Below are 269003 nucleotides of genomic sequence, written 5' to 3'. Positions count from 1 at the left end.
CAAGAAAAATAATGTTTCAAACACGAGATGTTAAATGCATTCATGCAGTAATGCAAAAATAATAGGATTTGCGAATTACCCGAAAATAACCGATGAATCTAAAACACACATAGGTTGTTGTGGAAGTTATTTAACCTGTCATTATAATGTCTTTTACCTTTAATTTATATGCATATTTGTAACTGTAATATCAGTTGTACACAAATGGCACCTGAATTGTGGAATCATCCCTATGTAAATGTCACCTATTTCCTCAACAGTAAAGCAAATATGAGCACCAAGGCTACAGACCATGTTAAAAAGAACATAACATTGTAAGCTAAACTGAAAAATACAAATATACGCATCCAAGAAGTAGCTTTATTAAGATTATGCTCTATTTTATAGTTTGTTACTCTGTTTTATGTGATGGTGAGAAGTATAGCATGGTTTTGGTAGACCGACATCTTAAGACTAATTCACAGAGCAGATCTGTGTGCTGAGGTCACTGTCACACATGGCTGCAGAGTTTTATACCCTGCAAGCTCAACCCCCTTTTCAGAAAAGCATCTATCCCACACAGTTTGCTGTTCTCTCTCCATCTGCAGACAGAGCAAATCCAGAGTCCCTCATTAATCACAAACAGTGGGGGGGGGGGGGGGGGGGGGGGGGGGGTGTTTGGGGAGGAGAAAACAATCTGTCCAGAATGACTGCTTAATGTTTACATGACTAAGTGTTTCCTTGATGCAGCAATGCATACAGTTTAAAATAAAGTACTTGGGGGTTATGCTGTTATAGGAAAATAATCAAAGAAGGGGTGGTGTAATATGTCCCTAAGTGAAGAGGAGTTAGAATCTTTCCAACAATTATAATTATTAATTAATTCACGAACAATATTTAATGTTTTTTAACCATATATTGCTACATTTAACATTGTTGAACATCCAAAAAACAAACAAACAATGAGTTCCTCTAATTAGCACATTATATCAGCTATAAACAGTCATTTACCAGGCTTTTATTGTTCTTTCTCTTGAAGTTATTTTTCTCTCTGTGAAAAAACACAGCTTGTCATGTTACCTAGACACTGTAATAAAGTAGTCCACAATGAAGACTTTACTTACTGACTGTTACAAAGCACTGACACTGAAGACACTTTAAATAAATATTAAATAAACATCTCATTACAAAAATCTTCACCATCTTAATGATTCTAGTTTTTATTTTGACCTGTTTATTATTAGCCTTGGATTATGTGCCACATTCACTGTCCCTGTGAATGAGGTATTAATATAGAAACAATACCATATTGGAAAGTGTGAATTAATATAAAACTGTGAGTTGAATTATAGCCAGCACTAACGTCAGAGCTGCTGTTATATAAACTTCTGTCCAATCTCATTCAAGATTTTAACAGCGCTGTGGTATAGAGTATAAATATAATAGTGACAAATTTTGCAGGGTTTTATTTTGGTCAATTTTTGGTTGTTAATGTATTTTCCAGGGGAGCACTGTGGCTTAGAGGTTAGCATGTTTGCCTCACACCTCCAGCGTCCGGGGTTCGAGTGCTGTTGGGGCCATGTGTGTGCGGAGTTTTCATGTTCTGCCCGTGCTGCGGGGGTTTCCTCTGGGTACTCTGGTTTCCTCCCCCAGTCCAAAGACATGCATGGTAGGTTGATTGGCGTGTCTAAAGTGTCCATAGTGTATGAATGGGTGTGTGAGTGTGTATGTGATTGTACCCTGCGATGGACTGGCACCCTGTCCAGGGTGTACCCCGCCTTGTGCCCGATGCTCCCTGTGATAGGCTCCAGGTTCCCCCGTGACCCTGAAAAGGAGTAAGCAGTAGAAGATGGATGGATGTATTTTCCAGTTAACACTGGACATTTTCCAGTTAATCCTGGCTAATATGCAGTAATGGAGCCCATGTATGTTTTGGGGAAAATTCTATCTTTTTGTTAAGTAGAAACAGTTGCAGAAAAAAACATATTGCACTAGCTTCACTGACCATGCAGGATTTGGGGGATGAAAAGCCCTGCCATGCTCCCAGCATTGAAAAATGCGGATTATGCATGTAACATGTATCACACATATCCGATCCAGAGAACAGTCAATCAGATGGCAACTTGAGCAAAATAAACAAGAATGCCCAATTTCAAATTTGTAAAGGGCTGAAGTAATTTCATGCCAAATCACTCAAAAAACTTTGCAGAACTGCAATGGAAAGTAGAAGCCTACTGTAAGCTTCAAGCGAAGAAAGGAAAGCAAACATGTTTAACATGTAGGAACAGCGACTGGGCAGAAATGTATAAATAACACAACTAGGCTGTCATTACTCAAGCATCAGTTATTTGTAAGATAACCTGCTTGGAGCCACCTTTCATCTGTCTTTTCCTGTCAGTCAACCTCCCGAAGACTGAAATAACATTCTGCTTAAGATTTTATATATATATATATATATTTTTTGCATCCGTTTGCAACTGCATCTGTACAGACATGTAAGGCAGTAAAGAAGATCAGCATCGAGGATATAAGCTCTTGATATGTAGATTTCAAGTCAAAGTAAGGAAGGCAAATTTTTTAATGATAGCACGAAAATAAGTACATTAGACTGATTTAAAAAAAAAAAAAATTTACAATGTAGGTCATACAATTTTTTTTCCTGCTTTGGCTGTATGTATGTTCTGGAATCATGTTATCCATCCATCCATTTTCTGTACAACTTATCCTACACAGGGTCACAGGGAGCCTGGAGCCTATCCCAGGGGAATCGGGGGAAACCCTGGACGGGGTGCCAACCCATTACAGGGTACAATCGTGCACTCACTCACACACTACGGACAATTAGAGATGCCAATCAGCCTACAATGGATATCTTTGGACTGGGGGAGGAAACTGGAGTACATGGAGCAAGCCCCTGAAGCACGGGTGGAACATGCAACCTCCAAGCACAAAGGGCAGAGGCGGGAATTGATCCCCCAACCCCTGGAGGTGCGAGGCAAACGTGCTAACCATTAAGCCACCATGCCCCTGCCGTGGGCAGTGATGCCATGGCGCCACCCACGCATCATTTATGATTCGAGTGATTAATTATACCCCGACTCCAATGGGAATCACATATATAAGACATGTGGGAAAGGGGGAGCATCTGGAATAAACCAGTCCACATTTTTTTCTGATGAGAAGGAGGGGAGAAAAGGAAAACCTAATGGTTCAGTTCTTCCACTGTAAAAGCATGACAACTGCATTATGCTAGGTTGTTTCATACCCTGTGATTATCATGGATTATTGACTTTTTCTTTAGCCTGGGGGATATTTTCTCTTTTCTGCAAGTTGAGAGTCGTGCAGTACATTTACCCCCAGAGGCAATCAATCTCTCTCTCTCTCTCTCTCTCTCTCTCTCTCTCTCTCTCTGACCAATATTTCCATATTACTCTTTATAAAACTGGGAAGGTTATGATGTACATAATGTTGTGAAACTAACCATTTTTACAGCAGATCTCTTTTTTATAGACCATTACAAGAGTATTATTTGTGGAATGTTACAGCCTTAACTTTTTAGACACTGTTGAATGCTTACTGAACTTTCTAATAATGTTCTCTGATAGATGGGTAAATTCAAGAGTTAGTGTGATGCTAGTACCCAGGCACTACACTCATTATTTCATACATTATTCTAAATTTATAGTTTATAGTTACATTTAATTGAATTTCCATCTTCTTTTCTGTCTTCTTATTGCCCTTTCTTTCCATTGCTTTGTTTCTCTCATGTATAAAAAAGGAGTTGAATAATGATGATAATTAAATTCTAAATAACAAGCTGAATTCCCATCAGCGCACGGTGGCTTAGTGATTACCACGTTTGCCTCTAGGGTCGGGGGTTCGATTCCCACCGTGGCCCTGTGTGTGCGGAGTTTGCACGTACTCCGGTTTCTTCCGTAGTGTATGATTGGGTGTGTGGGTTTATGTGATTGTGCCCTGCGATGGATTGGCACCCTGTCCAGGGTGTACCCTTGCACCCATGTATCCTTGCCCAGGATGCTCCTTGGGATAAGCTCCAGGTTCCGCGTGACCCTGAAAAGGATAAGCAGTATGATGTATGGATGGATGGAATTCCCATCATATGTAAGATATACATACATTTATAGCAGTATTTTCCTTACCAGTCTCTCTTTTTTCTCTTTCTTGAAGTTAATTAACCAAAAAAAAAAAAATCAGCTTGTTATGTTAATAAGAATCCACTAAAGAGCAAAGCCTTTAGCACATCCTGAAGACTTCCCATGTCTTAAAAATGTAATAGCTTAAACTTGGAGACAAGTTCTTCCAAACTCTTCCAAACATGCTAAATAAACATCTCCTTAGAGAAAACATCACTATATCAGCAATAACACGCTTTTCTAATCTCTTTTTGTAGAGCATCCACCATATAAGCTATGACATGTAAGCTGTTACTATAACTACTTGCAGATAAACTACTGAGCTGCTGTTAGAGAAAATGAATCAACACCTTCTGACCAATCAGAACTGAGCATTCACCAGTGCTGCGGTATAAAACAACGTATTGTATTGTATATGCAATATATTACATGCATGCTTGGGCTCCAGAATGCTTGGGCTGGTATGCCAGATTAATTAAAATCTATGAGTCCAAGTATTTCATTATCTTTACTTCAGAGGACACGTCAAAGCCTCCTTCAATTCTGAGTTAGAAGTTGGTTCAGCAGCCAATTCCTGACAAGTTTCAATGTGAGGCCTAGGGAACATGAAAACTGCTTAGAATGGAGATTTTTCCACTTTAGATGCTCAACAACAATTCACTGCCATTAACTATTTCAAAGCTGTAGCATATTTGTGGCATATCTTCTGTCTCTAAGAGACAAAAATGACATGGATATTATTAACAGATACTCATTAATGACAGTGGTTAAGTTAAATGGAGCTGTACTTAATCTTTTGTACTATAGATGTATAGATGTACATAATGTTTTCTATCAATCTTAATCACATTATACAGTAAGATGTGTACACCCTCTTATAGCCCCAGTTCATTCATCTTGCATAAGAAATAAACCACTTCATGATGTACTGTTATAGAATGGGGTGGGATGAGTATTTTCCGTTAACAGTATGCCCAGACATGTTATATTCCTCTTATACCACAGCAATTTGTCAATGATTTTTTTTTTGTATAACTTATTACTTACCAAGACATTTGAACTTTTTAGAGTTAAATTTATTTTTGCAGAACCTCTACAAAACAAGTTATCACTTATTCTCTAACAGCTATAAACATTCATTCCATCATCAGCCTCTTTTTTTCTCTCTTTCTGTTAATAACACAAAGAAAACACAGCTTGTCATATTACAGAAAAAAAACATAAAGCCTTATGTCCTGAAAACTTTCCTGTGATGGAAAGAAAACAGCAGAGTTATCTCAACAGTTATAAAGTGCTGAAACTGGAGACTCCTTCCAAAAATGTTTACATATACTTTTCAACAATACAAGGATTACATGTTTATTTTTAACCTTACATTACGTGGAGCGTTAAAGTTAAATTGACCTCACTCCTACTTAAATGTTTAAAAGTATCTTTAAAAGGCAGAACACCAGATAGTTGCCTATTACAAATTATTCATATTCTGGAAACACTATACATTATGAGATTCAGAGCTACGGGCCACTGCAAATGGAATGAAAATTTAACTCGGATAAGTCTTGCTCCATCATATTTTCCAACCCACAACTGCAAGCTCTATAGGCGTCTGAGTGGAAATGCGGCTGGTATCCTGAGACAGATGTTAGTCATCATTCCGTAGTTGAGTCTCAATGCATGACACACATTGCTACTGCTTGTGGGAGACATGCACCCATCTACCACACTGACTTCTGTTTCCAACTGAAAATGTGCTATTAAACAAGAATGAAAAAACTATAGACTGCCTTTTGATGAGAAGCCCACAAATGTGTGATCACACAGGGCTTTCATCTCTCTTATATCCAAATTCTTTAGGTTTCAGAGTTATTTTTGTAACCTCTTGCAGAGTCTCTGTTGAACTGCAACTGTATTTAAATGTCAAACCTGACCTCATCTCTCTGTCTTTTCCGAAAGCTCTGGAAAATCATGTTCCCTCTTGCACTCCCCCCATGGAGCCTCCCGGCCGCACTGTCTGGAAATTAAACAAATGTCTCAGCACAGCGCTCAAGCTAAAGACCACCAACCTCCCCACAAAACCAGAGATATCTCAGGAGTGAGTCACTGCCTAGCCATCTTTCGTCTCCTGACAATTTCCAGTAGGTGTAATTTATCCCCTGACCCTGTAGAACCAGTTTCACTTACCTTAACCATAAACCTCAAAGGTATTCACCCCCTATATTTATTCCCAGCTGATTTTATGTTCACTTCCATGATATGCAGAAGTCAGGAAAATTAAGTTCGTTCAGCATTTTCTTTCTTTAAAGGGTCTCCAATTTTCACGTGAACAATTATTTCATTTTTCTGATCTAACGTCACAAGTGTCTGATCTGAATATAACACATCAGCAATGTCAGTGCCTTCCAATTGCATGGCTGCCTATTTACCTTATACTACTTATTATCTACAAAAAAAAAAAAGTTCCACTAAATTCCCGAGGTCTCAAAGTTTCAGGTCAAGTTTTGAACCTCTTATATTAAAATTTTAACAAGAAATGTGTTCATGTTAAATCCTCTGAAATTAGAAAATCTAAATAAGAAATAGGTATAAGCGAATGGAGAAACATTTGTGTCGATCTGGAGAACTAGACACTTATACCAAAAGTCAAAAAGTCTTTCAGAAGACATTAAGGTCTTGGATTTATTAAACTGCAAATAAACAAAAGGCTTTAGAATTTTTTTAAAAATGTTAAACAAATAAAAGAAATGTTCAATATCTTGAATATTCAATATTTCTAGGTCACTAGGTCTTACAGGTCATATTGACCATGTCAAATTATTCGTGCAAGAGGTCAGATGTTCCCTTAGACTTATCCCTTCCACTGAGGTATTCCCTAATTTCTCCATTTGGGGATTAATAAAGTATTATCTTATCTTATCTTATCTTATCTTATCTTATCTTATCTTATCTTATCTTATCTTATGTGTTCAGATTGATTAGATCTAAGATGGATTACCGGGTTTTATACAAACTATTGGAGTCAGTGCCAGCTCGAGTTCACACTATCATTAAAACAAAAGGGGACGCACCAAAGAAATTCTGAGACTAATGTAAATAAATGATTTTACTTTTGACTCAAGTTATTGCTGATGATATCATTTGTAATGAAAAAGTTTGTATTAAATTAGAAAAGAATGCAAAAACATTTTCACTAGTGCTCTTGGCCTTTTGAACTCCGCTGAATTTATGTTACAGTTACAGTAATATCAATTGTATAACAAATCTTGGCTTACTACAATAAATTACAGTCTCACAGTAACTGCTTCACCAAATGAGTGCACTCACCTTTAATAAAGCACTCACTTAGAGTCTTATTACAATCTGATAGTTGATGATGAACCAGTCCTCACATACAAAGATTTAGGGATTTGATCGGACACATTAATTTTTCCTTATTTAATAAATCCAGGCCCTTCTTAATATTGATAGCTCAAATCTAACCTATATTAATAGAGCTAAGATCTGGTGCCAAACCCCTAACAGTGATGTTAATCTCCCACTCTACTGCTTCAGCATGTCCTAAGCTGTCCTAAACAAAAGGCTGTTTTGATACCAGTTTATCTCACCATCTGTCATCATAGACAGATTTGGCCCAGTGTGTGACCAGCTTGCCTCTAAGAGGTGTCATGACGGCACCCTGAGAATCTGTTCCGAGGCATTAATAATCATTAAAAGAATTTATGATTGAAAAAATCCACTTGTACAGAAGGAATTCCCACTCTTACACCATTAACACGAGTTTACTGTAGCCTTTGAGGCAAATGAATGGTCCATGAGTACCAACAAGATAAATTACAGTTTTTATATACATGCTACCATATACACAGTATTAAATACATTAGACATCGCAAAATTGTAGAATACATTGAGTATTTCCTTAGTGAAACTTCGCTGGCAGGTAAAGAGAGATGAAAGGCTACCTAAAAGAAAATGTGAGATGACTTACTAAGGCCAGTGAAATAATTTGAGGCAGAAAGGTACACAAACCCTGAACACTGAAGGTATTTATTGTTTTCTAAGGATTTTAGCCCAAGGACCTTTAGCTCTGTGAGGTCATGCTAGACACCCATGCTGGTCCATAAATGAGTCTGTACATCATGATTGTAAACATGTATGTTTTTATTTTTAGATTAGTGATGGATGGATGACATTTCAGGCAAATTTACGATTTTCAAAAATAACTACTTTTTAAAGTATTATTAAAATGCTGTCAAATATTTGAATATTTGGACTGTCTTCCACACATAAACATACAAACAAAAATTTATGCCACAAAACATTATACTTTTATTGTCTACAGTGTAAGTATGGTCCTATATAGCACACTAAGTGACATTAGTGCATTAATGTGTGCCATCACTTTTAAATGTAATTTCATTTAACTTACAACTGTCGTCTGTTGTACTATGATACAGTCAGTCGTTTACACACAGATGATGAGAAACCAAAAAAACCCCCACCATTTTCTTATGGAGAGTGAGCCGGTGGTCCTGCTCTGGATTTCATGCATTGCAGCTGTAATTAAAGTTTTATCAAGCCCAAGTTTGACGCCTTTCAAAACTCAAACACTAAAACAAACAACAGTAACATATGTGGTAAGAAGTATCTGAAATAGTATTCCATTTGTAGCACAGAATAATTTACATTTACCAAGATCTAAATTTACCAAGGGCTAAAAATACTTTATGGCAATGTGTTAGCAGTATTACAAAAAACACTATTGTCCTATGCCTTTTTGTCATAAAAATGTGAGATGTGTTTTCATGAAACTGCATCTGGAAAAATTAACTGTCTGTTTAACTTGAACTTTCCTGCAACTGTACTAGGCATGCAATTAATGTGATGACTAATAATAATGTTAAAAAATATGGATTCATCCTTATTTTAGTTCATGTTTCACTGTATTCATATTTGTCTAATTATAAAAGGATTCACAAAGAAATCATGAAGTTTCACAGTATGAATTTACTATTTGAATTATTACTCTAGAATTCGGTAAATTTATTTATTTGGCTGATTGTATGAAATAAACAAAATATTAGCTAAATACTAGGTAGAATAGTTAATTCTTTGTTATAGAATACATGTAAAAGTTAGCTACTTGGTTAAAAGTCCCCAGTGTGTGAAAAAAAGAAAAAAAGAAGCTACTTTTACTGAATTTTACTGGCTTAAAAAAGTGGGAACAATTTAATCATTTCAGTAACAAGTAGCTTTTTTCTCTTGGTTGTAGAAACCTCCTCTGTGTGCCTGGCATAAAGTGGTCATATGTACTGGAAAGAGAGCATATATCACAAAGGCTTCCTCAACATGTGCACCAGTGGCATGCAACTGGAAAAAGACAACAGACCTGTGAAACCTAATCGGGCCTCAGAAACTGTGATCCAAGTCTTAAATGAAACAGCGTGAAAAAGCAACTCAGGCTTCAGCAGTTCAGAGAATAACTGAATAACCACCAATAGGGTTTAGACTGGTTTGTAACTTGAATCCAATTGAACAAGAACAGGCCAAAATCACACCTGAATACAGCAGCCCATTCATTTTTTCATATAGGAATCGTCTTGAAGCTGTCATTACAAACAAAAGCTTCTCCACTAAGTATTAAACACATTTCAGTTAGCATGTTTAATACTTTTTTCCCCGTGTCATTCCACTTTATTACACATAACTTTATTTTTGGACTTTAATGTTATGAATTCTTTATATTTCCAGATTTCTTGGGTAAATACTGGTGAAAATTTCATGTGAATAGCCTCATTGGAAATATATTTACTGAAAAAAATGTTGACGCATCCAATACTTATTTCCCCCATTGTACATATTAAAGTCACAAATGATGTACACTTGATGGTATGACCCCAGAGACAAGGAAAAGTACAGCTTGGTAGGTTAAGATTTGAGAATGTGTTTGGATAAGCCACAAGAGTGGCTCTGACGCAGAACCCATGCTGGTTCATGCTTAGAAAAGTAGAGGTGTGGAACTATTTCCAGTTTTTCCATACTTTAATTGAGTGTGCTACAGTATTTGTTTGAGTTCTTGGTTTGGTCCACTGAAATATTTTCCACTGAAATATTTTCCTGGCTATGGATTGTTTACTGAACAACAACAACCATAAATGTTCCGATACTATTTATTGTTTAATGGACTATTCAAATAAAGTGTTCCCATGGTAAACCTTTGATTTTCTTATATGTTGAGATATTTCAAAATATTGTGTTGCATTTTCGACATACAAGATTAAAAAATGATTTAGTTTGAATGTTTTTTGATTGTTATCTTGATTTCATGCTTCCCTCGCTTTTTGTTTCATTTGGCTTACATTTTCTGAAGCTACACCATGACTGGCATCTATGACTTTACCAGAAGAACAAACTCCGAGGCTTCAGCACCGGATGAATAATTAAGTGTCTTGGTGGGAGAGCTCCACCATGTGCAGAAATACTTAGTGTGGAAGTGAGCTTGATGAGCACTACAAGCAGAAGATAGTGTGTAGGAGGATTGAACATAGAGGAAGACTATGTTCAAAATGTACTTAGAATTCATGACATATTTTGACAAAAATACTCACTTTCAAGTTCCAAGTATACTCAATAATAAGGCCATAATGTGATATTCTCTTACAACAACCTATTTCCTTGTCTGAACCCTGGGGCACAGTATAAGTAATACACTCTTGGGATATGTAATGATGAAATGTCTTTAAATTTAAGTCTTTTTTCAATTTAAGGTCTTTTGTTCTTTCATACATTTTAGTCACACATATGCAGCAGACAGAATGCAAACATGAATTTGAGTTCAAATTATATTCCAAAGAAATCACAGGAAGGCAATAGCATTTAAAGTGTAAAGTTCGTTTGCTCTAAAAGTATTAAGAATTTACCACAGTTCTGGTGTTTTCCACCTATTATGGAGTGTAAACTCAGGCTGCTGAAATTGTGCATAGCAATATTTGGCAGCTGTTTCCATGGAGACAGACTTTACTAATTGTTTCCATCCTCTGTAAAGCTAGTTACAAAAGCATCTGTTGAGGGACTTGTACTTGATTAAAGGTAACTCTATAGCACCGCCACTAAATGAATACTGAGGTTTGATTCATCACATGCAATTTTAAGTTTATAAGGCTCATTTAAGTCTAAGAAATATGTTCTGTTATATAGGAATGGCTACATTGTTATTATTATTATTATTATTATTATTATTATTATTATTAGTAGTAGTAGTAGTAGTAGTACTAGTAGTAGTAGTAGTAGTAGTAGTAGTAGTAGTACGTTTGTCACACAAATTTAGGTTTCAAATCAAGCCCCGTGTGCATTCTCCCCATACTTCGGGGGTTTCCTCCCTCAAGACATGCATTGTAGGATGATTGGCATGAATGTTTGTGTGATTGTGCCATGCGATGGGTTGGCACAATGACCATAGTGTCCCCCACCTTTTGCCCTGAGTTCCCTGGGATAGACGTCATGTGAGGGTTTCTCAAATGGTTTTCAAAAGGGTTTAGTTAAAGGTTCCTAGCCTCCTAAAAGGGTTCTAGTTTGTAAACCTTTCTGATCGGAAACCTCTATGTAGTAGGGTTCAATCTAAAATCTTTAAAATTCAGAGTGACAACTGAAGAACTCTTAAGCGTTCCAGATTTGACCTTTTTTTTTTTTAAGAGTTTAAACATGATCACTCCTGCTGACTGACCAAACTGGGTCATTAAGGCACGTTAAGACACAGGAAATACACAACTTCCAATAATTTCCTACAGACCAGACATTATTATTGTAACAAAAGCTTCCCAATTGTCTTCCTATGGATTTATTTATCTGTTCTCTTTTCTTATTTATTTCCACAGGCATTTCATATGATACAAATGAAACTTGTATAGTCTCCACTTCTGTGTTTTATAAAACTCTCACTGAGATCATCTCTAATTAGTTATAATGATGACCATGGAGCTGCGTAAACAAAATGCCCAGCTAAGTTATAATTTGACATCATTCCCATGTCCTTGGTTTGTTTCAAAGCTAGTGGAAATGCAAACAATGTCATTATATCGCTCAAGATTTTTTTTTAAGACTCTTGGAGGATCTATGAAATTAACCTCAACTCGAGCCATGATATACATGCTGTCCCTGTCTGTCTTGGTAGACCAGGAGGTCCATTTTTTCCAGTAGAAGCTTTCTATTTAATTGTCAACCTATGTTCCTGTCCTCACTTAAGCTCACGAGATGTGGGTCGTGACCGAAGGAATAAGGTGGCAGTTACCATCTGAGATAGAGTAAAGAGCTGGACAATCTTGACAATTCAGAGTACAGTCACTGCTCCTCTGAATCCAGAGAAGTCAAGAATACCCCCTGGTTACCTGCCACTTAACGGAGAACTCGTGGCAGACCAAGGGATTATATCTCACAGTTGGCTTGGGAACATCTGGGGATCCCCAGGAAAAGTCTGGACTGATGCCACCTTCTGTTGCCACCACAAATACCACCAGAAAAAAGTGGAGAAAATTAAAAATTAATTGGAAAAAAATCAATATACAGTGCCCTCCACTAATATTGGCACCCTTGGTAAATATGAGTAAAAAAGGCTGTGAAAAATTGTCTTAAACTTTTGATCTTATCTTCCAAAAATTCACAAAAATACTCTGCTCTCGTGGATATTAAATATTTGCAAACACAATACAGGTTTATCAAAACAAGTTGTTAAATATATGTGTGCAACAATTAAAAATAATAATTCATAGCAAAATATTAATTTAAAGTACATTCCCATTGCTATTTTACATTTTTTTATACACCTGGGTGACTAGGAACATGAAATTGTTCAACCATAATTTCCTGTTTCACAGGGGTATAAATATGAAGTAACACATAGGCTAAATTCACAACAATGGGTAAGACCAAGGAATATAGCTGTGATGTGCGGCAAAAGGTTGTTGAGCTTCACAAAATGGGAAGTGTCTATAAGAAAATAGCACAAGCATCGAAAATATCCATTTCCACCATCAGGGCAATAATTAAGAAGTTCCAGTCAACTGGAAATGTTATGAATCAACCTGGAATTGGACGTGTGTCTATATCGTCTCAACACACTGTGAAGAGGACGGTTCAAGTGGCCAAAAAATCTCCAAGGATCACCGCTGGAGAATTGCAGAAGTTAGTTGCGTCTTGGGGTCAGAAAGTCTCCAAAACTACAATCTGAAGTCACCTACATCACCACAAGCCTCTACTCTCATCCAAAAACAAACTCGAGTGTCTTCAGTTTGCCAGACACTACTGGAACTTCAAATGGGATCCGGTTCAGATGAAACCAAAATAGAGCTTGTTGGTAATAAACACCAGAGGTGGTTTTGGAGCACACTGACAGGTAGCCATATGGAAAAGCACCTCATGCCCACAGTTAAATATGGTGGTGGATCTTTAATGTTTTGGGGCTGTTTGTCTGCCAGAGGACCTGGACATTTACATGCCATCATGGACTCTATGAAATATCAACATGATTAAACAATTTTAAATGAAAACCTGACTGCCTCTGCCAGAAAGCTTCAAATGGGCCGTGGTTGGATCTTCCAGCAGGACAATGATCCAAAATATACATCAAAATCAACACAAAATTGGTTTACTGACCACAAAATCAAGGTCCTGCCATGACCATCCCAGTCCCCTGACCTGAACCCCATAGAAAACCTGTGGAGTGAACTGAAGAGGAGAGTCCACCAGCGTGAACCTCGAAATGTGAAGGATCTGGAGAGATTCTGTAGAGAGGAACGGTCTCAGATCCCTTGCCATGTATTCTCCAACCTCATCAGGCATTATAGGAGAAGACTTAGAGCTGTTATCTTGGCAAAGAGAAGTAGCACAAAATATTGAGTAAAACGGTGCCAATAATTGTTGAACACCTACATTTAACAAATATATTTTTTCTTGATAAGCCTATGTTCTGTTTGCAATTGTTTGATATCCACGACAGCAAAGTATTTTTGTGATTTTTTTAAACAAAAGATCAAAAGGTTAAACAACAATGACAATTTTTCACAGCCTTCTTTGCTCATATTTACCAAGGGTGCCAATATTAGAGGCATTGTATGCTATGTGACCTGGGAAAATGGAACAAGTTGTGCAAACTTTCCAAGCTAAAATGTTCCTAAAAGTATCTAGTGGGAACATGCATGATGCATTCAAATAAGTGCATAGTAGCAAGGTCGAGACCTGGACTTGACTCCCTGACAATATCATAATCACACCAGTATTCATTTCTGGTCTTCTGTTCGTGTAATCTGTTTACTCTGGAAAAGTCAGGAAACTAGTCAGTACTTGAGCAAGTTCGGCTTCTCTCCAGATAAGACATTCCTCTCCATAAATCAGTCATTGTATTAAACTGGACGGTGCAATGCAGTGTTCAGGAGTTATCAAGAGCCCCAATTCCTCTTGTGGATGTTTGGTTTGCTTTCCTTTTGTTTTTCATCAGTGTTTTCATTGCAGTAATACTCACAGTCACTGCAATACATAATAAAAGAGCACTGATCTTCATTATAAGCTAGATCAAGTCTCCACATGATCTGTTTGTATTCACACTTGTATTTCTCATTGCAAGTTCAAAAGGACTCCTTCAAATTTAAGTGCTGGTATAAAAATCACCAAGGTGAATTTATTAACACATTATCTATTGCCGTGGTTTTACAGTGGCAGTTTCACAAAGAACCTTTTTTTTTTTTTTTGCAACTTAACGAGAGCCAAAGCAGTTTAGTTGAGTCCAAAAGATCTAGGAGAAACCAGAGAAAAGTGCATGTGAACAAAAGAACATTTCATAATCCATCCTGATGTCTGCCTCTGTGGTTTCTACCTTCCCTCTGGCTATGTTTTCTGATGACCAAGTGCCTGGCAGTTTTGTTAAGCACTGTTATAAAGGTCTACCATTCCTCTTGAAGGAGAGAAAATAAGGCCTTTCCTTGCAGACCATGATGCCTTGGACTGGCTATAGGCCACACCATTTATGGCCAGAGCTTGCAAGAGCACAGCTGGCTTTCCATTCAGAGCTCCCTCCCCCCTCATTCCCTTGTTCACTCCGAGCACTCCGCCTCTCTCCCCTCTCATTTTTCCTTTCCCCCTGCATGTGTTACAAGCATTCTGGTTGGGGAGTAAATCACCTTACTCTCGAGGCACCCAAAAAAACATGGCGCACAGCTGTTTCCTCTCCTCTTACCTCTGAGATTTTAAAAGTGTTCACAAGGACAATCTGTACAGTGAATCAGGACTAACTTTTTAACTGTTCCTATTTTAGAAGCTTCTAGAAAAATGCTAACCTAAGATTTATACCAACCCCTTTTATGGTTTTACAGTAACGATTTGTTCCGTGATCTAGAGAGGCTCTGACTAAACATAAAGTTTTTTTTTTTTTGCCATCACAAGCTTTTGTTGTGTGTCTATAGTTTGAATTCAGCTTGTTGAAACTTGTGTGTAGTAACCAGACAATATAATATGACAAAGAAAAAGCAAAGCAAAAAAAAAACAGCCAAAGTTTTCCTGCTGTAATAATCACAGCCACATGTTCTACACAGATGTTTTAGTGAACCACTATCAGCAGATTTGAAGCCACTTTCTTGCCTATTAGTCTGTTTGCTGAGTAAAATGAATGCTTTTGGTTTGTTTGAAAGATTCAGTTACACACTGCACCTTATTGAACAGCAACAATAAAAAAGCATTTGCGCAGCGGTGAGTGGAAGGGGACAGGGCTAAAATCATGCTTATTAAATCTCCTTTTTTTCATTGATCATAAATATGGAGATTAAAATTTTAAGCAAACTTGGCACGTGGGGCATGGAGCATGGAGAACACAAGGCTGATGCTAAATAAATGCTTAAATATCTAAATAAATCATCAGTAACTATATCTAAATTTTTCCTCGGAGGAAAGGGCTATCCGTCCTCTTCCACATACATGAACTCACAGAGGTCCACAATTGTTGCTGTGATTTACAGGGGAGAGAAAGAAATGCCATACCTTTCACCCAGAGAGCATAGCCAATTTTGCTTTCTAGGACACCCATTCTATAAACAAATTCTGACCAGGTTTTTTCAAGTAACCCATAAGAATCTCTGCCCTATCAGTCAACACTAGCCAATCATGGGCATCTATGAGCTCATGCATGCAGAAGTGGTCAGATAGCACTTGAGTGGGTAACACTGCTTACGTGACTTTGTATGAGCAGCAGTTTGAAAACATGCAGATGGCTTCGCATGCCTCGGCGGATGCACGCTAGCCTTTGCCCTCTCTGGCTGGTAGATGTTGTGTGATAGCTGGCTGGTGTGTGGGAATTGGCCAAGACTAAATAAAAAAATGTTGCAGATCATTCAAATTTAGGAGCCACTTCATGTTAATACACCTAACACAGTTTTCCATCTGTGGGAGGCCATTCAAGCTGAATGGAACAACAATGACATGTTCTATGTGTAAAAGGCTGTCTGTAGGTTTGCCCCAAATACTTCATTATTTGCGAAATCTAAAGGAAAATCTATTCCATATTAACCTGCAGTGGTGCTTGAAAGATTGTGAATTTTCTATATAAATATCTGCATAAATATGACCTAAAACAACAACAGGTTCTCACAAAGTTCTAGAAGTAGATAAAGAGAACCCAATTAAACAAATGAGACAAATATATTATACTTGGTCATTTATTTATTGAGGAAAATGGTCCAATATTACATATCTGTAAGTGACAAAAGTACGTGAACCTTTGCTTTCAGTGTCTGGTGTGACCCTGTTGTGCAGCAATAACTGCATCTAAATGTTTCCAGTAACTGTTGATCAGTCCTGCACATCGACTTAGAGGAATTTTATCCTGTTCCTCAGTACAGAACAGCTCCAACTCTGGGATGTTGGTGGGTTTCCTCATATGAACTGCGTGCTTCAGGTTCTACCACACCATTTCTATTGGATTAAGGTCAGGACTTTGACATTCCAAAACATTAACTTTATTCTTCTTTAACTGTTCTTTGGTAGAACAACTTGTGTGCTTTGGGTCATTGTCTTGCTACATGCCCCAATTTCTCAGTTCTTGAAAAGATATCCTGATATTATCCTTTAGAATTCGCTGGTATAATTCAGAATTCATTGTTTGATCAATGACGGCAAGTCGCCCTGGCCCAGATGCAGCAAAACAGGCCCAAACCATGATACTACCACCAGCATGTTTCACAGATGGGATAAGGTTCTTATGCTAGAATGCAGTATTTTCCTTTCTCTAAACATAACACTTCTCATTTAAAACAAAAATTCTATTTCGGTCTCATCCACTTACAAAACATTTTCCCAATAGCTTTCTGGCTTGTCCACATGATCTTTGAATTGCAGACAGGCAGCATTGTTGTTTAAGGAGAGCAGTGACTTTCTCCTTGCAATCCTGCCATGCACACCATTGTTGTTCAGTGTTCTCCTGATGGTGAACTCATGACCATTAACATTAGCCAATGTGAGAAAGGCCTTCAGTTGCTTAGAAGTTACCCTGGGTTCCTTTGTGACCTCACAGACTATTATAGTGATCTTTGTAGGTTGACCATTCCTGGGGTGGGGAACAATGGTCTTGAATTTTCTCAATTTGTACTGTTTGACTGTGGATTAGTGGAGTCCACACTCATTAGAAATCGTTTTGTAACCATTTCCAGTCTGATGAGTCTCAACAACTCTTTTTCTGAGGTCCTCAGAAATTTCTTTTGTTCGTGCCATGATACACTTCCACAAACATGTGTTGTGAAGATCAGACTGATAGTTAACTATCAAAGTCTGATATTTTAAAACTAACTGCTAAGCATATAATTTAATAATTAACTGCTAATCTTAGAGATTCACATACTTTTGCCACTCACAGATATGTAATATTGGATCAATAAATAAATGACCAAGTATAATATTTTTGTCTCATTCATTTAATTGGGTTCTCTTTGTCTATTTTTATGACTTGAGTGAAAATCTGATTATGTTTTAGGTCATATTTATACCGATTTATAGAAAATTCACAAACTTTCAAGCCCCACTGAATGTTGCACATTGCTTCAGTCTGGTTGTTTGCTAGCTTTCAATTAATTGATAAATTCTAAAAACACATTTTCATGGATAGCTTTAAGATGCTTAAAAAGAAATAGCAGGTACACTTAAGTTGTTTTGACACCTTAGGTCATGTCAATGTTGATATAGCTATGTACAGTTCACTCTTTTGTCTTCACTTTAAGACTTTTAGGACTTTTAGGTCACCTCTAGCAGGGACAGGGACCAAGTCAGTCAAGCTAGCTGGTGATGCCCAAAACAATTGGGGCAAGGCCCTGTATCATGCCTCCTGTCCTACATTTACATTTCAGCATTTATCAGTCCCTCATCCAGAGCCAAACACAGAAGTGTCTTGTAGTCTATATCAAAAACATATATTCCCAAGCTAGTTTACTAGGTCAGTTACTAAGAATACCATCAAGCTAAAAACCCCTGGAGAGATTGGAGAGGTAAGACAAGGGATTTTTAAATAGGTCAATTCAGGCACACGACATCATCCAGGGAAATTTCCACCACCTGAATATGCATCAATACTTGCAGAGCAGACAGACAAAAACTCACAACCCCACAACTTCCTCAGTTAGCACATTCTGAACTACACTGGAATGAGGGTCAGACTGCCAAAAACACCTACCTTGACCAAAACACATAGGTACACAGATTGAGAAAGAAAAGTTTTACTTGCGTCCTTTTTCCCCCATTAGTAGTGAAACTTTTGAATTAAAATTGTACATATTCAAATATTTACAACTACATACTTATTTAAATGTGCAATAATGTGAAGACAGCTGAAAACAATTCTGCTCTAAATTGCTAGTCTAGACCTAGTCATGGTCTAGTAGTTGTCAGATTCGCACTGAGAATTCAGCCTGCCAGTGTGTTTTTTGCTCGCAGCTCCACTGACCTCAGCAGTAAATGGCTGTGGTGGGGCAAATTCTACATTGTCCCTCAGCACCTCTGTGACAGTCTCTTTTCCTAAACAGATGTTAAGGAGAACTGCACAACAGGTAATAATGTCAGGAACAAAGTCTGTGTTTACTTCCAGGGCTTTAAAAATATGCTACACCACCTTGTCTTCATCATCCCAAAGATTCTTTCAATGAAGCAGCATGCCAGGATGACTGTGGTTAAGAAGCTGGATGATGTTCTACACTTGTCTGCTCTATGCAGTTAAAATAAAGTATCCTTTTTTTGTGTGTGAAGATTGGACTGTTCTTTAAATCTCTGGGTAGCCAACAAAAGTGTTAAGAAATGTATTGTTTCTAACACAGACATCCAGGAGATGACCTGAAAAAAACCCATTGCTCTCACATTGTGACCTTATGAAAAGCCTTGAATATATTTGTATTTGGCATAGGATACAACACTGTAGAATTCTCCATGTATGTGCTAACCATTAAAGAAAAACTATATATATATATATATATATATATATATATATATATATATATATATATATATATATATATATATATATATATATATATATATATATATATATATATATATATATATATATATATATATATATATATCAGCAAATCTGCTCTGGCCATGTCTAAAGAACACAAGTAAGTGATGAATCTACTCTACTTACTCAGGGGAAGTTCATGATGTGTCTTGCAATCAGCAAAATCAACTATTTTAATCTTCAAGTCCGAATTCAAGGCAGTGGTGGCTCAACAGTTAAGGCTCTGGGTTACTGATCAGGAGGTCAGTGTTCAAGCCACAGCTAGGTCAAGCTGCCTCATTGGGCAAGACCCTTAACCCTCTCTGTGCTGTATCATGGCTGACCTTACGCACTGACCCCAGTTTCCTAACAAGCTGGGATATGAAAAGAATTTCACTGTGCTTCTGAGTCTGAAATTCCTTGATATTGCATCGTCAATGAACGGAATATCCAAACCATTAAGTCCTTGCTATCCCTTGTGGTTCTGAAAGTACAACTTGATCTAGGAAGGGGAGAACCTGAAACAGTTGTCTGTACTCCTGTGTACCTCCACATCTTTAAATTAATTGGGTGATGATACAGATCTAATCTGGCATTAGATACACTTAAACAAGTTGAAGTTTAAGTTAATTTGGCACATAAAGAGAGTTATACAGTGTATAATTCTTGCAGTGAAATTATTAATTGCAAGTTCCCGATTTGTGTAAACGTTACATTACAAAAAGAAAAAACACATAAGGCAGAAATAACTTTATCAGAAAATCCCTTGTTATTCTAAAAGACATTGTTGCAGCACTTTCCTGTTTGTGTCTCATCAAACATTCTTTGGACTCACCATTAATTGATGAGTAGAGTTGAAGAAGCATATTGTTTATGTTGTCTAAAAAAACTATGGAGATCAGCTTCTTCTGCTTGAAATAATTTTCCAACACTTTTTATAAAAGAACAACTTTTTATTCAAGATTGTTCATTCAAAATATTGCAACAACAAAATCAGATTTTAAGGACTGGTATGGAGCAAAAACCCTTAACTTACTATGGGCCACTTTTTTGTGTTTTGACCAAAAATAGTCAGCAATGTCCAGTCCCTCCACAGTTCCTGTTATGAATATGACCATTACGCATTAAAGATATCTATATATGTTAGATTCTGCTTGCCAGCAATTCTGGCAAATTTTTCACTCATATTGGTCGCACCAACATAGCCTCGTACATGGCAAATCTTGGTCATTGTTCTTCTCAAGTGCATTTCTTTAATCCTAAAATGCTTGGGGTAAATAACTCACAGAATACATTTAAAAGCTATAATGATCAACTTGTTCTGGACATGATGGCTCAAATATTTAATTTGCCTTTCAAGATCTATTATAAGATCTTTAAGAATTGGATCTCAGCCTGCTAGTAGTTCACAGACTGTCTGAAACTTTCCACTGTGTGTCTGATCCAAAGTCTCACAACATCCTTAAAAGTCTTCAGGAGGACAAGGTAAAACTAACATTCACAATGTGGTTTTAAACATTCCACCAATATGGGCAGCTTTTTATTCTCCCAGGTGGATTCCACTTCATAAGTTACACAAGCTCTCACATGAACCTGTAATTGTATGTGCTGCCAAATCTCTAACACCCTAACATTACCCATGCATCATATCCCTGCCATCTCCGGACAGCACACAAGGCTCATAATTGGCACTGTAAAACTTCAGCGAGTATCAGCCAAGTAAGTGAAATTTTCATTTCAATCTTGGTGGTGCTTATGTGGAAACTTTTAAAAACAGATTGGGCATTACTCCATCACAGGGCACCACACAGGCACACATTTACACACTCATTCACACCGAAGGCAATTTAGCATAGCCAATTCACTTACCTATATGTTTTTGGGATGTGAGAAGAAGAACCGCAGATCCTGGAGCAGCAATGCTACCCACTGCACCATTGTTATCACCCAACAGACAAACTTAAATAAAAATGTGTTGACTGTCTTGGTGTTTGGGAGATTTTTGTCCTGATCTCCATACAATATTTTCTTGGTTGTGTACACATGACTTTTAACATGGGAAGCTTGCAGGCCAATTTTATTATCCTCAGTGGATTCATGCTAATTATTGGGGTGTTTACAACTACAGTAAGGTCAACATATTTCTTCTGTGCATCTTTTCGATCCTCTAACCACTAAGTGCCCAATTCTGTATACAGACGCAAACAGACACCTGTGTTTAGCTAGCATTGCTCCTATAAATAGAAAAACAAATCAACCAGCTACAGATGGCCGTGTCAACTTTGGGTTTCAATCACAGCTACAAGCTAGTACACCTACAGAGTCAAAACATACTGCCTAGCATTTGCCTAATTGTTTATTTGGATCAGATTAATATTTGGTCTGGTAAAATAAGAGGATTACACTGATTTCCTGAAAACCCACTTTGATACATTGTTTGAATGAACTACATTTGATGTTAGCTAAATAATGAATATATCATTTTGCAGTGCTGCTAATGTAACTGATGTAAGCTAATGGTTGGAGTATATTATTAAGCTATTGAAACTACCCATGAAATACAGCTAAAATGAAAAAAAAAAAAGTGATATAAGGGGTCCAATAAATACGTAAAGTAGTCTTATTAGCCCCAGTTACACTAATGCCGTTCATCAGAGGCATGAAAGGGGGGTGGGAGAATTAAGCACAAACATATCCCTAAATTACAGTGTTAATTTACTTTTAAGGTAAAAAATACATTAACCTAACCTAACACATTGCTGTTGAATGCTCGATTCTGATTGGTGTTGATAAATTTTCTATAACAGCACCTCAAACAGTAGTTCTGGCTGCAAGATTTATATTAATGTGCTCATTCTAATATATTTTCATTTCTATTGGAACAACTTACTTGTATGGGCAGCCTCCAGTGTCACTGCTTTGTAACAATCAGAGGTAAAGCTGTTCTGACACAAGAACATGTTTAGCGTTTACTTTGTGGTTTCTCAGTAACATGACAAGCTGTGTCTTTTATTTTATTAACACCAAGAGAAATAATAAAAAAAAAGGAGGCTATTGAGGGAACGACCATTTGTAGCTGTTATAAAATAAGTGATAACAGGAAATATTGTTTCACATAGCATGTTCCACATCATTAAATTTAACTATACATGGATTAAAAATGTGTCATTCTTTAAATAATAATAAAAATGTCATATCACAGCAAACCAGTGACTACATTTCCCATACTGCACAGTGGCCTACAAACATAGCCGACATGAACTGCAATTCCCAGAACACTCACACACACACACACACACACACACACCACACACACACAGACACACAGAGAGCACTCGCACTCATTCTAATCACACACACCTGCATCCAATCTCACACACACACTCACAACAACAGTATATAAGAGACTGTTCTAACACTATGAATTTGTGAAGTATTACATGAGTTTTCCATATACCAAGCATTTGTTCTCGGTTCATGTGGTTTTGTTTTGATCTCATTCCCACCCTCATTCTTGATTCTGCTTTTGCCTAGTTTATGCCTGTTTGGCAATGCCTGACCTATTGCCTGTTTTTTGACCACATTATTGTCTGATGATTTGGATTTGTCTGCATGCCTCTCTTTAAATAAAAGCTCTTATCTGCATTTCCGTTCATCTTAACATCCATTACGTAGAATCTGTGACAGAATACTTCGACACACCATGGATGCAGCACTAAGAAGGAAGAGACATAAGGGACATAAGGGATACCCTACCAAGACCTGAGTATTTTTTGTTTGACTGCCAGTTGCATTTTTTGAGCTTGGCACACCCCAAGCCTGACCAGAGGCAGTGGCTAGGGTTCATACTCTCCCGGCTCGTTGGCCAAGCGGAGCGTCTGGCTCGTACAGATTATAAGGAACAGTACAGTACAGTTTGTGGAACTATTAATAAAGGTGTTTGGGAGTCCAGAGTACACTCCCTACCTGGAAGAGTGTTTGGGGAAGGCCTGCCTCATAGATAAACCTTGCATGGCATTCGCCACCTATTATGAGCAGGCAAACTGGGAGGCCTCCTCCCCAAAGCTCCTGCCTAAGACCCACTAGGTGGTCTCACCTGCCGAGCTCCAGTTGGAGGTTAACATGGCGACCTCATCTCCAGAGCCCAGGTCGAAGATCAACGTGGCAACCTTCTCCCCAGAGCTCCAGCATAAAGTCAAGTTCCTGCTAGAGGACAACGAGGTGACCTCTCAAGCCATGTTTCTGTCTGAGCTCAACAAGGTGACCTCATGTCCAAGGTTGACAAGGCGACCTCCCATGCCACATTCAGGTCCAAGGTGGACAAGGTGACCTCCCAAGCCATGTTCCCGTACGAGGTCAACGAGGTGACCTCCCATGCCATGTTCTTGTCCGAGGTCGAAGAGACGACCTCCCAAGCCATGTTCCTGTCTGAGGTCAATGAGACGACCTCTCAAGCCAAGTTCCTGTCCAAGTTCGAAGAGATGACCTGTCAAGCCAACTTCCTGTCTGAGGTCAAAAAAAGGGCCTCTCAAGCCAAGTTTCTGTCCGAGGTTGAAGAAGCGACCTCTCAAGCCAAGTTCCTGTTCGAGTTCGAAGAGATCACCTGTCAAGCCAACTTCCTGTCTGAGGTCAAAAAAAGGGCCTCTCAAGCCAAGTTTCTGTCCGAGGTCAAAGAGATGGCATCCCCAGTGAAGTTTCTGTCCGAGGTCGAAAAGACGACCTCTCAAGCCAAGTTCCAGCTAAAGGTCAACAAGGTGACCTCCCACGCCAAGTTCATGTAGGAGGTCGAAGAGGCGACCACTCAATCCAAGTCTGAGGTTGCAAAAGGGTCTCCCAAGTCAAGTTTCTGTCTGAGGTTGAAGAGATGGCCTCCCAAGTCAAGTTTCTGTCCGAGGTCGAAGAGACGGCCTCCCAAGCCAAGTTCCTGTCCGAGGTCGAAGAGGGGACCACCCAAGCCAAGTTCCTGTCCAAGGTCGAAGAGGCGACCCCCCACGCCAAGTTCCAGCTAAAGGTCAACAGGGTGATCTCTCACGCCAAGTTCAAGTCTGAGATCGATGATGTGACCTTCCACGCCAAGTTCCAGTTTGAAACCAATGCCACGACCAACGAAGCCAACGTCACGACCAACAAGGTTATGCTCACGCCAGAGTCTGTTGACATGACCAATCAAGTTTTCCTCATGCCTGAAACCAAAGTCACGACCAACCAGGTTATGCTCACGCCCGAGTCTGCTGACACGGACAACCAAGTTCTGCTCACACCCGAGTCTGCTGACACGGACAACCAAGTTCTGCTTACGCCCAAGTCTGCTGACACGATCAACCGAGTTCTCCTCATGCCTGAGACTGTGACACGGCCAACCAAGCTCAGCCTGCAAAGTCGATGGAGAACGAAGCTCAGACTCTCTGCGTGATGCCACTCAGCATCCCTATACAGCTGAGGATGCCACTCAGCCACCCTGTTCTACTGAGGAAGTTTCTCCACCTCCCGTTGCAGCCAAGAGCTCCGCTTTGCTTCCCTACTCTGCTGTGGATGCCACTATGCCAAGGTTCTATATGGACGTCGCTCTGCCTTCCTGCTCTGCTGAGGACGTGGCTCTGCCTTCCTGCTCCGCTGAGGACGCACTTATCTTATCTGCACTTGCGTCCATCCTAATGTCCATTACGTAGAATTTGTGACAGAATACTTCGACACACCATGGATGCAGCAGTAAGAAGGAGGAGACATCATGCCAAGGTAATAAGGGACACCCTTATAGGCCTTATTACTCTTATAGGATTCGTGACAAAAAAATGTTTTAGCATGGGCAATTTCCTATGGAATCAGGTGAATAAAACATTTGGGGATGTGCGGTTATTGGAAAATAATAAGCTTTAACATCTAAGTAACATTGACACTGTTTCATGTTGGCCTTCATCACACCACCCTGTCGTTGATTATTTTCCTATCATAACACACCCCCAGGCATTATATTCCTTACTTAATAGTGTAATGTAATGTTGATTTAGATCGTGTTACTACATGCTCCCTCCAGGCCATTTGCAATAAATAAAGTAATATCAATTATTGAATTAGCACAATCAGTAGGAAAAGAATCTGACACTTTACATTTGAGTTGCATGCAAAATATCAGGAGCTGAAATTAGCTAAGGATAATTATTAGGTACTATTATATGTATTGTACTCTATACATTGAGAATCATGTTTATCAGTGGATGAAAACAGTAAATTAATGCACTGATCAATAATCATCCCAGAAGAGATTAGGTGATGGTTCTTTTTTTCTAGTGGAATCAAAAGTGATAAAGAAAACAATGACAACAAAGTAGAGCGATACATAGGAATACATTCCTTAGATGAACCCAAAAGGTAAAAAAAACTGCATGCTTGATCTAAATATATGCGATACACATCAGCATTTGCACATTTGCTCAACATATGAGGTATGGTTTATACAATCTGGAAGAAGATTCCACAAGATTCACAATTTTATTTACCATACTGACTAGATTACAAATTTTAGTGAATTTTTCTGATTGTTGAGAGGAACAATGAGCTAGACTCAACAATTCACTATTGTGGTTTATAGTTAAAATAAATAAATAAATAAATAAATAAAAACCTACAGAACAAAGTCATACAAAACAGACAGCTCATTGGGAACCACAGGAAATACCTGCAGTCATTTTGCATTTCTAGCCACTGATATAACATTTTCATATGTTATATTCATTCTTGCTTCCTTTTTAACCTTTTTTTTTAGCCAAATTTGGATCTGAGCTCTATTCTTGTTCCCTCATAAGTTGTCTGTCAGCAACAACTACGTTTGCTGCCATTAAGATGGTCATAAAACCAGTCTACAGTCCTGCTTAGTAACAATTTCTGTGGGAAAAAATGGTGCACTCTTTAAAATGATTAGTACAGTATGTTAAAAGTATCAGAATGTTAAACCTGTTGTTTCATATTGACATTTTTTTAATCTAAAAAAATCTCACCATTTATTTCACGAGGAAGAATTGCATTGTGAACAGGGTTCAGTGCAACCACACATGTCTGTGATTGGATGTTTATGAGAGAGCACTGACAAAAAGGTGTGGAAAATTAGGGTGGTCAGCATTCTTCTTATTTGAAGTTGAGAGAGAGAGAGAGAGAGAGAGAGAGAGAGAGAGAGAGAGAGAGAGAGAGAGAGAGAGAGAGAGAGAGAGAGAGAGAGAGAGAGAGAGAGAGAGAGAGAGAGAGAGAGAGAGAGAGAGAGAGAGAGAGAGAGAGAGAGAGAGAGAGAGAGAGAGAGAGAGAGAGAGAGAGAGAGAGAGAGAGAGAGAGAGAGAGAGAGAGAGAGAGAGAGAGAGAGAGAGAGAGAAAGAGCAAGAGAGACAGCACAAAGTTGGGCTGGGTCTGATTGCTCCTCAGAGCAGGAAAAGCCTCAGTCTGTCTTCATGGTGCAGCGATAAACGTGGACTCTTTTACCCTCTCTCCCAAATTTTTTTTGCACAAAAGGAGGCTCATGTCTTGGATATAGACATGATGAGCTTTGTGCATTCCAGGATCTTCTTATTTTTGGCTTTATCACTGGCACAAGTACTGTTCGTGAAATGCCAAGACGGAAACAGTGGTAAGTCAAGCTAAGCTAAAAGATGTACTGATATAATTTTCCTGCTTTATTATTATACCTTATATAGCTCTTGTATGATGAGACCTGTGATGAGACGATTTACCATGTAACAATTTTCAACTCCACATAAGTTGTTCATTTCTTGGATGTGCCTTATCACAGAATTGTCTTAGAATGACTCATGAATGACTCAATGAAAGAGATGCTCAAATGTGTTCATAGTTGTTTTATCAGTCTTTCTAACTGTACGTTGGATTTACCACTTTTCATGATGGTTTTCTCAAAGAGAGATGGCTTGTCAAGCACATGTCATGGATTCGGGATCTTCTTGTGCAAGTTAGAACTGTTGAAGAAAGTAAAGCCTTTCGTGAATTCCCCTAATGGTGAATTAATTGTGATTAATTATTCTCAAACAGTTTTATCATTTTCTTCGTTTTTACAAGTCATGATGGTGAGGTTGACAAGGACTGTGTGATGTGAAATGGAAACAATGCAAACGGCGATGTTAAAGTCTTTACTGTTCTTTTTTGCTGCCCACTTCAAGATAATTATTTCCCACAGAACACTCCCCTGACATCTGCAGAATGTATTATAAGGGGTGTGAAACTCCACAGAGTGGAACACAGAGTACTCTCTTCCCTAAATTCAACAAATGACGTCCTTAGGAATTAAACGATGGGTTGGATTCAATGTGTTAAATAAGCTAAAAAGAATTAAATGATTTATTGTGGCCTTCACTCTTACTCTTAAGTTTTTAAAGGAGCACAGCTTCCATTCTAATCTGGGGCAGATGTTGTGAGTGAGACGTGCAGGATGAGAACAAGCAAGGGAAAGGAAGGGAAGAGAGAAAGGGAGGAAAAACACATCTGGACCCAGAACACCTGAGCACTATTATTTCAGTCACGCTGGGTGTTTTAGTAGATGTGAAACATATGACGTCATTTTTTCCCCCTCACTGATGTCACTCAGTCTACCCTGAGTTTTTGTTTTTTTTTAAACAGAGGCCTGAATTTTGAGCCTTAAAGATGACATGGTATGATGTATGGACGCACACTGAAATTGATGCTATTTTATAGCTAATTGTAATTTTTGGAACTGGAAATGAATATAGTAATACACTGTACAAAGTGCGCCACCTGGTGGTCAATGACATAACAGAGGTCTGTTTAAGAACTGGCAGTTTACATACTGTACATTTTTAAAGGAAAGGCATAATAATCTAGTCACCATTTTATATCAAGTTAATAATCATAATAATCATATTAAAGACATTATTTTCTTCTTGAACATACATAATATGTTCCTTTGGCAGTGGAAAGTTTTGTGTTTGTGAATGTGTTGTGAACAGGTCTATAAACATGAGATGAAACAAGATCAGACTAGTTTTCATGTCTGTGGTGATCTTTTGTGCAAGATAATTTCATTTAATAGTTCATTTTCAGCACTTGGTTGCCTGTAAAGTTATTCGCCGATGATGTACAGTGAAGTAAGATTTTTTTTTAGACTCTTTTTTTTTTACTCTCACCTTAATTCTCCATTTAAACATCAAACTGTTCGTCATTTTATTTGCACAGCACTAACCATAATAACTACTTTCTAAGTCTTGTGTCACTTCAGAATCAGAATTCTAGGTTAGCAGAATTTTTTTTTTTTTTTGGGTGTTCTGAGAAGGCTTTCTCGTAATGTTTGTAAATGTTACTTCAACATCTTTAGCTGCATGAACATTAACACTGACACGCTAACCAGGAACGTTGTGTGAGCACAACATTCCCAGTAACAATAACATTTTCTGTTGGGATGTAATATTTTAAACATTTATTTTGCACGCTTGCTGTTGGGAATTCCTGGTTAAGTCACAGGAACATCATAATTAATGGCGAGGATGAGCAGTTTGACATTTTAATCTTGAAGTTCTGATGCTGATAGATGCTGATAGAGTGTCTCTAAACTCACAAAATCACGACACTGAATGCTGTTGATTGTGGTTTCCAAGACCGTTTTTTGACATAGTATTTATGGACCTAGATAAGAAGCATTATGCATGATGCAAGTCTGAGCAAGAACTAATAAGTTATAATAAGTTGCAAACTGAGACTTTATATGGAAAATGGTGGATAGGAATAAAGAATGATTGCATGCTACAAGTGAAGAAATGAAAACCCAATGAAAATAAAGTATTGACCACAGCTGCCGTTGAGCTTTTGGACCACAACAGTAGCATTTATGTGTTTTGAAGTAAAAGAAATTACAGCTAAAATGTGGTTGTGGGAATCTGGGTTCTTTATAAATGCTGAAAGTACTTTTTTGTGGACGAGGCGTAGGAGGACTAGGAACAAAAACAACACGCCTGTTCAGGCATACAGTAAAGTCTTAATATTATTTAGCTATATGATGATATAAAATTATTGGCATTTTATATGACATGCAACCAGCTTAATGAGGAACAATTATGTAGATCTTTTTCCCCATACGTGGCATTTACATTCTCTTCATTATTCATGCGTTATATTTCAGTTCCAGACTTCCTCATGAGTCATGCCATGATGCCCGGAAATGACTCCGTCTCATGTTGGCTGAAGTGGAATTAAATCTGAATGCTTCCAAGAAACTTGCGCAGCTGAAAAAGTGCCATGTTACATTTGTTAGCGTGATATCTAAAGCAAATAAGGAGTGAGGCAGAACCCAAACTAAACATAGAGCTGAGAGTTTAATGGTTTAAATCCTTGTTCAGTGGCCCAACAGTGGCCACCTGGCAACTCTGGGATTTATCTGACAACCTTCCGGTAACTAAGCACAGATCCTAAACCGCTGAGCCACTGCCACTCCTCCCACACCAAGAACATGAAGTAGCACCTAAAGATTTTTGTGCAGTAAGTCTGGATTCTAATAATAAAGGATATAGAAAAAAGTGAAAATGTTAGAAATGGTCCATCTAGTGAAGTTGGTCTGCTTATGATTGTTAGAAAAACCTTAAGGACAGGCACAAACCTTCCATCCACACTTTGGATTACAGCCCTAATGACTTCTTCATTGTCTCTTTATCATCTTCAGCTCTTTACTTAGTATAAGAAGCACTGTAATCCTCTCTATTTCAGCCATCTTATAGTCACAAAGTCTGTCTAATAGTAATACCACTCATAAAGTGATACAATTTGTGTAACATATGGCACCATCTTAACAATTTTTATATACATGAGATATCAAATTCCTAATTCCATCACCGTTTTTTTGATCCTCAAAATTGGTTGCAGTCGTTGTTACTTTACTTTACTTTAGTCTGTTCTAACATAGCTCAGCGTTCAAGTATGCGAACTCAACCAGGTCTGCAACAACGCGCTGATGGAAAACATGTGCTGCATTTTTGAGCGATGACTTGATGACTTGCCTCCTTTGCTTCCACCAGAAAAAAAGCTCACCACATTGGAAAACGTGATCTTCAGCTCAGCCTGAACTGGAAAAGCCTTCACATGTAACCCACAGTATCTATCCAAACCTACTGCGATACCCCTCGATGTCTGAACGGCATGGATGATAGATGTTGATCCTGCTTATGAGGCTGCTCTATGGGAACAATTTTTAAAGTAAATAAAAAGCAGAGCTGGGGGATGACTTCCAGATGTCCAACTGGTTGCTTTGGCAGTTATTAGAAAACAAACGATGGCTCCCAAAACTCAATTTGGGAAGAAGTTGTACTGCTGATGTTAGAAACATTGTGTCCGAGAACAACCGAAGTTGGAAGAACATGAAAAACCCAAGCGTGTTGTGGCATAGTCAGCTGGAAAATGGTGGAAATTATTGTGAGCTCCTTTATCATGAGCAAACCAGTCAGCTTTTGCAAACAAACCAGAAACCAATCCTCTGCCCCTCCTCTCTGTATATCAAAGGGAGTGATAAGTTTCTGATTATTCACAGCCAACCATTTAGGATTATAATGTGCGAGAAACAGATGGCTAGCATTGCTGAACATGTAAAGGTGGGTGAAAGGCAAATGGGGGTGTTAAGCCCCTGTTAGACTGATTCACAAGCTCTGCGTGTTTACACAGCTGTTTTCATTTGCCTGAAGATCATGTGGGCTTGTCTCTTTGAGTAGATTAACCATATCTAACTGTCTTTTAATCCACCACATCACCAACAAAAATTCCATGATAGATCATTTTTTGTTCCACATACCCAGATTGAAGACATCAAGAAGTGACGCGTGATCATCAGGAAGGGTGTAGCAGCTCATTAACGAACACCTTTAATGACAGATATGACCATAGCTCTGAGAATCTACCAACATAAAACCAACACTTACCTTCCAGCTAGCAATTTTATGTTAGCAGAACATCTTATAAATGCTATGTTTCTTGGATCTTTGTGTACAATCTGTCAAATTTTCTAGGTGTTCTGAGTTCTTAAATAAGACATATATCTACATTATCGAGTCAGTACAAAAACATCTTAGACTTCCAAACTTTAGTTTTCCAGCACAAAATTAAATGTTACAGAAACATGTTCGAATGTCAGTAAAGAAAGCAGTATATTATGTAAGAGACCACTTTTCAGACAAAAAAAAAAAACATAATGAAGGTTGCTGGGTTTTGATGCAAAAACCCCCCAAAACAGTTCAAGTCTCCAGAAGAACTGTGGCTGGTTCTGCAAGATGCTCACCAAAACTTACCAGCTCATTTCTATGCACAAACTGTATCTTAGACAATTTTTTGGTCCAACATTTTTAGCTATAGGAACGTTAATGCTAATGTTTAATGTTTAATTAATACTTTGTGTAACTAGGAACTTACATACTTTGTTTGTGCAACTGGGTTGTGTGTCAAGGTGGTAAAAATACTAAATTTCTCAAGAAAAGCACACTTTTTTTTATAAGTTAATTGACTTTTAGTTACTGATAGTAAATTAGATGGTAAATCAAGGAACTGATGAACGTGAAAAGAAAGTGAAATAACAGCAACTATGTCTAATCTCTCAAATATTAATTAGCATGAAAAGAACTCTGACTGTACAAATGTAGTGTAAAAGACAAACGTTTTACCAGCAAACAACACAAGTAAAGTACAAATAAATGCTTTGCATTAAGTTACTTCACACCCCCTGTTGTGTGAACACTCTAATAAGATTGTTAAGCTAGCCATTATTACATCAGACATTTTATAACATTGCAGGAAAGTTAATGCCTAACCTTCTTCGAACTTGTCAAATACTTACTGAACAGTCTAGTCACATACTTTGCTAGCTGTTCTTCAAACTAACTTCTTTAAACCCTTAAAATCATGACTAAGAAAGGTGATTGTGCTAGTTGCATTAGCATGACACATGAGTCAGCAGAGCTGGCATAGTTTCTTATTCCTTTCTGCAGAGTCCTGTACTTGGTGATTATGTGTTCTGGATGCTGTTTAAGGAATTATGTCCTTTTCCGCTGCTTATGTGGACATGGGATGTAGCTAGCAATTATCCCAATTCCTTATATCCAGTTTTGCGGACAGAGCAGAAATTTATTCTAACTGATCTACCAATATGTGCCATATACATGATTCAGCATTTATGGAGACATGTTGAGTTTTGCATACAGGGATGTAGGTTAGCAGTGCATCAAGAATGCTAATGATCCCCAATATAACGTTCATACTAGAAGCTAGAATTGCCAAGCAGCACATGGTGCCTTTGGTTGCACTAACTCCTTCACAAGGCTTCTTTCCCCCCAACTATCAACTGAAAGGATTACCAGATTGCAGAGAAAAGAGTTGAACTATATAAGATAAGATAAGGACAGGGAGTGAGGGAAGGTTGTATCAAGAAATTCCTTACAGCTATTCTCCATCATATCTAGCTAGTTATCATGAGGGAGGAGTTTAGGAACTCAGGGTCCTTGAGATGGGCTTACAACAACAACAACAAAAAAACAGGATGAATCAAGAACCCTAAAACAATAATTATTTCCTATAGACTGACCTTTGAAGGCTGTATGTAGAAGAGTGTTTCCAAAAAGGGTTCCAAGTAAAACCTCTTTTAGGAAACCAAGAATCCTTAAGAATCCAGAGAACCAATGAAGAACAGTAACACACATATACACATGTACAGACCTTGTGTAGCTCATCCAGGGTTTCCCTTACTTATACAATATTTACAGGTTCAGGTTGTGACATATATTGAACATTACAGTCACTGTATTTTTAATGTATTATAAAAAATCTTCTGGCAATAATAGCAATACTGTTAGTACATGGGGATTATTTCAACACAAATGATATCTAAATCAAATTTACAATCATCATTTTAAAACTATGAACAGTCCTAAATTACTTATCGTGGAGAATTGGACAGGGATTGAGGGAAGTGAGAGGACTCATCAGGGAGTGTATCCTGATTATTCTTTTTAAATTTCATTTTATTTTATGGCATTTGGCAGACGCCCTTATCCAGAGCGACTTACATTTATCTCTTTTATCTACAATTATTAATACCCCCCCCTCCCCGCTTTTTAAATTTTTTTAAGCAATCTATACTACTTTGATTTCTCTTTCATTTATTTTATTCTTTATTATAAAGATGTCAGTTGAGGTGCCATGGACTGTACCAACATTAAACATAGTTCATATAAATATAGCAGATGTCTGCAAAGTACATATGTTTAGGGATTTTATAGTGTGGTCGTGGTTCTTGTGGATTTCATGAGCTGTAAATGTGGATGAGGATGTTTTTCTTTAACATTCAGCATCTGTTACAGCATGCGCTAAAGTTCATGTGACAAGCAAAACGTCTGAATTTAAGGTCACTGCTAGATAAAAATGATAACATCGATGTGGGGTCAGGGCTTGTGCAAGGTTGCTTTTTATTTTTTACAGTTTCTAATAGAAGACAGTTCCCCAAATATCCTTTACAATAGCATCTGTGTGATGTTAAATATGTTAAATATGATGGAGTGTTCTGTCATAAGAAAATAATCAACAGGCTTGTTTAACTCCTTTAAACTGTTACCACCAAAACGTCGATAATATTACTATAACAGCATGTCCATAAGTGTTTTAATCCTCTTATACTACAGCCATTTTTATTTATTAAAGAACGTATAATACTTTTTATTTGTTTATAGTTACATTTGATGTTGTGAACCATCCATAAAACAAGTTAATTCCTGTTCTTCTTACATTATAGCAGCTATAAACACTCTTTCCCTCATCACTCTTTCTTTTTGTTTCTATTTTGAAGTTAATAAGGCAAAAAGCACAGCTTTTCATGTTACTGAGAAACCCCAGAGCCCTACGTTCTTAAGTTTCCAGTGTCTGAAAACGTTATCTGACTGTTTTAAAATGCTGACATTGGAGATTTGTTTGAGAACTGCTAAACAAACATCTCCTCACAGAAGCCTTCGCCATTACAATGACACAATAATAATAATAAAAAACTGTTTATTGAGTGTCTAAGTTATTACGATAGAAACAAAAACTTATTAGCACGAAAGCATTAATATAAACCTGAATGAAACAGTGCTGTGTTATTAGAATTAAGTTTTATAACATATTAAAATTTCAAAAGCAGTGCTACTGATGATTCTGAATTTAGCCATACTGTTTGCACCTTTTGAATTATTGTACAAATGTAATGGTTCAGTCTGCTTTCAGATGACAGTGATAGATCAGGTATCTTCTGTTGTCTGACTGACTGAGAAAAAAAAAAAAAAAATGATTAGCATCTCACCGAACTAAGTTTTACTATTGAATTCTTTCCTAAAGGACTTTGACATAACTGTAGTGTAAATGAAACAAACTGGGTGTGAAATCCCATACCAAAACAAAAATCACTCTGAAAGTCTGACAAAAACTCAGAGAGTGTTTTGGAAATGCAGTAAATGAAGTCATCTAAACACTTTAACATTGTGTGCTTTTTGGAATTGTAATGAGACTGTGTTGCAAATCATGGACCCATCTCGAGTCCCTCTGCACCAGACCGGTTTATGTGGAAATGTCTGCATGGGTTAGTAAGTTTTGGGCCAAGGCAGGTTTGATGGTGTTACCGTATGGAAAACAGCACTGTGCTGCCATGTGTTTTGACTAGAGACATCTGCCGTCAAGTAGAACACTCATCTTGTATTTAAGTTATAAAATTACATTTAAATCGAGTAACACATGTCTTGTTATTAATTTGCCTTTTGTTCTTTTGGCTGAAAGTGAAGAACGTGTTCTTGATCAATACACTCTTTAAATAGAAATCATGGAAGGAACTAGAAAACCGGGGCTCATGTATAATACTCTGGTTTTGGGGAAACACTTGGAAAAACCATCCATCCATCTTCTATAGCACTTATCCTACAGCGTCTTGGGGAACCTGGAGCCCATCCTAGGGAGCATCGGGCACAAGGCGTGGTACAGTCTGGATGGGGTGCTTAGCAATACCTTTATAAGTTATTCAGAACATTGTGGTGTGGTGTGTTATTCATGCTTATTGGGCGTATTAGCTTTTATTAAAATGCATTTAAAATGAAATAAGTTGATGTTTCTAATCTGATAAGTACAACTGCCACTTGTGATCCTAACCATATTTAACCTAACTTCATCAGTGGCACATGTGAGGATCTACATTTATTTTTTCCCATTCACATCTATTTAACCATGGACCATAATAGAACTGTTTTTCATATAATCCAGTTTACTGTATTCTCATTTATTGCTAATGTGCTATGAGGCAAAAGAGACATAAAGAGAAACCTAAAACATCTCTCCAAAGGAGGACATTCGTCACTTTGTTAGTAAGCTTGTTCTCGAGTTATCTGCCCTGCAGGAAGTTGACCGGTATTTCCTGTGGGCAGAGGGATGTTTAATGTCTGGGTCTGAACAGGGACAATTTCCCATGTGCTTTTTTTTCTTTTTCCTCATAGTGCAAGGTAATAAAAATGTAACATAATTCTACATTGTACGAAAGCAATATTTTGCATTATTAATTTTCATCAAGGATGAAGTTAGCTTGCAAGATCTTATTTTGATTCCTTCAACCCTTGCCAATGAATTGAAATAATAGTTTTTACACATGAGCATTACAGCTTATCAATTTTCCTTTATTTATTGACATTATTTCTTGTATAGTTATATATTGTTATTATAATGTTGTTCATAACTAGTGCATAATATGCATTATGCTTATAATAAATGCTTGATCTTGAAATAAAGTTTATAGAAGATATACACTAAGGCTACATTGTGTGCACAACTTCCTTTACTCATAATGGACATTCATGAACTTTGATTTTTGACAAAAGTTGAAAAACCTTCTGTTGAAATAAAAAAAAAAAATGTTAGAGTTAGAGAGGTAATCCCTTCCGTCCGGAATAAGCTTCTCACACAACACGCCAAACCAGCTGCTTATGACTATTAGGAAAAGTATGCATAAGCTTAAAAGAATACACTGTTTCTAGATCATAAAAACAATCAAGCATGATCCTCAGCAGCACGATTTTCACATTTTTAAACATTGTTCCATGCACGATGGACTACACTGAGTAGTTTTATGAATTACTGCAAATGATAAGGTTTCCAATTTGGATGAAGGCATGTCCTATCATTTTACCTTGTTTCCAGATTGCAACATTAGTTCAGCGACATGACCTTGTAGATCAAATGAAAACACAGAGCTGTTACTTGCCGCCTACAACATTCCCAGCATGCAGGTGCTTTTTTTTTTTTTTTTGTATGATTTAATTTCCACAGTTGAATCATGGGACCAAAAGCTCCAATGTTCACTGTCCAAAACGGTATTTAAAAATTTTGTCAACAATGTCATTCAAAGTGTGGACTTTTTCTATAAGACAGTGAAAAAGCAACTTCAGATTCGTGTTGCCATACATTGCCTTCTACATATAACTTCTGTAAAATACAGAAAAAGTGGAGAGGCCTCTTTTTGTTACTATGCGTCATGTAATATCGGAGAAGGACTAGAAACTACATTTCCCATCAGCCATTGCACCATGTCACATGTCTCAATTCACCTGTTTCACGTTTAGCTCATTAGCAGTTGTGTGTATACAGCCAAGTTCAGCACTGCACTGTTGTCTTGCATTGCTTGTTCTGTCCCTATGTATCACGTTATGCACGTCTTTGTTCCATGTAAGTCTTGTGTTGTGCTTTGTTTGTTACTTTATTAAACGTTTCACTTATATTCTGCAAGAACAAATAAATAGATGCAGCAGATTTTTTTCAGCATGCAAAAGGCCAATTTAGAAAGGGAAAAACTGAGGTGGGAGAAGGAAGGGAGATTCTGCCTGATCAAGGCCAATTGGGAATGACTCGACATGATGTACTCCCTCAGGGAGTAGCTTGAGAAGAAGCCTTCCAGCCAGGCTGAAAACATCTCCCACCCTCCCTGCCCCACCAAGGACATCGATCTTCCTCCCTCCCCCACTGTGGATCTCGTTCAGCCTGCCGAGTCAATGGAGAATGTTGTTCAGCCTCCCTGCTCGACTGAGGACGCCGCTCTGTCTCCTTCTTCAGCTGAAGACATTGCTCCGCCTCACAGTGGGGCCAAGAGCTCCCTTTTATTTCCCTGCTCTGCCGCGGACGTCACTACGCCAGGCTCCACTTCAGACATCGCGCTGCCTTCCTACTCCACTAAGGACGTAGCACTGCCATCCTGCTCAGCTGAGGACGTAGTGCTGCCATCCTGCTCGGCTGAGGACGTAGCACTGCCATCCTGCTCGGCTGAGGACGTAGGGCTGCCATCCTGCTCGGCTGAGGACGTAGCACTGCCATCCTGCTCGGCTGAGGACGTAGTGCTGCCATCCTGCTTGGCTGAGGACGTTGCTCTGCCTTCATGCTCTGCTGAAGACATCGCACCTTTTCTTTGCTTTGCGCTATAGGTCGCTCCCCCTTCCTGCTCCACGGAGGATATCACTCAACCCTCATGCTTCACGGAGAGCATTACGCTCCCTCTGGCCTCGCAGAGAACTTCGCTCCCCCTTCTGGCCTCGTCGAGAGTGTTGCTCCCCTCTCTAGCTTCATGGTGAATGTCGCTCCCCCCTTGGGCTCTGCCTTGAGCTTTGTTCTCTCTGCCATCACTCCGAGCTCAAGCCAGGCTGGGGATATCATGTCATCTCTCTGCGGTGCAGAAGAGACAGACCTATTTCTGAACCTCAGTGAAGACGTCAAGTGTTCTCTATCCAGCCCTGTGAGGGCTGACACACAATGGAACTCTGACATGCATAGGGACATCTGGTCTGGGGATCCAGGACCCCCTCCTGAATTAATTACGCGCTTGGGGAGCCGTGTGTTAAGGGGGAGGGGGGTTCTGTCTGTAATATCGGAGAAGGGCTAGAAACTACGTTTCCCATCAGCCATTGCACCATGGCACAATTCACCTGTTTCACATTTATCTCAATAGCGTGTGTGTGTGTGTGTGTGTGTGTGTGTGTATGTGTGTGTATAGCCACGTTCAGGACTGCACTGTTGTCTTGCATTGCTTGTTCTGTCCGCATGTATCACGTTATGCTTGTCTTTGTTCCATGTAAGTCTTGTGTTGTGCTTTGTTTGTTACTTTATTAAACCTTTCACTTATATTCTGCATTTGCATCTACCTTTAATTTGAATCGTGACACTGTGCATCAGAACAGAATACCTTTTATTAAGCAGTCAACCTCTATAAACTCTGTTAAAAAAAGATTTGAAAATATATATATTTTAAATATAGCATTTGATCATTTTGGTATTTATATTTAATTTGGTATTTATTCTTTATTACTATATTATTTATCATTTTATTTTATGCTAATTTTGTATATTCATATGATACATTATTGTTATAATTATAATTATTATGATATATATATATATATATATATATATATATATATATATATATATATATATATATATATATATATATATAATATTACAATATAACAATACGTTATTATTAAGCTTAAACCAAATCCTGACTAAATTTACATATCAACGTATTAATGTTATACCTTTTAAATAAGTTTTAAAGATCCACTGCATTACTTTTCCCAGGTAAAAGAGACAAAAGGTGTAAAAGGGTACCACTCCAGTGACATGCAGTCCAGTTTAATCCCTGCATAATGTTTACTTGACCATGGCTTGTATAAAATTTGAAAATTTCACATAAGTGCCCTACCTCCACTCCCTAAAAAATTGACATCATTGGACCATGGCAGAGCTTCATGGCATGCTCAGGCTTCTTAAGAGGCCCCTTGAGAGTGCTGTGCACTTCCTTAGCCTTCAGAACATATACCTTGTGTTTGAAATGTTAAAACCAGAGGGCTCGGGCCTCGGCTTGTTCAAAATCTCTTTCTTTTTGTCTTTGTATATGCATTCTGTGAGCAAACAGCCACAAGTATCATGTGCTTTTCAAGGTAGAGAGGGACAAAGAAGTGCTAATGAAGTGAAGGGGAATCTGGTCAGCTTGGAGTAAATATTTATGAAAGACCTCCTCGTTTTGGGGCTGAGCCTGCAGGCGTAAGCAAAAGAGTTGTGGCAAAACAGCTGTGGGGACTCTGTGAGCTGTCACGTACTGACTTATTAAACAGAGAGGGTAAAAATCGTGAGAGTGGAAAAAGCACTGCAGGAAATAAGGACTCTGTTTATATCGGTCAGCTGGAAAGAAATATGTTTTATGAAAATCTAGACTGGACACATTGTATAAATGTGAATGCTTTCTTCATTGTTGTTTCTTTTGTTTTTAAGAACTGCTGTAATCATAAAGACCTGTGATCATCCTGTGCTCATTTCAGCACAAACTTAGTACTGCTTGTCTTTACTCTCCTACACCTGTATATTGTACTGATTTATAATCCCACTAACCACTGTCACTCAGAAGAGGAGTCTGGTTTGAGTCTGGTTTCTCTCAAAATTTTCTCCTTATGTTGCCTTAGGGAGATTTTCCTTGTCCCCGTCACCTCTGGCATGCTAATTAAGGAACCGGAATGTACGTCTGGATTTCTGTAAAACTTCTTTGTGACCATATCTACTGTTAAAAGCACTAAAGAAATTAAATAACATGTAATCAATTTTATTGGATGTTCCTATCAGGTATTTTATGTGGTTATTTTCAGACAAAAAAATACGACACAGTGAAACCTTTTTCTTGGCATATCCCAGCTTGTTGGGAAACTAAGGTCAGAGCACAGGGTCAGCCATGATACAGTACCCCTGTAGCAGAGAGGTCTTGCTCAAGGGCACAACAGTAGTAGCTTGACAGTGCTGCGGCTTGAACCCCTGACCTTCTGATCGGTTAACTAGAGCCTTAAAAGTTGAGCCTCCTTTTTATTTAAAAAATAAATTAATAAAAAAAAAAAATTAAAAATGCTACTGGAAGCAGAAAACATAAAATAAAATTTTGTTCATGGCATTTTTCTCATGGCACTTGGACAATTCATCCTCTAATATCTGTACCATATTTAAAGGGCAACAGTACAGGCTATGTAAATATTAATACAACCCAGTAGATAATAGAATTAATTATTTTTGGTTTATATTCAGCATCAACAGACAAAAGAGGTAATCAAATATTAAAGTGCTTATGAGACTGAAATGCATAAGTATTAAGACAACATTTTAAAACCTAAAATAACATTTATGTTCTCAAATAAGGGATGCCGTTTGAATAAATGTTTCTTAGATGTGAGGTGTACAAAAGTCTCTTATTCCCTTGTGCCTAAGCTTTTTTTTCTTTGAAGGTAGACTCTTACTGTGCTTGTATACATTCATTCTTGACATACTTAGTAGGCCTGAACTAATACGTCAGGGATAATAAGCTTTCTCAGAGCATATAAACAAATGTCGTGGTCTCAAGCGTGAAGCATAAACAGCTTACAGAGAGAGAAATGTTGTTGATCTGGGATGAGCAAACGCCACGATGCAGATTGTCTATACATTCTTGGAAGATGCATGTGCATGCTTCACATGAGAGGATATGGAAAACAAATGTTTGGATATCACCAAGACTCCCATGCACGATATGGCTGCAGATGAGACTGTGAGGATAGTCTAAAACATTTCAGACGAGTGTGTTTGTGCAGATGGATTAGATTGAGTTTTAGCTTTTGTAGTTTGGAGTTTTCTCATGAGTAAAAATACCAGCGGTATAATTTTTATGAGACAAAAGTGGGAAGTAAAAGTGAAGTGAATTTGTGTGTCTTCCCAGCGACTGACTTTTTAATGTTCATTTGAATGATAAAACTGGGCAAACAACCTGTAATTATGTTGGACTTCTGAAAAAGTTAGGGCATTGTGATCACGACCAGAAAAGCAGCAAAATTGCCACAGATGGCAGAAGAATAACCACTTGAAGATCTATGGTGTGCTTTAATCTTCATCCTGGTGTTTATTTAGAAATTCTGTAATGATACCATAGATTACATGTTATCTTGACTCAGTGTTGGAATAACTATAATTTATTTGAGAAAAAAAGGCACCAGTCGTCTGGTTATAGGGCACCCAGACTATAGTCTACATAACCGCAGTGGCCTACAATAGACTGAGACTTTTCAGCACTTTCTTTCCGATTTTTCTCCAATTTTTCTGTCCAAAATTCAATTTATTAGACCTCAAAACTGGACCCACAACCATGTCATGTTTTTGAGAGTCAAGGAGACTCTTTGCCACATATTTTACCCAATCACAGTTCAGCTGACCTTGAAAACTGTTTGGTTCCAGATGCTTGTGTGCTTTTTAGCCCTTAAAGTGTGTCTCTAATGAGCATAGCCACCATATGTGCTTTATTTCAGAGCAACGCATATCCTGTTTATTGCAAAGTTCAAGGCGTAGCAGATCCTACACTGATTCCTCTCAGAGTAAAAGTAAAGCTGACAAGAGTGGGACAGTGGAAAGAAGTCTGTCCACTAACTGGTAGAGAACTTCTGTCTTCAGGGAGTCTCAGATCACATTCAGGGAGGCTCTGGGAACTGCAAATTAAGAATGAAAGCCTGCAATGTGTCCAGAATGCGATGGGGACATGGGTCATGCATATTTAGCTTGACAAAATATATTATAATATCTGTGTATTTATAGCTAGAATATATTGAACAGTAGATGTCTGGTAGGCCTGGCAAAACCATGTTTATTTATGTGAGTAGATGTGTCAAATGTACATTACTGACAGAAAAACCCAATTTTACATCATTATAGGCTTTTTGCCAGAATTCATTTGCAGTGACATCTAACAGGATATGCATAAGCAATATAGTAAAGGCAAAAATATGTAATACAAGGTTTCTGGTACAACAACAGAAATGATTCCTTATCTCTGAGTGGAAAGAATGGCATTACCTCAGTGTCATTTAGGATAATACTAGCTGATACTAATCATTTTGAATGATACTTGTTGGTATTAGTGAGTATTCTATCTGCCTGTGACACTGCAACCTTGTAACATAAGGTAGAAGTCTTGAAAGTCTTGAAGTACTAAAAGTACAGTAGCTGGGGTTAGGAATGGGCAAATCACTAAAATTGGAAGAAAATGGGATTCAAAACCAGAAAAGTAAAACAATATGCAGAAATTTTAACAAGCTACATGGATTGGGTGGCTATTTCAGGTACATCACCCCCTTGGAGGAGATTATTAGACTGGGATAAAATGGGGTTATTGTCTTTGAGCAGGTTATTCTGACAGCCTTTGTAAAACCTGTTACCCTCTCTATGGTTAATGTCTCATTTCCGACAGCACGTTGATTTTCTTTCCTTGCTAATTTTTCTTTCCACAGTGCTAACCATGTAGTTACCTACCACCTTGCTTGTTTTAAAACACTTTTTTTATCATACTGAAAATGCTTAACTTATCTGTCAATTTGAAATGACTCTTCCATACAGACCAGGCCCTAGTTTCCTTAAAGCAATGTACTGTTAAATTCATCTTAAATGGTAGAGACTGTTCATTGTGATGCTCATGCTACAATTTATGTAGTGAGGTTTTTGGGAAATTTAGGCTTGGTTATATCTGGGTACTTTTTGGCAAATAAGATTTTTGCCAGAATTCAGTTGCAGTGACATCTAACAGGATATACATATGCAATATAGTCCTGGGCAGGCATCTGAAAATCAAGACTAACTACTATCCTAGAAATGGTAATCAGGTCCATTTTCATTTAGGATTGGCTACTACACCTCAACATGTATCCTGTTTCCAAACCAGCGGGACATGTAAGGCTTCTTAAACCTCAGAGATGTCCAATTTCTGTGTCTTAATCAGCACTTTAACCTCTGAGAAACCAGCCTGTCTTGACCAAGGAGACGGAGGTTTTGGTATAATCACAGGCTTTAAAACCACATGAGCATTTGCTGTGCACGGGAGTGTGGATGACTGAGCATCTCATTCATACAAGTCTCATCTCTGATAAAAACAAAAGACAAAACAAACAAAAAAAAAAAACAAGGGAATGTGTCTCAAAGAGGGAACATAAAGAGGTGAGTGGGTCAAGAACAAGTCTGTGAGTCCGATTATGTCAGGTCAAAGTTTTGACTGGTACACGATGTAGGAAAATATGCACATGTTTAGTTAGGAATACCATTTAAGAGTTCCTCAAGTGCTGAGGAATAGTGAATAATAATGAATAGTTTGAAATATTTATGATATGGAAACACTCAGCTGTACTATTCTGCAAAGAACCTTTAAAGGTTTTCTCAGCCCTTGCAGAAGTATAGACATAGTCGACTCTTCTCTCTTCCTATACTCTTAAAAATTCTTAAAAAGTTCTTTAGAGCAATGCCATAGGATAACTATTTGGACCAGTCAGAACAAACTTTTGAATAATTTCATACCTTAAATGTTTACGCTTTGTTAACCAATGCAGTGAAAGGTTCTTTTGGGAACCTAACAATGTTTTTCAAGGCCAGTGGTTCTCAAAATATCAGAATAATATAATCAATAAACAATAATTTTTGAATAGTTGGATTAGTTTAATAAAACAAAAATCTGTACTGAGGAGTCTATTTTACAGCTAAAAGTTATACCTGGCTACAAAAAGTTTGAGAACTCCTGGTCTAGCCAATTGCTCTGTACAACAGTTTCTGGCACCTTTATTTTGAAGTGTATTGTACATTCTTAGATAAAATGTTCCACAAAGCTTCTTCTTCTTTTTTTTTTTTTTTTTTTTTTTTTCTTTTTTTTTTTTTTTTTTTTTTTTGATATTTAAGGGTTCTTTGATTCCTAGAGCTTTCGTTCTCTTTTGAAATATGAACCTTATTTCTAAAAGTGTAGCATTTTGCCCGAGCGGTTGCTGCATAATCAAATCAAATTAAAACTAAACATCTGCTATAGTGTGGACAAAAAAATGAAAGGCTCAGTGAGCAATAAATGTGCTTCATCTCTCTTGGAAACATGTCTATAGCTGTAGTTGGAAAAGCAAAATCTGTTAAATGAGTCACTGTTTCCATAGGCTCATTTTCTAAACCTTTAGAAACTGGGGCCAAAGAGAAATCCCTGAACACAGTACATGAGCATTCCCATCCTAGATGGGAAAAACACATAAAGCAATACTTTTGTTCCCCCTAGCCTTATGCAACTGCCTAATATGTTTCACCATTTATCCCCTTAGGTTCTGCGTGTTTTGGTGGAATTGCATGAAGCTGGAATAGCACTGGATTGTGTTATCTCAGGAAGCTAGAGTGTGAGGGTGTGGGAGTTTACACAGCAGTATAAATCAAATCCCAAGTGTGTTCCCTTTTAAATTTGTAGTTCAAATAGGTTAAATTTTTGATAAGCTGAGCGCATATCAAAAATTTAACCTGTTTGAACCACATTTTTTTTTTTACAGTTAATTTATTAGACAGTCACTACCAAAGAATTGTGACTGAGCATCATTGCCATAAATTAAGTGTTAAATCTTTTTTGTATGCGATTTTCAGGGGAAGTGACCGAGGGCTTCATTTCTTTAGATTGGACTCAAGCCCTGGACTGACACAGGATTAATTCGGAGCATAAGCAACAGTTAAATGGGCATATCAGCAAGCTGGAAAATCACCATCAGGAGAATCGCTTAAAGGGTCATGCGCCCACTGCCGTCAGTGCGTTTGGACACGTCGGTTAAAACTGCAGGGTCTGCAATGAATTAGGGGTAAAAAAAAAAAAAAAAAAGGAGATTTCTCAGAAGCCCACTGGTGTGGTTTTCAGAACTGGCTTGTGAACTGCACTTCTCTCCACATAAATTTCTTATGCTCCTCAAACTCCTCTCAAAATACACCCTATAGTGAGACAATATGTTCCAACTTTTTTGTTTTAGTTGTCTACTTCTCTGCTTGGTTTTCATTCTGTGCCTTTAAAAAAAATGACCCTAAATGTACATTATCATTTGTTGTTTGATTTTAAGTCTTAGTCTACCTATATGGCACCATTGTCTTTTGGTTAGTGCTTGCATTTCAAAGTAGACATCTGCCGCCCCCATACAAAAAAAAAAAAAAAAGACAGGAAATTAGAGTACACCAACATTTATGAGTCTTTAATCTGGTCTTGGAAAAAAATTCTGACCTTTCATTAATAAAAACAAGGATTTAGTCACAGAACCACTGACTCATGTGAAAACACTATAAATCATTCAGGTCAGATTTAAATATAAAACTGGTAGGGTAAGTTCCTACCAGTTCTGTGTGTTTGTGCATATCCTTCCTGTGGGGTACTTTTGGAGCATATGGTCCTTCTCAAATACAGCAGATCTCCCTATGGAATTTGGCATGACTCATGCAACATCACAAAAACCCTTCGGAGCAAAAAGGAATTTAAGCGAGTCCACCACTTTTACACGTACAAATTAGCCTTTCATTGCAAAACAGTGCTTTATACAGCCATTTCCTGGATTTTCACTCACGGTATCTCCTGCCCTGGTTGTCTCTTGCCCAGGAGCACTTAAATATGATTTAATAATAAGTACCTGTAGCTTTATGAGTTATATGACTGTTTGTTCTAGTTCCCAGAGGGACTGAGAGGTATGCCTTTCTTATCAGAGAGAGCCTAGAGGGCTTTAAAAAAGTGCTGTGTTTAGTAAAAAAAAAAAAAGTGGCTTCACTGGAAGTAATTTACATTTTATTGGATTGGGGGTTGATCAACTCGTGTATTAGCAGCATGTTATGCTAATTTATGAACTGGTGCAAAAGAAGCACAATGCTGCGCAGTGTGCCAGAGCACCTTCCCGGACAGGGATGGCGGTGGCGGTGGTGACCATAACAGTATGCACAGTAGTATAACCTTATATTCATCTCCATACATACATTTTTATAATTAAAAAAATAATCTGCTATTCTGACAACAATAGATTGTGGACAGACCAAAAGTGTAACTGTACTTCTACATCCTTTCATTGAAATAGCTGTACTTTTTAACAAGTGTCATCAGAAACAATTATTCATTGCTGCTGTCTCTCATCCAGTGAGCCTGGAGCTGCAGATGAGATGCACATTTCTGTGGTAAAGGTACCAGTAAAGGTAGAACAGGAAGCTCATGGATGCCACCTGCTGTTTATATATTAGCTGTGGTCATTTTATCATTTAATTAAATTTAAGGTGTTTGAGATGTTTATATAGGGCACCAGATTCAGCAAATCTGTATTATTTATAGTCGCATATTCTAATACTGCAGAAATAAGCATTTTAATATAGCGTTGTGTGTTACTGGGATTTCAGATTGCTATCTAATACACAATGTAGCAAAATAGTAATACATTATTATTAAAAACCCTATGAACTCTTCAAAAATGGTTACTTGGATCATGCTCTTATGAATCAGTTTCAGTCTGTGGAGAAAATTAGGGTACATCTACCCTTTACCATTTCCCAGAAAACTTTTTCCAGTAATTATTTTTTCTCACTTTGGTTTGGCTTTAAGAAAATGATACAGAAAGAATATGTGCCTGTCCGATCGATATAAAAACAACGTTTCATGCTAAACTACATACTTTTGAAGCAATAGAAAATCTGATGACCTCAGATGGTCGTTTCTTTTGTGCAGGAGATGAGCTCAGCTGCTTTGAGGACGGGCAGGTCTACACCAACCGAGACGTGTGGAAACCTGAGCCATGCCGGATCTGTGTGTGTGACAGTGGCACCATCCTGTGCGATGATGTGCAGTGTGATGAGGTGATCAATTGTGAGAAGGTCATCATTCCTGATGGTGAATGCTGCCCAGTGTGCCAGAGCACCTTCCCGGACAGAGATGGCGGTGGCGGTGGTGACCATAACAGTATGCACAGTATTACAACTTGAAATTAGTAATAAGATAAGCATGCATCTATCACAGTTCTCAAATTGGGGACTGTGGACATCCAGGCGTCTGTGATTTTGAAAAAAAAAAAAAAAAAAAAAAAATATATATATATATATATATATATATATATATATATATATATATATATAAACATTGAGTTCTAAGAGTTATTAGTTGGTTTGACTGTTCAATTGAACTGAATGGGTTTAATACAAATCTCAATGGAGTGCTATAGACAATGTCAACTTGTGTTTCTGTGGGTGGAAATTTCTTTATTTATTTTACACTTAAAAAGGTCCTTGGCTGAAAAAAATGTGCGAGTCCCCATCTGTTACTATAATTGAATATGATTTGATTTGATTAATGAACATGACAGACTGACCTACTTTGTGTCATGTTTTCATTTTCAGGCAGAGTGTATAAGGTAAGCTTTTTTTGTTTTCCTGGAATCATCCTTAGCGATCAACAAATTTTGCAAAGCTGTTCTGTCCTGTTTTGTGTATTGTAACCGAGTCATCTTTCTTTTCAGGGTCAGAAGGGTGAACCTGGAGATGTACCAATTGTATGTATGATTTTGAATTATATATCACATCAACTGCATGCATAAGCTGATGTGTTGTGACATAATGTGATGTCACATTGTAAACAATATCATAATATATGTGATATCTTACAGATAACGGGACTTCCAGGACGACAAGGACCTATGGTAAGCTGTCATTAAAAAATATTAATCGATGTCCCATGGAGAGAACTATTGTAGATGGCACATGATAACTTACTTTCATACTTTTGCCGTACGTTACCGGTATCTTTAGTTCTCTGGAACACCAGATGGCACTAGAGCACATGACAACTTTATTTTCTCCAAACAAATAGATTTTCTGCTCTCTAGCAAATTAACTTGCCCATTTATGAACGATCATAAATTATAACGGACTAATCCACAGAAAACATCATAACAGCCTTTTTTTTTTGTTATTAATTTGCCTTACTGATATGTCATTGACAGGGACCACCAGGTTCCCCAGGATTCAGGGGAGATCAGGGACCCAAAGGAAGACCTGTAAGAAACAACAGAAACATTTCTCGCACTAATCCAGGCCATAACTAATATGGGCACATGTGAATGCAAAAAATATATATATATTTTTTTAATCATTCCTTGGTTGTAGGGTGTAAGAGGTCCACCTGGATACGATGGAGAGCCTGGCATTCCTGGACAACCAGGAGAACCCGGTCCACCAGGCCATCCTCCTGGAGTGAGTACTATATTATATACAGTAAATAATACAATAAGTGTTTGCTTGCTTTTTTGATTAAAAAAAAAAGTCCATTCAGAGCTGATGTTAACATGGAAGTTTATTAAAAGGTCTTTTTGGAAACTTTCATTACCACATGTGAAAAATTGTGGGAAAATTTGAGCAAGGCTTCTAAAAGCTTTAAATTAAGCCAGCATGCTAACCCATGCCTTTGAGAGAGTACAGCAGACTAATTCAATTATTTAAAATAAGTGTGGCCAATATGCCAACATAACATAAATGCCATGATTAATACTGTTTTCTGTCACTGTGATGTCACTGGTATTATCAATAATTTAATAAACCTTAATTTAAATAGACATTTAAATATAATTTAAGTAATATGTTTTATGAAACTTAAATGTGTTTATTGTTCGTTGTTTATTATGTGTTTTTTATGTGCTGCATATTTTGCCATTTTGCCCATCATAAAATTCAGCTACATTACATAAATGTGTATTTTCTAATTTCCTGCATTTTTTGTTTGCTTGTTTATTTGATCAATTGTTTGTTGACTTATCTAGGGCCAGCTGTCCTCTCAAATGGCAGAAGGATTCGGAGGTGATAAAGCAGCAGGCCAGCATGCCATGATTCCTGGACAAAGGGTATAAAGCAGCGATTCAAACTCTTAAGTCTTAAACAACGTGAAATTTCCCTTGTCTAAAAAAGCAGGTACAGGGCTAGAAAGGAAAATTGACAAGAATGTTAATATTGTGAGCTCATCTAAACAATCTTATTTGACCTTGAGAAATATTATTTATGTTATCTTCTCCAAAGGACCAGTCACATGTCCTCCTAGAGCAGATCAGGCCTTGTTCAGTAGCTGACAACTTTGAGCAAACCCATGTTGTCCAAGTAAATAGCTGAGTTACTTTTTGGTATGTTTTTTAAATGATATTTTTAGGGGGAGGCAGGTGCAAGAGGACCACCTGGGCCCAATGGTCTAGCAGTAAGTCTGAAGCATGCAAAACAAAACAAATATATCAACAAAATATCATCAAAATATCAATGAATTATTAGGTTTTCAAGTTTACAATTTCTATTAACTCCAATTCTCCTTGTCTTCTTGTTTAGGGGCCACCAGGACCTCAGGGAGCCCCTGGTGAACCTGGAGACACAGGACCTATGGTAAGAACTGTCAAATAGAAACTGGCAGTCAGCGTTCTTTCCGCTCACATTCATTTTGTGTTTCAGATTGCGTCCATAATTAGTAAATAAAGTGACAGGCCAAGCCATCCATAAAAAAAAAAAAAGCTTTTAGAGTGGTTTTATACATCCAAATAAAATGTCTTTAAATGTAAAATGTCTTAAACATCTTGACACTGCTGTTACAGTGGTGTCAAGATGTTTAAGACATTTTACATTTAAAGACATTTTATTTGGATGTATAAAACCACTCTCAAGTCTTACAGTTGTAAGAGAACTTTCAGTAACTGTTTCACCTCAAATCCCCCAGCCAGACCACCGTGGAGGCAAAAATCATTGTCTATACTGTAGATCTTCAATCTTTTTGTTGTGACAAGCAGGGGCTACACCTGAATCCACTTGTCTAATCAATATATCTTGGTCTTCTCACAAGTATTAGATATGGATTTTATTCAGCTGTTATGAAAACCGGCAGCTACACAAACTCCCTGAGGTTAAGCTTGAAGAAGATTGCTTTAGAGCATCACTGCTTCTCAGTTCATTTTACAATGAACGTAGAGATATAGGTCTAGCTCTGTTGTCCTGGGTCAATATTTTTGATCAAGAAATTAGAGCTTGGCCTGAGACTGGTGAATTATACATGGCCTCTATAGTGTTAGTTTGTTATTGGGTAGAATTTCCTTCTGTCATCAAACAATTTAACACATTTGCATGAAAAAAAATAATAAATTTGTCTCTTGCTGCTTGGTACACTGATCAGTCTATCACTTTGTAAAGAGTGTGTCTTTACTGTTGACCAGGATATCCTGCTTACAGGTGGTATATCAAACATGTAGTGATAAGGTCCTTAAGCAAAATCAGCAGCTTTTATGGATATATATTTTAGATCATATATTGATTTAGTGTCACCAGAGTTTTATAAAATAATGTTTTATACAACAGCACAAAAACCTCACTAAATAATCATAAAATGTTCTGTTACATTCTCTATTCTACAGAAAGAGAAAGAGAGGTCAGTTTTTTTGTCCACCATCTTGTAATTGATGTACCGAAAGATGATTAACATGCTTCTTTCATATCATGGCACAGATAACAGCATCTCTTAGTCTGAAGTTTGAAAACTGCAGGAATATTTTATCAACTCAAGGCCTTAATGCTAAAGTGCTAAAGGAGTTAACTGCATAAAATTTCACCAATTCTTCAATAAGTTTGACAGAATGAAAACCGCTATTACACTCCATGCCATCAATCACTCAGACCTAAGGAGAGGATATTTATAATAATAATAATAATAATAATAATAATAATAATAATAATAATAATAATAATAAAACTGCTTACAATATGAAGAATGTGTCAGTGATTCCACAGATCTCAGAAAGGTTCTTGTTGAACTCTAGGGTCCTGCTGGTCAGCGGGGACCTGAAGGTCCTCCAGGAAAGCCTGGGGAAGATGTGAGTGGAATATTTACATAACATTTTGTGTCCTACACATGTGCCTGTATATGGCTATAATTTAAATGATTTGTTGATGCGTAACATTAGAGAATGTAAAGAATGTCGGGTACAACTAAAAATCACCTTATCTTGTCTAGGGAGAAGCGGGGACATCAGGAAGTACAGGAGAGACAGGATTCCCAGGATCTGCAGTACAGTTTAAACCATCTGTCATATCTACATTAAGGCATTACTGTTGAAGGGATATTTATAACTATATACAGGCATTAATCTTTTTTTATTATCTCTGGGTTTAGGGAGCAAGAGGTTTTCCTGGGACACCTGGTCCTCCAGGTCTGAAGGGTCACAGAGTGAGTAAAATGTTTGGATATCATCAAATCACTCAAGCCATTGCTTTACCTTTAATGTATGATCACAACAGCTTCTCCAAAAAAAAAAAAAATAATACAATATAAAAAAGCTTTCTGTTCCTCTTAAGTGAGTTTAATAACTCAATTTGAAAGTTACTAGTTAATAAAAACATGGGTGATTCCATGATTGGGGTGCCAATGCCTTGACATTTTAAATATATGTAGTGTTCCTTTTTTTACGTTTGCCTGTCCCAGCCCATTAATAACTATACATTACTTTGAAATATAATTATTAAAATCTAATTTTTACGTTAATGTGTGTCCAAACCATCTCAGGTTTGAAACATACTTTTCCATGAGTTGTCCATTATATGTTATGAAAAATGTACATTTTATTTTCACTCAACCGTGCTACCTGAACGCATTCACCCCTATGAAATATTTGGAAATTTCCAGGTCAGATATTCGGCGGAAAGTAGCCTCATCCAATTTCCTGGAGATCGTGAGAAGAAGATTACTGGAATCCTTTCTTTCTTATAATCAATAATATTGTGACTGACAAGGTCACTCAAACGTACAAACCTGCTACCCAAGTTATAGACTGAAAGTAAATTATTGATTAAAAATGATCATTTTAATAATTTAGAATGCCCTTAACGTCTTCATGCCATTAACACGGGTGCAGTGAGGCACACTTTATACATTTGGTAATTCTATACTATAAATAAATAAATAAATAAACAAACTCAAGAATGTTACTCATTTAAGAGCAAAATGCTGCGACTTTCAGCCAATGCAAGTGTGTAAAAATGAGATGGGTTAACACATTTTTTGAATGGTTAAAAAGCATGCTTTCTTTAATTCAATGTTGAAAATTCAGGGTTAAAAGGTTTACAAGGGCTGAATTCCACTGCAATCATAGAATCACCCAGATAAATGTTCCAGGAAAGATCTATACATTTTTACACATGCAGAATGTATACATTTATGAAACCAGATGAACACTAACTACAGCTTTTTATTCTTTTAACAAATTAAGTCGATCACCAGTTTTGCCATTTGTTTTTCATTGAGTTACATCTGAGGAACCAATTCAATTGCACAGCATGACGTGCAGCCTAGTGGTGGAACTAAGGAAACTAAGCTTGCTCAAAAAATTTAAGGTAAATCATCTGTAAGACAGATTTTTCTATTATAATGATGTCCTTTCTGTTTTACAGGGACACCAAGGTCCAGAAGGTCTAAAGGGAGAACGTGGAGCAGTTGGATCAAAGGTATAATTTGTCATTAGGTGTCTTCATTCACTGTCATGTTCAAACATGTTTCTGGCACTTACATGGTTTGGCTGAGAGAACAGCAACTTGATTATGTTTGATTATGTTACGGTCTAATAAATCGCAGGATATTTGCTCAGCATTCCTCCATTAACATTTCATTTGTTTGTCCCTCAGGGTGAATCTGGCGGAACGGGTCCAATGGGAGTTCCCGGTCCCATGGTAAGCCAAGCTTATCGCACAATTTTTCCACAGAAGAAGTGAATCTATTAGCAGTGCAGAACACCAGTAGCTCTTTCATTTCATGACCAGTTTAAAAATGACAGATAAAGTATCTTTTATATCTCAAATGCAGGGTCCGAGAGGAATGCCAGGAGAGAGAGGACGCCCAGGGCCAAGTGGTGCACCTGTGAGTATAACAACAAAAACATGACAGTGCATAAAAAGTAAACAAAACAAAAAAACCCAAAATAATTACTCACAGCTAGTCATGCTTATCATCTTGTGCTAACAAAGAGTTATTAACACAACTCTTTGTCAGTTCTAATAATAAAAACAATGAAATCATTACTCAACGCTAGCAATTTTTTAGCATCCTACAGTGTTTGTGTTATCATAACCATGCTTATTTCATTTAAAAAAAAATAAACTTCTAGTTCAAGTTAGCATCTATTCTAGAACTGTTTATGTTTGGACAGTAGACATTATTCATAATAATACGCTATTCATTTTTGTACTTTAGGGTACACGTGGTGCTCAAGGAAATGTTGGGAAACCAGGTCCAATGGTAAGACATTGTGGATTTACTAACAGATTTACGAGAGCAAAAAAGAAAGGCCTTGAATTTTGAAATTGATCTTTCAATCTTCAACATTGTTTAGGGTCCTTTGGGACTTAGCGGCTCTGCAGGCTATCCAGGAGCACCAGGTATGAAGGTAAGCAATGAGCATTAACTGTAATTCTTTATTCTAAACAGAAATATAACAAGACATCCTCAAACAATTATGTGCTTTTATATCTTAACTAAATCTTAGTCACCACCCATTCCCCCATCTCAGCCCCACCCCAACACACACACACACACACACACACACACACACACACACACACACACACACACACACACAAACACAAATTTGTATACACTAATGGTGTAATGCAATGCCAGTATCAGTAACTGTATGCTTTCCACCACCTCCCCTACACCACCCATATTCTTATTTAGGTATATTTCACACTAACTGTTCCTCAGTGGTGGAATGCACTTCCAATCTCAATCCGGACCGCAGAATCTCTCACCATCTTCAAAAAACAACTAAAGACCCACCTCTTCAATGAACACCTAACAAACTCATAATAAAAAAATAAAATAAAAAAAAAATTGCACTTACACCTCTACTCTGCACTTTGCTTCTTCTGGAATTCAATTAATAGATCTCGTATGATAGCACTTCTTATATTGTTCTCTGCTTGATATCGCTTTGCTTGTATCTTTCTCATTTATAAGTCGTTTTGGATAAAAGCGTCTGCTAAGTGAATAAATGTAAATGTAAATGTATGCCAAGAATATTATAAGCATAATTTTAATAATAAGCACCAAATTAATGAATAAAAACAATGCATTTAAAAATTGTGATTCTAAATAGTCTTTTTCTTGTTTGTTTAACAGGGTCAACCAGGACCAACAGGAGTTAGAGGCCCTGAAGGACCACAGGGACCAAGAGGAGAGTCTGGCCCACAAGGCAGACCTGGACCAATTGGCTTGCAAGTTCGTATTCAGTCAAAAGTTCATTTTGTTCTGCTCACAAAAGCAGGCTGATCTCATGTATTAACAACATCTTACTTTTTATGATGTCTCTCTATGTCATTTTGAACATTATAGGGCCCAATGGGTACTGATGGAGGTCCAGGCACCAAAGGCCCAGTGGTATGAACTAGACCATTTATGATTACAGTTATGTGGTGTGTCCGGAATAAAGCTATAAATTAAAGCCTACAGAAACAAACCCTAAAAGTTTGTTGGTTTCCTTCAGGGAACTGTTGGACCACAGGGGCCTATTGGTTTGCCCGGTCCACATGGTCCTCCAGGACCTCAGGGAAGCACTGGTCAGCCTGGTATCAAAGGTCAACTTGTAAGTGGTACTTTATATTTAAAATTGTAATTCATAAATTATGTATCAAACATTATAAAATTCAGTAATGCAACAATAGAAGCTTTTAATAAATATATAAAGAAGGTCTGCAACCATTCAGATTCACAGCTGCTTTTTGTCAAATGAATTCTTAAATGAGGTTTAAAGTTAGGTTTTAGAGTCTTTTTGACGTTTCTGAACATCAGTGGGATTTGGACTTCATTGCAGATTATATTTTCAGTTAACCTATACCTCTGTTTAGGGAGATGTCGGTGTTCCTGGGTTTAAAGGAGAAGCTGGACCTAAAGGAGAACAAGTAAGTTATAGTTAAAAGACTTGATTTTAGTTTGGAATAGACTGATAAAGTGTGAGATCTGAATAAATCTCGCACATATAATAATATCAAGAGGCTTCAGATTTAAGAATGTATGGACTTCATATTTTAGGGTCCACCAGGAGCACAGGGATCGATTGGGCCTCAAGGAGAAGAGGGAAAGCGTGGGCTTAGAGGAGATCCTGGATCTGTAGGTCCACCTGGGCCTGTTGGTGAGAGAGTGAGTCAGACTTTCTCTTTGTTTTTTATCACATGTTAAGAATGACCATTGGCCAGATAAAATGACATTTTATGTTTTTTTTCATTAATATTTCAGGGGGCTCCTGGAAATCGTGGTTTCCCTGGTCAAGATGGATTACAAGGAGCCAAAGTAAGTAGATAATCAAAAGAATGATACAATACAATTATTCAATACTTCACCACAAAAAATATTAATATTTTCAATCAATTTTGACCGAAGGGTGCAGTAGGTGAGCGTGGAATATCAGGAGTTTCTGGGCCCAAAGGTTCTACTGGTGATCCGGGCCGAACAGGTGAACCAGGTCTCCCAGGCGCAAGGGTAAAATCAACAAACATTCTTATTTTTGATAAATTTTTGATTACTATGCCCTTTTTGATTATTTTGTTGATGACATATTGGTTTTCTGTTTTTCTGTAGGGTTTGACTGGAACTCCTGGGGTTCAGGGTGCTGAGGGAAAGCCAGGACCTCTAGTAAGTTTTGCCAAACTTTCACAGCCATAAATTGCTTGACTTTTCCTTGATTATTGTTAAATGTCCCTTTTGGGATAATGAGGTCTGTAGCTTTCATTACATTTTGATGTTTCTCAACAAAAAACTGTTATAGCTAAGCCTGATATAACTGTGCCAAAACATAGCTTGCTGTGCTCCTTGTAGGGTCCAACAGGTGAAGATGGACGTCCAGGACCTCCAGGGTCTATTGGAACCAAAGGTCCAGAAGGATCAATGGGACTCCCAGGCCCCAGGGGCTTCAGTGTGAGTCAACTTATCAAGATCCTTCTACATTTATACATAATTATTACCTAATAAACTAAATTTTTGGACTGTTCTGACATTCCCTAAGAAATCTAATATTGCATTATGGCATATTGCATTCAGGGGGATCCAGGTAAACCAGGTGAACAAGGCTCTCCAGGACCTCCAGGGCAGCGGGTGAGTACCATCAATAATAATAATAATACCATTACAAAGCATAACAAATCATGTTTGATGCACTCATCATGTAATCTTGGCTTTTATGTAGGGTCTACCTGGAAAGGAAGGGGAGGTTGGGCCACTTGGTCCCACTGGTCCTCCAGTAAGTTTGTCACTTTGCATTCTGATCCTATATTTCTTTCAATCCTGAATTACAATGATGTCAAAACCAGCAATAACAGTCCTGGATGCTTTACTTCAATATTACAGGGACCAGCAGGTGACAGAGGAGAACAGGGGCCTCCTGGAATGCATGGCTTCCAGGTAAGGTTAATAGTAACTACTTCATAATAAAGGTTGAAACATAGAATTTCAAGATGTTGCATAGATAAATTTATATTGCTCATTATGTAATCCACTTTAATGTTGTTCCTCAGGGTTTGCCTGGACCAGCAGGCCCAGTTGGAGAGGGAGGGAAACCAGGTGATCAGGTAAGGTTATGTGATTACATGAATGAAATAAAATATCAAATTCACATGATCTAACTGTCTCAGTTATTTAAGAGCCAATTCCAGCACAGCTTCTATTAAAAAAAATCAATAAGAAACATTTGTTTCCTTCTTTTAGGGTATTCATGGTGAGGGAGGCCCTGTGGGACCACTTGGACCAAGGGTGAGCTATGGTTTCCTCTTTAATTCTCACTGTATCTATGTTGTATAAAATTTTCATCTCTATTCCTAATCTCTATTCTGATTTGTGCTGACTCAAAATAACAGTCTAGCAGGTCTGACATATGTCAGCGATAGTCTTTCACATCTTAGGTATATTGTAGTGTGCAATCTTTTGTTTGGGTGATTTAATCAGAAACAAAGCTAAAACAATACATCAGATATACATATACTGTATATATGCCAGAGAGAGAGAGAGTATATACATGCAAATATATTAACCATACATGCATATGTGCGACAGGGAGAGCGTGGAACTCCAGGAGAGAGAGGGGAGCTTGGGTCTCCTGGATTGCAAGGACCCAAGGGTATCCCTGGAGCACCTGGATCAGACGGGCCAAAGGTAAATCTGTCTATAATAGTATTATACCTTGAGTTTTAAAATCCAACTGGCTGAGTTGCATTTGAGGACACTTAGGCTGTTGTTCTGTCCATAGTTCTGTTGCCCATGCTGCTTAGAAACCAGAGCTTACTGTTAGCAGACATCATTACACGGTGTAAAAATAGTTTATTGAGAATATTATTTAAAAAATGAATGATTTTATAATATTATTTTTGCCACCATTTCATAAAAATAATAAGCTGTTTTGTGTTGTGCGTGAGCTGAGATGAAAATCACTGTAAAAACAAAACCTCTTGCAGTTTAATTTTCTTAATTCCTTCATTTTCCCTCAAAAGATTAATACAATTTCATCTTGCATCATGCTTTGTTGGACTCAGATATTACTCATCATTGCATTCAAAAGTGAAATAATCCCACAACCAAACATAGCGTGCTAATGCATTGTTCACAGGGAAGTCCCGGGCCTGCTGGTACTGTTGGTGATCTGGGTCCTCCAGGTCTTCAAGGAATGCCTGGAGAAAGGGGAATCTCTGGCCCTCCTGGTCCTAAAGGTGATCGAGTAAGTAAAACAACAAGATGACTCACAGTTGTGTGTGTTATGTGCAAATGTATAACATGTTTCACTTCAATTTAACAGGGTTCAGTAGGAGAAAAAGGTTCAGAGGGTACTTCTGGAAATGATGGCGCAAGAGTAAGATTAATCAGATTATTCCTCCATGTATATATCTCAAATTATTCTGTCCTGATAGTTTATGGTTATTTAAGAATTCCCTGCAATGTATATAGCAAAGAAGTTTAGATGGAAAAAAAAATACAAGAAGCAAGGACAACTGGGAAGTACTGCTTGACTTCTTGAGCACATAGAATCTGACATAAAGGCAGATGTGGATGCTGGCACAGTTTGCATGTTGACTGAACAATGGTAAAGGAATTCTTTAGGAGGCTTGTATTAGCTTGCCCGACCATTGATAGAGTGTTTACTTTCTTAGGTCATTTACCTTTGCATGAATGCATGAAATGACGATTACATAATATAACTGTCTTTAACAGGGACTGCCAGGACCACTTGGCCCTGCAGGACCTCCTGGCCCGAGTGGTGAAAAGGTATACAGACCTGATGTACCAGAGATTCTCAACTTTACTATATTCAAACCCATCAGAATCTAATACATGCTTTTTACAGGGAGAACCTGGCCCTAAAGGACCACCTGGGCCTCATGGATCAAGAGCAATGCCGGTGTGTCAAAGATTTGGCTTTAAATATTATAATTAATGCTCCTGTTGCATAAATTATGACCACGTACTTCATGGTAAATATTGTATCTATATTTTAGGGATCTCGTGGTGAGCCCGGGCCTACGGGTGCTGTAGGTTTTCCTGGACCACCTGTAAGTTGATTAGAAAAATTCATCTTTTAATGCTAAAATCATACTCTGGAGCACAGCCAGTATTGATTCCACACAACACATGAATGAGTAATTGACTAGTCAGTAAAATAAACAGACTAGGCAGTAAATTAACACATTTATTCTTTTCTTGTCAATTTTCAGGGTCCTGATGGTCAGCCTGGAGTGAAAGGAGAACCAGGAGAGCCAGGACAAAAAGGAGATGCTGGATCTCCTGGACATCAGGGATTGTCCGGACCTCCAGGCCCTATGGTAGGTTAAAAAAAAAATCGACAAAATAAATAGATATGTATTAAAGCCCATTCTTCTCTGAATGTGACCATGCTTAAATGTGTGTTTATAGGGTCCAGTTGGTGTGGCTGGACCAAAGGGTGGTAGAGGGACACAAGGAGCTCCTGTAAGTATACATATACATGAGAAAACATGTTCTAAGGACTTCTCATCCTTGGGGAATGAAGGTCACTAATGATATACTCCAATCATTAGCTTTTGTGCTACAAATTTTCAACAATTATATTTAATTTTCCAGGGACCAACTGGTTTTCCTGGATCCCCTGGAAAAGTCGGTCCACCAGGTCCAACTGTGAGTATGACAACAAAAACATTGTTTGTTTAAAATACAAATAATGCATAAATACTGAGCGAATCTGTCTGCCATTTAGGGGTCTCTTGGTCAGCCTGGTCCTGTTGGTCCTCCTGGAAAAGAGGGTCCATCTGGACTTCGTGGGGATCATGGACCACCGGGACGCCAAGGAGAAAGAGGCCAAGCTGGGCCTGCTGGAAGCCCTGGAGACAAGGGGGACCCTGGCGAGGATGGACCCACTGTGAGTCTCTGATAAAACTAATGATAACTAAATGCTAATGATTAATCAAAAATAGTAATATTAAGTTTTCAGTATATGTAGCTGATGCTAATTGGACTCCACTAGATTGTACTCAAATTAGTTCCAGTAGCATTTTAGTCAATTATCATGTAAAATCTTCTGTTTAGGGCCCTGATGGTCCACCAGGTCCAGCTGGAACAACAGGACAAAGAGGAATTGTTGGTCTTCCTGGACAGAGAGGAGAGCGTGGAATGTTAGGGCTACCTGGGCCAGCTGTAAGTATCCTATACATACTGAACAGCAATAAATATGTAAATGTATCACTTTTCATACTAATGATAAATGCACTGCTATACATGGTGCTGAAAAGATTTTAAACTGTTATAAACCATTAAGCAAAGTACAAGTGACAAGTGTATGTGGTCATACAATGAGATGTGTGACTCTGGTACAGCTCATTATTTTTTCAAAAGTAAGATGTTGAACAATAAATTCTAGAATTCAGACTAAATTTACACCTTTTCATATTAAACTTTAAATTAAAATGTGGAGTTTTACAGTAATCAGAAACTAGATGTTTTCTCATGTCCCTGTGATGTACATTCCATTTCTATGAAGTATATATGTATAACCATAAAAAAATATTTATGAAGAAGAATTTTTTAAAATTGTTTAATATATTTATGAACAGAAATTAATCACATTTAAAATTAATGAAATAGTTTCAAGTATTTATAAAGTGAAATAAATACAATTTAAAATTCATTTGATTTTTAGATTTAATAGTTTAATGAGATTTAATAGTTTGCATTATGTAATTATTTCATTTATTTTATTACAATTTAGCAAGTATCAAGTAGCAGAAAAAATAATTAAAAGTAAGAAAAGATATTTATTTATATTTTTTGTTTGTTTATTTGCTTTAAATATCATAGGTATTGCACATAGGTTTCATTTTAAATCCTTCAAACTGTTATGCAAATGCACATAATGGGATGGCCTTTTTTGTGCTAGCGTAGCCATATATATTTTTGTTGATGGTTAATTTGGTTAATTTATACAACTGAAATTAACCAACATCACCTTTGAATATCGTACAACATACCCTTTATGATGAAACAAAAAAAGTATTTAAACCTTATGGCAAGATAACATTTCTTATCCTTTAGAAGTAATGACCTGTATATACAATCTAGATTACATGATGATAGGGAATGGGATCTCATGCTCTTGCCTGCCTCACTTGTATATTTTAATGTACCTATATTTTGAAGGGTCCTCCAGGTAAAGCAGGAACTTCAGGATCTCCAGGAGACAAAGGACCTCCTGGGCCAGTTGGAGCACCAGGTGCTAACGGACCTCGGGGTGATGCAGGTCCTGATGTAAGTTTAATCTTTATTCTCATAGGTGTAAAATGCTTATGTGGCAAATACTGCCAGAAAGCTTGATTATGCTAGTGGCAAACAGAATATCGCATTCGCACGATTCAAACAAATCAGCAACATTAGCATATTTGAGCAATCAAAATTAGAGCCATTGGTAAATAAACAGACTATAGTGGTGAAAAACTTTTTTATTGTGTGTGTGTGTGTGTATGTGTGTGTGTGTTATATATATATATATATATATATATATATATATATATATATATATATATATATATATATATATATATATATATATAAAAGGTATATAAGGTTTATGTGCTTTATCAATTTACACATAAAATTGACAGATCAGTCACTTGGAAAAACAAAGTACACCCCCACATTTCTCACACCTTCAAATCCATAAAAAAAATTTAGGTGCCAGTGATTAGAACCTGCTTAGGGAGTGCAGGTGGAACCTGTCTTATTTATACCCCTCTCATATCTAGTGTCTGGTGTTCCCTTTGTTCTTGAGATGTGTGGTGTCATCATGCCAAGATCTACAGATATCTGTTAGGCCTTCAGAAATAAGATTGTGGATGCCTATGAGTCTGGCAAGGGATTTAAAAAGATCTCTAAATTATTTGAAACACATCATTCCACTGTAAGGAAAATCATCTACAAGTGGCACAGATTTCAAGCGACTGCCAATTTGTCCAGGACTGGCCATCCCAGCAAATTCAGCCCAAGAGCAGACCATCTGATGATTAAGTCTCCAAGAACCCCAAAATTCAGTCACAGGATCTGCTAGTAAGTCTTGCAACTCTTGATGTCAAAATGCATGCTTCTACAATCAGAAAGAGCTTGCATAAATTTGACCTGCGTGCCAGGAAAAAGCCTTTGCAAGACTACAATTTGCCAATGAGCATATAGGCTAATCAAAGATCGCGTCGTTTGGCCACAGTGACAACAGACATGTTTGGCACAGATCAAAGACAGCTTTTCAGGAGAAGCACCTCATACCAACTGTGAATCACGTTGGTGGAAATATTATGGTTTGAGGTTGCTTCGCTGCCTCATGGACTGGGCAGCTTAAATTTATTGATTCAACTATGAATTCTACATAATATCAAAGAGTGCTTGAAGATAATGTGAAGCCGTCTGTCCAAAAATTGAAGTCGAACCGAAAGTGGACCTTTCAGCAGGATAATGATCCTAAGCACATGAGCAAATCCACCAAGGAATGACTCAAAAAGAAGAAATGAAGGGTTATGGAATGGCCTTGTCAAAGCGTGTATTTGAATCCCATTGAAATGTTGTGGGGGGATTTGAACAGGGCAGTACATGCAAGAAAACCCTCAAACTTCTTGCAACTGAAAGAATACTGCGTGGAGGAGGTGTCAAAAATTCCAGCAAGCCGATGTCAGAAACTGGTGGACAATTATGCAAAACTTTTACAAGAAGTTTTTTTCTGTTAAAGGGGGCTATAATAGCTTCTGAGGACCAGGGTGTACTTACTTTTTCCACAGAAGATATCTGGATATATAGATCTATTGATATTTTTGTTGAATAAATGATTGCTAAAGCTATTTTTTTTTCTTTTGGTTTGGTTCAAGTATATCACCTTTATTAATAGGCACCCTTTCAAAGATGATCAAATGCTTGCTTGTCCAAATATGTCAAAAAAGCCAACAATTTCCATGGGGTGTACTTATTTTTTCACATGAACGTATATATAGAATATAGTTATAGTGTTATTTGTATAAAAAGGAAGATAATATTATGTAACATGGGGAAAGTGTAGTTTTATTCTAAGAACTTTTCTTAATGACTGTGAAGTTGTTTTAAACCTTGTAACATCTAATGCAGCATGTGCTAGTTCCAATATCCAGCATAATGTTCTCCAGTTGGAACAACATATAATCAGGTAACCACTGAAAAGCCCTTATTTCAAAACTTCACTCACTGTAAGATAAAGGCCACGATTTCCTGTAGATACTACAGGGCCTAAAATGTGAGGACAAACAAGAACATGGGCTACTGAAATGCTGCAGAGTAGCATGATGTACTAGTTCTTCCAGACTTTAGAAATAAGTAATAGTCTCAGCAGACTGGCAGGACAAATGACCATCCAAGATTTGTTCAGCTTCTCCAGACCTAGAACAAATAGGGCATCTTTGAGATAATCTGGAGAGCATTATCAGGACATGACATCGCTGCTCACCTGCATTTCTTTATTCTTCAGTATATTGTTCAGATTAGCAAATTTTCATAAAAACTTGAAGATGGTCTTTTTGTGAGTTTGCAAGCTGTCTTGGTCTTGTTTCAAGTTATTAAGCCCTAAATGGTGTATTGATAAATGGTTTTCTTCAAAGATATACTAACCAAACGTTGTCCTAAAAGAAAATGCTGTGGATTTTACCCTTGATGTAATTAACAAGGTAGTAAGGAGACAGAGGAAAAGAAATAGAACACAACCCTTAACTCATTGTCCTTTTGACTAACAGGGACCTGCTGGAGCTGATGGTCCACCAGGAAAGGAAGGTGTCATAGGTGAACGGGTAAGATCTGAAGCTTTGCTAAGAACATACGATACAGAACTGGATCTTTCCATTTGGATCACATTTGAATTTTCAAGCGTCTATACATAAATATACCTGCTTCTCTAGGGTGACCGTGGTGATTCAGGACCAGAGGGACTAACTGGGCCAAGGGGAGCTCCTGGTCCTCCTGGCCCTGTTGGTACTACTGGAGGCCCTGGAAAGAGAGGAGATGTGGTATGCCATATCTTTTCTTTTCAGTATTCCAAAAATGTTATGTTAATGTTAATTTCATGAGTGTGCTATACAGTATATTCTGAATGCAAACCCTTTATATTTATACAAAATTTCTTGACAGGGTTCAAGAGGACCCGTTGGACCTCCAGGTCCAGCTGGAAAGAGGGGACTCCCGGTAATCTTAAAAATGTTCTGATACGTGATCATATCTGCTACAGTGTAGCCTTTTTTTCTTTCTTTTTTTTTTAGAATGACTGCATGACATTAAATTGATCTTTCATTACGACAGGGACCTCAAGGACCAAGAGGAGATAAAGGAGAGTTGGGTGATCATGGAGAAAGAGGACAGAAGGGACATAGAGGATACACAGGTCTTCAGGGGCTTCCTGGATCACCTGTAATTTTTTTTCCAACTCACATCTCCACCAACATTTCTCCGGCCAAAACTTATTAATAAAAAGAATATATATGCATACTATAAAAGTCTGATAAAGTTCAGGCTAACGTAGTTTGATCTCTGTGGAAAATTGAAAAAAATTAATGCTCTATATTCAGGGTACCACTGGTGACCAAGGGCCATCCGGGATTGTTGGCCCAAGTGGTCAACGAGTAAGTGCATTTTCCCTATTTACTATCTGACTTGCAAGTTTACAGGTTGATTATGCTAATGATACACTCTAAAAAGATGGTATGCATTTAATGATGTATTCACTATTTAAATGGAATTCACTGTAGGGACCTCCAGGACCAATAGGACCACCAGGTAAAGAAGGTTACATTGGACAGCCTGGGCCAATGGGACCCCCTGGATCAAGAGGAATAAGTGGAGACATTGGACCAGAGGTACGTACATCACATTTCACTGTATTTTAGACAATAGAAAAATGTCTAGATTTGCTTTGAATGGTAAATTATCAAGTGCATATGAGGCTAGGAGAGTTCTTGTTGTAGATGTGACTCATAGAAAATAATGAAAGAAAAAAAAATGCTGTAAAATTATGTTACTGTACCATAACATGCACAAACTACTACTGATCAACCTGTTTTCATTATGCTTGAGAAAACCATTTGAGAGAATAAATCGAACTTTGGAAATTCAAAGCATAATTAGATGGAGATTTGTCCATAACACTCATACAAACTTATGCCCAGCATAAATTTCTCCTAGCCCATGTGACAATATTGCATATATTGTACAATATTACTGTAGATCAGGTTCTTAATAAAAGTACTATGTATAGTTAATTATTCGTTTTTATCTTTCAGGGACCTCCTGGAGAGCCAGGTCCTCCAGGTCTACCTGGATCCCCTGGACCACCAATTGCTGCAATGGAGGATATGTTTGGAGGCCCTCAGGATTACGATGCTGGTCCTCCTCCTCCTGAATTCCCTGAAGATGAGGCTCTACCCAAATCTAATTTAACAGACATGTTCCAAGCTGACCCAGGAGTCCAGGCCACCCTTAAGGCTCTCAGCAGCCAAATCGAAAGCATGCGCAGCCCTGATGGTAGTAAGAAACACCCTGCTCGCACTTGTGAGGACCTTAAGCAGTGCTATCCACTGAAAAAGAGTGGTAAGTCAACCACTGGACCAGTCACTGTACTGTCAAACTGTTGAACATTTTTTATTTTTTTTAATAATAATAACCAAAAATGAAAGGTCTCATGGTGCAAGTTCCCATATATATTATATTATAAATAAGACCAGTAATTGATAAAAAAAAAAAAGCCTTATTGTGTGATGTACAGGTGAATACTGGGTGGATCCAAACCAAGGAAGTTCAGAGGATGCCATTAAAGTATACTGTAATATGGAGACTGGAGAAACGTGCATCTCAGCAGAACCTTCCAGCATACCTCGCAAATCATGGTGGAGTACTCCAGGAAACAAACCAGTGTGGTTTGGAGCCATGAATGGTGGAACTTATGTGAGTACACGTTTATAGTAAACAGTTTACCGTTTACTGTCTTATAAGGCTACAGAAATATTCAGATTTGTGTTTCATTTTTTGTAAACTGTAGTAAATACAGTATATATCAAGAAAAAAAAGTTTATTTCACAGTTTTTGTCTACTCATCCCCACCACATTATCTGAAATGTAGCAAATTTGAAGAAGGCTTAAGCTCCTCCCTCTTGGCACAGTCACATCATGCCATATTTCACAGAGAAGCTTGATTTCTGAAATATATGTCAGTTTATGTATCATTTTCATATGCACATCAATTTCCTTTATAATCCTTATAAACTACACTAAGTAGAGTGGAAACACATGAAATTAGATTGTGTAACCCCCCCCCCCCCCCCCCCCCACCACCACCACCATATATATATATCTATAATAAAAAATAAATAAAACAATAAAAAAATTTTGTTTCTTGATGAAAAACATTTATTACATTTTACACAGTCATTCCCAACCCTAATGAGAAGGATATTACCGAGAAATTTTCCCAATATGTTGATTAGTGTTGGATTTATTTAGAATATTATGACATTCCAATAAACATTTCTCGTAAAAGCATTTTCACAGTGAAATACATATTTGAGTTTTAATACCATGAACAGACAAGTTCAAGGTTATTAGGACTGCAAAAACTTTGCTTAATTAAGTCTGCAAATGTATGTGTATTTAATTTGACAAATTGCATTTGCATGCATAAATGTACATAAAAAAAAGTTTAAATGCAAAAAAAAAAAAAAAACCCACAAAAAAACAATAGTAAGAATTTCAGCAATTAACTGGCAAAGACTATGATTATGATATTTATTTTTTAAACAATACCAATTTCACCTGTAGTGTCTTGCCTTAATTAAAAAGATCAGTGTATTAGATTGTAAACTGCAGATAATAGGCAGTAAATTGAACAAACATTACTGGCCTGCTTATACTATTAAAGCAAAATGATGTTATGATATCATATTTCCACAAACTACTGTCTGAAAATCCTTTGTTTCTCTTTAGTTCACTTATGGAAACAAAGACCAGCCAGCTAACTCAGTCACTGTCCAGATGACCTTCATTCGGTTGCTTTCCAAGGAAGCCTCACAGACCATCACATACCACTGCAAGAACGCTGTGGGTTACAAAGATGAAGCAACTGGCAACCTGAAGAAAGCAGTCATTCTCAAGGCCTCCAATGACTTAGAGCTCAAAGCTGAGGGAAATAATCGTTTCAGATACACTGTGCTGGAGGACAGCTGTTCTGTAAGTTTAGCCGGGGTATTTTTTTAAGGGACCAAATGTAGGCATTGGTTTTCAGTCACCATGACATCATTACGAGTGTAGAGTGTATAGTCAGATTTGAGTAAAGTACACACAGTGAGGAGTTAACACCAGAATTGCATATATAGTCATTTGGAATCATATACAGATGTGCGACTCTGACAGATGCACGCAGAGACAAACTTTACTACTCCAGTCTTGAATGGAAATCAAATTCGAATGACTGAATAATGAGCAGTATTAGTCAAGTGCCACTGTCTGACTAATAGTTGTAATAACAGTTGACAATTCAATCCAAATCCCATTTTATTTGTATAGTGCTATTAACAATAGGCATTGTCATAAAGCAGCATTACAAAAATCTGGATGTAGATTTAGATTTCTAAGCCAGAGACAACAGTTAAGAGGAAAAACTCACTGAGATGATGTGAGGAAGAAACCTTAGGCAGACACAAAAGGGAACTCATTCTCCTTTTGAAGCGCTGAGCTGCAAACTGTAAGAAAAAAGTTTGAGCGCTATGCTATTATTTTGACTTAATATCTGTCTATTTCAACTTAATAGTTTGTTATTTCAAGTTATTATCTAATTTGGAATGTTTTGACACATGAAAAGTAAATTCATGGATTTATTTTACAGTAGTAGTCATAACCTATTCACAATACATTCGTCTTACTGGTAGCTTGTAGGGTGATACATTTTAGGTATCACAAAAATAGTGATTACTCAAAATAAGAAAGAGAAATTCAATCTCAAAATAACATCTTTCGGATGAGACGTTAAACGGAGGTCCTGGTTCTCTGTGGTCATTAAAAATCCCAGGACAATTTTCGTAAAGAGTAGGGGTGTAACCCCGGTGTCCTGGTGAAATTCCCCCATTGGCCATTATCGATCACGGCCCCCTAATAATCTTACTAGGATTACTAGGTTACTGTGAGACACACCTTCTGGACACTGGCGTTTGGTGGTGTGTTTCTGATGCTCTCTCTCTATGGTGTGAACTAGGCACAAGTGCAGAGGTACCTTAGCTCTCGCACAGAGAAAGAGGCTGTAATGTCATGCTACATGGTATTTCCCTGTCTTCAGGTTGCTTTGAGTCTAGTCAGAAATAATTCTGATTATATTGGAATATGATTAAATATATGAATCTATGGCAATCTAAACTTTTTATGTGTCTAGTATGTATAATATTTCAGGTTTGTCTGTGTGAGATTCTCCTTATCGCGATATCTCAAGAACAAGTGGTTGAAAGTTTATAGGATTTATATGGAATTATCATTGTACCCACCAGATGACCTGATTAGATTTTGGAATTGATTCAAACAGGGCCAAAGACATAGCAAGGTCTAAGAGTATATGAGGAGTACAAATTAGTAACAAGAAGGACTAGACTTGTTGACAACAGTGGCAACTAGTTCTGTGAGTTTTAATTGTCACTTGTTTTTATGCTGTGTCATATTGCATCCATCCATCCATCCATCCATCCATCCATCTATCTAGCTATTTAACTCTGAATACAGGCCCGAGGGAATTATAAACTGAATTATCCAATTTCTGAAAAAATATTTAGCACTCAGAGTCAGCAATGTGTCTCACTGATTAAGTGCTCTTTCTTCTTTCTTACTCTCTTTTCACAGCAAGCAAACAGTAACTGGGGAAAGACTGTTTTTGAGTACAGGACACAGAAAACGGCGCGGTTACCAATCGTGGATATTGCCACTGTAGACGTTGGTCGCCCGGATCAGGAGTTTGGCATCGATATTGGGCCTGTTTGTTTTTTGTAAAAAAAAATGAGCAAAGATGCATTGAAGAGAATCCTGAGACTCTTGAACTGACTGCTGACAAGCTCAGCCTTGTACATAACGTACTGTGGACTGTTCCGGCCCTGTAGCAGGATATTTATTGCGCCTTTCCAATAACTGGCCCTTATTAGTGAGTTTTTAATTAAACTATTAAAATAAAAAAAAATTGCATTTGTTTGGCTCCATTTGGCTTGACTGAGATAGATGAGTGAACTCCAGTCCATCAACTGCTGTTTGAGACTGTGACATCCATTCCAGCAATTTGAAAGGCTAGACCAGTTTAGAAATGAAACACATTTAAATATTTTTGTGATAGTTTTTTTTTTTTCTACTTTTGTTTTTAAACAAATCACATGGTGCTATAGAGGAAAATGTGTTTCGGTGAAATGCTTTATGGCATTATGAGTGGTTTCTCCTGAAAACTGTTCTTAAAACTGATATCTCTATTCTGTTACATTTGCATTGTATGACATTTGAATGCAACTGACCATTAAATACTGAATACATCGAGTCATTAGCGTAAGCTACCTCGTCTTTACAAACTGGGACAAGTCACTGGTGCCATGTAATGTCACAACACTTCTCCCAGGAAAAGAAAAAAGGTACAGAGCAGGGTGAGGAGGTGCAAATAAAATCTCTTCAACACTGACAAACTCAGCGTCTCATTAAAAACCTGATTATTTTTTATTGTTTGTTTACTATTATGAATCTCAGTTTCATCTAAAAGTTTCATGGGTCGTTCTTGTGTCATATTTTATGTTCTGGGTTTTAACCACACTGGATTCATTGGGGATCCACTACTGCAGAACTTGAGCATGTTTTGTAAATACAGTAATATATAGATATCATCTAAGCATAAAGTAGAGTACCCATAATTTCTAAAGCATATTCCACATTACCAGCTTTGCACTTTCCTTTTGTTTTCTGTAAAAAAATAAAAAATAAAAAAAAAAGTCTCTAAAAATGTTGCTAGAGTATCTTAGAAAATACAATACAAAAATTATTTGGCTGGCTGAAAAAACAAAACATATATATATATATATATATATATATATATATATATATATATATATATATATATATATATATATATATATATATATATATATATTATAAAATGAATTTTCCTTCATGTATATTGCTTTGCAAATTAAAACATACACAGTAGTAAGGCCAACGGTCCTTTCTGTTGTTAAGATTATTTTTTTTAAAAATATATGCATTCAAGGTTGTGTCTATTATTCCTTTTCATTTCTCTTTTCCTTTGATGCATGACATTTTTTAGCACAATAAACTGAATTGTACATTCATATGATTGACGCATTTGGTACATATTTGAGAATTAATATGGTGCATCATCTCATTTCTGAGATGTTTTCTTTAAGTTTTTCTTCAAATACTGAAAAAAATCAATTCTTAAGAAATTCATCCATATTCAAAGATAAGTAATCAAAAATGTTCTCGCTTATAAACACTCACAACATTTCTAATGTACTCCTAAAATACATTATTCAGCAATGTCTTTGTGTTGTACTGTGTAAAATCTGAACTATATTAATGAAATATTAGTGTTGACTATTTTGTGACTACTATTTTAACTTTGTTATTTAATATATGTTTTGTATACACTAATAAGAAATAATTGATTGGGGGGGATACGTCCACAAAGAAGCATAATATATAAAAAGAATTTCCTAAAAGAAAAAAAAAGTATTTCCCAGATCATTCCAGTGGGATGGGCAATCCAAGATGACTCCAGCTCGTTTCATTACGTGGTCGCTGAGGAAGATGAGGTTTAATGAAGAATTCACCAGACGCACAACTACTTCTCGATTCAAATCTGAAAGACGGGACTGATGCAAACAAGTTCAAACGCTGAAAATGTGATGATTGCAAAAAAGCAGAAACTCAGGATTATTGTGCAATTTTGTGAAGTATTTTTTGCCATGCCACATCAAAAAAAATAAACCCTTCAACATTCACACCTGGATAAATATCTGCTTTCTGATAAACTGCCTCATGAACTGTGCCGTGGATGGTCGGTTAACAAAATAGGCAAAAACATCAGACCTCACATATTACTGTCTTTAATGACTACAACAGCAAAGGCTAAAATATTGCATACAAAGTAAAAAAATACAATCAAATCAAAAAAAAAAAAAAAAAGGAAAGAGAACAGGTAAATATATGGACAGAATACTTTTTTTCTCAAAGTGCTTCCTGGTGCAAGAATATACTAAAATAGATAATAATACCAAATTAAAATGCAGTACAAGTACACATTCTTACACAAACAATCCAGCTACAGAGTTATAAAATCCATCAAAAATATTAATGTCCAGTTAAGAAAATATTACAATGATTCTGATGAATAACAAGGGGGAAAAATGAAATGAAACGTAATCTAGAGTTAGCAAAGGGTAAGATTGATATTCCAGTATTTGTAAGTGTATTAATTAAGATGATGCTGCATGCTGTCATGAAGTGGACGTTTGTCTGATGTGAGAACAAATTAAAAGATCAACATCTGTGTAAAATAAGATCGACATCATGGTGTGCCATATGAAACCCTTCCTCTCAGGTTGTACCATCGGTTTTACTATCTACATCTATCAGTGCCCACACACACACACACACACACACACACACACACACACACACACACACACACACACACACACACACACACACACACACACACACACACACACACACACACACACACACACACACACACACACACACACAGAGAGACAGTCCTCCATGCCCTTGTTACAGTTCATACAAAAATAGCAATCTGGCATTCTGCTTCTCAATATACTTTCTTTTTGTAAACCAAATACCAAACGCAAATACATACAAATCTCAGGGAGAACACACTGACAACTTGACTGTAGACCCAAAATTTTGGCACTTTATTACAAATGGGTGAACAGTTAAGTTAACAAAGAAATGTCTTCCTGGCATCAGCAGCGACCGTCGAGTGGATCAAGGGAAAAAACAGTGCCCTCTACTGTTAGTCCCATTTTGAACCCCTCCTGAAAAAACAAACAAACAAACAAACAAAAAGAAAAACAATGCAATGAGTATGAGTAAACAGTCAGTAAAGTCAAAGCTATACAAACATAATGGTTAGATTTTTTTTTTTTTAATGTAAATGATGTGACAATGGGCAAATGAACAAAAACATTTAATTTGACATTTTATATTTAATTAAAAGTTTCTTAACACAGGAATCAATCAATTAAAAAAAAAAAAAAAAAAAAAAAAAAACCTAAACTAAAAATACAAACAGTTTGCTGAAGACAAGCGGACTAAGGACATGGATTACTGGAACCATGTCCTGTGGTCTGATGAGACCACGATAAACTTATTTGGTTCAGATGGTGTCAAGCGTGTGTGGCGGCAAACAGGTGAGGAGTACAAAGACAAGTGTGTCTTGCCTACAGTCAAACATGGTGGTGGGAGTGTCATGGTCTGGGGCTGCATGAGTGCTGCCGGCACTGGGGAGCTACAGTTCACTGAGGGAACCATGAATGCCAACATGTACTGTGACATACTGAAGCAGAGCATGATCCCCTCCCTTCGGACACTGGGCCGCAGGGCGGTATTCCAGCATGATAACGACCCCAAACACACCTCCAAGACGACCACTGCCTTGCTAAAGAAGCTGAGGGTGAAGGTGATGGACTGGCCAATCATGTCTCCAGACCTAAACCCTATTGAGCATCTGTGGGGCATCCTCAAACAGAAGGTGGAGGAGCACAAGGTCTCGAACATCCACCAGCTCTGTGATGTCGTCATGGAGGAGTGGAAGAGGACTCCAGGGGCAACCTGTGAAGCTCTGGTGAACTCCATGCCCAAGAGGGTTAAGGCAGTGCTGGAAAATAATGGTGGCCACACAAAATATTGACACTTTGGGCCCAATTTGGACATTTTCACTTAGGGGTGTACTCACTTTTGTTGCCAGCGTTTTAGACATTAATGGCTGTGTGTTGAGTTATTTTGAGGGGACAGTGAATTTACACTGTTACACAAGCTGTACACTCACTACTTTACATTGTAGCACAGTGTCATTTCTTCAGTGTTGTCACATGAAAATATATAATCAAATATTTACAAAAATGTGAGGGGTGTACTCACTTTTGTGAGATACTGTAACTTTTAATACAAGTGTTTCACATTCAAGCCTTTTCAGCACTGACATCAAACAGACAGAAAGATGATAGTGGGTTTTTTTTTTTGTTTTTTTTTTTTGTTTTTTTAAATCTGCATAAACTGTATAGACAAAGAAACACTTGAATGACTTCTATGAAAATGTTCAGGGCAGTTTGACAGCAGTGAATGAATTATGAATTTAAATGTGAGAATGAGACAATACAAACCATCTCTGCCTCTGTCAGCAATAAGAGGAAAGACACAGAAAACAGAGGTGTAAAATACGGCTAGTATTAGAATAAAAAAATTGTAGAAATACTGATAAACCTATTGCAATGGAGCATTTTGATATTTAATCATTATTATTGTTATTATTATTTTCTAAATGAGCAGAGCAGACAGGATATTACAGGTTATATCACAATCTTACTGTTTTGCTAATATTTTTTCCCTGTACATCTAAGCAGATTATTTCTCATATACATTCACATAACAGACTTTTTTGTTTCATGTTGTTCAGATTGCTGTGCACTGGTTGTCAATAAGCATGTCCTGAAATATTTCACTTTGTCTCATTGTGGCGAACTCGCAACTACACTTCCCAGAATGCGGTGCCAACTACAGACATGGCTGACGAGAACTACACTTCCCGACCATGCACGCGCTCACGTTCGCCGGAGTACTGAGTGCTAACTGTGCTGCATCATAGGTTATAAAAGGCCTCGTTAAGTTCAGTGCCTCGCAAAGTAAACACCCAGCAGCTTTTCCTCTGACGTTCACCAAGCTTTTGTTTATGTTTTGGATTTTTACGCTTTTTTTTGGTCGTTTTTGCCTGTATTTGGATTACGTTTCCCTGCTTATCCCATTCTGGATTGTTCGCCCAACCTACTGCTCACTTCCGGCTTCCGGCTGATCCCCGCACTCCATAGATATGTCTTTATGGGCATCATTTCTCACTTACTCAATATTTTCACAATATTGTGAATATTTACTCTCTCTCTCTCTCTCTCTCTCTCTCTCTCTCTATATATATATATATATATATATATATATATATATATATATATATATATATATATATATATATATATATATTTAATTTAATACAATTTTATTTTTATTTTATCTAAGAATGAATATATAGTAAAATCCAGAAGACATTTGTCACATTGGGTTCTCCATTCAACCACCATTGACTTCAAAGTATGATTTAAACCCTTCAGTGTTGTAAGACGGCGCCCCCTTTTGGTGACTTTAAGGTGCTGTTTATCTGGTAACACACAACTGATTACAATCAGCAAATGTTGATGTGATGGTCAATTACATATGAAGCAAATGTGTAAGACTTGTATCATCTATATGAGTTGGTAAATCACGCTGGATAGGCTAGGTTGAAGAATAACAGAACAGCCATTACAATATCTCTGGATATTAATTTCTTAAATTTCCCAGTGGTGAGAATCGACAGTGAGTCTAATGTTATGCAGGAACAAGCAAATTTAGCCAGCTAACACTGTAGTGAACTATTCCCAAGCCCTATTGACCACAACAAACAAACAAATGAGTGGGCATTAACAAGATTTAGAGGCAAACACTGAATTTCTTCAGTTCTTCAGCCCAATAGTCCCCAGCTAACAGTGGTGGCTCAATGGTTAAGTCTCTGTGCTACTGATCAGAAGGTTGAGGGTTCAAGCCCCAGTGGTGCCAAGCTGTTGGGCCTTTGAGCAACCCTCTCTGAAAATTTGTTGTATGTATTTTGTATCCTAACAAGCTGGGATATGCAAATAAAATCATTTCAGTGTGCTGTAATGTATATGTAACAAATAAAAGCTTCTTCTTCTAATGGTATGCCTCCAAATAACAAATTAGCCACTGTTAAGTAGGGTGATTTTGTATGCTCTTCCACAAAATGAATTCCGTTGCGTTCAATGGAACGCACTAGTGAATAGCCACTTGACTTGAATAGGCACTCTATAATTTAACCAAACTCTCTAAGCTCAAACATCATAAACCTGTATGATAAATGTGCTGCTAGGTATTTCATTAAAAACACTCATCCTTCTCTCTGATTTTCTCACCTTCCGATCCTGCCATTTTTGGAATCCCGATTTAGGTTTATTTTTGCCAGACATTTTCTTGTCAAGCGGCAGCTCAACTAAGCGCTTCACCCTCAATCGTACAAACCACGGACAGTGGACAAAACCATTATTTTGGAGGGAGGTAATGGTTGGGAAAATATGGAACCCCATAACTGTCATCATATTTCACCACACTAGGGTGCATGTGTCATAAGATGTAGCCTAATGTTATGATATCTATGACTTTTTTTTTGCACCTTGCCTTTTATGTCCAATGGGGATCCTACTCAGGCCATGTACAGACAGTGGGCACCACATTGTATCATTTTCTATGGATATAGATTAGCATTTTGCCCCACCCTAGATTGCCACCCCTATAAAGGCACTGGTTCTAATCTAGCCACTGCATTATAAAAGGTCAGGCTATTACTGAATAATTAATAGCAGTTACTGAATGATATGCTTTCAAATTGAAGAACTGGACATTAATATGAGACTTAAAGGAATTAAACAGATACCTAAAATCAAAGACAACAGAGTTTTGTTCAGTACAGACAGTGTTCAGGCCAAGAGCAGGATTATATTCATACATCACAGCAGGGCCACAGCAGGATCTACACAGCTGGGACAACACACTCAAATTAATTACAGTGAGAGTGGAAAAAGTCATGTCCTCATAACGATCCCTGACTCAGCTTTGGAGAAACGCTAGGAGAGATTGATATGAATGGAAATGACCGATGGGAGTCTGTACTCTGTGCCAGTGCCAGCACATACCGTCTGCTCCAGCAGCTGCCTATGTACAGCAGGCCATTTGTTTAAATGATTTCTTTGCCCATCAATTATTCGTCCATAATTCAGAGACATGCAGTCACCTGCATCTCATCCAGCCGCGACTGGACGTCTGGGGGAAAGTCGGCACCACCGCAAGTGAAAGGGTCAAAGGGCTCGGCACCAAACAGGTCCCTCCCTAAAGGAAACAACATGGACATAATGCCATCAACAACGCTGACTAAGTTGATATAGGCATAATAAATCAATACCAGGGTTATGAACTACAAATATAAAATCAGAGACCATATTTAATGTTTGAGAAGAGAGTCACGCTTTATACAGTGAGTACTGAGCAACTAATGTCCAGGATTGGGCTGGTCAGGCTTGAAGGGCCATAAAAAGATGATATTGGTTGATTTTCATAAACTGAGACCTGCCTTTATTTTATTTCTAAATATAATATAAATAATAAAAATATAAATATATTTTGTTTCATGGCTTGTGATTGAACACAACTTGTGATTGATATTTTCTTAAGTTAAATGTTCAGACTTATTTAGGATTTATTTATGAGGTTATGAGCTGACTTTTTGGTTTAAACTCCTTTCGCTGATATGTTTTATCTTCACTTTGGTTAACAGCTTCCTACATTACCCACAATGCCGTTTGACTACTGCTGATAGTGGCACGAGTAGGATTTCTCCCTCAGTACATCTAAACCTATAGAGAGCGATGCAGCAGTGCTTTAGTCCTTAGGCTCGTCTAGCTCTTTCACCTCCTCATATGTACACTGTGCTCACTCTGATCAGCTTCCAAAGCGTCATACTAATACCACCGTCAATGTTGGTCATCGCTAAGATCACTAACTAGCCGAGATAAGTCTCTGCCGTACCTCAGCACCACTGCTGGTCACTACGTCTGCACGGGATTTCTCATTCATATGATGTTAAATGTAGTTGGAAAATGGTGAGTGAGAAAAGAAGCTCTTAGTTTTTTTGTTTTTAGGAGCTAACAACCAAAGAATTAGCACTAGAATCTCTAAACACATCACAAATATTCCAGTCTAAACATATTTAATGTGTTTCAGGGCAGAGGTTTCGTTTAAGAGACTTTCACTAGCCATGAAAATGTCTTTATGCTCACTGGACGTGTTACATTTGCGCTTTAGAAAATATAAAATGAACAACGTTTTAACTAAACTTCAATCAGAAAAGGATGAAAAACTAATGCCATGTAATCAGCACGACGCTATGACTGTAATACATTAGTGAGATGATTTAATCTGTTGACTGCAGTTTTAATCAGTAACGTATAATGGACCACATCGGAGAAAATAACCTTCCCAACCTTTATCGTGAATACTGATAGAGCTCCAGCTGATGGAAATATGGTTCTAACTGAACACATTAAGACTTTGAGGATGCTTTATTGGTCACTCGATCTGTTTATCAAACACGATTAAATCAGAAGGATGAAGAAGTAGGGAAATAGTCTTTAGTAGTCCAGATAGCAATTACACCGGATTTCATCATACATGGAAAAATTTAATGCAATCCCATTCACAACTGCACTGTCAGTGCGAGATTCTTCAGAATATCTTAATATAGAATATTTTTTCTCCTATTGTATTAAGATCATTTGGTTATACAGAGTCTAGAGGCCAGCTGATCCTAAATGTCGACCAGGTTACACTTTTATTGTTAACGGTTCAAAACACCATGAATGATAAATGAATAAAAGAAAGACAGATTTGATTATTTGATGATTAAATGATCTCAATTAGAAGAAACTGACTGATCTCTGTCGGTCTTGCTGGAGGTGGAGGAGGTGAAGAATTACTAGCTGGGAGTGGAACCAGAGGTGCCACTGGAGAAAACGGAACCATGTCGAAAATATCCGTGGGAACTTTGGAGTTGTTACCCCCCTGCCAAAAAGATAAGCAACGGCAAGATCAATAACTTCTATATTTATAGCACTCTATAGTACAGTATTTGCAGTTTTCTTGCGTATTAACCACATCTGTTCAGATTTTATTATAAATGTTTCATCAAATAAAATAAAACAGTTGTTTCGTAACCCTTTAATTAACTGAGCCACATACTGTATATATACATATACAGTATAACCTTATCTGTGTGCATTAAACAGGTAGAAATATTATAGTGTAATATACAGTGTCCTTCAGTACTATAGGCACGCTTGACAAAAAATGAGCAAAAGTTCTGCTAAATTACCAGGATATTTCAGTTCAAAATCTGGTTGCCTCTGCCAGGAGGTTAACGTATAGCCATATATACTGTAGCTTTAAATAAGATAATGAGGCAATGTTGAACAGGGAAGTCCGCATGCGCGAACCTAAGAATATAAACAAGCTTAAATTGTTTGGCATGAAGGAGTGGACTCATCGGCTGGCTATAAAGCCTGTGCACAGGGGCACTGCCATGCTGGAATAGATTTGGACCTCTTTATTCCATGGGAAGTGGTAGCACAGTGGTTAACACATTGGGCTGTTGATCAGAAGGTCATGAGTTCAAACCAAACTACCACTGTTTGGCCCTTGAGCAAGGCCCTCAACTGCTCAGATTTATAAATTAAATAAAATGTAAGATGATCTGGATAAAGGGTGTGTGCCAAATGCTGTAACTGTAACGAAGGACACTTTCCACATATGGTTGGGTGTCCACATACTTTTGGTCATGCAGTGCATAAACAGATCAAAAGTGTCATGTTTTTCAATTAATAATAATAAAAAAAAATGTAACTGCTGAAAAATTGCTGTATTGAAAATAGTCAACTACAGCAAGGTAACTGTAACTCCACTTCTTAACACGCTGAATCACACCATCCTGTCGTTGATTATATTTCAAAGGGATAAGCCCTGTCGTGCTTCATTCTTGGTATACACTTCCTTTCCATAGGAAACATGCTCAATATTTGTAAAAATGTTATTAAGTGGATAAACCTATAAATAAAAGTGTTTCTGTGCTATAATTGTTTTTTGAAACACTGACTTGGAATTATGCATGATGATAAGATAATGCTCGTGCATACAATTACAATAGTATAGAAAAGAGGAAAAAAGAGAAGAAAATAAGTGACAGAGGAAGAGAAATAAAATGTTTGGCTTTGTTTTGGCTGTTACTTTTGGCCGAGGGACCCCTGCTCCAGTGAGAGGCTTTGGCAGAGCAGGTTTGGCGGGAGGAGGAGTCAAAACTCCAGCCGATAAGCTGGAGTCAGGAGAGCTCATTGGCGTTAGTGTGACAGAAGAGATTTCTAGACAGGAGAAGGAGGTCAGATTGTGACACCAGAAGAGAGACGAGGGTCTCTGCAGCATGTACGCCTCGTTAGTAGAGTTAATGTGAAGCAACTGCAGGAAAAGAGATCAGATAGCTCAGAGATTTTAAGAAGCAGTTACTACACAGCATTTTCTCTCTCTCCCACACTCACACTCACACACACACACACACACTCCATGCAGTCCTTACAGGAGGAACCGGAGCGATAAGCAGTTGTTCCTCAAGCGTTTGCAACTGTTTTTTCAATTCAGAGTTTTCTGTCTCCAGCTCCTGAATCTGTGTGGAGAAGAGTGAAGTCAATTTTTTTTGTTGTTGTTTTACCTTTTTTAAAATTATTATTATTATTATTATTATTATTATTATTATTATTATTATTATTATTATTATAAAAAAGCAATTTTCAGGCTAGGTGCTGGTTGAAGACTTGAAGTGCTGTCATTACAGTGGATGTGTATGAGGAAAAAGGAAAAAGCTACAACATCTTCAATCTTACTCTTTTCTGCAAGCTTGCTATCTGTTTCCTCGTCTCCACGTCTTTCCCTCCCGACTCCAAGAACTTTTTGTATGCCAGATCAAACGCCTGGCCAATAGTCAAAGTGATCTCTTCTGCCTAAAGAAGCACAAGGAAGACACGGGCATTTTTGGTTGTCTTAATACAGTGCAGCACTTTTCTACATATTAATCCTGCTTATTAATATTGGCATAATATAAAAATCTGTCATTTTTCAAACAGCTGCCGGTGACTTGAGTTCAAACGTTACATCAATATTTACTCTTTTCGTCCAAGGTCACCTCTGAGGTTGCCAGATTGTTCTTCAATAGAGTGTTTCAATAGAGTTTAGACCACAGCCGTTAAACATAAGCACCCAAAAAAAAAGGGAGAGTAAATTTATTAATGTAAGAAATTGCATTTTTCTCCTTTTCTGTCAAATGTCATACAGTAGAACATAAAAAAAAAAGAAAAACAAATATGAAGATGTGAATGAGAAGATGCCAAGCACTGTATAAATAACCATAAAAATATATACAGCACAAAACTGGAATAAATTCCAGTACAACAACTGCCTAGATCTCTTAAAAAAAAAAATCATTAAAAAAATAAAAATAAAATAAAACGTTTATAGTTACATCTGAGGTCTGGATACCAATCTGTGCAATTGAAGTAATAAATCCTCACTTCATGTGCTTACGTCAGCACTGAAAACAGCCATATAGAACTAAAATCACACCTTAGCTCCCCATCCATTTCACAGTTCAAGTGATTCGCAGCAATCACAACAATGAGCGATGAGCGTGTATCATCTTACACATTTTTCACTGTCGAACACGTAGCAGAGATGTTTGTTAGATTCGGAGTCTTTGCAGATAAACGTGAATATCCTTTTGTCTGTTTTATCGTCTGCGCAGAAGGATATCCGGTGCAACTGGCAATTGTGCTGCACTTCCTGGGAAGAGAAGACGTAGTTCATTTAATAATATATGAGAGTCAAATAAGTGACGTACTGTATGTCCACCTGAAACGCCATGTTACTGAGAAACGGGACAGCGTAAAGTCTTCCCATGTCAAACTGTTGATTAAGAAGAAAAGGGTGTAACAGGCAGTTCGTAACATTCAGAGGTAAAGCGGTGCATTTTCCATCAAAGGAAAGTCTTTAGGGAAGAGCATTTTTGCTTTTTCCGTCTTATCAACTTCAAGAAAGTCATTTGATGAGAAGTGCTATAGCGTTAGTGATAACAAGAACCAATTTGTTTTTGCAGACATTCAACAACATAAATGGGTGAAAGTACTATGAGCTATGCTTTATTTTTATTTTATTTTTTTTATGTTAGCTTCAGCAAATTGCTGTTGTATAAGAAGAATAAAACACTACAGGACATGCTGTTATTGGAAAATAATCCACCTCAGGTATGGTAACCGTAATGAGTAGAGTCAGGCCACATCACATCGCTAATTTTTTTCCTCTAACAGTGCACCCTCAAGTGTTTTATCCTTCACAGAATAGATTTTCAAATCACTCACCACTGGGCTCATTGCTCGACATTTCAAATGTGTAGTGCAATAAGAGCATCGTGTTTTAAACTCAGCTGAAGTTTAGTTCAGGTTTGTGGAGTGCTGTAGGTTGTACAGCAGTGAATTGATCGGGTGTTGTTCGGTGTTATGGCTATAACAGAAGGAAGGATGCTGCAGCATGAGGCACATAGCTGTACTGGAGAAAAGCGATTATTCAGAAAGGAGGAGGGGTGAAAGCAGAAGATGGATTACCCGACAGCAAACATCAATACAACAGCAGCGCATATTCTATTAAAAGATGAAAACACACCAGCTGTTTCTGTATCAGATATAAAACACCCTGAGCATCTGCATCCTGATCCATTTGAGACCACTGTACATCATATAGACAATAACTGTGTCTGAATTTAATTTGGTACTGCGCTAGGTTCTGCAGGGTGATGAAAGAGGTATCTGAAGGATTTTACAATTCTTCCTCTTACATTACATTAAAAAAAAAAACTTCTTTTAGATATCTGCAGGATAAATCTAAAAGAGTTGATACGGACAATCTTATTATCGAGTGAGGCAGCATTCAGATGAGTCCTGCAGATAAGTATCACAGAGTGACAGTAAATAAAAATCGATATGAATGCTCACTTCCTGGCCACATAGGTCTTTACATCTGAGAGAGAGAGAGAGAGAGAGAGAGAGAGAGAGAGAGAGAGAAACTACAATGCATATACAGACTGATTATGAACACACCTTTGTTTTGGGATCTAGTATCTTCACTCCGTAGATTGAGATTTGTAACTCCACTTTGGGGATCTTCTGTCCCTCTGACTTCTTTATGTGTCTTTGAAACTGCACACATCAAAATGTATTTAGAACAGAGCAAGACTCAGAGCAAAACAGATTTTGCAGCTCGGATATTAAACTAACAATCTGTACAACCCTGGCATTTATGTATTTATTTGCTAGTTTGTTTTCTGCCCAACCATCAGTATGAGCTACTATATATATATATATATATATATATATATATATATATATATATATATATATATATATATATACACTACAGTATATGGCCAAATGTATGTGGACACCTTATCATAATATCTGTATGTGATGTGATTCTAACACGCCAACTTTAGCAAGCCACGTCTTCATGGACCTGGCTTTGTGCACAGGGGCATTGCACGCTCCAAAATCTACCGGAAAGCCTTCCCAGAAAAGTGGAGGCTACTATTATAACAGCAAAGGAGGGACTAAATCTGGAATGCGATGCTCCAAAAGCACACATTGTCGATTTTTTGATGGAAAAAAAATGTAGGAACGAGCAACAGAGCTCATCTGATGCTGTAACATTGTTTGCAGGTGGGTGAATTAGCCGGTTAACCGTAGAACAAAATGAAGAGCTTTTGGTCGGCAACTTGCCCCACAGTTATGGAACAGTCTTCCTATTAGTGTTCGGGACTCAGACACAGTCTCAGTGTTTAAGTCTAAGCTTAAAACGTATTTGTTTAGTCAAGCCTACCCTGACTAGATTCTGTTCTACTACTTCGCAGTCATAATTATCTTTTTTCTCCCTCTCTCCTTTCGCCGAGCCCCACACGAATTTATGGAGATACTAGAGATCCAGATCCTTTCTGCCTCTGGATGGAGCTCAAATCTTCTTTAATTCCAGACTGCTGGGACTACGGCTGCTCCTAACGCCATACAGACTTCATATAAATCCATAATTAACTTTTTCACACTAAACTGTTGTTACCCAGATGAGGACGGGTTCCCTTCTGAGTCGGGTTCCTCTCAAGGTTTCTTCCTCTTAAAACATCTTAGGGAGTTTTTCCTTGCCACCGTCGCCACTCAGTGGCTTGCTCAGTTGGGATAAATTCGCACCTTTAATATCTGTATACCATGTTGATATTTCTGTAAAGCTGCTTTGAGACAATGTCTATTGTAAAAAGCGCTATACAAATAAAATTGAATTGAATTGAATTGAATTGAACTTGCATTTCTGTTGACAAGACAGACATGAAGAGCATTTGGAATTTATGGTTGTTTTATATTTAAGTCGATGTTCGGATATGGCTAAGGAGTTCCGGGGTGAACCATGAGGAGGAATGGTCACCGGATGGTACCAGCCTAGTTTTAATAGGGGCTTGATCTTCAATAGCACCCGAGATAGTTATAGTTAATCTGTGAGGACAGGTAAGGTTCAGTGAATCATCAATAGAGCAGAGAAACAAACAGGGTCAACAGCATTAAGGTTACGATACAATATCTACAGTGGTATGCTGATACTAAACTCAATACATTTATGGTCAGATATAGCTAACCTTGAGTCAGATGAACAGACATTATTGAGGTTAGAAGTGCAGATTAAATCAAGTGTATGACCATGTTTGTGGGTTTATCCATCCATCTATCCATCACTCAGTGATTGGTCTGTACTGTAAAGCTGCTGTTCAGATTAGTGTATATAAGAGGGAAATAACAGAAGCACATCTGCAGTTATTACACACCATTTACTGAGGCTGATGAGGGAACTCTGAGAACACAGAGAACAGGGTGCACTACTGGCACCACTGTTCACTCAGATAAACAAGTTTCAGGACTGCTATTCTTGGCCGTGTACGCACACGGTCAGTGTAAGGATAAGGTCTTAAACAGTCATTAAGCACTCACTAACCTTGAGTTTTCGAACTGCATCTCTCACCACCTCTGTTCCTTTGGGCTGATCGACCTCCGTGTTCCCCAGAAACTGAGGACATAACAAATACAGAAGTAAACAACGTGAGAAGATGACAACGTACAAGAGCAGCAGCGCAGTATGAGACCGGGGAAGTGTAAAGTCGGTATTAGAGCAACAAGACAATGTGAATGTTCTTTAAACTGTTCTAACAGATCGTTAAATAAATAATAGACCAGACACACAAGATTTTCACAAAGAAAAAAAACACTATACAAAGGGAATGCCACATTATATATATATATATATATATATATATATATATATATATATATATATATATATATATATATATATATATATATATCACAGCGCAGCCCTAGCTGCAAACATTCTACTCTCAATTAGAATTTCTAAGTTATAAAAAAAGAAGCTTTAATACACCTTTGATAACTACGTCAAAGTGTGAAGCTCTGTCATTCTGCTTACTGTGCAACAACACACTGCGTAACAGATCTGAAAGCAGTCAAACCAGCAGTGCTGCCGATGGTGTTAAACACTGTCTAGACAAAATGTTCGACTGAAACACACTCGCAGCCTCCTCACTGCACTTCCTGGGCTTGTGTCATAGTGCCTCACGTTTTTCCTGCCCATGCTGGGGTTTAGTTCAAACACCGGTAATTACAAAACCTAATGTCCCTTCCAATGTGTGTAATTTCAGCCTGTTCAGCTGCTCTCTGAGCCATCCGCTAAGTTGCTGAAGATGAATAAATGTGATTCTACACTCCCGTCTCCAAGCTTTCTTATTACAGTATGCCATGATACAGAAATCAGAACAGAAATGAGTACTACTACTAACACCACCAAGAACAACAATACTTCTAAAAGTAATACAACTAACACTTATAGTAATTTACTAATACTACAACTAATAGTAATTATATTTTACTTCTGGAGCAGTCTTACAGCATTTAATAGCTCTGACAAATTGTATTCAGATACTGTGATATTCAGAAAACTACATTAAATCTCAGTCAATAATAATAATAATAATAGTGTCTGAGCAGTTCCCTTGTGTGGCCACTGTGAGCTGCTGTTGTGCTCCTCAGAAAGCCACTCAACCACCAGAAAGCGTATCACAAATTATCCTCACCACTGAACCACAAGGCCAAGAGCGTTGCAAAAATGGCCCAGTTTCCCTCCCAGGATGATTCACACATTCAGCCATAAATCCTTTTTTTTGTGAGCCTACTTTGTGATAAAATATGGATTAAAGATTGAATTAAAATGACAAAGGAATTACAAGGAAGACTACATCTACAACTAAATGCATAAAGCAAAATGAAAAGTCAATTAAAATAACAGCACTAATTGTTAGATGTTTTTGGTAGTAGTAACAGCAAGTTCCCGAGTTTTAAAGCTTAATCAAATAATTTCATCACTTACGCTCTGCAGTGCAGGAGCTAATGATCACAAACCTGGATTTGAAACACAGCCTATCTAGTATACAGAGCTACAGGGTTTTGTAAACTCGACAAATGTATACTGAGGCCGGTTTTAAACAGGCAGCCAGCACAGTGATGCTCAAACGGGTGTAATATAACACTCTCTTCCTGGGTGCAGCTGTAATTCGTCTCCTGCGTGTTTTGGTACTTTGCTGAAAAATAGTCTGTGACCAACATTAGAGTATGAGTTACAGCAGATTATTTAATGGAGTGAGTCATATTAAAATTTGTCTGTAGCCCATGTGGTCTAATGATAAGTATAATTAGTGCGGTTTGAAGAATTGGACTGCAATGTGGTAAACACTTTTAGACTATAACTTAGAGGAATAAAAATGACTATTTCACCGATCTGGAAAGAACTGTGAAAGGAAGTTATATGTATATAATATAATCCAGTTTGCATTCATTTTAAAGCTATAGTCCACAGGATTTTTTGTTTGTTCTGGGGCTGCTGTGAGTCACAATATAAATCATGTAATCCTGTATGACACATCCATTATTTCTATTTACATGTCAAATGCCAGTTCAGATATGTTAAACATCATCGTGCTCCAGATTTAGAGATGAAAGAAGTCTAAATACATGGTGACTGCAAGGAACCACAGCCAATCAGGAGAGAGTGCGGTGTTCTACTACAACAGGAAAATAGATTAATGCATGCTGGAGTTTTAGATTTACTTGCTGAACAGGTAAGGCATTTAATTATTCTGTAATTTGGGTGAGCTCTAGTGAATGACAGTCAACTAAAAGAGAACACGGATCAGGAAGTAAAAATACACACATCAGAAGCGAGCAGAGGTGTTTTCTTCTCTACACCGATGTCTATATAGTTATAATCTAGCTAGATTGTGTCAGTGTCAGTGATTTGTGGAGCATCTTCAATGTGCAGGCAGATTACAGAGGAGAAATCAATAAGTTTTGATCTTTCAATTAATACTCTGTTACGATCACATTGATGTGCACAATAATTTTTTTTGTTGTTGTTTTTTAATGGAAGTGGATAGTTATATATCAGAGTGACAAATACTTGGAAAGCATCCCAAATTGCATACTACCATACTAAAGAGTTTGTCAGTGGACCATTAGTGATTATCACTTTTATTATATTAGTATGTGTGGTTTTCCTGTGTGTGGAAACTTTGTGTGTGAACATATTTCTGATGCTGATTTTAGAACTGAACTAGACAACGTTCAGAAGAAATGCTCTTCTGTTATTAGCATGCAAAGGCATATTTCTACCAGACGGGGTGAAATTCAATAATCTTCCATCCAACAGCTTTATACACTGTGTGATGAATCTCAAATGCTTTTTTTGGCCGCAGGCATTTGGGATTCTATAATTGAGAAGTCTAAACGATGAGATCATGACAAGGCTAATGACGATTATAGTTCACTCTGAAGGTCATGCTGATTGATGTGTCATATTCCAGACAGCAGGGATAAACCCACTGTGCTGCTCGGGGTGGACGACATTTTGTTCCACATCACTGATCACTACTGGACCTGAAAGACTGTCGGTCTGTCCAACCAAATTATCCATCCATGCATCTATCAACACTAACCCTAACCCTATCTTCCCATCTCCAAATATCTAATAATTGTTTGGAATCGAATAAGCATTTCGATCTCACCATAACACATGGGGTTTAAAATCTATTCCTGTTCATCTATCACCTGAGACAATGTGGCAGACAACAATTCCAGCCTCCTGATGAGAGAGAAGCTTTGGCAGCTCAACTCCAGCTGGCATATATTCCTGTTTCTGGCTTCAATAAGACATCTGAGAAGAGCTACGCCGGAGTGAAAGGCTCTCATCCCCTAACAGCAGGTGTAGCCGAGAAGAAAACAAAATAGACAGCTTCCTGTACAGATGTGGTGAGCAGCCAAGGAAGGAGATATAACTAAAAAAAAAGAATACTGTTTGTTTAAAAAGCTCCTAGCATCGGGCTGAGGGAGGGAGTGTTTGTGTGTGTGTGTGTGTGTATGTGTGTGTGTGCGTGTGCGTGTGTGTGCGTGTGTGCGCGGACATGTGTATGGATCGATCCATTCATTTGTTTTGGTTCTGGATGATATTTTGCTTTTTTTTATCGGTTTATCTGTACTTCTCAAATAACAAACAGATAAGAAAGTGCTTTAATTTAGCAGCGCAGCTATGCATCCACGTTACAGCAGAACAGTGTGTGAAACACAACGAAGAGCCTCAAAATGAGAAAATGGTAATAAATGCAGATAAGCGCCTGCTGTGATTCAGTGCTACAGCAATGCTGAGATATAAAGCCAAATATCTGAGGGTCTTCGATAAATACAGCATTTCTTAATAAAAATAAGATGTCTTGCTTAGCTGTCTAGGGTACACAACTTAATAACTGATCTGAACCGTGTGTAAGTAAAAATTTGCAAATGAACAAACAAACATCTAAATGCACCACTGAAGATCAGTGCACAAAATATCTATCTATCTACTCAGTCATTTTTATGTATTTATACATTTTTATTTATTTATTGCATATTTATAAATACATTTGATTGAGTGACTGATTGACTGACTGAGTGACTGACTGAGTGACTGACTGATTGACTGACTGACTGACAGACTGACTGTCTGATTGATTGATTGACTGACTGACATTGACTGACATTGACTGACTGACTGACTGTCTGATTGATTGACTGACTGACTGTCTGATTGACTGACTGACATTGATTGACTGACTGAGTGACTGACTAATTGACTGACTGACTGACCTGATTGATTGACTGACTGACCTGATTGAATGACTGATTGATTGATTGACTGACCTGATTGATTGACTGACTGACTGACTGACCTGACTGACTGACTGATTGAATGACTGATTGACTGACTGATTGACTGACCTGATTGATTGACTGACTGACTGACTGACCTGATTGACTGACTGACTGACTGACCTGATTGATTGACTGACTGAGTGACTGACCTGATTGACTGACTTACTGACTGACTGACTGGGGAAAAAATTCAAGATGTTCTCAACCTTTCCACATCAATTTCTTGAAATTTCTACACTTGTACGTTAAAAAACTTGAAATGTGATATGCATTAGAGGGGCTATGTTTACGTGCAGAAATATTTAACCACACATTGCATTGGATTCAGAGTTGCGTTCCATGTATAGTGAAATCCTCAGAATTAACTACACATTTATGTGTTGCTTGGACAGATACGTTCTATTATTTAGTTATTTACGATTATGACTTCATACAATATTTCAGCCTGAAACGAACTTCGGATTGTAAAAACTCCGACAAATGATTCATCGCCATATTAAATATATCACACTGAAATAAATATTTGACAAAGTCCACAAGAGGGCAGAAAAAATATGCATAGTGCTTGGAGGCAACACTTAAGACAATACATCTCTGAAGGACCACATTAATTATGAATTATTATGAATCATTAAAAGAGTTATGACCTACACTTCAGTTTGATTTCTCGTTAAAGTCTCATTAAACTAAAATAAACTCTCATTAAAACAAGAACTAAAGTAGTAGGAGTGTGAAAGGTTTCCTGGAGAACTTGCTAAAGTTCTTGTATCACTACAGAAGTTTCTATGATGGTTTTTTTTTTAGTAGAAATGTGGTGTAATAGTTTACTACTCAGTAGAATGTAAATATAAACATTTTAGATAACGCTGAATAAAAAAAAAGGTAAAGCAGCATTTTATAAAAAAACTAGGCCTAAGGCTTTTGCACAGACTTTCGCAAAAGACCAGGTGATATTTTTCTCTTCAGCTGTTCGGTTTGTGCGATCTTCTGCCCAATGTAGCATCTGACTCTGGACTTCTGCAGTTGTAGCCAATTTGCCTCAATGTTTGATGTGTTCATCTGAGGCATCTGAGATGCCTTTCTGCTCACCACAGTTGTAATGAGTAACCATATGCTTTCTGAACAAGTCTGGCCATTCTCCACATCAAACATCTCTCATCAACAAGGCATTTTGTCCACAGAACAACCTCTCACTGGATGTGTATTTGTTTTTCGCACCATTTTGTGTAAACTCTAGAGAATGTTGTGCATAAAACTTCATCAGCAGTTTCTGAAATACTCAAACCAGCCCATCTGGCACCAACAGCCACAACCACATGGTGAAAGACACAGAGATGACTTTTTTTCGCCCCATTGTGATGATATGCTTCGCGCTGTGTCACATCATATGTTCCTAAGTGAACTGTGAGCAGGTAATGTCAAAAATCTGAATAGGGCAACCAGAAATTCAAGCACATGCACAATGCAACTCTAAATAAACATGGGTGTATATTTTGAACTAAAGTTGACAACTCTAAATACATCCCATAGCATCGCGTGTTGTTTCCCTCCAAATGAGTATCCCTGTTTCCAGTCTTCCCAGACCTGTCCAAGAACCCTATTTTGTTTTCCTTTTTTTAAATCACATTAATATATGGACATTTTAGCCTTAAATATATAGTCTGATGGTAAAAAGATAAATGATGTGCAATAAAATGGTTAAGACAGTCCATAAAAAAAAGACTGTGTCAATGGGTTCACAAAAAAAAAAAAAAGCAAACAAAGCACACCCCATTGCTTTATAAACTGTAATTTTACCCATGACAGAGAAAGTCCTTAATACATACCTTGGCATTGTAGGCAATAAAATGCTTGGCCAGGGCCTCGGGCGTATGCATCCATGATTTATCTAGAAAGAGATCAAGCATCATTAAGTGGAGGAGCTTAAAATAGAATATGCTGCAAATGAAGAAGGCATCTCACAATTCAGAGTGTAAATCAATTTCTAACACAAGGTCAGGAAGGTGGACAATGTCTCCTAATTCAGTTAATGAGACTAAATGCCAAAATCAATAATACATAAAAGGTTTATTACAATTATTGGCAGGATGTGAGCAGATACAGGCTGGGAAAACCTCTATTGAATTCTCTAATAAAAGGGACTGTTTGGCATGAGACAAGAAAAAAAAAATTCTCACACACAAGCTTTGAATACAATGAAAGATGAGCAATTACAGTCATACATCACATCTTTTTCATGTATTCAAATGTATCAGTGATCCCCACTGAGAGGGTGCAGCTTCAATCCGTGGAGAAGCCAAAAAAACCACAACGGCTACAGCACACACAGTCTAAATACGAACAGGTCATCGGATATTCAGAGGATAAACAGTGCCAAAGCCAACATGTTTTAAAGAACAGGACTGGATTATAATCAGAGAGGTGAACGAATGCTGATAAAAGCTGAACGCAGCCCACTGAGAGGAGTAAAAGGACGTGCTGTGTGCTGCCAGATGACACACATCTCCCCTGTGGAATACATAATCTTTGTGTTGATTTAACACACGCTCTGGAATAACGATCACTGGAAATGGCTTTATATCCCACTGCTTCAGTCAAAAGTTATACACAGTAGAATCAAAATTCACAAATATTCTCTTGTTAAACGACTGATGCTCATTCGTCCTGATGTTCTCTCGCTCACTTTCTGCTGCTGAAGATGGTTCCACATATTGCACTCCAAAAACAGTTTATTCCCAAGTCGGACCTGGATACTGTAGATTTACACCTAAGAACTGTTGCTGTAATCATAAAGACTATCCTATGCTCATCCCAGGACTCTTATTCACAATCTACTCATACTGAACATCCTGTAATCAAGTGCTTTAAAGTAATTGGAAAACCGTCTATCCACCATCGTTCAATGGACTAACTTTAGGTTTTCAAAACTGAATGAAGAAGAAAAAAATAAATAGACAGACATTAGCAATACTGGCAGTAGAAATACAGACGACTATGTGTAATTGGAAATCTTTCCCTAGAGATTAAGATGGTATTCAATAACTTGAAGTCACTCCTGACTTGACATTCAGAATGCATGTTATTAACGTCAATAAGACTTTTTATGGCGTCTTAGTGATAATGTCGCCAACATCCTAGCACACAAGACATGCGTGCAAACCTTTATGAGCAATGAAACAGGCAGATCACATCCTGATTATAGGTATACGGTCCCCTCCAAATGTATCGGAACAGCAAGGCCAAATTCTATTGTATTCAATAGACATTTGGGTTTGAGATCAAAAGACGAATTTCAGCTTTCATTTACATCTCGTATTTAGATCTAGATGTGTTAAACAAATTAGAACATGGCACCTTTTTTTTTTTAATCCACCCTTTTTTTTTTCAAGTGATCAGAAATATTGGAACATGTGATTGATAGGTGTTTCTTGCTGCCCAGGTGTGCCCTATTAAATTGATTATTTAAAGAATTAATAACTACTCTTGGTTTGAGCCCAGGGTTTTGCCTGTGAAGACTGTATGTGTTGTTAAAAAGGATAAATCAACATGAAGACCAGAGAGCTGTCTATGGGAGAAAAGCAAGTTATTGTTGTGGATAAAAATGACATGAAATAAACATGAGGGAGACCTAGTATCCAGTAAAGGGGAGAAGAAGAAATGACGGGCACCAAGACACACAGAAGCGGTGTTAGGCAGATATTGACGAATTGGATTCACACTTTAAGATCTTTAAGAGTACTACACTATGGTTTATTAGTCAAAAAGTCAAAAAGAAGTATAAGAGCTGAGGAGTGATAACACACACACACGCTCTCGTACAGTCAAGGGCGGTCATGTAGACATAACACACACACACACACACACACACACACACATAACATTATAACTTTATAAGAATAATAAAAAGGAGTATTAAGATATTATAAGGATAATATCTTATAATAATAGAAAACTCTTTATAAAATAAAGAGTAGTAGGATATGTAGGACAGTAGTAGGGTAATATAATGATATTATGAAGTAGGAAGTACAGTAAACCATTTTGCAAGCAGTATAACTATATATAAAATAGAGATATAGAGCAAATATGAAAATAAATTATAAACTAGAAATACAGAAAAATGTAACTTACTCATAATTCAGATGGTGAAGATTCTTGTCTCGCAAGGAAGGCCTTAATTTGAAGAGAAAACCATGAGGAGCCATTTATAAGGGTAGCTGAGTCAAGCTGCCCCCCGCGAGATAACAATGAGACCAAGGTCACTCTAAATTGTTTTGTCTCTCCACTTTTGAACCTAAGGTTAACTTGGAAAGTCCTTTTTCAGAGCCTAATGGTAACTTGGAAAGTCTTTTTTCAGAGCCTAATGGTAAATTTGATAAGCCCTTTTCAGAACCTAATGGTAATGTAGATGAGCTCTTTTTTAACCCTATTGGTATTGATATCATAGTCTTTCTGAAATATATTGGTTATCTACTGTGTAAATACAGTATAAATACTGGAGCTTGAGCTCCGGGTGTCAGATCACTTCTGAGAATTCTCATCGGTGTGGAGCTCGTGTGGTGGAGCAGAACAAATAAATCTGGACCCTTGCTTCTTCTCACTTACGGCTGGTGTCTTTTTTTCTATCTCCAACTGGGTTCAGAGGTAGATGTGAGTATTTGCTTCTATGTTGAATTTTAAGTGTTTTTGGGTAATAGGCTAAATTTGAGCCAGCACTATTTTGAAGCTTAGGAAAGAGGAAAAGTCTATCAGAGGCATTGCACAAACATTGGGCATAGGCAATACTTCATCATGCAGCGAGACAATGATCCAAAACACACTCAAAAAACTTAACAAAGGACTTTATCAGGGGGAAAAAGTTAAAGGGTTTAGACTGGACAAGTCAATCAGCAGATCTTAACTCAGTTGAGCAGCATTTGATCTCCTGAAGAGGGGACTGAATGAAGAAACCCCCCGAAACGAACAACAACCGAACGAGGCTGTGGTAAAAGCCTGGAAAAGCATCACAAAAGAAGAAACCAACAATCTGCTGATGTCACTGAGTCACAAGCTTGATGCAGTTATTGCAAGCAAGCCGTATGCAATCAAATATTAAGTGTTATTTACTTTCATTTACTTCAAGACTTATCTGTTCCCATCCATTTGCTCACCTAAAATGTTTTAAGTTGTTTAACACATCTAGATATAAATACTAGGAAATAAAAAACTTTCATCACATATCCATCTTTTGATCTCAAACCCAGAAGTCTTTGGTGTATAGCATAAACAAATGAACTGGCCTTGCCGATCCAATAGATTCAGAGGGGATGGTATACACACACACACACTCTCACACACACCCCAGAAAGAAGGAGTGTATCAATTCTATAATATTGCTTAGATCTCTGACAATCTCGTATAAACAGTATGTTCGTGTTCTAGTATATTTCCAGTAATTTATTTACAAAGTGACATTATAGCTATAAACTCCATCACCCCTGAACAATTTCAGGAAAAAGTGCTGATGCTGGACGCTCCTTCCTTCAGAAGGGGGAGTGGTGATTTGACGGTTAAGGCTCTGGGTTACTGATCGGAAGGTTGTGGGTTAATGCCCCGGCACTGCCAAGCTGCCACTGTTGGGCCCTTGAGCAAGGCCCTTAACCCTCTCTACTCCAGGGATGCTGTATCATGGCTGACCCTGCGCTCTGACCCCAACTTCCTGACATGCTGGGGTATGCGAAGAAAAGAATTTCACTCTGCTGTAATGTGATCAATAAAGACTATAATTTCTGTGAGTTTTCCTTCAGAAATCTTTATCATATCAAAAATTTTAATCAGTTCATGCACCATTTCTGTCATACAAGTCCCTGTGAATGAGCTGTTACTATAGAAGCGATCTCATCTTAGAAGTCCATTGTTGCTGGTGTTATAGACAATAAAATCACCTTCTCACTAATCAGATTAGAGAATTAAACAGCACACGGGTATAAATATTTCATAGTGGTTATTTACAAAATCCTCCACCAGAAGTCACAATGGTCACATATTCCTGGTCACGTATTCCAGGAGGCTGAAAAGCTCAACCTGCAGAGTGTCAAAAGCATAAATGAGTGTCAGTGGACTATAACTGACAGACAGATTCACTGCACATGTCTCACAGACAGCTCGGAGAGATCATAGAGCGGTAAAATGTGACAAATGATCCAAAAGAAGCTGCTACAAGACGGCCTTAGTGTCGGAGGTTTCCTTTCTGCGTTACAGTCTCACACAGACTATCAAACCTACGTCTACCTTTAACAATAAGAAAGAACAAGAGGTTTGCCTTCATGGTGAGATGACGGCTTTCGGTTTAAGTAAGTGTGTTTGCAATAGTTTGAGATCCATGAGAGCAGGGGATTTTTGTGGATTTTTTTTTTTTGAAGAAAAGATCAAAAGGTTAAGCAATAGAGACAAATTTTCACAGCCTTCTTTGCTCATATTTAATAAGGGTGCCAATATTAGTGGAGGGCACTGTATGTCTCTTTATTTAAACAGTAAGCACTTTTCTCTGTTTTGATGATGCTGTTACAGTGCAGGAGCATCACGTTTTTTTTTCAACAAACAGAATTGATTAGACTCGTATCTGTTTCATTACGACATACCACAACAACCAACAACCTGAACAGTGAGACATAATAAAAATCACACTCAGCTAGCAATGTTTTAGCCACGTTTGGGCAGGCTAACTCTATTTACCACCACATTTCTTAAATCTTTGCAGGCAGAAAGCTAAGGCAAGGTTAGAAATGACCTAAATAAAACATTTCCATGCCATTTTAGTATATTTACGTATATACTAGTATATTTACGCTTTCTTAAAGTAGAGATGTCAAAATATATTATCGGCAAAACAAACTTTCAGCTGTCTGCATGAATTCACAGTGACAGTCGATGGATGATTTCCATCTGCACAGACTCTGCAACATTCAGCACCAAACCATGGAGCTAGGCCAATTCTACTTTGTATGCGAGCGAAATTAGAAATCGTTGCAGCCTGAAGTCTTAAATACTTCTGCCAATATTCAAAGCATGCTGTGTTCGATTTCCTTTAAACTGCCTACCCAGCAGTAAACTGTAAAAAGTAATCAAAAGGGTGGTTGATTTTTTTTTTTCTTTATAGTGAAAGATAGATGGAACTTTTCAAAGTCACATCGTCGGCCATGAAATTTAATTAAGTAAACGCCACCCACTGTTTTGGTGATGGAACACTGACAATGATGGAGTGTTTAAATTGTTAATTACATACACAGGGAAAAGGAGGAATACCTTTCGCCTGAAAACTTCAAGAAAAGACTCCTATTCTTGGCATATGTTTGAGTGATTTTTGGATACTCCAATGTTAAAATGCAGAGCATCTACACAAAGAGTGTAAATGTTGTCAGGCCTGATACAATCTTTTTACTATCCAATGGTCTTCGAGTGGGAGGCATGGTGGCTTGGTGGCTAGCACCTGGCCTCTGCCCTATGTGGGCAGAGATTGCAAGTTCTCCCTGTGCTTCAGGGGTTTCCTCCAGGTACTCCGGTTTCCTCCCCCAGTCCAAAGACATGCAGTGTAGGCTGACTGGCATTTCCAGATTGTCCGTAGTGTGTCAGTGTATGTACAGTTGTGCCTTACAATGGGTTGGTAACCAATAAATGGTGTCCCCTGCCGTGTGTCCCAAGTTCCCTAGGATAGACTCCAGGCTCCCTGTGACCATGTGTAGGATAAGCGGTATAGTAAATGGATGGATGGATGGATAAATGTGGCGCATCCCAACGTTTTAAAAACCTCTGCTCTAATGGACCAGAGCAATACTCTGAGCCTGTGCAGAACATCAGAAAACATTGGCATTAAAATCATGAGATGGAGCTCAATTAGATCTAAAGTAGTTAAAGAGCCTCTGTAGCATCAGTGCCTAATTTCTCATTCCAGCATGTTTATCTGTTGAACTCTGAATGACAAAATGCGATATTATGGCAGCATTATGAAAAACTTCGGAATGATCTACTGCAACAAGGCTGGTATTATGATGCAGCTCATCTACCCCTGAGTATCAATCTCAGTTTTGAAGATGCTATTTGTGCTGATGGCCAGAAAGAATGAGCTTGAAGCTATATATATATATATATATATATATATATATATATATATATATATATGTGTGTGTGTGTGTGTGTGTGTGTGTGTGTGTGTGTGTGTGTGTGTGTGTATATATGTGTGTATATATATATATATATATATATATTATATATACACACACACACACACAGTCATGTGAAAAAATAAGTACACCCCATGGAAATTGTTGGCTTTTTTGACATGTTTGGACAAGCAAACATTTGAACAAAACCACAAGGAAAATCTGCGTTTTTTAATCATTTATTCAACAGAAATATCAATAGATGACATTCTTCTGTGGAAAAGGTAAGTACACCCTTGGCCTCAGAAGCTAGTATTGTCCCCTTTAGCAAAAAAAAAAACTTCTTGTAGGCATTTTGCATAATTGTCCACCTGTTTCTGACATTAGCTTGTTGGAATTTTTTACCACTACTAGGGTTCTCTTGCATGTACTGCCCATTTCAAATCCCCCCACAACATTACAATGTTATTCAAATCCAGGCTTTGACTCTGCCATTCCATAACCCTCCATAACCCTCCATTTCTTCTTTTTGAGCCATTCCTTGGTGGATTTGCTAGTGTGCTTAGGATCATCATCCTGTTGAAAAGTCCCCTTTCAGTTCAACTTCAACATCCGGATAGATGGCCTCAAGCACTCTTTGATATGATGCAGAATTCATAGTTGAATCAATGAATGCAATCTGTCTAGTCCCTGAGGCAGCAAAGTAACCCCGAACCATAACATTTACACCACCATGCTCACAGTTGGTATGAGGTGCTTCTCCTGTAGGTCTTCAGTTTGCACCAAACATGTCTGCTGTTACTGTGGCCAAACAACTCTATCTTTGAGTCGTCTGTCCAGAGCACATTATTCCAAAAGTCCTAGTCTTTGCAATCTCTTTCTGATTGTAGAAGCATGCACTTTGACACCAAAAGTTGCAATACTTACTAGCAGATACCGTGATGAAATTTTGGGGTTCTTAGAGACTTCTTCTTGCATCAGACGATCTGCTCTTAGGCTGAATTTGCTGAGACGGCCAGTCCTGGACAAATTGGCAGTCGCTTGAAATCTGTGCCATTTGTAGATTATTTTCCTTACAATATTTATTTATGTGTTTCAAATAATTTGGAGATCTTTTTAAATCCCTTGTCAGACTCATAGGCATCCACAACCTTATTTCTGAAGGCCTTACATAACTCTTTAGATCTTGGCGTGATGAGACCACACACCTTAATAGCAAAGGGAACACCAGACACTAGATATGAGAGGGGTATAAATAAGACAGGTTCCACCTGCACTCCCTAAGCAGGTTCTAATCACTGCCACCCAATCTTGAACTACTGATTCAAATTTTATGGATTTGAAGGTGTGATAAATGTAGGTACTTACTTTTTCCATGTGACTGATCTGTTTTTAGTTCATTTAAATTGTGGAAATTACTACAAAATGTCAATTTTATGTGTCATTTAATAGAGTGCATCAACTTTATCAGTAGGCGTTGTTTCCAAGAGGATAAAATGTTTGCTTGTCAAAATATGTCAAACAAAAAACAACAATTTCCATGGGGTACATCTCAATGTTGAGATGCTGCTATTCATACAGAATCCTGATTGAGGCAATTTCAGATGCTAAACGTCTTGGACTTGGAGATTTGAAAATGGGCCACTTGGGCCACATTAAAGGCTACTGTAGCTTGTTACTATAATTATCGTCATTGTGGTTAGTCATCATAGTTTATCTTGACTCCCTCACCGTGTTTTGCTTAATGCTATAACACAGAAAATCCATGGCATACGCTTAAAGCAAAAAATACTCCTGAACATCTGACATAATAGTAAGAGCCGTTATTAAATCAAAGACCTCCCATAATGACACTAATGGTTTTAAAGGAACACTAGATTGTCACTAATTACACTGGCTCTCCATCGTTACTTTGCTCTGTAGTCATAAAAGACAAAACTGTGACTGCTTGCATTAACTGAATACTTTTCAACTGTGAAACATCCAAGCACGTCTGGGCCTTTTTATGTAAGCTTTAGAGTTTATTATGCTCTACATCCCTGGCACTGTGGCGATTCAACATTCTGTCTGTTAATTGGATGCACAGCTCTTGTATGCCATTTTTCAAAGAGTCTGTGGCCAATTAATCCTTTTTGTGATCAGAGAAACAGCTTTTTCACTTCCCCTGACGCTCCCAGCAGGCTGAGGGACCAGCTATCAAAATTATCAACAACAATTAAAGCCCTTCATCGGAATTTCGGAACAAAATGAGTACAGAAATCTGAAGTTTCTTTGACTTAATGAGGCACAAAGCAAGGCGTGTTGTGTGTAAGATGTGTGTGTGTGTGTGTGTGTGTGTGTGTGAGAGAGAGAGAGAGAGAGAGAGAGAGAGAGAGAGAGAGAGAGAGATAAAGGCGGTATTAAGAAACATTTTCAGGGCAGGGACTGTATTTATTTATTTATTTTGATCGATGCTGAGTTGCTTAAATGGAGACACAAGAGCTGATATATTAGGAAATGCTAAACAAATAAACAAATAAGTAAAAGTATGCTTAAGCACACATTTCTCAAGCACACAAAGGGCACAAATATACAGATAGACACGTCACGAAATTATTTCAAGAACATATACGTTAAATGTAAATATTTCTTAAGGCCCGTTTACACCAAGCATGATAACTACATTAGTGTCCACACCAACGCACGATATTGGTCTGTTTATTCTGAGCGTGCGCTGTAGTTATATCGTCTGCTGCTTTAAATGCTCGAGCTCTTTAAAGCATGATGGATTCTGATTGGTTGTCATTGTTTTTATCGTTCATCAGCTGGAAAAAATTCGTTCTGAAAGTGATTCCAACGATATCGTGTCTCTGTGCCGTTATCGTTATCGTTGTGGTGTGGACTCTGCTATTCTTTTAGATTTAGAACGATTTTTAGAACTAAATCTTTACTGTGATTGTTACAGTCATCATAATTGGTGTGAACAGGCCTTTATAGGAATGCAGCTGAGAAGCATCAACACTAAAAGCAGCTTCACTGCTTCTGGTGTGTTTTGAGGGATTGTCATGGAGGATATTCACTTAGACAATACGACATATAAGAAGGAGCTTGTAGGTTTACCACTTCAAAAAGAAAAGTTATAAACGGGTTATAAATCTCCTTGTTATAGTATGTTAGATTTTGTGACAATGGCCACTTACCAGAATACATTACTAAATGGTTACTAGCTAGCTAGCTAAGGAAATTCAAAATGGATTTAGACTGCAAACTGGTTTGCAGCTCAGGTTTATTTGGCGATGACTTAAATTAGTAAGAGGCCAAAATTAAACCCTAAAATGAAATTTGATAACATGCTAACGTTGGATGTAAATGCTTAGCTCCAAACAAATCTATGTAATAATTTTAGAGCAAAATTTTCCAAACAAAACCTGGTTAGCAAACATTAGGAAATGTCTGAAAACATAAAAAGTTAGCTAGGTAATGTTCGCCATCCATCCATACACCTATGATTAGCTGAGAGAAACTGGATTTTAAATCTTTTGCCACTAGAGTTCATTGACATTTTCATTCACAGTATCACGCTGATCACGTGCAGCTTGTGTCCTGTAATCTAAAAAAGTCTTTTTTTGATAATGAGCAGCAATCATCTATAGATTAAAAATAAATGAGTTCATTAACTGCACATTCAAAATATGGTTCAAATCCTCTGACCTTAAAATTCCCGACCTGCTCATTACTCTACATTAATAATTCTGCACAAAGAAGCCAATCTTCTTCAGCTCACCCCCGTTGCTCTACTTCTCAGAGATTTATGCCACTCTAATGCGATATTTAGCTTGATGCGATATTGACCGGCTGTAATGATAAAATGCCACACCATGACTCTGCTGACTTTAGGTGTGCAGATGAAACATTAGAACATCTCGCTTCCAGTGTCGTCTTCCTAATGAGTCCCGCTCATTATCTCCCTCATGGAACTGCGCGCTAATGAATGCATCGTCACATAATGATTAGAGCTTTCTCTTTGGTAAATGTCACTCTTGTTGTGGTCATGAAATGGCAGGCTGGACTTTTGTCTCTCAGTGAAAGGGGTTTGAAGGGCATTTTCATGTCATATTGACCAGGGCGGTGTCATGGTGTGTCTGAGGAAAAAACACGGCTCTGTGTGCAGGCGTCCGAGACAGCCGTGATGTCCGTGCAAGACACCAGTACAGAGTCCACCGCTGGAGTCTCCATTAGTATTTTTCGTACCATTCCTAAGTATCTAAATCCTAATGATTATAATGAGCAGACTTCTAATGCATTGAATAACATTCATTCTTCTTAATAAATTGTATGTAATGTAACATAACTGAAAATGAAAACATTATTCAGAATGAACAAATACAAATGTGACTATTTGTATACACTACTACTATTGCTACACACTATTCATTTTCTTTTTGGTTTGAAATGTTTACATGGCATCTGGTTAAGACTAGAGGTTAAAACAGTCCTGCACACGTATATATGTCAAAAATAGAAAGAAAAACGCAAAAAGCAAAAAATAAAAATCCCGTCTGGTTTAGGCCACACCCACTTGGGGTTTAAATCCAAATATAGAACCAGTTACAGATTCTTGGTGCACTAAACGGATACAAATACAGATTGTGGTAATGTGTTACTCTCATACTGTTGATGTTCAAGACCTTAGCCAAAATCTGCTGAGTCATTATTTAAACCATAAAAAAGTAATGTTGTGCACCCTGCAACCTTTATTCATGATTTTCTTTTTATTCGCATCTGGTAACTCTGGAAACTGATCCTACAAACAGGAAGATGTTTGGGAAAACATGTTCGTTCATCCTCATATGAGGACGTTAATGTCGTGAAACCATGATAAATCAGGCGCATGCCGTCGTACTGAACTAAACTTTCTGTTAAACTTTTTTTTTTTTCCTGAGGAAAAAAACAATAAAGTGCTGTTCTGTGAACATTAGTTAAGTTCAAACAACAGCTGTAGGATCGCTGAAAACAAACTTTATCCAGAAATGATTGAGATTCTTAAAAAAGGTTTTTTTTCCCCCATTTTCTAGCAGTTTCATAATGACCAGTTATATAGAAGGAAATCATATGGTGACCAGATGCCAGTATTATTAAAATAAGGGAAATCTGAGGTGCAAACCGAGAAGAAGGAAAGCTCCCTCATCAGCTTACTCTCTGATTACAGACTTTATTTCATAATAAAAAGTCAGGCAAGGCTAATGAATCTGAACGCGGAAAACGTTAGCGGTTTATACAAAGCCACCTGAGACCCAGACAGAGTTTGGGCTCATCGGATAAATAAGTTATTCATTCATTTGGGAGAGACGGATGAGAACAGGCAGAGGGACATGCGTCAAGCTGTTCGGTGTGGACATGAAGGTGGAGATGGCGGTAAGTGGGGGAAAAAATAACGGATGGGAATGACAGCAAGGTGAATGACAAATGAGAGAGAGAGACTGACAGAGAGGAAAAGGACAAAAAAACATTCTGCATCATGCCTCGTTTTTCCTTTGGTGGGGTTGTAGCACTTTAACACCTCTAGAGTGACTTGTTAGGGTCCCCAGGACTTTCAGAGACGCAGTGATGGAGTGAAAAGGGCATTGAACAGAGCCGACACAATCGCTCACCTTTTTTCCTGTTAAACGGACGGCTCATGCTGGAAAATGGGCAATTTTAAGCTGAACGTACCACTTGAACCTGGAGAAACAAGAACAGACATCTGAAATCAAACGAGGTGCACTGAATTTGCAAAAAAAGGAGCATTTTAACAAATCAGAGCGGGGGGGGGGGGGGGGGTTCCTGACATTAAATCTGCATATGACTATGAGTCATATGACTATATGACTATTTATTATATATATTATATATATATTTATACTATTTATTATAGTCATATATGACTATATGACTATTTATTAGCTCCCCAAAACAACCTGAGCTGAGCATCACAAAAAACAAACAGCAACCAATTGTTACTATTCCTGAGCGCTATTTCACAGATCATTTTACCATCCAGATAACGCATGAAAAGATGAGCAATTACTCTCGGTCTGAAACAAGTCCATTAATCGCTTATCGTTTAATAGACAAGTCTATTCCTTTAACCCACGACAGAAAAAAAAACATTAAATACAGACCCAATATACAGATATAAACAGATGTTTGAGCAAGATTAAGTGCTTATCTTGTTGGTTGAACTCTGCAAACTGTACATCTTTCTCTCGTCACATTTTCCACAGTTATTGATTCACGTATCCTAAGCAACAGTTCAATACTAATTTTCTTGTGAATAAACTGTGCAAGAAGTCAAAGCAGGATGAAAAGAGAGAGGGAGAGAGAGAGAGATATGCCAGTTTGACAGATTAAATCAGTATTATATCCTCCTAGCCTTGAGGAGTCACAGAAAAAAAAAGAGGAGGCTTTATTTAAAACAGTCTAATTTACTCCCATAACACGTTGCTGTAACCAGCTCTCTGTCAACAAGAACAATGTCATTCCTTTATTCATAAATAAATGTGTGTAATAGTGTGTAGTATATTAGTATATTAGACATCTACATTCACCATCCTCTTTAATAGAAACACCTGTACACCTGCTCATTTATGCAGTGATCCAATCAACCAATCAGGTGGCAGCAGAGAAACACTTTAAATCAATGGGGGGGGGGGGGGGGGGGGATTCTCTGTGACTTCAACCATGGCATTGTTGTTGGTACCAGATGGGCTGGTTTGAGTATTTCAGATACTGCTGATCTCCTGGGATTTTCACATAACAGTTTCTAAAGTGTACACAGAATGGTGCAACAAATAACAAACAAACAAACAAACAAACACTGTGTGAGTGACAGTTCTGTAGATGGAAACGCTTTGCTGATCAGAGAGTTCAGAGTAAAATGGCTTGAGATGCCAGGAAGGATATAGGTACCAAAAAATAAACTCTCTTTACAACCATGCGAGCAGAAAAGCATCTCAGCATGAACAAAACAGCAAACCTTGAGGTGGATGAGCTACAACAGCAGAAGACCACATCAAGATCCACTCCTGTCAACCAAAAACAGGAATCTGAGGCTATCATGGGCACAGACTCACCCAAACGGGACAATTGAAGATTAGAAAACAAATCACCTGGTCTTTTCCCAGTCTTCAAATGTCCAGTTTTGGTGAGCCTGTACCCATTCTCATTAACTTCGTCCATATTGTTATGCATTTTAAACTTTGCCAACACTTGGTTTCGTTTTTGTTTTGGAGGGAGACCATAGAAAAGAGCACTTTTAGGAACGTCTCCATACTGAAGAAACAGCAAAAACCTCTTTTCCTACATAATATAGGATATATATATATATATATATATGATCAAGAAGAAAAGGATGGTGAAGAAAAATGATCAGAGATTGTAAGAGATGCCAAAGAGGAACATCATCATCATCCAGATAGTAAAGTTAATAATCAAAAATATGACTTTATATAAACACCAATCTATTTTTAACAGTTTTTTGAGAACAGTCTGGCAAAATGTATTTCCTGAATAAATGACTTCCAAACTTTATAAAAGTACAAAAACTGAATCCACTACATTTCAAACTTTTTAAAGGAACGTGCAAACATAAGCCGAAATCTGCCTAATTAAATGTCAACACAATGCTCACAAACCTCTCAATGACACGTGCATGAGCTACTACGCGACAATGGTTACAAGAAGCTAAAATCCAACATCAGAAAAAAACAATGACTTACAGTTCATCTGGAGGGCAAGATATATCCACTTTATCCACTAGTTTTATGCTTAGTTATGCTTGGCGACTATTAAGCTCCATCTGTAAGTCACTTTGATAAAAGCTTCTGAGAAATGAATAGATAATAATGTAAGAATAGAAGAATGGACTATGCATAATCTTGAACAATGTACACTCAGCAGCTCTGAGGCTACATTCGCATAAATTAGGGAAAAATAGGGGGAGAAAAAAAAGACTTAGCAGTAAAATTAGCAGTATGTATATGGTGTATGCTGTGGTTTCCACAAAGGGCACAGTGTTCCAGTATAAGGAACAGGAACAGGAAAATTACAGTATACTGCAAAATATGGCTTGGAAAGAATGTTTATTACATAAACACAAACCATTACATGTTCAGAAAGGTATTGACAGAACCAACAAGAATATGTTTTTGGGCAAATGTCAGTACAAATGAATAAACGGTGCATAAAGTTAAATGAAAAATGTTCTAATTAAACACCATTTATCTAGCCTCTTTAACATCAAACAATCATTTAAAACCAACAAACTGTGTTGTTCCTTCAACATACAATACCCTCATATAAACATCACTAAGGCCATAAAAACATCAGCGCTCTCAGTGCTATTCGTAAAACCACTGCATCAGTGGCATTCATAGCGCCTTCCCAAATTAGGAAAATTTAAAGTTGTGTTGTCGTGAATTACCTCTCGTCCATTCCACTCGACGTACAAGTGCCCATCTTGATGGATACAATAGTAAGGGAGCTATTGCTGATCCTCTCACATAAAGAAAAGAGTCTTTTAATGGGAGGTAAGGGGGTAAGAGGCAGAAGGGAATCAAGACAAAAGAAGAGGAATGGGCTTATAAATAAATAAGGAAAAAAAATTAAAGGTACACTGGTTAGGGGTTGAGCATCATCGGTGTATTATTTTTAAATAAATTCTGCTTATTATTATTACTATTATTCTGGCTAGGGTATCTATGGCAGCCCATAGATCTGTGTGTAAAAAGTTGTGAAATTTGGCACACAGCTTTAGGACACCTTCAGTTACAAATACACCAAAGTTGGGCCCTAAGCTCCAAAAGCTCTAGCGCCACCAACAGGTCAAAGTTTGGCCAAATTTCCAAGTACGTTTATGACCATACCTTTTGCCAATGTGGCCAAAATTTCAATGCCAATTTCAATTTCCTCCTAATTAAATTTTTTTGGCCATCTTAGATTTTGTTTTAAAAAACGAAATTCGCTACTCCTCCTACGAAAAAAAAGTTGTCCTTGATCACTACATGACCTTAACACATATTATATAGGCTATACCTGTTTTAGGAACTCAATAACTTCGTAAGTAAACAGCGCCTACATTGTTCTGCATTTTAAACTTTGCCAATACCTTGGTTTTGGAGGGAGACGATAGAAAAGAGCACTTTTAGGAATGTCTCCATTCTGAAGAAACAGCACAAAGCCTCTTTTCCTACATAATATAGGATATGTATGGAATCCCCAAAAATCCCCTCTTTTCCTTATGTTGTATAGTAGAAACAAATTGACAAGAATTGACAAAATCAAGGTCCTGGAAAGTGCTGGATCGTGAACCAGTGTCAACCTCAACGAGTCAAGGAGTTCAAATACCTGGTGTCACTGGTCCAGGAAAATAAAGTAGCATCCACACCCAGGATTTATGACAGGATCGGCCAGTCTGCCATAGCCTTTGCCTTGCTAAAGTGGTGCATACAAAAGAAAACAACATGTACATCAAGGCCAAGATGCAGCTCTTCCGAATGCTAATCCTGCCTGTACTGCTGTACGGGATCAAAACGTGGCTGCTGCTCAAGTCAGCACTTGTGGTCAGCACATAGCCTAAGGTCAGAGACTTAACCCTAAACAAGCTAGGAATGTCACCACTGATTACAAGCCTGGAAAAGTATTGTCTGAAATTCAGTGGCACTGACGGCAACATACTACGATGTCACTGTCATCCAGACCAAAAGATCTTATAGACTCCCACCCAATGACCCTTCAATACAAAACACAAATATGGCAGAATAGTGTATGTCAGTATCTTGGGTGTTTACAGATGCATTCTCATAAATGACCAAGTAGAAAGAGATGATGGGACGTTAGCTAACTATTTACCAAAGGAACTGGATGAACCACGTCAGCTACCGGAGCTTCTGGACAGCAGGGCTTCGTGAATATGGGCAGACATGGGAGGCGGGGTCAAAGCGTAAACAAATCAGTGCTTTAGCAGTTTATCTTGTAGCAGCTACAGCCAACTTTTAAACAGGGTCACACTTTCTACAAAGAATTTATCTACAAAGATATTAATCTTTTAGAGTTCTACATCAGGCCATGTTTAGCCTGCACTGTCTTAGTACTTAATAAGCTAAATACAGCCTTTTAATATACTTCATGTAGAGTGCATCACTGGCAAAGTCGGAGCAAAGGGTGCTCTCAGCTGCATCACTTTGTAAATTTTTTATCGCAAATGAATCCAGCGATGGAGTCAGGACATGTTTCTGTGCTCCTGAAGTCCTTCAGGGAATGGTGCAGAGATACAGAGTGCCGCTTGCCAAAACTTATCAGACCGGGTACTAAAACAGAACGGAAAACAAAACTGCCGCCGAGGCTTGTTTACGGCCAATTGAGCTGTCAGAGAGTGCAACGCAGAGTCAACCGGACAAGGACAGAGGCATCTTGACCAAGCAGGTGCATTTATGATGCAAGAGCAATGTGAGGCGTTGTAATAAAACCATGAGGTCACTAAAAAAGGGAGGAGGAATCGATCGCAGCGACATATTCCTGACGCAATTCTGAGGAAGGTGGAAGGGACAGAACACACCAAAAGGCAGCTACTCCATGGAGTTTTCAGTATACAGATTGCCGTCTTTGATAAAAGAGAGAGAAGAAAATATAATGAGCTCTACACAATGCTTGGAAAGAAAAAAACAACAAAATTTTACTTCAAGGTAATATTATTTTGCCACCTGGGTCCTCACCGGGTCCGTGCTGTCAGTCACGCTGATTGACAGAAGCTGCATTTGTGTGTTTTATCACTTCCTGACTGATGAATCACCCTGACCTAGGAAAGCATCAAACCTCCCGCTGGAATCAAACGCGACACGACCGGCCAGCCCTTTTCCCACCATTCTCCAAGACAACACCAAGAAAGACACTTCGGAAAGTTTTAGTGATAAAATACACCGCTGTCTGGAATGCAAATGGATCCAGTGATGGAGTGCAAGACGCAAAACTGCATAAACATAGAAAGCAATGAATGCAGGGAAGGAAAAGTGCAGGTATTACTGCTATACATCACATCTGGAGAATCAAGCATGACTCATTGTTTATCATTAGTCAGCTCATGCATATTAAAAAGTCTAAGAAAAACTGTGCAAACTTTGGAGTGGATGGTTATTTTAGAACAAATCAACACCCGAGAAAGACAAAATACAGAAAGAAGTAAAGCGAAAACTTTTACAATTCTTTGGACAAAGCAGAAAAAGATCAGTTCTTTAACATGACATCCACTGAGGCTGTTTTCCAAGCAGAAATAGACTGTTTTCCAGCTCTGACTTTTGAAATACATTTATTTCATTTTTTAAAGAGCTATATGAGCTCCTTTGACCTTGTGAAATTCAGCAGTCAGGAATAGACAGTTCAGATATAACACAATAATAGCCCCCCCCAAAAAAGGGTGAGCAGAAAACAGCACTAAAAAATTTGCGATGCATAAAAATCCACACCGTTTTGAAGCCATACGTGAATTGACTGAGCCAGAATTGAGCACAAAAACAAGCGTACATGCATGACCGCGCCAGCCGTGTGCTAACAATCCGAACGTCAACAATAATCTTTCAGAAGATTCTTGTGTCCGCTCTGGAATTTGGCTCGTTAAACCTTCGAAGCAAGCTGTTAAAGATGCAACTCCCTACATTCCTCACATGGTCTGGACCCTGCCGTAAACAATGTCCAGGTAGTGTGCAAAAAGAAAAAGAAAGGCAAACTTTCTTACCAACAAGTAGAAAAACAGCACTCGGTACCCTGTGCCAAGGCAAGCCGAACAACGAGGAGACTTTCATAGGAACCCGCAGAAGAATGAGAGACAGGGTGAGGCATTATACACTCCGAGAGAGAGAGAGAGAGAGAGAGAGAGAGAGAGAGAGAGAGAGGGAAGGATAGTGGGGAGGAAGTTCCAATGGTGCTTAATAGTTTTCAGCTGTGGGCCAGATGGGGATGCGTACAGGAGTGCTGTGAGGGGGCTGAGGAGTTTGTGAGAGTGAAAAAAAAAAAAAAGGGTAGAGGAGGTCTATAATCTGTGACAGGGTTTTCAGGTTTGCCGAAAACGTAGAAACTGAATGACGTGTATATATGCATATGAAAAAAGGAATAGTACTGAACAAGGAAAAGTTTCTATGCTCTCATTTTTAAGCACAAATGTAGAATCTTGTCCTTGTTGTTGATCACTATTGTGTAATTTGGTAGGAAAATGCATAGAATAGGAATTAGGGATGGGGAATATGACAAAAATATCATATCACGATTCTTAAAAACAATTCTACGAGACACATTATGTGTCACGATATGTAGGTTTGCTCAAAAACTGCCAGCAACTGCAATCAGTCGTGTTGCATTTAAAAAAAAATGACAAATAATAATAAATATTCGCATAACAGTTATAAATTATTAATAAACCAATTTATAATGCATGTATTTTGATATTTTTTGTACTTAAACGGTAATATTTTTGATAAACATTTCCTTGTAAATATTTAACAATGACAAAGACAAAAATGACAATTTTACAAAAGTACAATAAAATCACATCAGCTGCTTTAATTCAGCTTGTAAGTATAATTATTTTTTTAATTAAAAAAAGATACCATGATAGCTCAAAAAAATAAATAAATAAATAAACTAAGTGTACTGTGACATAATTTATCACAACATTGATATTATATCACCACATCGCCCAGCCCTAATACGAATGTAACTGGATTTTAATGCATTATTCACAATGATCAGATAAACAGGAGGTTTTTTTTTGTTTTGTTTTGTTTTTTTTAAGAACGTTTGATGTTTGAAAAGGTTCACAGGGAGTTCTTATGAGATTAGAGGTGTGCATCTGGACTGGAATCCCAGGTGATGCAATACAAGACATGTGAGCAGGAGGTTTAAACTTTAATGCACAAGCAAACAGTCAGATGTGAACTTCACAGAACAAACAAAGACCACGTTAACACGAATGTACGACAATCCTTGGTAACCGCCTGGTCTGTGTGGTGGTGCTTTAACTTAGGGTACTCGCTTGTTCATATTTTGGGAAATAAATAAATCTCTAGTTGAGTGATGTAGATGAGGTTGAGGAACTGTCAAAAAGAAAAAAATCTTGTTTAGGCCACACAATCTTCTGGTTTAAATCTGAAGACAGATGCAGGTATTTGGAGCAGTAAACAGATACACAAACAGATTCTTGGAGCAATTAACAGACATAGAAACAGATATTTGGAGCAGTAAACAGATGCAGTAAATGGATCCAGTTACAGATAGCGATAAAGATAGGGACATCACACCAATAGAACAGAAGAAAGAACTCAATTCTTAACCTTGTGTTTAAGCTACGTAAACATTTCAAAACTTTCTCACGACTCAGTCAACGGGACACCAAAAAGCCTGTGGTTAGTGAGGAAAAAAAAGGTGGAGGGAGGAAGAGAAATCCCCCGAAATGTGGAAGAAATATGTTCCAACATGTTCCCCAACTCAAATTTCCACTGCAGCTGCAGAACCACTTGAGCACAAACATGAGTGGGTCAGTGGATCTTCTGAGCAAAACATCCTGCAGTTTTAAAATCCTGCACCATTGTCCATATCAGTTCTACGAAGCTTTGGAGCAAAAACAAAAACGTTGGCAGTACCAGTCTACTTTTACACACAGAACAGAGAAATTAGGGGAAGTTCACGATCGGGTTCTGCGTCCACCACGTGCATGGCCTGAGTGGTCTGGGTGGTGGTGTGTTAGTCTTGGCATTGCAGTGATGACGCAGACTTCAGCACATTCTCTCTCTTTATTTTATTTTTCTCAAGTGTTGGTTTTTCCTTTTCCTTTTTTTTTTTTTTTCTTTTTTGGTTTCCATCATCTCCACCCCTCAGTCTTGTGTGAACAGCTGTGTCGACAGAGGGGGAGAGGGAGAAAAATCTCAATTTCTCAAGGTGCTGTGTGGTGGTTAAAAACTACGTGTAAGGCTTCTTCTGAAGTGTATTCGTGACGTCCCACGTACCTGGACATCTTTAGAGCAAGGGCCGTGAAATCATGGACTATCGTCTGGACGTGGGATCGAAAATATTTCAGTGGACCGAACCAATCAGATCAACGTATCACAAAACAAGCTCAGTTTTAACTTTAGTTTGTAAGCAAGTGCAGATCTGTTGTGGCTTAGCCAACCGCATGAATTTATTAGGAGTGGATCTACACCGTGCATTGTATTGTTTGATGCGGGGCTCTTGATAAAAATACGTCAGCGTGTTGAACAATATGTGCAACAGCCTGCATAGTCAAGTAGATTATTAGAATCATGAGAGGCTACAGGGGTTTAAAACAAAACATACTTCTTCTAAGCATGCTGTTTTTCACAAGCCAATACGCTAGCATACTACCCCAGCGCTAACAACACACACACATGCTGCACTCTCTCTCTCTCTCTCTCTCTCTCTCTCTCTCTCTCTCTCTCTCTCTCTCTCTCTCTCTCTCTCTCTCTCTCTCTCTCTCTCTCTCTCTCTCTCTCTCTCTCTCTCTCTCTCTCTCTCTCTCTCTGCTGCTTTAAGACAGAAATTCCCAGTTGATCTAATCTGGGTTAAAGACATGTTCACATTCACAAAGAAAGTAGAAAACTCAGGATTCAAAACACTGAGCTACAGAGAGCTATGCGACTTTTACAGCACTGCTTGCTAACAGCAGAATGTGAAATAAAGAGCTTTGTGCTTTATGAGTCATACTCAGGATGGTTGTGATTTTTAATGCCAAACTGGGCTAGTTGTGCAACAACAAATCAGAAAAAGAGTTAGAACGTATAAAGAGTTATAATCCATATCGTATAAATGGAAACCAAAGGCACATATTAATGCAAGTCATATTTTGGCTGTATTGAAAAGTAATTGAGATTGTAGCGAATTAGAAATGTTTTATACCGTGGCCACCCCTGGCATTTATGTAAATTATTTAACTGAAGACAGATCAATGGGTATAATGGGAGATAAACTAGCTAGCGGGAAAAAGTATGTGTTAATTCAACTCACGTCAAATTCAAACAAACGCGTTTAATCTCTTCAGAGTCTGTGGTGCTAGTAAAATGTGGTAACCTGAAGTAAAACAAAACATTACCACTTCAAATTGTCTTAATGCATGGACATGAACTAATGGTTATGCATTAAAATGAAAGCGTTATAGCCCTTCGGTCACGTTAGTTGTTTATCCGAATTGGATCGTTTAGTTTAATTGAATAACCCTGGGGTTAGAGTTTAACTCAGGAATGCCAAGGGGGAAAAAAATAAAGTTGGACCACGTGTAAATCAGCATTATATAATCTGATCTAAATGCAGGTGATTATCTGGACTGGATGCTGATTAAAAGGAAATATTTATCCAAAACCTTGATGGAAATAGATTGGTTATGTAAGATGGAGGTCTAATTTCCAGAAAATGCAATTGACCTACCTCAAGAGCTTTAAGATTTTCTAAAAAAAAAAAAAAAAAAAAAAAAGCTATGTTTGACGTTTCTACGGACTCTACCAGGCCTTTTTTCATCAGTCAATCTTACATGTCCTGAAAAGCTTCTATTTGTTTTAGAGAGATCCTATTCAGAGTTTTTGTGAAACTATTTGCAAACTTGAAAGACCTTGTCTTTTACTCCTCAAAATCCTTTCTGTTGAACCTCATTGGACCGCAGTTAATATACGAACACCAGACATTCCATTCAAGCATCTTTGTGTTATTAAATCATACAAAAGCCAATGTTATACAGGTTAATTGTTGTAGGAAAGGAGGAGACAAACTGAAGTGTGCTCTAGTCTAAAAGCTTTTGAGTCCTGAGAGGAGACACACAGCTAATATCAAAAAGACTGCAACTAAACAACAGGATAATCCAATAGGTCAGGCTCTGACATTTCCTGCTGAAACAACGAGCAAAGCAATCCAATTACGATTAGACAAAGGTTGGACCACACAGCTGAGAAAGGATAATGTTTCTTTTAATAATCAGAAGATTAAGAGATGTCCAAGTCCTCATGACAGCCTAAAAGGCCAAAGTCCATCACTGTCTTTGCTTTGAGTGAGTAATTTTGTATATACTGTTTAAGGAGACAGGGAAAGAGAATGGGCAAAGAACTCATGGGAGGCCTTGCTACAGTTCAGAAAGAATCTTATTTACATCCATTCAACAAACAAACATATTATAAATGAGTGCAACAACACAGAATTCATAGATTTATAGGTACTTTTTTCTTTAACGCCATTCGGGTCAATGATGTGACGTCATCTTTTTTATGACAACATTTTTTTATACTAAAAAATGTTCAATTGTTTTTAAATGTAGCATGCATTGTATGAACATGTTACTTACAGGTATTAAAAAATAAACAAAGTGCAACTCATTTTTAAAGCATTTCACTGTGCTAGAAATATGTCCAACGAGTAGCCCACACACTCTAAATAAGAGAACGCTTCATGCGAGGAAAGAAAAAAAAAAAGGCACTGCTTTACTGGAAAACAAAAAAGGCAAATGTTTCGGTCATGTGTGACCTTGCAGTGCTGGGTGTAGGAGCCATCTTAAAATAAAAAGTTACATGGGTCACAAGATTTTTTACACACCAAAAAAAAGTAAAACCCAAAATAAAGTGATATATGCTCACCACTTAATCCCCAAAGTTCTCAACAACATCAAACCGACAAATACAGAACCAAACAAAAACAGGACATAACCATTGAATCACAAGACGCAAGATGGTAACCAAATAACAAACACAAAGACAATATCAAAATGGAGAAACCTCATAGATGTATATCTTATTAGGAAAACAGGAGAATTGTAGAGTTGTAGAATTGTTAATATGTGTGGAAAAACAGAAAAGGTCTAGATATGGAATAACATATTCTAACAAAGCATGACAATTGGAGTGCTTCATTTAATCCCTTAGGGTGTATATAGTCCATATAATAAATCCATTTGGATTCACATTGTAAAACCCTTTTGTTCAAATCACCACCTCTTCTTGGACAGGAGGTATTCACCCTCTGAATACAACAAAATTTCATCTCACTCAGGTTAAGGCCAGCATCTACAAACTCTCTGGCAACAGGAGAATGAATATCCGCCCTCAATATGGAACTTCTGTGTTCATTAATGCGGAACTTTTAATTGTCGATTTGTCTTGCCAATGTATTGTAGTCCACATGGACATGTGATCAGGTAGTTAACAGAAACTGATTTGCAAGTCACTCTAATTTCATATGTTCCCCGAGTAGTGGTACTCGTGAATGATTTTGTTTTGGTAGCATTTTCACATGCTGAGCAAATCTTGCATGGGGGGAAAAAAGCCAATCGAATTATCTAAGGTGATATGTTTTTTCTCCTTGATGAAAGTGTCTGAACTAATCAGGTAATCTCTTATACTGTGGCCCCTACAATATGAAAAGAAGGGAGGCTCTTTAAAAATGTTGTTTCCATGTCATCTGCTCTGAGGACATGCCAATGTTTGTTTACGACCGACTTAATTGTCAGACTATGCACAGTGTAGGTGGTGCAACACATATAAGATCTTTTGGATGTCTTGGACTGTGACCCCACTGGTGTAGACCTTACTTTTTCAATCGCTTTCCTCAGCCACTGTTCAGGATATCCTCTATGAAGGAACTGAATGTACATCTTGACAATTTCCTCCTCAAAATCACCACTGTTTGTACATATTCTCTTAATCCAGACAAATTGGCTATAGGGGAGACCTTTCTTCAGAGATAAACATTTGGCATGAAGAAAGCTGTTACGATCTGTAGGTTTTCTGTAGCGAGTTGTGGATAGAGTACTGTCATTAACACAAACGTAAGTATCCAAAAAGCTGATCGTGTCAGAGCTTGTTTCCATATTACACTGAATCGCTGGGACAGGGCCATTTAAATAGCTTTCAAAGTAATCCAAATCGCTGTCCTGTACAATCCAAAAAACAAAACAAAAAAAAAACCATACTACAAATAGCATGTATATATCCATGTAAAGGTAATATATTATTTTAAATATCACGGTCGCACCACATGACCTTTCAGAATCCTAATCCGCCAGTGGCCCATTTGTGTACATAGAATGCACCTAAAAAATTTTTTAATTTTTTTTTTAAATTTCAAAATAATACACAATATATTTCTTTTCTTCTAAATCACTGATTCCCCCACGACCAGCCTATGTTCGGTTACTCCTAATGAGCCACTGATGTAACCTTTGCAGACTAGCCTCATATGCTTTGATAGTCTTATTGATAAATAATGCAAGTCAATAGTGCAATGGCACAATGATGGATGCTAATCCAAATCTATACTGAACTGTACCTTGATGTTTGTTTGACGTCACATAACAGTACCCATTAAAGTAGGAGTTCTCTGGAGAATGTATGCTTGGGACAGAGATGCAAAAAGGGTACTTTCCGGTGTAAGATTCTTTATAGCCCTTCAAGAGGAACAAACCAAACGACCAACCCAAACACTAGATGAAACCTTTTTTCTACAAGTGCAGCAGTCTGTTTAAGTGAAAATATTAATGCAATCTAGTGAATTTTGCCAGCAACACAAGAAAGCTGGCATTTTCTCTTGTTGAATCTTGAATGACTTTTGAAATTAGGCCGGTCATGATCATTACAATGGCAATATCGACTTATCGTACTTATGGATCGTTTTTACTGACCGGCCCATTGTCAAACCCATTGTGTTTCCATGCATGTTTGTTTCCATAAGAATGAATTTCACCAACATTTTAGCCATTCACGCTGCTTCTGTCCTCTTATCTGCTCTAGGGCTGTCGAATTAAAATTCGAACTTCAAATATTCATAAAATTGAAGATAAAAATGCACATTCAAATGCAAAGATTGTGCATTCGCATTTAAGATGAAAAAATTACACGCAAGACATAAAAAATACAATAACAATGTTTTTTTTTGAAGAAGAAAAATCTAGAAAGAATTGTTCTAGTGTTTCAAATAATCCAGTATAATCAATAATGTCGGGGGCTGAGCCACTTCAGCTGCGTGGTCTGAAACTAAACAGTGAATGAACAGCGGTAAACTGACGCGCTTTATTAGCGGGTTAATTAACTCAGCGAAACACATCCTATACATGTATGAGATCAATCAGATATTTACACTAATTAAACCTAATACTACAACTTGGTCCTGCACAAAATGATGCGAATGTACAAGTGAAGTTAAATAAGGTGCTAGGTAGAATAGTAAGTCATGTTGTGAATACTCTCTTTCCATAACAGCATAATAATACACGGACAACTAATAACTAAAGCATAAAGAATTCAAAATATTGTATCATAGTAGTCGCTCACTGTAATGTTATTATTTTAGGAGATCAGGTTTTCACAAGGGCAAATTTTTTTGTTGATACATGTATAAGTTATTATACAGCCCTAATTCCAAAAAAGCTGGGACACCGTGTAAAATGTAAATAGATCTCATAAACTCGTATGTTATTCACAATAGAACATGGAAAACATATCAAATGTTTAAACTGAGGAAATGTCCCATTAAAAAAAAAAAAAAGTGATTTTTAATTTGATGGCCACAACACGTCTCAAAAAAGTTGGGACGGGGGCAACAAAAGGCTGGAAAAGTAAGAACAAGAAAATGAAACAGCTGGAGGAACATTTTGCAACTAATTAGGTTAACTGGGAACAGGTGAGTAACATGAGTGGGTATAAAAAGAATCTTTTAGAGAGGCAGAGTCTCTCAGAGATTGTTAATCCATTTGTATGGAACTCCTTTATGTTCTCCTTCTCGGTTCAGTTCATTTAAGCAGGTGAGATCACAGGGATCATACTCTGAGATCATCTGAATGAGGTGGTCTCAGTTATGCTTTTTCTGATTTCTACGTACACTTAATGGAGATTAAAATTTTTAAAAACCTTTTCTGACCAGTCAATGAAAGTTTTATGGGGATGTTTTCAGCCTTACACACCCCTCAAGCTTTTTTTTTTTTTTTTGGTTCTTAAATTTTGTACAGTGGGGAAACGGAACCAAGCCAAATGATTCCAAAGCATGAATTTCACAGGGATTCTCAAATGACTCAAATGGACAATTTCATTACACATCAGACATAACCCACAAATTAATATTGCACTAGGGAAAATAAAAACATACAATTAAAGACAATGTTAATAAAGATATAAATTTGTGTGTGAGTTTTCTACATGGACCTGAAGGGGTGTAAATGGAAATTCAGTCTATTAGACATTGTTTCCTGCCTTCAAAGCCTCCCACGTCCCTCTCCACCAAAGAGAGTTTGGCCTTCCTGAAGAAATCACAAAAGCACTTTAAAGCTCCGAGCTTCAGCAGCCGTCGCTCTGGGCTAAACATGTGTTTCCAACCACAAAATAATAAAGAACAGGAAACGGAGAACCTAGTGAAGCTGAGAGCTGCCAACAAAATCCTACTGCTGTTTACCTGTATTCAACCCATCTTAAAAAGTGGGAAGTGGGAAGCTCAGCAGTTAAGATGTTGGACTTCTGATCAGAAGGTTGTGAGTTCAAATCCCAGGACTGCCAAGCTGCCACAGTTGGGCCCTTGTAAAAGGCCCTTAACCCTCAACTGCTCAGTTGTATAAAAATGAGATAATTGTAAGTAAATTCTGTAATGTAAAGACAATCTTCTATTAGCTATAGAAGAAGCTGTATCAGAGATTAATGGGTACATTTGTTTTTAAATTTGGGCTCTTACAACTCTTACACACTCTCACTCTTGAACGTCCTGGATATGTCTTCATTTCACAATTAATTTGTAATGCCACTCGAGAACGGATAAGTGTGCGACAGTCTGGAAATAACAGTGCATCACTTCAATTAACCGAATGAGGTGAAGAAGATACAGCATGGGCCCAAGGAAGGAAAAAACAAAACAAAACAAAACAAAAGATGTCCTCTGTGTGTTAACAATCCAGATTTCTTCAGCTTTAAAACCGGATAATTTTCATGTATCACTGAACAGAAACATTGTGGCAGAGTAAGGGCCTGTGATTAACACCGGACATAAACAAGTTAAACATTTCTACAGAACGGGCTAGAGGATTATTAAAGGATTAGCATTATTCTGTGACCATGAAATAAGAAATGTTTAAGTCTACTGAATAAGAATGCAGGAAGAAACCTGCTACTAAATGCTACTACCAATAAAAAGTATACTTTGATAGGAAAACATGAAAACATTATTCAACTAATGTCCCGTTGTATTGTAAAATTGAAAATGCTGTTGTGTTAACAGTTTGTTTAGGCCACGCCTCCTTCACCACAACAGACACAGACACACACACACCAAAGACATGCGTCTTTTACTTGGGCTAAGAGACAACGACACAGAGACCACGCCTGATTTACTGAGACTGACAGACACCAAGGCCACACCTCTTTTACTTCAGCTAAGAGACAACGAGACCAGACCTCCTTCTCTGAGACTGACAGACACCAAGGCCACACCTCTTTTACTTGAGCTAAGAGACCCCAAGGCCACACCTCTTTTACTTGGGCTAAGAGACAATGAGACCAGACCTCCTTCACTGAGACTGACAGACACCAAGGCCATACCTCTTTAACTTGGTCTAAGAGACAACGAGACCAGACTTACTTCTCTGGGCCTGACAGACACCAAGGCCACACCTCTTTTACTTGGTCTAAGAGACACCAGGGCCACACCTCCTTCACTGAGACTGACAGACACCAAGGCCACACCTCTTTAACTTGTTCTAAGAGACACCAGGGCCACACCTCCTTCACTGAGACTGACAGTTACCAAGGCCACACCTCTTTTACTTGGGCTAAGAGACAACTAGACCAGACCTACTTCTCTGGGACTGACAGACACCAAGGCCACACCTCTTTTACTTGGGCTAAGAGACACCAGGGCCACACCTCCTTCACTGAGACTGACAGACACCAAGGCCACACCTCTTTTACTTGGGCTAAGAGACAACAAGACCAGACCTACTTCTCTGGGACCAACAGACACCAAGGCTGGACACAAAGGCCATGCATCCTTCATTAGGACTGACACAGCACATAGAGGCCACACTTTAATTGGGACTGACATTGGGTCCATTTGAACAATGGTCTCTTCTCTCTGTTGCGGTTCTCTCTGAAGTCCAACATAGAGAGAATGAGGAGGAGCTTCTTCCCAAAGGCCAGGACAACACCAAGAACTCTTGGTCTTGGACTTGTGTGCACAACACCCACTACCTCAGCCTGCACATGTTCAAAATATATTCAAAATATAGTCATACTGTAACTGCCACCGATCTTTGTATCCCTCATATTATATTTCTATGGACAGTCGAAAAAAGCATTTCACTGCATGCCATACTGTGTATGGTTGTGTGTGTGTGTGTGAGAGAGAGAGAGAAAATGTTTATTTGACAGGTTCAAAGTTCACACACTCTTTACTAAGACTGAAAGGTGATATGAGAGCCTGACATATACAGAGGCTGGGACTGAAACAGAGGCCATGCCACCTTTACTGGGACTGACAGGCAGTGCCAAATGAAGCTCATTTGATAATTAAAATGTTATGTTATGTGTATTAAAATGTAATGTTTGTACACCAGTAATAAAAACAACTCCGTATGCCATACCAGATAGAACCCAAGTCTATTCAGGCGCCATGTTCGAACAACATCTTCCTGAAACGCGCCGTTTTGAATGAGTTCGTTCATGCAAATATTACACACAGTGCACTGATTGTCATGAATGCATCTTTACACCCGTCGTCCTGCCCTGAATGTCTCTCTGTGTAACAAACAACAGCCCAATACATTCATTAGCCATCGACAGGAACACAAACTGAACTCCACAGAGATTGAGTCCAGTAAGTATGGGTACACAGTCCTGGCCCTGAGCAGTGGAATTAAAGTAGTTAAGCAAGCTCACGGTATGGAGATGGAACAATTCTGTGAGCTGATGCGTTGCGGCGGAGCTTTGATGAGACAGGAACGGGGAAGTTGTAAACACTTTGACAAGAAATCCTAATTGCCAATTAAAGCCAGTTTGCTGAGGACATGAGCAAGGAGAGGCCCACTTTAACTGGCTGCCACATCCTTCACAATTCTTAAAATCATGCTTGTGTGTAAACATTTGGTTCACTGTTTTTTATTTTTTACCACGGGGTGAACAACAAAATGAACAACAACAAAGACCTACAACAGCAACAATAGCAATAACGACACCAGAAATAACAGCAACGACAACAATTACTAACACACCAATAACAGCAGCATCAATATAGCAACAGCAATAGGACCAACAACAACACCACAACCAACAGTAACAACAGGAACAAGAGAATTGTAATATACAACACATACGAACACGTCAAACCATTAGATTCATCCGCACACAGGAGCAGCGCCAAAGCACAACCCACGAAAAGAAAAGAAAAAAAAAACGCTGCAGGTTACAAAGTTCAGTACTGCAGCTTTGAGCAAGGCGTAACATGATTTTTTATTTATTTATTTATTTTTTAACCGTAGTCTGTGCTGTTATACAAAAACGAAAAAAGTGCATTGTTTTTGTATAACGGCATGGTCTCGAGTGTGTTATTCCACTTATACCACAGCGATTTCCCAACTATTAAAATGATTCAATTTATTAATGATCGTCTGACATTTTAACAGTTTATAGTTAGACTTAATGTTGTGGAACATCTGAGAGACATGTTAGTTCCTGTTCTCACTTAGGTTATAGTCATGATAAACAGTCATTCCCTTACCAGCCTCTCTCTATATATATTTTTCTCGCTCCACAATCCACAAGGGACTTTTACAAGTCCCTGTGTATGAGCTGTTAATATAGAAACAATAACGTATTCGAACAAGAATATTAATATTAGTTCATATTACAGTCAGAGCCATACAGTTATACGAAAATAATATACACCTTCTGGCCAATCAGATTTGAGAACTCTACTGTGTCATGGTACAAAAGCTTTTCTTGGGTAGTGCAATTTTTCTACAAAACACTTAAAAATAATCTGTAGCCCCCACAATTAATTTGGTGAAGCCTCCCATGGAGAGAATTGCAGCAAAGTAAGGTCTAACAACATGGGAGACACTTATAGAAGGACTTGGACCAATCTTCAAGCATATCTATATGTTTATACAGAGCTGTGAAAAAGTACATGACTCCGTCTGTTTTTGTGTATATCTCGTACTAAATAGTTTCAGAAATTAATATAAAATCTAAGATAAAACAAAGGCAACCTGAGTAAACACAAAATACAGTTTTTAAATGATAATTTTATTTACTGAAGCAAAAAAGTTATCCAATACCAACTGGGCCTGTGTGAAAATGTATTTGCCCCCATAGTTACTAATTCCCCAAATCTATGAAACTGCATTCATAATGGGGTTCAGCTGGACTAGACACAACCAGGCCTGATTACTGCAAACCCTGTTCAATCAAATCAACACTTAAATAGAACTTTTACAACAGCATGAAGTTGGTTAAAAGGTCTTACCCAGTAACACACTATGCCAAATTTGAAAGAAATTCCAGAAATGACGAGGAAGAAGTGGATTGAAATATATCAGTCTGGGAAGGGGTACAAAGCTATTTCAAAGGACGCCAAACAACCACAGTGAGAGCCATTATCTCCAAATGGAAAAACTCAGCACAGTAGTGAACCTTCCCAGAAGTGGCTGACTTCTTCCGACAAAATTCTTCTAAGGGCACAGAGACAACTCATTCAGCAAGTCACAAAAGAGCCAAGGACAACATCAAAGGACCTACAGGCCTCTCTTGCATCAATAAAAGTCACTGTTCATGACTCTACTATCAGAAAGACACGGGGCAAAAATGGCATCCATGGAAGAGTGGTGAGGTGAAAACCACTGCTAACCCAGAAGAACATTAAAGCTCGTCTGAATTCTGCTGAAACATACCTTGATGAACCTCAAACCTTTTGGGAGAATGTTCTGTGGACTGATGAGCTGAAAGTGGAACTGTGTGGAAGACAGGGGTCCCGTTACACCTGGCTTAAACCAAACACAGAATTCCACAAAAAGAACATCATACCAATCACATCAGGCATGGTGGAGGTAGTGTGATGGTGTGGGGATGCTTTGCTGCTTCAGGACCTGGGCAACTTGTAATATCTGAGGGAACCATGAATTCTGCTCTCTACCAGAAAGTCTGTAAGATGAAACTCAAGCGCAACTAAGTGGATTATGCAGCAAGACAATGATCCAAAGCGTAGGAGTAAGTCATAGTCCTAGAAGTAAGTGAAAGACTGATCTTCAGTTATCAGAAGCATTTGGTTGCAGTTATTGCTGCTAAAGTTGGCACAACCAGATTTTAAAGGGGCAGTACATTTTTCACATGGTTGATTGGTGTTGGATAACTTTTTTTGCTTCAATAATAAATAAATAAAGACTGTATTGTGTGTTTAATCAGGTTGCGTTTGTTTTATGTTGCACTTCATTTGAAGATCTAAAACTATTTAGTATGAGATACACACAAAAAGACGAACAACCATTAGTATCTCTTGTGCTGGAAGCTCTTTGTTTTTTTTTTCTCCATGATGATTGATGATCAAGGGATTTTGCACGTGTGCAAGTTCATATCTGGTTAAAGACAACAACAGGGGGAAAATGAACTTTGTGAATACTGTGATAATAGGGCAAACACTTTTTCTGTTGAGGGATATCTTTTCATAAATCACATTCCAAATCTCAGTCTAAAACCAGACTGCTCCCTTGTGGTATTATGATGGTGGATCTTCATTCTGATAATTGCATCAGACATAATCTAACTAGTGTTTGTAGTGCTCCTGGGATTGACCACCTACTCCAACCCTTCTCTCTTTCGCTATCTCTCTCTCTCTCTCTCTCTCTCTCTCTCTCTCTCTCTCTCTCTATTTCTCTCTGTTCTGCCCACAACCACCTTTTACTTGTTTCTAAAAACAGATGTACAGTTAAAATGTTTATGTACACCTCAAAATTTCGTTTTGAGGTACATAAACAAAAAAGCAAAGTGTAAAGCAACTAAGGCCAAGTTGAAGCAAATTTTAATGAAATTTCAGAAAATCAGACTGAACAAATTTCTACCAATTTCAAAATAACTATGAGGTTGTGGAGCAACAAACTAACAGTTTGATGCAGCTGCAGGATGTGAAATGACCTCAAACGTTTCAGATGTTTCTACAAAAACTCAGTAAAGATGCAGGAACCAGCACAAGGTGAAAAAAGGGCAAAAATGTTCGTATGTTTTATGCATTATTACCCCAAATAATGCTTTAGTAACATTAAAAGATGAGTGCTCTGTTTCACCAATGGATAAGGTGTGCATTTTATGCTATTTTCAACAAGCAGAGGATCAACGTGCCCATTCTCAGGCAAATATTAAATGCTGAGGAATTTTACTGTGGTCATAAACTCTTCTTTTTGCTGTCTGGTCAATAATCAGACATGGATTACGTTTTGCTGAGACTGAAATAATTTAAAACACATTAACACTACAATCAGTGTGGGGGGAAAAAAAAAAGAAACACACAAGGCCAAAAGTGCTGACTGGACTCACACACTCCTCATTGCTATGATAGCACTCACTCTAAACCTTGTTTCATCCACACACATAACTATGGATCTATACCTCTCACCAACTATGGACTATATAAAACGAAGATATAAAAGATAAAAGACTCTACAGTTTAGATATACAAACAGATTATCAGGAATCTTCAATTAATCAGAAGTAATTTATTTAGATTGGAAAACCTGCTTTGGATTGAAATATTTGATACGTCAATACATACAAATTTTAAATGAACAGGAATCTTGGTTAAAATGACAACCGAGTCTAATAAATGATCTGCTGATGTGAGTTATAGAAAGCAACTTCGCAGTGGCCCGAGACATAAAATGCACACGTAAGCTTTATGTATGAGGAAGGTCAAATGGAAAACTAGTGTTTAAAAAAAGAAAGATGACTAATTGCATATTTTAGTAAGAAAAAAAAAAGCCAGTCTCGGAGGATTTAATAAAAGGCCGAACAGGATTTTCATGGAGGGCAAAGCCACCAAAAGTCAGTGGGGGAAAAAATGCTGATTCAACTGTACATTTAGAGAACAGCAAGTCCACTTCTGATGGATTGCCAGACACTTACGATGAATCATTCTTCTTGTTTCACTTGAGATATAGAACAGTCATATAGCTTCATGTTACAAAATCAAGGAAAAGTTAGCATGGCATAAATCTCCCAAAGTAAGATTGTACAGAAGTTGCCAGTTGTAAGAATATTAAAGAAAAGATACGAGATATAATGAACCAACGAAAACAGAAACACTGGGATTATAACATTGTGTCTGACGTTTTCAGCACTTCATCCATAATATTTAAGTGAGATTTTATTCGAAATACTTTTAAGTAGAAATGGCACCCAGTATCTTTACTGGTCCGGTAGAGGCACAAAATGATGGATCAGATATCGGATCCAAATGGCATAGATTAGAATTGGATTTACATACAAAGAGACTTTTGTTAGGACTGATTTTATTATATTCATATTTTATGCTTTATTATATTTATAATCTTTACGATGCAAGCAATTTTTATGTGAAAAAGATGAACTATGACGCGCTTCAGTTAAAATAGGACATAACAGTTTAAATAGGACATTTTAAAGTTTAGTAGTTTTTAATGAAAAGAGTGTCGGATGGGGGTCGATAGTGGCTGGTATTCAAGGTTTCTAAGGTTATTAAATCTAACCTTAAACCATTCCTACTTTTATGCCATATTGTTATCATGTTCCAGTGTTGCACATCTTTAATCAACGCAATAGTTTTATGCTTTATTTCTCCTGCAGCACCCGTCAGATCGTGGAAACTAATCAGTTCATTGTAAAAGTAAAGCTTGTGCATGTGAAAGTTGTTGAATCTTACAGTGTGGTAAGTTGTTCTGTAGTGTTCTGTCGGATTCACTCAGAGAAACTCAGATGTTTAATGTACTAAGTCCAGCGGTAATCTCAAAAACAAATATGGAGATCAAATCAAATCTTTAGTCCTTTTGCTTTGTTATTCTCCTCACCGCTACAGAAATCACACTCAGATGCAGACCAAATACAGTCCAAGAAGCTTGACAAGTGGTCTCAGGCCATTTAAAAGCAAATCCTTCTGATCGATTGCAATAAAAACACAATTTAGCCTCAATTCGACCAAACTGCAGGAAACTAAAGTGTACGTCCAAATAAATAAAGAATCAATTTCGCCCTGATACTGACTAGACAAACAGCTAATTAGGTGAGGTTATTGGACATGAGTAAAATCTTTAATTTTTTAGGGATATTAATGAGCACTTAATCTTTAAATTTCAGTTTCAGTGCTCCAGTTTGCTTAGGTATTCTAATAATAGTGCAACCATTCAATAAAAGCTTCTTTTGCTATGTGAGGTCCAGTATGCAGTATTCCTGTAATGCATATTTAAAACCATTACAACACAAAGACAAATATTTTCTCTATTTCTGTTCAGTTCTTTCCACCTAATCAATTCAAAATGAGCAATACGAGCTCAATAAAAGTTTCACTAATGAACCAGTTGGGGTTCCATTTGTGTTCCAGTGATATTACATTTACAGTACCCTCCACTAATATTGGCACCCTTGGTAAATAAAGGCTGTGAAAAATTGTCTTTATTGTTTAACCTTTTGATATTTTGTTCAATGAATTTACAAAAATACTCCGCTCTCATAATACAGGTTTATCTGATTTTTTTTTTTAATCCTTGTTAAATATAGGTATGCAACAATTATTGGCACCCCCAATGAATTCATATGAGAAAAATATATTTGAATTATATTCCCATTGATATTTAAAAACAAATTTTAGTACACCTGGGTGACTAGGAACAGTTCATTGTTCAACTATGACATCCTTTCACATGGGTATAAATATGAGGTAACACAGGCCAAATTCCTTTAGTCAGTCATAACAATGGGTAAGACCAAGGAATTTACCTGTGATGTGCAGCAAAAGGTTGTTGAGCTTTACAAAATTGGAAGTGTCTATAAGAAAATAGCACAAGCATTGAAAATGCCCATTTCCACCATAAGGGCAATAATTAAGAAGTTCCCGTCAACTGGAAATGTTATGAATCAACCTGGAATTGGACGTGCGTCTGTATCGTCTCAACACACTGTGAAGAGGATGGTTCGAGTGGCCAAAAAATCTCCAAGGATCACAGCTGGAGAACTGCAGAAGTTAGTTGCGTCTTGGGGTTAGAAAGTCTCCAAAACTACAATCTGAAGTCACCTACATCACTACAAGTTGTTTGGAAAAGTTTCAAGAAAAAAGCCTCTACTCTCATCCAAAAACAAACTTCATCAGTTTGCTGACACTACTGGAACTTCAAATGGGATCGGGTTATATGGTCAGATGAAACCAAAATAGAGCTTTTTGGTAATAAATACAGAGGTGGTTTTGGAGCACACAGAGAGGTAGCCATATGGAAAAGTACCTCATGCCCACGGTTAAATATGGTGGTGGATCTTTAATGTTTTGGGGCTGTTTTTCTGACAGAGGACCTGGACATTTTGTTAGGATACATGGCATCATGGACTCTATCAAATATCAACAGATATTAAATTAAAACCTGCCTGTCTCTGCCAGAAAGATTAAAATGTGCCGTGTTTGGATATTCCAGCAGGACAATGATCCAAAACATACATCAAAATCAACACAGAAATGGTTTACTGACCACAAAATCAAGGTCCTGCCATGACCATCCCAGTCCCCTTACCTGAACCCCATAGAAAACCTGTGAGGTGAACTGAAGAGGAGAGTCCACCAGCGTGGACCTTGAAATGTGAAGGATCTGGAGAGATTCTGTATGGAGGAACGGTCTCAGATCCCTCGCCTGTATTCTCCAACCTCATCAGGCGTTATAGGAGAAGACTCGGAGCTGTTATCTTGGCAAAGGGAGGTAGCACGAAGTATTGACTAAAAGGGTGCCAATAATTGCTGTACACCAATAATTAACAAAGATATTTTTCATAAACATGTCGAGTATTTTTGTGAATTCTTTGAACAAAAGATCAAAAGGTTAAACAATAAAGACAATTTTTCACAGTCTTCTTTGCTCATATTTACCAAGGGTGCCAATATTAGTGGAGGGTCCATACTTATACGTATGGAAAGGAAAGGTATAAGACATTTTACACACAGGTAAAGTTTTCTTCGCAAATATATTATTTCTACACTAACCTGCAAATCCATTGAACATATCCTCAAATTATCCTTTTCCATGAGTCGTCTATTATGGGTTATGAAAAATGAACATTTTGGGTTAGTTTCTGTTACCCGAACACAGTCAAACCTATGATATATTTGTATCACTATTTCACATTTGATCAGCTCTAAAGTTGCTTAAATAATTTGTTAAAATTAATTAAAATAAATGTCCCGCATCCAGCACCCAAAACTTTGAACCATGAAGAAGAGAAGAGATGAATCATGACAGGAATACTTTCACTATAAAAAAAAAAAACTCAGTCTTTCTTTATTCTTTTTTTTTGTGTTTTATTTCTTTAAAAACTGTTTTGAGGAAATAGATAGACAACTCAATTTGCATATTTAGAGTAGTAAATTCATCTGATATTAAGTTATTTAGCAAAACAATCACTGGTAGAGAAAAAACATCTTAAAACTGCATGTATTGGGATAAAAACCGTCTGAGCTGACAAGAAATCACAGAATCAATATTTAGAACTGCTCAAATGTGAAATAAGCTGAACATCCCCTTTAAATTCTTTCAGTCTTTCTTTATTTTCAATGATAATGTGATACTGATTGACAATATATCTTTGAATGTAGAAATCTGTTATGATGCAACCAACAGGTCCGTGTTTAACATTCTAGGAGGACTACTTCTCATTTCCTCCACAGCCGTTTACGGGCCCCCTCCTCCCGCGGGACCTGGGGCTTCATCCCTGCCTAGCCCTTACGTTAATCCGGCCCTGTCTGTAGATAATTTCACAATGCTTTACAGAAAACCGGATGTAGCTTTAGATGCCTAATCAACAATTCAGATGTGACAGTGATGAGGGAAAACCCCTTGATGACATCACGAAGAAATCTTGAGAGGAACTGATCCTCTTCCGGGTAACACTCAATAGTGGGATTATAAATGGTTGCACAAGTGCAGAAGCTTGAAGCAATGAAGTTGTTGTCACTGAGCCAAGCATTGTTCTAGGGCAAGTGTTAGATGATTTAGCTATGCAATTTGCTCAGTACAAAACTTTTGGCTTCCACTATGTTGGCTACATTAACCTTCCAGCTCCAGTGTCACACTAAAGAACCAAACCTCAGACCCTCCAAAAAATCTATTTTGGCCATGGTATCACTTAGTCTTCAACTGCTCTCACATCTTTCTTAAGCAACACACAGGAACACCCCATAATGAATGAATCATACATAATACATGATGCAATATTCCATCTGTGACAATCTGAATATTTCATACCGTATATAAATACTGAGCATACAATAAACAAGCCTGTATTATACAGAGAAAAATAAAGCTTAATTCCTCCCAAGTACATGTCTGTCACACAACCTCAATATTGTGCTTCGCTATATTCACAGCTTTAACGGCACTCCAAATGTCAGTCATTGATTTTGTTATATATTTACTAAAGCTTGATAAAGTTATTGGGGTGTGTGTGTGGGTGATGGAAGTCAACAAAGCTTCACAAGCCCCTAAAAAAATAAATTTAAAAAAATCACCCAGTCATAGAGCATTCATACAGACTATAAATAAAAGTCTAGGAAATGGAAGAAATGCTTGAAACAGAATTTGAGGGAGGTGACGTCAGCAGGGACCAGCACCAGAGACAAACAGCATTTGTAGAGCTAATCAATACGGAACGCTGAACGAGCAATACACTAGAGGAAGAAAAAAAAATAAAAATCTATAAGCATGAAGGAAAATCCTTAGAAGGTCCTTGAAGAGATACGTTAATATAATAAAGTAAAGATGAAGTGATTATTTGCCAATACAATCTCAATCATGCACTGGACAAACAACTAAAGATCTACAACAACAAAAGGACTCCAGCCAATAAAGCACACACACACAAAAAAAAAATCAAGCCAGTTTATTATTGGACATTTAAATTCATTTAAGACGGTACTGCCTTCATCACGCAACAATGATGGTGCAATCTTTACTGCGAGCGAAATTCTGTGAGGACTCTTGAGAACTTTTGCTCCATTATACAGCAAAGCAGCGTCTATAAACAGCAGCACTGCAGTGTAAATCATGTTATATAAGAACTTAGATTGCAAGAAAACACAATAAAGTGCAATCATAGCAATGCAAGAAAGAGGTCTTTGGTCTGTCTATGCTGCACTCATTCGTTTTTCATTACAAAATGATCCAAAAAAAAAAAAAAAGAATACGCAACGGAGGTGTTTATAACAGTTTTTGGCTGCATGTTTGTCATTATTTCAGATTCATTTTAGGGATAAAATGAATAAGTCATTATGACTGACCCGGATGTGTATCAGGAATTACTCGGTATAGGGATGACTATGTGCTTTCTAAAAATAGTAACAGCATGATGGTAAAGGATGCAGTTGTTGCAGTTTAAGGATATTTTAATCATCCAAAATGTATTTCGGCATATGTTGAGCCTATTTTTATGATTAAAAAAAAAAAAAACAATTAAATAAATAAAAAAGTACACATGTAAGGGGTAGTGGTGATTTGACAGTTAAGGCTCTGGGTTACTGATCAGAAGGGTGGGGGTTCAAGCCCCAACACTGCCCAGATACCACTGTTGAGCCCTTGAGCAAGACCCTTAACCCTTTCTGCTCCAGGGGTGCTGTATCATGGCTGACCCTGCACTCTGACCCCAACTTCCTGACATGCTGGGGCATGCGAAGAAAAGAATTTCACTGTGCTCTAATGTATACGTGATCAATAAAGACTCCTCATCATTATCATCTTAACCAGAGAATTTTCTCATTTATTTCAAAATGAGAAAAAAAAAATAATGGACACAATGTACGTTTTTGAATTCACAGCCAACCCGTAGCATAGTAAGCATTCTATACGCACCACTGCGCAGCTGGAAATCAGATCTGTGTCTTAAAACAAGATTCAGAAATCTGTCAGATCTTTAGAGTGATTCAGTGACCGACTCCAAAGCCTGAAGTGCATCGCTCAATGTAGAGACTTTCAAAAGATGCTAAAAAAGAAAAGTCGATGTAGCATGAAGACAACGGAGACTAGGGAGACTACAGACAGCGCAGAGATATCCCTGTGTGAACTCTTCTTAAATGTTGCACAGTATATTTCTTATATCTATACATAAATAATGTAGAATGGGTTTTGTTAGCCCTTCTACTGTCAGTGCCTGGATTAGTGGAATAACTCAATAGAATTACTAACGTGTTAAACTTGAATAGCATTACATTATGGCCCGTCACATGCATGCAGATGTTTTTCAGGCAAATTTTGAATTCGACGCCGCTGATCTAGAGCGATGTGAGAAACACCACCCACATTTTCTAATAAAGTGACAAGCATGTCACCAATACGATAAATACACAGAACGCTATAAACAACTACACAGAGATGCAGAGCACAAAAATATGCAAAGCTGAGCAGTGTAACAGCACGGTCGGGAGTGTGTCAGTCCACGTATACCTCAGTGATTCGCCAAAGGTTCCGTATATTAATGAAGCGACACGTCACACACTTGAACAGTTTAGAGTTGGACTTAAAGTTGTGGAACATCTGAGAGGGAAGCTAGTTCCTGTTCACACTTTCGTTATAGCTGCGAAAAACTGTCACTCCCTCACCAGCCCCTCTCTCTCTCTCTCTCTTTCTCTCTCTCTCTCTCTCTCTCTCGCTCTCTCTCTCTCACACACACACACACACCTTGCCATTTTCCTGAGAACACAGAGAAAAAGGAAAGCATATCCAAGCCAAGACTGAGAGCACATACAACCAAGACTCCTTCCGTAAATGTTAAATAAACCTCTAACAAAAAAAATACTTCATCATATCGACAAATATGCTGATTATTTTGTTAAACATAGGCGTTTATTACCGGTTTTGGATTATGTGAAGTGTCTGCCATACACATCCATGTGTGTGAGCTGTTACTATAGAAACAATAACGCATTAGAACGAGTATGTTAATATTAACCTATCATTCATGTTATCGTTACAGCCGGAACCGTGCCGTTATATGAAACCAAAAGCACACATTCTGACCAATCAGATTCGCTTTCAACCGTGCTGTGTGATATTTATTATGTACCGTCCCATCTGAAAGCATTGGAACAGCAAGGCCAATTTTTTTTGTTTTTGCCAAGCACTGATGACTTTTGGGTACAAGCTCAAAAGGTGAATACGATTTGAAAGATCAGAATTCCAGCTTTCAGTTCCTGATATTGAACTGATGAGTAATAGTGTTGTGGTGCAGTAAGACGTTAAGAAGAGTTAAGAGATGTTAAGCGTGGCTGAGCAGTACCAGCACAGATGCTGTGGAAGTTTAAACCAGATAACAGGAGGGTAGGGATCCCGCGAGAGGCACATCATTTCCTGGTAGCAACATTTGTGCTCATGGCTTTAAAATGAGCTCGTAGTTTTGCGCAATTCACTCTGCTATTAATAAACCACTTTTCTCAACTTCAGACAAAGACTAAGCAAATCACAGGCATCCTACTATCTAAGTGTAACCCCAGTAAAGCTCAGGAGGTGTGTTACAATCTCTTAAACGTCATATCCCTGCTATATTTCTTTATTCTTAAGACTAAAACAGACACAGGTGATGGACTTAGTCCTAAGCATATTATTTCTCACCTCATTATATTCACACCACAGGAATGTCTGATTTGTTTGTTTTTTCTCTCGACTTGTTTGGGATTGAACTTTAACTAATGCTTTAAAAAAAAAAGGTGTCTTTTGTGCTGTGTCTGTCTGATTTTGTGTAAATATAATATGTAATTACGTTGGTTTAAATTGTGTATGATTATTGTTGGCTGCTGTGCCACCAAGATTAACCCCTGAGGAAACATGGAGCTATAGCCATCCATCTATCCATCTATCTATCCATGTAAACAAAGTGTGTATGATTTTTCAAGGTCTAGTTTATAATTCCTATTTTGCCGACCAACTAACACCTTATTAGCTGTCCATAGAAAAGACAAGGCCAGTACAGTTGAGTGCAAAAGTGCGCATACGCTTAAGCCAAAACAAAGATGACACAGAACATCTATTTGACATTTTTGTCTACTTTTAGTTACATTACATGTAACATTTATAGATTAAAAAAGCACAATGCGTTGTCTTTTAATAAAAAAAAAATGTGTAACTATTAACAAATTCATGTAGTATACGAGGAGTAAAACACTTACACATGTTTGTTATTGGAAAACAAGGCTGCACTGTTAAACATTCCACTGTTTTACTAAAATAATAATAATAATAATAATAATAATAATAATAATAATAATAATAATAAATTGTGCATTTCTACCAGGGTTGCCAGATTATAGTGCCAGAACTTTTGGACATAGTTCATTCATTTTACTGTAATAAATAAAATGCATGTTCTGATGGATAAAATTGGACCCAATTTGGTCTGAGTCCAGGTGGTTTGTAGTAAAGGTTTTAAACTAGAAAAGTAACTGGATGAGAAACTGACAATCCAATCTGGCAACCATGATTACTGTGTGACCTCTTGTGCAGGTGATACTTTACTTTTCACCAGTACTAACTTTATTTGTTTGACATAAATGTATGTAATGTATGTAATCTATGAATGTAATCTAAAATTTAAATTTTTAAAGTATAAGGACAAAACAGTGTTTTATTTTTATTTTTAAATAAATCAGAGGGGAAACTTTCCCCTTGGCATTCCATTTCAGATCAAGTCCCGGTGTTGTAAGCGTTTGATCGTTCCCCATTTTCTACTGCATTTTTTCCTTTTTCTTTTGTTTTGTGTGCATTTTCTAAGTTTTAAATGAAAAATAAATCAACAGCACTGTGCTTCAAGGTTCTAAAGGGGATTACAGAAATAATTCAAGCTCTGAAAGCGTTCGCCTTATTTTTTTTTTTTTTTTTGGATCTACTGGATTTATAGCTTAGCCAGATGATTCCATTTAACCACAGTTACAAATCTACAGCATTCTGCATCATTTATGAGGATGGATTATAATACCGCACACACCTACACCTGTATTTTAGCTGCTTGAGAAATACACCTGAATATTCTGATCATAAATCATTTGATGAATTTTTCAAATGATGGTGATTCCATGTTCAAACAGTAACATCATCTCTTAGCGACTAACACAAGACTGACTGTTTTTACCATGTTTGTTAAACTGTTCCTTACCCAACATCACATTTGCAGGGAGAAAGCCAAGGCAAAATTAACAATTTTGCATAAATTAAAAACAAAAACAAACAAACGTCCATATTGTTTTTGTGAAGTATATTTAGGGTTTCTTAAAGAAATGTCAATGTACATTCCATTCATCTGTTATCCTACACAGCCTGGAGCCTAGCCCAGGGGACAAAGTGGGGGACACCCTGGGCAGGGTGCCAACCCTTCACAGGGCACAATCAAACACACACACACTACGGACAATCTGGAAATACTGGAAAAGAAATGATCTTATATTACTGATTGTCAAAAATTCATCCACAACAGCATCTCACAAGTTTTCTCACATAAATTTGATGACGCATTTATTATGCTTTGGAAGGGAACATCATTTAGGAAATGTTGTTCTGAATTAATGTTTACTTTGTGTGTGTTCAGTTGTAGTAATTTTATATATTGTTAAGTAGAATGAAGACATAAACAGGACTTCCTACTAATATAGGCAGGGGGAAATTAGCATTTAACTTATTACAAAATGTCTTTTTGCTAATTTCTCTATTCAGAATTTGCCATTTATTCCCATAACAAAGAGAAAATAAGTCAGCTAAAGCTGGCATCAGGACGATCAGTCAATCAAACATGTGCTTTTAGCTATAATTCAGCTTTAGAGAAGGATATAGTATATTTCATAAATCTACCATTAGTAAATACTTATAAATTGAATCATCATGTCTGATCTCTGTTAACATAAATAATCATTTAACCATTTGAAGCAATGTTGCCATGGACCTTAAGTCTCCAATGAAGTCTCATTATTCAGTTTAACATCTCAATGGTTGGTTATACAAATAAATATAAGTAATGTTTAATTGAGGTGGATATAAACCCAATTTCAACATTTAATTAATTTCTGTGTATCAATGGCACCTGACTAATAATGGATAAGAGCATCGGGCTTGAATAGCTTCGGATGACCATCGGTGTATGATCTGTGATATTCAGACAAAGAATTTTGATCAATAATTTGTATAGTGACTACATGCACACTACAGGTATATAAAAAGTCCGATAAGCAAGGCACAATGTGATACACGTCAGTTTACTGGTTTGCTTAAATCCTGCACCTGTAATAATGTTGTATTTGTAGAAGAGAAACGCTGCTTTTCATGCCAGTCTGCAATGCGCTCTGTGCTAACACAAGAACCTCGGTGATGATAGGAAGAAGCAAATCACGCCTTTATCTCTTCCCATTATGGCCTCTCGTAGGAATCAATCATAATTCAATTAGCCGAGGCAGGAGGCAAATATCCTGGCACAAACATCACACACACACACACACAATCACAACAAATGACCTGCAAACTCATTAGACAATGCAAGCCTGTGGCAGAAAAACCCAGAGATATGGAGAGGATCACTGCGTGGGCTCTTTTCAGCCATGGAGAAATTCATTTTTATTTTGATATCCCATTCCTCAGAGCATCAGAACCGTAGGTTCTACTCGGGTTAATAAATGAGTTGTGTATATAAATGAGAAGTGACACAGCAGTTAACGATTCTGAAAGCCAGAGAGGGACTTATGAGGAACTGATTGGGTATAGGATTGTGCTGCATTTTGCTTCAATTAACAATAACAACAGTTGTGGCTTTTCTAAGCTCAAGATCACTGAACATAATCAGTCTGAAAGACAGAACATTTTGGCAAAGAAGCGGGAAAAAGGAAGGTAGGTCTTAGAATTGCATAGTATATTATTATTATTATTATTATTATTATTATTATTATTATTATTATATAATATATGTAGAGGCAGTAATGGTTCAGTAGTAGTTTTAATATTATTATTAGTAGTAGTAGTACTTGTAGAAGAATTATTATTAATACTTGTAGAAGGGTTGTTATTAGTAGTACTAGTAGTACTTGTAGAAGGATTAGTAGTAGTAGTACTTGTAGTACTTGTAGAAGGATTATTATTAGTACTTGTAGAAGCATTATTATTAGTACTAGTAGTACTTATAGACGTATTATTATTAGTACTTGTAGAAGGATTATTATTAGTAGTACTAGTAGTACTTGTAGAACTATTATTGTTATTATTTTTAGTAATAGTTGCAGAAGTAGAAATGTGTTAATAGCAGTAGTAGTAGTACTTGAAGTTGGGATTATACTAATTATTATTAGTAGTAGTACTTGAAGAATTATTATTATTATCATCATCATCAGTAGTAGTACTTGAAGTGTTGTTGTTGTTGTTGTTGTTGTTGTTGTTGTTGTTGTTATTATTATTATTATTAGTAGTAGTAGTAGTAGTAGTAGTAGTATTTTATTATTATTATTATTATTATTATTAATAATAATAATAATAATAATAATAATAATAATAATATTAATAGTAGTAGTAGCAGTAGTAGAACTTGTAGTAATCATTTTGTAGTAGTAGTAGTAGTAGTAGTATTTCCTTCATAGCAGAATAAAAGAATAGTGTTGGAAAATGTGGAGTAAAAAGTCAAGTAGCCTCTGTGATGGACTGGAGGCATGGAGCAGCTCCGTATGAGGCCATATGTCATACAGTCTGGTCAAAAACGAGAGCCAAATGCTGCAACTTATGATGCGGTGCACAGCAGTAAATCTAAAAAGTAACTGAAATGTGAAAAGACGCCAAGCAGATTCAGCACCACAGAAGGCATGGCCGAACACTCAGGAAAAAAATTAGCCACTCAGTCACCAACCATGCACAAGTGTGTGACTGATGGGAAAAGGCTTGTGGTAGGCAGGTGAAGTGGAGCACTGCTGGGATTGCTCCAGGTGTTATTCTGTTGTGGGGAACATTGGAGCTCAGCTTCTACACATCAGGTTCTTGTAAAACAGCAAACTGTTCTGAGCTGCAGTACATAAGTAAGTTAAAGGAAATGGAAAAGTAAAAATCCATATTCTTTGGGATGACCCAAATAAATAAAATACCCAAGTATTCATAAATTAAGTACATATTAATATCTGCATTCAGTATCTGGAAACTTCATTCATAAGCTCGCTGGATGAGGACAAAAATGATATACAGTGGCCTCCACTAATATTGGCACCCTTGGTAAATATGAGCAAAGAAGCCTGTGAAAAATTCTCATTACTGTTTAACCTTTTGTTCAAAAAAATTCACAAAAACACTCTGGATATCAAACAATTACAAACACAACACAGGTTTATCAAAAAAATATATATATATCTTTTATATTTTATGTATCTAATGTCACCCTTTTTGTTTTGGAATGTTTTGTTTTGGAATGTTTTGGATCATTGTCCTGCTGGAAGATCCAACCACGGCCCGTTTGAATCTTTCTGGCAGACGCAGTCAGGTTTTCATTTAATATCTGTTGATATTTGATAGAGTCCATGATGCCATGTATCGTAACAAAATGTCCAGGTCCTCTGGCAGAAAAACAGCCCCAAAACATTAAAGATCCACCTCCATATTTAACCGTGGACATGAGGTACTTTACCATATGGCTACCTCTCTGTGTGCACCAAAACCACCTCTGGTGTTTATTACCATAAAGCTCTATTTTGGATTCATCTGACCATAGAACCCGATCCCATTTGAAGTTCTTATTGATTTATTAAATAACTTACTTTACTTACTTATTTATTCTTATACCACTGTGTTGTTGAATTCTAAAAACTGATTGGTCCGAAGCTGTTAATTCATTTTCTATAACAGCAGCTGTGATAGTACTGAAGCTGCAAATCACAGGTCTATAAAGTTATGTTTTCCGACATGAGAAAATCTTTGGAACGAAAGAGATTGCAGATTCTTCACAACATTTACTGTCTATTATCTTCAAGAGGGAGAAAATAAAGAGAAGGTTGGTGAAACAATGACATGTTTTAGCTGCTATAACATAAGTGATAAAAGGTACTAACTTGTTTTAAAGACGTTTCGCAACATTAAACATAACTACAAGCAGATGAAAAAAAAAAGATAACGTCCGAATCTTTAATTAAAAATGAATTGTTAGTGTTGGCAAATTGTTTTCATTTGTAGCAAAGCCAAAAAGATACTGGATGTCTTACCAATCCTGGGGTTCTGAAATCGTCTCAAATCCTCCGCTGTTTTCTCACTCATTTAAAAACGTCTTTATCATCACAGGAGCAGTGAGTTTTCTGCAGGGACCAAAATGGAAATATTCATGTAAACATCTTAAATAAAAGGAATATGCCACAAAAAATGGCAACATGGCAATTAGTGAGAGACTCTGGGGACCAGTTAGCACAACTGACTGACCTCTAGTAGATTGAATAAGCAAAAAAAATGTTGTAGTGTTATAATAAAGAAACTATTGATAAGGTATTATATATACAGTCCTTATCTAAAGTTCCCTGGAAATCGCTCATAAAACAAGTAGCGCTGAACCAAACCCGACACAGCAATTATAGATAAAAGAGAGAAAACAGCAAACAGCAGTGGTGATAGATGTGAAATCCAGAGGTAACATCAAAAAGAGCACATACAAGAAGCTGTAGGAAAACAAGGGACTGAAAAATCCTGCTGTATCGTCCAAAGAATTCTAAAAAACTTATCAATTGAACAGAACTATAAAAAGCTAATTGTGATCGATAGTTTAACTTTCTGTTCTGCTGTTTAAGATGTGGCGTTAAAAAATGCATGTCTTTTCATGCAAGATCCTGAAGCCTATCACGCAGAATGCCACAGGGCCACAGAGACCAATTTCTTAGAATTAAATACATTTATTTAAATACATTGTGGATCAGGTGGTAGAGTGGGTTGTCCGCTAATCGTAGTGTTGGCGGTTCGATTCCCGGCCCATGTGACTCCACATACTGAAGTGTCCTCAGGCAAGACACTGAACCCCAAGTTGCTCCAGATGGCAAGTTAGTGCCTTACATAGCAGCTCTGCTACCATTGGTGTGTGTGAATGGGTGAATGAGAACCAGTGTAAAGTGCTTTGGATAAAAGCGCTATTTAAGTGCGCCATTTACCATTTGTTACACTTCCCAGAATAACCACCAGGTGGTCATTGGCCTCGAGTGCACCCCATATTTACGTACCGTAAGGAGTGCTACCCATCATACATGACTGGTGAGCGTGGTCTATTGGTATGATTGGATGGAGGATATGATTATAATGCCAGCGGTTGTGGGTTTGACTGACCAACCCCCCCCCTGTCTATATTTTCAGCAAATCTAAACAGGACACATAATGTGCAAGGTAAAGTTATTGAAAGTTTGGAAATGATCCGCTACGTGCCAGTGTGTCCACCCTGACGCTCAACTACAGCTGGAAGGACTTTAAACAGTTGATATAATATAATTGTTGCACGCCGTTTCTGTCAGTTCCTCAAACCGGAATTTATTTGCAGCAGCAACCAAGTCAGACTTTGTTGTCAGTTTCGCCTTCTTTCGATTGTAGTCCTTCATAGCGTGCCACACCATCTCGATTGGATTCATATCCGGGGATTTGGCAGGAGTCTTAACCCAGTTTATATCATCTTCAGCAATGACTCTTCTTGCAGCAGAGTGATTAGGGTCATTGTCCTGAAAAGACGAAACAAAACGGCGGTATTCTCCGAAGTTACCCCTTATATTTGGAGCTGTGGTTTCTTTTATAATAGCATCCTCAAAGAAAGAACGATCAATTATCGTAGTATATAACGTGAACATATCTTGAGATCATGTTAATTGATGTCGAGCACACAGAAAAATTACAGTAAGTCAAGATCATGACTTTTATGTTGAGGTCATGAGAAAACAAGAAAGAAAAAAATGAATAATGCATGGCCACTTAGGGTTCCCGTACAATCCTGAAGTCGGATTCAGCTAAATTCTCGACATCGACTTACATTGATTGTTATCTTAGCTTTCTATCATTGTGATAATCATGCCATTTTTCTACCATTAATATATTTTATTCTCAAAACGATAATTTATTCTCATAATTCTACGACTTTATTCTCAAACATTATAATCTCAATCTCATGATGCTACAACGTTATTCTCAAACAGTATAATCTCATAATGCTACGATTTTATTCTCAAACGTTATAATCTCAATCTCATGATGCTACGACTTTATTCTCAAACATTATAATCTCAATCTCAAGATGCTACGACGTTATTCTCAAACATTATAATCTCAATCTCATGATGCTACGACGTTATTCTCAAACATTATAATCTCAATCTCATGATGCTACGACTTTATTCTCAAACGTTATAATCTCAATCTCATAATGCTACGACTTTATTCTCAAACGTTACAATCTCAATCTCATAATGCTACGACGTTATTCTCAAAGATTATAATCTCAATCTCATGGTGCTATGACTTTATTCTCAAACATTATAATCTCAATCTCATGATGCTACGACTTTTTTCTCAAACGTTATAATCTCAATCTCATGATGCTACGACTTTATTCTCAAACGTTATAATCTCAGTCTCATGATGCTACGACTTTATTCTCAAACATTATAATCTCAGTCTCATGATGCTACGACGTTATTCTCAAACATTATAATCTCAACCTCATGATGCTACAACTTTCTTTTTGAAACATGCTCCTGTAGTCGGTCTGCCTGCTCAGAGCGGAACTCGAACCAGCGCCGACCGGAATGGGAGAAAAGAAAAGAAAACTCTAAGATTATAGCATACCGTAGGTCGCTAGTGTATCTTGTGAGGCCAGGGGAGTGATGTGCCAGCTAGCCTCCGTTACTGTTCAATTAAATTATAAAATTACTGTCACTAGAACATTAACACTATGATATTTGACCATTGTTTTATTAGAGCGTTAGCTTTTAAATAACATATTTTAAATGTAGATGAGGTAATTCATTTAACTGTTCAATGTAATGTAATGTCATGTACAGTACACCAAAATCAGTTTGCTCGCTCAAAGAATGTGACACGACTGCCACCTAACGGGCTTGTCTCGCCAGCACTGAGTGACATACCACAGTGTACCGCGGCGTACACGGATCATGTTCGCTTTCTTGCGCGTTTTTGATGGCCACATCTGTATTCTTAAGTCAAGACTAAACATACACATTTTGCTAATTCAATTTTTGCTTGTCTTTTGATGGCAAACAATTGCAAAAAGTACATATAGCCATAACATAGCAATATTACACAAATTAAAAAACTGGTTCATGAACAATAAGAAATGTCTAGCGAATACGTATCAAATTGTGATTTTTTTAAACTCTCTTTTTTGTTGCTTATGTTGTTGTTTTTTAAATAGCCATTGTTCAACATTCAATTTTGTAAATCCAATTTCCATTTTGCTTTTAGACTACAAAAAAAATGTTCGAAAAAATCGCAAAAGGAACACATCACACAAGTAATATTTCTGAGATATAAAATATATATTATTGTATGGCAAAATTTTATTTTATAATTATATTTTATAGAATTTATTTGATACTTTTGAATCTTGCCATGGTGGTCACGCTTGGTTAACCTGGAGTGTCAGCGTTGTGCTGTGCTTGGACCCAACGCTCAAAAAAGCAACCTCAGGCCTCGCCATGTATGCAGATATGTTTGATAATAGTTTTTACAGTTCCATCCATCCATCCATCCATCTTCTACCGCTTACTCCTTCAGGGTCACGGGGGAACCTGGAGTCAATCCCAGGGAGTATCGGGCACAAGGCGGGGTACACCCTGGACAGGGTGCCAGTACATCACAGGGCACAATCACATACACACTCACATATCATTCATACACTACAGATACTTTAGACACACCAATCAGCCTACCATGCATGTCTTTGGACTGGGGGAGGAAACCCCCGCAGCACGGGGAGAACATGCAAACTCCGCACACACATGGCCCCGGCGATGTGTGTTCAAAAACGATTTGAAATGCTCACGTGCAAGCCAGACAATTATGTGGGGACAGTATGTTAAACTGTGATGTTCAATACCTCAAGAACAACATCCATAGTGTGTGAACTGAGCAGTAGAGAAGGAAAAATGGCACAACCAAACACCAACACAGCCAAAAGTTCATTCATTCATTCATCTTGAGTAACCACAAGAATGTGTGGACTGACCATGAGGTGGAACTAGATACTACTTAATACTACACTAGGGCCTTATTCAAAATCTTTACTCATAGTGCAGTTTGGATCACTGGAGCCATGGATGCTGTAGTACAGCGTAGATCATATGGTCAGCAGCCACAATTGTTTTTTGTTTTTTTTCTGATTTTGTCATGGGAACTTACTGTCTCTTATTCTAATTCTAAAATATACAACCTAATCACAAACCTGAGTTCAGTGCTTTTTAGGTGTTAATACAAATGGTATATTAATCAGATTTCTTCATAAATAACTTTGGTGAAAACCAGTTTAAACTCTGTTATATAAACTGTGCACCTCTAGAAGAATTCTGAAAAACGAGAACTGAAAGTCACCACATCTATAAGGCTAAGGATTTGTTTTCCCCATGGACCTCGCTAATGGTGGCCGGTGGATTTGAGACCTCGCCTAGGCCTGACAGGTTCTAAACGTGATGAAGGACATGGAGCTGAGGGCAGCACGACTCGAGTCACTGACTTGTTCTAAACCAGATCCCATTACATGGCCCTAAGGCTTTCCACAATCTGAGTCATTGTGTGTGTGTGTGTGCATGTGTTCTCACCACACAGATTTCAGCTACACAACTTTTTTGACTTGTATGCTACAAGCTTATTATACCTTAACTGAAACTTTTTTAATAATACATACTGGAATTGGCACTCATTTGACAAAAACAACATAGAGGTAGAATTGGACTTGATGTCTGGGTTTTCAAGGGACACAAAATCAATTTGCAGTCTCTCAACAATAAGTCTAAACAGCTTCCAATTCAGTGGAACCAAAAAAATGCACTAGAAAAATCCCTGAAATGTTAAGAAGAAGAAGAAGAAGAAGAAGAAGAAGAAGAAGAAGAAGAAGAAGAAGAAGAAGAAGAAGAAGAAGGCCAAACAAGCGCCTGAAGGAGCATGACTGATTACAGGACTGACAATCAACATATTCCAAGAAAAGGAATGCAAATCTACCCATAAATCCAGTATGTTCCCAAAAAAGTGCAATGCTACGTCCTCGAATATTGTCTAAAAACAAACAGAGTGAGGAGAAAAGTATAGATGTTTTTTGGAGAAAAATTAGCAGGAAAAACTACAAAACACTTATATTTACATGTTCTATTATAACTTTCCCTCAAAAGCATAGGCCTTGCCTAAGCCACTGGGATCTAAAAGACTGGACAAGACAAGAGAACATGAAAAAGTTATTGTTGATTAGCCTGATGAAGCTAAAGGACAAGACAAGAAAAGCCAAGAAAACAAATCCTATACAATCAAGAATAGTTTTTTTTTTGTCCTTCCCAAAAGGAAATGTGATTAAAACAATAACTGAAACATGAAAATGATATTAAAACATCTTGTACTTTTCTGCCAAATAAACATGATTAAATGTATGTGTATGTGTGTGAATGTGTGAATGTATGTGTGTGTATGTGTGTGTGTGTGTGTGTGTGTGTGTGTGTGTAAAATTTTATTCAGAAAGTGGAACACAAACACAATCACAGGGAAGATGGAAGTAAATGTTGCATTTCATTTGGAAATCAAGGTTCCAGAGTCTGGAGGAAGAGTGGAGAGGAACATAATCCAAGCTGCTTGAAGTCCAGTGTGAAGTTTCCACAGTCAGTGATGATTTGAGGTGCCACGTCATCTGCTGTGTTTTCTCAAGTCGAGAGTCGATGCAGCGTCTACCAGGAGATTTTAGAGCACTTCATGCTTCCATCTGTTGACGAGCTTTATGGAGATGCTGATTTCCTTTTCCAGCAGAACTCTGCACCTGCCCACAGTGCCAAAACTTCTAGTAACTGGTTTTCTGACCATGGTATTACTGTGCTTGATCGTCCAGCCGACTCGCCTGACCCGAACCCCATAGAGAATCTACGAGAGACACCAGACCCAACCATACAGACGAGGTGAAGGCCGCTATCAAAGCAACCTGGGCTTCCAGAACACCTCAGCAGTGCCACAGGCTGATCGCCTCCATGCCACGCTACATTTATGCAGTAAATCAGTATCAGCGCATAAATTAACATACTTTTCATCAGGTCGACATTTCTGTATTATAAATTCTTTATTCGAGTATTTTTAGATACTGGATTTTTGATTTCTGTGAGCCGTAAGCCATAATCATCAAGATTAAATATTTAATCTTAAAGATAAATAAATAAAGATACATTTTTGCACTTTATGTGTAATGAATCTAGAATATATGAAAGGTCTACTTTTTTTTTTTTTTAACTTTTCCACGATATTGTCATTTTTGAGATGCACCTGTATGTAAAAATATGAGAATTTCAGAACCTTGGTGAAATAATTAACATAACAGAATGTCTGCCATCCTTTCTCTTTTTAACCAAACAAATCGTATAAATGAAAGCATTTCCCTCTTAAGCAATCATGTATATCATGCTATCAAATTACAATATCAGACCTCATAAGGTCTCAGAGCTCCGATTCTATAAACTCCCACTGCGTGTAATCTAGTCTAGTTTCGCAGTTCACACTAACACATAATACACTAATTTTCTTACTGTGTATTAGCTCTGAAACACTAGATCCCATCCTCCAGCTCAGATCAGACACAATTTCTGATCAGATCCGTTTATGTATTAATTCTGTGAATATGTATTATTCTAACTGACATGATGCAGATCATGACATGACCATGTAACTTATAGGAGGACTAGAAGAGGTAAAAGCACAGCAGAAGAGAACACGCCAAGACAGACATGCAACCAGCGGGAAGCAACAATTCACACGTTCGTTTATTGTATCCTATGTGAAAAGCTTTGATGGCTGTTTTTCTGCTTCCTGACGTACGCAGTCCCAGAGAGTGAAGCTTCTCTCAGCTTCCACACGTCTGTCAGAGCCTCGGTGCCAGAGCACTGCCATGGGCAGATAACAGCTTCAGCCTCACACACACACACACACACACACACACACAATCTTGGAGGAGACCCTGGGGCTGAGCCACCCAAAGCATATGCAGCCTTTTTCCATCCATTAAACACGTCTCACACACACTCGATCCAAACCACTTGGACTTCCACAACCAAAAAGCTTATTAGGCTTGGAACAAATTCAGGTAGTAGCAACATTTTCACACTGAGACACCACCTCGGCAACACCACAGTGCTGCCTTAGCAGAGTCTATATATTGCAAAGAATCAATGCATATAGAGGTGAATTATGGTACAGAAGTATGCAACATGGCTGCTATGTGTATCCTGTGTTCATTCATCATGCAACATGTGCATGTAGTGCAATACAAAGGTAAATAGAGGGGGAAGTATACTGTTTAAGGAATGAAAGACTTGGGGACGTGCAGTTATAGGAGAATAATCAATTACAGGGTGGTATGATGAAGCAGAGTTACTGTTCCCACCTTGGAATTGATTCTTTTCCAATTGCAGCACATCCTGAAGTGTTTATTCCCCCCTCTTATACTATAGCAATGTTAAATTTTTTTATTATTTATTAAAGAATAAGATGTAATACGTATAATCCATTTATATTTACACTTAATGCTGTTGCATGTCTGAGAAACAATGTCCTTGTCATCACAGGGCTCTCTTTTTTTTGAGTTACTAAAACAAGTAATATCAAATTTGCTCGGTTATTTCATCAAATGGTTTATGAGGTAGACGTGTTCACGGTGATTGGTTTTGATTTATATTTAGAATGCATGTCTTCTTATGTACACTTTTCTGGCCACATGCTTCAGTATCTTCAGAAGGCTGACTTCAAGTTTCTGTGTAAATGGTTTTCCATGTCAAAACAAACTCTTGAAACATTGACACACACTGAGCTTTTCGAAGCAAGATATCGAGAGTGGTAACAACATAAGGCTGTAGGAAAAGCTCTGCGATTGCTCATCTGTCAATGCAGTCAAATTGCCTCTTTCTGTAAGAATAGCTGGTTCTTGGCCATGTTTTTTAACAAAACATCCCAGACTCTTTATCACAGTGGTTCATGGTTTAGTAACGTCGGTAGAAATCACAATCCACCATTATGAAATTACTATATTTATTAATGAGTTCTGATAGATATTTGCCTGTTTGACTGGTCACTTGAATTGAATGGGTTTAACACCCATGCTAAATAACAAAGAAAAAAAAAAAAAAAATAGGACAATAAATAATTTCCAACTTGGAAGTAAAGAGTTCTGCTGGTGGAAGGCTCGGGAATAGAAAGCTCTATGGCTCTTATAAATAGACAGTAAATATCATATGTATTAAAATGTTCATGAAATAATTCTCTACTAAGTGGGTCTGTGGTGGCTTTACTGTTTGAGAACCGCTGCTCTAGCAAATGCAAAACTTTCAAAATGTTGCTGTTGGAAAATTAAAATGCTCGGGATTAATCACAGTATATTTTATGTTTATCAATCGATTAAATTGCTAAACTACAGCCAACCACATCTAAGATTGTAGTCTAAATAAACCGAAGTGGACAGAGATGGATTAAAGGTGAAAGTTCACCAAACAAATCAGACTTCCATACCTTGAAACATACAGACAGGCTTTTACCTTAAGGACCAATTCCATTAACCCCTGTTCCTCTTGAGCTAAGAAATTGGAGACTTTCTTCATTCCTTTAGTGTGGACTGAAGCCTACGAGTCGGAGGCTCCATTAGTGTTCACTCCGATTAGCCAAACATTGATTTCAGGGGTCGAGTTAGGCTGCACAGTAATTTCAGGGGCCAAGTTAGGCTGCACAGTAATTTCAGGGGCCGAGTTAGGCTGCACAGTAATTCCTGGCTGGAATTAATAAAATTTGGGTTACTATAAATGACAGAGAGTGGTGTCAAATGAAATAAAGATGTGGCCAGGTGTGCATTATTGTTTTTTTGTTTTGTTTTGTTTTGTTTTTTAATCCACATAATCAGACATTTCGACTGATTTCATGTGATTTGTGGTTTTACTGTTTCATTTAAAAGAATTAATCTGAAAATAATCTTAAAACAGTTTCACATAACATGCCTAACGACATGCACTGCAAAAACAGACTTCTAGAAAGAAGCCAAATATTCTTAAATATAATCAAATTTGCTTGTATAAAGCAAAGAAATCTGCCAATGGGGTAAGCCAATTTTGCTTGGCTAGGATTCTTAAAACTAGCATAAAAGTCTAACCACTGAAAGAGCGTAATGGGCCTTAAAACTAGACAAATGCCAAAATTAATTAGCAAGCGGTGCTTATTACAAGCAATGGAAACTCTTTTTAGTCTGTTGATTGAGCTAACTTTAGGAATTTATCTTCTAATTTAAAATTCATAATTAAGAAAAAAAAGAGCTTACAATAAGACAATTTCTTCAAACACTATAATAAATAAGTGATTTATTAAGACACCAGTAGTTTTGATATTTTTAGCATTTTTATTGAAACATGGAAAACACACAACCAAAATTGTGAAAGCAAGTGAAACCATAAATGTAACCGCGGAGCCCAGAAAAAACATGCGGACTGTGAGAGCGGCTGTAGCACACATGATAACACACAAACATGACAACAAAAGCTCGGCAATTTTGCTGAAAAACTAGGGGTACCTTTCATCCAGCTCGCTAGTTCAGTAGGTAGTGAATCAGCATATGGTGAACACGAGCTGGTGCACTTGTAAGGACCCTGTCTCACTACACTTAAGATAAGACTACATACTCATCACCAAAAATTAAAAACGTAAAGATATTTAAGTTTTATGCTACATAAATTTGTGAGCTTAATCGCACGTATTTCTGTCATAATATGTCAAGCAGAAAGGTAATTTATATATCATTACAGCCTTTAAGCACAAAAAAAAACAGCGGTGCGTGCAAACTAATCAGCTAATCACAAACTAGCACTACTAGCCTTCATTTTTACTTTTTTATTTCAGCTTACGTCTTAGCATAAAATATTGATTTACACAGTACAATAGTTCAACAATATTATCTAGACTAGCGGGCTAAAGACAGCACTGCACTAATACTGTAGCTAGCTTAGCTAATGATTGCCTCTAACAGTACATATTTGATATTGTTTTTTTTCCAGGACCAAATAGCATCTGTGTGATTTATTCATATATATTTATCTTTCCAAATCTTGGGGGGGGGGGGGTGGATGACAGGTGTGCTATATTTACAGGTGCGGTGACAAGTGTGCTGTATATCTGTGAGTCTGTGAGAATGGTAGAGTGAGGGAAGACACAGACCCTCTCAATTTTGTAAGTAATACACCAGCTAATCAAGTGTGAAGAAGTTTAAGAAGATTCATTACTTCTCCAGGGTTGAGGAAACGCTTTCGATGTGGCACTGGGAAAAGAATCACTAGCAGGCTTCAGGTGCTATATTACTAGTATGAAACTGGAAGGGAAAGTGTGAGCCTGTGTTTAAAAGATTTGAGAATAGTCACAGCAGCAGTTTGATGCATTTTTAAAAGTCAAATTTTTATGTGGCTATATACTGAAAAAGTGTCTGATAAAATGCAAATGAAGACTCGTTATCGGTGATTAGTTATTGGGAATAATGGTGTTTGCTGATCGGTCATTAGGAACCATGGTGATCAGGGATTTGCTGTTGGTAACCATGGTGATCAGGGATTGGTCATTGGGAACCATGGTGATCAGGGATTGGTCATTGGGAACCATGGTGATCAGGGATTGGTCATTAGGAAATATGGTGATCAGGGATTGGTCATTAGGAAACATGGTGATCAGGGATTGGTCATTGGGAACCATGGTGATCAGGGATTGGTCATTGGAAACAATGGGACAAACCTGTGATGTGAGTTGGAGAGCTGTATCAAGTGCAGGACAGTCGCCATCGTCTGCTCAAATCAGACTTGTTGCTGGGATCTTTTTTTTATATATATATACAGTCATTAAAGAAGTCTAAAAATGTCCCATGTTACAGTCAAATGTAGTGAAACATCACTAAATCGGCAACACTGGCCAGTAAGGTGGCTTTATTTTCTCTAGTTGCACTTATTTTCTTCTACGAAACTACCAAGTTTAATAAGTTATTATTAATGAAAGAAAATGATGGTCTTCAAAACAAGGTACCTGTGATTTTAACAAAGAGACATCATTACCTATCTGGGATATTAAATATTTTAAAGCTCGAAGTAATTTTAACCCATCCTCTAGGAAATATTAGTTTATTTATGAATATGACATAGTGTATATCCATATTATACAAGATGTATATACACATTACAGGACCTGAGCATAGTGATTTAGGGGTGAAAAAAAAATCACTAAACAATTTATTGGTTCATAAATTACTCAAATGCCTAAACATTGGTCTAAATTAGTCTTAGACAAATGCTGATGCTGTCCTTTTTAGCTGTTTTCTTTCATTTTCTTGCACAATCAATGCTGAGCTCAAGTCCAGTAATAATCTATAGGAAAAGCAGATGCAAAATCCAGGTGGCTGTCTCCAAAAAATAATCCTAATTAGAGCCCACAGATGGTCCTCTTAAAGCATAAACTGGCAGTTTTATTTACTAAGGAGGGTATAAATAGCTGAGATAAGTACTTTAACCCCAGGATGCTTTGCAAATAGCAGCTCTGGTTTAAAAAAAAAAAATCCATGTGCAAATAGTGATGAACTCAGGCATGTGTGGGCTAAAAGTACATATAAAGACTCTCATTTCCTGGAACGGGTCATACACTTGATATCATGTTCCTATATTCCTATAATCCGGAGTCTTTCAATGTGAGAAGCTTTTAGATGTCCAGAATTCAATCACTGTGACAGCTCTATCCATTCGTCTGATGCTCAGCTGCGCACTGCGTCTCAGTACGCTACGTTCGTTATTTTCGTTTTTGTTGTTCAATTTTTATTGTTCAATGTTTGTTTGTTTGTTTACGGCTCGTGTAAAAGTGGAAGGGATGACTGGCTGGAAAGATCTACTCCCGGTTTCGATAGCGTGGATTATTGGCCTGTTTGGATCATGTTTGCAAATGCAATCTAATATCGACACGTGGAAGTTGGGGTTCGGATGTGGCTCGCACACCTGTACAGCCGAAAGACTTTGCTGGAGATAAATTCAAAGATGTCTCAGGAGAGGATATCGAGCAACTTTAATGGCTTGATGGTGGAAAACATACCACAAGAGATGATTAGATCGAAAAAACGAGAAAGGAGAGGTAGCATTCGGAACCGCCTGCGCCGGAGATTTAATCGGCCGCCCAGCCGTCTATTATCTTTAGTAACCTGAGCTCATTGAACAGTACAGTGGATATAATAAGATCATACACAAGGTACTGTAACGAATTCCGTGAGGTATCTTTGTTATGCTTTACGGAGAGGTGGGTACAATCTAAAATGCCTGACTTTCTCTTTGAGGTATCTGGTATCACCTTAGTATGAGCAGACAGGGATAAAGATTTGGGTAAGAGTAAGGGCGGCCGGACGGGTGTGTCCATAAACGATAAGTGGTGCCGTGTGTATTCAGTAAAATGCAAGATCTGTGATCCAAATGTAGGTAGGAATTTCTAGGTATGACTTTTTATCTGCCAAGAGAATTTGGATGTATTTTGCTGTTTGGGTTTATTTTCCTCCCAGCGGCAACCCATCGCAGGCTCAGCTATACAGATGCACCCGTGATCGTGCTCGGGGACTTAAATCAATGCAATCTGGAGTCTCTGTTACCAGGATTTGAACAATATGTAAAGACAGAAACAAGGAAAGACAATATTCCGGACAAATGTTTTGTGAATGTCAACGATGCTTAGGTGTCTAGGTGTAGACCAGCGATACTGAATTCTGATCATAATGTTGTGTATATGACACCAGTGTATAAGACCAAACTTAAAAGAGGCAAACTGGAAAAGGAAGTAATGAGATTGTGGTCGAATGACAGTAGAGAAGCACTGAGAGCCTGTTTTGATTGGAGAGATTGGGAAATTTTTCACTAGATGAAAGGACTACAGTAATAAGTGATTATATTTATTTTTGTGTGTGGCTGGTTATAGGAGATTAAAGTTTATCCAAATAATAAATCATATGTGACCAACGATATAAAGGAAGTTATGAATCAAAGGAAAGTAAGCATTTAAAAACAAGGACTTTAGAGTACTCAGACAGACAGAAAAAGAGTTCAAAATCAAATTGAAGGAAGCAAAAGAATCTCATAGACAGCGGTTAGAAGAAGCCTTCAGGGTTAAAAATAATTAATTTAGCTTTGCCAATGAATTGAACACCTTGTTTGTTGTTTTTTACTAGATTTGAACCTACAGGTAACCATGTCAAACGTAATGAACCAGTACATTAAATACAGATGTACTTTCTCCTTCAGAGAGGATTGTTGTGATGTTGAAGATGTTAGGAAGACATTTCAATCTACAAATAAGTGCACAGCCGTAGGACCGGATGTGATGTAATCCGGGTCTCCTAAAGAATTTTGAATACTGTTCTTATGTTATGGAAAATGTCATACATAAAACCGTTACAGAAAATCCAAAAGAATGCAAGGATTAGAGACCTGCAGCCCTCACTTCAGTAATTCTGAAATGTTTAGAAAGAATACTGCTTAAATATCTGGTGAGCACAATCAAAGAATGATTTCGATGTATGATTTAGATTGAAATATATATACGAGGTTATTGTAAAGTCCCATTTATCCCTCAGAAGTATTTTAATTAAATTACACTCGCTGATGGTAAACTCATTAGCTAAGTTTTTAAGTTAACGTGTGGTCACAGTTGTAAACAGTGAGCTTACTACATTTAAACATGTTAATTAATTAATTTTGGTTAATTATACAGTTAACAGTAAATCTATTAACCAGCTAAAACATATTACTTGGGAAGCGATATATATATATATATATATATATATATATATATATATATATATATATATATATATATATATATATATATATATATATTACAGAAGGTAATATATAATATAAGGGTTTTTTTTTTTTTTTAGTTCCTCTTATATTGTGAATAATTTGGGTTTTGTAAGCGAAGTATCATCCTATGGTTTTAAATTCAAGGTTTTGTCCAATTTTGTTGCCATGTCCATTTTAAAGTCAACCCTAGTAACAGATTTATATTTGAAAGGTTGAGGTTGAAGCCATCTTGATTTGCATGGAGGATCGGATCCAACAATAATGGAGTTTCTTATAAAATTATTATTAAAACGTTTATCAAAAATCGAAAGGCCATCGACTAAAAGTTGGGGACGTTGTAAGGTTGAATCATTAATTAATTAATATCTACAACTGAAGGTTTAGTTAATGTTGTTATGCCACTGGGGATAGCCTTAAATATATTTTTTTAATTATTATTTTTATTTAAAAGTGTATAATTGCCCATTCTTGTCAATAGGCTCGTTTACAATAAATATTTTATGCTGGAACCAATTCTCTATGTACAGTGACTTCTTGTTACAAGTGATATTACCATTGTTCCAGATAAAACATCTATTGTGGCCATAAGTGGCCAGTACAGTAACGCTTGTTTGTGATAGACACGCTAAGCCGTACTTGACAGTTAATACCCTGGATTTTTATAATGCTGGGGGCGGGACACTTCAGATTCTAGAGAGCACTTAATTGGACAGAAACTCTGATGAGAAATTGAAGTGTAGAATGATGTCATCAACATTGTTGATCCGTATTGGTAGTAGAGAGAGGCTGTAAATTTTGAATGCATATATCTTTAAGTACTTGTTTATAGGTAAACTTAAGGCACGCATATTCATACTAAAAGCCTGCAAAGACAAGAACATGGTGAGGAAGAAATAGAAACAATTAAACAGGAAAAAAAACGTGATGTATGACATTACGCACATTTACCCCAATGATTGTCATTTCCACATAGCGAAAAATGTCATTTGATTCATAAATCTCACTCCAGCTAGGAAGCCAAAATCGGCAACCCTGGATACCGTGTTAATATCCGTGTTAAGTGACTCAGAGGGCCCTGGATTGCACCAACAGGGGGTGACTAAATTTGAACAATGGTGTGACAAGAATGCCTTTTTTATTTATATATAAAAAAAAAAAACTGAAGAGATTGTATTTGGGTCAACATCCGATGCATTATACATAATGAAAATATCACACAGGTAGCGACATATAAGCGTACCTGGGAGTAATGACAGATAATATGCTATCGTGGAAAGATCATACGGGCAGTATCCGTAAAAAGACAAGGCGGAGAATTTGTTTCCTTCGACATCTTAGGTCCTTCGGAGCAAGAAACCAGATTCTGTTAGTATTCTTTATACGTCATGAGTGTTTTACAGTAATGTAATTCCGTATGGCACATGAGCTTGTCTGTTAGTTTAAAAACAAAGCTGTTGAACCAAATAAAAATTTGTTCAAAGATTGTAGGTCAGCATCTTGAAAATCTTCGGTACAAGGTACAGCGATTTAATCGAGTGAGACTAAAGAAGTCTTTTGTGCATCAAGCCGTCCTTGAACTGAATAAGGCACAAAAAAAAATAATAACTACACTAATTGGAATGCATTTTTGCAGTTTTTTTTTGTGTGTGTAATGTGTATTTGTACTTTTTTTTTTGTATGTGTTTGTAAAGGACTAGTGATTTATGTAGTAATAATTGTGAATGAACATACTGTCATGCAAGAAAGATTTCATTAGAGAGCCAATATTAATACAGTCATTTATAATAAAGCTCTGATTAGAGCAATTTAATCACATTCAAGTGACATTATGAAATTAATTACACTATATCGGCACTCAGTAGTTCCAGCACATTTCATGTTTTGTATGCACATCATTGACAGTCAAACCAGAATTATTTGCACCCTTTGCAAAAAAAAAAAAAAAAAGTCACTTATTCTCACTTGAGTCACTGCTTTCGATTTCCAACGATGGAAATGTATAATTTCTTCACCCAAAAATCCATCTGATAAGACCTTTCTTCATAGTAGTTTAAAAAAAAAAAAAAAATTACATTCACATAGTTAAAGATTTTGATTATAGTAGTCTTTAATATTTAGGACTCTAGGATTTCTAGTAAATCCCAAAATTGACACAAATCCCAGCGATAATTCTGACACAAAGTCTGGGCAGAATGAACAGGACAGGGCAAGAACAGAAAGTTAAAATCAATACATCCACCAGTTTGTCAGAAATCACTGAGAGCAGCACCTCAATTTTAAAGCACTAAACGAAAATGAGAAGTTCAAATACTCACACGACTCCAACAAATAAAGATAACGTCTCAGGGATACTGGGTGGCTGTGAAAGTAGAAATCCAATTCCTAATCGTCGCTGAGTTCTGAAAGTGGAAATGCATGCAATCACTGTGGATTAAAGAAAAGGGCTGTTTAAATGGTACATAGACCCTTGTGCTGTGCTCTTTACATGCTACGAAGTGGACTGTGAGATGAGGCGGGGTGTAGTCTGCGCGGAGTGTTAAGCAGTGGAATCGAAGCATTCCTAGCACATGTGAACATTAATGTAAAGAACTTCAAATTTTATCGCCTATAGAGGGCGATGTTAATGAAGCCCAGTATGAGGTCACAGTCAGTGAATGGAGCCAATGATGTCCTTAATTCAAGTATTTATTTAGGAATAAATTATCTTGGCCACATCATTTTCAGCTCACGACATTTACATTAAATGATTAAATGAAGTCAAAGATTAGAAATATCCTAGCAATATAACACCAATATGAACTATAGCTAGCTATTACGCTATTCCTTGATGACCATAGACCTTGTTTACATGTGATGCATTTACACGGTCATGTTTATAAGGATATAGTCCTGATTCACAAGAAGCAAGAAACAAACGAGATGCATGTAAAGCAGATCCGATAGCTAAAACCGATTCAGAAAGTCTGGGCTGCCTATCATGCCTTAGTGGTTAGCATGTTCGCGTCACACTTCCAGGGTCGGGGGTTCGAGTCCCACCGTGGCCCTGTATGTGCGGAGTTTGTGTGTTCCCCCCGTGCTGCGGGGGTTTCTTCCGGTACTCCGGTTTCCTCCCCAAGTCCAAAGACATGCATGGTAGGCTGATTGGCATGGTCACTGTGTCTGAAGTGTATGAATGTGTATGTGAGTGTGCCCTGCGATGGATTGGCACCCTGTCCAGGGTGTACCCCGCCTTGTGCCTGATGCTTCCTGGGAGAGGCTCCAGGTTTCCCCGTGACCCTAAAAAGGATAAGTGGTATAGAAGATGGTTGGATGGATGGGCTGCATATCAACCATGTTATACAAGTGGACAACCAAAACATAGTGTTATCATAATTGTGCTCCATGATTACAGAAGTCGGTACAAAATCTACATTTTTTACGAATTTCATCACATTTATAGCATTATCAGACCCCCTTAATGGGAGTTACTTAAATAAGTGCTCTGGAGTCTCTTTCAAAGAAGTTCAGTAAGACAGGGGCCAAGAATTCCATCACACTAAAACCTACAGTAGGGACTACTGGTAGTACCTAGGATAGACTGTGTAGGCTAGTCCCAAGCTCCAGACGGCTCCAACCACAACGCAATACACATGGTCCTGCCATCTAGTTTAGCAAGTCAGAGTTGTAACTTCCACTAGAGAGTCTGGTACGTATTGTCAATAGCTGCAGCCAAGGCCCACGTACTTTCACAGAAAGAGGTGATTTGATTGAGATTTTTTATTACTCACCACTAATTGCTGCAAAAAAAAACTATTTAATAACTATTATAGATGGGATCCCGTTAACTTTTTTAGTCCCGAATAATATCTTGCTCAGAAGCAGTCATTGTGTCAGTGTTCAAGTCTTTCTGCTGAAAACCATCTATACGTCCATCCATTTCCTGTACCGCTTATCCTATATGGGGTCGCGGGGCACAAGGTGGAGGACACCCTGGACGGGGTGCCAACCTTCTGCAGGGCACCATCACACACACACATGCACACCCGCTCACACGCTACAGACAATTTGGAAATGACAATCAGCCCACAACTCGTGTCTTTGGACTGGGTGAGGAAACCGGAGCAACCAGGGAAAATCCCCGAAGCATAGGAGAACATGCAAACTCACAGGGCACTCACAGGGCAGAATCGAACCCCTGACCCCGGAGGTGTGAGGAAAGCATGCTAACCACTAAAAAGACAAAAACAAAACATGCACCACACATCTAATAACCTCCCTTTTAGAAATTTCTTTTAGAACCACTACTCCAGGCATGTACACTTTACCACCACTAGACATTTCAAAATGACCTCAATAACAGGGGCTGGTAATTCACAGTGTGGGTTTTATTGTCTTCCTTGTTCTGGGAATGGAGCTCACCCGTGAAACTGGTCCCCGTTTTGTTCACTGTCCATTTTTTTATTTTTTTTTCTGTCAAGTTAAAGCAAAAAGAAAATACACAACTTCCATTACCCCTCCACCTGGACTCAGGGGATACGACTGCACTGAAATCACTTTGGCTCTGTAATCCACTAATGTGCCAAATACGTTTCTAGCTCTGCTGCCTCTGCTAGTATGTTCGTAACTTTATCATTCACAACAGCTGTCAAACACACGGAAGAACACGACATTGCTGACCAGAACGCCACAAAAAAACGGCTATCTATAATTGGCAATGCATTGCTGCACACTGCTTGTTTTATTTACTCAATGTGTCAACGTCCCTCACCACAACGTACTCTTTCAGCTTATAACAACAACTTGATAAATACGAACAAATGATCAGTAATGAACAATACTAACAGCTTACTGACTTGTAGTCAGGCTTATTGACTTCAATATATTATTGGCATTAATAACAGAATATAAAAAATAAAAAAGTAAGCCAACACAAACCCATAAAAAAAAGACAACAAAAAAACTAATCATTTAATTATGACAAAAGAAACGGGGCTGTAATTTCGGAGGACGAGCCGGTCTGTCCGCACAGAGCCGTAAGCCAGAAACAAACGCCTCAGCTGACTCGGTTTTTATTAGTAATATTAATAGTAATATATTAATATTAATAGTAATATATTACTAAATATTTTCACTGGAATAGTTAGTGAGTCAGAATAATTTGCACTTCTGGTTTTCAGGCTTTACCCTCATCAGTCTTCAATCGGTGAGTTTCATGCTCACATCTGTCTGTGCACTTTTATGGAGTTTTGTGGCTGTCACTACATACAAATCAAGCTTGGTAGTTTACTGTACAGGTGATCGGTTTTCATCAGTATACACACACAAGTACGAAGCAAATCGGCGTTTCCGACTAGTGGAACTTGTGGTGGAGACACAATTTTCCTAAAAGATTGATAAATGAGACCCAATGCAAGAATTCTTTTTTAAATTCTCAATTATATCCTTCTCAAACAATTTGGGGATTTGACCTTTCTTTTTTTGTTGTTGTTGTTATTACTAACCCTAACCCTAACCCTAGGCTTATGTGTTTTAACTGCTCCATTAATACCATGCTATCATGAAATTGTGATATTTTACCACAATGTAAAAACTTTAAACTGTAACATCCCTACATTTTGAATATCTAGTGGCAGTATATCAAGGTGACTGGACTGGTCAAGGTAACTACAAATGCTACAAGCTGATGAAATGATTTTAAGATGATAAAATAAGCTCCACCACCTTGAGTAGACATTTCGAAATAGCCTGGATGATGGAAAACCTACAGATGTCACATAAGGGTTTAATAATCCCATATCCGATAAGGCAGAACGTGTACGTGATCACAGACTCTTGTTGAAATCTGGTGCGAATTCCAAACCACACCATCATTCGCACCCCACCACGATGCAGCTCAATAAACTGGTCAGCTGAACACTGAGCATGAATAAGAAACTAAACGACTTGGCTCCATGTCCCTGCGGCCAGAGTGATCAGCATCAATCACATGCTCTTCTCCCCGGTGCTGGGAGAGCTGTGACGGATGAAAGGGCCGATAATGGCAAAGCACAAAGCACTGGCACCAAGAGAGAAGAAGATGAGATGACATTCAAAGCCTATCAGGAACAAAAAATAAGTCCTGAAGCTCTGAGAATACAATGTGCCTTCTTAGACGCCGAACAAGTGAAAAAGGTCAAAACTCAGTCTCAGATCTGTTATCCATTATAAACACCAGGCGTGCCGTTTAGGCGAGATTAATGGAAACCTTCCCGAGGGACGATGTGGAAGATCGGAACATTTTTCAATATCTCCTAGCACTACATGTTACCAAGATTAATGTGCAGTATAAGATGTTATTACTGGAAAAGACATAATGCTAAACTAATACAAAATATCAAGAAGCCACAACATCACCATCGATTGACTCCAGCCATCAGTGTTTATTAGATCATTCTCTTCATGAAGAGAATCCAGATCTTCACAATAGCGTTCTCACTGAATGCATCAGAGACTATTTATTCAGCGAATCTGAAGGAACCAACAGGCATTTGACTTGACAAATCAGCACAAGAAGATTCAACATGTCCCATACACATCCCTGGTGAAATAACAATTACCATTACAAACCATCAGCTAACTATTAAAACCATTACCATTATTGGCCCTTAATGGAATCCACTAGACATAACATGCCACCATGCAGCAACCGTTTACCAGTAGAGATCCGCAGAGACCATTGTAGTTTCCATTAAAACCAATGCAATTCCCATTATACCCATTACAAATTCCATCGGAGTTTCAATAGTTTTTTCCCCCGCAGGGATGGAAAACACCGGGGTGGAAGAAGCAGATTTCATGTCCAGGCTATTTCATTAGTAGCTGCCTGACAAACAAGTAGCTTCAGCGATCAGAGAGAGAAAATAAAACCCTATTTCCTACTTTGTAACTCTCTTGCTAGCCCAATACACACACTGGATCATTGTGCAATTAAATATATCAAAAGAAAAGTAAAGAGACATAGCCAGACATAAAATTTTTTCCTTGTAATGAAAGACGACCATGACATATAGCCTTTTTACGTTGTAAATAGAGGTTGTTTGAGTTACTGTAGCCTTCCTGTCGGCCTGAATCAGTCTGGCCATGCTCCTCTGACCTCTCTCATCAAGGCGTTGCATTTACTATCATCAGCATACGTTTCATTGTGATACGAGTAAAATGTTAAACCTAATCACGTTAGAGCAACCTTGGAAAAGCATAAAATGTACAGAACAGCATGTAGTCCAGGGACAGGGGTTGGGATCCTGTGCTTTAGGGTGTGGTTCAGGGCTCATAATCATTAAAAAAAAAAAAAAAAAACCTAGCCCATTACAGTGTATTAAATACAAATGAGTTGAGTTACTAATTAGTTCTAGACAGTTTGGAAGATCAGGAACAAAAAAAGATGAGGAAAATTACACACAAGACAGATTACAGCCTGTTAATTTATCTAATGCTATCAGCAGTAATCAGTTAATTATTTGCCCAGATTTAATTACTGGAATGGTATAATCATACTGGAGAGCTGAGGCATCAGGAAAGTCAGCCCGTAATTTTGTGCTCAAAGTGAGTTAGCTTACACATTCTCTTCAGGGAGTAAACAATAAACGAAAGCTAATTACATTGTTGAAATGAAAGATGAACCTATTAATAGCTGGAGTCAGTGAGGTCACTGCCGGATGCTCAGGATAGTGAGACGTCTCCAAGCACTACGACAATGCAACCTCCTCACAGGCACTTACGTTTTGAAAATGTCACATACTTTGCATTACTCTGATGTCATTTTAATTATTTGTTAAGACTTCATATTCCTGAACTGACAAATTGCTAATTTATGGTTAGCAAATATGGCATATTCTCCCAGACTATAAAACATGTTTTCAGCAGCTAGAAGTCTTCAGAGATCTTCGTGCTTTCTTAATGGCATGGCAAGCTGCAAATTTTTTTGCATCTATTAAAATGTTGGACTTACAGGCAGAAAATTTGTACGAAATTAGATCAGGACTGTAGCAAAGGCTTTCAGCTCAGAAAATGGCTGATATATATATATATATATATATATATATATATATATATATATATATATATATATGCGACAACAAAGCATATGTGTCATGGCCTGAAAGTAGCAAATCCTTCATAAAATCTGTGAAACCTCTGCATGTATCTCGGTCTGTTTCATAAGCTTGTTTTTCTCCCAAAGCAAGCAATGCACTCAGAAAAAAATAACTCTGAGGTTATATACTGTTTGTGCCCTCAATGTTTTTTTTTTTTTTTTCATGGCGTAAAGGAGAGAGATGACGAAGAGAAGGGGGAAAAAAAAAAACCTCACAAAGCCTCGTTGCGCAGATCTGATACACTACTTATCTCTGACGTTCAAGAAAAGATAATCTTGTTTATCCAGACAGCCAGGTCTTTCTGTTTCATCTCAGGCCTTTTATGCATCTCCCGGGATCTCTTGGGCAAATACTACCTGCAACATCAAAACAATTCACATGGACTCAAGTCTGCAAATGAACTAAAATTCACCCAACCCAACTTGGATTAAAAGGATGTGTATGGGGCGTGCTAAGTTGTCTTCATTTTTCATAAAAAAAATTAAAATATAAAATATATACATTAGGCCTGCGATGGATTGGCAGCCTGTCCAGGGTGTACCCCGCCTTGTGCCCGATGCTCCCTGGGATAGGCTCCAGGCTCCCCGTGACCCTGAAAAGGATAAGCGGTATAGAGGATGGAATATATACATTAGAAGTGTAGCAATATGCCGTTATCTTAACAAACTTAGCATCTTATATGTGCTCAAAATATTTGTCGGTTTTCTTATTCCGATTTAAACCAGAAGTGGGCATGGTCTGAAGTGTTACAGCTGACAATAGTAGCCGTCCAATAATATAATACGTTACTGGATTTGCTTCACTTTTTTGGTTTGTTAAATTAGAGAAAGATCAGAAATGTTCTCAGGGCATGCAGTCATTATCTACTATAAAGCTGGAACGCACTTACAGTTTTGCTACGAATCCAAATGGCATCGTTCAAGCAGCGTTTCCGTATAATGACATGATATTGGCATGATATTCCGGGAAGATTTTCTTTTAATAATGATAGAGAACGATCATTATCGAAAAAAAGAAGAAAAAAAAAAGTGCCATAAACGTAGTTTTCCAATTTTTAAAAAATGAATTAAATAATAATGTTGTGGAAAGCCCCAGCAAAGATATGATGACGCTTACAATTAAAGGAAAATGTCACAGGGATGGTATAGAGTACCTGGGCCACACCCAGGTTCAATCTTTTGCCAGAACACGGTGACACACAATTGATTTGTCTGCCAATTTTCATGATTTTCAAGCTTGGTAAGCACCTAAAAAATGAAGAAATCAATCAATCAACCAATTAATTAATTAATTAATTAATAGTTTAAGTGATTAATTAATCAATATAAATAATTATTACATAATTAATCATCATCATTATTATTGTCATCACGGTCGTCATTCTGCCAAAAACAACAGGGTCCTTCACACCCTTGGTGCTTGGACCTTTAACACCTGAAACTGTTTCATGTCTCCCATTTCAAAATCATAAACAAACGAACGCACATACGGACCGAATGATTACCGAGATTACGGTGATGATATTTGGTTTATGTCAATACACGCCTTGTGAAATTACAGTCAAAATAAATGCACATGCACTGTACTGATATGTAAGCACGGTTTGTACCTAAAAAAAATAAAATAAAAAAAAATAAAAAATTAAAAAAATAAATAAAAAACCTGTTTACACTCCCAATCTGACTAAACTTGCCAAATGTAGAGGACAGCCAAGGTCTCTGGAATTCCTTGGCATTTAGTACAAAAAGAAAATCTGAGAGGACTCCAGCAGTGCGAGTGAGAAAGATGGAGGCCAGCAGAGGAATGAAAAGCAGAAAGAGGACAGATGGGATTTTTCTTGTTGTATCAACTAAAGGCAAGTGGAGATGTCATAATATTAAAATCAAATCAAAAAGACCTTGATGCATTGATTGGGAAATGCATGCTAAAGGAATTATGGAGTTTTCAGGGCCATTACCTGAGCTGAACTCTAATGAACATGTACTGTACAGATAGGTGACAAATTAAAGGAAAAAAACTAGTTGTTTTTTGTTGTTGTTGTTTTTTTGGGGGGGCATTTATTTATTATGCCTTCATGCTTCAGCTCCATTTTTCCCCTTAAAGCGAAGTCTCACTGTAAATCAATACTGCAGTACTGCAGTTCTTCTGGCTGATCACTTATGATGAAAAATTTCTATCCTTATGGGTGTGGTCTCTTTCATAAAGACTCCGCCCCCATTTACAGGGATGAAGGATGAAAATCGTGTAAATCATATATTATGGACTTCAGACTGACCAGATCTCAACCTGATTGAATACCTATGGGAGATTTCGAACCGCCATCATCAAAACGCCAACTGACGGAAGAGCAGTGTTCATCACTCAAGTACAATTCCCGTGACGTGCTGACTTTGAAAATCTTTGGCCCACTTTGTTGTTTTAATTTGTTATGTGGTTGAGTGGATTTTACAGATACAGAAAACTAAGCTCAACTGTTTTTAAAATTGATACCGAATGAAAACATAACACTGAAAGTAAAATACTGCTGAATTTAATTACAAAAATAAACAGTTCTGAGTGTAACATGAAAATGTACAGTACTTTTTAAAACGAAATAAATATCTAAATATTAATATATATTAACTATTAATAAATAAAATATATACATCCAAACTGAACAATAAAGTAACACTCCAAATAACAAATAAAAATAGAGACATCCAAAATAAATTTAAAAAAACAAAACACTGCAAATAACACAACAAAATTTGTCAGTGATAGTTTTTATTTCGCCTCTAGAGGTCGCACTCCTACTGTATAATGACAGCTGGCACTTCTCGTCCACTCCCGCAATGGACGCAGCCGGGAAGAACTATCGTTGTGAATGACAAAACCCATCAATCGGCCGACCTTTACACTGAAGCCACAATTGATGACTTTGTTAGCTACATTAGCCTCACGACTCAAGTGTAAAATTAAAAATGTGCAAAATATGAAACGCACCACTGAAAAACGTTGGTGTGTTCAGAGCCAGAAAGCAGGTCGCTCTTGAACAATCAAGTCAGTTAGCAAACCCGAACCCGAGTGCACATCTATTTCACTTGCTGAAGACAAAACTGGAATCCTAGCTACAGTGTGTTTCACTGGAATCTATTACAAGGCCAGGGGTTGGTTTTTGACTAGAAAATTCAGGAAAGATCAGAACATTCTCTTCACATTATGATCGACATCATTTCACTGGCTGCTGATAAGCAAAAAATTACGATAAGCAAAGAAAAAAGCGGTGCTGTACTGTATTCAGTTCAATCCAGTCTTTCCGTACGATAATGAACACAGTTCACATTAAATGACCAGCACTGGGTTTACTGGCATATATTTTCATTCCTTTTAGACTGTTGCAGATGCTAATTAACATCTCTTCATGTCTTCCACCAGCAGTGAGCCGGTCTCAGGCGTGTTTTCCAGGTGCTGAATGAGGAAGAGTGAAGGTGGATGGAGTAAACAACAGCTTGACACAGGCGTATCAGTGTATCTGGCTCTGCTTTTATAGTTATGCCGTCATTGCGCACTCTGATCACACTGTACATCCTTTTGTTAATCTATGTCATTAAGCCATCTAGCCAGTCTGGTACTGTTGCATATGGTTCTCTAACCTATCCATGGCTAGCATGGCCATCTGTGTTGAAGTGAAAATGTTATTAGAACTGTTAGTGTTTAGTGCTCTGCGAATACATGTGACCCCACTTGATATGAATGGAAAGATCTGATTCGCAACCAAGCGTCAAGCGTGACAATTTCATTTACGATATAATTATTTCGTCCGCTAAACCAAGCGGACTATTTTATAGCTATTAGAGACGCCAGCTTCGACAGTGAAAGTAAAGCATGTATTGTCAGCATTGTCAACATAGAATTTTCTCCACGAAAAAGGCTAAGGTGTACAGGACACTATTTTCAACAAAATAACACCAAGGCCGCTTTCATCCCATTTCACGGTCTGTCAAACGTCCCAGTCCCTCACGGAGCCGTGTCAATGCCTGATATCATACAGTTCTTCGTCAACAGGCTACATGCTGCAAAAGTAGGTGGGCTTTCTGATCGTAATCAGTCACACTTCATATCACACCACCATGATTCGACGAGTTAAGGGTTCCCTTGAGGCACGATTGAAGAAAATTTTCCACTCCGCCATTAAACCCACCGTGTCCCCTTACTTCTAACTCGACATTCTGAGGTGGCTAGGGACTAACGACTCAATGTTCTGGAAATAAAGTAGACTAGAAGGGTGCTCAAAAGAGCATTAAAAACGAACAGCACAAAAACCAGCGCTAATTTGTCATCCTCTGTGTGAAACAGTCATAAAATCAGGCACAACCTTGAGTCATTACCTGAACATGGTTGTTTAAAGTTTTTGCCGAACATTTCCCTGAGCTCGATGAGAGAAAGACGCCGCTTCAGACCCATGAATGATGTCCAAAGGTCTCTGACCGTGCTCCCGGCTTTCATTTATTTCTTTGATATGTGGGTTTGCATATAAAAGAGCTTCGTTTGATTATTTATTCCATTCACGTAAGGATGGACAGAGCGCACTTTCATCTGCATCTCTCAAAGTAATCTATATCGACAGCCAGAAGTTCAAAACCTGTTCAGAACAAAACCTCGTCACCAGGTGCCAGGTGACCTTTTTTATTTTAACACGTCAAGGACAGGAAAGCAGGTTGTTAATTTTTTATTCATGTACTCCAAGCTATTCAGACTGTACCCCTTTTTTGCAAATCTGCTTACTCATGCATTAAAGATTACACGCCAAATTAGAGGCTGACTCATGTACAATGCATCAGTGATAATGTGAATTAATCCACCTCCCAGACACTAAATTTTCATTTATTATTCTCACAGATAGATGTGGCATTTTTTAAAAATTTCTTTGCAAAAACTGTTAGACACTCCATTCTCCCTGACATCCCTTTTCTAAATGGACTTTTTTTTTCCACAAGTATCAGCATCTAAATGGTTTCAAATGGAGTTTGAGCCTGAGGCAAGCAGCTGTCAGCTCACGAGCGCTGGTGCCAGTCTGGAGCTTTAAAACACAGCCATTGAAAAGTTACAGCTCCAGTTTGAAGCTTGGCCAAAATTCAGTCAGTTCCACTGCTATGGCCATAATAGGCTTTAAGCTTCTTCTACTTTCGGCTGCTGCGTGTTCCTCCAGTCCATTCCTCGTGCACATCTAAAGCACTTTTCACGAACATCAATTACGGCTAATATAAAATCGTAGTATGTTAAGCGAAAGTGATTATAGTGGCCAGTGCTAAAGGTTCTCTAGACCAGAGCTTCTCAAATTGGGGTCTGTGAAGCACAGCCAGGGGTATGTGACTTTGTAATTTAGTTAAATCGGTAGAAATCACAATCGACCATTATCCAAGCTATTATATTTATTATCGAGTGCTTATAGTTATTTACCTAATTACCTGTTCACCTAAATTAAATGGGTTTAATCCATCCAAAAATAATCAACGGCAGTCCGACATGAAGCCGAGTTACTCTTACCAGCCTGAAGTTGATTATTACCCAATAAAACAATGTTCTATAAACAGACTTTTTTTTTTATCATGTTGTACTTATTGTCTGTTTATAGTTACATTCAACGATATGGAACATCCGCCAAAACAAGCTCCTGTCATCACTTACGTTTTAGAAGTCATTACCTCACCACGGTTTTCTTTCCTTAAGTTAATAATAACACAAAAATCACAGCTTCTCAGGATTCTGAGAAACTCCAAAGTACCTTTTTTTTTTTTTTTTTTTACAAAACGCACTCACACTGGATACTCCTTCCATGAATGTTCAATAAACATTTCATAGAAAACTTCGGCATAATAACAATTACGCACTTTTTGAATCCATTAATTCGTATGTGGAGCGTCCACTGTACAAGTCCCTGTGTAAGTTGTTACTATAGAAAAGATAGCGTGGAATGTGGGATTTGTTTTACTATAGACACTGCCTTAGACAAAAATGAATATGTTTTTATAAGATGTTTTAAGGCTCTGGCAGTTTCCGTCCACATTTTATTAAGCTTTTAGTTTTCAACCAAACCAAATTGTTCTTGCTTGAGCCGGAATTTGGTGGGGTGTGCTTTAAGGACTGGAAGATTTTCACAGAGATTGATTTAACGTTGTAGGTCATAAAAATCTACAATACCATAAACAAGTTTATAGTGTGCTCATAGTTTCCCACAGAAAAAGATCAATAAACCAATTTATTTTGGCATTTCTACACACACATAGGGAGCATTACCATAAAAAAAAAAAAATATATATATATATATATATATATATATATATATATATATATATATATATATATATATATATATATATATATATATATATTTCTATTGTGTTCATAATCTTTGAGGTCATGCTGTTGTGATCCTGTGTCCCATAAAAGTCCAGTGAAAAGGAATTAGCCAAAAAGATGATATATTGAAATATTGAAAGCAAAACTGACTATACTGTGTTGATGCAAGCATTCCTTTCTTTTCACAATACCATTTTGGTACAAACCACCTGTGCACTTAACAGTAACAAAATATATCATGGCATACCGAAGCCAGCGTTACACTGTGCTTTCATGGAAGAATATAACACATCTTGTGGTATCATGTGGTAATTTTGCTTAATCACAGGTCTATCGTTAGAGGATCTTCATCATATAATCTGACATGGAGAATATACATTATAACATAATCTGTTATAGAATTCAGCTACAATTTTCTAAATCATCTCATACACCATGACATGTAATAATCTTAAAAGACCGCTAACACTACACAGTCTGAGACGGGCTTTAGATTGAGGTGACAACGATGACATTTAACTGTGGTCTCAAACAGTGCCTGAGCGCCTTTGTGTTTCAGTTTTCACACCGTTGCATCGACAGATCGAGTCGTGCAGTGCAAGCAGGTGTCAGATTACAAGGTTCCTCTCGTTCTACAGTGTAAACCTGGCATTAGACCAGGACCGTCGAGTGTTCACATCTGTCTCAGCTCACTGAATGAATGTTTGATGGGTCCATACTAAACTAAGTAGGTGTGAATTCAGTCTAAAACACAGCATCATGGTACCAAATACACAAAACCTATCAAACGCATACAGATAATTCGATTTCAATTGTCTTGAAATGATTAAAACACCTGAGAAGATATGTCATATGAACATGGATGTCATCAAAACAAACCAAAATGCCAGAATTAATGTAAAGGTCATAGGTCAGACAAATGGTGCGTATGCCTGGCATACAGTTTTCTATTAATTTCTTTTATTTTTAATTAACTGTTATGGGAAACTTCCATCAATCCATCCATTTTCCAAACCGGGGGAAGCACCCCAAAGCACAGGGAGAATATGCAAACTCCGTGCACACAGGGCAGAGGCGGGATTCGAACCCCCGACCCAAAACATTCAAACCCCCCAACCCTGAACTAAAAACATCAGTGTCCAAAATCTAAAAACTTCCAGATCCCATGTGTACTAGGCCTTAGAAATGTCACCTTCTCATAAAGATGTGAATTCTTAAAGCAGCTACCCCTGCGTTTCCTGATAAGAAATTCCCGTTTTCTATGTAGGAGAAATTATTTTGCAAAAGTATAATGAACATTGCATGTGTATGAATCTGGGGGTTTTCAGTAGCTTTAAATGAAAGCACTGATGTTATCTTTACAGCCCTGGTGCCTATGCGACTGAGGAACTCCTATACTTATCAAGTATGGATGGTGCCATAGCTACAAAGGGCTGACAAGAGGCAACACTCAGGCGTTACCACAGGCAAAGTGCCACCAATGACAATGGGCTGACTGGTGGGTGAAGGAGAAATGCAAAATACTAAATACAGTGAGGCTTCATGTACTGCACTCCTTAGAGGACCAGAAAAGCTGTGTTTTGAAAGCAGTAGGTTGAAGATGTGATGAATCCACTTGACAGGATTTTATTCACCGCCTGCAGTCCTGTATGCTGTTAAGCGAGTTAGACTATCAATATGATGAACTGCAATTTTTCAGTCAAGGCACAGTGATGAAGTAATCTTTTGATTTGAGCCAAGTGAATGGGCCATTCTTAAAGACTGCAGGCTCCCCTTTCTTGTCAATCTTTTTGAGCAAACCAATTTCCTCAACAAAAAAAAACAACAAAAAAAAGGGGGTTGAAAATGAAGGTGCATCAGGATATACTACAGTCTGGGATAGGAATTTTTTTTTGTTTTTTTTTAATACATATGTATAATAGTGCACACTATGCTCTTTATTAAGTAAAGAAACAAGGAAATTATATTCCAGCAAAGGCTTTCTCTTCAAAGCGTCTTCCCAGCTGAATTTTAATTTTAACATCAAAAGGCAATTTTTATTTTTTATTTTTGTCAAGTATGTAAATTTATGCATATTTAATTAGACACTACCTGGTCTGCATGAATACATTTTTTATTTTTTTATTTTTTAATAAAGGCTCCAATACAAAACATATTCATTTGCCCTGAGTTGCCCTTGAAATCCGAACTGGTGTTTCAGAGGTTTTTGTACTTGTCCCTTAGTGTTATGGACACCAATATGATCGTATATCTGAAAAAATGGACACAAATAAGTCTGGAGAGATTCTCCTCCTAATATTATAGTTCTGTGAAACTATAAACACTTCAGGGGTAAAAAAGGTTTTTTTGTTGTTTTATTTTTATTTTTTTGATGATGATTCATAACCAGTCACAACTTCATGATCGCCCAGTTTAAATGCTCTGTAGAACCATACACATGTATGTCTTGCTATACATTAGTAGCTTACATTAGCAGTAAACATGCTTTGTCTGTGTATTTATTTCTGGCTGTGCTTCTTCCCACACACTATTCCCTTTTTCTAACCATCGCATGGTTGAGAAAAAATAAATGGTTGGAGTTTATTCATTTTGAAGAGGGTGGGTTCGGTGGTGTGTTTTACCTCTAATAAAGCGAGAAAGCAATTCCATCTTTATACAGGTACACCATCTGGGCTTCTCCAAACAGTAAGATGGTCCTGATAATCTCTTTGCTGTTCTATATATTTAGCTAGTATACTTAGCTACTGTCAGGTTTGTTCAGCTTCCGGGGCAGAGCTTAATTTGCAGGATCCGATACCGCTAAAATAGAGCACACCTGTGTTACGGAACCTTTTGATGTGGATCCGTCAGTTCTGCAGCCGGATGCGTAAAGTCTTACACAGCAATATTATCAAAACAAATAGTTTAATGTTTAATTCTGCAAAAGTAAAATAGAACAGCAACCAATAAAAATGCTAATCATACTGTATATTAACGCCAATCAATAGCCTCTCTTTCACATAAAGTAATCATTTCAAGTTCAAAGGTCACCTGAACACATTGTCACGGAGCGAAGCCTACAGTCACGGAGCATGTGCTCTAGAGTGTGTCATGGCGAAAAGAAAGCAGTTATCACTAGCAGCATTTTTTAAGAACACAAGCAAACAACGACAGTGAGAAAACGGAGCAAAATACTGAAAAGGCAAGAGTCCAAGCGAGCGAGCAGCAGCTGGTCACTGATGAAGCAGTTTACCGACTGTTCCCATGACTAGCAGTGTTAATGCTAGCCTGATCGTGGAAGGTTTTTAGAAGAGCGCACGAGGCTAAACGTTGTCAACCTGCGCATGGCTTTGAAATTAAGATTGACTGCCCGGAATTAAATAGAGTTAGCCCATATACAGTCATGCGGGCTTTTAGGGAATACAGGGCCTCAAATAGACAAAAAGTTCCAGAAGGACTGAGGCAGTTGTTGGCTACTGATACATAATACCGCACCGATCTCGAATGGAGCGCGAGCGGGGTTTCTCCAAAATGAATCTCATTTGTAGTTCGCAGTGTGAATCCATTCTCATGCCCACCATCTCGTCTTGGATGTTTCTGAACATCACGGGTCCACGGCTTACAAAGTTCAATCCCGAGCCATTTGTGCGCTCAAAATGGAGCGCCTACATACGGGCCTACTGTATCAAATGTAGCTTCGTTTTCGAAGTGCTTTGGGCAAGAGTGTTGAGGTGACAGCACATAAATTGATAGAACGTGCAATCCATAAATGCTTCCCTTAGTACTGAGAACACTCCCTGCTACAGTCTCTACGTCGCTGTACCAGTGTGATCAACTACATACGTCTACCTATCAGTATTGAATATCATTGGCTACGTGAGATTCTAGAAGCACTTTTACATGTCTGTAAGTTCAGGGACCGGGACCTTATTGCGTGCCTCTCGACGTCCCGGATCACTACATGCTTATTGCTCAGGGACCTGCAGACGTACAAATTTCAACACTCCGACACTGTTTCAGAAAGAAACGTGTCAACGTAAGGAATCAATTCACAGCAAAGACGCCATTTCACGGAGACGTATAAACTGGGCAGGATTTTTGGAAGCATTTTACACTGTGAAATAAGATCTCTCCATGTTTTTACACAAGTTAATCGGCTAATTCTGAATTCAGCATCAGGCAATGCAGGAATAGCTCTCCAGGAATCTTCTCCAGACATAAGAGTCTCATGGAATTTTAAAAGTAATCTAAAGTGTGTAAATCATATGTACAGTAATTCACAATGGCTTCAGAATGCAACAGCACAGAGCTCCTTATAAATCCTGATGTCACTGAAAATCAATAGCAGGGCTCTAATGGAACAAAATAAATCTTGTCTGTTTTAAGGGAGTGCCCTTTTCCAGGCCTTTGTGAAAGCTAACTTGGCTCTAGAAGATTACAGCAACTACATGAATAACTTTCTTCCAGGCAACAGAGGCCTGTTGGAATTTTTTCCCAATGATCCAGGACTGTTAGACTGAGATAAGCTGCAGCACGATGATGGAATGGAGCAGCGTGGCCGTCCTCCACTTCAACAGCCATCAAAAGCACACAAGAAATGCTTATCGTGAATGGTACAGCACCTAAAGCTGAGTGAAAAGAGCTGTTCATGACGATTCCAAGAAGTTCGCAATCATCACTGACAAATGAAGTGATGTTTGTGTTCGAGTGTGTTAGTTAGCACTCTGGTGACATTTAGAACAAAAATTAATTATAACCAAATGTTCGTGAGTTGGGAAATCTGTTAGAAAAGGAAACTAGTGAAGTTATGGGCGAGCTAGCAAAACATGCTCACAGTACGAGTTACGTGTCATACTATTTAGGCTTGATAAGCACCATATAAACAGCCTTTTAAACACTTTAATAAATCCCATTTTTGTTGTTTAACATTTTGTAATGAACAAACGTTTTAAAATCGTAGCGGCTGCTTGTTTCTTTAACTAATAATGGAGCGTTTTATCAAACTCAAAGCAGTAAAAGTACCGATGCTTAACAATGCCTGTGATACTCTCAGTAAAGTGAATCGTTACATGAAATATGTGAGGGAGAACGCATCTTGGTGATCCGACACCATCAACAAGGGATTCCAACACAATGAAAACGATAAAAAATACTTATAGCTGTACAGAATCTCTTCTCCACTGCATCCATAGTCAATCCAAGCTATCTTATGTACTGTAACTAGCTAATTAGCTAGCTAATTAGCTAGCTAACTAGCTAATTTATTTAAAGGGTTTTGACATGAGAAATCAAATTTCCTTTGATCTTTTGACATATAAGAGGTCATTTTACCATTAAAATATCCTGCACGTTTCATAGCTTAATACATCCTCCCCGGTACAAAAAGAGCATTTATTTAACCAAGCTCGTTTGGATGTGGCGGGATCTGTGAGGTCACACGGGCAAATGTATTTGCATATGACTGCCCATACAGCCAAATATCGACACCTGCCCACTGGCACTCAGTCTCTGAAAACAGTTCAGCATGTCTTACTGCAGGATGCGTTGATAATTAAATCCTAGGCAAAGATGTTAGCCAATCATAGCAGTGGGTGGTTACACTGAAGTCTTAAAGGTAAAGGACACAAAAAAGTGATCGTTTCAGTCAGAGGGTCGGAGACAGGGTGGAAAAAAGTCATAAATTACTCAATTGTGTGTTTTGTGTTTTTTTTGCGCAAAAAACTGTACTAATATTATAATTACACCTCAGGGAAGATAATAAAACATATAAACATATATATAAAAAAGTCATGACCCTTTTAAAATGAAAAGGCTAATGTTACACTTTACATAATAAAAGAGTCCAGTAGCCGAGGTACACGAACATGCATGTGTGTGCTTTTCATGGCCAATGTTTAAAATGGAGAAACAAACACAGAGCTAAATAAAATGTTCTGTGATAACCCTAAGTGAGTAATATGTAAAAACTAAGTTGGTATCGGTATTGGTAAAAACATGTACTCGTAATCACCCTGAAAAAATAAGGTATCTCTGCATCCCTATTATATTACAATTAGGGCTGCAGCTAACGATTATTTTCATAATCGATTAGTTGGCCGATTATTTATTTATTTATTTATTTTTGATTAATCGGATGGGGGCGGGGAAAACTTTCAGTACCCTTTTTTTTGTTGTTTATTTAAAATAAAATCCACAAACTGAGTGTTACAAATATAAACTTCAGATTAAAACTTTACACAACTGTTTGTCCAAAATAGAAAATTACTCAATACACCCACCCACACACACACACACACACACACACACACCAGAATATATATTATTAATTTAGGACTGTAGTTTAATTCAGTGCTTTTTGTGCATCCATAAAAAATAATGCATAAATACTTATATACAATATAAACTAAAATAAATGCATCAAATAAATTATACATTAAATTTATTTTATAGTATTTATCAGGGCTGCACGATTATGGCCAAAATGATAATCCCGATTATTTTGATCAATATTGAGATCTCGATTATTTATCACGATTACTCATTGATTTTAGTGACAACATATTTTTATTGTACTTTCACATTTAAATAAACAGGCTGCTGCTTTCACCTCCATGTTGTGCTACATTCCTGCTAATGTACAAATCTTTGCATCAAATTAGACTGATCCTTAAAATGCATAATCTCGTAGAAGCAAAATATAAATAAAATGGTACCCAAAATATAGGATAAGTAAAAATGCCATCAACCAAATGAAAATATGCATCAAATTTAACAATATGCAACCAAATGAAAACAATTCAGGTGTCTGCAGAAAAGACAATAACAATGTTTGTTTACCACAGGAGAGACGCAAGACAATTTCTTTTAATTACAAAAAATTAGAAGCACAGTTGAAGTTGAGGGTTTTTTCAAATGTAATGTTATTATTATTATTATTATTTTTACAGATTGTACCATTAATGTGCCACGATATAACACACAAGTAGGCATGAGAAAACTTGAGATGGTCAATTATGACAGAATTTAGGAACATAGTGTGAGCCATGACACATCAATTTACCTTCCGATAAACTAAATTTAACGGTCATGGTTCTGGGCTGGAGCCAATTCTCGAACCGCTCTGTGTATATATCTGAATAATCTCATATAGGATGTGATTGGGTGAGTTCATTTACCCTTCAGATGCAATGCGCTTTAGTTTAATGGTGTTCATTAGGGATGCCCCGATCAGGAGTTTTACGACCAAAACCGATCCAGAAACCAGTCTTTTTGTTTAAGCTTTAATCAGAAGGTCATAAACAGTTAAATGTAAACTCTCTGCTCATGGTCACTATTAACTGAATTAAAATAATAGCCGTTGGTTAATTGATAAATAAACAAGCATAAAATATTTATTTTTAAATATCTTAAACAATAGTCCTAATTAAAAGTAGACTAACACAAAAACGATCCATATTAGGAAAAAGGCTAATAGCCTTCTAAGGAAGTAGCGAACTAAGCTTAATGTCAAATTGATATTAAGTGCAACCCATACTAATTAAACATTATTTCATTTCTCATTTTATTTATATTTTATGAATTTATTATAATATCTATTTTTTTATATTAAATTATTGATTTACAACTAAGCACATTTTCTGTCTTTACATTTTATTAGTTTTCTGTTTATTTGTTTATCAGTTCTTCCTTTTATATCGGTTCCCCAGTACAGTGTTGCCATCTCTGCTGATATTGATTTTGGGGGTTTGAATCAAAACATGGAAACTAGAGCTAACTTTTCTAGTGATATCTGGCCTAAGTTTAAATGAAGTGAATACGCTATGTATTTGAGTTAGTGAAGAGCGTGAAGGAGCGCAGCAGTGTACTCCTTCTGAACAGTTGCTAATCTTGATTTTGATTGGTGAGGAATTATTTAAGAAATAAGTTTGAATTAAACCCACCTTGTAGCGTTAGCATTATTATTAATTTACTCCGCTCGACACCGCTGTGTCTACACGAGCAGGTGAAAGTTCGGGTCATTTTGCGGATCAATAAAAGATGGCGGTTGTGAGATCAGGAAGTTGAGAGAAGCAGATGATGTACAGTGTTACTCTTGTCATCACAATGGCTTCTCTGCAGTATTTACACACTTGTTCGGTTGACTGAGGAGATGAAAAGCAGTGTGAAAGCAACTGTTGCGCAGTGTAGATGCGTTTTGGACTTCCTGTAGTTTTTATTCTGATTGTATTATACAACTCCGAACAGGTCACTCGCACCGGTGCGAATAAATATTTATTCACAGTCGCACAAAGTTGTGTTCAATTTTCGTACTGTAGTGCCGTGAGTTTATCTGCGAATTTTTCATTTTTTTTTACTGTTCGGTGTGATGAGGTTTAATGTCCGACAACCTCTGTAGTGCCATTTAGCATCATGCTAGTGTCATGATTTCACCTCGCGCAAGCGCTGGAGCTCGCGGCGAAACTGGCAGCTCGAGCGCTAAAATGCTAACCCCTTTTCCGGGTTTTGGCATTACAAAATGATGCCATCCCTGTGCCGCTCTATGGTGATTGGCTGCAAGTTTGGAAGCGCTTGATTTGATCTGCAGCGGAGTTTTATATCAACGAAGGATGAACTTTAAACGTCAATATCGCAGTCGATCATGTTCATTTACTCGTGGGCCATCAAAATCGTAATCACGATCGATATCCGATTAATTGTGCAGCCCTAGTATTTATGCATAATTTTTTATGGATGCACAAAAATCACCGAATTAAACTGCAGTCCTAAATGAATAATAAAAACGCACTTTCACTGCACCTTGTGGTTTCTGTTACTCTCTGCCTTTAGACATATTATTTTACTTGTGTTTACTTTTGATCATAGTGTTTTAATTAGTCATTACAGATTTTACTCGTGCTCCCACATTCTACATTGCACGTGATCAGCAACGGGGCCTCGTTACTATCACATCACTTCCGTTATAATAAACGACAGAATTTACACTGCAAGTGCGCTAACACTGCATATAATGACAATAAACTTAAATTAAACTAAACCTTTTAAGCAGCTTACAGCACTTTCCCCTGCCCCTTACACACAGTGGTGCATTTTGGATATAAACATGTTTGTGCTCGTGCAGCACTGTGTGATCTCCGCGGTGTTTAATATAAAATGCTCCCTTGCTTTAGAGGACTTTCTTCCTCAGTCACGTGACAATTTCGCCTCCGTCTGATGGTGACTGAGGTCATGTTGGGAATAAAAGGTAACGCTGACAGAAAGTAAACTGAAGAAAGCCATTGTCTGTGACTCGGGTGTCTGCTAATGGTAGAGTGCGTATGACGTCATGCGTCGTCGCCTAGGAAGTACTTATACTTCCGGTTAGTAAAAAAAAAATCCACACACTAGACAGTAGTGCATAGTGTAAGTGTACAGTACTTCATTTGGGACACAACTTGAGTATTTACTCTCCGGAGCATGTTTTCGGAAGAGAAGTAACGTAATGAGTAAATCTCCCCCGTGCCGCGCGCTGACCAACTAATCCATAATGAGATTCATTGACAACGATTTTCATCATCGATTATTATCGATTAGTTGTTGCAGCTCTAATTACAATACCCCTTATTATTCTGTCTTTATACAGACCACTCATCCTGGTCCTTGTTTATTTACCTCCTCAGACTGTTCTCAGTTGTTAGCTGCTCTCTGCGTCTGACCTTTACCTGAATGTCTGGATATCTAGTATGCATCATAGCTTGGTGCTTTCATCTATTTGTGTTTTAAAACAGAACCATGCACTCTGACTGCTATTCTAAGATTAAAGGGAATAAACATGCTTTGAGTACACACTTATATATCCTGCACACTGTATCTCCATGTTACATACAGTATCTTGCGTAAGCATTCACCTCCCTTTGAACTTTTCCACTTTTTATTGGCATTACATGCCATGAATCTACACAAAATAATCCATAGCACAGATCTGGTCCACTGATTAGTGCCCTCTTTGCCCAGTGGCTGACTTTTGGTGGATTTTTATAACCAAACCCTGATTGATATTTTTTCCAGAACTCTGTCCAAGACTTGATTTGATTGCTTGCTGATCTTCATAATGCTGTTTGTTTGTTTATGTTAGGTATCTCAGGTAACAGCGGTTTAGATGATGTGACACATCAGTGCTGTGCTCGACTTAGAACTGGGACAAATGGTATAGTGGTTGTTATAGCTTTAACAAGCGAATAGGTCTGTATCTTGATTGATCTAAAGTAAATACTAGTATATACAGCAAACCAGTTAAAACTTAAGAAGTGCTACTTTGTTTACTGTTGATGTTGAGCACAGCCATGTTGATTATAGAACTCAGGGTTGAGGAGACGTTCTTGACTTTCCGAGTATGAATTCCAAGTTGAGGGGGCATTTTCTTTGCTAGTCTGAGGTGGAAAAAATCCAAATTACGAGATTTAGTTGAGCGCAGCACCGCTGCACACACTCTATTCAACTAATTTTGTCTTACGATGGCGACAGCCTGCACAAGAACATGGGTTTCACGACAACGGGGGAGAATACTTATACAATCACTTTTCCTTTTTTTTTTTATTTTGCAAACTACATTGTTTTTTTTCCCCCACTTCAACTTTGATATTTGTGTTGATTCATGCCATATTGTAGAATCCCTAATTCAGTACCACATTATAACATTATATACAAAATGCTGAAAAGTTAAGGGGGGGGGGGGGGGGGGGTGCATACTTAGCACGTCTTTTCATGCAGTGCCTTGCATAAGGATGCTAATCAAAGGCAGGCAATGAAAGGAAGTAGTGTAATTAACACAACTGATAGAAATAAACTATAAAGAGAGCAGAGCGTTGTTACAGGATGTGAAAATGCACAGACTGAGGGCTCCTTAAATAAGTGATGGAAAGTGCTAACGAAACTAAGCATTCAGCCCAAAACTCGTTCCCTAAATCCCAAACAGAAACCGTTCAGAGGAATTTACACAGCATTACTAAAATTTCTGCCTGGAAGTAGATTTGCACTGGCTCTGTGGTTTGGGATGGCATTAAATATTAGTCTTAAAGGTTAGCCATTGGATATTAAATAATTAATTTGATCATGTTTCTTTAACAAGATATGGGAAATTGGCCAAAAGTACAAGCCAAGCTAAATTAAAGAAAGAAAGAGACATTAAGTAAGTCAATGATTAAAGTTGATTATTTTCCCATAAGAGCATGTCCCTCAGTGTTTTGTTCCTCTTACATAGCAGCAATTTATCCCAGTTACAATATTTAATTTTTAAGCTCCTACAGTAGCTCTAAACAGTCGTTCCCTCTCCAGCCATTTTCTTTTCTCGCTCTTGATGTTAATAAGACCCAAAAGAACCTCCTTTATATGTTCTTAAGAAACTAGAAGGTGTAAACTCCTCTTCTGACGGCTTATCTCTCACTGTAAACTTACTGACCGTTACAAAGCACTGACACTGGAGACTCCTTCCATGAATATTAATAAACGCCTCCTTACAGAAAACTTCACCTTCATTCCGTCCTTCATTCTTTCTGTCTGACTTGTTAAATAACGTTTTGTTTAATCCAGTTATTATTAGATTATGCTGAGCTTCTGCCATAGAAGTCCATGTTGAATAGCTGTTACCATAGAAACGATAACGAATTAAAATGAGTTAGGGCAGTGGTGGCTTGGTGTTTGAGGCTCTGGTTTACTGATCAGAAGGTTGTGGGTTCAAGCCCCAGCACTGCCAAGCTGCCACTGTTGGGCCCTTGAGCAAGGCCCTTAACCCTCTCGCTGTATCATATGACCCTGCGCTCTGACCCAAAATTCCTGACATGCTGGGGTATGTGAAGAAAAGAATTTCACAGTGCTGTAATGTATATGTGATTAATAAAGACTCGTTATCATTAATAGAAACCTGTGATTTGCAGCTGCACTACTGTCAGAGTCGCTGTTCTAGACAATTAACACAGAGAATCGAGAATTGTCTTATAATGTTTGCTGCTCTGTTGGCTTTATTTCTGAAATGACGGCTAAAACAGCACTTGTTGACTAAAGGGATGTCTGCAGCAAGCGTGCTCGCTAAGTCACGATGTTAATTAATACTGTCTAAGTGACTCTCAAGACAAAGACTGAACACCACAGAAGAATATTCTCCATCATACACAGAGCACAGATGTTCATTTCAACCCTGTTATTTCAACCCAGCCATTATCTCCCGAGTAGAAAGTGAGACTTCACGAGGAGTTTTCTTTTGTTACAAATGATCAGTTAATGGACATGCGATTTCTCTCACATTCGCAATCCACATAGCTAATTTCACAGAATTATAGCATAATACAACATCATGGACAAACCATTGAGCTGAGACAAGGACAGCAATTCTGAGCTCCTACACGCTTCCCCTGGGATCAGTGAACAAACAAACAAATCCCTTCAGAGAACATCACGACAAACAGCCAACATCAGCACAAGAAGCCAAGCTACATGATGAACTGGCATCATTATAGAGTTAGATAGTAAACATGTTTATCGTGACTCGTATTGTGATTTTTGTCAAGGAGAGTGAATATGTGCTTCCAAACAATTTCATTTATCCATCCCTTTATTTATTTATTTCCTTGTCTATTTCTTCATTTATTCCATTATTCGTTCCATCATTCCTTCCATCCCTTATTCCTTGCATTCTTTATTTAATCATTCCTTCCCTTTCATACCCTCCATTCATTCAATCATTCATTCCTTGTCATTTAGTTCATCGTTCCTTCCATACTTTCACCGCTCCTTCTGTCCAACATTCTACCTGTCCTTCTTTCTGTCTTTTACTTCCTTTCTCCATCCCTCTGTCCATTCCTTCCATTGTTCATTCCTTGTCCTAACTTCCATCCTTTCGTCATTCCTTCTCTCCTTGTTTGTCCTTCTTCCTTCCTTTATTTCATCATTCGTTCCATCCCTCATTCTGTGCATCCTTCCTTGATTTCATCATCCCTTCCAACTATTTCATTCCACCAGTCTCTCCAGTTTCTTTTGCCCTTTATATTACCTCATCGTCCCTTCCTTCTGTCCTTTATTTCATCATTCCTTATATCTCTCGTTCCTGCTGTCCTTTAGGTCACCATTCCTTCTATCATTCCGTGCACACACATATCCGTGCACACATTCACACTTGTGGGTTAGCATGTAGCATTACGTCCTCCCAGCTCCAGGGTCTCAGGCTTGATATAGGGATAGCTCGTTAAAAAAAATCTCATTAGGAACCCGTAACTGGGGGACGAAAAAGAAAAATCTTCTCGATTCAAACCTGATGAAAAGGGCCAACCAGTCGATACGAATAAAGTGATATGGAAAAATCTGTAACAGACAAGATATGATAACGCTATAGATCTTCAGGAACACTTGCTGTTCTTCCTTTCCATGATGGTGGAATTGCCCTACGGAAACCTGCTGCTGCTGCGATGTCTGAATAGTTTACCTAATGACACTTTGGACAACTAAATTAGTAATTGAGATTAATTAAATAGTAAAACATGAGGTGGAAAATGTGTATCGCTTAAGCCTACCCAGAAATGACAACCAATAACAACACAATTTCCAGCGTGCCAGTTTCAACCCGGTTAATTTCTTTAAAAGAAATAAATATATTAGTAAAATAAATGTAGTATTATTTCTTTCAAATAAATACTTTCTAATCATAACTTCTCCGAGAGACGGGGGGGGGGGGGGGGGGGGGGGGGGGTCTGAGGAAAGTGATATTACCCAATTTCATGCAATATCACCCAATTTCATCCTGAATAAAATCCCCTGCTAGATTTTTACACAAGTCCAATCACTTCAATGTCTTCAGAATACAAATGAGAGTTTTGCAGGCATCATAGCTCTCTGCCACACAGATTCACCCCGAAAATGAAAAGGAAAGAACTTTTGCTTTAATCCCAAACTAGGCAATCAGAAAATCAATGACGCAGGACTTATGATATTTCAACGGGCCATTAAGGTTTCCAGTATGGACAGCCCCGTGAAGGCAGTGATCACCAAAGGGTATAAATTCTAGGACTCTAAATAATGGCTGCACCTAGGAGCCTCTGCTATAATGAGATTTATCTCCCATGAGTCACGTCTTACGTCCTTCAAATCGTGTTTGGAAGTCAAAGGTGCGATGCGGTGCCACGCTGATGTAGGCTGCAGGGCCAGAACTCCAAACCTCCACTCCCATTGACCGCACACGGTCCTCAGTAATGAGGCTAAATCAGCATAACGAGCAAAAGTAATTAGGTCTCATGCCCCATGCATAAGCGTGTGCGGTTATCTCACGGTCAGTTCTTACGTCGCCACACTAAATGTGAATGTGAATTCTAAAGTGGAGCCATGATTATAAATGAAAATAGTTGTAAAAGATTTTTACATTATTCTTTTAAAGAAATGGTTCCAAAAAAAAAAAGCTAAATAACATTTTTAAACAGTTCCCCTTAACTTCAAATGAGAATCCATCCAAGACATGTTTGGTGTCTGCTTAGCTGTTTAAGGGCTAATGAAGCTAACAAGTAATGGGAGCTTATAACTAGTAGTCTGACATTGTTTATCATAGGCTAATTTCATAATAGAGCAGAAAAAGTCTGAGTCAACCTTATATCATCCAAGTTCAACCTCCAAACTATTAAATTCTGATGCTGCCAAGGACTGACACTAAACTATGTGCTGAGGAAGAAAGTGATTCTGTTTTTAAACTGTCTTTAGCTCAACGATGTTGTTTCTTCCTTCATGAGCTGAAGATAGGCGTAACTTATTTGGGTTCTTTGGGGACGAGGCATCTGGAGGTGGCTGGAGAGGTTAATCTGGGCATGGAAAACTCCATGTGCCAGTGGAGGCTAGAGACCTGCACATGGCTCACTTCTGCTCTGCTGTCAATATATGCTGGATGTTCAAGGGCAAGTGCCTCCCAGCTGGCAGGGTCAAAGCTGAGGCCCTTGAAGATGGTCTTCAGGAAGTCTTTGGCTATTTTGTCTTCAAGTAGTTCAGTTTACAGCAGCTGTTTCAGCAGGAAGCTCTCAGGCTCGTCCGGGCCAATCATGCCTGGGTCTTCTTCAGATGGGTGTGGATGGTAAAATTAGTAAATGGTCTGCACTTTTATAGCGCTTTTTTAACCTCAGCGGTTCCAAAGCACTTTACACTGGTTCTCATTCACACACTCGCACAACAATGGTAGCAGAGCTGCCATGCAAGGCGCTAGCTTGCCATCGGGAGCAACTTGGGGTTCACTTCGGCATGTGGTGTCACGTGAGCCAGGAATCGAACCGCCAGCCCTACGATTAGCGGACAACCCAGTCTACCACCCAAGCCACAGCCGTCCATGGATGTTGGGGATGCGGGCAAACTTCAGGACTTCCATGAAGGGCAGCTCATTTCAGTGGAAATGGTTGAGCTGATTGGCATGTGTGGTACAGACAGTCCAGGTCCCACTGGAGTAGAAAAGAGTGGTGAGAACCACCATACACTAGAGCTTTAGCTTTAGTGTGTTACACAGAGCCAGACATGGTTCAACATGGTTTGAGGTCAAATTGTTGAAAATTGCTAAACCTATAGGTAAATGATGGTGTAAAATAAAATGGATTCAAAAGAAAAAATCTCCACGATACTCCACTAATAATTACATTACCCCATTCCTGCCATGTAAAACCAATCCCGTCCAAATATGGCTTAAGATTATAAAGCGTCCCCATTGAAACAAAATTTAGATATGCCAACACTACTTAATACGTGCAGGGATACAGAAAGGCGTTGTACATAGGGAGTGTGCTATGACGTCAACCTAAATGACAGTCAAATATGTTTGTTTTTTTCTTTTAACAGAGAATGCGTTGATTACAACGATATATCACAATTTTCCGTTAAAGAAAAATGCCAAGACGTAAACATCACGTATGATAGATAGGATAATGTTGATTTGAAGAAGAAAAAAAAATTCAATAAAACATAAAATAAAAATACCATACTCCTCAGAAATACTTAACATTTTAAAGTTTGTTTATGTCTTTATTTGTTTATCTATATATTATTACCATTATTTTAGTTGCAGTTAAAGGAATCCTGAAAGTCAACAGCATCCTGAATAACATGTGACTGACATGACCTCATTGCCAAAGCATTGATGTGTCTCTGTTTTTCAGTAACAACTTCTCCTCATTTACATTCTCACTCCTGTGTATATTTGGAACTTTGCCAAGCAGCATTCATTACAAAAAATATATAAATAATGCAAATCTGATTAATGGTTATGTTTCAATACTCCACCGAAGTTTCAAACACTGAAATTGCTTTGTCAGCTGTTATAAAAGTCAGTGCGTTTACATGGACAACAATAATCCACTTTTAACCTGATAAAGACCATACTGTGATTAAGAAACTACCATGTAAACAGCAATTTTTAATTACTTTAATCTAATTAAGGTCATACTCATAGTATGCACTAATCGAATTTAGACAGGTGGAGTACTCCTGTTTTAGTCGCATTATGGACGTGTATTACAGACATGTAAACACCTTAATCACATTATGAACGTCGTGTGAGAGTTTTCACCGCATTTTGTGACGGGACACGATCACACACGGCAGTTTTACGTTTTACGGCGTACAAGAGAGCACGGCTGCGTCCCAAACCGCATACTTGCCTACTATAGGCCTGTAGTGGGGAAAAATACATGTATCTCGGCTACTATGTAGACGGTAAGTACGCGGTTTGGGACGCAGCCCACGGCTTCAAGCAGTTGTCTATTAGCACGTACAGCATGACAAATAATTAACTGCACTTAAAGCGTTCGTAAAAAAAAATAATCATAATAAAAACACCCAGAACTGTATGTTGATATGTGAAATTCTGGAGGGACAGCGTGGCGCGGTGACGTACTGACACGGGCTGTTAATCTAATTATGTTCTATAACATTCTAAAAGCGACTCATGTAAACACCTTAATCACATTATTATCTTGCTCAGAGTAAGGTCAATAATTAGATTACTGCTGTCCATGTAAACGTAGTCACTGTTCAAAGATAAATGTTACTGTAATCTGACAAATGATTGGGAGTAATGGAATTCTGGATCATCGCTCATGCAGAAGGACATAAGACCTACTTGGTCCTCAGGCATCAAAGTAGAGTAAATATTTGTAGCAGTTGTACAAATGAACCCGATACATACTGACTGCTTCTGTGCAGTTATACATATATACATACACATAGATATATGTATATGTCTATTAAGGTACAAGAAGCAGCAGTCAGACTAAATGGTATGTTTACACTTAGTGCCTCCTAAACACTGACTGCTAACATTCATATTCACCCATCTGATTAAAAGGTAATAGGAAAGGTACAGCCAATAAATAACTTCTTTTCATTTTACGGAATTTTTATTTTCCGTAATTTCAATCAAAAAGTGGATTTTTCATATATTCTAGATTCATTAAACATAAAGTGACACATTTCAAGCCTTTTTTGTTTTAATCTCGATGATTATGGCTTACAGCTCATGGAAATCGAAAAAAACAGTATCTCAAAATATTAGAATAAAGAATTTATAATACAGAAATGTCGGCGTGAGAAGGGCTCTAATCAGCTAATTAACTCAAAACACCTGCGAAGGTTTCCTGAGCCTTTAATCTCTCAGTCTGGTTCAGTACACACAACTCAAAAAACAATTTTATACACACTGCAAACAATATTTCTTTGAAATCGGCTTAATACCGGTTATGAATTTAAAATCCCTCCCCATTCTCTGACTGAACACGCATCGTGTTGGTTATTAGGAATGTCACAACCATCAGTTAAACAATCTACTGTGCTATTAAGCACACGAAGCATCATTACTGTGAGCATGTAAAAAGAAATTCTTAACTACAGTAATTATTTTCAATGTTCACTATTATTAAACGGCTTCAGGTGAACTCGTAAACTAGGGCAATTAAGGCAAGTTACAATGAAGTCAGTGGGGGCAGTACGTTTTCAATACAGTCCTTTCACAAATCACTCATCTAAGGTAGAAACTGTAGAGCATGTACAGTGGATATAGAAAGTCTGCACACCTGTTAAAATGGCAAGTTTTTGTGATGTAAAAAAAAATGGAGAGAAAAAAAATTCACTTTTATTGTGAAATTACACCATGTAAATATGAAGTGACAAACAGTCAAACAATGTTTTTCGGGGGAAAAAGAAAAACAAAAAACTTCCAATATCCAGCCTGCGTAAGTGTGCACACCGTTTTATAAGTGGGAATGTTGCAATGCTCAGAATCAACCAATCACATTCAAATAAATAATAATTAATAATTAGCATACACCTGCCATCAATTAAAGTGACTGATTAACCTCAAATAAAGTCCAGCTGTTCCTATAGGATTTTCCTGACATCTTCTTGGTAACAACCAACTGGAAAATCCATGAGTCACAAAGAGCTTACAAAGCAGGTACAGGATCTCACCGTTGAACAATATCAATTTCCAAGGCACTGGATATTCCATGGAAAATATGGCACAATAGTGACACTACTTAGCACAGGACCTCCCTCAAAAAATTGATGAGGAGATCAGAAGAAAACAGGTCAGGGAGGCTGCCAAGAGGCCTACAGCAACATTAAAAGGAATTGTAGCAATTTCTGGCAAGTACTGGCTGCTCACCACGTGACAACAATCTCCCAATTCTTTAAATATCTGGGCTATGGTGGCAAAAAAAAAAACATCCAAGCTCCCAAAACCACCAAAGTTGAACCTTTGGGCCATAATACCAAAAGATATGTTTGGCATTAAAAAAAAAAAAAAAAAAAAAAAAAAAAAACAGTTCATCACCAGAACACCACCATCCCCACTGGGAAGCACAGTGGTGGCAGCATCATAATTTGAGGCTGTTTTTCTTCAACTGGAACTGGGACTTTAATCAGGGTGGAGCGAATAATGAATAGCTCAAAATACCAGCCAATTTTGGAAAAAAAAAACCTTAAGGCTTCTGCTAAACCATTTAAGATGAAGAGGAATTTCACCTTTCAGCATGACAACGGTGCAAAGCAAACCTCCAGATCAACAAAAGAATGGCTTCACCAAAACAAGTTCAAGCTTTTGGAGTACAGACCTAAATCCAATCAAAAATCTGTGGGGTAACCTGAAGAGGGCTGTGCACAAGAGACGCCCAGCCAATTTGACAGAGTTCGGATGCTTCTGCAAGGAAGAATGGCAAAATCTTGCAAAGTCAAGATGTACCAAAATGATTGACTCTTAGCCAAAAAGATTGAATGCTGTGATTAAAGGTGCTTTAACTAAGTATTAGTTTAGGGGTGTGCACATTTATGCAACCAGGTTATTGTACATTTGTATTTTTCAGTAGAAAAGGTTCTGACATGATTTATCTTGGTTTCATTTTTTTATATCACAAAAACCTGCCCTTTTAACCGGGATGTGTAGACTTTTTATATCTACTGTATATGCAGGGTTCTACTGGATTTACCAAGCTTGTCTGTTTTGGATTAAGCTGGAGACACTAGAAACGTGCTTACAGTAGGCAGAAAAGGAGAAAAGTTTTCAACAGTAGACAAGTGACTTTCTTTTGTCCTATTTTAGGAACAAGGTTACATACAGTAATGACTAAAGCATCCATTTCTAATGTCTCTATATATTAAATGAACTGTACCGATAAAACTGAGTATATACGTGCACTCTAGTTTATACTATGAAGGGGGTGGGGCTTCCATGTTTTCAATATTTGGACATTATTTGGGCAATATTTTTGGGGTTATATAGTGTGATAACCCCTAGCAGCCTACTCCGCTTTAAAAACGCTGAGTTCTTACGCAAAATATGCAACCGTTGGCGGGTCTGAAAATAACTGCCATGACCAAAATTGTTGTTCTACCTGTACTGTCTCGCATTAATCGATACATTTAGTGAATACTTGTTTAGGGAAAATGCCTTGATATTTTTAAATGCACTTGAGTGAGGATCACTCTAACTCATTTCCAAATGCAGTTTCGCTGAAAAAAAAAGTTGTAAAAGTCTCGCATCACATTTTAAAACGTGAGCACCTACATCCATTTAGGTAAACACATAATAGCTAGGTGTTATTGTAAACAGTGAGTTTTCAGAGACGATGGAGCTGAGGAGGCTGTAATCTCCGCTCAACTTTCAGAAAAGTACACAAAACATACCGCAAATCCTCAGTGATGGGGGGAAAAAACAAAAGTTTGAAACACTGTTTGGTGAGCCAGATGAGATTATGTTAGTTCAGTTCACGGGTTCAACTCGATCGGAGAGAACAAGTTGACTTTGCAGCAGCTGCATGAATAACGATGAGCTTCATTGGATTCCTTATTCTGGTGCATCATTATCTACCTGACAGGAGGGATGAAGATGTTGGTGCCGAGTCAGATCACGAAGGACAGAAGAAATGGCCATGAAATAAGTAATGTGCCGAATGATTACAGTAAATGAGACAGATTATGTGTAAAACAATAAGTAATTTTGCTCATTATTCTTTGTATAATTTATAATTGACATACTGAGCCAAAGGGGCTACATTAGGCCTTGGAATGTTACTGGTGTTAATACAGTGCCATAATTCTCACACCATCAACAGAGACATTTACATGCTTTAGCTCTATCAAATGTTACCTAATTCTACCCCCAATGATTGCTATCTAGTTTTGTTTCCGCAAAATGTTCTAGTGTAGATTTAATTTTTCTAACATTAATTAGGATATTCTTTGATTTTAGAAAATGTTCACAACGGATAGATAACTGGTTTTGATTGGGGATATTGTCATATTCTAGTTTTCACCTTCTTTCCAACATTAGCTATCTAGTTTGTTTTTTTGTGGGGGAAATAAATCGATATTAACTAGCTAATTTCTTCTGGGGTGTTCTTTTGTTTTTGAGGATGTTTTTGTAACATTAAAAAGCTAAAAAAAAAAAAAGTTTTGTCTGGGGATATTCTCTAAAGCTCACCAGATTTTGTTTAGGGGAATTTCTTAGATTTAGCATAAGACATTCTTTAACTCTAGCTAGGGTATATTTTGGGGGGGATATTCTCTTGCATTTTCTAGCTAGTTTTGATTGTGGATATTCTCTAGTTAGCGGTCTTTTGTTTTGGGGAATTTTCTGTAACACTCGCTAGCTAGTCTCATCTAGGAATATCCTACATTAGCTAGCTTTTGTGTCTGGGAATTTTTCTCTAACACTGGCTAGTTACTTTTGTTTGGACATATTCTCAAATGTTAACTAGCCTTCGGTTTGTGGAATTTTCTCAAATTTTAGCAAACCTAGTCTGAGGATATTCTCCAACACAACATTCTCCAACACTACATAGCTTTTATTTGGTGAATTTGCGCTAATCTTAGCTAGCAAGTTTATAGCTTGCTAGTATTGTTTGGAGATGTTGGAGATTTCTTACTGGTGTTCTTTTTATAGATAAATCTCAGCTGCAGTTTGCATAGTGTGGAAGATCCTACTGCTTTCTTTACTCACATCTCACAGCCAGCAACAAGCAGCTTTCCTGGTGTATAGAGTAATTTGGCAAGAATCATACCAGTTTTGAAAATGTTCATACACTCACAAGCCTAAGCTGCATTTGAATTAGATGTATAATCCTGTTAACTTGGGCTGATATGAAGCTTGTGAATTAAACAGCTTACCCACAAATCCTTTTAACTGGAAAGCAGATGGACGAACTGACCCATTTTGCCAATATAAATATTTTACCAATACGACGCCTACAGCAAGTTGTATAGCTCTAAACAGATGGCTCTTCACACATGTCTATGAACTCGAGGATGTGCTGGTCTGTGCACTTGCCTTCAGCAGCCATTTATAATGAAAATGAGCATCCAATTCGATTGCCCAACTTAAAATGAAGTCTAAGGCCACCGCAAGAGTTAAAATGAGGCTAATTTTCCAGATTGGCTCACAGAAACATAGATACAATGTATCATAAAAATGTCATTAAAAAAAAAGGAATGCAGGTCTGAAAATCAGGCAGCGTTCTGATGGCACAGAGCACTTGATGTACAGCCAGGCCTAAAATGTGGAAAAATATTGGCTTGTACTTGTACAAGAAGCCTCTGGAAATGTGGTTTCAACTATTTTAAATCTGTGATACTAGATTTGTCACTTAGACCTAGTGGACACTACACATCTTGTATCATTTGTAATCTGTTGCTATAGAGCTGTGCACCAGTGACTGTATATATGACTGGACAACATGGAATCATTTACTCCCATTGTGAGGTTTGGAAGCCTAAATTTGGTCAACTTGAAAGTTACCATCTTTGGAGGCAGGGCATGTTCAATAGACACTGCTGGTTGGCCAGTGGGTCCACCTCTAGCCCACTCATACTGGTTGTTCTTCACGTCAGGAACGTTCATGTCAAGTGATATTACCTGAAATTAATCAATTAATTGATTAATTTCGATTGATAATCAACGATTATCAATTGATAATCAATTGATTTTACCGCTGCCAGGAAAAGATTTCAGAGCATTGAGTCATGACTAACTGAACTACTATGTCCTAGCTAGCTGACATTGGCTAATTCATCATGTTATTCAAAGTAATCTAAGTAATTGAGTATACAGAGAGCCAAAGTCTGTGGTCTAAGACTGCTAGCACTAGCATCCAAACTCATAAACAAGCCTTTTCAATGATTATTCCATATGAGAGGAGTTAAAAAAAATAAAAAGCAAGGACGTAATGAGCATAGTTTCGTATTTTATAGTGAAAGACATGCTTCCAGTTAGAATGGTGGAAAAAACAGGGTTCGAAAGGCTAATGAAAGCGCTTGATCCCAGGTATGATGTCCTTGGATGAAAACATTTAGTTAAATTTTTGTTTCATACAATTTATTTATGTAGCAGATAAAAATAAATACAACAGTATGGCAGTGTCGTTGTGCAACAGCCATAATGTAAGTGTATGTTGATCTTTTGTGTTATACTTTTCTAAAAGAATTTTTTCCATTGCCATGTTGGTTGTGGACAGTACCACCATGTTGATTAAAAAATAAACAGGTCAAACTTGTTGTAATTTATGTAATATTAAATAGTCCTTCCAGGATTTTTCGATCGCATAAATTAATGCAAAATCAAGGAAACTCTCGAAGGAAAATTTCGAATGAGCTTGCTATTTTTCAAAATTATGGCAGATTTGGCCACGTGACGTATAACGTGTAGCATATAAGAACATTGAACAATATGGGGGAAAAATCGTGATCATATTTTTGGACATATCACCCAGTTCTATATTCGCTAGCTTTTTGTTTTCCATTATTTTCTCAAAAGTTATATTACTGTTCTGTTTGGGGTTTTTTTAGGATTCATTTTCTGCTAAATTAAGTTACCATATTTTGTTTGGGAATATGCTTCAACATGAAGTGTCTAGATTTCTTTGAAGATCTTTTACAAAGTTTGGTCAGATTTTGTTTTGGGGAATTTTCAGTAGATTGCTAGTTTTGTCTAGGGATAATCTCCAACATTTAGCTAGCTTTAATGTTTAAGTATAAAACATGAGAGCTGTCTATCATGTGACTGTCAAGCGCAGCTGGCAATGTTGTTTCTTTCTACAGTATATTGTATGGAACAAAAGGAAGGGAGGATGGGTTGGTGAGATGCTAGCAGTGAGGATTGCCTGTTCTGCAAAGGGAACTGGAGGTAAAATGCAAAGAAATGTAGCTAATTATACTATAATGTAGCTATAGTATTCTGTGTGTAGGTTTGTTTTTATTTGTAGTGTTCCTAGTAACGATTTCAGCATGTCATCATTTTGTAATACTGTAGTTTCCTCTCAGGATTTCACTGACTGCTGCTCAGTGCTGTTCTAGCTACGTGTTTTAGAGGTGCTCAGACTACATGATTCATCACAGAGAATACTGAGCATGCTTGAAAACATTGGCGCAGCTGTGACAGCTTGCATACTGAGAAAATCATGTCATGCAGCGATGTTTTTTGCTGAGCTGTGGGTGGGCTGGGTGGGGGGGGTTTGCAGATCCCTGAAAACTGGTCTGCAACTGGGAAACTGGGGCTAAAATCATGACGTGTGCATTCAGGAATTACTAATCATTCACCTAGGGTAGATTCAGAAAATATGTAGCTATAACTTAATTACAGCTGCATGCTGCATGCTACAAAAACGTACCTTTTCCACCTCATCATGCTGTGTGAGAGAATCAGATCAGATAATGGCTAGAAGTGACACCTTCCTGGGAGCATGAATAACTCATGAGCTCATAGAAAGAAGAATTTCCACAATTTTTTTTTAGACACCCTATAAGGCAATGTGCTCATTTCACTGGAACATATGGTTCTCAAGGGAAAAAAGTACAAGAAGCGTGTTTTTTTAGGATATGCACTTAATTGCTACTTCACCCCTTCTAGCTCAGCTGTTTAGCACAGCATTGTATTGCAGTAGTGCGAAATGCTCCTGTTACCAGCTTTCGAGTTTTAAATGAGTTTTACTGTTCTCACGTTGAAATCCACACTATCACACTGAAGCCCCACTGTGGTGACAGACTAATTACCCTGAAGTCGAGCGTCTACAGCACTAGCAGTCTACAGTACAGCATTAGCAGTCTACAGCGACTGCTGAAGAGTGTGATTATCTTGTCACAGTAAAGACACTGCTAATTCCTGATTCTTTCACAGTGTAATAATGTGAAGTACGACTACTAAGAACATGAAAAACAGGTAAACTATTGTGCTAACACAATTGTGCTATTGTGCTAGCTTCTGAGAGTGAGAGAAGAAAAGGCAGAGAAAATAATGAAAGAAACAGACAAACAAAAACAAAATCAAGCAAAGAAACAAAAGAACAAAAAAAAACGTCAAACTTGACGGCAACTGTGTTGGCAGGGAAGACTCCGCCACCAACAAGTCCAGTTTTGCTTAAGGATGCATCGAAATTTCAGCAGTCAAAACTGGCATTTTCGGTTTTGGGCCGAAAGAGAAAATGGGTGAAAATATATGGGCCGAAAATATGCCCGGCCCACCCCTCGGTGCTCAGCGCTCAGATTTCATTCTCGATCTGGCCGACGGTTATCACGGTGCTACCCAGCACAGGGCGATCATGTCAGCGGTTTGGAAATACTTTCAAGGTTTCTGATAAGGAAATCAAATTTGCCTTCTGCAGTGTTTGTTCACCAGAAACGTCAAGAGGGGGTACAATGCCGAAGCACTTTTCCACGACAGGTTTGATTACACCACCTGAAAACACGACATCCCATTCAATATACAGAGTACAGCAAAACAACAACAGAATAGATGCCTTCCGCCATTCAGGGTTTTGCCTGTTGTTTTCATTAAACTGATTGTTTAGCCCATTTAAACTTTTTGTATTTGCAAGATGCTAGCCTAGAGCTGCTCAGTTCATTACTTGACTGCTGTTTTGCAGATCAGAATAGTTAACGTTACATTATTTGGATAACTGGATAAAAATCTGTTAAATTTGATTGTTACAGAGTTGAATGAAGAATAATATATTTAATATTGTTTTTGTTTTGGTGTGTTAATTTCAATAAAAGTGTGATAATTTTATTGGCTTGTAGTTTTTCAATTAAGATTCATTCAATTCATGAAATTAATTCAAAAGTCTAATATTAACACAATTATGCAAAAAAAAAAAAAAAAATTTTTAACGGATTTAAAAAATTATAATAATTTTCAGTTTCGGCACAGAATTTTCCTTTAGGTGCATCACTATTTGTTATTAATTTGTCCTACTCAAATGCCCTTCAAATATACTTCAAACAGAAAGAAAGTTATTGAAGAAAAATTATTTCAGACACGTGACCTTGCTGTAACCCTGACCCTGTGTGGATCAATTCCTAAGTGTAATCAGTTCATTTTCTGGTTAAAGTGATAATTCCATATAAATCCTACAAACATTCAACCACTCGCTCTAGGGATATCACACTAAAAGGAATCTCATAGACGGACACTCAACCCGTACTGTTTCTGTCACTTTTTTATGTTTTTCCTTTCCTACCTGTATAGAAGTAAATCCTGGTTTATGTGAATTCTATCGTTATGTGTATGGGTGTGTATGTGCCAAATATAATCTTGAAAGAATTTGAAAGAAAGAAAGAAAGAAAGAAAGAAAGAAAGAAAGAAAGAAAGAAAGAAAGAGAATGAAAATATTGAATGAAAGAAAGAAAGAAAGAGAAAGAAAATGAAAAGAATGAAAGAGAGGAAAGAAAGAGAAAATGAAAATATTGGAAGAGAGGGAAAAATGAAAGAAACAAAGAAAATGAAATGACTGAAAGAAAGAAAGACAAATTGTAAAGATTGAAAGAGAGGAAAGAAAGAAAAGCTAAAAAGATTGAAAGATAGAGGAAAGAAAGGAAGAAAGAAAGAAAGAAAGAGAATGAAAATATTGAATGAAAGAAAGAAAAAAAGAATGAGAAGATTAATAGATTGAAAGAGAAAGAAGGAAAGAAAAAAAAGAAAGAAAATGAAAAGACTGAAAGAGAGGAAAGAAAGAACGAAAAGGAAAAGTCTGAAAGAGAGGAAAGAAAGAGAAAATGAAAAGATTGGAAGGCAGAGGAAAGAAAGAAAGAAAGAAAGAAAGAAAGAAAGAAAGAAAGAAAGAAAGAAAATGAAAAGACTGAAAGAGAGGAAAGAGAGGATGAGAAAATTAATAGATTAAAGACAAGAAAGAAAATGAAAAGACTAAAAGAGAGGAAAGAAAGAAAGAAAGAGAAAATTAATAGATTGAAAGACAAGAAAGAAGGAAAGAAAGAAAATGAAAAGACTGAAAGAAAGAAAGAAAGAAAGAAAGAAAGAAAGAAAGAAAGAAAGAAAGAAAGAGAAAATGAATAGATTGAAAGACAAGAAAGAAAGAATGAAAGAAAAGAAAATGAAAAGACTGAAAGAGAGGAAAACAAAGAAAATGAAATGATTGAAAGAAAGACAAACTGTAAAGATTGAAAGAGATAGGAAAGAAAGAAAAGCTGAAAAGATTAAAAGACAGGGGAAAGAAAGAAAGAAAGAAAGAAAGAAAGAAATGCTGTATATGCTGTAGAACCTTCTCTCCATAATGTTTACACTGGAGCCTGATAGAAGGGAAGAGAAAATGAAATCAATTAACGGAGTACGATGACCAGACGGCTGCAATAACGTGTGAAGCAATCATCTGGGTTTGTAGTTAAAACAAACAGAAACTCTTCGGACACCCGTTAATTTAATGGCCACCTGGATCCGAGAGTTTTGTCCTGGAGTAGTGTAAAAAACGCATTACACATCTTACGAACAGGACTGACGTTTCCTCAGGTATCACAACGATTATGCTAACACACCCCTTTCTGCATGGAAAATCTTGATCGTTTTGACATTCCACTTAGATTTAATCAGTGTGATATACGCATACACCACACGATTTACCATAGTTTATAATTAAGTTGTCTTTAAAATGTAATTAAAATGAATTCTAACATTTTAATAAAGTGAAAAAATCTGAAAATTGGTTGTTTGGTGTACATTACATATGAGACTTCATATTAGCTTTGCTATCAGATTAGCAGTTCAGGCTAACTCTACCAGCTACATACACCCACCAGAGGCACCAATATTTGCCAGTATATATATATATATATATATATATATATATATATATATATATATATATATATATACACACACACATCGTATAACTAGTTAACACTAGTACAAATGAAGTAACACACAAATCAGTGTCAAATTTTGTTAAGCTGATTTACCTGTTACCAGCTCTGTATTAGATTTGTTAGCCCGAGCTAAATGTACTTGTTACAAGCACTCTCGTGACACACCAATGATCTCTGCTACTTCATTCCGAGCTTTACTGTGCTTAGTAATGTCTCTGTGCACATTAAATGACAGGGTGTTTATGACAGAATTTGAGCCACGCAGTACATATGAACTAAATACAGCTAAGAACTAAAGTTGTGAAAGGGAGAAATTGAAAAATGTCGTATCATACATGCTAAAAGATCGGTCCAAGGAATCATTCGCAGGAACTGTTTTAATTCGTATGAAGTTGAGAAAACCTCATCTCGCATGTCGCTCGTCGTGATGTCGCGTCACTACTGAAACCGCGGCTCTGTCGTGCAGGTACCTAGAAAATGAATGGTCGCTTGTCGCTTCGTCACTCGCTAGTGTGAACCCAGGCTAATACTGCTATCTTGCAGAACCCAAAAATAACTACGTTTACATGGACAGCAGTAATCTAATTATGGACCTTATTCTGAATAAGACGATATTGTGATTAAGGTGTTTACATGAGTTTAGAATACTCCTTTCATGTTCCCATTTTACATGTTATAGAACATAGATCGATTAACAGCACACGTCATCACGTCACCGCGACACGCTGTCCGACGTTCCCTCCAGAATTTCACGTATTGACATACAGTTCGTCTTCGTTGTGGGAGCGTATACAGTTTTGGATGTTTTTATTTTTCATTTTACAAACACTTCCAGTACAGTTAATTATTTGTCGTGCTGTACGTGCAAATAGACGACTGCTTGAAACCGTGGGCTGCATCCCAAACCACGTACTTACCCTCTATATAGTAGCTGAAATGCATTCCTACTTCCATTACCTTCCTACTATATAGCAGGTAAGTACGCGGTTTGGGACGCAGCCGTGCTCTCTTGTTTGCCGTTAAACGGTTGAGCACTGCCGTGTGTGTACGTGTCCTGTCGCAAAATGCGGTGAAACTCTCACACGACGTTAATAGTGTGATTGAGGTGTGTACATGTCTGTAACGCACATCGATAATGCAACTAAAACAGGAGTACTGCACACGTCTTAATTCCATTTGTGTTTACTTCAAGTATGACTATTCGGATTAAGGTCATCAATAATCGCTGTTTACATGATAGTTTCTTAATAGGGTTGATATCGGATTATTGTTGTCCATGTAAACGTACTGATTGTGTCTATGAATATAGGGAGCCACATGCAGACCACAGAAACTACTTATGCCTTTCATTTATTTATATTGACATATATTTATGTTTTGTTTGTACATTTGTTTCTATGTTTAACCCTCTTACCCCGTATGGCCGAAAAACCGGCTTGCCCGTCTTTGATCTATTCCCGTAAGGACGATATACCGGCTTGGTCGTCTATGCCAAATCCCCGTAAGGCCGATATAGCGGCTTTACAGCGTTAACGTTATCCCCGTAAGGCCGGTGTACCAGCATTACTCTGCTATGATTCCTTACTTATTTAATTATAATTTTTTAACCCGGAAGGTTGATGACGTTATGACGTCACGACGTGATTACGTTATTACGCCGGCATTACGATGAAGATCCAAGCATGAATATTGGTGTACTAGTAGAAGTGAACTAAAAATGCCAAAGCGAAAAGCTAATCGTGTTCCAGCTAAAGTTACACCTACAGTGAACACAGGTACATCTAAAACAATGAAGAAAAAAAGAAAACATACACAGTTACACAGGCGAGAGCGAGGATTCTAGATAGTGACAGCAGTGAAAGTTCAGGCGATGTTGAAACCGAAACCGAAACTGATAGAGACGCAAACTCTCCTGATTCAGACCCTGATCCGTCTTCAGCATCAACCCGTGCAACTGACATGGCAGGGGTCTGGAGTCATAACGGGACCATTTCTGTGCATTCGTGAAAACACTACCTGCTGGTCTGATTATCACCAGAAACTTGACTTTTGGCGCTAAAATGCATTTATTCATTTATTTATTATTTACTTGAATTTATTCAAAGGCATTAACCACGCGGCTCGTATGGTACTTCTAAATGAGTAGAAGGATTTTAGCGAGCATTTCTCGTCATTTCTCTAGTTAAGAATTGTGCTCTAAATGGAGTAAAAACACTGAACTGCTTCATTTTCAAAGTAATATTACACAAATTGAAACAACATTATTATAAGTTGTTTCAAAGCCTAAAAATGTCCAAAATTAAAATGTTGATTTTGGGGCCAATTTTGGCCTGGGAACTCAGGGTTGGCGTGCTGTTCCTACGGGGAATATAGGGTTGTGGGACACAATACTGTGGCAACTAAGGGGTAAGAGGGTTAAATGTACAGTGAGCAAGGCGCTCATTAAAGACTGAAGGCTGAAACCAAGGTACCTCTTGAACAAGCCTTACCACAGAATTAGCGCCGCCTATTTTTTCCCTTTAAAGCCAAAAGCGTTAACATTTGAGAAGGAACAGTTGCTCAGTACTGCAGAGAGTAACCAAGAGGACCAAGTGTGACCTCATTAGAAAACTCAAGATTCATGCTTCCTAGGAATTTAGGACAAGTTCTCCACAGCAAAAAATGACCTGAACTTGAGCAGAATACAAACGAACACGCTGGGGGGAAAAAAAGAGACAAGGAAGTAAAATAATTGTCATGTTAATACTACACAATAACAGATTTATTAAAGTGTGTACACTATACAAAACACTGTAAAAAGGGAGATGTGGAATAAAAGACTAAGCACTAGATGTCCAAATGGACTCAAGGAAATAGGTCAAACTAAAGTTTTCCATAACAACAGTGACCGTTAGGGAGTCAGCCGCAGTGCTCCTGCTGATTTAATGGAGAGAAGTGGAAAGAAAAGGTCAATATAATGGAGTTGTGAACCTGGAGACGGACTCAAGAATGTGATTCCCCCCCACCCCCACCCCACTAGTCGGAACTACAATATTAGTGTGGCACTGTTGTTTAAAAACAATGATATGAAGTTATTTTAAACTATTTCTCAGTTGGAGTGGACCTGCTTTGGTTTTCATGCCTTAACTTTCAAGAAACACTTGGCTGGTGAGAAGAATTATAGGACACTCATTAGTCACCAATACGGTGAGCAATGAGGCCTTCAAATGTAGCCAAAATAAGGAGCTTTAGATTACAGGTGTCCTTGTTCTCCATAAGTAACACAGGGTCATGATGATATTTTGAATTAGCAGCAAAGAGAGTCTTGAATAAGTAAGCAATAAAACATAATGGGGCATACTGTTAGTAGTCAATGACATGTTGGGGTCATATAATCAGACTATCCCAAAATTGATTAATTTCCTACAGCAGCATGTCCCAAAATTTTTTTAAATTTGAACTCTTATAGCACAGCAATTTGCCAATGAGTGAAATATATTTTTTATAATTAAAGAACAAACAAGTCGTACTTTGTATCCGTTCATAGTTACGCTTCATGTTGTGGAAGTTGCTTCCTATTATCACTTCTGTTATAACAGCTATAAACGGTTATTCCCTCACTAGCTTCTCTTTTTTTTTCATCTCGCTCTCAAAGTTAATAAGACAAAAAAAACAACAACTTGTAGTTCGACAGAGAAACCACTAAATGCATAGTCTACGAATTAACTGTTACTATGCATAGAACTGTAGAAATCATTACGGATTATTACATTAATAAGCGGATTAATATGCAACCTGTGATTTGCAACTGTACTCCTGGCATAGCTCCTGTTACAGAAAATCAAACAACAGCTTCTGACCAATCAGAATCCAACAACAGTGGTAAACAGTAATATATTGCATAATCAGTTATCAGCAGTGTTGGGTAAGTTACTCCAGAAAAAGTAATCCACTACAGATGACTAATTACTACTTTCAAATTGTAATCTGATTACATTACTGTTTACTGTTTTCTTAACAATAAATTTGTAATGCACGTAATGTCATTTTATTGACATCAGTGACTGTAATCAAATGGTATGAAGTAAAAATATAATGCGTTACATTACTGCGTTATCAGAAAAAGTCATTAGAATACAGTAACGTGTTACACCCAACTCTGGTTATCGGCACATCTTGAGAGGACCGTCACAAGCCGAGACAGAGGTCTTGATCTGTGCAAAACGAACACGGTGAACCTGAGACTGAACTGTAAAGGCCAACGAGGGAAAGTGCTTTTCTTCAAAGTCTTGGAACGATGGATGATGTATAGGCTGGTACGAGTCCACTGCAGTACTGTACGCTTCAAACACCCTTCAAATACACATCAATCAGGAAGGAAGTTATTGAAGAAAAATGATTTCAGTCATTTAACCTTGCTGTGATCTTGACCCTGTTTGGATCAATCCAAAATCGAATCAGTTCATCTCCTGGTTACGATGATAATGCCATATAAATCCCACAAACATTCAACCACTCACTGTAAAGACACTGCATTTGAGTCTCGGATGGATGGACGGACAGACGGACAACCTTGTTGAAGGAATAAAAAGACAGAATATGGTAGAAATGCAATGTTATTCAGTACATGTTACACAGAAGTGTAGTGTTAATTGCATAAATAACATTAAACAATATAACGTAAATGATATAAACATTATCGCATTATAAAGTCCCTTTTCAAGAGTATATCACAGAACTGCTTTCACTACAAACAGCACTTTAGTGCAAGGTTGGTTTATTATTTGCAGTGCAGCTCTCGGAATTTACAGCCCCAAAGAGTGCTTGAAAATCCCAACAGTACAAAAGTTTCACGGAAAAATATTCTATATAATTACTTCTACAAGGAAGTGAAATGAATTGAACTACACTACTATTAAAACGTTGTGCCTTTTCCATTCATAACTTCATAAGCCCCCTGGTGAATCCCACCAACAAATCATAATAAGCAAATTTACAGTATATAACTCCAATTTCCACTCCAACAAAATTATCTTCCCCATTAAAGGCAGATATTTTAAACCGAGGGTGCAGCCCCAAAAAGGCTCAGACAAAGCCAGCCCAGGTCCTCAAACTATACACAGAAAATAGAAGACGACACGAAACGAGCATTTAGTTCATTGTTAAATCAACTCTTAGAACTGCCTGAACACACAAAACAGCTACTTCCAAGTACTTACTGGCCTGAAACACTTCATTAGCACTGGATTGGATTTGACAAATCTTTTCAATCCGGTCCACTGAATTCTTTCATGTTGTAAACGTCTGCGATGCTAACTGACACAAAACAGATCCTACATGTGAATATAAGATTTAACCTGACTTATACAGTGTTGATGAATTCTCAAATCTGATTGGTCAGAAAGTGTGGATTAATTCTCTCTAACAGCAGCTCTGAAAATAGTGCCAGCTGTCATTCAAATCACAAGTTTACATGAACGCAGTTATTCATACACGTTACTGTTTCTAGAAAATCAGCTCACTCATGGAAACTCATGAGGCCGCTGTGGCTCAGGTGGTAGAGCGGGTTATCCGCTAATCGTAGGGTTGGCGGTTTGATTCCCGGCCCACGTGACTCCACATGCCGAATTGTCTTTGGGCAAGACACTGAACCCCAAGTTGCTCTTGATGGCAAGCTAGCACCCTGCATGGCAGTTCTGCTACCACTGGTATGTGTGTGTGTGTGTGTGTGTGAATTTGTAAGTTAAAAAAGCGCTATATAAGTGCAGACTATGTACCATAACCATAATCCGAGTGTAATAATTTTTTTGTAACAGATTTAAAAAAAAAAAAAAAAACTTTTTTAACAAACCCCGCTGTACATTTACTGATCTGATGAAGCTTTCTCTGATGAGATGTTTAACATTTATAGAAGGACTGTTTGATTAACACTTCTCTATTGAAGCATTTCACAGTTCATCACTTTCAAAGATGAATATTGTTCATTAACACCCGTAGTTCAATCCAGATGTTTACTCACTGAACTGTAGGCGTTCAATCCAGATGTTTACTCAAGACTGCAACAATTTATTGCCGTGTGCTAGACAACTTACTTCAATAATCAGTTCCAGATATGATGTTCAATACAAGAGTACCAAAGGATTTCACTTGTAAACCGACAGAAGTTGCGCAACAATGTTTCAAAATGAATCCGCATCAGCTATTTCCAGGATATTCTGTCATGTTTTCAAGGGTAAGTAACAAGTAACAACTGTGCATTTCCCGCAATGCTGCCAGCATCCATGTTAGCAAATGAACCTGCTGCTGTGAGAACCACACACACACACACACACACACACACACACACACACACTGCAGTATATAAACCTCTATAACTGTTTAAAACTAACTCAAACTCAATGCACTGTTTACACAGCAAACACACAAACTCTATATCAATGCCCAGCTGCACAGCTTTTACACCAAAAGCCCAAACAAAGCTCGCGCACTTTCCACCGTCACTTTTCCCAAATAAACAAATACATCAGAGCGCGAGCCTGTGTATAGCTCTGACTTTTCCCTGATTTTCTTCTTATTTCTCAAAGCGCATTATTGTTGAATAGTATTGTTATTATTATTATTATTGTTGTTGTTATCTTACCAGAAAAAAGTGGAAATCCTGCAGAACTATGCGCGTGAGAGAGAGAGAGAGAGAGAGAGAGAGAGAGTGTGTGTGTGTGTGTGTGTGTGTGTGTTTATTGAGCTCGGCTCCAAAACGCTTTCTCCTCCTCAGCAAGCCAAACCCACTATCTGTCTGACACACACACACACACACACACACACACACAGAGAGAGAGAGAGAGAGAGAGAGAGAGAGAGAGAGAGAGAGAGAGACAGGGAGAGGGAGAGAGCGAGAGAGAGAGAGTATGGAATGCCACAAGTGACAAAACGTCTCAAAATGCACCTGAGACACGTTTGGTGATGTCATCTAGCTCCCACTTGAAGATACTGGGGGGGGGGAGTTCAACAAACACAATTTTCTATTTAATTGACGATTTTATTGTTCTGCTTTTATTCTTTTTAAACTTTCTACTTATTTTTTCTATCTGTTTTTATTATTATTATTCATTCATCTTCAGTGGTTATATTTGGAGCCTATCCTGACAACACGGGGAATAACGCGGGAATACACCCGACATGGGACGCCAGTCTGTCACATGGCACCATGCACACAAACATGCACACACACATGCAAACAATTAGAGGCAATCACAGTGCTGTGAAAATGTATTTCTTCTGTTTTTGTGTATATCTCATACGAAATAGTTTTAGATCTTCAAATGAAATGCAACAAAAAACAAAGGCAACCTGATGAAACAGACAATACAGTGTATATTAATTTATTTATTTTAAATTGAAGCAAAAAAAAAAAAAAAATTTCTAACACCTATCACAGATTTGAAAAACTAACTGCCCCTTAAACTTCAAATCTGGTTGTGCCACCTTTAACAGCAATAACTGCAACCAAACGTTTCCGATAACTGGAGACCAGTCTTTCACTTACTTCTAGAACTAGGATTTACTCCTATGATTTGGATCATTATCTTGCTGCATAATCTAGTTGCATGTGAAAGGAAACCAGAGAACCCTGACAAAACCAATACAAACATAGGGAGAAAATACAAAGAAACATTTTATTTTGTCCAGGTCTTGATTAGTCCAAGTGAGTGTTGGGAAGGGTCTTTATTAGTCCAGGTTAGTGTTGGGAAGGGTCTTGATTAGTCCAGGTTAGTGTTGGGAAGGGTCATGATTAGTCCAGGTGAATGTTGGAAAGGGTCTTGATTAGTCCAGGTGAGTGTTGGGAAGAGTCTTGATTAGTCCAGGTGAGCATTGGGAAGGGTCTTGATTAGTCCAGGTGAGTGTTAGGAAGGGTCTTGATTAGTCCAGGTGAGTGTTGGGAAGGGTCTTGATTAGTCCAGGTGAGTGTTGGGAAGGGTCTTGATTAGTCCAGGTGAGTGTTGGGAAGGGTCTTGATTAGTCCAGGTTAGTGTTGGGGAAGGGTCTTGACTAGTCCAAGTTAGTGTTGGGGAAGGGTCTTGATTAGTCCAGGTGAATGTTGGGAAGGATCTTGATCAGTCTCTATGAGTGTTGGGAAAGGTCTCGATTAGTCTCTATGAGTGTTGGGAAAAGTCTTGATTTGTCCAGATGAGTGTTGGGAAGGGTCTTGATTAGTCCAAGTGAGTGTTGGTAAGAGTCTTGTTTAGTCCAGGTGAGTGTTGGGAGGGGTCTTCTTTAGTCTCTATGAGTGTTGGGAAGGGTCTTGATTAGTCTCTGAGTGTTGGGAAGGGTCTCGATTAGTCCTAGTGAGTGTTGGGAAGGGTCTCGATTAGTACAGGTGAGTGTTGGGAAGGGTCTCGATTAGTCCAGGTGAATGTTGGGAAGGGTCTTAATTAGTCCAGGTGAGTGTTGGGAAGGGTCTTTACTAGTCCAGGTTAGTGTTGGGGAAGGGTCTTGATTAGTCCAGGTGAATGTTGGGAAGGGTCTTCATCAGTCTTTATGAGTGTTGGGAAAGGTCTTGATTAGTCTCTATGAGTGTTGGGAAAGGTCGCGATTTGTCCAGGTGAGTGTTGGGAAGGGTCTTGATTAGTCCAAGTGAGTGTTGGGAAGGGTCTTGATTAGTCCAGGTGAGTGTTGGGAAGGGTCTTGATTAGTCCAAGTGAGTGATGGGAAGGGTCTTGATTAGTCCAGGTGAGTGTTGGGAAGGGTCTTGATTAGTCTAGGTGAGTGTTGGGAAGGGTCTTGATTTGTCCAGGTGAGTGTTGGGAAGGGTCTTGATTAGTCCAAGTGAACGTTGGTAAGGGTCTTGATTTGTCCGGGTGAGTGTTGGGAAGGGTCTTGATTAGTCCAGGTGAGCATTGGGAAGGGTCTTGATTAGTCTCTGAGTGTTGGGAAGGGTCTCGATTAGTCCTGGTGAGTGTTGGGAAGGGTCTCGATTAGTCCTAGTGAATGTTGTGAAGGGTCTTGATTAGTCCAGGTGAATGTTGTGAAGGGTCTTAATTAGTCCAGATGAGTGTATTGAAAGGTATTGATTAGTCCTGGTGGGTGTTACGAGGGGTCTTGGTTAGTCCTGGTGGGTTTTGAAAGGCAGCAGTATGTTGTATAGTCTCCATCCGGGACAAACCTGTTATGGAGTCTGGTGGCTGTGGTACAGATGCTCTACTACATTCTGTCCAGTGGAGAGGTCATCTACAATGCTGGTGGCCTTGAGGATGCCTTGTTGTAGGAAGTGTCAGTGGTCACTAGAGAGACCCCAGTGATCTTCTCAGCTGTTCTCACAGTCTGTTGTAGGGTCTTTCATCTGAGACAATGCAGATCCCTGGTCAGCAGATCTCTATTGGAGTCAGGAGGATTTTGTGTGTGTGTGTGTGTGTGGGGGGGGGATTCCTTCCTCATTCTCTGCAGAAAGTGAAGACACTTCTGTGCTTCCTTGGCTAGGCAGCTGGTCTTGAGGGTCCAAAGACCTTGGTGCTTCTGACTCTTCAGTCTGCACATCGGAGAGTGTAAGAAGCACATGTTCTATCACAATTCCATCTCAAGTCAACAATAGTCTTCTTTTTGTTTGTTGAGATACAGAATGGTGTCTTTGTACCACTCTGCAAGCTGCTCCACCTCCTCTCTGTATGCTGCCTTGTCATTGTTGCTGATGAGGCTCACTACTATTGTAGTATCATCAGCAAATTTGATGATGGGTTTTTAGTTGTGCTCTGCGGCACAGTCGCAAGTCAGCGCATTCCATTTAGCCTTGTCCAATTATCATTTCCATTTTCAAGCTGCAAGTATCAGATGTAATGGGGTGTCACATGGGGACATGAGCATGTGCATGAAGCCACACCTTGGAAGGGCAGCAGATTTATCCCTATTCCTACTACCACCAGAGGGAGTATTGCACTTCCGTAACTTAATTTACACTCTGGTTCAAAACAAACAAGGACAAGGCAGGATTTGAGAGATAAATCCATGCACCTTATCCTATAAGATCTACTGCACCACTACCACTCCATAATTACATTCAGGCCAGTAATGGTATAGCACAGTACATTGAATCTAATGTGTTTAATTTTTAAATACAAGGAAAATCACAAGCTTATATCGTAGTGCTTGCTCTAATACACGGTTTCATAACATGAAAAGTTCAACTAGCAGAAAAGGGCTAAATTCAGGTTTGGCATGCATCAACACTGCAAGACATCAGAGATGTAAAACAGCATCCTGACACTTACATAAATGTGGTATGCTCAGGACAACCTGCTTAAAGAGAAACACAAAGAATTCAGATGGAATGGCACCGCTCATGTTAATATCATAAAGTTTCCACTGAGATCTCACACTGCTTTCTGTTGCACTCAGTAGGGAAGAGATTTGAACAGTTCTGAGAATGTGATTTTTCTCAGCAATGTCTGCACATGAAAAGGAAAAGGCTGCTGGATTTATAGTCCAACTGTTATTCTAAAAAAAACACCCTGCCAACTTTGTGCCAGTTAGCAGGTGTTCCAAGATTAAGTTCATGAATATACAAGTTAGTTGTTAAGAAGGTGTTGTAAAACATTTTTGCAATAATAAAAACACCAGAAGCTTTGGTATGCGTCATTACCATGAGGCGTTTATTTAAAATGCAATCTGAAGGATGTACAAAGTGACATTAAACTTTAACAAAGATATCAAACTGGATAGCAGGCACACCAAGTGCAGTACAAAATTGTCCACTGTCTTGTTGAATTGTCATAGCTTTTGAATATCTCAGATTCTCAGACCACACTACAATGCGAAAATGGTGTTTTCAAATTTATCCACTTGGGAGAGCATTTTCCAAAAGCTCAATTTTTGCTGGACAAATGCACTGTCTCAGTGTGGACAGAAGGCCAAACCTTTATCCAGATTTTGTGGGTGTAGCCGCAGACACTCATTCACACCTAGGAGAAATTTATCTTAGCTGACTCACCTACAGCCATGTATTTGGGATGTCAGGAGAAAACCAGAGAACCAAGAGAAACCCATATTTTTACATATTTGTCTGTGCCAAATTCTTAAAACATCCCTCTAATTTACTAATGCCATGGTGAAGTTCATCCATTTTTCAGATTTCTGAAGTGTAGTTATTTTCAAAAAACAAATCAGTCATAAAAACGGTATTGGCAAATGTCGAGGTGGAAAAATTTTATTTGGTTTCGGTGGTTAAGTTCAGGTGGAAAAAAAAGTGCCATGTAAATAAAGATGAGGATTTTATAATATTATTATTAGTATTACTATAATAATAATAATAATAATAATAATAATAATTATTATTATTATTATTATTATTATTAGTAGTAGTAGTAGTAGTAGTAGTAGTAGTAGTAGTAGTAGTAGGAGTGTAGTAGTAGTATAGTAGGAGTATAGTAGGAGTAGGAGTAGTATTTTTGTCACTAGTTTGATCTTTGTTCTTGATATCCAAAAGCTATTATTTCTAGAAATAGTAAATCTTATGATTTAAACTGCATCTTATATGTGCTCCAAAATGATTTCTGGTCTCTTGGTAACATATTATTTCCTACAAAAAAACCTTATGTTTTAACTGGCTTTGGGAAAAGGAAAAGAGTTGTAGCAGTGCTAATTATACTTACGTAAAATACAACAAAAAAACAGGGGAATTCCCATTTAACCACAGACAGGAGCTCAGACATGCTCTGAATCATCAGAAGTCATTATCAGAATCATTCAACAGGAAGCCTCAATATCCGTTTCATACGTAGAGTACGTAATAGATTCTGGTTAATGACATTGCCCATGCTTGGCCACAACATGTGTAAGATTTTCCTTGAAAGTAGCCACAACATCTCTTTATTAGGGTTTAGAATCACAGTCACAGTCTAAAGTAGAGGTCAGAACACAGGAAGACAAGGTTAATTAAGTAAATCCATCTCCAAGGTCCAAACACAAGTAACGATGTCAAAAACAAGCTCTGTAAACAAGACGAGGTTGGATATGACAGCACCCAGTGATAAAGTATATCAAAAGGAGGTGGTACAAGACGCAGCAGAAACCCAGACAGTTAAAGAAAGAAAGGCTAGAGGTTAAAATTGAGGCAGAGATTTAATGATAAGAACGCTTGAGGTCGTGACTCCTGGCCTTTAAGCTGAAGAGAAAACATCAGTGTCTGCCCAAAGTACCAGAAACCTAGCAATAATAAAGATATCTAAAAAGAAATAAATATTCACATTGGCATTAAATATTCTGCAAATGTAAGCGCTATATATATATATATATATATATATATATATATATATATATATGCTCCTGAAAACAAGCTACTTTAAACTAATATGTAGCACACGCCTCACTACTGGTTTTTCCACTACCTGGATATTTAATGTCATTTGCATCTTAATGCCTATAACTTGGTACTTAACCCCACCCCCACCCCCACAATAATCACCCAGTACTCAGCTATATCTACGTACTCAATATGATTTTTTCAATCATGTGTGCTTTTAAACCAACAGCAATAACACATTATTGCTACATATTCAGAATCACACTGTTTCATTACAGCGCTGCGTATCACCTACAGAGATTATATTGCAAGTGGCATTTAAATTAGTGGAAGAAATATATGGTCTATTGAACACTCTTATCTTCATCAGTGCTGCACACGAGCAGACTGAGTGGGGGTACAATGGCTGCACTGAAATGGTTTTACAGGTCAGTGAACCAGGATTTGTTTAAGAACTGATTAACAAGATACTGTAGGCACAAGATTTCTGTCTGTGTAATTGCAGCTTCGATTTTACAGAGCATACTACGAAGGAAAGGTAATGAGGAATCCTTGCGTATAGATTAAAGGTGCAGTTTCTAATGTTTCTGCAGAACAGATCCAGGGTGGCGGGGTCTCAGGGGTCAGCTGGGGGTGATTGGAATTGACCGTTTACATGCACCAGGAGAAAAGAGGGCAAGGAGTTGATTCGTAGAGGTCATAAAGTGGTTCAAACACAGAAATATGACTATTGTAAAAAAAATAAATAAATAAAGGAAAAATCCACTCCAAATTTCTTGCCATCTAAAACTTATTCCATAAAAAATAAATATAATATATTCTGATGTTGGTGCAGTGCGATTTAGCCCTTGTTTCATTTCTGCCTTTCTACCTATTCTAGAGCAATGCTGCGGCGCTTTAGTACATTTTTGTTGTCCAGCTTTCTCACTTCCTCATCTGTACATTTCACTCAAACAGATCACCTTTCAAACCTTCATCTTTCATGCTAATACTGCAGTCATTGTGCTCGTCATCTTGTAGAATGCTCACTAGCCAAGACGAGTCTATGTAGTATAGCAGCATTGCATTCTGGGATTTTGAGTACAACATTTGCACCAACTTCTCCACGACTTCTACTCTGGATTTCTCATTAATACGATGTTGGACGTCATTGGAAAATGGTAAGCGAGAAAAGAAGCTCTTGCTATTTGTGTGTGTGTGTGTGTGTGTGTGTGTGTGTGTGTGTGTGTGTGTGTGTGTGTGTGTGTGTGTGTTTTAGGTGCCAACAATGAAACCTAACTGTTATAACTTATGTGTGAGATCGTTGAACTTTCTCCTCCAATTAAACACCATTGTAACTGCACTAGCACCCTCACCCAATGACATCAGAGCAGCAGATACCCACTGACTTCTCAATAAATAATGAAAGTACAACACCAGCCGACAAAGTTCAGGCTGCCTTTAAATACACAACAATAAAAAAAAAAATCAAAGGATCTAATTAAACAAAAATCTGTATTAAAGTTTACATGCGTGACATTGAAGATAAAATCTGGTGCACTTGAAAGACTGTGGTTCATTTTATATTGGATTTTTTATCTTTCCCTCTTTGTTTTCTCTTGAGCAAAATGTCAAAACTGATCAAGCATGATCAAACTTGAGAGAGGACAGAGAACAAACTCTAACCGAATGAATTTCAAAATATATTCTGTTAAATTTTCAGATTACTGGAGATTGAATATTCTTGGTGAATATTAAAGAAGCCATCTCAGTGCATGAAGTGGATTACTTTATGGGATTCCGATAAGAGAGGGCTAAAATGGGTGCTGAAAGAGCCAGCTTTCTTCACGGTGAGTGAACTTGTGTTTCACCATTTTTTGGAAGCCAAAACCAAGAATATTTAATCTAACTCATTTTCTATTTCATGTACACTTTAGACAATCTTTAAATGCTTCAGTCATCTGCATTTCTAAACCACTGTGTGAGTGTACAGTGTGTAAATACACTTGGTGGTTGTTTTATCAATTTTGAATGGTTTGTACATTCAAAATGGTTCATAAATTTGTCCAGTAAAACCAGCTGTGTACTTTTTAAGTGCACCAGGGTTCATATTCAACCATCATGGATTTTCACTAGTTAGGCCCATTTTACACAAGCAATACGGCTGACATACGAATATGGTCAATTCACCTCACAGACGCCAGAGGGCTCGACACACTACTAAATAATGATCCATTAATGTTGAGAATAAGTGTAATGAACAGGACTCGGGAGATGAGGATGAAGATCCATGTGTGGAAGGTTTAATTACAAATCCAGTGAACAGTCCAGAATCAATGTCAAAACACACAAAATCTCAAACACAGGAATAGAGGGACTGACGGGTAAATCAAAATAGGTGTTACACAAGGCAAGCGTCAACAACAACAAACAACAACAATAGAAATCACTAGAAATATGTCTCTATGTGCGATATAAACAGTATTTGTTGAGTTGTTGGCAAGACTTCGCAAGGATATAGGGTTTGAACTGGCTCTATATCGACCGCCTCAAATGAATATATTAATGAGCACAGGAAGTGATGTCATTGTTCCTACTGATGTCATCTGGTTGGCAGTCAACATCAATCAAAACGCTAGAGACATGCACCATGACCTTCTTTTTAAGAAGACTGGTAGCTTTGAGCATTTTGCAGATAAGATTGAAGATCCCTGGGCTGAGTCCGAAATCACATACAGGTAAGTACTATGACAGTACGTAATGCATTCGATTCAGTACCTGCTTGGCTGTCGAGACAGTACGAATTATATTGTACTGACATACTACATACGGACATACTACATCCGCCGTGCTGGCATTGCCATGTGACCTACAACTTTAAAAGAGTAGGATTTTTTTTTTTGACAGCTCTTACGTGCCAGTCCCATTGCCTTACGGGATAGTGCAGTGTGCATTGCTTCTATACTGCAGAATCTCTGCGGAAACAGTAGATCATCCGGGTATTCTTTCTTTTATATTGTTAAATCTCTCAGTATACGTCTAACTTTCTGTGCGGCTCTAATAGGTGAATTTCCCTCTGTGATGACTAAAGTGATCTATCTATCTACTTTATCTATCCATCTATCTATCCAAACTTAATCAGAAAGTCGAGTCTTATGTAAAACTGTTGAAAGAAAATTGCTCAAGTCCCCTTTAATACAGAATTCATGACTTAGATCAGTTGCATAAGAGGTTCATGAAAGTATTTTAGAATGAATTCAACAGTAATAACTGCTTTACAATGTCAGTAGATTGAGCACGAGTTCAAATCCCAGAATTATAGGGTCCTTAAGAAAGACCTGAATCCCTCAAATGCTCTGTGGTGTGTTGAGATTGTATTCTGCTTCACTTGTAAGGCCTTTGGATAAAAAGACTACTAAATGAGGAAATGAAATGCGCTGATGTAGGGTCACAGAATCATTACAGATTCCATCTGACAGCTCAGAAGGGATTTTTTTTTCCCCAAAGAAAACCGTGTGCTTTTTGAATACAAGTTGGATCTAAGAGATTAAAAGGCCTGGATACTCACCTGCATGGGAACACACAGGGGATTTGAGCTCCTCTTGCATCTGAGAGCTCACCAGCTGTAGGGGCTTATGGAAATAATTCATGAGGCTATAAAGAACAATGATAATCACTTATGGCTCAGCATTTGAGAAGAGGGTTGCCAAAAAGCCTACAACCCACTAAATGTAGCACCTGAGTCTTAGCAAGCATCACTGGAGCTACAATTGCTCAGATAAGACCAAATACCCATTTGGCCATTCATGAAATCAATGCTGTTTAGTGGAAAATAATGGAAGAAATACCCTATACAAACTCTCTGCGGTCCTGGAGCTCTTTTCATACTTGATGACGTCATGAATTCTGCCAAGAATATTTTAGCCAAAAACCTGAAGTTAAGTCTTTGTCATAAATAACTATTAAGCAGGATAATGAACCAAAACATACTAAATCAACCTAGAAATAACTGAAAAGGTAGTGCTTTCCAGGGACCATCTCAGTCTCAGGACATCCACATGCACAGAATGAAAGAAACTGAAATGTTTTGCATGGTGGAGAGTCGAAGATCCTCTACAAGTATCTCCAAACTTGTTAGATATTACAAGACTCAAATATTAACAGCGGTGCCAAAGATTTTCCAATCCATCCCTGGCTGAAATTATGGTATGAACTGCATTGTGTAAAAAAAAAAAAAAAAAAGAAGAGAGAATCTTAACATAATCCACAAATGTTTGCTCATGTTGTTATTTAATTTCTATATTTATTTATGGTCATTTTAACGAAGGGTGCCAATAATTCTGGTGTCAACCCTAGTATACAGTAAAATGATTGAAGACTCAAGTTCAACATTGATATTTTGAAATAACCGACACAATTTCATGTCCATTGCTACATATACGCTATATTGTTCAGACTATAAGATCCACCAAAGTCTATAAGAGTCAACCTCTTAAATTCTGAAATATTCATCTGTACAGTATACACGGCACATTGTTTCAGTACAAGGTGTGAAGACGCATTACTGTAGTAGGGATTTTTATTTTAAGTATCGTTTATTAAAGTTAGGATAGCAACAGCATAACCTAGTGGTAGGTTCCACCTACTGTACATAGCTGCACGTCTCTCAGTCATGCTGAGAGGGTACGTTTATATTTGACTGCAAGTTCATGATTTCTTAATCCTCTTGCTGAAGCATGTGAACTCAGTTGGTACTTGGGAACCAGTCTGAGTCAAGCTTTACCTTACTACTGTAAGCTTAACATGGAAAGATTCTGAACTGAAGGATCACCAGTTCATCGCAGGGAAACTTGAGAACCCAGAGGAAACCCACACATGGTAGAACATGTGAAACTCCATAGAGACTCCACTGAGCTGGGGATTGAACCAGAAACCCTGAAGCTGTGAGGCTGTAATGCTACTCGCTGTACCGCCTTGCTGATACGATGATGCATTTATTATTTTGCACTGCGAAAAATTGAATTTCTTTTTAGATTCTTTTTTTTTTAAACAAATGCTCAAAATTTGCTAAATTACCTGCCGATAGAACAAGACTATTCCAAGCTTGAAATGAGTAAAAATATAATACTATAAATAGTGGGTTATAACTAAAATCCACAATTTTTAAACTATAAATAGTGGGCATGGGTTTGAAGCATGTAAACTGGAAGTCTATTTGTTAGCTACGTTAGCCACAGCGAAAAAACATCCATCCATCCATACATTTTCTATACCGCTTATCTTACAGGATCGTGGGGAACCTGGAACCTATCCCAGCGAGCATCGGGCACAAGGCGGGGTACACCCTGGACAGGGTGCCAATTCATCGCAGGGCACAATCACACACACACTCTCACACCCATTCATACACTATGGACACTTTGGACATGCCAATCAGTCTACCATGCATGTCGTTGGACTGGGGGAGGAAACCGGAGTACCCGGAGGAAACCCCCGCAGCACGGGGAGAACATGCAAACTACGCACACACATGGCAGCGGCGGAAATCGAACCCCCGACCCTGGAGCCATCTCAACCAGGTACAACAAAAATGTATACAAAAATCTGTGGTAAAATAATGATCTGTGATGAAGTAGTCAACATGTAGGACTAAACTCCAGCTCTGAAATGTTCTGTAATGGTTCTATGTAGTACAGTTAACAAGTGTTCAAGACTTTATGTTGGAGATTTATAGTGTATGAGTGTCGTGGATGTAGAGTATTATCTCCTAGACACAATCATCAGCTAACAGCACCATGCTGTAAAGTGAGTGAACTGGATAATAAATCAGGCAGCCCAAAATTGCAGGTTTATTCTGGGACATTAAGAGTGTCCTTACAAGATGGAGTGAGATGGAGAGGAAAGGAGAGGAGAGGAAAGGAGAGGAAAGGAGAGATGAGTTCAACAACACAATGCGCAAAACTATTTCCTAATCTTGTGGAACAGCAGCACATTTCCTATAAGCAGAAAAAATTATCTTATTGTCTACGGTAGAATAAACAGAGCACAATTTCTATTGTGTTTGGAAGGGGGTTACAAAACCAGCCAGGTAAAGGAAACCTCCCCACAGAAACAAATTCATTGTTTATACAACAGGTAGTTGATCCGTCCAAGCGTGCATATATTTCCTATAACCTCACGGAGATGTTTCACTGAGTGTATCACTCCAATGTTCTTCAGAAAAAGAACTTCAGCTGTATGATGTCGAGATCCATCTTTTAACACTGAGGACGACTGAGGGACTCGAGAAAGCGACACAATACGTTATGAGCCGGGGGGGGTGTAAACTTTTAAACAGGATGATTGGTGTAATTTGTTATTATTTTGTTTCAAGATTTTTAAAAATTTTATTTAGTACTGTCCATCAGAAGCTACATAAGATATTTATTAGTCAAAATTATAAACAATTTACACTGATCATCCCTTTTCAAAAGTTTACACCCCCCTGGCTCTTAATGTATTGTGTTGTCATCGATAATGTGGACTGAGATGTTAAGATTTTGTGCTTTTTATCTGAATTTTTAAATGAATAATGAATTACGTTTTGAAAAATCTTTTTTTTTTTTTTTTTTTAATCTGTGAAAATGCATTCAGTGCATGTTTAACCATCGTTAATCCTTCGGCACATTCACACAGGCAATTGTATGAAGTATGAGAAAGTTCTACATAGACTTATTTTTCCGCACAAGTAAAATATATCACAATGAGGAAAAATGGAGGCTATACATTTATAATTAAGTAAGACTGGTGCAGCTGCCAAAAGCTGTGATGAAGTTGCCAGAAATTTGATGACTGGTAATGTATTTGCCCTATGCAGCGAACACAGTTAATGCCTAAATATATTAGTCCTATATTCAGGATAATGTATAATGTTTGGCCCTGACTGGTGGTTTGCAGCATTTTCTTTATTACTTCTTAATTCTGTAATTATGGTACAGTGGAGAGGGATGTACTGTAGATAAAGATAAAATACATGATACAAAGACACTGCCTCTGATGAGGCTAATGTTGCGATCAAATAATGTCTCAACCAAAATATTTTCCATCAATACTGGATGAGCGCAATTCCACACAAATGTCAAAGTTCCATGGAAAAATAAAGTTCCTGCGCACAGGAGTATACTATTAGTATAACACCTACCGTATTTCACAGTGTTTAAGTTAAATTCTAAAGTAAATCTTATCGTTGAAACATCAAATATATGGAGAACAAAAACCAGGTTTTTCATAATGATGTACTTCCCCAATAAGAACTATTTTCAAATCTATACTTATTGTGTTCATTCAGCTCTCTTACACGTTATACATATGATATTGTGTCTGCCACAAAAGTTGTGGTACATTTATCAATAACTCTGATAAATTACTGTGTATTTGAAATGTAAGTTTTTAAAACTTGTCTGCATTGTCCTCGAGAGGTTAAATAACAACCTACAGTATGCAAATGGACTCATTTATCCTAAACTTAACTCTACTGTGAGACATTTTGTTAGCCAGTATGAGTGCAAATGTCACAGCCATAACACTGGAACTGCCCCATGACTAAATCTTTAGAAAATTACTAATTAATATATATATATATATATATATATATATATATATATATATATATATATATATATATATATATATATAAATAATTACATTTTACATAATGTAAGCTATATTGGAGTATAATATCAATATTTTCTCATGTTGTGTTTCAAGATAACTGTAATCGCTAAACACATTTATCAAAATGTAAATGTAAAAAAGTATATATATTTTTTTACTAAGTGCAGTTTTAGTACACACGTTTTAAACAAATAATTTAAAATGCTTGAAACGTTGAATTAAATTTAAAACAATTGAATATTTCTTTTACTCGAAACCACTTTTAAAAATACTTTCATAATGCATAAATGGACATAACATTCAAGTACACATTTGGCTAGGTAAGGTAAGGAACCTGTTAATTAAAGGGTAATATTGTATATCGAAACATTATTTAAAATCAATTACATTTAGATACACATTTTGAAAATACGTAAAAGCGTATATTGAATAAAATAAACGAAACAACAAATATAATTTCCAGCTTTTTAGTTCGATTTCATCTTTAAACTTTAGAAGGTGGATCCTAAAACTCAACTGAAGAAAGAATTTATTCTGCTTGTCCAAGATGGCTGCTCCTAGAGGGTTACAGCGTTCAGTTAGATAGCAAAGTTTTCTGAATGTTTATACAATAGATCTATAGTTTACAGATTATATTTGAGTAGTTCTCTAAGAGGACTTGAATAAAATTGTACTGTGCTTGTGTGATTCAGTCTTTTTTTTTTCTTTTTTTTTCTTGCCATACAAATCAGCACAAAAAAAAAGTCAAGATTAATTACATTTTTTTTAAATGGTTTGCCAGCTTTAGAGGATATGGTAAGTCACACGGATGACGCGTATCTTCAGATGCTTTTTTTCTTTCACGCTTCTGTTTTGTAGCAAAACCTGTACAGACACAAGGTGGCAGATTTCAACTAATGACTCCACAATGACAGCACTGCATCTCTGTTATATTCCCACATGAATCACACAGAGAGAAAGGAAATCATATACCGTTCCTGAACACTAAGACTCTACAATTATTACAGTATTACTGTAGGAAGATATTACTACAGTAGGGCTATAATGACAGGAATGTGAGATTAATCTATTACACTATGGGCTGTGTTCACACAGGATGCAAACTTGGCCCAAATCAGATTTTGTTCTTCAAATTTTAGACTTGCATGGCTTTGTGAACAGCAAAAACATATTAAATCTGCCATTTTTAATACCGATTTGGGCCACTTTCCTATGTGGTACTGAAATCCGATGCGTATCTGATACATGCCAACGCGACCTATGACTAAACAGGCAGATCGGAACGTATGTGACGTTTATATCATTCCTCATAATTTTGCTCTACCAGGAAGGAAAGATAAAAGGATTATAAAAGCGAAGGACGATTTCAGTGGTCGGATAGTGAGGTAAGAGACCTCAAACATTTGGGGTGTTGTTTGCTGCACATATCACAAGCACTCCATATTTGAAGAGATCTCAAAAGAAATGGCCATAGAGGAACCTGGCTGCAATGCCAAAGGAAAGTTCAATGTTTGAAAGCAAAACTGAAAGAAACCATGGACACGAATCAAAGACATAGTGTAATGATCGGCTATGATGATGTCATGTGGGGTCAAGGCACGTGGTCGCACGCCCTGCTCTCTCACTCTCTGTGACCTCCACATCGAGTAAGTTAAGGTAACATTTTTGGGATGTTTTACTCAGTTAATCCTCTTCTAATGGCCGACCTGTAACCATGCGTAAGCCTATGGTATCCTGCAGTGTAATAAACGAAGAACAGCACTTTCACTTTGTGTCCGGCTGAGTTATATTAACTTTCTTGAGAAACCCGTGAGGATCTAGCCGGATCCTTACAATAGCCATGGCTGAATAACTTGCCCTTTTTACAGCAAGCTTGAAAATAACACATGACACATTTTTTCTTTGCGCATACGAGTATGTTTAGGAGCGTGATCTGTTCAGACTAATATAAGATAAAGGCCACATTGAAAACAAACAAACAAATGGTCCACTTTTGCCTGCTGTGTGAACATAGCCTAATTGTTCTTTGGAAACCTATTTCAATATAAAAAAAACAACAACTACACAACTGTAAATGCATGATTGATATTAATAGCTAGCGCATAGATGTAGCGTATCTTTTTCAGAATGGGGGAAAATATCTTCCTCAAGGGTTCGTTGAATTATTTATAGGTCATTTGTCTCCTAACCCTCTAACCGAGTTCTACTTGGAACCCTTTCTGATAGGAAAACATTCTACTGTAGGATCCTACCTTCCATTCGAACTCAAGCGCTGTTTGATTGCAGTGAAAAAAAAGTGACTCAACTCTTTGGGTGCAGCTGGTAAACCGAGTCGTTTGGCATAAACGGACTTAACCGAAGGATAGCTGTATTGCTGCTCTTATTCAATCTCAGAAAACTGACTAGTTGCAGTGAGAGGGAATATCCATTGCAAAGGTATCAAACAATCCTGTTTTGAGAGACTGGGGTTGTGTGTGCCATAGAAACAACTTTTTGCAAGCTCTTAATGACAAAACTCATCTTTCTCAACCTTACATTGCTTGATGAAAGAAAATGGCTCGGAATAAATGCATGTCGCTGGTGTTAATTATTTATTTAAATCATTAAATATAACAAATTTGGAATTTGGATGGTGCAAAAAAATATATATTTCTGAGTAAACACAAGATGAAATTGGCAGTTTTTATACGGATCTGATGAAATCGAGCATTACAGGAAAAGATCAAGGTATTCCATGGACAATTCAATGGTTTACGTATCCATTTGTTTGAACTACAGTGGCTCAGCCAATCAGCTTTTAGGACTGAGATAATAAAAAAAAATTCCCACCATGTTATTATGATAAAAATGGCATAAAAACCAAGTGTATGGTAAGTATTTGTGAACTGAACCACATAGATGCAGTTACATGGCCAGTATTTAGCATTGTTCCAGGAATAAAGTTATTTTGTTGAAGTGTTATTGAGGCAAAATTCCATCCAAATGGTAATGAGTGATGCCTCATCGACAGACTAACGAGCATGCTTTTATATGAGGACAAATCAAATCGATCATAATGCTACAGAAATCCATCGAGAGTGAACATATTTTCATATCATCTCTGGTTTTATGGTGGATTTATACCCAAAATGCATATTTTTAGTGTTCGGGAAAGAGAGAGAGAGAGAGAGAGAGAGAGAGAGAGAGAGAGAGAGAGAGAGAGAGAGAGACACGGAGAGATCAGATGGAAACACTTTTCTCATTATATCTGACCTGACTTCATACATCATACTGGAGTCTGAAGTGTGAAAACTGTTTGCATCTTATTTTAATCCCCACTCAAGGAAAAAGCGAAAGAATTGAGAAATAAGATTTTCCAATCTCATAAGTGCTGGTGACACTCAGGCTGAGGAGAAGGAAATCCTGTTAACAAGGGCTCGGCTGAAGAGACATATTACAAGTGGCTCAAGATTTCTCGCTCTCCTCGGGTTAAACCAGGATATCACCAAGACCATTGGTGCAACGACTAATATAACAAAGAGGAACGAGTAGAGAATTGGGCCGAGTCACACAGCGTTATCTCTCATCTGTGGTCTTTGACCACTTTTTTTTTTTTTTAATTCTTTTTCATCTGAAGGATGAGCTGAGGACAATTCTGACCACAATGTGAGGCCAAAATATCTTTCTCCAAGGCTCTGCTGTGCAATCTCACATAGGCTGGGCTACTAAAGCCCAGTGCACAGAGGAGTTACAGTTATTAGCCACAAAGCAATCAGTCTAGATTAGGGACGTCACGAGAACCGATACTTCGGTACCAAGTCGGTACCAACACTCTTAAAACCTGACTGTACTTGTTTTTTCTGCAGTACCGAGGGTTCCGATTCTAATGAAAGTACCGAGGTTGCAATTCTTCCGGACCTGATGGGGGCAGCAAGTGTTTTACTCGGTCCACAAGTGGTGAAGAAGAAGAAGACCGCCTACAAGCACACGGGAAAAACTACAGTTTATCTCCGCCCCAACTCGTTCAAAGGAAAAGTGGTATGGAATATGGAAATACTTCACATTCGAGGCGGATGACAACAAACATGTAATTGATGCTCTGAAGTCGGTGTGCAACCGATGCTATCGTTCATTTCAAACAAAGCGAGGAAACACCTGGAATTTAGCGAAGCACCTGAAAGACGGTCCTATATTATGTTTGTTTGAGGCAGCTGGCATTGTGTCCGTGAAACCAGCTAACGTTATGCTCCATGTAATGTTAGCGATAGCCAGTTATTTGTTAACGACGCTAATGCATTGCAATGTTATAAACCTCCTAATGTTCCACCGTGCATCGCCATTCAGCCCGTGTCCTGTCAGCTAAATGTAGCCTAATGTCATTAATAATTATTCACATGTTCATGCTTTTAGTAAATCTTTTTGGCCTGCCACCATATCAGTGAAGTTAAACTAATGCTTGCATTCAGAATATAAGGTGTGTGTCTGTGTGTGTGTGTGTGTGTGTGTGTGTGCGTTTAGGAGTGCACCTCCACTCATTGTCAGACCCCCTCTCTCTCTCTCTCTCTCTCTCTCCCTCTCTCTCTCTCTCTCTCTCTCTCTCTCTCTCTCTCTCTGCCAGTATCAGCCAGAGGAGGATGTATTCCAGGAGAGATTTTAAATGATTTTTTAACTTTTAAATTGTATACCACACCGTGGTATCGACTGGTATCGAGTATCGTTTACCTTTGGTGGTCTCGATACTGACTACTAGATTTTTGGTATTGTGACATCCCTAGTCTAGATATCAATAAAAGAAAAAGATAAATGTTTTAGCCCCCTTATTTTTATTTTTTTTAAATATCCGAGATTGTCTTAAAAATGTTTTGAGACAAAATTGGCTTTGCATCTAGGTTGTTTTATACTCCATGAAGCATAATACTTGCTCCTATACTATTCTATACTATAGTGCTGTTGAATTCTCAATTCTGATTGGTTGGAGAAGAATAATTAAAATGAAAGGTTTATACGAATGGGCTTGTTCTAATACGTTATTATTTTTATAGTAACAACTAAGTGCTAGGGTCTTTTATTACAGACAGTCTACATGATGTAAGATTACTAATGCATGTGCATCTAAAAAAATTTTAATATTTTGGAAAAGTAATTTTAAAAAATTAATTCAAAAAGAGGAACTTTCATATATTCTAGATTCATTTCTAGATACTTTTTCATCTGTGGCCCCTGGATACTACTCTTTTCCAAATCTTTTCCAAAACACCACATATTTAAATACTTCATCGAGCAAAAATGTAGACACTAACCAGACTCAATGGGGCACCATGCACACACTCGTTTACACCTAGGAGCAATTTACTGTAGCATAACCAGTCCACCTACAGGCATGTTTTTGAGAGGCGGAAGAAACTGGAGAACCCAAAGAAAACTCAAGTGGACCCAGTTACCAGAACTCAGGATTGAACCCAGGTCCCCGGAGTTACCATGTTGCCCCATGGGCGGCAAGCATAACACCATAGCGCTGCCTTATTACTCTATGGTCTCTAACTAATAAGAGGTTAATTATGTGGAAGTCTGTTTAAGCCTCAGAGGAGAATTAGCAACATTAAACACTTTTCAGCTCCATGACTGTATTAAGAAAGAAAGAAAGAAAGAAAAAAAAACCTACATTCGCATCAGGAAAAGATTGCTATATGTTTAGCATCTGCAGTGATGAAGCTTGACCAGAAAGAATCATAACCAATACACTCGCTCTTTTATTGGCAAACTCACACCAATAGCACAAAAAGTAGAATTTTAAATTGTTCAGATACAGAACTAACTAAAGTAGGGAAGACCAGTGGAGGTGAACAAAAATCATTCTGGACGAAAATAAAGTCCAGATAATGAGATGGGAGAACAAATTCCAGCATGGCAAACCTATTAACACATTTCTTCACCAGCAAACACTTATTCTATATATATAAAACAAAGACAGTAAACACTAATACGGGTACACAAATGAGCATCTGCTATGCGAATGTGCATCGATGCTACACTATTAAAAGAAATGTTCTGGTTACAAAGCAACACTTTGTCTAAAGAAGTTGCACATTGCTAGAAAATTAAATAACTAAATGTGGGCCAGAGCGAAAGTTAACTGTGGAACAGCATAGCTCTGATCTAAACAGGTCGTTTGTGGTGGTAGAATAGAAAATGCCAACGTTATGACAGCTTATCAAGGCTGGGAAAATGTTCCTCATGTTGTTCTGTTCCAAAATTGGCCCTGAGCGATATCCTGTGCTAGCATGCCTCTGTTCTCTCCACTGAATGTCATTCAGATCTATCCCTTGCTCACACGTTCTCCTGTGTTTCAGACACATTATACCACATATGGACTCATATATATCCATAAAACACTCATTCAGTCAAGTACAGTACATTAGGAGTGTAATGGCACCATAATAGAGTGTGCAGAATCCTGTCCTCCATGTCGTGTCTCGCCTTAAACCCACTGTTTATTCTAGGGTTTTTTTTTTTGCTTTACTCCGTTTCCCTAGAGAAACTTAATACCAGTGAGGGCTTGAGGAACCACCAAGCGAGATGTCGCCATAGCAATCTAATTTATGTAGTGCAGATGACCTGAAAAAGCCTCCGAACTGGCACTGGTCCAGACATGTCCTCAAAAGGCTGAGAGAGAAAAAAATTAACACCGCTTCAACCTCCCTGGATTCCAATGAAACACAGCGACGGTGCCGAGTCATTGGGATCTCGGAAGTTCTGTTTTCCCTGTAAGTTATTTCAGCAGATGACGTATCATTTTTACAGGACACCTTCGCAAGCAAGCTTCAACAAAGGGAAAATGTTGACCATGTTGGTTTGAAAAAACTGCTTATCTCTAGGGATCTTCTTACGAAAAACAAACAAAACCTCTGGAAGGTGGAAACACTGATGATAAGAGGAGGTCAGAGGAGAATGGTCAGACTTGTTTGAGATGACAGGCATGCTACAGTAACTCAAATAAGCACACCATACAACCGTGGTGAGCAGAAAAGCATCTCAGAATGTGCAACATATCAAACTCTGAGGCTACAACAGGAGAAGATCGCATCGGGTTCAACTCCTGTCAGCCAAGAACAGGAAACTGAGGCAGCCTTGAGCTGCCGCACAGGATAGCTGTCATTGCCAGGATTTGAATCTCTTGATGATTGGGTGAACGCTTTTCTATTAGGAACCCCTATAAAACTGTATAGTATGTTAAATACTATCGCATGTCATTTTAAAGAGCTAGTAATAAAGGCAAACCCAACAGAGAAGGAAAACTGCTCTGTAATTTTATTAATTACAAAACAGCATGGCAAAATCCGTGCAAATTTTCAAACCGAGTCACAGAATGAGAGGCATTGTTTATTGTGGTTGGATTGTGTAGTGAAAGTTTGTTTAGGGGGAATTACACTATTATATCGCACAAGCCTAAAAGTAATAAACCAAAACAGCAGCAGCAGTGAATTGATCTGGAAATTGTTTATATCAGGACTTGAATATTAAAATAATGAGGAAAAAAAACAATAAACACAAACTCATTTTGACTGACTTTTCAGTAATATTTTTCCAGCTTGCTCTTTCTAATTCCCTTTCATCCTTTTGTTGTGTGTATTTGTGTAAATATTTACTTTTATCATTCTTTCCCAAAAGTTAAAGCTAAAAAATACATTACTACTACTACTACTACTAATAATCATCATCATCATCATCATCATCATCATCATCATCATCAATCCATATGTTGCTTCCTGTTTGAGTATGACAGAGTGTGTCCAGGCTCTTGAGTGTACAGATATTCTCAGTGTTTGGCACCGTCTACTGCCCCTAATATGAGACAGGACAAAAGTAACAGAGTGGTCACACTCTAACAGCATGCCGTATATTAATGCTTGATTAACATAACAAATTATAATTTGAAATAATGCACAACTGGATCAGCATGTCAAGATTTGCCTGAACGTGGTAAAAGATTAAAGAGAAAATATGTCTGTCACCGCATTTTGATGATGATTTTGATGACATTTTGATGATGATAAACTAATCGAGTAGATGTATGTCCGTTTCACGAAGGTCCATACCCCCAGCAACTCGATCAAAGCGTGACATTCGAGTGTGAAAATCTCAGCTAGCTAGCAAAGTTTCAGACATCATTAGGCAGATTGATTGACAGATTGAGCAAGGCAAGGTTAAATAATTTTTTTTTTAATGTCCATGTGTTACTGTTAAAAATATGTTGCTGAGATAAAAAATGTACCAAAATATAAATATTTGGCTGAAATAAAATAAAATAAAAAAAGTCCATTTTGGCCGTTTAGTAGTTTGGTGGTATTGGGATTAGTGGTTAGCACGTTCGCCTCACAATCCAGGGTCGGGGGTTTGATTCCCACCGTGGCCCTGTGTGTGCGGAGTTTGCATGTTCTCCCCGTGCTGCGGGGGTTTCCTCCGGGTACTCCGGTTTCCTCCCCTAGTCCAAAGACATGTATAGTAGGTTGATTGGCATGTCTAAAGTGTCCATAGTGTATGAACGGGTGTGTGAGTGTGTAAGTGATTGTGCCCTGCGATGGACTGGCACCCTGTCCAGGGTATACCCTGCCTTGTGCCCCATGATCCCTGGGATAAGCTCCAGGTTCCCCATGACCCTGAAAAGGATACAGTGGTATAGAAGATGGATGGATGGATGGATGGATGGAAAATAATAATAATAATAATAATAATAATAATAATAATAATGTAGCATTAAAAAAAGTAATTATCTAAACATGACTCAATGTTGGACTTCCTCCCATCTATTGGAAAAACCGAGAAGTAAAACTTCATTTGATTATCTTTACACAAGATGAATTACTCTTAGCAAGTGCAATAATAATATATTATATGTCACTGTCCCACTGCTTTTACTCACTTTAAAAAAAGAAAAAGAAAAAAAGAAATAAAACACACAAAGACAGAATGTAGCATTTGTGTATTGGAGGCAGGACACAACTCAGTGTGGTTTATTGAGGGTATCCCAACAATCATAGTTCATAGCAAGCATCAGTTAACCAGTAGATGTCTTCAGACAAGGTGTATCCATAATCATAACCCAGAAAACACTTGTGAAGTTCAAAACGAGCAACACACTGGGAACATGTCTCAGAACCTGATGGTACAAATGCACGATAAGACGTTTCACAAACATAATGGGGATTTAAATGGGCAGACTAATTAAGAACTAATTAAAACAGCTGGACACAACTAGGAAACAAGCAAGTGGGCTGAGACAGGAGCCAAACAGACATAGACAAAGGGGGATGCAAGTGGGTAACCTATGTATGTATGACAATGTAATCAAGGACAAACACAGTACAGGTAACCACAATCAGGTAACAAACTGATGACAGCACAACTAGAACAAAAAACAAAATAAGAGCAGCATTGACATGAAAGAGGAAACTGTGACAAGAACATACTCACTCAAAGTAAGTACAAGTAAAAGATGACTAATTACTGAGAAGTGTTTTTTTTTTTTTTTTTTTAAATTTAAGCAAGGTACCTAGCTTACTAACTTGCATAAATAGTTGCATAAAGTTACATAAATGCGACTGTGACTTAATGACGAACAAAGAATAATCCGCTGCCTCTAGTGGTTAATATTGGTATCACATGCTAACTGTCTGGAACAAAAAAAAAAATCCCCAGACAGACAAAAACGAGTGCTGTTTTGAATAAAATCATTAAATGGATGCTGAAACAATTTTCTCAGCTGCTTGTTATCTTCACTCAGAGCAACAAGACATAAATATAGTGGCAATTTGACATTACAGTTTACCGACACTTGATAATGTCTATTATTTGTTTATGTTATGTGTTAACCTCTCTAATTACATTAGTGAGTAATGTTTGATTCAATAAAAAATATACACTTTTAAAAACGTGATGTCAATTTTTTTTTCCAAATTGACAAAACATTTACTGTATATACTCAGAATTTTGGAGCAGACTGTAGTTTCAGAAAATGGCATCATGAAATGAAGATGGAGATATGCAAAACAGCATGCCTTTCTGTTTGCTATCTCAAACAGGGACATAAATAAACTATGTGAAGTCTTTCAATAAGAAAAAAAAGGTCAAAACAACTTACAGATTGACTGTCCAACTCAAAATCATTATCTGCCTGCCTCAGGCTGACAACTCATCTAAGAAAGGTTTCTTTCTTTCCGCCTTTTGACTTGTATGTTATTGAAAATTCAATTTTTCTGAAAATGAAACATGCTGTCAGCTTTAGGCAATGTGGCCGCTGTCATTTTCTGTGGTTTTTGAAAGAGTTGCTATTTTATGTACAGGTCAGACTGTTAGGTATCACTCTGTCCAAAAAGAACCTGCTGGATTGTGGGATTGCTGCTCGTTACCGAGTCTCCATGTGCGACTCTGACGAGCACATAGGCAATACTGACCACGTTTCAAGCTCATGTGATGTGAATGCACACGCGTCTGGAGGCAAAAATGAACAACATCACTTGTATATTTTAGGTATTATCTTAAACTATGAATTAGATACACTTTTAAAAGCAGAGAGTATGATGATCGTTGTTGCTTGGGGTTTGAACTCGATATGAAACAAAAACTATAGTTGTGTTGTCTTAGAAATAGTTGTATCTCTATTGTCCTTTGTCCTTTACCTGTAAAAACTTTACTTGAACTTTATGGCATTTGTTTTTTTTTTCGAAGCACAGTGCGTTTTCTCGAGGATTATCAGGCTGCGCTGAGCGCATACCGATTTCAGATTATGGACGGAACGAAGTGGCATTGAGGAGTGTTTTATAAAATGGCTGACAGGAGGCACATGTAAACACAAACAAGCACTCTGGACCATTACACAGTCTTCCAAACAGGTTTTCTCAGCTGTGTAATACACTCATACCGAGGCCATGGGGTAAACATTTTTCTTTTATAATGTTCTATGTATTTTCCAGGTTATTTGCTCAAGCAAGATATTTCAAGAAAATGACTATTGCATCTTTAAAAGTACATCATATACTAAACTTTATTCTGATCAAAATGAGCAAAGTATTCTTTTTCTTTATTGCTTAAAGGAAAACTATGATGAAAGATCCTAAAGGAAAACTATGATGAAAGACCAACAAAGTCATTATTTGACTTTGTTGGTCAAATAATGACATTTAAACATTTATTGACATTTAAACTGTTAAACATTTAACAGATTTCTGGTAATTGCAAGAATTTTATGCTACCACTTTAAGAACCGAGTGGGTGTTTACCACTCCCCAAACCAGTATCTGTTATACTTTATAATTCATCGTCATCCGAATCCTGACTCATTCAATGTTGTGTATATGCTGCAATATAGCTGGTCACTACCTCTAGCCAACCGCACCAGCAGGCAGAATCCGATACAGTGTGGTTCTTCTGCAGTGGTGGAAATGTGATAACAAAACCTTCAAGGCTGAAATGATGATATCATCTTTAAAGAGCTGACTTGCTTTGGGGTGAAATAGAGGATGGCACTGTAGTGCACTATATCCTTGGCTAGGTAAAAATAGATAAATAAATTATAATAATACAGGTGTTGACAGTTTTAAGACCATGTGCGCTGTAAGCCAAAACCCTTCTACAACCCACAGACAGAAAAAAAAGAGATTTCTATTCTAAGGCAAGGCAACACAATGCGGAGATTAATGATGGAGAAAGACGAAAGAGAGATTTCTGTTTCAGTCAAAAGCATACAATTAGTGTGAATGTTTCCTTCAGCTTTGGTAATATGCTTTACCTCAACAATGTTGATCTAAAATATTAGCTCGGTTGACGTTTTGATGATGGTGGTGATTGAGATGCTGTCTAACACATCAGTCCAATATCTCCCACAGATGTCCAATTAGATTGACATGTGATGAGTGTGAAGATCATTGGATATGGTTTACATCATTTTCATCCTCATAAAAAGAAGCGACCACACCCATCAGGGAGTGATAGTGACTGGGAGACCAGCTGGAAAAGTAACATTTACGTAACATCTTAAGACCTGCTTCCGACCCCCTGTCTGGAGAGTATTGGACCACTCTCACTTTTCAGGCCTGTTTTCTAAATTACAACACGCATATTCAAGCACTTTTTTTTTGGATTTTTTAAATCAAAAGCCTGCCTATTGTTGATGTGCCAGTTTGGTTGCAGTGAAGGGATGGCTCCTGACTTTGGCAGCTCTACGTCTCCCTGCCAGCTGAGGCTCAGGATAATTATGTATGGAATCTGGCACTGAAACTCTGGGGCCGAGTCACTCTACTTGCACGTGCCAACTTCTCCTTGATCTGCCAGCTCGCCTGATGGAGTACTTCCACTCGTTTATGCAAAGTAAAAGCTGTGCATCATTGTTGCTCTCTCTGACAACCACATTATAGATGTCTAAAGCATCTAGTCTTTTGCTTTTTAACAAGGCCATTTTTATAGAAGGCCATGGATTTAAATATTTAACTAATTCCCATGATGATGAAACGGTAATTTTTTATATGCTACTTTTCTAGTGCTCTTGACCTGTTTTTGTCTTGCTCATGAGGCAATGAATGTTATTTTACCATTATTATAAGACCATTTTCAAAATTAAAAAAAAAAAATTGTTCATCATGGTAATGACACTAATTAACTATCTGATAATTAACTATTGTGACAACAAATATTTCAGTCACTGGGTAGCATGATATGATGATCATATGTTGATATAATCTTTAGTTCTGGGTTGTTGAAATATATTTAGTCATGAAGTTTAAGAAGTCTTCTTCTTCTGTAGGCTACTCCCATAAGGGGCCTCTACAGTGGATCATCCATCTCCATTATGGAAATCCGATTTAGGATCTGCATATTTGATTTGGCACAGATATTTATACCGGATGCCCTTCCTGACACAACCCTCTATCTTATCTGAGCTTGGGACTGGCACTAAGAATGCACTAGCTTGTGAACAATCCCAGTGGCTCGGTTTTAGTGCCTATCACGGGGCTCAAACTGACAAACCTGTGATTAAGACAGCAACGCACCACTTCAATCTACAGTGCTCGAGAAAGAGGTCTCGCAATACGGCATTTTAGGCAACTTTGGAGCTCTATTTCTGGTTAAAACAATGCCACAGGTGGTGCTACAGAGCTCATTATTTTTCAGTTGATAATTTTTCATAGTTAGAGACTTTGTTTATTCAATTATAGCTTTGAGAGACCTTATAAATGTATTCATTTATTTTTAAGATCTGGAGAACTTGTAGTACATTTTGTTTACAATATGAAACCTCTGTTTGTATCAACTTTATTTATTTATTCAATTCATTCAGAAATAATCTTTTCAGTCGATTAAATCAAATTTAATCATAATTTGTGAAGCCAGTATTGTTTATTGAAACGAATTGCAACAAGAGTGTACACCCCTACTACTAGTATGTTGTGGGTTTTTTTTTTTTTTTGGATAGTGTGAGGTAACCAGAAAACCTGAAGGAACTCCACATTTACACAAGGAGAACATGACCAGAAACTCAACACAGAGAGTAACCTGAGCTCAGTTCCAGGCAAGCTGGAACCGTTATGCGGCAAATGTTACCCACTGTACCACCATGCTGCATATTTAGTAAGGTTCATTGATTTAAATAACTCAATTTGTACTATATTATGTTTGCTTATGGTTTCGTTAATGTGCATTATTATGGACTCTTTATGCTTTCATGACAACTTTAAGAAAATGAACATTAAATGAAAAAATTTTATTTTTTCCTTACATGAATTGTGCTGTGCAAAATTGTCCCCAAAGAGCAACCAATGCATCTGGTTAATGACCTCTGAAATTCCAAAAACAAACAAACGAATAAAACACTAGAATAAAAGTAAACTTATGTATGTATGTATGTATGTATGTATGTATGTCCTTCATACAATGTTTGGGTCAAGTTGACTGGCATACACACACACACACACACACAAACATGCACACACACACACACACACACACACACACACACACACACACACATATACACACTCACTCACTCACACATAGACATACTGTACACACACATACACCTATTACATTGTTACAATCCAAGCACAGAGAAGCCGTCTGCTTACACTTTCCTGCTCTCTTTACCCTGTTTATTGTGAAACAAATAAATAACTCTACATCAAAGTGCATAATTCAACTACAATTCTCCACCAGTAATATGAGCAAAAGAGTCAGAGGAGCCCCACGGCCAGCCAGTAGAGGAGCCCCACGGCCAGCCGCCTGAGGAGCCCCACGGCCAGCCGCCAGAGGAGCCCCACAGCCAGTCGCAAGAGTAGCCCCACATCCAGCCGGTAGAGAAGCTCCACAGCCAGCTGCAAGAGGAGCCCCACAGCAGACATATATGTCCAAGAATGGCCAGATTGAATGGTCTTTATCTCCAATGAGAGAGCCCCCCTGCTCAGCTGCTCACATAATAAGGGCCCACACGCATTCCAGTGACTCACGTTCATGATTTCAGGTCATCCTTTGAACTGCTGATTCATGACACAATTCAGAAAATCATTCTGGATATGATCAACCTTGAGGGGAGACATGTTTACATGGAGCAGTGGAAAGAAATGGACAATACACATTTACAGGCCTCCTTTGAGATCCTCATCCTTGTAGGTGTCAGCTGCAAGTCTTTGGGATGCTGAGACTGGGAGAGTGATTTTTAGAGCCACAATGTCTCTGGACAGCTTCCATACATTCTCGGGGGTTATCAATTTTGATGACCGGGAATCAAGACCTGCTAGACAGCGGAGTGACAAGTTAGCAGTAATCCGGACTTTGTGGGACAAGTGGGTGGACCTGCTTCAACTTCTTTACAACCCTGGGCCCAATGTAACTGTTGATGAATGGCTTGTTGGTTTTAGAGGCCCCTTTAGGCACTATATGCCCTCCAAACTACTACCTGTGATGCTGTTTCTTCTTATGCATGGAACATGCAAATTTATACAGGGAAGCCAGATGGAGGAGCCCCTGAGAGAAAAACAGGGGACACGGGTGGTGCTGGATATGCCACAGGGCCTCAGTGGCCACAACATCACCTGCGATAATTTTTTTTTACATCATACAGCCTGGGACGGAGGCTGCTCAAAAGAAAGCTGACAATGGTTGGGACAAAAATGTGATGCTCATGAGCACCCTACACAGGGATGGAAGGATCAGGGGACGGGAAGACCTTAAACCAGACATCAGACTTGATTATAACGCCACCAAAGGATGGGTAGACAACTTGGACAAGCTGCTGTCCTGCTCCATTTGCCAAAGAAGAACTTTACAGTAGCCACTCGTGATCTTCTTCAATATCCTGGATGTCTCAGCCTACAACGTGTGGATAATCTCACCTGGATACTGTAGATTTGTAATGCTGCTGTATCATATATATATAGAGAGAGACTGTCTTGGGCTCATCCTGGGACTCGTATTCACAATCTGCTCAGTACTGGTTGTCTTTACACGTCTATACCTGTATAATGTAATCATTTATAATCACACTATCCTCTGCCACCCAGATGACGATAGGTTCCCTTTTGAATCTGGTTCCCGTCAAGTTTCCTTCCTTATGCCTCCTCGTGTCATGTCACTTTACTACTCTCTCCCTCTGGCTCATTCATTAGGAATCAAATTTTACATCCAGATTCCTGTAAAGCTGCTTCGTGACGATGTTTATTGTTAAAAGCGCTGTACAAATGAAATGTTCAGATTTTAACTAAATTCAAGGGATTCGCTGATTTTGAACACTTTTCAGTGAATATTGCAGAGCTCAAAACACCTGCGACTGTCAGTCACTCCAGATTCATATTTCAATTGGTTCAGTTATCATGGGGGAAAAAGAAGACGGGTACTTTTGGCATATTTTTGAGTGATAACTCACACAAGCATACACGTAATCCCAATTCCTACACGAAATGTATGGAGGTTTACTTTCAAATATGACTCCTAAATTCCTGACCTGATATTTGGCCTTTATTTTTAGACATGTATACACTTATTCACACCTGTACATCTACAGTATATATACAGAGTATTCGTACTTTGTTGCGGCACCTGTTGGAACTCAATCCCTTAAAAACTGCTGTATTTTGCTGTATAGATCTCCACCTCATGCAGTAGTTAAGGCTTTGTCCTGCTTAAAACTTTTAGCATAACATGCTTATTTGTTTTAACATCTGCCATTGCCGCTGATGTGTAAACATCATGGGAAAACCAACTGCACGTTTCACCCAGAGGGAAAGATCAGATCCGACGTGCCTCCTGCTTACAGCCAATAATCTACAGCCAGAGTTCAGATGGTATCGCTGCTGGCATGGCTGGAGCAGCTTCTGTCTGTCTCTGAGGCTGTACCCTTTCCAGCTTGGCACAAGAGTTGGCTGCTGTGACACTCACATCAGCTCTGTCAGCCAAGAGCCGACAAAGAAATGGGATTGTAGCGATGGAGGTTAGAGTACTCATGCTCAAACTAATCACATCTGCAGTGGCGGCTTGATCACACGCACAGTGAGATACGTGTTTTGTATTTTCAAGCACATGCCTGAAAGCGTGGCATGCTGTCACTAATTTGTTGTAAATAACACATTCTGATGCTCAACAGGCTGTGCATTGTCTCCACATTTCCTCTGAGTGTAGTAAACAAACGCTGCTGCCAGCGTCATTGATACACCGAGACGTTCATAGAAATCAACAGTAATTGTAGTACAAGCCAAATCATCCCAGATTGGACATTTTGCAAAAGCTAATATTATTTTGCCTAAATATATTTCTTAAACATTTTCTTCACTAACATATGCCCGGGATACTCTTAAGAAAATGGTCCTTCAAGACCTTCATTGGATTAGTAATGGTTCTCAGCTTCAAACAAGGGTTCTATTTGAAACTCTTCTGCTAGAGAAGCACCATTTTGCATGGTTCCACATAAGACCTTTAAGCGTACTAATTGTTTTTGAATGTACAATTCTGTACAATACAGTTCAGTTGTTTTTACTAAACAGTCCCTCCAGGATTTTGCGATCTCAGAAATGAACGCAAAATCAAGGAAACTCCACAATATTCGCAGGAGCTTGCAATGTTTCAAAATTACCACAGATTTTTTTTTTTTGTAGATTTGAACCAAGATGCATCATGTGACATCATCACAACGCGCCATGTGACTTCATTGCAATGCGTATTCAGCCAAAGCCCCCCTTTGATTGACGTGTGTCAAACATGAGTACAGCTAAAAAGTCTCATTTACCAACAAACATCAGCGCGAAATTTTCTGCAATTGCAGTTTTGCCAATTCAAGTAGTCTTTCCACAAAAAAGCACAAGAAACGCCACAAGCTGCATCGGAAATTTAGCAAAAAGCCACAGCAAAAGATTCTTTACATTTACCTGTGATAAAAACTGTAAATGTTTTCCTGGGTCCTGTCAGGTATTCCCATGACCTGGTGCCTGTTTTTGACCACACTTTTGATATTCGTTTTGGATTTGTCTGCGTGCCTTTAAATAAAAGTTTTTACTGCAACTGCATCTGTCTTCCCTTAAAATATACATATATATATATATATATATATATATATATATATATATATATATATATATATATATATATATATATATATATATATATATATAGGAAAGCATTTCTCCTGCAGAGCCAAATATATTTTTCTATTTATGAATTCTAATTATGATTTATGGACTTTGATTTCGACCTAGTACATTTTTGTGGGTGAGACATCCTGACGGACGAACTTGCGAGGCCGTTCATCCGCTACTATGAGGATGAGGAGGAAGACCCTGTTTTTGCTATTCATTTTGGATTTGTCTGCCTGCCTTTAAATAAAAGCTTTCACTGCAATCGCTTCTGTCTTCACTTCACGCCGTACATGACACATCTATCTTACTAAACAAAAACAAAAAAGTCTCAAACTTTTAAAAGTTTGTCCTCATAAAAGGCATTGTTTCATGATGTTAAAAATATTACAAAACAATGTTTTACAGTCAAGGGAGTGTTAAAATATTGACATTTTAGCGATTCTTCAACCCTTCAATCAATATCCATGGGTCAGTCTGGTATGGTCTACACAGCACCTTGTGTACACCACTTGATCATGTCTAGATTTAAAGGGTTAGATGTATAATTTTCTAACTACAAATAACAATTTGTTATTTAGACATTCTTCCCTTTCCGCTTGCCATTTACCTAACATATAATGGTTGATTAATGGCTTAAGGTCAGAAGGTGGGATTTTACATCCAGTGCTTGGAGGTAGGATTTTGAATCATTAAACACTATGGTACTTTTTGCTTTTTCAACATGTTCCAGGGCAAGAAATAGAGCTGTAAAAATGGAACTCTGGCCTGGAATACGAATGCCATAGTGTTGGTGGTTGATGACTGCTGCTGAAGATACTTGATTGTCTATTTTTGACCCATCTGTGAATTTAGACTTATGCTAGGAGAAAAGGTATCTTAGACGTGTCAAAGACGTGCTGTTCATATATGTGTTTCAGCCTTCTTATTACGGGTCAGTTCCAGATTAACGCTTAACTTTTCTAATCTCTAAAGGGGAATTGGACAGAAATGAGTCTGGCTTAGAGTATCAAGATTTATGTCCAAGTATTCTATATAAGGTCTGATGCGTATTCCAAAGGGTCTGATATAGCCGTATAGCTTGTGGGTAGAAGGCTGGTTTATAAATTGTGTAGATTTTTCTCTATCTGAATTGCACATTTGAGGGCATTTCAGGCATCCAATTTGCTTCAGTATATAGTTCTGCTCAGAAGTTTACATACCCTGGCAGAATTTGTAGGATGTGTACCATTCTTTTAAAAAAACAGGGATTCAAATTAAAATATAAGGCAATACAGAATGGCACAATCATTAAAGAAAACATAGCAATAAAACATCAATGCATTTTTAGCATCAATGACGGCACCACAGTCTGTTGTGATAGTTGTGGATGAGGCACTTTATTGGCAAAAAGCCTTCAGGTCCCACAAATTCTTGGGTGGTCTTGCATGAACTACACGTTTGAGATCTCCCCAAAGTGCCTCAATGATATTGAGGTCAGGAGATTGTGATGGCCACCCCATAACCTTGTGCCCCATGCACAGCTTCCATGCTGATGAATGCAAATTGTCCTCCAAAATTTTCTGATTACATACTGAATTCATCCTGCCATCAACTTTGACTAAATTCCCTGTGCTGCTGTAACTCACCCCCCTCCCCAAATCATCAGAGATCCACCTCCATGCTTCACATTAGGGATGGTGTACTTTTCAACATAGGCCTTGTTGACTCTTCTCCAAACATAGCATTTATGATTGTGACCATAGCATTAAATTTGGGTCTCATCACTCCACATGATTTTGTTCCAGGAGTTTTGAGGCTTGTCTAGATGCTGTTTGGCATATTGTAATTGGGCTGTTTTGTGTCGTTGGGGCAGTAATAGCCTTTTTTTTTTTTTTTGCCAACTCGACCATGCAGCCCAATTTTATTCTAGTACCTCCTTACTGTGCATCTTGAAACATCCAGCAAATTTAGTGCAGGTGAAATGTTCATGGGTCTCTCAAGACCAAAGAAAGTCTACAGTACTTATACCCAGACACAAATTAGAATAAAACAAGTCACAGGTGTGGAAACTTACCCTTAATAGCCATTTAAACATGTGAGCGTCAATTTATGTGTATATGACAGGCCTGTTTCATCCCCTAGTCCAAAGACATGCATGGTAGGCTGATTGGCATGGCCAAAGTGTGTGATTGTGTGCCCTGCGATGGATTGTCACCCTGTCCATGGTGTATCCTGCCTTGTGCCTGATGCTCCCTGGGATAGGCTCCAGGTTTCCCCGTGATCCTGAAAAGGATAAAGTGGTATAGAAGATGGATTGGATTTAGTTTGTTTGTTTCGTTTCTAGTTGATCTGCTTTTGTGTCTATATTCTGTTTATAGTTTATATTTGATCCTTTTTTGGCTTTAATTCTAATTTTGTTTTGCTCTGTTTATAATGTTTTCTTTCTAAAGTTTTGGATTGTTTCTAATATTTTGGTTCAACTGTATTGTCGATTCCCCTTTATTACGGTCTTGACTGTCCCTTTCTATTGGCTTTATTTTCATTTTTGGGCCCTTGGCGCTTGTTCTGAGTAATTTTGTTTGTTGCTTTCAGAGTGTAAACCTGAGTGGGCAATGAAGATTTATCAGAAGGATTTGTGAGACAAGCTTTCAATGCCTGTCTGGAGAATGTCTCCGATAGTACAGTATCTGTGGTGAATTAAAGTTTGTTCCTCTGTTTAACCCCACATTGAATGGGGTAGCCCCAGGTTTCATTATTATAGAATTATTATGGTAATCTGATTATTACTTTTGTGATTTACTACTGTTTTGATAGTGGTTTATTTAGTTGGTGGTTATTGTTGTCTTTTTTTTTCTATACGTAATATCTGGAGGGATATTATGTCTTAATGTGTGTTTTTCCTGTGTTGGCAGGGTCTGGGCACCAGAGGCAGGAGATCATCTCTATCCTGGTGGTGGTGTCTATCTTCACCATGTGTTGTGCTCATCAGTAATACCTCTGTGTGTGTGTGTGTGTGTGTGTGTGTGCGTGCGTGTATGTGCACAATGGAATGCAGTGATCACTTAGATGGGGTGATTTATCCTACTCTAGCCTGCCTCTGGTGGTAAGTCCCAGTTCCCCCTGCCATGGGTCAGTTTTATACTTCTAGTGGCTTTAGGAAGTGGGATGAATGTTGTAATCGTTTTAATGTTTTATCACCGAGCTGTTAATAAAGTGATTCGTTTTGTATTGTGACCCATGGCTCTTCCTGGTGATTCAGACCATTGTATGTCCTAGTGGCTGGTTTATTCCAATTCTTTGGGTGGAATTCCCAAGGTGGCATAATCGGATAATTGCGATAGTATTGGCCATTATATTAGCTTGCATATTTATTCATTAAACGTACGGCCATACCCGTCCCTTGTGCTGCCACATAGAGAAACGTATTTGAGCACATTAAGATAAACATGTGATGTGAATTACAGCTAGAACTACTTTTAGAGTTGCTATTATAGAAGATTAACCTTCTGACCAATGTGAGAATTCAGTATTGCTGTGGTACAAAGTCTTGTATTTAAGATAATTATTGATGGAATTGAACAAAATCCCCTGAGTTAGTAGATTTTCTGTTCTTTGCTCTATAGAGGAAACCACAGCAAAATTATCGGTAGTAATTTCACATTAGCTACAGTTGTGGTAGATAAGGAGATTTGGTCCAAGCCAAAGAGAAATAACCATCAATGTGTTTTCCAGTAGTACATTCCTGTTTGCCACTGACTCCAGCATAAAATTATTTCATTCTTAAGTCTTCTTCGAACAGAATTAGAGTCACTGGACTTGGCTGAGGATTAAGTGTTATATCAAAGTCACACAGTTGTGAGTGGGCTTTCGCAAAAGAACATTGTGAAAGCACACAAAGCTGGTTTTGTCCTGGTTCTCTGCCACTACTACAATGAATCGCCTTTTCAGCTGAGGCTGTGACCTTTCTGGATGCTCCGAGGCAAATGTCAGATTTCAAAAAAGTTAAGCAGGTCTGATTCGCAACTAGAAAGTCACTGTATTGTTCCTGAAACACTCCATGTAGCAATGAGGTCTTTTGCTGTTGGAAGAGGTCCAATGTCTTGCTTGTTAGTGAGAGAGAGAGAGAGAGAGTGTATTTGTTTTTCTTGGCGATAAAGGTCACCATGCATTTTAGCCAGTGTGCGTATCTTTTTTTTCCACACATATCCTTATTTTGTGAAGTTTAATGGTCCTCAGGACTGACGAATGAAGATGTATGTGTGCGTGCTTCTTAAATACTCCTTGATGTTACAAGTCATTACTCAGCTATCATTTGCATTGATCAGTTCATATTAATTCACATCACTGCCTTCCACGACATCGGAATTTAACGGCAATTTCATTCTTTCTACAAGCTCCTAACATTCGAAAGGTAAAAAAGGGTATGTATTAAAGAGTATTTATGGATTATTGTTGGAACTTTATAGTGGCTAGAAAGCATTGTGCTTACTAAAGCACAATGTTGTAGAACATTGTGCTTTAGTAAGTGCGATACATTGAAAACTGTTGCTATGTTTACCATTATTCTGTTTAGAATTGATTCATTGTTTTGATTCAAATCTTAGATCATTGAGCTTATGTATTGCAAGTAATGGGCTCAGTGCACAAACACTTTGGGTGAGTTTCTTGGACAATTCATCACACAATAAACTACCTGCTCTAACGGTAAACATTGCTCATGCATATTAACCACTTTATCAGCATATAAAAGTGCTGCTGTGTTTATTATTTGGAAAACAAGTGTTTTTTGGGTTCAACTAGCTGATCTTACAGACGATCAGAAGGTGCTACAGACGTTCATATGTTGTGAAATAGAAATTCAAAACAGAAATACTTCTAAACAGTGAATTCAAGGAATCCATTGTAAGTAATTATCCACAGTGTTCCATCCATCCATTTTCTGTACCGCTTATCCTACACAGGGTCACGGGGAGCCTGGAGCCTATCTCAGGGGACCTGGGACACAAGGCGTGGGGACATCCTGGACGAGGTACCAACCCATCACAGTATCCACAGTTTTCATTTCACAAAGTTTATGTATAGATATACTATATTTAATCTACAATTTGTAATTCTTTGGTTATTGACCTTACAATATTATCATTAATGTTGATGTAATATACTATATAGAGTATATCCATAAGTATTTGTACAGTGACACAATTTTCATAATTTTGCCTCAGTGCACCACCACAGTGCATTTGAAATGAAACAGTCAAGAAGTATAGACCTTCATCTTTAATTCAAGTGGTTAAACAAAAACGTTGCGTTAACGGTTTAGGAATTACAGCCATTTTCTCAGAGTCCCTAAATTTTCAATGCCTCAAAAGTCATTGTTGGTATGTATGGCTGCCAATGGAACTGGGTCACTGGTGTTTATTGATGATGTGAATGCTGATAGAAATAGCAGAATGAATCCTGAGGTGTATTGGGCTATAGTTTCTGCTCAGATTCAGTCAAACACTGCAAAACGGATAGGATGGTGCTTCACAGCACAGATGGATAATGAGCCAAAACTGAGGCTGAACTAATGAAATCCAATGAGGTAAAAGAAGAGGAACCTATGACACATACAGTACATTATCATTATCTACGTTTATTCAGCACATCCTGCTCCACAGCTTGGATTTCAGCCTCACCTGACATGTGGATTTCTTGAGCATGAATTTGCCTGCATTCCCTCCGTCTGCCTGTTTTAACTCCTGCTAAAGATCAGCAGTGATCGTGTTAAACTTCTGCAATTATATCCACACGGCTGTCTGGAGTCCTGCTTGCAAAAGCAGTGGATATACAAACCCATAAATGATTTTCTCCATCCCTGGAGTCCATTAGATCATCAGCCTAGTCAGTCTGAAAATGAGCTAATCCTTCAGATATCCCTCCACTGAATCCTAAAACTGTGAAGGAGCCTGGAAATGAGTTATAAATGGAAACGAATCTCCATCTCTGGCTGTCACAGTAGAAATTAAATACAGATTTAGAATTTTCTTGTTGCTAATAACATCATATTTTGATGTGTTTAAATTTAACTACATTGTACTGTTTTTTCCCCTTGACTCTCCAAAATTGATGGGAGCGTACTCTATTTACTTCATTAGTCATGGGTTTTCATAGATACCAATCGAGACGTGCACCACATATTACAGGGAAAAAAATTTGGTGTGTGTGTCTGGCAGATTTGATTATAGAAGTCTAACAAAATGGACTGAGTGACACTAAGCCTTATTCAGTCTTAAAAGCATGGGTCTGAGAGATTTACCAAACACACACACACACACACACACACACACACTTTCTGCATACTGATAGTATCAGCAGTGGATGGTTTCACTACTAACGGAGGAGTGTGACAGCATCTTAGAGAAACACTTCATCTTGTATCTCCTGCAATCCAAATTATGCATCTTTATGCACAGTTTATGTGTATGTGTGTGAGAGAGAGAGGGAGAGAGAGCTAGAGGGAGGGAGGGAGGGAGGGAGGGAGAGGGAGGAAGAGAGAGAGAGAGAGAGAGAGAGAGAGAGAGAGAGAGAGAGAGACATTTTGAGAGTACATTATTCAATCTAAAGTCTCTAATATGTGTGCAAAACATATAGAATTGCAAAGTACAATTGGAATTCATCAAATGTTGAAGTGTTGAAGCTTAATAAACTTTAATTGATCATAATCGCCATTTGTTGCATGTAACTGTTAATATAAATTCAGACACATGTACAAGGAATTTGTCTTGGAGAACATGCAATATTTAATATACGTATATGGGCCATTCTACAGAATTGGTGCAAACTGCTGTGCCACAACTAAAAAACACACTTAAAAAGCATTTAATTTTTTCAAATCTTAAATCTTTATTATCTCTTGAAACCCACAATAATATTTAAAATATCAGTAAGCTTAATATAATTTAAAATCTTTATTTATTGGGTACTTTCAATTGGGAGGTGGCTGGCCCGAACCCCAACCCCTAAATTTCAACTTGTGAAAAATGATATTGAAATAATTTGTGCATTTTATTCCATTGTTGTTTTTAAAAATATATATTTTTGATCTTTTTTTTTTTTTTTTTTAAAGTGAAGCTCAAAATATTCTTTAATATTTCTTTAATGTTTCTTTAATATTTTCTTTGTGAATCTTGAAACTTTAGGTACTGAATTTTCATGTCAGTATGTTTACATCCATTGGCTGGGACTGATTTTAATCACACCCCTTCAGTTCTGATCAGGAAATGTCCCTCTCTCCTAGCTAGATGGTGAGTAGATAGGTCCCATCATTTTGAGGTAAATGTGTTCAAAAGTCTGAAAATCTGTCTGTAACTTTAATGGAAGTCACCACCAAACACCTTTTTTCAAACGTTTTAAGGTGTTACTCCATAAAATTTTGTTTTTATGTGTGTACAACAGTTCAGAACTGTATTAGCTAACCATGTACTGATTAGCATCTTTGAGCTAGGCTCAAAAGTATCTAAAATTGTCAGTACCAAAACAGTCACGACCGAAACATGTGGTGAAGTTTCGCTTGTGACTTCATTGTTTTGGTATTGACAAAAGGGAACACTTAATCCTTTATTTGGAAGAAATAGACAAAATTTTAGTACAGTTATACATATCATTGTAGCTATGAGATAGAGGGACACAGGAATATTTCCTGATCAAAAATATAGGGGTGTGGTTAAAATCAGTCCCAGCCAATGGACTAAAACATACACTGTTTTGGAGCACCAATTTTGCACCAATTCTGTAGAATGACCCATATACACAATATACAATAACAGTTTACACAACATCAGCAGTCAGCAGATATAACTGCGATGCACTGGACTTTACATTCATTCATTTCTTAATTTTCAGTAAGTGCTTTAATCTGGTCAGGGTCATGGTAGACCTGAAGGCTATCCCAGAAATACTGGATGGGAGGCGGGACTACACCCTGGATCAGATGTCAGTCTATCACAAGCCACCATGCACACATTCACATCGAGGACCAGTCCAGAAAGATGCACTGACCCTCATTTTCTGTCAAGGCAAACAGAGAATTGAGTTTTGAGTTTATTAGGGTGAAATAAAAGGTATCAATATGTGTTCAACTTAGCAAACATTACAGAAATATTTATTAGGGATACTACTGAAAAGTTTCAGAAGTGAACATTTTTTTGGTCAAATGGTATTTCATTTGTTTCTTTATTCTCCTGAGCAGAAAAATATGAGCAGTGTGGAAGCCTTTCATGATTTTTACAGGGGACGTTAGACAAACAATTTACATTCATCTTATGACTTTTCTACAAAGCAACTTACAAATGAGACAGGATACAGCTGAGCAGGTGAGGGTTAAGGATCTTCCTCAAGGGCTCAGCAGTAGTAGTTTGGTGGTATTGGGATTAGTGGTTAGCACGTTTGCCTCACAATCCAGGGTCGGGGGTTCGATTCCCACCATGGCCCTGTGTGTGTGCGGAGTTTGCATGTTCTCCCCGTGCTGCGGGGGTTTCCTCCGGGTGCTCCGGTTTCCTCCCCCAGTCCAAAGACATGCATGGTAGGCTGATTGGCGTGTCCAAAGTGTCCGTAGTGTATGAATGGGTGTGTGAGTGTGTATGTGAGTGTGCCCTGTGATGGATTGGCACCCTGTCCAGGATGTACCCCGCTTTGTGCCCAATGCTCCCTGGGATAGGCTCCAGGTTTCCCCGTGACCCTGAAGAAGGATAAGCGGTATAGAAGATGGATGGATGTCTTAACTACTGAGCTACTGAGTTGAACAGTAAAGAGCCACGTCTAAATTGAAAAGGTAGTGTTGTGTTTAGTACTTTTTGCTGCATTTTTACTTTTACCCCCCCCCCCCCCCCCCCCCCCCCCCCCCCAGCTAAACTATATATTCCTCTTTGGGTTTGGCAGCTTTGGAGACACAGAAGGAAGATGTGATGAATGATTCTTTGATGGCAGAAAAAAACTGAAGCAGCAGTATTGTGAGCAGCCCAAATTTCCTGATCTGTCTTGCATGTGTTGTCAGGCTTTCTTGATAATTGTGGTTAGTTTTGTCTTCCCATTTGATTTCCTATTGGATGAATGTGCCTATGAATGTGTAGGAATTTGCTGACTACAGAGTAACGTAAGGGGAGGAGTTGGGTGTATTTTAATCCATACCCAAATTACCATCTCCTCAGTTTTCTATACATTCATCTTCAAGTTGCTGGCTTCATACAATGATACCAGATGGCTAACTTCTTTGCGGTATAAAGACTAATCACCATTTGAGATCAAACCCACCGTCAGCAAACTTGAGAAGCGTGACTGATTCACTGCTAGAAGTATAGTCATTGGTGTAGAGTGCCACCGAGTTCGAACAAAAGAAACGTTTTTGAAATGGAGTTTGATTTTGATCAATTAAATGACGAGTTATCAAGTTATTTGTCATCGGCTCCTGAGCCAATATATTCCATTTGTGGCTTTATTTTACACGGATGTCCATATGCATGGCCATTAGGTATGAACAAAACTAAGCAAATGTTCATTTCCATAAATGCCACATTTTGTGTAGAAAACTTATTTATACATTGTAGACATGTAGAGATGTAGACACACCAAAATGTGTCTCCCCTCTATTTTAGACAGTTTTAAATGATTTGGTTTGTATACGTAGTCTCATGTGGGAAAAAAATAAGTACAACCCTTGGAAACTGTTGGCTTTTTTGACATATTTGGACAAGTAAACAATTGATATTCTTTGAAACGGTGCCTATTAATGAAGTCGATATGCTTGAACAAAACCACAAGGAAGATGGACTTTTTCAATCATTTATTCAGCAGAAATATCAATAGATATGATATTCTTCTGTGGATAAAGTAAGAACACCCTTGGACTCAGAAGCTAGAATTGTCCCCTTTTGCAGAAATCACTTCTTGTAGGTGTTTTGCATAATCGTCCACCAGGCTTGCTGGCATTTTCCATCCAATATTCTTTCAGCTGCAAGATGTTTGAGGGTTTTCTTGCATGTACTGCGCATTTCAAATCCCCTCACAACATTTCAATGGATTTCAAATCCAGGCTTTGACTAGGCCATTCCATAACCCTCCATTTCTTCTTTTTGAGCCATTCCTTGGTGGATTTTCTAGTGTGCTTAGGATCATTATCCTGTTGAAAGGTTCACTTTCGGTTCATCTTCAACTTTTGGACATATGGCCTCACATTATCTTCACTCTTTGATATGATGCAGAATTCATAGATGAATAAATGAATGCAAGCTGTCCAGTCCCTGAGGCAGTGAAGCAACCCCAAATCATAACATCTCTACCACCGTGCTTCACAGTTGGTATGAGGTGCTTCTCCTGAAAAGCTGTCTTTGGTCACCACCAAACATGTCTGCTTTAACTGTGGCCAAACAACTCTATCTTTGATTCGTCTGTCCAGAGCACATTATTCCAAAAGGCCTGGTTTTTACCTGTATTCTCCTTGGCAAACTGTAGTCTTGTGCTAATGTTCTCTTTTTTTCCTGGCACCCCTGAATTTGCTGAGACGGCCAGTCCTGGACAAATTGGCAGTCATTTGAAATCTGCACCATTTGTAGATTACTTTCCTTACAGTGGAATGATGTATCTTTTTAAGTCCATTCCCAGACTCATAGGCATCCACAACCATTTTTTTTTTCAAAATTTTTTTTTACAGAACTCTTTAGATCTTTGCATAATGAAACAACACACCTCAATATAAAAAAGGGAACACCAGACAATAAATATGAGAGGGGTATAAATAAGACAAGTTCCACCTGCACTCTCTAAGCAGGTTCTAATCATTGCCACCCAATCTTGAACACTTGATTCTAATTTTATCGATTTGAAGGTGTGATAAAAGTAGGGGTGTACTTACTATTTCCATGTGACTTATCTATTTTTAGTACATTTAACTTGTGAAAAGTACTACAACATGTCAATTTTATGCATCATGAAGTGTATCGCCTTCATTAATAGGAACTGTTTCAAAGAAGATCAAATGTTTGCTTGTAAAATATTTAAAAAAATAAATAAATAAAAAATTTGATGGGGTGTACTTATTTTTTCACATAACTGTATGTGTGTGCTAGAGACAGGGGATGTGCTTTTATTTTTTCTCAGTGGACAAGGTGGTTGCCTCAGTGAGATTTTTTTTTGTCTCAGAAAGGAAATCTTTGACTGTTGTTTGTACTTATGCACCAAATATTAGTTCTGGGTATTTATCCTTCTTGGAGAATGTGGAAAAGGTGCTTGAGACTCCCTGGTGTTACTATACTGAGCAAGCATGTGGTGTGTTGAGTATTGTTGAGAGATGGAAGGAGCATTCTGAGGAGCTCCTCATTCCAGTGGACATACCAGAGGAGGCAATTCCAAAAATCTCTGGTGTTTCACAGTCCATCTCTATAGCTGAAGATACCATTATGGGTGGTAACCTTTATAGTGGCAAATAAAAGGGGGGGTGAACAGAGGGTGTGTCCAAATATATAAGAATCATACTCTGGACTGGTTCATGCCAGGGTTCTGGAGGGGAGACCATGTCTTGTAGTTAAACTGAGAATTCAGGAGGAACAAAGCAGCTCTATACTAATCATAGATTTGTGTGGGGGCATGAGAATATACTAATCCAGTCAACATGTGTTTTGTGTATTTAGAGAAAGCTATGATTGTGTGGCTTGATATTTGTTGTGGGAAGTACTTCAGGAGTATTGGGTATCTGGGTCACTACTTTCTTCCATCTGGTCTCTGTATGGGTGCAGAGTTGGGAGAGTTGTGTCTGTGTTGTTGGTGTTAAGTCAAAACTGTATAAGGTTGGTGTTGGAGATAAGATACCTATCAAGGGTGTCTTGTCTCCACTCCTCCTTGTGATTTCCATGGACAGAACATGAAGATGCAGCCAAGGTTTGGAGGTGTCCATTATGAAAGGCTAGAGGTAACATCCACGTTAATTGCAGATGATGCTGTTCTCTTGGCACCATCCAAAGAAGACCTTTGACATATATTTGAATATTTCACTGGTTCACAGGTTCCTCCACATAGGCTTGCTGACTGCAATAGGGTGAGGAGCTTGGACATCTGGGAGAGCTTCTGAATAAAGCTGCTGCTCCTCCGAGGAGCCAACTGAGGTGGGTCAGGCTCTTTACAAAGATGACCACTGTGTGGCTCCTACTACAGCTGGATCAGGAACATTCCACTAGACAGAGACTCTGGGGCAAACCCAGGACCCGCTGAGGAGATTATATTTCACAGTTAGCCTGGGAACATCTGGGGATCCCACAGGAAGAGCTGGAATCTGTAGCCTAGTTTGTGTTTGCTTTACACTTTAAAAGGTTCCCTAGGTGCACATGGTTTCAGAACCCCTAAAATAGGGGTCTTCAATCTTATACAGAAAGGGCTGGTGTAGCTGCAGTCTTTCATTCCAACCAAGCAGGAGTCTTTCACTTGTTTAATCAGTTCTTCTTAGTCTTCCATCAACTGAAAGCCTGCAGCCAGAACGACCCTAGCAGATACGATTGAAGACCCCTGCCCTAGACTAACAACACAGCATCCTGTCATTTATAAATAAAGAGCATTAGTATAGAATGCAACTAGTTCAGTTAAATACTATGACATTAAACCATATAGTATCTCATCAGTTAATGTCAGGGCAGAACAGGAAGCCAGTGGAAGGTGGTTCTAGACATTTACCCTGAAATCTGACTACTATGCCGCATTGCTGTATTATTACTTCTTGGCTAACTGCAGCAGATGAAGTGTAGTGTAATCTCATTTCTTTGTGCCTGATGTTTTGACAGCTGTGGTTTTCTCTAAACTGAGTGGTGTGTTTGTGAAGGTCCTATATTGAGAACAAAGGCATTGGTTTGCTGGCAGTGAATCTAATTAAGAGTCAAGTTTTATTTATGCACTCAGAATAATTACCAGTGAGAAATATACTCCAGCTGAGTTCACCTGAGTCCACACTGCAGCAGTTAATCTAACACCATCTTATTTATTTCATATAGAATTACAGAATCTGTGCCTTTTATTTTTTTTTTTTTTTTGAGTAGCAATGCCTAAACACAGATAGGGATGATGTCAGACACTTGTTCAATATTATACGTAGAGATTCACCACTGGTCAATGATCCCAATGAGTACTGCACATGGACAATATTGAAGTTTGTACTTTTATAAATAGAGCTGGGAGAAAAAAGCTCCAGAAATACACTAGACACACTAATAAAGTAATCTGAAAAGTCTGAGTCCATTATCAAAAGCTATTTTTAGTTCAGCAAATTTCAAGAACTGATATGTAGATTTGGCAAAAAATATATTTCACAAACAAAATTACATAAATAAAAATACAATTCTTTATTATTATAAGTCAAAAAGGTGTCCATGTTGATTGAAAACATTAAGAATAATGGAGGAGTACACAAAAAAAAGTGTGTATCATGATTTACCCCTCTCACGCATGTGGCACATTTTCCAATGCTGCTCTCATCTGTTTGTCTTTTATGTTATGACTATTTGCCTTCGTACTGGTTTCTGTCCTGTCTCCATTTCCATCCTGTCACTAGTGACCTATCCAATTGTGTTACCTGTGGTAACCTATTCTGCGTTCACTCAATGATTAGTTTGTTCATTTACACCATTCTGTTTTTGTGTTTTGTTGCAAAGTCTCATCATTCATTAGTGTCATTAGGCCCATTTTCCAAGTTTCCATGTTGTGCATTTGCTGGTTTTACCTCGCCCTTTGCCCTTGTATTTGAAAATGGATTTTTCTGGTTCAGTGCTCCCCACCTGGTCTTTGACCTAGGCTTTGGACTACAACTGTGGTTATTGGATTTGTCTTAATAAAACATATGCTGCGCACAAGCACTGCAGTTTAGAGTATGGTTTGAGAATGTCAAGAAAGTGTTTGGACAAACATGAAAACACAGTCCATTTAGATAGAAAAGGACTTTGTCAGCTTAATGATTACTTCAGACAGTTACCAATTAGTTAGTGTCTAAAAGAACACGTAATTTGTTGTCACACAAGGTTCTGTCTTAGGTCCCATATTGTTTTTGTTTCGTGGTCACACACTAATAGGGCATATTCAGCTCAATAAAATTGTTAGGAAGAAAGCGTCGTGATTGATTTATTGTAGTAGTCAATCAATTTTTATCTAGCACCTTTTTACCCTAACAAAAGTTACAGTTTAAATTCAATTCATTTGTTGTAAAGCGCTTTTAATATTAGACACTGTAGCAAAAAATCCTGATGTAGGTTTAGATCCTTTATGAACAAGTCAGAGGCATTGGTATTGGTGAGAAGAAAAAAAAAAACCTCCCTGAGACAACATGAAGAACAAACCTTGATAGGGAATAGACTCAAAAGTTCCCACTCTCACGTCCATGAGAGTAAACCCCGCCTTCTCCTATGACTTTTTTTTTTTTTTGCCCTGTCCCACATGATCCCAGTCCCGATGCACACTTCTAGTGTGAAGTTCTAGCGTGAACACACGTTCTTTCTGGCTTGTCACATGAACTACTTTAAATAAAAACATCCAAACAATTACCCAATTTAATGGTTACCTCGTTCAGTTTGTGACAGACTAATGGCTGTATTTATGACTGAGTCGAATTAGAGAGAGCGATTTGTGAAGTGCACTTTAAACCCATCAAAACATTTCTAACATGCAGAACACAATGCTTAGGTTTGTTATTCAACAGTCATGTCAATTACTGTTCCCAACCTGAAAGCACAAGTACTGTCTGTTTCTGTACGAGTCACTATGTATTTATCTGTCGGTTTTATGATAAGGTGAAATTATCAGGTTTTTCACTTTTAGTCAAAAAATTAATAGCTTCCCACACATGCCAACACTTGACAGCTTACTCATCCTCTCTCTCTCTTTCTCTTTCTCTTTCTCTCTGTTGTTCATGTATAAAGACAAATCTATAAGCCAATTTCTTATCAAAGCTACTGACAGGTAGAATAAGTTTTGCGCATGCACCTATCTCAGACGAACAATCGAGGCCAACCTGAAAGAATTTTCTATTTAATCGAAAGTATAATGTTGATGTGACAGGACAGAAGTGCAATATGCTCTTTATTTAAAAAAAAAAAAAACAATCCAAGAATCATAGTCATTATCCATAGTGCGACGAATTCCCCCTTGGTTCTCAGTGAGAATCACAGCTCCCAGCATGTACAGCGCTGCACCCGTGTTTAATGTTTATTTAATTCAGTATATGTGTTTTAATGTTCATATCATTGTGTGTCTTTTATTTTGTGTTTATGTCTGGTTTCCAACTCTGTCTTGTCATTGGTTACTCTTCCTTTTCGTTCTCAACTGTTTTCAGTTCCTTCCTTCATTAGTTTGTGTATTGAAGCCCTGTTGTTTCATTATCTCGATGCATCGTCTTATCATGCTATTTCTCTAATTAAGTTCTAAGCCTTGTTCTAGTTTCCAGTGGATTGTCCTAGTTTGTTTCTGCCTGCATGTGTTTTGACTCATATATCGTTACATATAGCTGGAATCAATACACCAGCAGGCAACATCAAAGAAAGAAAAATCCACAATCAACAGTGATTTGGAGAAATAACAACAGCAACAACAACAAAAAAAAAACTAAACCCAGAGAAATAACCCTCAGAACTGCATGGTACAATTGGCAAGACTTTCGCTATGAGAAATGAACAGAGGAGGGTCAGAGTACACATTCATTAAGGTGAAACACAGAAAAGCTAAACACAATAGATTAATCAACCAACAGAAGGACAAAGATGGAGACCAAAACGATGGCATATGTCAAAACAAACAAAGCACATGGAGAACAAAGAACAAATGTGACTGCAACATGCACTAAAATTGAGAATTCCTGACAGAAAGAGGATGGATAATCTGTTTTATTGGTGACAAAAACATGGTTTTTTGAGCAAAAAGTACGTCAGCTAATTAAAAAATGTTGACAATGTGTGCAAGATTAGATGGGGGTGCGATGGGAGGGAGTGCCACCCACCCAACTAACAAACTAGAATGATGCTGAATACAATTTCTTCTTATCCCTTTTATTATTAATAATAATGTTTTTTTTTCTGAGACTATTAGAATTTGTTAAAAACAGAAGCGAGAAGGAGGTCAAACACTTGGCTTTTTCTTCATTCACAATAGCAAGTGATAAGTCCCTTGTGACATTATTGGTTTATCTCTTGTGGTGTGTAATGACTGCTTAAATGCCGGTAGGAGTAAAGTTGTGAGTGGCGACCTGGACCAAAAAACATTGCACCACATGCATCATATTATTGATACAAGGAATCATTTACATATATGATACAGGATACAGGAATCAATCAGTACAATATCACTGCACTGTTTCTTTGTCAATGAGTGGTGGTTAAGGTTCTGTACTTGTGACCAGAAGGTTGTGGGTTCAAATCCCAGAACTATCAGAGAGCCACTGTTGGGTGCTTAAGCCAGACCTTTAACAGTGAACTATTCAGTTTAATGCTTCCTCAATTGTAAGTCATTTTGGAATGAAAAGCTTCTATGAATGTGTTTGAGAGTGAAGTGAAATTGCGTTTGCAAGGCAAATCCCTTGCCTTGCCTTTCTGGCTAGGGCTGCACAAAATATTAGTGCATTTTTTTATGCCCCGCACAATATGAATTACTTAAAATGGATTTCGAAAATTAATTATAAAATGAATGTCCCCAAAGTTGGTGATATACTGTACGTGATTCTGTTTTAATAGACTATTAGCCCAAAGGGAAATTCAGCCATTAGTGTGATTAAAATAAAATAAAAAAGTTAGTAAGAAATAGGAGTGTCTAGTGACTCAGATATTACGCTTTTTATCTGTTGACCCAAGATGAGTTCTGGCCGCTAACCTGCCCTCCCAAACACTTAACCATTAAGCACGTCCAAGACTGGGAATTTCCACATGACTGAAAAGTGAAACTTCAGTCATGTTTGAACAGCCTTATCCATGTGATAACGTCACAGCAGATTCATTCCTCACATCCATGTGTATTCCATAATGATTACACTGAGGAAAGTACAATAAGATAAAGAGGAATACAAACAAGGAAATACATTACATGGAAAATGATCAAATTCTATTAGTTCGAGCTAAGCGGTGACTAATCAGATTCATAAAACCATGTAAGAGGATTATCCTTATTAGGGCAAAACTGAAACTACAACAGGAAATACACTCATCATATTCAGTGAACATTTGGGTTAACATTACTGTGTTGTTGTTTTTTTAAGCATGTTCAATGTTACAGACTAGGATGTGCATAAAAGGGTTTTTTTTTAGACTATTACCAATGGGTTGAATTATATTTCTCCAACAAAATCTTCAGTCTTCATTAATATCCATGAAGGAGCATGATGGTAAGAAATAAATAATAAGATTAAGTCAGCTACCTTGAACAAAACCTAACTTTATTAATTAATACCTGGCAACAAAGATTTGCTGTTACAAAGTAGGTAAGGATGATTTCATTTTCAGTTATTTTTCCTAGCAAAACACTGTTTGTTTTCATTTCTCAAACCAGCTTGGAGCACAAGTGACCTACATGCTCTAATCAGACAAAATAACATTAGTTATGATAAAATTGTTAGTGCATGCTGGACATTAGTATGAACCAAACTAAACCATCAAGTAGCAGCAGCATGCTAGATGGATTCAACAGCCCCATTTGCACTGTGGACTAAACCTGGTGCTTGAACTTGGTTCCAATATTCTGGCTCCCATTCCTTTGGATGGGGTTTCGTCTTAAACAGAGTTTAATTAGGAACTCAAGCATCAGAATGAGTGTTGTCAATAGTTAGGGACAAAGCTCCATGTCCTGGTGCCTACACAACTCAATAAGTGGTTACTATGGCTAATGATGGTTTGTTTACTCCTATCGATTAAATAATATGTTATTTGCTTGCTACCCTTTGCTCGCTACCTACCAGTATTAAAAATCAAAAAGCGGACTAATGGCAGATATTTTGTGGAGTGTCACAAGCATAAATGATGAGAGAAAAAACAAGAAAAAAAATAACAATATAAATCAGTAAACAGTTGCTTGAATTACCAGATCTTAAATTCCTGTGTTTAAGTTCCTGGGTTTAATTTCCTGGGATAGTTACCAGTCTTAAATTATTGGACTTTGGTTCCTGGGCTTAGGTTTCTGAATTTAAATTCCCAGCCTTAGGTTCCATGTTTTAAGCTCCTGGGTGAACATTACCAGACTTAAATCCCTACTCTTAAATTCTTGGGCTTAAATTCCTTGGCTTAGTTTCTTCGGTTTATGCTTCTGCGTCATCAATTGAACATCAAAATGTTCCAGGGCTAAAGTACCCAGTCTTAAATTCCCATTTTCCTTAGTTTTTTTTTTTCCATAGGTTCCTGGGTTAACGAGCGAAAAATAAAGAAATATTCTTTTCATTATCAAACCAACATTTTCTAATATTATTTACACCCTTCACAAAGTAGACTCTGTACATGGCAAACTTGACAAAGTACCGAAACTTCTATTTCTCACTTTCTTTCTGCACAGGTACAGACAAACACATTTTACTCAAACCCTCCAACCATCATCTGAAAGTATAGCAGAAAGCTGTCATCATCATCATCATCCATCATCCGGAGCAGTCCCATTACTCCAGTCTTCAGGCTGTGCTAAATACTGCACTTAAGTAACGTTTATGTAAATTCAGAACAATTTACATATGGTAGAATGAGTGTGCAGATAATTAACTGTGCATTTGGGAAAACAAAAGCAGCCTGAAAGTAAGGAAGCCATGAATTAGCCCTTATTATATTTCTGGAAGACTCACAATTGATACAGATTCAAATGTGTATGTTGTTTATGTTGTTTTGGAACACAACGAATGTAATCAGGACTCAAAAAAGCAGTATCATGAATATAATGCGAGTCAGATTGCAAGCACAACTTTGATTCACGGCACCATCCTTAGGGCTCATAAATCATACTGTGTGCAAAAACACTCCTCAACTCCCCACCATACACCCCATGTATTTTTTTTTCTATAACATGTCAGCACTATTTCATGATGAATAATAACCACAACTGACCTTGAGGTGTCTTTAAAAACAGCTCAGAGCTCATATCCAATACGAATGATCTCAGCCCTCATTTAAGACACATATTCAGGCAATTATCATGGTGATCATGGTCAGAACATTATCCTAGATCTGATTTCCTGCTTTTGAGAAATCAAATCCCTTTGCTACATGATTGTACAGAGCTTTAGGCATGTAATAAAAATTGACATTCAGGCGTTTTGCTTAGACGTTAACAGGAGAACTAAATACATATTCATTAAATGTCTTTCTTGTTGGGATTTGACTTAGAGCAGTGTCACAGAAGACACTGGCCAGAGATTTCCAAAAGTGTCTTCTGCCATAGAAAACATTTATTCAGACACTACAAATTAACATTAGTACTTTGTTGCAAAGCTATTGCTGGTAATTACAGCTTCAAGATATCTACTGTAATCAGTAATTAGCTTTTCCTTTTTTTTTTTTGTAGCCTTATGGTACAATTTTGGCACATTAATCAAATCATCCTCAATCCCTCAAGGTTACAAAGGTCTGGCTGACAGACTAGCAATTTCATAATTTTCAATGGTATTCAGGAAATTGGCAAGGAGCTAAGCAGGTAATGGGTAAACTAGTGTTCAGGTGAAAGGAAAAGTCTATGCTGGAATGGGATCAGGATGAGGAGCAGTGGTTTTGGACATGTTTCTATTACTTTTAGTTCTTCATAGTGAACTCTTCAACTATGAGGCTATGCTTAATGGAGATGATTACATAGTAATGAAATGAAAATGATAATAATGATGATGATGAGCGAACATAATTGCGAATGAAAATTGCAATGACAATCATATGTCTATGTCTCAGAGCTTTTGCTCAGACATTTGCATCTTTTAATCAGAGGTTCAGACACTGATTAGGTCTCAATTGGAAAAGAAAAAAAAAAAAAAAAGAAGATTTTTTCAAGGTTATTGAGTAAAATCTTCTGTAGACATGCCCTTTCCTAAGATCCCAAGATCTGGATCCACTGTGACCTTGACCAGGATAAAGAAGTTACTGAAAGTGACTGAGTGAGTGATAGACATGTTTAAATGAACCTCTGACAAGTAACTATGAAAGCTACTGCTTTGCAGGTTTAAAATAAACTGCTGAGGTAGCAGAGCAACTTTCTCATATAGCACATGCTTAGGGAATAAAATATATTTTAGGTGCGATCACAATGACAGCTCATAGCCAAAAATATTGGCCAACAACTTGCATACTTTTTATGTTATGTTCATTTCTCTTAGTCTGTATTATTGCACTTAATTACCAAACTAGCTTACATACAAAAACAACATTACCTTAGTTACATTTGAACCAGGTTAATTTCTGGGTGACCAAAACATGGGACTGGGTAAGTGTATAATTAAATTCATGATTTGTCCTCAACTGCATTGCTAACATTTGAAGTAAATTTTATTGTTTCGAACCAGTTACATTAACCTTATACTGTACCTAGTTCCACCATTGGTTTCTAGGATAGTCAGAATGGTTATTTCACAACACACAAAGAGCCTTTTCCCCCAACCCTATGTATTTTTGCTCTAAGGCAGTCAGTCAGCAAATAATTAAGTTACATACCCTTCCTAGTGGCCACTTAAGTGTTTCTTTCTCCCTCTTGAGCTAATGGTGTTCTTGTTTTGTGCTCCGATGCACACTTGTTTAAATGTCACTGATTTTCATAATGAGGTGTAACCCACGTTTACGACATTAAGGGAGCGGAAATGGAGCTGATTAACCTCCCCGAATATACAATGACCTTCACACTTCCTGGAAGATCACTGTATGAAGTTACACCAGGTCATATTTTCATGGTTAAATAATAACTTTGAATTAGAAAGTAATCTGCACCTCAACGGGCATTTGCAGTTTGTTTTTGTTTTTTGTTTTTTGCAGGAAGTGCAGGCCTTTAATGCTAAATTACTGTTTTAATGATTCATTCTTGATTTTCTCTTGTTATTTCTATTTATTTATTTATTTATTTATTTTGCTTGAATCCTGCTCACCATCATAAAGGCCTATGTGGTATTTTGTTAGCGAAATAAAGTTTATTGACCAAAATCAAAGCTTGAAGCATCAGGAGCTCAACTCACTATTACTGTAGACTTCAGGAGCAAAACTTAGCCAGGAGGAATTGCAATCTAATGTAATTTCCTTCCCCAAAGAAGATGAAGCTGTTTGTCAGTGTAAACAGGTGAAATATACTACTTTACATTTTGAAAATGTAGCATTTAATTTGATAGGTTTGGTTTTGGATGTTTGTATAGACAATTAATTAATCCAACAATGTTAGCTGGTGTAATGTTGCTGCTTTCATTTGCTAGTTGGCATTAGTAGCTGGTTAGTTCACTGGCATAGTTTAAAGAAAACACACTGAATCCTTATCATCCGATATCATGATCGTATCATCAACAAAGAGGTGCTACGTAGGAGTGGCATGTACAAGCTCCACGTCAGCGTCGCTCCAACAGGAGACTCTGACTGGCTGGCCACGTCCTCCGAATGGAGACCCGTCGGATCCCTACCCCACAATGACACGGATACACTACCAGGCACCAAACGTCAATAAGGACATCCACAAAACATGTGGAGAAGAACATTCATCCAAACCTGCAAGCATTGAACATCACGTGGGACAATGCTGAGAACCTGGCTGGAGACTGGATCCGCTGGAGAGAACTTACTGCCCGATTTGCTATCTAGCATGGGAGGATCTAAGTCTAAACCTCAGAAAAGAAAACAGACAGCAAAGAAATCACAATGATTACATTGAGTCTTTTGCCAATGGTGAATATATTTCACATGATTTCCTCCTTTGTGCTGCATGACAAGTGATTCACTTCCATGTGGCTAGGGGAAGTCGACAAGGACATGCGAAATATATAATTGCAAAGCAAAGCAAGTCTTCATCCACTTCATTGCATAACATTCTTTTAAATATATTTTACACCATTTTCTCCCAAGTTACTAATTTCCAAATTTCTGCCCACTAACCAGCTCTCTCTTATCACATAGGGATGGGTGAAGGCTATCACTTGATTCCTTTGAGACACGTGAAGAAATGCCAATTTCTATAGGCTTCCACTAAAGTTCAGGATCCATACTGCCCCCCCCCCCGCCCCCCATAAGATAACTGTGTTTCCTGACGGATATGTTGTGGTTTAACTGAACGTGACCTCAAATATATTTCTAAGTACATTTTATTTAGACGTTCATTTAGCTGGAAACGAATGTGAATATCTGTTTCCAGGAAACACTGGTTTCAAGTTGGATCACTGCATGAAAACATGCCTGCCTTCATCATATTTCTCCTATACCTAAAAAAAAAAAAAAAAACAATTTTACTTGGCTCTGCTTAAAAAGCTCTGGAGGGTTAAGTATATGATTCATCATTAATTACAAATAATAGTACAGTTATATAACTGCAGCACCAAGCCTTTCTTGTTGGTTTTAAGTTGGTTAATTCCAAGCGATCTTCAGGCTTTTTGCTCAAACACAGGCATGGGATCCAGACATATAGTCATCACAGAGTAATGAATAGAATAGAAGCACCACAGGAAAACTTTCCCCAGACCACTGGGAAAATACATGTCTTATGAGAATTAACCACTTCACCACATTTCTCCTAAGGACAAGCATTTCCCCAAAGAAGCTGCTGGAAAGTCCATTATAAATTCAGTTTATGTGAGTGACGGACCAAATCAAGCTGCTCCACTTGGGTTAGTGTGATGGTGTGAGGCGACTGACCTGGTGCTGTTTGTTTTCTGGAGCATGAATAAGTGTGAAACTGAAAGGAACCGAAGACAAACAGCATTTAAACCAGACAGATTTTCTCCTCCACAAGGCATTCCTATAGAGGACAAAGAAGAGTTTTCTACTTTCACGTTAGTTATGAAGAAAAATAATTACACTAAAATTAGCTTTTGGTTAATACATCATATTAAATGTATCATTTTCATGCATCATTTATTAACGAATGAATTCACTCATTAATAATCAAAATTGATTCAAAGACATCATTTTCAGTCCAGCTCACTTCGCTTCAGTGCAGCACATTCACACCAAGAGGATCATTATTCACTCCGTGACTATCTGAGTCAGCTGCACAGGTTGTCGTCATGCTCCCTTTCACCATATTCTCATCATCAGTGGTCTGTTTGACCGCTGTGTAAGCTCAGAACAGACGCTAATCAGCTCCTGCTATGAGCACTGAGTCATTTCCCATCCACTATAAAAGCATGTGCTGTTGGAGGATTTGGTAGAAAATCATATAAAATCATAACTGATTTTATTAATCAAGACATCACTCATAAGGAAGCTGACTTAGCCGTTGCTCACACAGACACAGTTGTCCCAACAAGAAGAATTAACAAAATGGAATAGTGCAAAAGTTAATAAATCAGCAGTGCATTAATAATGCAATCAGTATTCAAGTAGAATTCAATGTCTGTATTAATTACAGTTGTGTAAAACTCCTGTGAGGACTCTCTAATAGTGGATTTGTCTCTGTTAACATTATCTGTATGTACTCTGACCCAAGCATGTATAGTGAATGTGTTTTTTTTTTTTTTTTTTTTTTTTTTTTTTTGGGGTTGGAAGAACATAATTACAACTACAGAAGGTTTTTCAACAACCAGGAATGTGGAGTCTTTATAGCCTGCCAACTAACATCATGCTCTGTTTTATTTTGGGCACAAGGGGAAATGCCCCTTTATGAGTCAACCATAAGTAGCAATTATTTTTTGTGGCTCATGGCTAAATTTTTTGAGTAGATATATTCCATTACTCAAGAAGAGATTGGCAAGACCCTGCCTGTTTCAGAAATTATTAGGATTCTAAATGGAGAGGGGGAAATCACAGTGTTTATGGTCAGGGGAATGTCTAGGTTAGGCTCTTCTCCCCATGCTGCATTGGTTTCAGGCTGGATTGGTTTACACCCACCACCCAAACACATACTCCCAAGATACTAGCCCCCAAGACACACGCTTCCAAGTTACTAGCCCCCAGACACATGCTCCCAAGTTACTATCCTCCAAAACACATGACCCCAAAGACACATACTCCAGAGATACTAGCCCCCAAGACATTTGCTTTCAATTTATTAGCCCACAAGACACATGCTCCCAAGATACTAGCCCCCAGACTCATGCTCCCAAGATACTAGCCCCCAGACACATACTCCCAAGGCACCAGCCTCCAAGACACATTCTCCCAAGTTACTAGCCTCCAAGACACATGACCTCAAGACACCCACTCCCCAGACACATACTCCCAAGATACTAGCCACCAAGACACATACTCCCAAGATACTAGCCCACAAGACACATGCTTTCAATTTACTAGCCCACAAGACACATGTTCCCAAGATACTAGCCCACAAGACACATGCTTCTAAGATATTAGCCCCCAGACACATGCTACCAAGATACTAGCCCATAAGACACATGCTCCCAAGATACTAGCCCACAAGACACATGCTTCTAAGGTACTAGCCCATAAGACACATGCTTCTAAGATATTAGCCCCCAGACACATGCTACCAAGATACTAGCCCACAAGACACATGCTCCCAAGACACATGCTCCCAAGAGACCAGACCCCGAGAGACATGCTCCCAAGTTGCCAGCCTGGAAAAAGATTGGTCCCTAAGTATGCTTAACAAGAGACCAAAACTATTATCTTATCATAAAGGTCTATATGATGTTATTTGCTCATGATTTATATTTGCTCATTTTGGCTGAAGCTTTTATCCAAACCAAACTCAAAATTAAAAGAGGATACATTTGGGCAATTGAGGGTTAAGGAACAAGCTGTGGCAGCTTACCAGTGCTGGGATTTGAAATCACAACCTTCACCATATCACCACTGATCCACCACTTGATCTAAATTTACATGCTTTGAGTGGGGTCTCTTGGTGTATCTATCGTATATGTTCATCATCATTCTCTCCCCTGAGAATTTCCTGATGTCATGAGCCCTCCATTAACGTATCTTCACTCCCCATGTCTTAGGCTCTATACTTTTCCCTGGATCAGTCTCAGTTCTCTTTTAGCACTAAGCAGCTTGCCACAGCTCAGCAACAAATCCGTTCCCAGGGCAATCAGTAACCCAAATAAGTGCATGTGTGGCTTTCCTATCACATATTAATCCAGATAATCAGTAGGTTAACGGGTTATAACTTGATAAGCATGCAAACCAAATATTGTGTTATTCCAATATTCTTTGTATTTCTCCCTCATACAGTGAACTCGTAAGCCAATACTTTAGTAAAAAAATGAACTCCAAACTAAAATGGGCCAAAGAAGACTCAAGTGAGTTGGAGGATCTATTACACAACTTTGCACACCATTATATACGGTAAAGTTGAAATGGTTTATCTTTTGGGAAAAGGAACACTTTAATATGTTTTAATTAGCTGTCATTACAAACAAAGTATTCTCCATTAAGTATTAAATAAATCTCAGTTACCGTGTTCAATACTTTTTTCCTAACACTCTATTACACATAACTTTATTTATGGAATTTAATGTTGGTAATTCTTTATATGTGTGGATTTCTTGAGTTAACACTGATGTCTGGTGAAAATCTCATGGGAATAACCTCATTGGAAATATATTTACTGAAATAATGTTGACGCATTCAATACTTATTTCCCCCACTGTATGTTATTTATTATACATGGAAGAATTATTCCATTTTAATGGCTTTTTTTTTTTTTTTTTTTTTTTTTTTACATATTATGTCAAATTAATTAACTATAATTTATTTCATAACATTGATCTTTTGTTCATGTATAGAATAGCAAACTTTGTTGATGCCTTGGTTTTAGTGAGTAAAAATTAATGCCTGCCAGCTAAATCTAGTGTGAAACTTTTTATTACATTTTCCAAAGCTGATTAAAACAGGGCATATGTAATTCTCTGATGATGATGGTAACGTTGCAGTAAAATGTAACATGATCTTGAAGGGTATCTATATTGCCATATTTTCGAGAAGATTATCACAATAGCTGATCAGATTGCCTTGAGGCCTTATAACAGCACTATTGTACCTGTAATTTGGAACAGCTTCCAAACTTTTGAACTTCAAACCATTTTTGCCCCAACAAGCTAGTCACAACTGTGTTTCAGGCAATCCTAAACCTAAGGCAAGTGTTGTAGCTCACTGTGAAAAAGGGTGAATCATCACAGTTTCAGGGAAGAATTCAGATCATCCCTATGGCATTCGTGCTAACTAAAGCTATGAGTCAAGGGATCTTAGACAAAAGACTCTTCACTTTCTGAGCACAGCTGCAATATACAACACCTCTGAAAAGCAGATGGCATGATTGACTCTTTTACACCCAAATGTCTGTGTTACAAGGATGCATACTGAAATGGTGATTGTACATTTGAATTCATTGCAATTGAATCATGAACAAACCAGTAAAGAAATAGAGATTAGTGTCCAGGTTTGCATTTATGGACATAGCTTGTCCATTTATTTATTTGTTTGTTTATTTGTTTATTTATTTTTTATATATGAAGTGGCTGTACTCAACACTTTGTAGTCTCAGTGTATATTGCACTTATAAATGCCCTTCTTTTGTTTGCTTTGTATTTAATATTGTAAATGTCAGGTGGCATAGACGGAGTCAAGTGCAGGTTAATTTAATTAACACCAGGCAGATAATCCGAAACACAATTCCCAAAACATAATCAAAAAACACAAATGGGTCAGCTGATCAGCAACCAGACTAGAATAGACAAAACGAGAGTAAAAAAGTACCAAACAAAGAAATTTGAAAAAAAAAATGTACATATGCTAGAGGTCGACGGATTGATCACTATTGGTGTGGATTTTTGCTTAAAACCGATAGTTCCAGCAGTCGGGAGTGGCTCAGAAGGGTCCGCTGTCATTATACAGTACAAGAGTGGCCTCTAGAGGCAAAATAAAAACTATCACTGACAAATTTTGGTGTGCTACTTGAAGTGTTTTTTAACTCATTTTAGATGTCTGTATTTTTATTTGATATTTGGAGTGGTACTTTTTGGTTTGGTGTATTTATTTTATTTACTTTAATATTGATTAATAGTTAATATTTATATACATATCTATATCTATCTATCTATCTATATATATATATATATAATATAATATATATATATATATATATATATACATTAATCACTTGTATTTAGAGATGTATTACTATTACTGAAGAAATTGATGTCAGAGTGCAGAGAAAGCCATCTCCATTTTCTCTGGAGCAATTGAGGGTTATGGGCCTTTGCCCAACAGTGGTAGTTTTATGAATTCTGGAATTTTAAACTTGCATCATTGCATCAATCTTCTCACGTAGGATTTGAACCATTTTCATATGCAATAGTAGACACATAGCCAAAATATAGTCATGCAGATGTAATGAAATGTCACATAGGGATTTATGTGGCTGTTTTTATATCACATTTTCCTGTGTATGTGCACATCACTGCGTTCTACTCCCACACATCCATCTGAGAAGAACTGCATGTAATAACTGTCAAAACACCGAAACCTCTGCATCTGTCTTTTTTTCACTTCTTGCCTTGATCATGAAAAAAAGACAAGCTGTCAGTAGACGTTTAATTATGTTTGTGATGAAAGCTTTGCTGATAGCTGTTAGATTTTTTTTTACCCCTCGAGAGGACATGGTTTGGACAATTTGTCTCTTAGGCTACATTTGTTATTGCACAATATCTTGTTCCAATATGACTTGAGTCACATTCAAGTTTGTAAATGATCCATATAGTATCACAAGTGTGCACACACCTCTGCCGTGAAACAACTCACGTTCGCAACAATCACTTTAGAATGATCTCAACGCTGACACGCCTCCGAGAATCTTGGCAGGTTGGATGAAAAATAACGTCATCTATAGACTCACCTCTCTTTGCACTCTGCACACGTTTTAAATCCATGTGGCTCCTGAGCTGTTATTATTGTCAGTTGATGTGGATTTAAAGCTGCCTTGAGGACATTTGGGGAAAGAATGAAACATGATGATGTTAGCTAGAATACAAATCCTGGACATGAAGATATAAAAGCATACAGAAACAAATCTAAGAACGAAACTTTCCTTCACCTCTGAAATGAAAAGGCTGTAAGTCTCCAAACGCTACAGATTGGCATCAACTTGTCCAAATTAAGTACCTCAGAGGGGTTACTGTTGAAAGATGAACTTTTTGGCAAGCTTCGATGTAAATATTTCATTTCAGGAACATGAATTATGGCATTAGGGTGCAGTGTTGACAGGTGCATTAAGCAGGACTGGAGATTAATTGGGTATAAGACACTACCAACCAGTGTATTTAAGGACCCATCTGGATTATTTGTGTTCTACTTTAGTACTTAGATTTCAGGACTTTTAGTCTATTATTATACTACGTTTGGCTCCACTACATTTATTAAAAAAATACCTTTGGGCATAAATCATACATTTATATATAATTTAAGCAAGAGGAATCGCATGGTGTACAGCCAGAATTATGTGCACGCTTTAAGAGAATGGACATAAATTATTGTATGAAATAGAAACTTTTTTTATTTAACTATTAGGAAGATTACATTACATTTGAAATGTATGCAAATTGCCATCCTTTAATTGTTACTCTTAGTATCAAGAAACTGTTACCTTGCACAATTACGAGTTACTCTAGGGTATATGTGTTGTGTTCACACAGGAAAAAAATCCACTTGTAATCCATCATCATAGGGAAAACCCATGGGCATTCACCGAATGGTCATTGACCTGCACAATACAAGTAATGGTTATAAAACAGATACATAACCATTTGCCATTTAGGCAGTCCGATAAAAGTAAAATATGAATTTTGACCTTTTCACTTGTGTGAGTAACCGGACTTTAAAAATGTTAGACTTTTACATGTGATTTGGGATAGATTCAAAATGTTGTTTTCAGGACTATACATAGTAGAAAATGTACAAATTTCATTTAACCATACGAAGAAGACATCCACGCAAACATAAGCACACGAAGGAGTTTGAAAAGTCTGTGTTCTCGATCCTCTACAGCTACAGTCTCCATCTTTGTTACTCTCCTGAGGCATTACCAGATATTTTATTGTGAGGATGGGTGCCAATAATTTTGAAACCAGCCTTTTGCTGAACACTAATGTAATGTAAAAATAAATAAATAATATAAATAAATAAATAATATATTTTTTAAAAATATCCCATGCTCATATATTTAATTATTTACTCTGAATATTTATATACTTATCTGACTGTAGCTACTGTTACCTCAGCTAATCTGTTGAGAACATAGCACAAAGGATTACATAGCAACGGTCACTAAGGCGCATTTCATCTCACGAGACCGCACTAGTTTGGAGATAGTTCACTGTTTATTTACTGAATAAACTTTTACAACTTTTTTTTTTAAGGGCGGAATCCAACTCAAATAACTCTGCAAGATAAGATAAGGACGGAGGAAAAAAAAAAGAAAGAAAGAAAGAAAGAAAGAAAGTAGAAACACCCTTAAGAGCCGGAAGTGTGTGTGCGCGCGTGTGTGCGTGTGTGTGCGCGCGCGTGGGCCTCAGCGTTGACCAGTGCAGGAAGTGCGTGCACTCCAAAGCAGCCTTTCCCCAGTGCGCGTGTTATTATTATCAGAGTTGCTCTGCAGGAATATGGCTTCACTTCACTTCTCCTGTCTTATTGTACTTTTTGCTTGTCTGGGATTTTGCCACGCGGCTTTTAACACAGGTAAGGAATGGTTGCATTCTTCCTCTATATCTGCCTCTGTTTACTTAGACTATAAAACAATATTTTACTTTATAATGAAATGAAATATACTTTAGGTGCTACTTTCTCTTGAAAACACATAACTAATCAGTTTATAAGTACTCATAACTCCCCAGAACAGTATTTAAGTTAATCTTTCTTTTTTTGTCATTACTTTCTTGGTAGTCAAGTCTACTTTTGCTGAGATATGCTCTAATTAAATCAGCATTTCTTTTTGAATTCAAATACTATTGAATACCAATGAACCTGTAGGTTAGTTTTACAGTGAAAGAACTTTTTGTTTATTGTATTGCAATAGTTTGAATCACTACTCATTGTGTGTTGTTAATACAAGGTTCTTTGTAGTTATTCAGGTATGTATTTTAATGGCATTTTTTTTCTACAATAACTATATATATATATTTTTTTTGGAGGTTATTATAAAGCTCTCTAAGTTATTCTAAATACTTTTGCCTGGTTATTATAGGCCATGTTGTGGATACTGTAAACATCTCCTGAGTACTTTATGCTAGGATGAAATAGTATCATAACATTATAAGAGGTCTTTACAGTACCTGTAATATGATTTGACTATTGAAAAGATCTTTATAAAGTGCTGTATAATACCCAAGAGAGCTTTACAATAGTCAAATCATATCATGGATGAATGTTATAAAGATAATTATAACTGTTGTAAGTATTGTTAAACTGTTGTACCATAACCACCGTATACTGTACTCTATGCTATCACGAACGAAGTACTTCATTATAAGCATTTAATGTTTATTGTAAGGTGTCTTGTGGTTAGGATAATGTACGTTATAGTTATAACACCTACAGTTTACTGTAATTATGAAGGACTGTTATGCTATATAACATTATTGTTGCTGTTATTTTTAAGACATGTTTTGTAATTGTGAACTTGGGTTTCAGAATCATTATATTTTATTCTGGAAAATGGTTCCTCTGTGTTTAAGTCAACATTTTGAGTCGAGAGGAGTTTCGTCATACTTTTTGGCTGAGGATACGATCTGAAGTTATTGAAATTGAGACAGGATACAAGTAAACGGTGGCAGCTTGGCGATGCTGGGATTCGACCTCACAACCTTCTGATCAATAACCCAAAGTCTTAACCACTGACACACTAGGTACTACCCCTTTAAGAGTAGTAGACAACTGAAGATCCTGTAAGGGCTCTGTGTTTTCTCAGTGTACCATAACCCTTCCAATTTCAGCCAGTTGCAGCCAAGAAACTCTAGGAATGTGAGAAAATGTAGCTGAGGAATTTTAGTCAGTTAACTTAATAACCCTGAAACTTCAGTGCAGGAACTTTAGCCCACACACACAACCACGCAAACAATATATATATATAACATTCAGAAGACTGCATTTTCTCTTTGCCATTGTATTTTGTCTGCTTTCAGATACTGTTGCACTTCAGTTACATCAGTTATAATTATTCCATAAAAATGGTTGACTATCTGGACCAACCCTTAGAATGTGTTCAGCAAAATGTGTGTTTTGTCATGCTCTAAATTTGTCTGATGTTAGTCTTACTTTCCATTTTTTGACTATGACATGCAGTGCCCATAAAGTCTGTAGGTAAGTATGATTATCTAACCACAGTAACCACTTGAGACAGGGCTTAGTTTGGGCCTGGAGTGTTAGAGACACTCTTTTTTGGGACTTGACTTCCTGGTTAAACTCGGTTTAAACTGAAGTCAAATCAGTAGAAATAGCGGCTATTGTAATATAAGAATGTAAATATTTATAGGTAGAATATGTCAGCTTCATTACTGATCTGAGAGACTAAACCAGAAAGTGAATCATAGGCACTAATCAGGGAGCGCACCATGAAGTCGCAGTCGTGCTCATTTGTAATTTCATTTAATTAGTCACTTAGTATTTGCTGCCATCTGTTACAATAAAACCTCTGACTACAAAATTTATTAGCAGGATGTGGCAGGTTTTAACTGGCTTTTGTGAAAGGAAAGAAAAAAAAAAGACAGGAATTAATGAAACCTGCCTTTGGCTTGAGTCATTATCAAGAAAAATATGATTATAAGCGATTACATATTTAGCATGGTACAATAGAGAATCCACTTATTTTACGCGAGATTTGTTTGTTTCTTTGACTATAACCTGTTTCTTTGGGTGATCAGATTTATTAGAGATATTAAACAAATGTCTGACCCATGCACGTTTAAATATTAATGCTCTTACAGCGTTGTGAAATCTGGTGACTAGGCACAGCATGCCGTGCTGTCGAGACCCATTTCCTCTGAAAATCAGAAGATCCATTTCCATGTCAAGCACCATTGGAGCATGTTACAAATAAAACATTTGTAACATGCTATCTAATTATAATAATAGCTAATTATAATTATAGTATGTATCATAGTATGTATAAAAGGATATAGTATGTAAAAGTATATAGTATGTATAGTAATTATAGTTAATTATAATAATAGTATGAACACTAGAACTACATGCTGATTCATGCTATCTATGGATGGGAGCTAAGTGAACACAATCAGGCATGCTTTCTGGATGGGAGGGGCCTTGTCTCACTTCTGTCAGTCGTAGCGAAACTTGCCAATTGTGGGTCTCTGTAAGCTCATGTATGAGGAAGGTAGTGGATAGCACTTTCCTCTGAGTGTGTTACGAACAGATGCAGTCGGCTGGCTTCACGTGTCTCACTTGCTATGTTTGCATCCAAGTTGTGAATTTAACTCATGGCAAAAATTGGAATATCGCATAAAACATTTGCGGATAAAGCACCGTTTCGAACCTATGTGGTCAGGAGAACAAAATCGTGACTTTCGAGGAAACCGGCTGCAACCTGGGAAGCCACTGTGGCTCTTTTTTTCCAATATAATAAATTACTTGAGCTTCAGAGCACGTAGAGGCAATGCTATCACAAACCTGATGTTATCTTGCATTCGGAGTAGGTTGCCTGATATTTAGGAACGGAATCGTGTGAGACAGTTCTAGGAGGTCATTATACCAAATCATTTCGATGACAGACTTTCTCAGGCACTTCAGACATAACAAAAACAACATTTGAGATGCTGTGCAACAAGATCGGTGCGCTCTTTAGTCCAGTTACGCGACCCACTGAGCCCCAGTTCCCACAGAGAAACGCATTTCTGAGCCAAAAATCCAATCACATGATTTGTTGAGGCAAAGTCACATGACCTTGGTGCACATCGAGGAATTTATTCTGTAAATGTGTTTCCATTGTACTTTATGTGCATGTATTATTGGATTTTTTTTAAATCCGCGCATACGTTTTTTTTTTAATGCACATTTTGAAGATTTTATTCACATCTGGTGTTCCATCCAGCGTTATTTTTAATGTGATGTACCAAACTATGTGGAAACGTACGATGGAAACAGCTATAACATAGCAGGGGAGATTTGGCTGTTTTGTGGAGTGACCAAATTTTGGAGAAAACTCAGTCCATATAGGAAGAGTTTTTGTGATTGTTGTGGCCAAAAATGCTTAAGTTTGCTGTAGCTTTTTTCAAAATGTGCCACGCAATTAGCAAGTTTTTTGCGTTTTTTTTTTTTTTTTTTTTTTTTTGAATTGGCGTAGTTGCAGTTGCACAAAATGGTTCTTTCGCAGTGATGTTTGTTGTTAAATGAGACCTTTAAGCTGTACATGTTCGACGAACGTGAATCGAAAGAGGGCTTTGGATGAACGCTTGTTGTGATGACGTCACGTGACACGTCTTGCCCAAATCTGCAGACAATCTGCAGTAATTTTGAAAAATTGCAAGCTCCTGTCAGTGCCCTGCGATGGACTGGCACCCTGTCCAGGGTGTACCCTGCCTTGTGCCCGATGCTCCATGGGATTGGCTCCAGGTTTCCCCGCGACCCTGAAGAAGGAGTAAGCGGTAGAAGATGGATGGATGGATGGATGGATGGAAGCGCCTGTCAATACTGCAGAGTTTCATTGATGTTGCATTCATTTCTTCGATCGCAAAATCCTGGTGGGACTGAAAAATCCCACAAAAAGTCCATTAACATTCAGTAACAAAGAATTGAAAAAAATGTTTGTCATACAGTATGAACACTAGAACTGCATCGCACAACTTCTAAACGTTAATTATACTCCCAACGCATGAACATTTCAGTACGCAATGTAGTAACACTTGACCTGACTTTGGGATACTTTGCTCTATTTTCACAGGTATAGCTATGTCACACAGGCATTTAAAAACCAAAAAAAAAAAAAAAAATGCACTACATTTGCCCTGCTGGTATAGTAGACCTTTTATAAACCCTCTAGTAATAAAGGGATTAGAAACTTAATTACAGCATTATTTGACTTTTCAACACTACTAACTTTTTCCTATTCATACCCTGCAGGGAAAATTTGGTCTCACAGTTATGGCTTGTCTTAAATACGTTGCCATTAGCTGTGGCTCACTTGAGTGAATCATTCAAGGAAAGCATGTAGGGGCTGATAGCATACTGGCTTTCCTGCGTTTTGACACTTTTCCAGACAATGGGCTTTTCAATAGCGCGCTGGTCCTAGAATTACTCAGTGTGCATTCATGTCTTATAAATGACTTAACTAAGCTGAAATGTGCTAGACCTGGTCTGTGAGAAACCAACCCAGTTAGCACGAAGTACACTGGCCTGTAAGAGTATTAGAAATACTGCATATTTGCTGCTGTGTTAATACATTTGGAATATTACACCATGTCATATCATTGATATTCTTAGGTGCTGAATGTAACACTTTTGAGCTTTCTGGTACAAACATGCTGGTGCAAGCTATTTGTGGGAGCACATTTTGTACAATGATTGCGCTACATTGTGTTGATTAATCTGACAGCTGTGAATCCTAAGTCAGTACTCATTCAGGGAAAACTGCCTACCAATCTGCTGTGTCCTAAACCACACACGGTGTACTAAGCAGTATGCCTAAATAGTACATAGTATTTAATATACAGTAATGCTGTTTAATTTGGGACATGGACCAAGCATTCATGACTCTGAGGATATAATCGTGTTTACATTTCCTTGGTATTACAGAAGATTACAAACTTTAAAACCCGAGTACCGGGTGAAAGTGCAAAACCATTCAGGTTGCTCTCTACTGCGCTGTAGGCAGATGTCAATAGATGCAAGCGAGTCCACTAACTCTAGCTAACGATCTAAACTACAGGGTGTCCAAAAAGTGTCTATATATTGGGGAAATTATTTCATACCTAGTTTGTTATATATAGTTTTTCAGACAGTTATTTTTTTTTTAAGAACACCATTGACAAAAGAAGAACGTATTGAAGTCGTGCTCATGGTTGGATCAGGAAGCCGTCGCAAGGTCGCAATGGAGTTTAACACAGCGAGCACATCACACACACGACATTGTTGCCAAACTTAGGAACAAATTCAAAAAGACTGGAAGTGTTGCGGACCGACCGGAAAATGTACGTCCACGAAGATCCACTGACGAAAGCACAACTGACGTGGTGCTGGCATACTGTACACACTGTAGTCCCGTATGTATGGAGACTTTTGGGATGCCTTGTAGAGGGTAGAGAACAAAATTATCACCTCTGGTCGCTTCCAACATGTGTTTTTATTACCTGATTTGTGTTCTCTGCTTATTTTGTTATCTAATCTGTGTATTTTGTATCTAACGTGTTAAACATGAGCTGGATAACGTTCGCATGCTAGTCAAATAAGAACTTAAAATTACTGTATGTTACACACTGTATGTAGGCAACCGGAAGCCTGAAATAGGCTGACTATTATTCTCTAGCGTCCTACTTAATTAGAGAGCAAATAAATGCGAGCGGGGGGGGGGGGTATTTTTTTCTTAAGGACCCAGCATGCTTATGTAACGTGTACAGACACAATGTCTCCAAGGGTTGTAAAGATGAAATCACCTAATGTAAAATTACAAGCTCGCGTCCTCTATTTGGTTTCGTATTGACTGTCTTATGCACGAACGCTCTAATCACAGGCTATGTTGTGTAGCATGTCTGTCCAGGGATTTTGCCCAGCCGCTATGTGCATGACGTGATGACTCGAAGGTTCCGCAGAACATCAGTTTCCTCTGCAATTACATTGTATTGTTTATGGAAGCTAAGTCATAGTCACCTTTCTATGAAGCATGCTGAATGCCTTTATAGTGTAACAGTGGGCTCTTTCATTCTGTCAATCACAGTGTCTTTCTCTCTCACGTTCCTGTTTGGCTGTCGCACCTGCCAGTTCAATTCAATTCAAGGCAGTTTTGCAGAAATCCGGATATAGATTCAGATTCCTACCGAGCATGCCAGAGGCAATGGTAGCAAGGAAGAAAAAAACTCCCTGAAAGAAATGACATGAGAAAGAAACTTTGAGAGGAATGAGACTGAAAAGAAACCCATTTTATTCTGGGTTATACCAATTAGTGTGTCGTTACTCATCCACAACTCAATGCTAGAAAGTCAAGCAGTGTTACGCTAAGTGTGTTGAAACGATATTCAGTATTTTTTTATTTCATTAGTGTTTTTAGTGTAAAATCTATAGTATCCAAGTGAAGTGAGCCACTGAATAATGTATTAATTTTAAGCGTTTTCACTCACCATGAAGTCAGACTTTTTCGTCCCTGAAGTTCGGGTGTGATGCCACTTAACGTATCTGAGTTGGTTTATGACAAATGTGTACAAATTTCCCACCAATTCCAATGCAGCGAGATTTCTTTCTATTTTTTTTCTTTTTAACAAAACCTCGACACAATAATAACATTACAGAAAGTGCCATGCTGTATTATTAATATACTGTAGATACTAGCATGTTGTGCTAGTGGTAGATTTCCAACTACACTGTGTGGTGCTAACATGCAGCCCTTATTGTGCTAGCGATATTAGCTTGTTTTGATTTAGTGTCAAGATTGAGAATTCCAGTAACTTTGGTAAACGCAAATGAACACTCCTAAGGTTAACACAGAGTTTGTTGGACTTGAACGTTACTTGCCAACCTGTCCAATGCAAAATATACAACTCACATGCCAACGCGCAGTTTAAATTAGCGCCCCCTAAATTTTGGATCAGCTGTGTTACTATACAAAGCCCTTCGGAAGATGTCAGCAAGGACATAGCAGTCATGCTGTTGAACGGATGATGTAAATTCAAGTTCAGCGGCGTTAAACTAAATGTCATGTTCTTCTCGCAGAATCAAGTCTGGAGCGCAAACACATGGTTCACAGCAAATTAATTGAATTTCGACGCATCTCTTAATGTGCTAGCATGGCTAAGAGTGAGGAAAAAAGTTACCAGGTGATGATTTGTCATAATTATTTAGGCAATTTATCCTGCGCTAATATTTTGTTGTTTTATAGTAACAGGAAACAATCTATATATGATCAAATGTTGAGATGGTTTAGCTAATCGGCTATCATTGTGAAAGGCTAAAATCGTGATCATGAAAAAAAATAGGATTGATTATAAAGCTCTAGCACTTAGCATGATCTCACTAGCAGGAAGCGAATTACCTTGTTAGCACTTATTCATTCGTAGCTATGTTATCATTTTGGATGCTTGTCCAAACAGGCTTGATAAAGTGCAGATGAATGTAGGAAAGGTTGGTGTGTGTGTTGCTGTGTGTTGCTCTGTTGCATATGATTGAATTTCAGAGCTTAGCAAGACGCATCATGCAGTGTTTTGAAGACCGTTACTTCATTTCGATCTAGGACTTAAGAACTGAGTCAAGTTGAGGCAGGCACTGGCACTATTGCATTGTTTGCTCTTGGGCTTGGCACGGACATGGTTAAGATCGGATTTCAGCGCTGTACTAATCATAAATCCAGGCTTAGCCATGTCTGTGACTCACTCAGCTACTGTTGTGTTTGAACAGTTTCAATGCTGAATTGCGTTAGGAGCTGATGAGAGGAAAGGTTATATTATTTACAATTGTCAACAAAGTTTGTCATCGCATCACCATGATCAAGGTGTGTTCTTTATTCCAGTCAAAACAAGTTTGATGAAGAATTAGGAGTAAAAGTCCCTAAATAGACAAGATATTATCCTAATTACCCGTAGATTTATTCTCTATGGCTGTGTGCTGAAGCGAAGCAGAAGCAGCGTAAACTCTGCAGAGTTGTACTGCCGTTAAATCAATGTTAGGCATGGCTAAGAATCCAACACACCATGAACTTTGGGCTTTAAAGGACAGCGATGGCAAGAGGCATGTCTGCACTAATCTGCAATAAAGCCTTGCCTCATGTATGTCCTGATTGAGCTGCTGAGACGGTTATTCTTTTATTAATAAAATCTCCACTTCACTGCTAAGTTCAGGACTAATTCTTTCTCTGTACTGCGGGTTTGTAATGTTATCTCACTTGTTCCGGTTGTGAAATGCATTATGTGAGGTTATTTTCAACAGTTCAGGTCGTATTCAGTTTGAGTCAGCTACTTAAGTCCAAGTTGTGTCAATATTCACTCAAGTTCATGTTCAGGCTACTCATAACACTCCCTATTCATATTGTGTAAATTACCTGCATGCACAATCGTTCATGCCACTGAGATTGAGAGATTTTCTTCAGTAAAAGCATCTAAGATGTAAACATCTATGTGGAGTCTTGTGCATTGCCAATATATTGCTGAATAAATAGTCCTAGTTGTAGTGATAACATTACTCACTGCAAATCTGCTTTAATTTAACAATATGGCCACCTTCATATCCGTCAGCTTGTAAAATAGCACTTGATCCAGCGCCTCCTATTACTTTGGATTTTATTGTTTATATTTATTGTTTATATTGTGCACAGAACTTAACAAAGCCATGAGATACAAATAGCTCCATTTGATGTACGTTGCTGTAAAGTCAATGTGCCCATTGGTGTGAATTTGGTATTAACTTGTTAGTATGTGCATGTC

At 37.8% G+C, this 269003-nt stretch overlaps 3 protein-coding genes and 1 long non-coding RNA gene across 18 annotated transcripts in view; 2 read left to right on the top strand and 2 right to left on the bottom strand.

The window, feature by feature from the left end:
• Positions 1-26979: 26979 nt before the first annotated feature.
• On the top strand, positions 26980-69568 carry col5a2a (collagen, type V, alpha 2a). Its single transcript, XM_017469854.3, has 54 exons — positions 26980-27253; positions 47189-47419; positions 47854-47867; positions 47973-48005; positions 48120-48152; positions 48456-48509; positions 48619-48705; positions 49269-49349; positions 49649-49693; positions 49819-49872; positions 51291-51344; positions 51485-51538; positions 51644-51697; positions 52918-52971; positions 53149-53193; positions 53327-53380; positions 53714-53758; positions 53853-53906; positions 54641-54739; positions 54854-54898; positions 55005-55103; positions 55366-55419; positions 55550-55657; positions 55754-55807; positions 55898-55996; positions 56096-56149; positions 56333-56431; positions 56555-56608; positions 56700-56753; positions 56861-56914; positions 57028-57081; positions 57218-57262; positions 57563-57661; positions 58113-58220; positions 58299-58352; positions 58712-58765; positions 58845-58898; positions 58996-59049; positions 59212-59319; positions 59411-59464; positions 59597-59650; positions 59730-59891; positions 60059-60166; positions 61166-61273; positions 63766-63819; positions 63928-64035; positions 64157-64210; positions 64325-64432; positions 64591-64644; positions 64771-64878; positions 65302-65608; positions 65784-65962; positions 66998-67240; positions 68894-69568. Exons 1-54 carry the CDS (start codon positions 27163-27165, stop codon positions 69038-69040), a joined length of 4488 nt encoding a protein of 1495 aa, XP_017325343.1. The 5' UTR covers positions 26980-27162; the 3' UTR covers positions 69041-69568.
• Positions 69569-71129: 1561 nt separating this feature from the next.
• gulp1a (GULP PTB domain containing engulfment adaptor 1a) lies at positions 71130-199592 on the bottom strand. Of its 14 annotated transcripts, none has more exons than XM_053680770.1 (14): positions 199446-199582; positions 159392-159482; positions 159106-159246; positions 153095-153178; positions 136932-137021; positions 90192-90253; positions 84050-84121; positions 82120-82218; positions 80672-80809; positions 79858-79974; positions 79554-79640; positions 77863-77992; positions 76170-76264; positions 71130-72096 (listed from the first exon to the last, which is right to left on the bottom strand). In XM_053680770.1, the coding sequence occupies exons 5-14, from the start codon at positions 136981-136983 to the stop codon at positions 72025-72027; spliced, it is 924 nt and encodes a 307-aa protein (XP_053536745.1). In that variant the 5' UTR covers positions 136984-137021; positions 153095-153178; positions 159106-159246; positions 159392-159482; positions 199446-199582; the 3' UTR covers positions 71130-72024. The 14 variants fall into 14 exon arrangements, with proteins under 14 accessions (XP_053536745.1, XP_053536744.1, XP_053536754.1 ...); XM_053680769.1 differs by having other exon boundaries at positions 159137-159246; XM_053680779.1 differs by lacking the exon at positions 136932-137021 and adding an exon at positions 102134-102203 and having other exon boundaries at positions 159137-159246; positions 199446-199581.
• A 37945-nt stretch (positions 199593-237537) lies between these two features.
• Positions 237538-259820, bottom strand: LOC108266851 (uncharacterized). Its single transcript, XR_001812967.3, has 5 exons — positions 259648-259820; positions 259019-259135; positions 258470-258550; positions 258272-258354; positions 237538-238342 (listed from the first exon to the last, which is right to left on the bottom strand). It is a non-coding gene; the product is annotated as an uncharacterized LOC108266851 (long non-coding RNA).
• Positions 259821-259927: 107 nt separating this feature from the next.
• tfpia (tissue factor pathway inhibitor a) overlaps positions 259928-269003 on the top strand; it is a 40454-nt gene continuing 31378 nt past the window's right edge. Inside the window, exon 1 of one of the 2 annotated variants that reach the window (XM_017470653.3) lies at positions 259928-260109. In XM_017470653.3, coding sequence (XP_017326142.1) covers positions 260034-260109 — 76 coding nt within the window. In that variant the 5' untranslated portion in view covers positions 259928-260033. The remainder of the gene's footprint in view (positions 260110-269003) is intronic. The other variant, XM_017470652.3, reaches the window with a different exon arrangement.

Source organism: Ictalurus punctatus, chromosome 6 (assembly GCF_001660625.3).
Source record: "Ictalurus punctatus breed USDA103 chromosome 6, Coco_2.0, whole genome shotgun sequence".
Lineage (NCBI taxonomy): Eukaryota > Metazoa > Chordata > Actinopteri > Siluriformes > Ictaluridae > Ictalurus > Ictalurus punctatus.
Note: the sequence above shows the minus strand (reverse complement) of the source record. Positions and strands in the feature narration are given on the sequence as shown.

Excerpts from the sequence above, each read along its gene's own strand:
- col5a2a (XM_017469854.3), top strand. The coding sequence starts at position 27,163 with ATGATGAGCTTTGTGCATTCCAGGATCTTCTTATTTTTGGCTTTATCA. Across the intron at positions 49,350-49,648 it reads CCATGATTCCTGGACAAAGG|GGGGAGGCAGGTGCAAGAGG; the intron begins GTATAAAGCAGC and ends TGATATTTTTAG. Across the intron at positions 65,609-65,783 it reads CTATCCACTGAAAAAGAGTG|GTGAATACTGGGTGGATCCA; the intron begins GTAAGTCAACCA and ends TGTGATGTACAG.
- gulp1a (XM_053680781.1), bottom strand. The coding sequence starts at position 108,316 with ATGAAAGTCTCCTCGTTGTTCGGCTTGCCTTGGCACAGGGTACCGAGT. Across the intron at positions 90,254-108,249 it reads TGCTGTTTTTCTACTTGTTG|ATAAATCATGGATGCATACG; the intron begins GTAAGAAAGTTT and ends ATCTCTTTCTAG. Across the intron at positions 80,810-82,119 it reads TACTAGATCCCAAAACAAAG|GAAGTGCAGCACAATTGCCA; the intron begins GTGTGTTCATAA and ends TTCTCTTCCCAG.